This window comes from Hetaerina americana, unplaced genomic scaffold (assembly GCF_022747635.1).
Source record: "Hetaerina americana unplaced genomic scaffold, ioHetAmer1.1.p SCAF_1, whole genome shotgun sequence".
Classification (NCBI taxonomy): domain Eukaryota; kingdom Metazoa; phylum Arthropoda; class Insecta; order Odonata; family Calopterygidae; genus Hetaerina; species Hetaerina americana.
In genome coordinates, this window is record NW_027286069.1 from 22,209,687 (window position 1) to 22,498,044 (window position 288,358).

At 38.5% G+C, this 288,358-nt stretch overlaps 4 protein-coding genes across 6 annotated transcripts in view; 1 reads left to right on the plus strand and 3 right to left on the minus strand.

Annotated features, from left to right (window-relative positions):
* The first annotated feature begins 68,863 nt into the window (after window positions 1-68,863).
* Window positions 68,864-203,463, plus strand: LOC139697093 (uncharacterized serine/threonine-protein kinase SBK3-like). Its single transcript, XM_071595884.1, has 9 exons — window positions 68,864-69,794; window positions 120,340-120,454; window positions 191,291-191,540; window positions 193,398-193,626; window positions 194,678-195,022; window positions 197,557-197,731; window positions 199,366-199,550; window positions 201,587-201,911; window positions 203,386-203,463. Exons 2-9 carry the CDS (start codon window positions 120,392-120,394, stop codon window positions 203,461-203,463), a joined length of 1,650 nt encoding a protein of 549 aa, XP_071451985.1. The 5' UTR covers window positions 68,864-69,794; window positions 120,340-120,391.
* Window positions 203,464-208,520: 5,057 nt separating this feature from the next.
* On the minus strand, window positions 208,521-246,107 carry LOC139689198 (lysosomal alpha-glucosidase-like). 2 transcript variants are annotated; one of them, XM_071586295.1, is made up of 22 exons: window positions 245,639-246,107; window positions 245,024-245,155; window positions 244,587-244,910; window positions 238,560-238,855; window positions 238,045-238,217; window positions 236,380-236,557; window positions 234,149-234,163; window positions 232,216-232,306; window positions 231,466-231,634; window positions 230,054-230,123; window positions 228,451-228,555; window positions 227,841-227,958; window positions 227,615-227,751; window positions 226,828-227,066; window positions 225,333-225,466; window positions 224,034-224,185; window positions 222,687-222,835; window positions 221,395-221,479; window positions 220,854-221,044; window positions 218,017-218,105; window positions 215,729-216,003; window positions 208,521-212,956 (listed from the first exon to the last, which is right to left on the minus strand). In XM_071586295.1, exons 1-22 carry the CDS (start codon window positions 246,027-246,029, stop codon window positions 212,894-212,896), a joined length of 3,576 nt encoding a protein of 1,191 aa, XP_071442396.1. In that variant the 5' UTR covers window positions 246,030-246,107; the 3' UTR covers window positions 208,521-212,893. The 2 variants fall into 2 exon arrangements, with proteins under 2 accessions (XP_071442396.1, XP_071442397.1); XM_071586296.1 differs by lacking the exon at window positions 234,149-234,163.
* A 13,184-nt stretch (window positions 246,108-259,291) lies between these two features.
* On the minus strand, window positions 259,292-278,136 carry LOC139697109 (uncharacterized). Its single transcript, XM_071595885.1, has 14 exons — window positions 278,048-278,136; window positions 277,717-277,880; window positions 275,752-275,963; window positions 273,895-274,095; window positions 273,058-273,149; window positions 272,696-272,938; window positions 270,806-270,921; window positions 270,379-270,521; window positions 268,396-268,604; window positions 267,932-268,100; window positions 265,300-265,412; window positions 263,585-263,752; window positions 261,720-261,968; window positions 259,292-260,007 (listed from the first exon to the last, which is right to left on the minus strand). Exons 1-14 carry the CDS (start codon window positions 278,134-278,136, stop codon window positions 259,875-259,877), a joined length of 2,301 nt encoding a protein of 766 aa, XP_071451986.1. The 3' UTR covers window positions 259,292-259,874.
* Window positions 278,137-280,528: 2,392 nt separating this feature from the next.
* Window positions 280,529-288,358, minus strand: part of AnxB10 (Annexin B10) — a 48,101-nt gene continuing 40,271 nt past the window's right edge. For both annotated transcript variants that reach the window (XM_071586297.1, XM_071586298.1), the window contains exons 6-9: window positions 286,939-287,008; window positions 281,611-281,784; window positions 281,320-281,501; window positions 280,529-280,886 (exon numbers count right to left, since the gene is read on the minus strand). In XM_071586297.1, coding sequence (XP_071442398.1) covers window positions 280,830-280,886; window positions 281,320-281,501; window positions 281,611-281,784; window positions 286,939-287,008 — 483 coding nt within the window. In that variant the 3' untranslated portion in view covers window positions 280,529-280,829. The remainder of the gene's footprint in view (window positions 280,887-281,319; window positions 281,502-281,610; window positions 281,785-286,938; window positions 287,009-288,358) is intronic.

A 288,358-nucleotide genomic window follows, 5' to 3' on the forward strand; every position in this document is an offset into this window, starting at 1 on the left:
TTTTTTTATGGCCTCAGTTCGCATATTTATTGGACGGACCTCGTACGTGTAAGCTTATTGTTAGGTGTCAGGGGGAAAAAGGCTTCACAACTGTGTTCATAGATATCACAGCGTATTTCCCATTATTCGCAAGAAATTGATGCGACCGCTAAAGAATTTATTTCGAAACAGTTTTGCGGAAAAGATAAAATTATCACGGCACCTAGGTAGATTCAACCACCGGGATGAAATAAGAGAAAAATCAAGGATATAAAATATTATACTCCGTGGTCAATATTAAGATACATTGCAAACAATTGACGACGAATAAGTGGATTACAGAGATATCCGTAATCCTGAGGGTAAAGCAGTTTAAGCAGATAACCTAAACGCTATATATATATATATATATATACATATCCTGCAAGCCAGCGCCAGGGTGTGTGGCAGGGGGTAAATACACAACAGAATAATTTGACCCAAATATGACCCTACCGCGGTCTGGCAATAGTACTATGATCCCTTATCGTTCGTGGAAAAAATGACATCTTATATCCAAATGTTCTACACTTCTCTCTAATTTGATTTACATTATCTCTCATATCGTAGTACCGAGCTGATCTAATATTTTGGATACGCTACTAGATCTCTTATATCGTAGTACGATGGTGGTAATAATACATTTTCAACGTCACTGCTTTAGAGACCTCATTCCAATTCATGAAAGTGGTTTAATCTATAATATAACCTTCGCTCCATTGAGTGATTCCCAGCCTAGCTTCTCTAATATTTTGGATACGCTACTAAGTTTATCATAACAACGTTTTACAAATCTAGCTCAAACGTTTTTGCGACCCTTGACATTTATAATTCGATTTTAAAAATTGCATAGTAGTGATGAATTTTAGGAAAAGCGGTGTTTCCCTCCCTAATACCTCATGAATCATTAATACCGCAATAGAAGTTGTAGATTCGATTAAATACCTAGACGTTACCCTCACTCAGGACCTCTACTGGTTGAAACGTATACGGGGAATGTGTGGACAAGCTAGCAAAAAAATAGGATGTATTTTAGGACGGTATACCGTCGGGGTTAAACGCAGAGATCGGGGCTCGATTCTAAGGCTTTGGTGGGTTTTTCTCCACCTAGGGCTTGGGATGCTCGTAATTTACTTTGTTATTATTTTCCAGTTTAAAAATCCAATGCAAAGGCCAAATATGGGCTCGGGAATGGTGTTTTTATTGCAATTAAAAAGTTTTGCGTCAGCAGGGCTGAGGTAATTCAGGGTAATGGTTTGGAAAGCGTTTGGTGGCCAATTATAAGGCCTCAATCCAAAAGAAATCATGTGTGCTAATTTCACAGATCTCCAGTCGACAGAGACTATTCAATACTAGAATTAGATCAGCAAATCAAAGGTTTCTTATCCCAATACAATGATCGCGACGTTGTCATAGGTGAAGATGTCAATGTCCCATCTATTGACTGGAGCACATATAGTTTTTTATACGGGCGGTAAAGACAAATACTTCTGCGAATCGCTATTGAATTATTTTACGTTGAACTCATTGAATCAACTTGCCACTTCCCCCAATTAGGGGCGATAATATTCTGGATTTTTTGGCGACGGATATTCCCGAAAAAATCTCAACTATAGAAACTATAAAAGAAATAAATGACCATAGGGCAGTAAATGCTAAGTTTTCGCTGCATGAGGTCCGAAATAAGAATATTAAAAGGAAAATTTACTTGTTTAAAGAAGGGGACTACAATGGCCTAAAAGTGCGTGCTGCAGAATCAATTTGCAAGTTTCAAGAAAGAGAGTAATCACCGAAATATTGAGGATACGTGGAGTCACTTCCTTGAGATGACGTGCTCAGCAGTTAAGCAGTTGATTGCCAACAAAACTGAGTTCAAAGTTGAACGAACAAAAAAGAAATTATTTAAGAAAAGATAAATAGAAAAAGTCCGAAGATAGCAAGTCATGGAAAAAGGCATGGAAAATGTTTTTCTTAAGCGTGAAAAGTGCGAGAAAAACAATTTACTAGAAGAAATGGATTGCAAGGTTTAACAGTAAAATAAAACATAAAATACAAGGAACCCCACACAGACATGTTTACAAACAGTATAATTAATATTAAGCACAAGTGGACATATGGCAAAAAATAAAATTCCGTGAATTTAATTCATCAAATTATTTGTCGTCCATGGGGTCTTGAGCACTGAAGTCATCGGTGAAGAATGTTTGATTCTCTCCGAGGATGTTTTGAATAATTTTAAGTCGATTGTCTTACTTACGATAACTCTTGAAGTCCAAACTGGAAATCGTGATGGACATATATCGTGCACTCGATGGTAGTAGACAGGGCCAAGGACGTCACAGGTCATGAGAATACAACTGGAAAAAGTTCCAAGGGGTCACACATTTAAGTGTACAGATATTAAAATAATTCTTGAAATAATAATAAAATTTAAAATAACTGTTGACATGGTTTTTAGAAGCGTGGAAAAATATTTCCTTTCCCATGGTTAAACACGAAACCCGACTGTTTCCCAATAAAGAACCCTGTAAGCCATTAATTACCAAGGTGATCGGTGTAATGTGAATTTTAGGACAGTATTAAATGACAAATGAAGCCCACGCCAGTAGTAAACAAGGCAGAACACAAGGAGAAGAAAATTAATCTTTCATTGCCACTTACGCGAAATACTTTTATGCAAATTTAGACCTTTTTACCTTGGCTTTGCGGGAAGAATCGCAGGTTGGAGAACATCGTCCTTATAATAATAATATTCCTATGGGAATTACTATGGGAAACTAACTAAATATACCTTGGTATTTAGAAAAACTAACCTGGAAGATGGTCCTGCATATGGATATAACCGTAACCGAATATATTAAATTAGTTAAAATCCAAGGAGTATCGGAAGGCTGTTTGAAGACCATGGTCGAGGAGAAGGAGCTGGGTGCTATAGAGGAAAAATGGGAAGATATCGAAAAGGGATATCGAAAGGTACATAAGTAAATATAGGAATAACAAAGTGATAAGGGCAAGTAAACCATGGATCGCGGATGAGATGATTGGAAAAATAGATGAGAGAAGGAAATGGAAGAATGAGAACACAGAGTTGGGCTGAAGGAAGTACAAAGAGTTAACTAATAAATTGAGACGAGTAACAAATAAAGCAAAAGAAGCGTGGTGGAATACGTAGTGCAAAGATATAGCAAGTTCACGGAAGAAGGGAGAAACTGAATCTCCAAACAGGAAGATGGAAACCTTTTCAAGAAATAACAAAGAAAAAATCGCCGCAAACAATCAAAGATGAGTAATAAAAAAATTATTTTAACCGGGTAAGATAAGAGAGTATTCTTTATATTCCTTCAATCTCTCAAGAGAGATGGAAGGAATATAAAGAAGAACTAACTATGGTAAATACATTAAGATAGCAAGGTTAAACACAGAAAGACTCTCTATTTAACGAATTCATTGGAGTGATATTGAGACTTTATAGTCCTTCCACCTGACCCGTAAACGTTATATTTGAAGCCAACTACAAAGAACGGAATCGAACCGCAGGACGGAATCTGGGTTGACAGGTGAGACGTTTACCCCGCTGCCAATGATTTGACGCACAGGTAGATGAGGATTGCTTAGGTTCAGGCTCACTCGACTCGCATTGATTAAGAGGACGGAGGAGAGAAGGAACTGGAAGAATGTAAACACAGATTTTGGCAGAAGAAAATACATTAGGTTAAATAATAAACTGAAGCGGGAAACTAAGAGGGTGAATGACGTGGTGGGAGACGTAGTGGAAGGATATGTAAAGTTAACCAGGGAAAGGTGGCATTTTTACGCTATATGCATGAGCAAATGAAGGTGAAAGCACTGTCAGAAAGTAATAAGGGAAATCCATGCAAACACTAAAAGATTATTGCGGAAAAATATGAATTGAACTAGGGAAGAATCCAGCAAGATGCGATGAATTTATAGGAGAACTACATGATGAAGACATTGGCCAGCAAGCTTGAGCGTAGGAAGAGAATATGACGTAGATAGAGGTAGCTTAGGTCCAGGAATACCTGACCATAAGATATTGGTCACTCACATTTCCAAAATCTACCGGAATCTATCGAAAGGAACAAGAAACGAATTTATTTTTCTCATAATTTATGTGTAGCCAAGTCTTTTTTAAGGCTTTTACATGTACTCTTTTATCTCAATTTTTTTGCCCTGATGCTTTTTTGCCCTCAGTGAGTGATTCCCAACCTAGCTCCTCTAATAATTTTGATACGCTACCCAGTTTGTCATAACATCGTTTTACAAATATTGGTCCTCCACGCTGTACGCGATCCAACCGACATTATGAGGTTCCTATATACTAGCAGCGTATTCTAAATTAGGCCTAACGAGCGAAAGAAAACATTTCTCTTTAAAATTTTCATCACATTTACCCAATACTTCTCAAAAAAAACTTAATTTTTTGTCAGCTTTTCCGCATATTCCACGTATATGTTTACAAAAATTGTCCCTGAGCATTATTTCCCCTTTTTGTGTGTCTTGTGTTTTGTAATTCGCATTTTAATGGTTTCATTATGTCTCTGGAAAAATTAATGTACAAATTCAGTATGAAAACGAGAAGAATACAATTTTTTTAAATTGCTTTCTTTTGGAACCCAATGATCGACTTTGTGACGGTTAGTGGAGCGCGTCACCTTATTCACTTTGCCCCCGTGAATTCCTTGAAGTGGCGATTCCCTATTGCCGAACAATATCTCTTCCATCTAACAATCATATCCCTCGATTTTAACTCCTTGAGTTCTTTCAAGAATTCGTTTCCAATTTTTTATTTTTTTTATTTATTTAGTGCCCTGCAAGCCACCACTAGGGTGTGTGGCAGAGGGTGATTACACACCAGACTATCGTTTACCCAAAATAGTTTTCCCTCCAAGCGCGGTCGGATAAGGTTCTTCTGATACCTGATTGTTCGTTATAAAAGCATTATCTTAAATTTATCGGTTATACCCTAACCATTTCCTTTGCATACATATTGGGAAAAACAAGTTGTATTACTATTATAGGTAATCTACCGGTTGATGTAGGTTTTGGATGGACACAAGCTACTCTACCATTCTCTTGTCTCTCCCAACAAAATACAACCCAACATCCTACTCTGTAACAATTCCCTCTTCTACTCTATATACTTCCTGTCTTCATTCAGTTCAGCATCCCTATCCAATTCCTCCTCCTTCCTCGTTTGCTTAACATTCTCCCTTCTATCACAGTCTTCAACATCCCACTGCCAATCAAAACGCTCTACATCCATCTTTCCTGTCTCCTTACGATATCTCCCAACAATACCGTCTACCCCCCACCGTGCCTAGCCCTTCCTCATTTGCTTCCCTTTCTGTCCATTTCACCATCTTCTCACCCACATTTCAAAAGCCTCCAATCTACGCCTATCGTCCTGCTTTAATGACCAATCCTTCCGGGCCGTACATAACCACGCTCCGTATCAAAGTAATTAGTCTTTTTTTATCTTCTTTACTCAACGTCCCTGTCATCAATTCTATCCCCCTCGTGAAAGATTCTTTGTCTAACGCAATTCTTCTCCTAATGTTCTTGTTTGATTGACCATTTTTCTCCAAAACACTTCCGAGATAGGTAAACTGTTCCATCCTCTCTAGGTTTTGCCCTCCTATTATCCTAAAATCCTCACCCGACTCCGGTTTGAAGAAACATGACTTTCCCCACTCTTTGTTACTCCTATTTATTAATGTAGGGAAAACTATAAAATGGAGTCTAGTTTTATGTGATATCCGGACACGATACCTATACGGTACCTGCTTTGAAGTGAACAGTCGTGGAAATAGAATAGAATACACAGTGCTAGGCAGATAGGTTAACCTCAACTACGTTAATGAAATGTGTCTGGATGTTTCTGAAAAAAAGTAAACTGAAGTTCCTCTTAATCTGCTCAGGTGATTTTATTTTTTTGAGGTAATATTTGATCATAACCCGAACTAATCTGCCATGTTTTTTTCTAAATCACTCTAATTGTTAGTTTGAAGCGAGTGCTAAATAAAGAGTGACGGTTGAAACTAATTTGTCTAAAAAATATTTGTGTGTTCCTTCAAGAGATGCTACTTACTGAAAATAACTATAATACGCATCGCGGACACCATCTCTCGTGATATTGCAAAGACATTTCAATCTGCTCTCGTTTAGCTATCAGGACGAGACTGAACAGTGATCATAATCTTAAATGTTTTGGCATATTAATACCAATTTACGTATCTGGACAACCAGAGTTCCATCATCTATCGGAATCCAATGGGGGGAACAAGAGCCGAATTTATTTTCCCTTCATTTATAAATTAATTTTATTAGTTAGTTATTATAGTACCCTACAAGCCACCGCTCGGGTGCGTGGCAGGGGGTGGGAAGGAAAACTAGACCTATACTATAAATGTTAATAATAATATATTAATATAATTAATGCTGGTCGCGGTAGTCCAGTGAGTAGAGTGTTGGACTGCTGACCGGAGGGTCCCGGGTCCGATTCCCGGGCAAGGCACTCTGGGCACCTGCGGCTCCACCCAAGCTAAAGTGATTTTTCGGGTACCAGGTCTTTCTGGGAAACCATAACCGGCACAGGGAAAGGAACTGGCCCATCTACCCTAATGTGTGAATTTTCACACGCCGTATAGGGCTTAGTACTGGGTGAACTCTACCATCACCTACTAAACCGACCTTCAGGTTGATTACTGTGTTTATGGTTTTTTTATAATAATTAATAATAATAATATGTTCATATTGTCTAAAAAATATATTGTTAAAATATTCTTATCTCTTTTCTTACCCTGATCGTTGTAGTGCTCGTTTCTTTGAAACTTCATATTGCCTCTTTGCGTCAATTCACATTTTTTTGTCTATCCTGTATTTTGCGTTTATCATTTAAATGGTTTCGTATTCTCTCTCCAAAAAAGAAGACAAAAGGAACAATTCTCACCCGACCCTCCATTATCTCTCCCGGCCTGCTCGCTCTGAATCAGGCATAGGTTCTGTGTCCGGCTCACATGCAAAACTACACTCCATATCATAGCTTTCCCTAGTATTTTCTATCATCAAAAATAGAATTGTAATAAATAAGCGGGAAAGTAGTGTTACATCAAAGCGGAATCAGGTCAGGATTTTTACCACACACCAGTCAACGCCAGTGAATACCAATTACTATTAAACTGGTCGTCTGTCCTCTTTGCCAACACGTGTTACCGGGTGCATGGTTCTCAGTAGTCGTCGGAAAAGGCGCCCTGAGACGCAGCGAGCCAAAACAAAAGCCGCTCGCTTGCCGCGTGCTTTATTGCGTGTTTATCAACACGCAATAAAGTGTTGGCAACCGTAATCACTGAATGCATTAATAGGTGACAACTGGTCGGATCGTGTACGAAGCGATTAAGATACGACGAGGATATGGAAATATGTCCGCGCGGCTCGGATTGAAGTAGTCTTTAAGAGTTGATTATTTTTTTTTTCCTCTTAAATACGGCGGCAGCTGCGTTCATACCAACTTCTAAGCACGTGCCGTGAATAGAGTGGGTTTTGATCTTGCGTATTAAATGCTGACAAATGTGTGGGAGTATGTATTATGTTTTTGGGTATACGGTGATCTTGAAGTTGTAATAACAGATTTTCCTGATCGGTAGCGTATTCAAATCTAATGGAGTCGGGTTGGGATCTTAGACCTTAGTTCTAAGGGATCTTAGATTAAAAATGGCCAGCCATCGTGAATTGGATCGCCCAAATTGCAAATCATCGGATACTTTGATTTCAGGCCTTCAAAGATTCAATTTTTCGTATTCGCAAGTATAAGCTTCATGTGTGGATAATTTAAAATGTTTAGTCCGGAGAAACCACCGTTAATTTCAACTCAAAATTAGTCGTAACGTTGTACGAACTAATAAATATGTAGTTCAAAATTTAGGATAAAAATCAAAAAAATTTTATTTCCTAAGGCGTCAGCCTGAAAATAAAGAAACCATGGTTTTCAACTGTATCTAAGGTCATAACAGAGACTCATAGTACAATTACTATGTTGCGTAACTGGTACTTAAGCCTTAAGAATGAATCTAAACTGAGAGTCACAATATTTATCCCTAATGTTTATTTGGTAACTCTTGTTAATGTTACTTAAAATACTTGTTAGGCTATGCGTTTGCCATGACTGTTGTACAGACCTTCCCCCGGTTATAATTATTTCATTATTATACCAAAGATTAGGTCCAAAAAAACTATATTCTGGCATCACGTTTTGCACTGCTGCAATTTCTTGGCAATTAAGTTAATTATTTGAGCCACAAATCGAGTTAAAATGAATGTTTCTTTGTTAAACATTTGAATAATGTATTTCAAGTTTTACAGAGTCCTGTACTCGTAATTAAATAGTTCGTTAATGTCGCAGACAATGTGATTATTCAAACAATTAATTGAACATGAACCCAGAGCAGAAACACATATGCCTTCCCCATTGAATAATAATTAAATACACATTAGCAGTTGTGAACCAACAAGAAACCAACATTTCCCCCAACTTTAGCGTCTTTCCAGCCATATAAATCGGCCATTTTATTTTCATGCTTCTTTCAAAGAATGGAAAACACGGCGGTTGCTTTTAAGAAGAACGTATAGTCGGAAAAATTTTCAGGTAAAAGGAAATTAAACGTATCGTTTTCTTTCTCAAGGTAACTTATGATTGAATATTTGTTAGAAAAATCATTTCAACAAATTTAAAAGATCATCTATTTTATTTCACACTGTATGCTGGAAAATAATTACGTTGAATACATGTAGAATATTTATGGTCAATAATACTTGTAGGCATTGCATTCGTGTTCCTATAAAATTAAATTTCAAGGAAAGGTACGGATATACACGATTTTTTTAAAGTCTGAAAACCTGATTATAATAAAAAACCTGGATTACAGTAAATATGATTCTTTAATCGATTATAAAACACACAATGATCGCCCAACTAGAGCGCAAAATTATTTTTTTAGAAGACTTTAGATGCGGCATAAGATTTTTGCTCTGTAAAAAAGATATCGCCATTATTAACCAAAAATAAAGAAACAACTTATAAAAAATGGTTAAGGCCATTCTTTCATTCCCAGAAATCATCATGATTCAATATTAGATATGGATTAATAAGTTTTTTTGTACAAAATATTATCAACTACTACACTTTGCAGGTGAGTTTTTTACCGTTCTCCTGACTAGGCATTCAATTTCAGTCATTGATAGGAGTTACAATACTGATAACAATATGAATTTCAATCATTAAATTTGCGATGGAATATAACCACAAAGCATTTTTAGAACTTTCTTTTTTCTTTTTAACAGTAACAATACTTTATATCTGGACTCAAATGTGTGACATTTTCATAGGCTAGTGTTTCCTCGGGTATTTTATTGAGAGGCAGAAATACGAGCAAATATTATTATTGGAAAAATACATTCTCACATTGCTCCGAAAGTCGGCGCAAGGGAAAATGGCGGGGTACGAATCATTAGTACACAACTATTTGGTCAAACTACGGAAAATGTACGAAACCAAATACAAATATACTGGTATAATTAATGTACAAAAACAATCGTCAACATACGAACAAAAAACACCCACACGTGTCATGCAATAATCGATATGTGTGATTATATCATTAAATTTCATTAATTTATAGTGTTTTATTCTATAGTACTAAGGTCGGTAATTTACTAATGTAAATTTGGTAACAAACAACGAATAATTTACTTGACGTTTATTAGAGCATTTTAATTTTCAAAAACAGAGACAATCTCCTAAACAGTAACACAGGTCCTATTTCATATTCCTCGCTTTTCTCCCTTTTAAATTTAAAATAGCCCTTAGTTCTTTGTAAACCTACAGTCCCTTCAACGTTTGTGCTTCTCATCCCTTCACTTTTCCTTTCCCTAACTGTCATTTCTCCGTTTTTGAGCTATTCCCTTCATCCTCTGTTGCGTTTTTCCCACATCCTCAACGGTTATTTGTCTGTAGGTTGCCTTTCACTTCTCCCTCCCCCACCAACGTTCGCGTAACGGTTGTGCTAAGCTTCCCCTTCACTTCCCCCCCCCTTTTTACAATGGTCATTCTCTTGAAAGTCCCCCTCCCCTTCACTACATAACCTATCTTTTCAAACTCCTCTACTATCAGCTTTGTCTATTGGCTCTTGTCTCTTTCACCCAACACCCCCCTCCCCCCACATGTTACACTATATATTCTTCGGATTGCCCTTACCCTTTCTCACGTCGACTTGTGCTGTCGTGACGATTACCCTTCAGTACGCTGAAGATGGCTACTTTGAGGCCGAAATACTCGTATTCGTATTCATCTTTCTTATCCCCTTCCTTATTAACCCTATACCCCATCCTTTGACTTGTGGCGTTAGGCAACTAATTTCATTTGTACTTTGTTTAGAAAGGTAAACTGTTTACAGCTATTGGAGTTTTACATTCATTCAATCTATCAATATAAATTTGGTGCAATAATAATTTTCCAGTACCGCAGGAAATCTCTTGAGTTATTAAGAGGTTTCCTGCACCTTTCCGAAAGTCTTTAAGTCTTAACTGCTCTCTTCACGACTTCCAAGTGACTCCCAACCTAATTCCTCCACCACATACCCCTTATACACACGTTTAAGCTCTCTTCTCGTAGCTATCTGATACAAACCTGAAGGATTATATCTGAGCCTCTACTAAACTTTTCCTTAAAGTTTTCCTACATGGTACCCATAAATTTACCTCGTCTTTTAAATGTGGCGAAACTAATGCGAAGCAGCAACTCTTTCTCTCTCTCTCTCTCTTAAATTTTCCTCACATTTTTCTGCAAGTCGTCTAATGAAAAATAAATCTCTTGAAGGTCGATTTGCGTCTTTTTCTGATGTAGGTACTCCATCAAAGGTTTGATGTTAGTGTAGCGTCCAAGGATTACAAGGATTTTATTTCACCTTTTCTCAAATACTTAACTCAATTTCATCTGTTTTCTGTTTTTATTTCTTTCTTATCTTTTCTTTAAATCGATGACCTCAATGCTACGCATTTTCTGACATTCAATTCCAACCCACTCGAATATGCGGTGTAAATCGCTAACATGTTATAAAGCAATCTGTCGCTGTTCATATATTTCTCTGTAAATCAGTTTGACGTCTGCAAATAATCTAAGGTTGTTACTTGACCTTGGGATCTTAGGTCTTTATTGTATTTCATTTTTTAATACACTTTAGCCGATTTATTCCATTGCTCAGAGTAATTACCGCTCTTAATTAAGTCCAAGTGGTGTATATTCAAAGAGGTGACAGACGTGGTACTTTTCCACGCCATTTATTTGAATAAATGCGATCATTTTCACCTTAATAGAAACCCTTTTATAGTCAGATGATGCCTCATTAAAGTGGAAACTGCCGCATTTAGTTAAATAAATGGTGAGGAAAAATGCCACGCCTGTCACTTCTTTGAATAATTATACAAACGTAACGTGAGAGCATAAAAAGTGATTTATTTTTATTAATAGACTCTTGCTATGTTCAGGTTTTGAATGCGTTTTGTAATTGATAACCTTCATCACTTATTACCGTTTATGTGTGTGTATATATATATATGTATAAGTATATACAAATATATATATATGTATATATATATATATATATATATATATATATAACGGCACAATAGAGCACAAATTATAGCAGGGTACTCATAAAAGAACCCTCACATTTTAGATTGGTTGAGCTTTCGGCCTGCTCCGAGGCCTTCTTCAAGTAGTGTGTGTGTATGTATATATATATATATATATATATATATATATATATATATATATATATATATATATATATATATATATATATATATATATATATATATATACATACACACACACCTCGGTTTTAGTATATATATACATATATATAAAACCGAGGGTGGTCTGACAAGTTTCCGACCTCAAAATTTCAGAAAAAATGTCTTTTATTTTTGTTAGGTCGGAAATGTTTATATATTATATTATATTATATTATATTATATTATATTATATTATATTATATTATATTATATTATATTATATTATATTATATTATATTATATTATATTATATTATATTATATTATATTATATTATATTATATTATATTATATTATATTATATTATATTATATTATATTATATTATATTATATTATATTATATTATATTATATTATATTATATTATATTATATTATATTATATTATATTATATTATATTATATTATATTATATTATATTATATTATATTATATTATATTATATTATATTATATTATATTATATTATATTATATTATATTATATTATATTATATTATATTATATTATATTATATTATATTATATTATATTATATTATATTATATTATATTATATTATATTATATTATATTATATTATATTATATTATATTATATTATATTATATTATATTATATTATATTATATTATATTATATTATATTATATTATATTATATTATATTATATTATATTATATTATATTATATTATATTATATTATATTATATTATATTATATTATATTATATTATATTATATTATATTATATTATATTATATTATATTATATTATATTATATTATATTATATTATATTATATTATATTATATTATATTATATTATATTATATTATATTATATTATATTATATTATATTATATTATATTATATTATATTATATTATATTATATTATATTATATTATATTATATTATATTATATTATATTATATTATATTATATTATATTATATTATATTATATTATATTATATTATATTATATTATATTATATTATATTATATTATATTATATTATATTATATTATATTATATTATATTATATTATATTATATTATATTATATTATATTATATTATATTATATTATATTATATTATATTATATTATATTATATTATATTATATTATATTATATTATATTATATTATATTATATTATATTATATTATATTATATTATATTATATTATATTATATTATATATATATATGCACACACTCATTCACATATTCACATGGAAATAGATAAAAGGAAAAGGGATAGGAACACCTAGAACAGACGAACACAGGAGAGGTGGGGTAGGCGTAATCGAGCAGATCACAAGTGCAAAAGTATTTCCTTGAGCGGGACTTGAAGCACGGCTCTTTCGATTTGCTAAGCGTATTCTCTAACCACTTGAGTTATCGTGGAAACGTAATTTTGACTGCAATTTTGGGGGCTTTTTGCAACCAAGTGCCCCGAATATATATATCTTTTATATGTGTTCCTATCCCATTTCCTTACATCTATTACCATGTGAATTAGTAAATGTTCGCCATTTGGCGGGTTTTCGAATTTGAATATCAGGTTTACAAAATTCGACCAAGGACCTTTGAAACTCATAAGGAGGCAATTACAGATGTCATTGCTGGAATAATCCAAGATATGTTGAGATAATAACATGGGATGTAGTCGTTTTCACGAATAAAAACCTTTTTTTTTATTTAACTGGGTTGATTTTTTTTACAATACACCCGTCAAATCAGGAAGTCCATTCTGCTCCACCCCATCAGGGTGCGAGGAAGGGTCACTGATTTGCTGAGTTCATTGATACGTTTTTAGTCAGTGGCATAAACTTGATATATTGGAACGCAAAGCGGGCGGGGGGTATTCAAAACTACCTAGAAATAGCATGTTTTCTTTGGGTAGCCCTAGCAAGCTAACCCAGCTGACCATCTGACCCAGCTGACCATCCTTCCCTTACTGACTGAATGAGAAGCATTTTCAACAATAAAAAGACTGTCGTTTTAATAATGCACAAGAACAGCGTGCGACTATTCGTTTACTCCGCACACGTGGTTTAACCAACCATTTAATTTTTTTCGTCGATTGACTAAGATGTGCGGTAATGGTGAATTGGAGAGTTTGAATTAAATGCACGTCCGTGATGCGTCACCGTTCAAATATGGCCGAGAGACGTTCCATAACATACCCAAGAAGCCAGCTTCGTTCACGGACCAGCTGGTTTTTCCAGTGGGCGCATGTAGGCCCATAATTAGAAGCGTGTACGACGGCCATGGTATCATTGGTGTTGGAGCTGTCAAAAAGGTATACCCCTACAGAAATAGTTTCCTGACAAGTCACAGAAGTTTCACATTTTTAGTGAAATTCCTTCGTCAGAAAACAATTAGAATATCTTAGTTCTTGAACGCATCGCATTGGCCGGATTGCTGTGTTGTGGCCAGTCGTTCGCGGGGAGAAAACTGGGAGGGGGGGTTTGTCGCCAGCTCTGAATAATTCCACTCCGAGAGCCATGCGAATGATTTGCATACTTCCGAGTGCTGCCAATTTGACATGACCTCCTTTATCATTCACCGGGTAGCTCATTGGGCACTTTTCTCAACGGATTTGTCGCTCGTAAGTGAGCCAGCCGTCTCATGATTTCCGGAGAGAAAAATGAACTAAAATGCCGAAATCTAATAGTTTCCACGGTATTAATGGACTATCCGGAAAACCCAAAAATTGCACTACATACGCCATAATCCACTTACATCTACATCTACATCAATACCCTGCAAGCCACCAAAAAGGTGTGTGGCAGGGGGTGCAGCACCAGGATGAAAGGGTAAGGGATGAGGGGGTAAGGGTTTTTCAAATGGATGGGGAAAGGTAAGGGGAACCTGCAAAAAAATATATATAAAAAATATATATATATAAATATAATCGTATAACCCTGCGCAGTCGCTACCTTGTAGGTTTATACTTATTATGTCGGGCAGGCTCCTGGGGGATTTCGAGTACAAAAATTCTGGTCTCTTATTGTTCTCGGAAAAAATGACCATTTAAATCTGTCTGTCTTGCAGTCAATCTCTCTAATCTTACATTCGTGATCCCTCCGCCCGTAATACGTTGGCGTCCGTATTATGTTCTTGATCTCATTGGAAAAGGAACCATCTTTAAATGTTTTTAATAAGTTTAATCTATATTGTAAACGCCGCTGTGTAAGGGAATCCCAGCCTAAATTTTCTAGCAAAGTAGTTACGCTACTGCGTTGGTCATAACAATTTTTGACAAATCTAGCCCCCCTCCGCTGAACTCGATCCAATTCCGAAATTAAATTTATGTCTTGAGGAATTAAGGGAATTATGGTCGAAGGTCAATCCCATGGAACGCATAAACAAAGAACCAACCATGGTTATCAAACCGAAGGTTATTTTGATAGGTGAGAGGGTAGAGATCACGTAATCATGGGCCCTGTACGTACACCGTGTGATAGCCACACATTAACAGGGTAATATTAGGTTGGGTTCCTTTTTTTTCTATGCCACCTGTGGTTTTCAAGGAAGATATTCTGTTACCTGAAAAAAAATCACACTGCATGGATGAATATTGAGGGGGTATATATATCGAAAGACCATAGATTTCATTAGACTAGTTGTAGGTAAATGTAACGAAAAAATTGGAGAGATTGGAGGGTGTTCGGGATCCATGGGAGAAAAACGTTAATTTTAAGTAATTGGATAAGGTCCAGAGAAAATCCGCTTTGCTCGTTAAAAATTGCCGCGAGAAGAGAGTAAGCGTGCATGGGGTGTGTTGGAGGAATGAGATTGGGAATTCCTTGAAACACAAACAGAGAAGACATGACATTTAAACTTTAAGAAAGGTACAAGACCTATAAAGGTTTCTTGCGGCAACGAGGAAAGTATTAAAGCACCACATTTTTTTAGTATCCTGCAAGCCACCGCTAAGGTGTGTGGCAAGGGGTAATACACACAAGACTTATTTTGACCATAATATTTTTACCCAAATCGCGGTCGGACAGCGTTACTCTGACCACTTGTAAAAAAGATTTAATCTTAAATCAAACTGATCTATACTTAATTTCTCTAATTTTATTAGCAGGGTCTCTCCTACCGTAGTTCGATGGGGGCAATAATACCTTTTCAGTATCACTGCTAAAGGGACGCCCTTCGAATTTATGCAAGAGATTTAATCTTTAATTTAACCTTCGCTCCATGAGTGATTCCAAGCCTAGCTGCTCTAAATACTTTGGATATGCCACTCAATTTATCATGACGACGTTTTACAAATCTAGTTCCTCTACGCTGCACGCGATTCAATTCGGCAATCAATCCAACTTCGTGAGGATCCCATATGCTTGCAGCATACTCTATATGAGCCCTAACCAACGACAGATAACATTTCTTAATCACATATATATTACAACTAGCATATCTCGTATTTGTCACCAATATAAATAATATATATATATATATATATATATATATATATATATATATATATATATATAAATTATATTGATAAATTCGACCATTGGGATAAAAAATTAGAGAGAGGTGGGCACCGTTACAAAAGGGTTGAAGTATTCATATTCTCTCGCATGATACGTCCAGGGTGACCGCGCCGCCTGTACATGACCGTGCTACTGCGTAGGGTGCCCTAACTGAAATTGCCTTATTATTAGGCGCCTAAGATTTAGGCACCAAAAACCATACTTCCTAATGCCTAACGAGTATGGACGCAGCTTTAGTACTTTCAAAATATTTGCGTTATATTTCTTTAATAACCTCGGTGAACAATTCGAATGTACTCTGATACAAAGTTTTATATGTATTCAATCCTTAATGCATGTCACTATTTTGACCCTAGTTAATTGTCAATAGCAAATATTTGAAAAAAAAACGAAGAATTGAAGGCACTTTTTCCAAAACGCCACGCGATAAACGTACGTAATTTCCTGCTATCTATGTGCTAATTTTGCTGAAAATCACATACACTTGAGATAATGCAAGAATCTCCATTTGTTGCATCCTATATTATTCGACGTAATTATATCCAGTTGACTGGAACTGGAACGTAGAAGCAAGAGAAGCGTGGAGTGTTCCCTATCGAGTGGGATCGTATTATTTTTCCTTCCATCACTGAGCCGAGTCCACGCTGGTAGCGAAGAGGCCGTTTGCCCTCCTTCAAACTCCTCTTTTCCCTCGAAAGACTCGGTTTGGGGCTCAGGGTGAGACTGCAACGCATACCAAGCGGGTTAACCTGAAACGGGTCCGACACTTCTTCTTCTCCTTTGAGTCGAGGACAGAAAGGAAACACCGAAAAATAAAAAAAAATGGAAGATAAGAAATACTGCCGAGATTCGTGAGTCGCAAGGCTCATGCTGGGATAGCAAGTAGTGCCACCACCCCTCCCCCCCCTTCGGGATGGGAAGGGAAGGAGGATCCGTCTCTTTGCCCGCATGTGCGACAGACTGGCGCCATCATTGTTGTCACCTGCATTGTCGCGGGCACAAAGAGTGGAGCGAAGGCCAGAAAGGAACCCTATCAATCTACTTAAGAGAGGGAGGAGGTGGAGAGAATGGGATGAATAGAAGAGACACCTTCGACGAAAAAAAACACATTTTGGGAAGGATTCACTGCTGGGAAGCGTGCGTGTTTCTCTGTTATATATACCATCGCCACGCTTGTGACTAATCTCGTGGGTGTATATATATATGTGTGTGTGTGTGTGAGTGTATATATGCATATATATATATATATATATATATATATATATATATACCCTTGAACAAAAAGTTCCCGGAATAACCACCGTGTGGCGCTCCCATCGTTCCGATTTGAGTTCTGTTTTTTTTTGTTAAATTGGTACATCTGTTGTTGATATTCCCTTTAAATCTTAGTGTCATAACTTGACATTTGCAAAAGTTACGTAGCCAAGAGTACATCTATCTCTGTGTGTGTTGGCGATTTTTTACAATTGCAGAAATGGATTTAAATTTGTGATAAACGCTTGATGTAGTCTAGTTTACATCAAATCCTGCCTTTTTGCGGTTATCTACTCTACAAAGTAACGCGAGAAATTCTCGTCAATTTCATTATTTAAACGGGAAAAAAAATATTTTCAGAAAATGAGGCGGATTCACCGTTCAGATTATGAGAAAAATTTCAACAATTAGGCTTAAGAGCTATGAAAACACACAGAAAACGGACTGCTTGACGAGAGTTTGAATTCGTTTTTAAGAATCTCCGCGTTTTTTTTATTGAGAAACTTAATAAATAGAGAGTGTCCTTCTTAAGTCATAGTGTTTATTGAATACTTGTGTTGTGCTACATGCTGAAAAAATAATCAAATTTCGTCTCAAATGTTCTAACCCAACTGCATACAAAATAAAATATCATTCGTTTTCATTCCGACGTTAAGTCTTAATTTATCTCAAAATAAGTAAAGCTTATCTCGTATTCAAGATAAGCTTGACTTATTATTACGCTATGAAGATTATAACTAATGATAGTTTGTTTTACATAGTGTTTTAATAAAATTACCTACCAATAACTATTTTTCAACGAACGCTAATTTTACAAGTCCCCCAAACACATCATAACGTGATACCCAACAATGCATAAAACCATTTTTTAATTCCGCATAGTTCATCTCCTCCAGCATGTCTATTTTGTACCTCCCCCAACTTAACATTCCTAATATTACTACCTTGAACAAAAAGTTCCCGGAATAACCACCGTGTGGCGCTCCCATCATTCCGATTTGAGTTCTGTTTTTTTTTGTTAAATTGGTACATCTGTTGTTGATATTCCCTTTAAATCTTAGTGTCATAACTTGATATTTGCAAAAGTTACGTAGCCAAGAGTACATCTATCTCTGTGTGTGTTGGCGATTTTTTACAATTTCAGAAATGGATTTAAATTTGCAACAACGAACTTGTATTAAATTTTGCGTAAAAAACGGATTTAGTGGCGCACGGACGTTGGAAATGTTGGAAAAGTGTTTCGGCAACGATTCTCTAAAAAAAACAGTCGTTTACCAGTGGCACGAGCGGTTCAGAAGTGGTCGTGAGTCAATCGAAGATGATGAACGCAGTGGCAGACCATCGACATCGAAAGTCGGTGAAAAAATTGATAAAGTAAAAGAAATGTTGGTCAATAACCGCAAATTAACCATCAGAGAAATAGCGGAGGACTTGAACATTGCCTATGGATCCGCCCAAGACATTGTGGTTAATGATTTGGGTTTCCGTCGTGTAGCAGCAAAGTTGGTGCCAAAAGACCTCAATTTCATGCAAAAAAGAGACCGTGTTGACGTCGCAAAAGACATGATTTGCGAGGCTGAATCCGATCCCACATTCATCAAAAGGATCATTACTGGAGACGAGACGTGGGTTTATGAGTACGACACGCAATCCAGACATCAGGCAAGTGAATGGCGTTCACCAAATGAGCCGAGACCAAAAAAACCACGTCGTTTTCAGTCAAAAAAGAAGGCAATGCTGACGGTTTTCATGGATTACAACGGTGTAGTGCATCATGAATTTTTGCCAGAAGGCCAGACAGTAAACAAAGAGTATTATTTGGGCGTTATGAGACGTTTGCGTGAAGCAATTCGCCGAAAGAGACCAGAAATGTGGGCAGAAAACTCGTGGATTTTGCACCATGATAACGCGACGTCGCACAGTGCTATCATTATTCGTAATTTTTTGACGAAAAATGCAACAAATACCATCCAACAGCCACCGAATTCACCTGATTTGGCTCCCTGTGACTTCTTTCTGTTCAATCGAGTTAAAAAACCATTACGGGGAACGCGTTTTAGCAGCCAAGAGGAAGTAATGGAAAAATCGCATGAAGCACTGATGGACATACCGAAAACCGACCGTAACTTTTGCAAATGTCAAGTTATGACACTAAGATTTAAAGGGAATATCAACAACAGATGTACCAATTTAACAAAAAAAACAGAACTCAAATCGGAACGATGGGAGCGCCACACGGTGGCTATTCCGGGAACGTTTTGATCAAGGTTGTATATGCATATGTATATAAAAATATATTTAAATATCTATATATTTATATATATATACATATGTATATATATATATATATATATATATATATATATATATATATATATAACTGCTAAAAACGTATGTGTAAGTCTCACGGGTGTGAATAATAATTTATATGAAGTTAGCACTTGAGCACAAAGATAAAAACACAGAAACGCACGAAAAAAATTTCGAATTTTCGTTGGTCCACGCCCCCTTTCTCAAGGAAGATAAGGAACCTCCCATCCTTTTTTTATTGATTTTCCCCTTCAAGCCACCGCTAGAGTGTGTGGTAGGGGGCGAATACACACCAGAATAATTTTACCCGAACTTGACCTTACCGCGGTCGAACAATGTTATTATGATCCCTTACTGTTCGTGGAAAAAATTACATCTTAAATCTATTTGTTCTACTCTTAATCTATCTAATTTTATTAGCATGATCTCTCCTACCGTAATACGATGGAGGTAATAATACCTTTTCGACATCACTGCTAAAGAGACCTCCTTCCAAATTATGCAAGGGCTTCAATCTGTAAGTTAACCTTCGCTCCGTGAGTGATTCCCAACCGAGCTGATCTAATATTTTGGATACGCTAATAGATCTCTTATATCGTAGTACGATGGTGGTAATAATAAATTTTCAACGTCACTGCTAAAGAGGCGTCTTTCCAATTAATGCAAGAACTTCAATCTGTAATGTAACCTTCGCTCCGTGAGTGATTCCCAGCATAGCTGCTCTAAGATTTTGGATATGGAACTAAGTTTATCATAGCAACGTTTTACAAATCAAGGTCTTCTACGCTCGCGTTGAATTTGGAATCTATTGTTATCGAGCTTTGAGGATTTCATTCCCAATCCCTCCAACTTGTGACCGACCTAATTCAAAGGAGGAACACATCGATCCATTTTTTAGGAGAAATCCTACATCTATGGAAGCCATTTAGATCGAATTAATGTCATGCATAAATGGTTTTTTATCTTGGAGGTCGCTCATTTGGAGAGTCAAATCTGTAGAGGTTGGCACCCCTGATACCAACGGGTGCGTATGCGGAGGACGAATGGGGTTTGGTGCTTGCAAGGGTGGGGGGTGGTGGGAGAAGGGATAAGAAACTTTTGCTTCACGTGGGTGAGGAAAAAGGGGCTCTGCGACCGGAGGTTGCATTTATGTATGTATCCCGTCCCGGTAGTGGTACCAAACTCACCACCACCTGGTGTGCCCCCACTAGCCGTGCCAGAATATCAATGGAGGCGATTATTGGTTCGTGGAAGGGATAGGGAGCCGTGCGGGCGGGCGATCGTCGTTTGTTTTCCAGTGCGCATGGGGGGGAGGAAAGGCGGGGGTGGACGCTGGAACACGGGGAGGGAATCCGTGATGAATCTCGTGCGATTGGGAGACTTCTCTGATGACTTTTTTTATTTTTATTATTGTCGAGTTCAGGGAACGGGAGGCTGGGGGTGCGTGTCGAGTCCCTCCCTCGGGGGGAAACGACGGGGCTGGAAGGGGGGGGGGGCGTCTCGCGCCTCGTGAAAGGAAGGCGACGTCGCCCGCGGTCGAGGCGGCAGTCTGGAAGGGCAGTGGCGATTGTCGCACCTTTTTCTCGCCCTTCCCCGGCGTTTGGCTGAGGGGATGGGTCACCTGGGGCTCGTGGGATCGGAGCCGTGATTTCTCTCCCGCACCACCGGGTGAGGATTCCAATCGGGGCGTCCCCTGGCGGCGAACTTTTACGCCTCTCCGCGGGAAGGGTGAGGTAAAATACCAGTAGTACTAAAATATCAATATGATCCTATAGACATATATATATATATATATATATATATATATATATATATATATATATATATACATTTATGAATATACATAAAACCATAGACACTGTAATCAACCCGAAGGTCGGTTCGGTCGGGGAAGGTTGGTAGGTGATGGTAGAGTTCACCCAGTACTAAGCCCGACGGCGTGTGAAATTCACACATCAGGGTAGGGGGGGCAGTTCCTTTCCCTGTGCCGGTTATGGTTTCCCAGGAAGATCTAGTACCCGAAAAATCACATAACTTGGGTGGAGCTGTAGGTGCCCAGAGTGCCTTGCCCGGGAATCGGACCCGGGACTTCTACCTGTCTTTCATACTGCTTATGAAAAGCCCACTCTCATCCTTTTTCCATCCCAATTTACCACTACATTCTCCCTTCTATAACACGGCTGCATAATGTAGTATACCGCTACATCTTTCAATATTTCACCCACCCACTTTGTCTATCCCTTATTCGGATTTTACCTTCAGAAAACTTCCTCTCCTCCTCCACCATATTTCAAACTTCAATGCTTATCTCCCCCCCTCTGTCCAACTCATTCTCTCCATTTTATGCCACACCCACATCTCAAGAATATAAGCCATTTCTCTTGACTAAAAAGAAATAAAATCAAGTCTCAAATTCATTAAAGCGTATTTAAAGTCTTCACTAATCTTTTCTCCACATCTTTCGCATATTTCAAATTCCCAGCTTTTGTTTTCCTCTCTGTCAGAACTTGCTTTCCCAATCCTCCGTCACAAACCCTTAGGCACTTATATATAGAAATATATATATATATATATATATATATATATATATATATATATATATATATATATATAGGTAATCTACCGGTTAAGGTAGGTTTTTGGATGGACACAACTACCAAACAAATATTTTATTACTCCTAACAAAACACAAAATCCATCATCCTACTCTATATCAGGTCCCTCTTCATCTCTGAGTACTTTCTTCCTCCCTTCATCCCGTCCAACATCCCTATCCTGTTCCTTCCCTTTCCTCTTTTGCCCAACATTCTACCCTCTATCACAGTCTTCAACATCCCACCGCCGGTCAACACCCCCTTCAGCCACTTTTCCTGCCTCCATAGGATTGCTCCCAACAAACCCCTCTCTTCGCCCACCATACCAAGTACTTCCTCATTTGTTTTCTTCTCTGTCCATTTCACCTTCTCCATTCTTCTCCACACCCACATTTCACAAGCCTCCAATCTACGTCTATTCTCCTGTTTCAATGACTACGCTTCCGCACCGCACATAGCTACGCTCCATATCAAAGATTTTACGAGTATTTTATTAACATCCTTACTCAACGTCCCCGGCATCAACTCCCTCCTCCTTGTGAAAGCCTCTTTGCCTAGCGCAATTCTTCTCCTTACGTCCCTACTACTTTGACCGTGTTGGTCCAAAACACTACCGAGATACGTAAACTTTTCTACCTGCTCTAGTTTTTGTCCTCCTATTTTAATGTTAAGCTTGGCATTTTTCTTTCTAGAAAATCGCATGGCCTTTGTTTTGTTAATATTGATTCTCATCCCATACATGTCGCACTGAATTTCCAATTCACTAAGCAATGCTTGCAGCCCCTTGGCTGACTGACAAACTAAAGCTTGGTCATCAGCAAACCTAACTGATTTTACCAATTCCCCGCCCACTTTCATTCCTACCTCGAGTTCTTCCCATGCCTCTTTGATCATTTCCTCTGTATACAGCTTAAACAGCAACGGTGATAATGGGCAACCCTGCCTTACACCCCTTCCTAACACTGCCCATCCTGACTCCCCGTTTCTCACCCGCACCTGAGCAGTCTGAGACATGTACAGGTTACGGATTAGCCTCCTTTCCCTCCAATCTATTCCTATTTTCTGCAATATACTCATTAGTTTTTCCCAATTCACTCTATCAAACGCTTTTTCGAAATCTTCGAAACAGGCAAATACGAGGGTCATCCGGAAAGTAGTACCCGTTCGTGAAATAAAGACACAAAAGTAAATATTAACAAACATAAAAAATTTTATTTGAAAGAGGATACTTTAAACTACTTCTCAACATAATCTCCAAGCAAATTAAGGCATTTGTCATAACGTGTGACAAGTTTCTGTATTCCTGCTGCATAGTCCTTCGCCGCCAGCTCATTGAGATACGCGAGGGACCCATCTTGCACAAATTTTTGCATAATGCAGATGGTGTTTAACAATTTCATGAACAATTGTTCGAGAAACATTGGGAAAATGCTCACAGATGTCATCAATTGTGACGCGCCGATCGTTCCTCACGAATTCGTCAACTGAGCTCACCAGTTGGTCTGTAATGACAGACGGTCTCCCCTAACGCTCATCGTCGTGTGTGTTCCCCCTCCCCATGTTGAAGTTGCGACACCACCGCCGAACAGACGACTCGTCCATTACATTGTCTCCATACACCTCCTTTAATTGGCGATGAATATCACATGGGCGAACGTTTCTTGCATTGAGGAATTTAATCACTGCCCTCACTTCACAACTGGCGGCGTTCTCAATTTTTTTAAACATTGTAAACAATCACAGAAACAACACAGGCAATGCTAGCGTCACGCAACTTGGCTCAGAGAAGGCAGACAAGCCACTGAAGCTATCTGACCTCGTCCAGCGGCTACTCGCGTCGTCAGCACTTCATGCGGCACGAACGGGTACTACTTTCCGGATGACCCTCGTACCTCCTGGTTGTGTTCTATATTCCTCTCGATTAATAATCTCATTACTGCAATGGCATCACGCGTACCTCTCCCCTTCCTAAACCCAAACTGATCATCCCCTAAGTAATCATTTGCCCTACTCTCTATCCTTTTGTTTATGATCCTGAGAACAACTTTAGCTGCGTGGGATATCAAACTAATTGTCCTATAGTCCTCACATGACGTGGCCTTTACCTTTTTCGGAATCGGAACTAAAACTGCTCTCACAAAGTCTTCCGGCCAGATTCCCTCCTCATAAATACTACGGATCAGCCCATATAGCCTCTTCCTCCCACATTTTCCTAAGCATTTTAAAAGTTCCACGGGAATGTTGTCTACCCCCACGGCCTTATTTAGTTTCATCTCCCTTAATGCCCTTTCTATCTCATTGTCTAGTATGCCTGGACCTAAGCTGTCTTCCTCTACGTCATTTTCTTTTTCAATGTCTAACTTAGTTGGTCTGAGTTCTTTACTATACAGTTCTTCTATATACTCCTTCCATCTCTCTTGGATCTTTCCTGCGTCAACTATTACCTTGCCCGCCTTATCTCTAACTGTTAGCATAGCTCTTCCTTTCTTACTTCCCGATAACTATTTAACTTTGCTGTACAGCGCACCGATTTCACCCTTCCTCTGCAGACTTTCCATATCCTCGCACTGCGTCTTCCACCATGCTTCCTTTGCTTTATTTGTTGCCCGCCTCAATTTATTGTTCAATTATTTGTACTTCATTTTGCCTAATTCTGTATTTATATTCTTCCATTTTCGCCGCTCATCCATCTTTGTAATCATCTCATCCGTGATCCATGGTTTCCTAGTCTTTTTAGCGTTAACGGTTCCAATAGTGTATTTGCGGCTTTAGACAACCCTTTCTTGATCATTTCCCATTTTTCTTCGATAGTACTAAGCCCTTTACCATCCTCCATGATTTTCTCTACCGCCTGTTTGTATTTCTTCCTTTTCAACCCATTTTATGCTTCTACATTCCATTTTCTAACTCGCCGCCCCGGCCTTATCTTTTTGAAACGGACGCTACATTTCATAACAACTAAATTGTGGTCTGAGTCCGCATCCGCTCCCGGAAAGCTGTGGGAATTTATCACACTATTTGTAAACCTGTGTCTAACCAGGATATAATCTAGCTGATATCTTCCTGAGTCACCTGGCATTTTCCATGTATACCTGCGTCTTTTGTGGTGTCTAAACCAAGTGTTGGTGATGACTAACCCCTGTCTCCTGCAGAACTCAACTGCTTTCTCCCCGCGGTCATTCCTCGTGCCTAAACCGTAGTCCCCGACCTCGTCACCATCTCTTCCTTCGCCTACCGTCGCATTCCAATCCCCCATCACTATCAAATGTTTCCCTGCTGGAACACACGTGATTATGTCCTCTAACTGATCGTATATCCTATCGACCTCTTTTTCCTTATGGTTGCTCGGTGGCATGTATACCTGAATAATAACTAAGGTCGTCGGTTCTGCTTTTATCTCCACTAGTAGTATTCTATCCGTTACCTGCTCTATGTTGACTACGCTTCTTCCTACCTCTTCATTTAATACTATGGCAACCCCTCGTTGGCTCTCCTCCCCACCGCTGTATATTATTCTATACTTATCACTCCAGTAATCCCCGCTATCTTTCCATCTCACCTCGCATAGACCTAAAATATCTATATTTCCCCTTTCCATCTCTCGCTTAACATTCTCCAATTTCCCTGTCCTCATCATTGTCCTAACATTCCACGTTCCTATTCTAACTAATTTGGTCTTCTTCTCCTGCGTCTTCTGTCCTGCTGCTGCTGGTTTTCCCTTGCAAGGGTTTCATGGGATGACGACCTCGGAAGCCTTGCCTCCCCCGCTGCCGGGCACGACACACGGCCAATTGGGCCGAGCCCCGTGGTTGCCAGGACTCAAAATATCTCTATTGTCTATCATATTTTTCTTGGGAATGATAATTGAGGTGGTTTCCCGTTGCCTTCCCAATAGTGTTTTTAACGTGACACCATCACTTACCGGCCGCCCCACTGGGGTCAGACGCCATTGCAGCCGCCTCACTGAGGAACAGACGCTGCGTGGACTACCTTTCGTCTGGCTCCTAACCTTCGACCTATCTGGCATGGGTGACCCTACCAGGAGCAATTTTTATTACTCCCGCCAGCACAGCTCTAGGGGTCATCGGAACGCACAAGCCCTTCCACCACGTCAAGGTTGTAGTTCGGGGAGGGATATATATATATATATATATGTCTGTATATGTCTGTATATACTCTCAATTTTTTAGCCCGATATCTTGAAGTTTTTCCGAGACATTTCGGTTCCAAACTCGGCACGTCTAAGCAGGAGATATATTTTAAAATTCAATATCTCCTAAAGCAAGTCTGAGAAAGATTGATGAACGTTAAGTAGGTAAAATAAGGGTAGGTTTGTTAGATGGAATGAAGGGAGGCAGTGGAAGTATGCGGAATTGAAGAAAGTTTTACTTTAGTGTTTGATTTCAGGTCGTGTCTTAAAGAGCGAGGCTAAGAAATGTAGCTGTTTTACGTACTTTTGAAGTTAATCTCAAATGGTAGGCTATCAAATAATGATGATCTCTCCTTAACCAATCCACACAGACAAATAGTTTTATAGAGTAGATTAAACCTTATCTGTTAAGTTGTATAATAAATTTTTTCTCTTTCAAAAATTGCAAATTAAACGCTGTTGTTAATTTTTACTTATATTTTTCACGTTTTTCCTCCGCACAAGAATGAAAATTATGGATTGTGTCAGCGCAAAGAAATTTTAAAGAATAAAGAGATTTTTAGGCACAATGTAACTTTAATAACTGATTTAAAAAAATAGATTTCATTTTTTCTACGAGCGATAAGGGATCAGAATAACATTACCTGACCGCGGTAGGAAGGAAAATTATATTTTATCAAAACTAGTCTGGTGTGTAATTACTCCCTGCCACACGCCCTAGTGGTGCCTTGCAGGATTCCATTTGGATAGAAAAATTAATATGGTAGTTAGGGAAGCCAGTTCCTTTTACCCATTGACGCCTGTGGTTTCCCAGGAAGATCTCGTACCCAAATAAACTCACAGCTTTACTCGAACTGAGCTTTCCCAGGGGTGAACCTCAGAATCGAACCTGAGCCATCCGTTCAGCCGCCAATTGTTCTCATACAAATTGGACAACCACGCACCTCAGTTAACAAGGAGTTTAAATAATTAATTAATCATGAAATTATATAGTTTTGAAGGTATCATACACATTACCAGGGGTGCCAGGCACGGTCGGTTTTCCATTCCTAAGATGAAAGAGCGTTTATACCTTTCGAAGAGAATGCGACATCGATAAAATCAAAATGGTCGACGTGACGTAAATGGAAAGCAAGCCCAGCTGCGTCGGGTGAAAACTTCTGAGGCTGCCGTACTAACTTTGAGTATATCTTCCTTTCTTCTGGGAATCGATGCGATCCATTATCATTCACGAAATTAATCGCTTTCATTACAATCGCAAATATAAACGCCAGTTATGGTTTCGGCTCCTAACGAACCCACGTCTTTTCCCCATTCGATTGTTCCGCCGCATTGTCTGCTCATTTTGGTCGGCGGCTCCCATTTGACCTTCTCTGGTGATCGTTTAAAAACCGCATTGTTCAAATGCCGTTGACTGTTTAAGTACAAATAAAACCGCCAAAGACAACAATCGATCGCAATACGTCATTTCAAAAGGCAAACATCACCCCGCTTACCGAAATTAATAAAGGGTATTGAATGCTTGTTTAATTTCGATTCGGTCTTAATTATTTTTTCTTCGTTTTCTTTTTGTCCGAGATTATATTTACCGGTCCCCGCCTCCTTGAAAACAATTTACAGTCGTTCTGCGGGTTGAATACGCATGCGTGGGCATTGAGATGAAAATTCATGACTCTAAGATATTCAAAGTTAAGCGTAATATTCATAAATCCCACCTGTCGCCGTCCCATCACCCACATCCGAAACAGCCGGTCCAGACCGCTGTGAAACGGACGACGGCCTTATAAGGGAAAGCAGTTTTCTACTACTGCCGAAGTAACACATCAACTGTCTTCTTCTCGAGGTTTGGAATAATATTCATTGGCTTGAATACAATCGAAATTTCGCTCCCACTACAAATGTTCCCGCTCTTTTCGTATAAAATTAATAATACCTCGAAGGCCCCTGCAAGGGTATGTGACAATGCCAAAATATTAGACTATATATATATATATATATATATATATATATATATATATATATATATATATATATATATATACACATACACGAGGGTGGTCTGAAGAGTTTCCGACCTCAAAAATTTATATGTACCTGTATATATATATATAAGCTTAAACTTTCTGGAGTGGAGTGTCCTTTTACGTGTTATCTATCTTATTTATGCGTTCTATTATGCCGTATAAATATACATATATATATATATATATATATTTGTGTTATATTGTGTCAGCCCATTATTGTGCCGCTCGTGTGAGTTTTTCCATACAATCGTTATATATATATATATATATATATATATATATATATATATATATATATATATATATATGTTTAACGATTATACGGAAGCGGAACGGGAAAACTCACACGAGCGGTACAATAGAACACATATAGAGAGCAACATTAAAAGGACACTCACACGGTAAATTGCTCCAGCTTTCGGCCCTCTTCAAGTGCGTCATATATAAATATATAATTATATATATATATACATATATTTATATATATATATATATATATATATATATATATAAGTGAGTCTTCAAGTGGGTATATATATATATATACATATATATATATAAAGATTGTACGGAAAAACTCACACGAACGGCACAATAATGGGCTGACACAATATAACACAAATAGAATAGAATGGCAACATTTAAAAGGACACTCACACGGTAAATTGTTCGAGCTTTCGGCCCTCTCAGAGGCCTTCTTCAAGTGAGACTGAAAATATGCTGTTGCTCTGGAGAGGGGAAAGAGTTATGGGCGGGGAGGGGAGGGTGGAGGGAATGCTGGGAAGGAAATTAATATATATTTATAATTAAACCAATGAAATCGTAAACATGGCAGTCAATCGGTGGGTGATGGCTGAGTTCATCCAGTACTAAGCCCGAGACGTTTGAAATTTAGGTATCAGTATACGTTTACATCCTTTTACAAATGTAATATTAGGTTCAAAATAGTATACAAGAAATGCATATGCAATAATGTGTCCGCATGAGTTGTTTGGTCACGTGGCCCAAGCTCGCTTCCTAAACCCCTACCCCACCCCATCCGCAACGCTCATTTTTCATCCCTCCTATTGGGTGCGAACCAACCCCTCTATCCTCAACCCCCTCCATTAGCCCCCTCCCTCCACATTTGGACCCTCCTCGTACCTTTCCCACGGCATTTTTTTCTATCGTCCCTCCACGCTCTCACTCCTTCCATCTCCTCTTCCAACCTCCCCGGAAGTGGTATAATTTAACTTTTACCCCGTCTGAGGTGAATGCGGCGCCCATTTTGTACCCTGCGGTCCTAAGGAAACGGGATTAACACCCTTATTATCCCCAGAGGTTATTCCAGGGGAGGGTCACCATCGACATAAGGTTGTCACCCTCAGTGCCCTACGGCTTCAAACCAAGCCATCGACAAAAAATGTTTTTTTCAGGACAGCTCTTCTGGGGTCGCATTCCATGGTGTTTCCACCCCGCCCCCCTCCCAAGTCCGTGTGGGAGGTACGACCACGTGGAAGCGGGCGTGGCGCCGGCGCGGAAGCTTTACTTATCCTCTTTCCGATGTTTTAAGGAAGCTTGGGACGTTTGAGTACAAAAGACTAAATGTATACATATATATATATATATTTATTTATTTGTTTATTTGTTTATTTATTTATTTATTTATTTATTTATTTATTTATTTATTTATTTATTTATTTATTTATTTATTTATTTATTTATTTATTTATTTATTTATTTATTTATTTATTTATTTATTTATTTATTATTTATTTATTTATTTATTTATTTATTTATTTATTTATTCATTTATATTTATTTATTTATTTATATATACATACAGGGTGTGGCAACATAACTTCCTTTATTAAAGGGGTTTTTCATTTGAAAAAAGGAAGTTATGTTGCCGCACCCAGTATATATGGCGTGTGTGTGTGCGATGAATTCTCCGATACATCCATATATATTCATTGTGTTCACTTGTGATAATAAATAGTATTCATAGCTTTCATTGGCTATCTCCCAAGCGACGAAATTGAGGTATGATATTTTACATAAGGAAGGTAAGTTACTTTAAACTTCACTCAATATATTCGTTGCATTATAATCTCAGATTTAAATGCATTAAGTTTGCCGTATTTCCTGCGCAAGCAATCTTTGTCAATCTGGGCAATTATTTAATGCTTATGAGTAACAGGGGTTGGAGGGGATCTGACATCCTTTATTTGTACTGAAGAAACACGTGTGTATGTGTTTATGTGTGTGTATATATATACATATATATATATATATATATATATATATATATATATATATATATATATATATATATATATATATATATATATATATATATATATATATATATAGAGAGAGAGAGAGAGAGAGAGAGAGGGTTGTCTGAAAAGTTTCCGACCTGATACATTTCAGAAAAAGTGTCATGTAGCTTTTTAGGTCGGAAACCTTCCAGACCACCCATGTACGAGGGACATCCGGAAAGTAGTACCCGTTCGTGCCGCATGAAGTGCTGACGACGCGAGTAGCCGCTGGACGAGGTCAGATAGCTTCAGTGGCTTGTCTGCCTTCTCTGAGCCAAGTTGCGTGACGCTAGCATTGCCTGTGTTGTTTCTGTGATTGTTTACAATGTTTAAAAAAATTGAGAACGCCGCCAGTTGTGAAGTGAGGGCAGTGATTAAATTCCTCAATGCAAGAAACGTTCGCCCATGTGATATTCATCGCCAATTAAAGGAGGTGTATGGAGACAATGTAATGGACGAGTCGTCTGTTCGGCGGTGGTGTCGCAACTTCAACATGGGGAGGGGGAACACACACGACGATGAGCGTTCGGGGAGACCGTCTGTCATTACAGACCAACTGGTGAGCTCAGTTGACGAATTCGTGAGGAACGATCGGCGCGTCACAATTGATGACATCTGTGAGCATTTTCCCAATGTTTCTCGAACAATTGTTCATGAAATTGTTAAACACCATCTGCATTATGCAAAAATTTGTGCATGATGGGTCCCTCGCGTATCCCAATGAGCTGGCGGCGAAGGACTATGCAGCAGGAATACAGAAACTTGTCACACGTTATGACAAATGCCTTAATTTGCTTGGAGATTATGTTGAGAAGTAGTTTAAAGTATCCTCTTTCAAATAAAATTTTTTATGTTTGTTAATATTTACTTTTGTGTCTTTATTTCACGAACGGGTACTACTTTCCGGATGACCCTCGTGTGTGTGTGTGTGTGTGTATATATATATATATATATATATATATATATATATATATATATATATATATATATATATATATATATATATATATATATATATATATATATATATATATATATATATATATATATATATATATATATATATATATATATATATATATATATATATATATATATATATATTACATACATATAAATACATATAAATACATATATACACACATATTACATATATGTAAATACATATAAATACATATATACACACATATTACATATATGTAAATACATATAAATACATATATACACACATATTACATATATGTAAATACATATATACACACATATAACATATATATACATATATATATTTATAAATATATATGTATAATCTTGCGTGAAAGTCTCACGGACGTGAATAATAATGTGCACCAAGATAACACTAGCGACCTAAAACAAAGACACAAAAAAAAAGAAACACCGACATTCAAAATGTGTGGTGTCAAGGCCACCTTTCTCAAGGGAAAGAAGGAACTCACTCCAGTTCCTTCTCTCTCTCTATGAAACTTGGTATCGCCACCGAAATTTCGAAATGCGTGTGAATGTATTTTTGTTTTAGTTCACTAGTGCTTGGTGTACTACTACTAGGTGCACACACACACATATCGCCATCTGTTGAATTTTCTATAGAGTTACAGAACTATGATCCACGTATACATTTACATACTGGAAGGTGAAACATTCTTTGATTTGATCAGAATGCAGACATAATTCATTCAGCAACTAAATTAAATATTCATGTGCATCTGACTTTTATGCCTCTTAGCCTTTCAAGTTTGAAGAGATACCATAAAATTCTTCCAAATCACTAACTTAAGTCTCAGGACTTCCATTCTCCCTCGTGTTTAAAAAAAACACTCTCGGTTACGCGTGGCAGTAGATAACGAGAGGGAAAAAAATCCGCGCCTGATATCACCGTTCTATTTCAGACCCACCTCTAGCACCAGACATAAGACGAAATTCGATTGCAAGTCAAGTGAACGCACGCAAGAAAATTGGCAGACTGCCCTTTGTCGGAAGATTTCATCCCCCTACTCCGAGGCATCTGCTTCAGGCTCAATTCTCTCCTCCCCCCTCATCCCCCCTCACACTCCCTGCGAATATCCTGGCCGGCGAATAATCCTAGGCAACCCTCCCAGGGAACCCCTAAGACCAGTCCATGTTATATACTGCGGGAATCTTCACCTTAAGTCCACCTCTGTGAAGGAAGTTTGTAACCAGGAAGAAAAAGTACCCCAACCACGATGAATTTTTATTCCAATAACCAGAAACTTCAAGCGTTAAAATTATTTTCTCAATAACCAACCAGCGTTCTTTACTTAGAAAGTCCTACCGTGGTTACTGATCGATTTTTTTGGTCTATGGTAGATGCCAACATTCCTAGTGTTTAAGTCGATCGAAAAAAATCGACGAACGTACGATATTTATTGGCTTGAGTCTCACGTTCTCCGCGTCGCACAGTTACTTTGAGTTTATTTCCATTTTCTGTTCAATAGGCATTAAATGCGGTGGTATTACACCGTAAAAGCCAAATGGATTGAGTGAATATGGGCCGAATCATGGGAAGTAGTACTACTTGTTTCAATTTAAAAAAGGTATTGTAGTAATTTTCGATGAAGTAAGTATAAGAAACTAAACTAGATTTGTTTATTTATTTATATACATACATACATACATGCATTTAAATACATATACACTGCCAACATCATTGCCAAAGAGACGTCCTTCCAATTTAGGCAAGAGATTTAATTTGTAATTTAAAGAAGGATTCCCAACATAGTTCCCCATGTCAACCTTGATACCGTGCTAAGATTATTTCTCACGACAACATTTAACAAAGCTAGCTCCTAATAATAATACGCAGTTCGTAACTATTTTAAATCTACGCTGCTAACCCTTTCTAATTAGTTTGTCATTCCCACTTCATGAGGATCCAATAATAGCAACATATTCTAAATGAAGCCAAACTAACGAAATATGAAATTGTTCTTTTAACTTTCACGTCACATTTCCTCAATATTCTTCCACTAAATCCAAATCGTTCAAGATAATAAAAGAAAACCTCCGGGATGGGTGGATGAGTGGGAGATTTTGGATAAGGAGGGGGGTGGGTTTAGAGGGTGGGAGGGAATGAGAGGAAGGGTGGGAAATGTGTTAGTATATCACAGGAGGGAGGGGGAGAGGGGTTGTTGTCAACCAAACATTTAGCCAAGCATAGAAGGTCAGGGCTATGAGAGAGGAATGGTTGACAAATTTGAAGTCGTTCAGCAATCCACTTTCCTTCATATATTACACTCATTTACACTTTCCTATCACGTACAGTCTTCTCCGTTTGGAGTAGTTCGGGCACCAAGGTGGTTTGGTGTAAAGACTTCGTCAGATGCCTTTTATTTCATGTTTTAGAACCCTGCAAGCCACTATGGTGTGTGGCAGAGGGTGAATACACACCAGATTAATTTTTACCCAAATAGAACCACATAAAGCCACAAAATAACCTTGCCATTAAGGACGGCCGTTATTCCAACTCCACTTATCGGACATGTTTCTTTAATTCTAATATGGAATCGTCTTTCAGTTTGACCTTCTCCATATATGTACGTACATAACCCCTAACGCGTCAAAGGTTACAGCCAATATACCCCACTTATCTCCATTGAGTCCACTTCGTCATCCGTTTTTGTTCGCGAGCAATTTTGACATTAAAATGGGTTAGAAAATGATATTATAAATGTATTTAGATGAAATATATTAGTCATTTTATAAACATTACGAAAGCCAAAAGGCTGTGGTTTACATCTACATAATACCCAGGAGGTCATCGCAAGAACGTGTGGCGGGTGGTGGTAGGCCACCAGCCATTCTACATATATTCCTTCTATTTCGTTATGCACCTGGCACCCCGCGATTCACCACAACCAGCGTGGAAAAGGGGCGACATCATTTGGGTGTGTTTTGTTAGAGACTTAGGGTGAAGTGAAATTATCTTTGACATACCAATGGGAGCCGATGTGAGGCCGTTGATTTGGGCAGCCGTACTGTCTTCGCATATGATGCAAGATGAAAAATGAAAAATACTTGACGTGGCACGTCCCATTTATTAATTGCTTCAATTACTCAGCCTCTAAGTCCTTTGGGTGATTGAAGCAGGTTGGAATCAGCTAAATTATCACATATAAAAGTAAAAGTTCCTTGGGTAATGGACCTTGGGTGAGTCGGATTGATGAATGGTCACAAGTGACATTTTCTGTACCCGAGTTAAAAGGAAATAGTGCATACTTTCTAGAGAATATTCTAGAATAGAATTTATGCGCTGTTATCGGTGTTTTAATCATAAAAATGGTTTCACTACTGCCATCCATTCTTCTCTATTATTCAGTGTTAATTTTCTCTAACTCTCCTCTAAAGCTTCTCTCTTTTATGTCCTTCATTTGTCCAATTTACACTTATCTCTTGGTTTTCCTTTCTGGGTCTCCCCTTCAATTTTCCTTTCTTCAATGTTTTCAACCAAATAATTGTACCTCAAGATGTGTCCAACCTATATCGTACTTCTTTGCCATAGAGTTATCTCCATATAGAGTCCTTTCCTCTTCTTCCCTTATACATATCTATGTGTATATATATGTGTGTGTTTTTATAGGTGTGTGTGTGTATATATATATATATATATATATATATATATATATATATATATATATATATATATATATATATATATATATATATATAGACACACACGCATTCAAACACGAAAACCCGCCATTTGGCGAACAAATGTTCATTCACATGGAAATAGATATAAGGAAACGGGATAGGAACACAAATAAAGGACGAACGCATGAGAGGTGGGAAAGGCAGAATCGAGCAACAAGAGTAAAAATGTTTCCTTGACCGGGACTTAAATACCGGATCTTTCTTTCGAAAAGTTCTTTATATGTGTTCCTATTCCTTTTCCTTTTATACTTTTATATACGAGGGTCATCCGGAAAGTAGTACCCGTTCGTGCCGCATGAAGTGCTGACGACGCGAGTAGCCGCTGGACGAGGTCAGATAGCTTCAGTGGCTTGTCTGCCTTCTCTGAGCCAAGTTGCGTGACGCTAGCATTGCCTGTGTTGTTTCTGTGATTGTTTACAATGTTTAAAAAAATTGAGAACGCCGCCAGTTGTGAAGTGAGGGCAGTGATTAAATTCCTCAATGCAAGAAACGTTCGCCCATGTTATATTCATCGCCAATTAAAGGAGGTGTATGGAGACAATGTAATGGACGAGTCGTCTGTTCGGCGGTGGTGTCGCAACTTCAACATGGGGAGGGGGAACACACACGACGATGAGCGTTCGGAGAGACCGTCTGTCATTACAGACCAACTGGTGAGCTCAGTTGACGAATTCGTGAGGAACGATCGGCGCGTCACAATTGATGACATCTGTGAGCATTTTCCCAATGTTTCTCGAACAATTGTTCATGAAATTGTTAAACACCATCTGCATTATGCAAAAATTTGTGCAAGATGGGTCCCTCGCGTATCTCAATGAGCTGGCGGCGAAGGACTATGCAGCAGGAATACAGAAACTTGTCACACGTTATGACAAATGCCTTAATTTGCTTGGAGATTATGTTGAGAAGTAGTTTAAAGTATCCTCTTTCAAATAAAATTTTTTATGTTTGTTAATATTTACTTTTGTGTCTTTATTTCACGAACGGGTACTACTTTCCGGATGACCCTCGTGTGTGTGTATGTGTGTATATATATATATATATATATATATATATATATATATATATATATATATATATATATATATATATATATATATATATATATATATATATATATATATATATATATATATATATATATATACAAATATATAAAAAACACAGATGTAGATTTTTAGAACACAAAGAAAGGACACTCACAATTTGTTATTTTACGTTTCGACAGCACGGCTGTCGTCTTCAGATTCTGAAGACGACAGCCGTGCTGTCGAAACGTAAAATAACAAATTGTGAGTGTCCTTTCTTTGTGTTCTAAAAATCTACATCTGTGTTTTTTATATATTTGTGTGTCGCCGAAGAGCGTTCCATTTCGAAGATATTTTATATATATATATATATATATATATATATATATATATATATATATATATATATATATATATATATATATATATATATATATATATTTGGGTGGCATAATAGAACCTAAAAATGAAATAGACAACAAAGGAAGACAGCTTACAAGTACGTAAATTAAAAGCAGTTGACGAATGCACAATCGTCGCCATTGCTTGCCGAACAAAATAATTGAACAATTCACGCGCCGAACCGCGCGAAGTTATTTCCCTGGGCTGTCGGTGACTCTTGACGCACCACCGCTGATTCAAGATTTCTTTATCAAGGTCGCCCAAGCAGCTACCGTAATAAAATGGACAACAAGAGCGACGCGCAGCAAGCTGAGAACGGTCACAGCGATATTGGCAGCGAACGAAGGACAAACGCGGCGGGGATCGGTGAATAAATTGGCGCCAAACGAGGGAAGGGGGGTGGGGGGGTAAAGGGTGGATCGGAAAGTGGTTGAATGAGACCATCTGGTGGGGATTAATAAGTCTCTGGTGTTGGGGGTCACGGGCACGCGCGTGATTAGCGTTCGGTGTGGTGCTGGGATAAGGATTCATAAAATCACGCGATGGACGTCTGGGAAAGGATGCATTTAATCGTGATGGAACGTGCATGGATCCGCGAGGGTAAAAAGAAACAGAGCTTTTTAGAGCATCATTCACAGATATCCATGTTGCAATGAGGACTTCAAAGAAGGCGGGAATTTTTCGTGGTATGAATTCATTAATAAGACGTCGTGCATAATGTAAGCGCGTCGGAAAGGTCGTCGACGATATAATGATATATATATAGAATATATATATATATATATATATATATACATATATATATACATATATATACACATATATATACATATATATATATATATATATATATATATATATATATATATTTATAATGATATATTCTGGGGTGGAGAAACCACTATTAATAATAATATCATCTGGTTTTCACCCTCTTTAAATGAAGCGAGCAATGGGGTTTTCGGGATAAGCATACTTCTCGATGAGTTTTCGATCACAGGGCATGGTTAATACGATAAAAACATGTTTTTCGGTCGGGTGGAACGGTTGAAGAAATTCTGGAACCATGGACAAACACATCCTAATACGCTGCAAGGCCTGATTATGACCTTCAACGTCAAAATCTGGTTCGTGTTTGTAAATAAAGAGTGTGGCATTACAAAGTCAATAATTTCATCTCATTTCAATGTTAAAATTTACCATATAGGACACTTACAAGAAGAAGAATTGAAATTGATTGGACAGACCATGAGACACGGTTGTTATACTGGAAACCACAAGTGTAAGAAACATAGAAAATGGAAGAATTACAGTGAAAGAGCAACGGATGAACTACAAGGCATATTCATAAAGTAAGGGCCGTTTGCTTATATTTAAATATTGGCGCTTCAGAACAGAGTTTTACCCCTGCAGCGCCATCTACTGATTCATTGAGAAGCTATAGCAGTTTGTTTTGTTTCAGAAGTCGTTTGCCAGTCCGTGCATGCAAACAACAATGTCCGCGACCATTGTGGATCCCGCCAGCCGTAAAGTGCGTTCTGTCATACGGTTCTTTGTAGGCAAAAGGATTGCCGGCTGTTGAAATTCATAAGGAGTTATGCCTAGTTTATGGACCTACAGTTATGAGTGAAGGAATGGTTAGACAATGGTGCCGTGATTTTAAAAATGGCCGAACAAATGTCCATGACGAAGAGCGAAGTGAAAGGCCGAGTATTCTGACCGATGAAATTGTTTCGCAAGTGGAACAAAAACCACGATGTGATCGTCAATTGACGATTAATACCTGTCTCTGTGTCAATTAATATTCATTGATGTGGTTTACGTGATATGAAGAACTTCAACGCCATTTTATCTTCAATAGTTGCATTGTTTACGGTGCTAAGTGATGTTCTTGTTATTACCAGAGCCAAAGTCGTGGGTTTAGCTAGTCACATTGATTAGTTTGTTCGCCGAGTGTTCTCTGAACGTTTTATAACACATATATTTCAAACTTCGGAGTACTATCAGATCCAAATGTGAACGATATGGATACAAAGTGAGCGTTCATGGAATAGCTTCCTGCTGCATGCTAATCAACTTTTGGACTTACTAGTTTACAACTTCAGTTACAGACCGTAATTAATGACAAACTGATCCCAAAAGTTAAAATTTGATTCTAGAGATGATAGATTAATCCTCTCAATTATGAATGATTAAATACCGGCAACATTTTAAGCATCCAAAATGCTCTTCTATCTAGCGGCAGCAGAGTAGAAAAAACCTTGTAAACTTTTCGGTGCAGCCATTATTTATAAAGATTGCTCCCGTATTTTAAGCTCACTCACTTCTATCCACACTCCCAGTTCCGATAAAAAATTGTGATAACTTAGAACTTAAAGAGTACCCCGTAAAATCATCAAACAGATATGCAGGTATGAAAAAAGAGTAAATAGTTTGAGAGAGGAAGGCTTGGTCGGAGAATGTCTTGGGTTTGTATGGAAAGAGGGTCAAGACAAGGAATTCTTATTAGAAGTCGAAGGAGCACGAATGAAACGTCACAGAGACGAAAGAAATATGCAAAGATGTGGGTCAGTCGTAAGTAAATTGGCGGAAACGAATAAGTTACCCCGTTATTCTTTTAAAATCAGAATATTTTCTTGACAGAGATTACCTCTAACGTGGAAACATCGTTGCTGGCGTGTAATTTAAATTGTTAGAAATAGAATTTTGAACTCAATACGAGGAAACCAGATTCCTATAAATGACTGTACTTGAAAATATCCTCTAAGGTTATTTTTTCTACATCTACATGGTATCCTACAAGCTAACGTTAAGGTTTATGGCAGGGGGTATTTCAACATGAGCATTGCAACATCAAAAAACAAGTTTTACTTTATGGTTTTCTACAAGAAAATATGTAAAATAATTCAACTAAACCAGATAATGATAGTTGCAGATACGAGGGTAACTAAGTAGGCTATACTTCTCCACGCATGCGAAGCGAGCTGTAATGAACAAGAAGGACAATAAACCAAGGTCATGTGTAATAATGACATTGTACTAGGCTACCTAGAATGAAAAAATAAAATAATATTTCCCTCCTAGTGCAGTCAGATCGTATTATTCTGACCCATTAATCGTTCGTAGGAACAATGAATTCTAATCTGCTCTACATTTCATCTTTCTAATTTAATCTTAATAATCTTAAGAATTCCAAATTTTTGATAGCTTGATCTCTCCAAACCGTAGTACGATCGGCTAATAAAATATTTTCAACATTATCGTTGAAGAAACCTACTTCCTATCTACGCAAGATATAAAATCTGTAATTTTTTACATTTGCTCCGTGGATGATTCCCAAACTAGTTCCTCTATTAATCTCAATACACTGCTCAGATTAACAATAAAATATTTTAAATAAAATATATATCTTTTACGGTAGCTATTTTATTTTATTATTATGCATACCCTGCAAGCCACCACCAGGGTGTGTGGCAGGGGCTGAATGCACACCAGAATAATTTTACCCGAACGTGGCCCTAACGTGGTCGAACAATGTTATCATGATCCCCTATGGTTCGTAGAAAAAATGACATCTTAAATCTATCTGTTCTACTCTTAATCTATCTAATTTTTATAGCATGATCTCTCCTGCCGTAGTAATATGGTGGTAATAATACATTTTCAACATCATTTCTAAAGAGACATCCTTCCAATTTATGCAAGAGTTCTAATCTGTAATTTAACCTTCGCTCCATTGAGTGATTCCCAACCTAGATGCTCTAATATTTTGGATACGATACTAAGTTTATCATGACAACGTTTTACAAATCTAGTTCCTCTACGCTGCAAACAATCCGCTTTGCCAATCAATCCAACATCGTGAGAATCCCATATACTTACTTGCAGCATATATTATAATTGAGGCCTAACCAGCGATAGGATAACATTTCTCTTTGACCTTTTCATCACCTTTACCCAGTACTCTTCCAATAAATCCTAATTTTTTGTTAGCTTGTCTACATACAGGGTTCGTCCGGAAAATAAGTGTACTGACTACTGATTTTTTCCCGCCGCTCCAGGCGCGCCCAGCACCGCTCTGACGGACTGCGATTGGAGGGGGTATGTTGGCAAGCGACGCTGAAAAAGGCAGTCGGCTCTGAGCTGTGGTGTAGTGAGGAGCTCTGTTAACGCGAACCTCCATGCTCGACCCACGTCACGGAACGCGATGCCGAAGCAGCGTTATTCCATCAAATTTGCGGTAAAGCTTGGGAAATCGTCTACCGAAACTGTCGGTATGATTAACCAGGCTTACGGGGAGTCAGCTATGTCCAGAAACATGATCTTTCGGTGGCACAAGATGTTCGTGGAGGGCAGAGAAGAGGTCGACGACGAGTCTTCGAGAGGTTCCCGATGATGCCTTCGCGGGAGCGTTCCAGGAATGGGAACGCCGCTGGAACAAGTCTATCGACTCACAAGGGTCCTATTTTGAGGAATATTAGCTTAAGATATGTAAAAGTGTAATACATTTTTTTTCCTGAGCTCAGTACACTTATTTTCCGGACGAACCCTGTATACCCCGTATCTGTTTCACCCAGGAGAGATCGTGAGTGAGGGTAATGCCGAGGTATTTAATTGAATCTACACATTCCATTTCGGTGTTCCCAATGCAGTAGGCGTTCGGGAGGGAATTGCTCTTTTTCCAAAAACTTATGACTACGCACTTTTTTAAGTTTAATTCTAATTGAAAAGTATCGCACCAGCGTCGTAAAGCATTAAGATCATCAAAGACCCATCAGAGTGGACGAGAGGGAGACGGAAGTCGTTGAGTGCCCCTGAATTCCATTATTGGGATGGATAACCCAAAACCTTTGCAATAAGGAAAAAATTGGAAATGATTCGTTCACGGTGAGAAGCATATCCGTGACGTCGGGCAAATTCATTCGTGAACGGCTCACGTGGATTTGCGTCTGAATAAAAAGAATCGAAGAACCGCATCGCATGCAAATTAAGCCAGAACCATACAAGATCCAGCTCATTCCAACTCATAATGAAAACTGGCGACGAGGGAACAGATGACGTTCGTATTTCGCAATATGATTTGACGAGAGAAAACGCATGTTATTTTTGAATTGCTCATTGCGAGTGAATGAGAATGAGCAGGAAGCTAATGTTATCCAGTAGCCAGGAGCCGATCCCAATACAAGAACGTGGAAGGAAGTTTCAGGATGACTCGCGATATGCGAACTATTTTTTTTTATGTGTGTCCCATTCCATCCCATAGTGAGCGAAATGAATTGCGACTTAAAAACAATGGAAATGATTAAGATGCCATTTTTTTATTGGCACACCTTGAGAGGTATCCTCCTATTATTCATTGCATAACAAGTTTGGAATGAGGAAGCGAAATGTATTTATTCCTTCATATGCCCCAAATTATGCGCATTCAGAGTCTATGGATTGATTCATGTATGCATACGAGAATCGTCATATGCATTTTAGTAAAAATATCTTCGGGGAAAAATACGAAGGAATACTTATAATGCTGGTTTTCACTGAGAAATACAAAGTAATTGAAGTTTTATTCTTGTCATCCATTTGCATTTGTTAAAAATTATTCGAAAAATAAAAAAATTATTACTTGCGGTTATTATTCACTTATACGTGTATTTCATTTCTAACAATCGAAGAACTGTTGCTAGTTTAATTTATCGCAAGGCGGGGCTGTGCGATATTTCGATGCATCGATTGTTTGTCGATTGTAAATTTTATGTCGATCTGTAGACATGTATTTAACGTATCATCGACGTATCGTTTGATTTTTTGATGATCGATTTAAATGTCCACCTCGACATTTATGTCACTATCAATTTCGAGATTGAAATTCATATGTCACCGACGTGTACGTAGGTCGATCTTCTGTTGCGATACATTTCAGAAATGTAAGAAGGAGAAGAACGAAAGTCCCCGTAAATTCTGGGTATGCACGCGTGCGTCAATGAAAGCACTGCCAGCCATAGTTATGGAAATCTGAAAAATAACAATCATTTTTAAACAGAACTTACTCCATCCCGTTCCATCTCATTCCGTAGAAATCATTTTGGGATGAATGTCCCGACACGTTCAACTATTTGGAAATTGAAACTCTTCCGTGTTGTTGTTTAATGGGCCAATTCAACAAAAGAGTAGACAGACGGAGGATATTTAACAATCTCGAAACGACACTGGATATCGTATTCTACACTGTTTTTCCTTGGCATTGTAGAAATATGAAATACTGACATTGTCTCTGTCTTCGTCGACAACAGCATATCGATATGGGTTTCACATAACACTGTAGCCGTGCCGCGACATCAAAAAGTCGATACAGCCCAGCCCTATGGGCTCGTAGACTCACCCCCTGCTACACACCCAACTGTTAGCTGTAAGGTCATTAGATGTAGATTTATTTTTAGAAAGGAGTTTTACAATGTTTGTCATAATTCTTCATAGGTTTCAAAAGATTGAATCAAAAATTACACCCCACGTACCTAGCATCGCGGAAACCGAGGAAAGGATGTGTGCCAGAGGGTTGGAAGGGCATTAGGCATATATATGCAGGAATATATAAGTCTATACATTCATGTGAATATATATATATATATATATATATATATATATATATATATATATATATATATATATATTAGTTAATACATGGAAACAAGAACTGTGCTAGGCGAAGATGCTTTCACAAGGAGGAGGGAGTTGATGACGGGGACGTTGAGTAAGGATATTAAGAAAAGACTCGTAAAAACTTTGGTATGGAGCGTAGCTATGTACGGCGCGGAAACGTGGTCATTAAAGCAAGAGGATAGACGTAGACTGAAGGCTTTTGAAATGTGGGTGTGAAGAAGAATGGAGAAAGTAAAATGGACAGAGAAGAAAACAAATGAGGAAGTACTTGGTATGGTGGGCGAAGAGAGGGGTTTGTTGGGAGCAATCCTATGGAGGCAGGAAAAGTGGATGAAGGGGGTGTTGACCGGCAGTGGGATGTTGAAGACTGTGATAGAGGGTAGAATGTTGGGCAAAATAGGAAAGGGAAGGAACAGGATAGGGATGTTGGACGGGATGAAGGGAGGAAGGAAGTACTCCGAGATGAAGAGGGACCTGATATAGAGTAGGATACTGGATTTTGTGTTTTTTTAGGAATCACAAAACGTTAATTTGGTAGTTGCGTCCATCCAAAAACCTACCTTAACCGGTAGATTACCTTATAATAATATATGGAAACACTCGTCCCCAAATCCCACATTCTTTCCTATTGGTGACTTGAACCTTTCCGTGGCATTGTCTATCTCTTTTAATAATGCAAATCGAATCTACTAATATGTTACTATTATTGTCATAATGATTTCCAATTGTACAAAGCCAATAAAGCGGTACAGCAATGCATTTACTTGTCTTTCTTAACAAAACAGCCTGCATACTAGACAATGTACAACAAGTACTTCAATGCCGCAAAACTTCCTTCCTACCTTCATTCCATTTATCATGCATATCCTATTATTCCTTCTCCTTCCCCGTTTGCCTTACATCTTACATCTACATATTCTTCAACATCCCACCGCCAATCATAATGCTCCGTTTACCCTTGCCCAATAAATACGCGGACTGAGGACATTAAAAACCTTATTTTGCAAAATTTAGTCTACATCGATTTCGTTCCCTTCTTCAAAGTACTCTCGATTCGTTTGGTATGCACTTATTCCATCTTCTTCTTTTCCTCTGTTTAAAGCACCCCTGGAAGTCCTCTTGTCAGTTAGGCTTTTTAGTTGTCTCGTCGTTTCCCACTTTATTGTGTCCACATCTTCCCAGTGATGTCCCATCATCACATTTTTTCATTTTGGGAATAGGAAAAAGCCACAGAGGGTGAAATCTGGCAAATAAGGAGGATGATCAATGATGGCGATTGAATTTTATGCCAGAAACTAGCCAAAAGTAAATGCTTAATGTGCACGGTTTTCCATATATTTTTGTAACCCAAATGTTTGATTAAAATTGTGTGCACTGTTCATTTTCCTATATTAAGTTCATCGGCTGTCATTCGGACAGTTTTTCGACGATCGGTAAGAACAAAGGGACCGCACACGATCAATGTTGTGATCAATACAGTTGGTTGAAGGTCGTCCCGGCCCTGCATCATCCGTGGCGTCTTGTCGGCCATCTTTAAAATTCTTAGTCCATTTGAAAACGGATGTTTTCTTCAGATGATTATTACCGTAAATAGCTGTCAACATTTCAGTTATCTCTTGATAACTTTTACCGCACTTCACCAAAGAACCTGATGGGGATTCGTTGCACCGTGTTTTCGTCCATTTCGACGAACAGTAAAAACGAGGACAACAGAAACTAACATAACTGGCACCATACGCACAGCTCGACGATCCGCCAAGCGCAGACGGCTCATTGGGTCTCAGGCAACTAGTGTCGTTAGTGAACGTGTAGGGGCTATAGTCCGCAACATGGCCGCCAGATCGCACTAGTTCACGCATTAATTGCACATACCACGTACATCTTTCCTACCTCCTTTGGATTGATTTGGTGCATTGATTATTGCCCTGGGCACTCATTTCAGAGTGTCTTAACTTATGTATAACACCTCAGACTAACAAAAAGTCGGTGGGTGGGGATATGGCGCCTCTATTCCCCCTCCCGGCACCATGCTGCTAATCCAGCAGTGTACTTTCACGCTCCTACGCTACCGTACCCTTCCACTCGACCTCCTCTTCCTCCCCCCCTACTACCCCATCCCTCACTCCACCGTCCCTTTAAACCCCCCACTTCATCTGTCTCACTCTTCTCTCTCTCTCGCCAAGTATGAGGTTTCTTCACAAAACTTTAACCTTTGCCCCGCACGGCCTCCTCCCATGACCCTGGCCGACCAATATCCTTTCCCCGCCATTCCCATTCCCCTTCCCCGCCGCTCTTCCCGCAGAAGGGCACTTTCTTCACGGACTGCGTCGAGACGGAACGGAAATGTTCATTGTGTGCTTGGAAGGTGAAGTTTATGTTCTTAAATGGACGGAGACAAAGGTGACTTCTCGGGAAAACGTCTTTAGAGTGACGAATAATTAAAGCCATTCTATTTTTTTCAATAAATAGTAGTAAATGAATTTCCGCCATGTTGATAATTCGATTCACTTTTGTCTTCCACCATTCCAAATGGAGTTTGAGAAGGATTAAATGGCTTCAAATCCTCGCCAGTTACCTCGTTAATACCTGCGCCGTACCCTGAGAGCATCCCCGTAGGCGTTTGGCAGGGGGAGTTAAGTCAACAGCCTTTATTAAATGACTGGAAAAAGTTTTCGAGGTAAGTGATTTGTTGTCAGATTCATCTGCTGTAGTTTTTTTTTTATCTTTATCCTTCATTAAGTTATATAGTGCGCCTTGGATTTTGAATTTAAATCATTCCGTGTATACTTGCGTTGCTGTGCACTGGTTGCTTGAAACGAATTGAGGCCAGAAGGTGTTAAATAGTACCTTCCCGTTGGATTGCATTGATATTTAACTTAAGAAGACGACGCGTTCTTAAAACTTTTGAATAGATTCACTTCCTACATTATAGTCGTAGTTAAGGAACTAATGGCGTTAATTTAGATCCGTTGATGGCAGGTCTGTTGAGCGTAAGTCGACGCAGAAGAGGCCCCGAGTTCAAAATCGGTTAGGGCCTCCTCGCATACGCCCGGCTTCGCCCGACACATTTGACTACTTCTCATTCTTCCTGGGGAAACCGCATTGGGAACGGGGAAAGGAATTGGATTCCCCCTTGTTGCCCTGTTAATTGAGGAATTTCGTAAGTCTTGGAACTTGAATAAATAGAGTTCAGTTGCAACAAGTTGTCCCGCGTCGAATCCAACTGACGAGAGTCTAAATAGGATGTGTTCCCTCGAAGAATTGCCTAGGGGTTTCCCTTGTGACTTCTCCTGGGTGACACAAATACGGGGACTATATGGACCAGCTTTCCAAAAATTGAGATTTACATGCAAATCGGTAGATTATTGTGGATTTGGTTACGGAAAGGTTTATTTTTTTTATTGATATACCCTTCAAGTGACCTCTAGGGTGTGTGGCAGGGAGTGAATACACACCAGAATAATTTTACCCGGGTGTGACCCACCCGCGGTCGAACAAAGTTATTATGATCCCCCTATCGTTAGTTGGGGGATCTAAAAATGACATCTGAAATCTGTCTGCTCTAACCGTAATCTCTCTAATTTTACTAACATGATGGGGGTAGTACGATGGGGGTAATAATACATATTCAACATCACTGCTAAAGATACGTCCTTCCAATTTATGCAAGAGCTTCAATCTGTAATTTAACCTTCGCTCCGTGAGTGATTCCCAGCATAGCTGCTCTAATATTTTGGATACGCAACTAAGTTTATCATAGCATCGTTTTACAAATCTAGCTCCTCTATACGCTGCAAACAATCCGCTTTGCCAATCAATCCAACATCGTGAGAATCCCATATACTTGCAGCATATATTATAATGAGGTCTAACCAGCGATAGGATACTATTTCTCTTTGACCTTTTCATCACATTTACCCAGTACTCTTCCAATAAATCCTAATTTTTCGTTAGCTTGTCCACATATTCCCCGTATCTGTTTCACCCAGCAGAGATCGTGAGTGAGGGTAACGTCCCAGTGTATTTAATTGAGTCTACACATTCTATTTCTGTGTTCCCAATGCAGTAGGCGTTCGAGAGGGAATTGCTCCAATGAGGTTAAATCGCAAATTTTATCTTTCGCCAATTACCCCTCATCTAGAATATGCTGTTAGTATATATGGTCCTTGTGAAGTGGGATTGTTTGCCGCATTGGATCACGTGCAGCATAGAGCAGGCGAATTTGTAAAACTTAATTACAAACTGAGTAGCGTATTCAAAATATTAAGAGGAGCTAGGTAGGGAATCACTCACAGAGCGAAGGTTAAAATGCAGATTAAATATCTTGCATAAATTGGATGTCTCTTTAGTCATGATGTTGAAAATGAGTCATTAATTATTCCCTTCACATTACTGTTGGAGAGAGCATGTAAATAAAATTAGAGAGATCAAGTGCAGAATATGTAGATTCAAGACGCCATTTCTCCCACAAACACTAACGGATCAGAATAAAATAATGTTTCTCCGACCGCGCTAGAAGGGAAAGGTGTTTTGGGTGACGGTTAGTATGGTGTTCCAGTCACCCCCTACCTCAAAGCCTGTCGCTGGCTCGCAGAATGTTTAATAAATAAATAAGTGTCAAAGAAACAAACACTAAACCGATCAGGGCAAAAAAATTAAGATAAAAGTCTTAAAAAAGACTTGGCTACACATAAATTATGAGAAAAATAAATTCGGTTCTTGTTCCTTTCGATAGATTCCGGTAGATTTTGGAAATGTGGGTGACCAAGTACGCAATGTGGTGTAAAATATGCAAAAACAATATGAGAATATGATCATGGTTCAGTTCAGTCTGGTCGAGTAACCTATGCGAGGGTGGTTTAAACTGTTCTTGCAAAATCATCAGAGATGGCACCACTGATGCGTATCAAAGCCATTTTCAGTAAATAGCATCTCTTGAAGGAGCACATATCAATTTTCAGACATATTAGTGTCAGTTATCACTCTATATTTTGGCTGTCGTTTTACATCTTACAAACTGAACGATATAAAAATGAGCATGGCAGATTATTTCGGGTTTTGATCAATAATTATCTCACGAAAAGCAAATCACTTAAGTAGATAAAAAGAAATCTAATGAATGCCTTAGTCAATGCATTTGTCCGAAAGTCCCCTCGCTGAAGAGCAGAAGATGCTGGGCAGCGAAAAGACCGGCGAGGAGCCGGTCGCTCACCATGGTTAGTCAATGTTTCGCATATAAAATAAGTCTACACTTTTTGTCATCTTTTGGACAGCCAAGCAATACACACGTTGTTAGCAGGCTAACTGTATTATCAAATTGGATTTGGAAATGATTGGATTTGCATAGCATTCTCGAGAGAATGTAGAGTACTTAACATACATTACGTAAGTAAAAAATCAACATAAATTCTTTTTTAATTGCCGAAGAACCGCCTATCAATTGATGATAGCTGCCCTCCGTAAAAGTTACCAGGTAAAAAGGTGCAGTCTTTTATTCGAACACCAGGCCATAAGAGATGTTCAATGGGAATTCGAGTTATTTGGAGGGAATTTTATTTGTTCGTCCTTATCCCCTTTGAAGTAGTCCCCCATATATATCAAGCACTTGTGTCAGCGCTTTTTTCAATACTGGAAACCCCTTTGGTGCTCGAACTTTTGAAATTTCTTTAAACTCTCTCAGTGATGAGTTTTTAAATCTCATCTATGCTTGTAAAACGACGGTCCCTTTACAAGGTTATCTTAAGACTCCTCTCCAAAAAATGCATTCTGCATTAAAACCCATAAAAACTCTTCCTCCCACATTTTCCTAAACTTTGAAAAGTAGTTCTGCGGGAATGTTGTCCACCCCCATATTGGCCTTATTTGATTTCAATTCTTTAAATGCCCTTTCTATCTTATGGCCGAGTATTCCTGGACCTAGGCTATCTCTATCTACGTCATACAGGGTTCGTCCGGAAAATAAGTGTACTGACTCCTGGGCTGGGCGCGCCGCTCCAGGCGCGCCCAGCACCGCTCTGACGGGCTGCGATTGGAGGGGGGTATGTTGGCAAGCGACGCTGAAAAAGACAGTCGGCTCTGAGCTGTGGTGTAGTGAGGAGCTCTGTTAACGCGAACCTCCACGCTCGACCCACGTCACGGAACGCGATGCCGAAGTTTTTGGAGCAGCGTTATTCCATCTAATTTGCGGTAAAGCTTGGGAAATCGTCTACCGAAACTGTCGGTATGATTAACCAGGCTTACGGGGAGTCAGCCAAGTCCAGAAACATGATCTTTCGGTGGCACAAGATGTTCGTGGAGGGCAGAGAAGACGTCGACGACGAGTCTTCGAGAGGTTCCCGATGATGCCTTCGCGGGAGCGTTCCAGGAATGGGAACGCCGCTGGAACAAGTGTATCGACTCACAAGGGTCCTATTTTGAGGAATATTAGCTTAAGATATGTTAAAGTGTAATACATTTTTTTTCCTGAGCTCAGTACACTTATTTTCCGGACGAACCCTGTATTCTCTTCCTACGCTCAAGCTTGCTGGCCAATGTCTTCATCATGTAGTTCTCCTATAAATTCATCGCATCTTGCTGGATTCTTCCCTAGTTCAATTAATATTTTTCCGCAATAATCTTTTAGTGTCGGCATGGATTTTCCTTCATTACTTTCTGAGTGTTTACACCTTCATTTACTCGTACGTATAGCGTAAAAATGCCACCTTTCCCTGGTAAACTTCGCATATCTTTGCACTGCATCTCCCACCACGTCATTCACCCTCTTAGTTTCCCGCTTCATTTTATTATTTAACTCTATGTATTTTCTTCTGCCGAAATCTGTGTTTACATTCTTCCATTTCCTTCTCTCATTTATTTTTCCAATCATCTCATCCACGATCCATGGTTTACTTGCCCTTATCACTTTGTTATTCCTATATTTACTTATGTACCTTTCGATATCCCTTTTCGATATCTTCCCATTTTTCCTCTATAGCACCCAGCTCCTTCTCCTCGACCATGGTCTTCAAACAGCCTTCCGATACTCCTTGGATTTTAACTAATTTAATATATTCGGTTACGGTTATATCCATATGCAGGACCATCTTCCAGGTTAGTTTTTCTAAATACCAAGGTATATTTAGTTAGTTTCCCATAGTAATTCCCATAGGAATATTATTATTATAAGGACGATGTTCTCCAACCTGCGATTCTTCCCGCAAAGCCAAGGTAAAAAGGTCTAAATTTGCATAAAAGTATTTCGCGTAAGTGGCAATGAAAGATTAATTTTCTTCTCCTTGTGTTCTGCCTTGTTTACTACTGGCGTGGGCTTCATTTGTCATTTAATACTGTCCTAAAATTCACATTACACCGATCACCTTGGTAATTAATGGCTTACAGGGTTCTTTATTGGGAAACAGTCGGGTTTCGTGTTTAACCATGGGAAAGGAAATATTTTTCCACGCTTCTAAAAACCATGTCAACAGTTATTTTAAATTTTATTATTATTTCAAGAATTATTTTAATATCTGTACACTTAAATGTGTGACCCCTTGGAACTTTTTCCAGTTGTATTCTCATGACCTGTGACGTCCTTGGCCCTGTCTACTACCATCGAGTCCACGATATATGTCCATCACGATTTCCAGTTTGGACTTCAAGAGTTATCGTAAGTAAGACAATCGACTTAAAATTATTCAAAACATCCTCGGAGAGAATCAAACATTCTTCACCGAGAATTCAGTGCTCAAGACCCGATGGACGACGACTAATTTGATGAATCAAATTCTCGGAATTTTATTTTTTGCCATTTGTCCACTTGTGCTTAAAATTAATTATACTGTTTGTAAACATGTTTGTGTGTGGTTGCTAAAATTTTTTGTTTTACTTTACTGCTAAACCTTACTATCAATTTATTCTGGTGAATCGTTTTTCTCGCACTTTTGACGCTTAAGAAAAACTTTTTCCATGCCTAAAGATTTGACAGGCTAAATTTGGAGTTAGTATAATTATCTTTTCTTAAATAATTTATCTTTTTTTTTCGTTCAACTTTGGACTCAAAATTTTCGGCAATTTGACTACTTAATGTAGCCAGAGGTGGGTGCCAACCAGTAATTAAAACTTTAGCGGAAAAAGATTAACTTTTTGAGCGAACTTTATAATATTAAATTTATTTTTCTGTTACGTTCTTCGCGTTGCGAGTTTATTTTATTAGAATATAAAACTAGATAAGGTTAAAAGATAAGGGAAAAACTAGATTAGGTTAAAATTTAATTAATCACCTAGTATGGGATCATCGTAATTTTTTTTGGTTTGTAGAAATGCGAGGTCAAAGAACCACCTTAAAACTCCGGCAAGGTAGTACCGTCTTCCTTTTTCAAGAAATGTAAATTTTATTATGGTTATTATTTGAGAAAATAACGTATTCTATGTCAGTATTCTCAGGAGCATAAAATATTCTTCGATTTTCGTATTAAATTAATTCTAAATTAAATCAGTTTTAGCAGGCTTCAAAATTTTTAGCAAGAATTGCTTAGAACTAGAGCATTTAATATGACTTTGAGTTAACTTAACTGGTCACTTCGAAAAGTTCTATCCAGTGTAGAGATATCAAATTGTAGAAATATTTTTTTCCCATGTTCATTCAACATATGTGAAGTTAGTCCTTGAATTTCAGTGTTCATCTTTGTATCTGTTTAGCTCATTCTCATCATGTATTCATCCTATAATGGCTCATTATAACCTTCTATTTTTCCTTTGCAGTGGGTTTTTTTTTTGGGATTTAATCGGTTTCCCTGCAGTCTGGAGATATGGCTGCTACGTTGCAGCTAATCGCGCGGCCTACAGAGAAGGGAGAGAATAATTGTCTTTATTCGATACTTCTGTCATCGTTTTAAATCAATTGTTCCGTAAAATTTCATTTTTTATGCTGTACTGTGTTTCGAGATGCTGTATTTCAATTTTTTGTGTACTTTTTGGTTTAATGAATGTTCTTTTCAATTAAGATTTTTGTTATTATAATTTTATCGGCTGCGTAGATATGATTTTGGAGTAGTTCAACATTGGTAGTGTTGAACAATAATTGGAATAAAAATCAACGTTCAATTAACGTGAATCGTGAATATAATGGCTGCGCATGTAATATGCTCATAAACCGGAGAAGTCAAGGTCATAACAACAATCATTAAATGTGATGGCTAATTGGTTTGAACAGTGACAAGGTTTGGGTATCATTTATAGATACAACCTTAAAGTTCCTGTAGTTGAGCGTAGAGAAAATTGTTCTGAGAAAATAGAACAGACTAAATAGGAATTATTGATGTAATGGTATAAAGAAAGAGTAAAATAATTCCAAATGGGAGACTGGAAGATCATAAACGAGGAAGAGTAACACCCAGATAATATGGTATAAAGTATTAAAAAAAAAGTGAATTAAATATTAAAAGCGAAGAAAGGCAAAAAATATATTCCAATTATTCGACGAATTATTTTCATATGGATTTATTTACCCATAATCCGAAAACAGCACTTTCTGGCATCAGACAATATAGAATAGATACCATTCCAAACGCAATTCATATGAGAACGAAAACCCATCTGGGCGGGAATCGAACGCGCGACCCCCTGATTGGCGGGTGAAGACGTTACCCCGTCGCCATCGAGGTCGACAATCAATGGCATGAATTTTTTAAGTCAGTATTCATGCTGATGCGATAAAATTAATTACTCCTATGTGTGAGAGAAAATTAATATAAATCCAAAATGGGCTTGAGGAAAAGGAAAAAAATATTCTAAGCCTCGAGTCCTTAATGACCTTGAGAAAAAAAGACACAAAATATTCTAAGGCAAATTAAGGCCTGGTCAGTTTACAGAGGATATCGGTCAGCTTGTAGAGGGATATTGGTCAGTTTCCATTGGGGAATATAAAAGTTAATAATTTGGGAAATTATGCCGCTAAATAATAATATTTCAAGACAATTAAATGACGGTTGAAAGGATAGAGCTGTGCTCCGACATATGCTGCATAGTTTTAGTGGCCATTGTCATAAATAAATTCATGGGAATCACTTTTAAAATTAGTAAACGTGATGCATTTATAGGCAGGACAAAAAGAAGAGTAGACCCAGGTGCCAAGGGTGGTGGGAGGTGCTCGGTAACGTGAACCGACGGAGTGCGCTGAAACAATGGAATTCGACACCTTTGAAACTGACCGACCGGGGGCGAGGCCGGAGGCCGAGCGGTCAGCCTACTGTCTTAAATTGAGGGGAGACTATGCCGGCATTTTTTTGGTTTTCCTACTACTTGATATTTAGTAGGTTACATGCGATCTGTTGCAATTGCGTTTATAATCTCAAACTACCAACCCCCCCCCCCTCACTACAATTCCAAACCGACTTAGAACGTACTGCAAATATCCCACCTTGACGCTTCATATATATCTCAAACGACCCCGAGGTGAGGATGGTATAAAAACCCCCATGTAATAATTCTTGCTTTGATATAAAATCGTTAACTCATTTACTACGACTTGCCTTGCCGTTGTTAGGCGGCTTTGTTTATCAGAGGTCGCCTAGTTGGGCTTATGCTCTACGTCTCAGCTGCCGTAGGGTTTTAATAGCCAAACAGCGCCATAAAATTTTGCGTCAAATATAAATAAATACTCAATATTTCTACATTTATTTGTAATAAACCTTAAAGTTTCGAATTTATTAGGTTGAAACAAAATTAATTCGATAAACAGTTAGCTTATTTTGCAATTAAAATGCACCATTGTGTAAATGTATCATAATTTAGCAGGATGATTGGTCATTATCCACAGGGATTTGCGGCCATCTTTAAAATACGAGTAATCTTGTTAGTGTAACGTATTTTTCACATTTTAATTTCACTGTGTCATTATAACGTGCACATTTAGAACAAATTCCTGAAAATATGATAAAATAAAATAGGCCTGTATGTATTTCAAGAATTTTTATTTCACTTCAGAAAATACAAATTCCATCTGTTTGCGGCGAAAAAAAATCATTTCACGATGACGATGATGTTCCAAGGAGTTTCGCCACGGTCGTGAAAAACTTCCAAAAGAACACGATGTAAATTAAAGAGCGGATGCGTGCTTCCGATAATTGGTCCAGGCGTGAAATATATTTCCCCGAATGACATCCTCCATATCAGAGCACAGATTCCTTGGCGGACAGCAGATCTGGAAGGGCAGACGCGAAAGGGCCAAATCTTAACATCCACTGAAGGAAGAAAGAGATAAAGGAGTTTAATATACGTGAGGTTGTGTATTAAAAACTCCTGAAAAAATAAACATGTTTAAAGAAAAATGACCAAACTTTTGAAATATTTAATGGCCGAGATACCACAAATTATTGTCACAATCAACATTTAAAGAATACAGCTGATGTAAAAACATTGGTAAACTGAAACCGTAAAAAAGAGTATCAGGACTCAGTGTAGAGTGAGAACATACAGAGAATACAATATGATAGAGGGCAGGGACATGAGTACAGTGCATGAAAAATGGGAACATTAAAAAAAAAAAGGTTATCGGAAGCCACAAATGAAATTACAGAAAGACGTACTAGAAAAGGGACAAGAAAAAATGAATCACAGACACAATGATTAGAAGAATAGAAGAGAGAAGGAAATGGAAGGATATAAACATAGATTTAGGAAGAAGAAACAAATACAAAGAGTCGAATAATAAAATGAAGCATGAAACTAATAGAGCAAATAAAATGTGGTGAAAGATGCAGTGCGAGGAAAGTTTACAAGGGAAAAGTGGAATTGGTAAGAGTGATATATAGTATATGTAGGTGAAAGCACTGTCATGAAGTAAGAAGGTAAAAGTTATGGAAACAATGATATATAAGCCTGAAAAAATGTTCATTAAAGCAGGGAAGAATCCAGCAAGATGAAATGAATTAATAGGAGAACCATATGCTTAAGACTTTAATTAAGCCCTTGCTTGGAAGAGAAGAAGGCATAGATGAGAATTGCTTAGGCCCAGGCTTACTCAATGGTGAAATAGAAAGGGCATTAAGGGAATTGAAATCAAATTAGGCCTTGTGGGTAGAAAAAAATCCCACAGAACTACTCTAAGGTTCAGGAAAACATGGAGGGAAGAGTTTTTCATGGGATAATTGGTAGCATTTATGAGGGAGGAATTAGACTGGAAGGCTTTGCCAGATCAGTATTAGTTCCTCTTCCAAATAAGGTAAAGGCTACATCATGTGAGACCTCCAGAACAATATGGTTGATTTTGCATGAAACTTTAGTGGTTCTCAGGATCATAAACAAGAGGATGAAGAGCAGGGCAAATGATTAATTAGAGGATGATCAGTTTGGGTTCAGGAAGGGCAAATGTATGTTCATTGCCATAGCAGTATCGAGGTCATTTAGTTGGAGAGGAATATGGAATAAAATCAAAATGTATATATATGAATAGTAGATTTCTCGGAATTTGATGCAGTGAATGAGGAAAAACTATTAAATATACTGCAGAAAATAGCAATAGATTGGAGGGATAGGAGGTTAAAGCACAACGAGTACATATCTCAGGCTACTTATGTGTAAGTGAGGGATGGAAAACCTGGATGGGCAGTGTTAGGAAGTGGCATGGAAAAAATGATTAAAGAGGCATGGGAAGAACTGGAGGTAGGAATCATTATTGGTGGAGAATTTGCACAATCGGTTAGATTTATGGATGACCAAGCTTCAGCTTACTAGTCAGCTAAAGGGTTCCAAGCATTGATGAGCAAATTGGAAAGTCACAGTGATAGGTACGGAGTGAGAATAAAACCTTAACAAAGCAAAGTTTGAGCAGTTTTTGAGAAAGAATGAAATGCTCAGTGAAATGTTAAAACATGAAAGAAAATGCTAAATCAAAATGGAACAGTTTTGCCTATTTTCAAAGTGTTTTAGACCTAAATGGACCAAATACTAGGGACACAAGAAGAATTGCAATTTTGCCAAGAAGCTTTTAAAGAAATGGGAGTATTGGTGGCAATGATAAGAATGAGTAAGAATGTTAAAAAAAAGTCTTGTTGCCCATTTCATATGGAGCAGGTTTTTGTATGGTCCAAAAAAATGTTCATTAAAGCAAAGTGATAAACATAGATTTAAAATCATATTTAAATACATAATATATCTCTCTTTAAAAAAAGGAAACTCTTCAGTGATGACAAAAAAATATGCATTAAGTCTGGTTCAAAAATTAACTAAAGATAGTAACACAAAGAAAGAAAGGACACTCACGATTCTGAAGATGATGGCCTGCCTGTTGGAGAGACATGGTCCATGGTAAAACAGAGAGAATTGTTTGTAGGTTGTGGCTTATGTACTGGTTTCCCAAATCTTAGAAAAACCCAGGTTCAAATTCCAGATGTGACAAGATCTTTTCCAGTGGTATCTCAACGTCCGTTTTGGAAGTTCAGCAGGATGAATCCTGAAACTGTGCAGTTTATTAAAATTTCAACCTCATAATGAAATCACTCATTAAATATTTTTTATAAAAAAAATAGTTGACAAATGAATTGTAAATCAATCTATGATTAAATGGAGTAGGAGGAGGAGGAAAAATTACTCTATAGAAATGACAAACTGTTGGCTAAAATGAAAGCTCTTCACCAATGAAATTATGATATTGAGAGGTTCCCTTCAATTTAAAAGTAGTTAGGAAACAACCTTTCAGACCAAGATGTTAGTTAAAAAAATATTAATAAATATTTGAATATACCTTCTCTCTTTTAACCTTGATAATGTTCCCAATTTTTCCCAATCAAAAATTAAATGCATGAAATTCTTTATTCTATGGCATACAATGTACGACTATTTCTGTGTGTTCAAAAAGTCTTAATGAACTACTTCTGCTTTCCCAGCCTAGTTCCTTCAACTATAATTATTAGCAACGTATTCAGAACCCCTTTTAAAATCAATTTCCACCCCTTTCATTCTTCCATTATTCTTCCTTTCCCTCAATAGTGTAGGTTTCTAGAATCACCCTCACCCCTCCTCCTCAACATGGGAAGCTTGTCTTTTGTCTTTTTGTAATATCTTTAACTGTAAATCCCTCTACCTACTATTTGAATGTCTACCAAAGTCGGCAAAAAACTGGAAAACATCTGCATTGAACCCTACAATTCAATCAATTAAGTATCCTCATTCATGAGTTCACTCCCCACATTTTTCATTAATGGTCTTCTACTGGTTAAGATAGGTCATTGATGGACACAGGAACTGACAACTGTTAAACCTCTATGTCCAGCCTTCTTGATTTTGGGGAAAATGGTGAGTTACCTATGGAGTCCTCCCAAAGGTAAGACATAAATGTTCAAGAGGAAATGAATTAATAACAGAGACAAAAACTCTTGCAATTTTCCTCTTAATTAAGATTAATTTTTGACTAGTTTTGATTAACTGCATGATTTTCAAGTGAAGCTCTCATTGTACGGTTTTTTCATTAATTATTTTTTTTTATTTGAAAATGATTTAGTACATCAAAACAAGTCAAAAATAAATCTTTATTAAGTGGACAATTGAAAGAGTTTCCATCTCTGTTATTATGGAACAGTTCCATCACATCATGCCTGACTCTGTTATTTATTTTAAGTAGTAGTAGTATTTAGGGGAGGCGACCGACAGCTGAGGTCATTTGCGCCATAGGGGATGGACGGGAAAGGATGAAGGGTGGAGAGAAACCCGGTGTCGGCAATAGCCTACTCTTTACGAAAGGCGCCAAGGGGTCCGCAGTTTAATGTCCCATCTGGTGGACGGCGTACTCACTCAAAGTGCTCTCCACAAAGCACCTCAAGTAGGGATCGAGATACCTCTGAAAAATATTCAACACCTCTGGGATTTGAACCAGGGCCTTCTCGGTGGGAAGCCAATACGATAGCCACCGCACCAATTCCGATCCCCATTTATTTTAATAAATGAATTATTTTTTACTTGAATATATTGACTTTTCTTTGGTCGCAGAAGATTTTCATTGGCAATGGAATATTGTGAAGACTGAGGGGAGATTGTTAGGTGGTCAAGGAAGAGGATGGACAATGTTAGATGAAATGAAGATAGGCAGAAAAGATGCAGAATTGAAGAATAGCTTAATGTAGTTTGAAATGTTCACGTGAGTTTTGTTGGACAAGATTTATAGAAGGGTGTACCAGATAGTCAATGACTTCTTTCAAAACCTGCCTTAAATGTTATGGTACCAATTGCATATTTATTACTGTAATCATCATTATTATTATTATTATTATAACTACCCATTACCATAGTAAATAATATTTCTTAATATGTTATAAAATAATGGCTACGACCTACATTTTTAATTCACCTGGGTCAATTTTATGACCGATTATTCTGCTAAAGCAAAAAAAAACAAAAATTTCCCTTGAGATTTGGTATGGTTATTTTTTAGTAATGCTGTAAATGAAGCTTTGAAAAACGTTGAAAAATAGCTTAGTTTTAAGATTGGTAGCAAATTTATGGGATTTTTTCAAAATGTTGCTTCAAGTCTGCAATTTTTCTGAATTACTGTTATTCCTTGTAGTTCTAATGAGCAGGTCCTTGCTAGAGGCATATCCACCTAAAAAGTATTGGCATGAGATTTAATGACATTAATTACTAATACATTTGTGTAAGCTTATAGCCGTAGTAGCAAGATGGGTAAGGAAAGCTTTCCAAGTTGCCTGATATATGAAGCCTTTGAAAGTAACAGTCAAACTTATTAGAAATACTTTCAGTCATTTCTTTCAAGGCAATGTTTCAATTTTCTTCCACTTGATCTTGAATGTAAATATTTTATCTTCCACTTATTAAGAAGAAACAAGAATAGTAATCTGGACTGCTGTAGATATGCAAAATAGGGACAGTTTGTTCTCTTGTCTTGAGCTCTTTCACACTAGATATGATATTATACAAAAAAATTAAATAAAGTAACAATCTGAATTTTCTGTCTTTTCATTTTAAGAATTCTTTAACACATTATCCACAAAGACATTGCACTTGGACCAACTAGTCAATGCAATTAAGCAGTATCGGCCTTATTGCCGATAGTCAGCTACTTGAGATTTTGGTGTTTATGACACATACTGGTAATTACTAACAACCACAAGATTTTTAATGGATAAGGAGGAAGACCAATCATTGCATTGTCTCCATAGAGGAAGGTTTTCAAGAATAGGCGATTAATTTTTCAAATTTTGGTTGATATGATGAACAAACTGTTTTCAGAGTTTTAACTTCGAATTATCATTATTATTAGGTAATCTACCGGTTAAGGTAGGTTTTTGGATGGACATAATTACTAATTTAATAATTTGTGACCCCTAGCAAAACATAACATCCTACTCTACATCAGGTCCCTCTTCATCTCTGAGTACTTTCTTCCTCCCTTCATCCCGTCCAACATCCCTATCCTGTTCCTTCCCTTTCCTCGTTTGCCTAACATTCTCCCCTCAATTACACTCTTCAACATCCCACTTCCGATCAACGCCTCCTTCATCCACTTTTCCTGCCTCCATAGGATTTCTCCCAACAAACCCCACTCTTCACCCACCATACCAAGTACTTCCTCATTTGTTTTCTTCTCTGTCCATTTCACCTTCTCCATTCTTCTACACACCCACATTTCAAAAGCCTTCAGTCTACGTCTATCCTCCTGCTTCAATGACTACGTTTCCGCACCGTACATAGCTACGGTCCATATCAAAGTTTTTATGAGTCTTTTCTTAACATCCTTACTCAAAGTCCCTATCATCAACTCCCTCCTCCTTGTGAAAGCCTCTTTGCCTAGCGCAATTCTCTGCTGTAAAACATCTTCAATCCAGATTAGTCAAGCTAAGACATGTTATTTTAACCACAAGAGAATGGTTTCTTAATGGGGTTTTCAAAATTTCATGGATAATATTCAAGAGAGTTGACAGTGGTGACAAATGCTTTCTTTCTGTCCCATTAATCAGATTTAACTGATGTCTGGATTAACCATTTCTTGACAATTGAGGGGTTAACTGAATCCTCAAAATTATCCTCATTCACTGCATCAAGTTTATGATGTATAGTTAAGGATCATACTTAGTATTGTACCGGTTATCATAATTAGTGGTGAGGCAAAACTGGAAAAGTTCATAAAGAGATGGGTCAGCTCAAAGAGGAGTTTACCATTAAAAAACCCTTACTGGCATCCATGACAGGGCGCAATATGCCAACTATACTAGCAGAGCGCCAGTCCTTACGGGCTGAATGACAGCAAATGGTATTTGAATCACCCCATAATGGGAAAACACTGGGTAAATGTGGGCAGAAATCCATGTGAATGTGATGACAATATGTCAAGCAATGACAATATGTCAAAATATTGGTCGTCAATATTGGCTGAATGAAGTCAAATACGTTCATTCTTACCAATCAGCCAATATTGACAGATGCTGTAGGTACATGCCAATATTGGACCAATATAGATATCATGGTAGCCAATTTTGACCCAATATTGCATGACTGATTGTGTACATGTCATTTACATTCTTCCAAGAGGAAAAAGATGATTCTGAAGAATAATGTCCCTCAGTTAATATCCCTAACTCAATCAGGATGTAGCAATCATATAAAAGCCTACTTCATACACTTAGCCTGCTTTTATATTCCTTGTGCAATTATCTACCCCATTCTGGTGGACCTACTGTCCTTAATATGCTCCAACTTGCTCTGGCCAAGAGCTGGTCCAATGTATATACTCTCACCCTTGATTTGTTATCATCTTCGCTATACCTAATAAATGAGTATATATTCTTTTTTATTGGGGAGAGCCTGTAGGCTTAGGGTAGGCGTTTGATAGACCCTATTACCACCCATAACTGCAATCCTAAGACCTAACTAGAATAAAACATAATATCCTCAAACCTCATACTAAACATTGCAATGATTCATTCTTCATCTGGGTATATTTCCCTTCCTACCTTAATACCATCCAAAATGCCTATTCTTTCCCTCCCTCTACCTTTCCTTCCCAGTTTTCTTACCTGTATATATCAGAGTATCCAGCATCCCATTGCCTATAAATGCCCTTCAACCATTCATCCTGCCTTCTTCAATATTCCTCCACCAGCCATCTGTTCTCTTCCCTTTACTTTCCTAGAACTTCAATGTTTATTTCTTCCTTCTTATTTCATTTTTTCCTTATTTTCCCCACATCCATGATTAACCTCTTGCCTCAGCGGCTAAGTTTCCAAATCACATAAAATTACACTTCATATTTAAGTTTTCACAAATCTTTTCTATAGATCTTTACTTAAGTTTACTTTCATGGACTCTCCCACCTCTTTGGAAATGTCTCATTAGCTAATGCAATTCTTCCTGTAATGTTCCCACCACTCCGCCAACCCTCATCAAAAACACTTCCCAAATTGGTGAAACGTTTTCATCACTCTTCATTACGCCTGCCAAACTCTCATCCTAATGTTATCCTTCTAATTTCTTGAGCATTTGAATTTTACTACATTGTAATTACCCATATTATATTGCCCCAAGCATCTTCTAATAGGGACCATATGCACAAAAGAATAAAGAAAAACAATTTATTCTGTCATGTAAATGGAAATTAAAGGTATTGCATGTAGTTTTAGTATTTCAAAGAGATTTGCCAGTTTATAATATAAGTGAATACCACCATTATCAAATAAAAAATGATATTTCAGTCTTTATTTTTGGGAGCCATTACTCCTTAAAATGAAATATGTGTGATTTTCCACAGTTCAATAAATGTTTTCTGCTCAGTTTACAATACATCACTGAAAATAGGGTGATATTAAAGTTTGGATTAATGAAAAACCTATTATTTTAACAAATAAGTGGGAAGTTATTAAGCAAAACAAGTAATTCTAAAGAATAAAATGATAACGGTTATAAAGGGAACATTTATCTACTATATCTATCTCATATAAATAGAACTTACACCATAACCCATGCTAGAATCTATTATGATAAACAGTCATGAAATCATTAGATAGGGACAACATCGCTAATATATAAGCCTTTGAAATGCTTTCCCATAGTAAACTCTCTTTAATAAAATATGCATGATTGAGGGGAGGGATGAAGGGAGGAAGGAAGTACCCAGAGATGAAGAGGGACTTTTTTTAGGGTAGGATGTTGGGCTGTGTTTTGTTGGGAGTCACAAAATATTTATTTGGTAGTTATGTCCATCCAAAAACCTACCTTAACTAGTAGATTACCTTATAATAGTAATTGAGGAAAGACTGCATCTAGTGAGTTTATATTCTTCTTACATAATCAGTGGAGCATGTAAGTTTTCAGGCTATGGAGAGTCTGTTTAGTCAAACTCCTTATTCTCTGAGTACTACACTGAATATTTTGATGAACAACGTTTACCACTTAGGTTTTTTAATGAGAAAAAATGGGTATATTAGGCATGAAACTGGTGGTTACAAGATAGTAGTTATCTGCTCAGACCTATAGAGCTTCATCCATGCAGAACTACCAATTAGTTTCTAAAGAAAACTCTGAAAACCCTTCTCCTTCAATATTCAAACCTTGCAGACTTTTTAAAAGTAAAAATATATATATTACTCTTGTCGACTAAAAGTTGAGCCAAGGTTGATTTCACATCAAATTCAGCTAAATACCTTATCAAAGAGGGCCATTTTGGTATTTTTGGATAAAATGGGCTACACTCATAATATATCTGTGAAGAAAATACAGTTACTGAAACATGCCATCTTGTACACCTGGGATTCTATAATGGTTGCTATTGTTTGCCACGGCTACAACTGAGAAAAATTGTAACCAAATCATTATAGGTTTTATAAGTGTTATTCCTGAAACATGCCTGTTTTTTCTTTATGAATATTTTTATTATTGCATAGCTTATGAATCTTCTATGCTCCAAAGTACAACAGACAAAAATATAAAAAAAACATATCCCATTCTCATGAAATAAATCTAGGCATCTGACTCTTCACTTTGCATTTTCTTGCTCAGCAAATCCATCTGAGGATTCTTTGCAATGTTGTTAGAGAGGATTATTTTGTTCACCATTTAAGCTAATTAATGATTTTCGTCATGTTTTCTAGCTACAAGGGCCCAGGTGAAAAATCTCATATTGAATGTTGAAAACTGATTGAAGGAAAACTAGGCTTGGAACGACATATGCAATAGAACTGAAAGAATATTACCTTAATCATTCAAAATCAGCTTATTAGAATATTTTTAATCCTTTTATCATGTTTTTTTATTATAAATTATTAATTACCATTTTCGGTTGTTTAAGAAGCAGAAAATTCCTCTTTTTCATTTCTGATTAAAAGAAATACTGCCCTAAATTAAAGGAGAGGGTACCAAAATGGAGTGCTCAGACATGGTCATGAATCGAGGAATAAATATTAATAATACAGAATACATGGAATGAACTCATACACATCTTCTATTTCAAACAAGGTATATATGAAAAGCTCACACAGAAAAAAAGTCAAATGATTAATTCCATTAGGAATTTAGGAACAACTAAATACATCAGTATAGACTATTGTTTGTTTGTAGTTGTTGATTGAACTGTAGAATTCCATTGACAAATTCAAACCTTATTAAATTCTGACGCTGTCCTTGAGCTTAGAAAATTAGGGCATCATTTATGTATTCAATACACTCATGACTGCAACATAAGAGGTCGTATGGATGATAGAACTACCTCTGTCATGAGAAGTATTTTCATATTTCACTAAAAAGAGGATTGTTTGGATTGATGAAAGTGGAGAAAACAGATTATTACAAGCTGCGGTTTTAACATCCTTATCAGAATTTATCCTCAATTGAATGAAAGACATTATATGATGGTGGTTTTTATGGCTGTGTGAATAAAATGTGCATTAATGGGTATATGTTAGTTCAAAGAGGGATGAATGTTGCTGTGTGAAAATGGATCCGAAATTAGCTTTGGCCAATTTTCCAGCAGACAAAAAGATGACGTAACAGAAATGCCGTTGTAAGTCATGAAATCATATGATTGACATCGTGAAAACTGTTTACTTATGCATGGAGAATTTTTTGAGACACAACTGAAGTTTTAACTTTCTGATTTTAATATGTAGTTTGTCAGGAAAAAATTAGAAGATTTTACAATTCGAAGGCACCTCCTACAATTGCATAAAGTTATTATTTTAATATACATGATTACATTTCAATGTGGTTTCAACCAGAAAATTTGTCTATACATAAATTCAACTTTAAAGAATATTTTTTACCACCATTTTAAAGGTTGCAACACTTAAAAAGTTTTTGAGAAAGCCGGATTTGAAATGTCTGGGTTTGATGTCAATAGAGCTTCAATTCCAAAATCAGGAAAGAATTAAAATCATGAATGAAGTTGAATGTATTTTACTGCATTTAAATTAAAGTGTAGCGATTGCTTTCCAAAAATCATAATCAGATTAAAAGATAATAGTTAAGTATTTTGAAGTGCAATATTTACTGTTTAATAAACTACAAAATAAAATGTCACTGGTGACTCAATTACCTTCCATAACTGGTCAGAGTATTCCACTGTTCTTTACAAGTTGGATGACAATAGGGACACTTTCAATGTAAGTGGTCAATGTCCATTTCAGGGCAGGATAAACAAAAACATTCTCCTGTACTGGCCGTTTACTAAATAAGTGACCATAAATGAGATATGTCCAAAAGACTTCTTTCGTTGGACCATAGTTTTCTGTGATTACACCAAGAATTTGAAGTTGACATATTATATTCAATTTCCAAAAGGCTTAATCATAGACACATGGTTACCTTATGACAAAATGTAACAATAATCGAAGTCATGAGCAAAGTGACCTTGAAACATGCGTAAGCATATTGGTCAAAGTCCCCAAAACACACCAAGCATACAAGGTAGATTCACGATTGCCAGGTCAGATGACAGGAAATATGTACATTAAGTGAAGCAAGGTTGCCATAGATTGCAGGGGGATGTCTCATGCGGCTCACATAGCATAGCTGAATCAATACTTAGCTCCACCCGTCAAGAGGTCACCAGTAGAAAATGTAATTACAATGAAGTTGTTTTGGAATTACTGCAGGCAATAGATACTCCCATTTTTGGAGCCATTAAGATCAGTTGGTACTTGGAAGTTTTTCTCATCCACAAAAGAATAATGTGTGCCTATCAGATCAAAAGCTCAGCTTCTATGAAATAAAAACAGGATTTTATTTGTTCAGTGCAACAAGTAGTACATTTTCGGTTTCTGCTAAGGTCTTGTCCAGGCTAAAAGTTCCAATGAAATGATGGTGACAATAAGAATAATACTGTAATAGACTTAATGTTAACTGCTTCTCGAGATTTAATTATTATTATCATTGGTAATCTAAGCCCTAATTTTGACTGGTTGTCAACATTATGGCTAATTGATAATTATTAGAGGTAATTTACTGGTTAAGGCAGGTCTTGGATGTTCAAAAGCAACCAAAATATTCTTCTTCCTCTCCTGACAAAACACAACCCAACATCCCACTCTACAAACAAAGTCACTCTTCAACTCTGTGTACTTCCTTCCTCCTTTTATCCCGTCCAACATCCCTATCCTATTCCTGTCCCTTCCTTGGTTTCCTAACATTCCCCCCTCTATCACAGCCTTCAACAGCCCACTGTCAATCAATATGCTTTCCATCCATTTTTCCTGTCTCCTAATGGTTTCTCCCAATAATCCCCCCTCCTTCCCTTCCCCCATCCCTAGCACTTCCACATTTATTTTCCTTTTGGTCCATTACACCCTCTCCATCCTTCCAGAAACACAATAGAAATGTTGGACAGAATGAGGGAGGGAAGGAAGTATGAGGATGAGATGCTGTGTTTCCTGTGATATTTCAGTCTTCCCAAACTTGCCTTTCCAGCTGATTGATAACCAATTTGCATTGAAATGAATAAATAAAAACCAGTCAACATGACCATATATGTTCCTTCTGGGCTTTAATTCCCATCTTTGCCTGTTCTAGTTCTGACTATTCTGCTAACATGTAATGTTCAAATGCAAAATTTGTGTAATCTCCAGGTTAAGGTAGGTTTTGGATGGACACACCTACCAAATAAATATTTTGTTACTCCCAACAAAACACAACCCAAGATCCTACTCTACAGCCAAGCCCCTCTTCATCTCTGGGTACTTCCTTCAGAGGAAGGTAGTTCAGCCCCTCCCACACACCCTAGCGGTGGCTGGCAAGATGCTTAAATATACACTAAAATTCAAATTTACAATAAGACCCTATTCAAATCCGCATTCTTCCTTCCTCCCTTCATACCGTCCAACATCCCTATCCAATTCCTGCCCTTTCCTCGTTTGCCTAACATTCTCCCCTCTATTATAGTCTTCAACATCCCACTGCCGGTCAAACCTCCCTTCATTCACTTTTCCTACCTCCTTAGGATTGCTTCCAACAAACCCCTCTCTTCGCCCACCATACCAAGTACTTCCTCATTTGTTTTCTTCTCAGTCCACTTCACATTCTCCATCCTTCTCCACACATAAGGTTTATATTTAATGAACTTATTAGTGAAATAATAAAATTATCTGTCATCCATGGAATACTTTCCAAGTTAATGCTCAATGTTATAACATTTTAACAAGTAACCAGCTTGTCATACTACGTTAAACACGCAATAGCACTAGTTACGTTCATCATCATTACATCTGGCACATGTGAACTGCACGTGGCCTAATCATGGACCACAAATGTTCGTTCTCATTGCACTGTACAAAGGAGGCCTTACTTCTTATTCTTCCCCCGCAGCTTCTGATCTGGCAGATCATGGCGCGCGTCACTTTCTGCAGGTTACTGGTGGAAATCGCAGTGATCTCCTTGACTCTTTTTCTCATTTATTTTCAAAATGAATTCATGGTGACGTATTTTCTCTCCAGTGGCCTCTTGGCACTATGCAGCAGTTGGGTGAAAAGGTGTCCTCACGTAAATCTTCTTATGAATTGTATGCATTACTTTAATGATGTTAATAATATTAAATACGATTTCACGGGGACCTGTAGGGGCGCTAGAGGGTTCCGACTAATTACGCGACGATTTTTTTTATAATTATGACCCGTGAGATACTGATTGTATTAATTTGGAACTTACTAGTCAGATCAATAAACACAATAAGGTAGAAAAAGATGTAAATTAGTTTTTAATCGCATAAAAATATAACGCCTTCTTGAAAACATGAATTGATGTACACATATTCAACGTTACGTATTATCTGGGAGGATCAGTGACAGTGAAACAGCGACGCTAATCTAAACGTAATCATGTCGCAATGGTTGCTATGTGGTAGATTGTTTGGACAAATGAGAAATGAAATTATTCCAGCATAAATTTATGTTCAATATCAGGATAATCCTGAAAATCAAAATACAAAGATTTTTTTTCGATGTTCATAAGCATATTTACTTCTCATATGTTGTTTTGTGCGTTTATAATTCGCCATGCATTGTTTTTGGTAATGCTTGTTTATGTTTCCCGAGTGTTGCTAACAAAATAGATTGTTGAGTCCACAATGAGTAGAATACTATTTGAAATTTAATAAATCTAGAGCTAAATTAACGGAGATAGTTGAACTACACATCGGTCGCCAATAATCTCAAACGATATTTGTTGACGGCCTTTGATCCGTTGGAAACTAAGTCATGCTGATTTGTGAATAAATACTCGAGATATTTAACAAATGCTGAACGCAAGAACGCGGAGAAACGAAGACACGCGCCCACCGCAAGATCAAAGTTGGACATCTCGACCATAGGAGAGCCTACATAACCAACGGTGCAAGGGGCCGGACCTTCGCCGTTCGTCGCCCCAGGGCCCGGGCCTACATCCGCGTCCGGCCACTTTTCGTGCAGCCGAGTCGTCAGGACACGAAATGGGGATGTGTTGCGGGGGGGATTCTTTTCTTTTGGCACGAATGACTTCGGGATAGGGCGGTGGGGGGAAGTGATACACCCCTCTCCGCCCCCCCCCTCTCACCCCCATCCCCTGCCCGCGGGCTCCCTGAGACGAGATCTCCGTCTTCCAAGGCGAGCTCTCCGCAGTCTAATGTTGGATCGTCCGAGCTCAGGCTTTCCGCGTGGAGGAAAGTGTTCCAGGGGCAGCGGATACAACTCGGAGAGGACTGAGGGATACGTGGTTTGAACACCAGCGGACAGACGTGAGTCGTCGAGCGGGAGAAAGGCTTGGCGAGCGGCCGGGAGCACCGAGGGGAGAGAGAAAGGAGCAGACTTGCCCGGGGACCGGGCACCGGTCATCATCCCCTTGACGAGTGTTGTAGGGTTCTGAGAGGCCACCAGTGTGCCGCAAAAGACCAGGGGGGGAATTGCGTGTGTATGTGTGTCGGTGTATATGTGCTTTTGTCCGTGTTGACCCTGCGTGAAGAGACCCCAGGGTCTCCCGAGTGACTGACTGACTGGATTTGATTTTTTTAAATTAATTTTAAAGGGTTACCCAGACGGGGGGGTACGCCGTGGGTTTTGGGAGGGTGGAGATGCGGGGTCGCAGCAGTGAACTGGGCGGCTCACACCGAGTCACGTGACTCGCCTCTGGTGGGAAGGAAAGGGGGTTCCCTCTACCCCCTCTTTTCCACTACCCCCAACACCCCTTTCCCCTCCTCCTACCCCTTCCCTCGTTAAAGAAAACCTATTCCCTTTTTATTTCCCTCGGGTGGTTCGCGTTGCTTGAAGTGTTCTCATATCCCTCCTTAGCATTGGGGCCGAACGTGACATTTTTGAGGGGAAAGAGGACAGTGGGAAACGGAGGAGGGTTCCGAGTGAACCGTTCACCGCGAAAGTGACGAATACGCGGGTGTCGAAGCCGCGGGTGTCGAATCTGCGATTGCCAATACCGCGAGTGGCGAGGTATTCGCGGGAGGCGATTGCACGCAGCCGAGGTGACCGGAGGGGGAGTTGTGGAGAGGCGAGAGGGGCAACAGGCAGTGGCTGGCGTCAGCGCCGTCGTGGTCACGCAGCGAAAGCGAGCGAGGTAAATAACCCTTTGGACTCATTCTGACATTTTTTATTTCTTTTAATCGTTTATATAGTTTTACACTAAGCAAACAGGGGCGACTCACGGTGAAAAATCACCCCGTGCGTCGGCGTGAATATTCATCTCGCTTGTACAATTCCTCAAACATAATTAAAACCTCTTCATGCCTCTTGATTCACAAAAAGATCAAGCAAGACAAAGGCTTTAAGTAAGGTGCAGGACATATCTGAGTTAGCTTGCGACATAGTCGGAATTATTTTATTTCATTATTAGTAATCTACCGTTTAAGGCAAGTTTTGGAAGAACACAGTCCCAATGATACACGTAAAAACTTGAACTGTGCAACGATACTTCCCTTGTCTCTAACCCTAACGAAAAAACACAAACCGAAACAATGGCTGACGGCAAAATGTCTTCAACGGTTCGGGACTTGTGATGGATGCATCATAAGGAAGTGATGATGGACCCCATGAGGGAAGGACGTGAAACGTCGGAGGAAGTTGGAATATCAAGTTGTAACTCGGATAATTCGAACTCTCCGAAAATTGTATTGCACGGAATGCAAATGAACACCAATTACTATAATTACTGTCGGTAGATGACCTTACACCCCCTGCCACACGCTCATTTGGCGTATCGCAAGATGAGATGTAGGCATAGAAAACTTAAGCTGTTCCTAGAAAGTGATTCTCTACAATCATCTGCAGTGTCGACCGTTCCACAAGTGAGATTAATTTCTTTTCTACACCTTAGTGGTGCCTTGCAAGTCGCCGCTTACGTAGGTGTGTGGCAGAGGGTAGTGATTCAAAAGCAGACATGGAATATCAAAAAGTTTTTTTCCAAATTTAAAATAAATTAATTTTTTGGTGATTCTAATAATTTCAACTAAAATAATTCACTTAATGATACTAAAGGTACATGTACCACGGTATTTAAGCGTGAAATATCTATCTAGCATGAAATATTAATAAAATCAATATAATTGGAGAGATTAGGTGTAGAACAGTTGAACAGAAAAACGTTGTCCGACCGCACTAGGGGGGCAAATTTTCGTGTCAAAATGAGTCTGGTAGGTAATCAGCCCCTGCCACAGACCATAGCGGTGGCTTACAAGATGCTTAAATATATATTAAAATTCAACCTTACAATAAGACCCTCTTCGATTCCACATACTTCCTTCCCCCCTCCGTCGTGTCCAACATCCCTATCCTCTTCCTACCCCTTCCCCGCTTGCCTAACATTCTCCCTTCTGTATCACAATCTTCAAAATCTCATTGCCAATCAAAATGCCCTGCGTACATCTTCCCTGCCCCATTTGGATTTATCTTAACAATTCCCTCTTCTCTCCCACCATGTATCTAGCACATGCTCGCTTGCTCTCCTTTCTCAACGTAGATAACACTCAATGTGCATGCTAGCGGACTTCATTTCAGTTGGTAATCGCGAAATTTAAATACCGCATTTCTTGAACGCACATACGAGATTGGAAGGATCGATTGAGGATGCTATCGATGCCCCTTCTCTTAGATTCACCTATCGGGTCAAGCGGAGAAGACGAGATGTATTTAAAAAAAATTATGTCGCTTGGTATTCAAATTTATTGCTGGAGATTGCAATAGGCTTGATCACAAAAACCCAAACGTAATTAATTCATTGAGATTAATAAATGCATAATATTTCGAAGAAAATGGTTGAAAAAGTTCACGCCTTTAAATTAAGTAAATAAATCTACTCAAATGACGTTGAAAATCCTATTCATCAATAACTAGCAGGAAAGACCAATCATTGGCTTTGGATTTGAGAAATCGCTTTTCAATTTATTTCACAATCACCTTGAAGGATATCACTCACTAATAATCCAGAGGCAATAAACCCCTTCACGACCAGTATTACCCCGCGATGCACATGACCGGCAAATGTTATCAACCTTAGTAATTAATGCAGTTAATAAAATCAAAGGAAATAAGAAAGAATTGCGTAAGAAGAGAACATTTATTTATTTTTTAAATATTTAAAGCGATAATAATACGAATTCCAATCCAAATACCGTGGAAATTCGATAATAATTAACTCATGTTACTTAAAATCCATCTGAATTAAGGGCAACGAAGCCTTAAATATTGTTAATAACAGAAATTAAACGAGCAAAATTGGCATTAGTCAAATTATAATGAATATAAATTACCGTAGTTACCACGTAAATAAAGTGTGTCAATGATTTGTCTTGAATGAATGACTTACATTTTCTTGGTAATCGCATTCAGCTGATATTCCTTAAAAGTTGTATTTAGTCTTTTTGCTCATAGAAACATGATGTCATTTCACTCCGACTTTCTTATATTTGGCTCGCTTAAGCATAAAGTTTTCTGGCATTAATTTTGAAGAATATAACAATTAGTTTTTTTAGCACAGTAACCTTGGAGAAAAAACAAGACATTTTCCACTTTAATAGATCGATCAAGCCATCATGCATGAACAAAGCTAATCGTTGGCTTAGTGAAATGATCGGTATTTCTTGAGTAAAAAATACCATTTTAGGTAATAATAAAATAGAATTAGGAACATTAAGATCCAAACCAGGGAAAGGAACCAGATTTCACGCAATAATGCAACCCCTATTTTCATCCCTTGCGGATGTTCCAAATAGTACACAAACTTGACGCTAAAGATTCAAAGCTGAAGATCCAGAAGTATTTAGATAAGCTGTCCCGAATGAACCCATTTATAAAGACGATTCAACTGTATTTACAACGCTTGCGCATCGGTAAAAATCTTTTGTTCCATGTTTTCGTTTGACGCCAGAGTCGATTGAAAGGCAGTGTTGAATTCGACGCAACAATCTGTGGCGCTGCTCATTTGTGATCGGTGGATGGATTCAAGAACCCGATAGGAAATAAGAATGGCGCTCATTTTTGTTTAGGGCAATTCAAATCGATATCAAATAATTTATCGAATGTGACTCTACCCTTTCTCAAAAGATACGATTTTAAGAATCCTGATTTCTATGTTGCAGTGAGAATTGCGTGAATCGGTCTTTGGAACTACACTGTTCATAGACATAGCCTGGTTCAACCTCTGTTGATTTCAGACTCATAGTTAGGTTAGAAAAATTCTACACTTGAAAAATTCAACATGTCACTCCTCCTTAAGCTCAAAGAAAACACGCCGACTCCCGCCGGGGAAACAATGGCATACACAACAGTGAAGCTATTTCAGCCAATACCCACAACTGCCAACTGTTCTCGGAAAAGGAACTTTGATTACCACATTTGTGACCATGGCAACTTTCCACAAGTGTGTTTGTTTGTTTGTACCTGCGCTGAAACGAGCATAGCCGACCGAATTCTTTTAAGCCGGGGGAGGAATATGGTGGGAATTAAAGAGCAAACAAATGATTGAGAGGAACCAATTGTTTGCTTTAAGATGAGGAACCGAAATCGACTCCGTAAGCACTCATTTATTTCTCAGTCTATCTAAAATCCTAAGGAGAGCGTAAACGAATACAAAAAATATTACCATACTATCAATTTTATTTTACCAAGGAAAGAGCCTTCAAGCATGATGTTTCCGGATGGTTGGCTGGCGATGAAAAATGTTTAGATCATAGTCGTAGTATGCATACATATAAGAATATAAAACCATAAACACAGTAATCAACCCGAAGGTCAGTTTGGTAGGTGATGGTAGAGTTCACCCAGCACTAAGCCCGACGTCGTGTGAAATTCACACATTAGGGTAGGGGGGCCAGTTCATTTCCCTGTGCCGGTTATGGTTTCCCAGGAAGATCTGGTACCCGAAAAATCACATAGCTTGGGTGGAGCTGCAGGTGCCCAGAGTGCCTTGCCGGGGAATCGAACCCGGGACCCAGCGGCAGTCCAACGCTCTACCCCCTGGACTACCGCGACCCACATATATATATATATATATAGGGACTACAACCTTGACGTGGTGGAAGGGCTTGTGCGTTCCGATGAACCCTAGAGCTGTACTGGCGGGAGTAATAAAAATTGCTCCTGGTAGGGTCACCCATGCCAGATAGGTCGAAGGTTAGGAGCCAGACGAAAGGTAGTCCACGCAGCGTCTGTTCCTCAGTGAGGCGGCTGCAATGGCGTCTGACCCCAGTGGGGCGGCCAGTAAGTGATGGTGTCACGTTAAAAACACTATTGAGGAAGGCAACGGGAAACCACCTCAATTATCATTCCCTAGAAAAATATGATGGACAATAGAGATATTTTGAGTCCTGGCAACCACGGGGCTCGGCCCAATCGGCCGTGTGTCGTGCCCGGCAGCGGGGGAGGCAAGGCTTCCGCGGTCGTCATCCCACGAAACCCTTGCAAGGGAAAACCAGCAGCAGCAGGACAGAAGACGCAGGAGAAGAAGACCAAATTAGTTAGAATAGGAACGTGGAATGTTAGGACAATGATGAGGACGGGGAAATTGGAGAATGTTAAGCGAGAGATGGAAAGGGGAAATATAGATATTTTAGGTCTATGCGAGGTGAGATGGAAAGATAGCGGGGATTACTGGAGTGATAAGTATAGAATAATATACAGCGGTGGGGACGAGAGCCAACGAGGGGTTGCCATAGTATTAAATGAAGAGGTAGGAAGAAGCGTAGTCAACATAGAGCAGGTAACGGATAGAATACTACTAGTGGAGATAAAAGCAGAACCGACGAACTTAGTTATTATTCAGGTATACATGCCACCGAGCAACCATAAGGAAGAAGAGGTCGATAGGATATACGATCAGTTAGAGGACATGATTGCATGTGTTCCTGCAGGGAAACATTTGATAGTGATGGGGGATTGGAATGCGACAGTAGGCGAAGGAAGAGATGGTGATGAGGTGGGGGACTACGGTTTAGGCACGAGGAATGACCGCGGGAAGAAAGCAGTTGAGTTCTGCAGGAGACAGGGCTTAGTTATCACCAACACTTGGTTCAGACACCACAAAAGACGCAGGTATACATGGAAAATGCCAGGTGACTCGGGAAGATATCAGCTAGATTATATCCTGGTTAGACACAGGTTTAGGAACAGTGTGATAAATTCCCACAGCTTCCCGGGAGCGGATGCGGACTCAGACCACAATTTAGTTGTTATGAAATGTAGCGTACGTTTTAAAAAGATAAGGCAGGGGCGGCGAGTTAGAAAATGGAATGTAGAAGCATTAAATGGGTTGAAAAGAAAGGAATACAAACAGGCGGTAGAGAAAATCATGGAGGACGGTAAAGAGATAAGTACTATTGAAGAAAAATGGGAATGTATCAAAAAAGGGTTGTCTAAAGCGGCAAAAGACACTATTGGAACAGTTAACGCTAAAAGGACTAGGAAACCATGGATCACGGATGAGATGATTACAAAAATGGATGAGCGGCGAAAATGGAAGAATATAAATACAGAATTAGGCAAAATGAAGTACAAAGAATTGAACAATACATTGAGGCGGGCAACAAATAAAGCAAAGGAAGCATGGTGGAAGACGCAGTGCGAGGATATGGAAAGTCTGCAGAGGAAGGGGGAAATCGGTGCGCTTTACAGCATAGTTAAATCTTTATCGGGAAGTAAGAAAGGGAGATCAACGATAGCAGTTAGAGATAAGGCCGGTAAGGTAATAGTTGACGCAGGAAAGATCCAAGAGAGATGGAAGGAATATGTAGAAGAACTGTATAGTAAAGAGCTTAGACCAACAAAGTTAGACATTGAAAAGGAACATGACGTAGAGGAAGATAGCTTAGGTCCAGGCATACTAGACAATGAGATAGAAAGGGCATTAAGGGAGATGAAACTAAATAAGGCCGTGGGGGTAGATAACATTCCCGTGGAACTTTTAAAATGCTTAGGAAAATGTGGGAGGAAGAGGCTATATGGGCTGATCCGTAGCATTTATGAGGAGGGAATCTGGCCGGAAGACTTTGTGAGAGCAGTTTTAGTTCCGATTCCGAAAAAGTTAAAGGCCACGTCATGTGAGGACTATAGGACAATTAGTTTGATATCCCACGCAGCTAAGGTTGTTCTCAGGATCATAAACAAAAGGATAGAGAGTAGGGCAAATGATTACTTAGGGGATGATCAGTTTGGGTTTAGGAAGGGGAGAGGTACGCGTGATGCCATTGCAGTAATGAGATTATTAATCGAGAGGAATATAGAACACAACCAGGAGGTATTTGCCTGTTTCGTAGATTTCGAAAAAGCGTTTGATAGAGTGAATTGGGAAAAACTAATGAGTATATTGCAGAAAATAGGAATAGATTGGAGGGAAAGGAGGCTAATCCGCAACCTTTACATGTCTCAGACTGCTCAGGTGAGGGTGGGAAACGGGGAGTCAGGATGGGCAGTGTTAGGAAGGGGTGTAAGGCAGGGTTGCCCATTATCACCGTTGCTGTTCAACCTGTACGCAGAAGAAATGATCAAAGAGGCATGGGAAGAACTCGAGGTAGGAATGAAAGTGGGCGGGGAATTCGTAAAATCAGTTAGGTTTGCTGATGACCAAGCTTTAGTTTGTCAGTCAGCCAAGGGGCTGCAAGCATTGCTGAGTGAATTGGAAATTCAGTGCGACAGGTATGGGATGAGAATCAATATTAAGAAAACAAAGGTTATGCGATTTTCTAGAAAGAAAAAGGCCAAGCTTAACATTAAAATAGGAGGGCAAAAGCTAGAGCAGGTAGAACAGTTTACGTATCTCGGTAGTGTTTTGGACCAACACGGTCAAAGTAGTAGGGACGTAAGGAGAAGAATTGCGCTAGGCAAAGAGGCTTTCACAAGGAGGAGGGAGTTGATGACAGGGACTTTGAGTAAGGATGTTAAGAAAAGACTCGTAAAAACTTTGATATGGAGCGTAGCTATGTACGGAGCGGAAACGTGGTCATTGAAGCAGGAGGATAGACGTAGGTTGGAGGCTTTTGAAATGTGGGTGTGGAGAAGAATGGAGAAGGTGAAATGGACAGAGAAGAAAACAAATGAGGAAGTACTTGGTATGGTGGGCGAAGAGAGGGGTTTGTTGGGAGCAATCCTATGGAGGCAGGAAAAGTGGATGAAGGGGGTGTTGACCGGCAGTGGGATGTTGAAGACTGTGATAGAGGGTAGAATGTTGGGCAAAAGAGGAAAGGGAAGGAACAGGATAGGGATGCTGGACGGGATGAAGGGAGGAAGGAAATACTCAGTGATGAAGAGGGACCTGATATAGAGTAGGATGATTGATTTTGTGTTTTGTTAGGAGTAATAAAATATTTGTTTGGTAGTTGTGTCCGTCCAAAAACCTACCCTAACCGGTAGATTACTTAAAAAAAAAATATATATATATATATATTTTATATATATATATTTATATATATATACTCACATAAGTGTTATATATATATATATAAATATTATATATATATATATAAATATAATATATATATTTTTATAAAAAATACTTATGTGAGTCTATGGAATAAATATGAGCAACAACTAATTTTTAATAGACCGCCACCGTACTAAGACAGGTCATGAAGAACTTGGAAGCTGGGAGGCGAAAACATCAATTGCGCTACAGTCATGCATTTGAGGTACCCACCCTTGACGCCGTGGAATGAAAATGTAGCACTCTACTAATTACAGCTGACCGCCTGAGGCATCACAACCACTAAAGAAGGACGATATAATGAAATGAAGCAGCTTAAGAGCATAGCAAATTATTTGTCTGACTTAAGTCTCAAAAGTTTTTGGTAATTCGTGCCTTGAGGGTTTGAATTATTTTCCGAAATAAATCAGTCTTTATCATCAACTCGGTGATGTATCTCTATGCTTGCAATATTTCTCGAAATTCAATGACATTTTGCGCTATTTGCTTTTCCAACATTAAGGTTTTAATGTAATTCGTTTTTAGCTTCTTCAGATTTCATGAATGTTCGAAACTTCCGTGGTGAATCATGCTGGAGGAGGCTAGCTGACACATAAAAAAAGAGATTTCACCATTCTGGGGATTTCCAGATCGGACTGGAACAAAAATCTGGGAATGGGATTTTTTTTAGAATCGGGAAGTTTCTGCAGAATCGTAGCATTTTCATATCTTTTAACCTTTATATATATATATATATATATATATATATATATATATATATATATATATATATATATATATATATATATATATATATGTGTGTGTGTGTGTGTATACATATATATTTATAATTATATTTACATATATACATACACACATATATATAGTCTATATATATGTTTATGTATAATTAATTACCTCGAACCTCACATGTTTCCATCCCCCCTCCGCCCCCAACACCTTCCAAATTAATCCCACACTTCTAAAAATCCCCCTCCCAACTCTTCCCCTCACAAACCTATCCCCACCCTACCCTTCCATCCAGCGTTTCCAGCCTTTTCCTCAGTTCCTTCCTTTTTTCTCTTGAGAAAGGTGGCTTGGACCACCGAAAATTCGAAAACCAGGAGTTTCTATTTTGTGTATTTTTTTGTCTTTGTCCGCTAGTACTAACTTCATGTACATTATTATTTACACCCATGAGACTCACATAAGTATATTATATATATATATATATATTATAAAGGTTAAAAGATATGAAAATGCTACGATTCTGCAGAAACTTCCCGATTCTAAAAAAATTCCCATTCCCAGATTTTTTGTTCCAGTCCGATCTGGAAATCCCCAGAATGGTTAAATCTTTTTTTTTGGATGTCTCAGCTAGCCTCCTCCAGCATGATTCACCACGGAAGTTTCAAACATTCATGAAATCTGAAGAAGCTAAAAACGAATTAAATTATAACCTTAATGTTGGAAAAGCAAAAATTACAAAATATCGTTGAACTACGAGAAATATTGCAAGCGTAGATTTACAACACGGAGTTGATGATATACCTGTATATATATATATATATACCGGTTGAGGAAATATTTTTACTCTTGTGATCCGTTCAATTCCGCCTTCCCCACCTCTATTGTGTTCGTCCTTTATATGTGTTCCTATCCCTTTTCCTTATATCTGTTTCTGTATATATGAGTATATATATATATATATATATATATATATATATATATATATATATATAATTACTTTGTTCATGGTTATATATAACCATAAACACAGTAATCAACCCGAAGGCCGATTTGGTAGGTGATGGTAGAGTTCACCCAGTACTAAGCCCTATACGCCGTGTGAAATTCACGCATCGGGGTAGGGGGGCCAGTTCCTTTCCCTGTGCCGGTTATGGTTTCCCAGGAAGACCTGGTACCCGAAAAATTACTTTAGCTTGGGTGTAGCTGCAGGTGCCCAGAGTGCCCGGGCTGGGGAGAGAATGTGTCACCCCGGATATATTTGGGCTCGTTATTCAACGACCATCAAATCATTCTGCAATCCGAAAAAATGATTCACAAACGACGGCAGAGGAGGAGAGGGATTATTCGCTTACAATAACCATGCCAAAGCCCGCGTCAACCACGGCTGCCTCATCCCGCAGTCATCCTCACCACCCAATGTTTACACCTGGGACTCATGAGACGCCACGTGAAAAAAAAGCAACCATTTTCCCTGTTGGAGCTATAATGGAGCATCAAAAAACATATACCCTTGGGAAAAAGACCATTTTATGTTGCAGTTCCATGTGGTAGAGGAATTCCGCCTTCCTACCTTTCAAATTGCACGTTATTGGATAAATTTCTTCCTGGATCCTAAGGTGCCATTACATGTTAGATAATACTCGTAGTATATGTATTAGCATGCGTGTAGAATGAACGAATTTTTTATGAGTGTATATGCCACTGTGGGCATAGTTTTGCATGCATGTGTTGATTTTGCACGTGGTTTTGTTTCTTTTTACGGGTGGTGACCTAACAGCCCCCGCCAAACGCCCTTGCGGCGGCTTGCGGGGTATTATGTAGATATAGAAATAGAGAAGACGATCGTAGTCGATAGACAAATATTTAATATTAAAATAGAAAATTAAAAACATGCCTAAATGAAAAACCACTGGAGAAATACTTCAATTTAAAACCACTTTGATCTCATGAAGAACTCATTGTAACATATATTATTGAGCACAAAAAACAATTCCGATACATGAACTTCAACCACATTAATCAACCGAAAGGTTCGCAGATGTCGTTAGATTTCACCCAACAGTAAGCCCAACGAAGTGTGATATTCACACATAGGGGTAATTAGGGAGGCCAGTTACTTTCCCTGTGGCGGTTATGGTTTCCCAAGAAGATTTGGCACCGGAAAAATCACACAGCTAGGGTAGAGCTGTGGGTACCCACAGACGCGTGCCCAGGAATCCAACCAGGGCCCTCTGGTCAGTAGCCCAAAGCTTGGACTACCGCGTGATCACTGCCCCTGATACCACAGCCGATTCCTCGTCAGAACTATTGATGGAATCTGACTACGACGACTAATAAATGCTTACTTAAATTGAAGCGCAAATACACTTGGACGAAATCAAAACAAAACGTTTGCGCCTTCCGCAACAATTTGGAAGCCGAAAGAAGAGTTGGATCGTGAGTAAAAGATTCATTCAAGGCTTTACACCGAGATTTTGAATCCAATTTATTGAATATCCTGATTACAGCTATTGAGATAAGCTTTGGGCAAAACGTCCTTTACGCCTTACCCTTTTATCACAGCCTACAAAAGTTCTTTGCTACGTCATCTTGCCTCAACGACCAAAGCTCACGTTATTCACGGTGAAATTTCAAACTTATTAAGCGAATAGACTTCAGAGTCCTCAAGCCCATGCATATTATTGGTGCGAACAATGCCAAACTCTGGGACTTGAGAGCACTCTGCGCTTACGTGTTGGGAGCACCACGGGTGCTGGGCCGACTTGGACGAAGTCCACTGAATGACGTCAAACCATCCTCTGTACAGACAGAGGAGTTTTTGGGGACTCCGCCGACCGTGACACGGGGCATTGTAGGACAGCTGTTGACTCCCGTCTAATTGAATGGACCTGACGCCGAAATTTTGTAACAGATATTACGATGAGCTAGGCAGCGAGACAAGGGGTTGCAATGCCTTCCCTTCCAAAAGCTACGGAAATAATGCTCCCTGGCAGTTTTCCGTCTTTCATTTTTCTTCGCCTTCTCTCGCAACCGGAAAGGTAACCCTAGTTCTTTATAGCATTTTTAAAAATAATTCTCCTTCGGTACTTAATAAGCATCATTAATGACTACCATAGAGACGAGTTATCATCCCATGGAAGCAGTTCCCACATTGGGCCCCACGGGGCTAAGTCTAGTAGTAGTTTTTAGGGAAGGAGACCGACAGCTGAGGTCATTTGCGCCATAGGGGATGGACAGGAAAGGATGAAGGGTGGAGAGAAACCTGGCGTCGGCATTAGCCTACTCTTTACGAAAGGCGCCAAGGGGTCCACAGTTTAACGTCCCATCCGACGGACGGCGTACCTACTCTAAGTGTCCTCCTAACTGCCCTCCACAAAGCACCTCAAGTAGGGATCGAGACAACTCTGAAAAATATTCAACACCGCCGGGATTTGAACCCGCGCCCTCAGGGTAGGAAGCCAGTACGTTAGCCCCCGCACCATCTCGATCCCCGGGGCTAAGTCTAGATCTAGTCCCAATGACCAATGAGAGATACACGATCGCGTCCCTTTCATCTTATGAGATTGGAAAAATTGAAATGGACGGAAAGGAAAACAAACGAAGAACGGTCAAAGGTCACCGGATTCATGAAAAATTTGTATGATTGAACACAAACGTCGCATATTTTATACAAGATCTTGGATAGATACTTTTAGGCATGCCAAGATTCAAGAGCTCGATTAAACCGATTGCAAATATTTTGCATCCGACATAAAATATATGATTCAGCCCCTCGATTACATAGGTAGGGCGGACAATTGTAACAAAATACGAAATATAATCTACTGAATGGATGGATTAAAGTATTCCTTATTCCCTCGCACTAATCGCGACAACACCTCAAGGAGGGGAAACACGAAGAGAGAAAAGGTTAGGAACTGGCGAAAATACTCAGGAACATACAAGTTAACATTACCCCCCCAAAATCACTTCATGGCTGGCTTCCTCCTACTTCTAACCTCGCACCTACCTACTCCACCTACCCTTGTGTTGGATGGCGGGGTGTCACGTAGATATCATGTATTTTTGAATCATCCATCCTGCAGAAGTGCAGAATTCTAACTGGTTTAGTGACGGCGTTTCTAGCTAGCCCACCCTTTTTAATGGATTTTCTTAATTGTTTTCTTACGTTCGTCAGTTAAGTAGTTACTAACTGTCTAATATTCACAACTTGTACGACGTAAGTTGCATGAATGATGACCGTTCACTGCCCATCCACTCACCCTTACTGTGGATCTCGGGGTGCCATGTGTAAGTGGAATGCCTAATGACTTCACACCCCCTGCCACACGTCCTTAAGACGACCTGCGGGGTAGTGTATATAGATGCAGATGTGGATGAAGTTCTGTGCATGTTGGGAGAGAAATACGGCTGCTGGGGAGGCAAAACAAGTGGGCGAAGGAGGTACCTACTCAGGGAGAGGCAATGAGATGGTGTAAAAGTTAATAGTAGCGATAAGATGTTAAGAAAGAAATGCAGAGGGAAGAGAAGAACAGGCGTTTTGAATTTAATTAAGCGTGTTAGAGAGTATCCACTAATGAAGAATGATTCATTCATTTAATTGTTTTATTTATTCATGAGCACAGTACCCTGCAAGCCACAGCTAGGATGTGTGGCAGGGGGTGATTACACACCAGACTGCTTTGACCCAAAATAGTTTCCCTCCCAACATGGTCGGACAACGTTATTCTGATCCCTTATCGGTCGTGGGAAAAATTACATCTTAAATCTATCTGTTCCGCACTTAATCTCTCTGATTTCATTGACATGATCTATTCCATCGCAATACGATGGAGTTAATACTACATTTTCAACATCTTTTGCTAATGAGACGTCCTTCCAGTTTATGGAAGAGATTCAATCTGCTCACGATGTATGGGATTTGAGAACATTACTATTCCGTAGGTCAGGGTGGTAGGATCAGAGAAGTGTGTAGTTTGAACCTAACCTAATAGACTACAGACAATAGTAATAGTGTAGTAAAACTATTAAAATTTATGCAGCATCACGTAAATTACGATTTTTGTAAAAATACATTTTTTATCATCTTTTGATCTTAATGCAGTACAAATATCACCGTGGTATGACAAATTTTATTTCGTTCTCAAAGTCGTGAGATAAAAATTTCCTTTCTAGAATTCCTCAAGACTCTTCGGTAGTTTAATTGATAGTCAGCGCACTTCGAATTCCTCGCATTATTCAGATCCCCTTTTTTTCCAAAAGAAAAAAACCACAACCGGAAATCTTTTTCGGGAAACTCACACTCGCTTCGCCTTTTCCTAAATCTCACGTTTCTCCAGGCGATTCGACGACAGCGCACACCCAACCACCGGATTTCAAACATGTGAGGCCACCTGGAAGTGTCCTGGGCATTTCTTTTGTACCCACCCGGCCGTGCAAGTGAGCTTTGCGGGTGAAGATAAAAGAGAAAAGCAGCTTTACAGACGTGAGGAGACTCGCGAGGATGATAAGATTTCTTTTTTTCTACCTTAAAGGTAAAGAAACCGAAAATAAATCAGAAATGATAAAGATATTAAGTGACAGCATTACTCTGTCCCTATATTTATTAGGGCTTCTGAAAGCACTTGAAAGAGCCAGGACATTCTTTGAATTATTTCGGACGCCTCGCATTCGTACATACGTGCGTACAACGGGATCCGCTCATGGTTTCCGTGAAAAGTTTCTCCTTCCCGTTCGTCTCCATTTAAATGAAATAAAATTCATTCCGACACCTTGAGGAAACAGGGTTCTCACGTGACATAACGCAGCTGATGTGTGAAATATCTGACATAAAGTCAAAAACGACTGTGGAGGAAGGGCAACAAGCGCCCAGGTGACCTCTTTCTCCGCAGGAATCCAACAGGTAGTGAGGAACATAGGTTCTTATTATGTATGCAGTTCTTTCAGAGGAGTCGACCGACAGTTGAGGTCATTTTGAGCCAATAAGGGTTAATGTGGACAATACGGTAGGAATAGTATTTTCAGGGATTAGAGGAATGGTGGATAGAGAAATCTGGCGTCAGCATTGACCCACCCTCCAAAAGAAAAGGTAACAAAGTGTCACATGATTTCAACGTCTCACTCGATGGCAGGTGCACTACAATTGAAGTTCACCAAACAAACACCAGGATATCACAGAAAAATACCGCTATCTTCGAGATTCGAACCAGGAACTTCGGTGTGAGATGCCGGTACATTAGCCACCGAATTACAACTCTGATATAAATGCGCACATTTTATCAGTTTTTCGAGAGAATAGCAAGTATATGTGCACCGTTTATCCAAAACTCTTCCGATATTAGTCTTCCACTTTTCATAAGAGTATTCAGAACGTAATCATGGATTTTTCGATATCGGTTTCTATGACAATCAGACCGAGAAGAGTTTGTATTATTTAATGGTCATATGATAAGAGTGCAATTATGGCTACAAGTTGATAGGCCTGTTAACACTTCCTAATGCACCATAGGGTGCATTAGGAAGTGTTAACAGATGGGTTCGGTGGTCTTGTTTTTTTAGTAAATTTTAAGATGGGGTATTTTTTTTCTTAGGATTTTATTATTTTTCCTATAGCGGTAGTCCAGTGGGTAGAGCGTTGGACTGCTGACCGGAAGGTCCCGGGTTCGATTCCCGGGCAAGGCACTCTTGGCACCTGCAGCTCCACCCAAGCTAAAGTGATTTTTCGGGTACCAAATCTTCCTGGGAAACCATAACCGGCACAGGGAAAGGAACTGGCCCCCCTACCCTGATGTGTGAATTTTCACACGCCGTATAGGGCTTTGTACTGGGTGAACTCTACCATCACCTACTAAACCGACCTTCGGGTTGATTACTGTGTTTTTGTTTTTTATATTTATTATTATTTTTTTATTACATTATTATTAATTTTTTATGTAATAGTCTTCCGTTAGTATTCTTTTTTATTTCTTTTTAATATTTTTGTTTATTTTTTCATGTATAAACATGTTTGGGGTAAGGGAGATAGTTAGGATTGGATGGGTGCGTTTGGGATGAGGTTAAAAGGGTCAGGGGATCAGGTAGGATTCGATGGAATAAAATGAGGGAGTTCAGGTGACCCAGGACCAGTTTGTTTCTTTTTAATGGAGGTTTTGTTTGCTTCCGGTTTAAACGTGGTGCAGTGTTCCAAAGAAACTGCAGTAGATGTCGTGACGGTAACTTTTAACGGGGTCATCCGCTAATGTGCATTTCAATGCAACAATTTCTAGAGTGTAAAAATCATTCGCCTTGACTGGGATTCGAACCCAGATCCCTCGATACCTGGTCGAGGCCTAGATAGCTTAACTGGCTAAAGCACTCGACCGGATATTGAGGGATCTGGGTTCGAATCCCAGTCAAGGCGAATGATTTTTACACTCTGAAATTGTTGCATTGTGGTACTGTGATTGAGGGGATTTATAAAAATGGAGGATCACACCCGCCGAGACCTGCTGGAGATCACGTGATATGTCTGGTTCTTAATCTTTTCATATTTTTCTCTCCTCTCTCTCTCCCGATTAAACCCCTCGACGCCTCCCCTCATCCCTCGGTTGACACTTTCTCCCGTTCCACCCCATTTCGACCCCTTCCCAAGGGGGTGGAGGAGGAGAGGGGGGTTAGGGATGGGCCAGCGCGGTGGTGTGAGTCACCTCCATCGGCGATCCTGGGAGAGGGGTTTAGGGATGGGACAGGGGAAGAGACCGCGTGCGACAGCACAGTGGAGGGACGGCAGCTGCCCGCGTGGGGAACGGCTCGCTAGACCCGGAATTGGCACCACCCACCCACCCCCCCTCCCACTCTCGCGGCAGGACACTCAAAAGGAGTCAGTGTCCTTCTGATTACGTAAGATCATTTCTTCGCATGTTTCTTTTAAACCCCCATTCACTCTCCTTGTAACATGAACTGCAAGACGGACGGGAATATCAAACAGGAGCATTTTTTTCCAAAAAAAATAACCCGTATTAATTTTAATACGAACATGTTTCTCACCACGATTAATGATGTTTTCCATCGCGTAGGTTTGTACATGAAAACTGAATAGTTCGAAAAATGTGTTTATTTTAAATTAGTAATCCATTGGCGGGGTCAACATTAGAGAAAGATACCCACTGGAGTTACGAAAAGATTCAAGAACCCGTTCTTCCCTCGCACGAGACACGCAATAATATATTTTTAAATCGAATACAAGGGCCGGAAATAATTAAAACAAACTCCAATACTAAAATTAAATAAATGAACCAAGCGTCACAATCATGGCATGATGTTTGTAGACATAGCACCAGCACAAGATCTGTACAAGAACTAACATGCTCTGAAATGCATACATGGACTGTTATTACTGCATATATGGCCGATACCCTAGCACCTTCCACCACACGCCCTTGCGTGGAGGCTTGCAGTTTATTGTATAGATGTAGGAATTGAGAAGCGTGGTAGTTCAGTGGGTTATAAGAACACTGGGCTACTCACCAGAGGGTCCGGATTCGATCTCTGGGTGACTCCTCGGAGAACCAACCCTCAGCTTCACCCAGAGCTGTGTGATTTTTGGGGTGCCAGGCCTTGTTTCTAGGGAAACCACTGGCAGGAAAAGGAATAAGGAATAGGCCGTCCTTAATTCCCTGTTAATGATTAATTATCACACGCCGTTGGGCTTAGTATTATTAGGTGAAGAAAGATCTGGTGCTTTCCCGGCGTATTTGCGTGATGAAGTTTTCTCGGGACTTCCACCATTCTTATTTCAATTGCTTCTTCGGTTAGTCGCTAAGTTACTCCAGAAAAAGCCATAGAGTACTTGCAAGAACACCTGAACTACCTACACGACTGGATGTGCACGTGGAAACTCTCCGTTCAACCCAACAAGTGTTGCGTAGTATACTACTCAAGACTTAGAAGAAAAGGCGAAGGACCACCACTCTATTTCGGCTCTCAAGAGATTCCGAAGAAACAAGAGGAAAAGTTTCTCGGTGTAATTTTAGATAAAAAACTTAACTTCAATTCCCACCTCTCCTCAGTCTTAGCAAAAGGGTGGGGCGCTTATCGCTCCCTCTACTGCCTTTTTAAACCAACCATCGTCTCCCTTAACTTTATCCACCGAACGAATCCTCTATCTTTCAATTATCCGTCCCATAGTTACATGCGCCGCACCAATCTGGGCTGACACCACAAAACACCAGATAAACCGAGTAACAAAATTTCAAAACGAAATAATTCGCAACTTTTCCACTGCCCCTCATTTTATAAGAGACTGCGATCTACACAAGGACCTCAAAATCACAAAAATGCCGGATATTATAACCTCTTTAACACAATCCTTCCATTTCTCACTTCAATCCTCAACAAACCCCACTATTAACAAACCTAAGGAACTACGAGTACGACGCAGACTTACAACCTCCACGAGCAAATTATGCGCTGATCTAACGCATAAAACACAACACATAACAAACATTACAGTAGCATCAAATATTAAATAAAAAACGTACATAAATACCACATACTAACTTCATTATAACTCCCCGTAGACACCATTTATTTGCTGGGAACGAGGAAAAGCACCAGTGGGCGGGCGCCCACTGCCATTTTGCCAACATGCCAAGTGGTACTCATCTGCCCTGAGGACGATGCACGAGTCGATCATCGAAACGTTGACCAATATAGAATCCTTGACCCGATGGAAGACCCGAGAAAACTTCAATAGTATTAGTCGACTTCTACCCTCACCTATGAAACCGACATCAGGGTTGATGACTGTGATTGGTGGTATCAGGATACGTATAGAGAAGAGAAACAAACATTTCGCAAACCCCTATGCTAGGATAACCACACTTATTAACCTGAAGGTTGGTTAGGTTGATAGCTAACTAAAATAGTCTAAACTCGATTTACTGTTTACTCGATTTACTCGATTGATGTAACCACATAATAATAGCGCATTAATAAATATTAGAATTTGTCGAATCCAATTTAAAAAAAAGACGGAAGGGTTAAACTATTTCCGTTGTTCCAACTTACGAGAGGAGTGTTCAAAAAGTAACAAGAATTTTGAAATTCCGCATAGGGTAGAATCTACCGAAGTCTATCATGAGTTCACAAGGTCAAGTGAGGATAGAACTCATTCAGTACTAAGCCAAACGGCATGTGAAATTCACGCATCAACAGGGTAATAAGGGGGACCATTTCCTTATTCCCCCTGCCGCCTGTGGTTTTCCAGGATAATAAAGTACTTAGAAAAAATCACATAGCTGGTGTGAAGCTGAAGGTTCCCAGTGGCTTCGGGATTCGAACCCAGGCCCTGAGGTCAGTAGACAGTGCCCCTCTCACAGGATTGCAGCGTACCATAACTCTTTTACGGCGAAGACAAATTATTTAATTATTAAATGACCATTTCACGACATAGAATTTGCACAATGTATTCTTTGGTGATTTAAAATTAATAATTCTTTTCTCTTGATAAAAAAATGACCAAAACAGATTGAGAAACCTTCAGTAAGGAAATTTTGGCGACACCTCTCCCTTCTTCCTGTCCAGGAGCCTCAGTTCAGCCATGTAAAAGGTGTCGGAATAAAAAAGAGTAGAGAAACTCGAAAAAATTAAATTCCTACACCTCATCCTTAAGGCCAGGTGCACATTTCGAAACGACGGCGGAGGCACGCGACTCGAGAGGGGAGAGGGAACGGGGGGGGAGAGATCACGCGTGTAAAACTTGATCCACCCCTAGACTGTTTGACGCTCGCGACGCAGGAACAGGTGGGACGTTGCGTGCAGTCACCGTTAGGGAGGAGGGTCAGACGACATGAGCCTTTAAACTCCATGACGTTTCGATAGATTGCTGTGGTTGCGAATTAAAGGCTTGAGTCGAAAAGGGCCAAGCATCCGTTTAACTCATATGGGCTCATTGGTTAGGGTAACCTTGGCAATATCTGCTAACAAAGAATATGGTGCATTAGGGAAATTTTAGTCGTTCTCAGGTATTTTGTATGCTTCATTATACTGTTTAAAAAATAATAAACAGGGTTTCTTCCTATTTACCCATCATTTCCGATGAGTTATATGCTATTTAACGATTTTATATTACCGATCCCATCTACCAATTTAAGGATAGAATTTAAGTTACTGGATGATGGAGAACGTTTGACTTGAAAAACTAGTCTAAACTCGATTTACATTAATATAACCCCACTTCAGACAGCGCATTACTAAATGTTAGAAATTGTCGAATCTAATCAAAAAAAAAGACGGTAAGGTGAAATCATTCCCGTTGCTCCTACTTACGAGGTGAGTTCAAAAAGTAAGAAAAAATTTGTAATTCCGCATAGGGCACAGTCCACCATAGTCTATCATGAGTTCCTTCCACAAGGTCAAACGATCAGTTAAAAGAGTACTGCTTATTAGTTCAACACTGTTTGCGTGGAGAAATACGAGAAAAAAACACCCGTATTTGTGGCGATACAATTCATGGCTTTCACACCACCACCACGATAATGCAACACTGCTCACACAGTGCTTACTGCTCGTTGTTCGTGCGAACGTTTGGACCAAAACAGCACTTTTACGATTCCCTAACGTCCATATTCGCCAGAAATGGTCCCGTGTGTGTTGTTTTCTGTTAGTACAAACAAAGAGAACATCTAAGGGCTACAGAAAGGTTTAAAGGATTGGCATAAGGGTATAATATCTAATGTGGGACTACTTCGAAGGGAATAACGTTGATACAGCCGAATATATAAAATTGTTTCCAAATAATTCAAATTCCCGTTATTAATCAAGTACACTTCGTACATGACGTAGGTCCGATTTCTTTACAACAACAAGTATTTATATTCTTGATGAATGTTTGGAATTTAAACTTGTAATGTGAGAGGTCATCACGGCGTTTCGTTGGGAGATGAGGAAATGTTTACAGATTTGTTAAAACAAGCAAATGCGACCAACGGAGAGTTAGCCATAAGGTTAGCGGTCCAACACCAGTGAAGGGATAGCTGCAGTAAATGCTAAGATATGAACGCCTCTTCAAAAGTCGCATATGGATGAATTACTTCACGGCCTGAAAAGACTTCCGCCTTAATTTGCCAAGTCCCCTCCAATGTTTCGAAATTTCGATGGACTCACATATTCAACTCCACAATCGCGTGGCGCTTCGGTCACCTTGAGAAGAGAAACTGAGATGGCTACTTCGCTCGCTCAGCAGATCATCTTATCGTCATCCGTTGGCAAGTAAGACGTTTCTCGTTAGCAAAAAGCTTTCACTGTGGGCATGGAATATTTAATTCATATTCCTCCAAATGTTAATCACTAACCCAACTTACCTATTCCGAAAAAGGTAAAAGCTACATCATGTAATGACTACAGAACAATTAGTTTGATATCCCACGCAGCTAAAGTTGTTCTCAGGATCATAAACAAAACGATAGAGAGTAGGGCAAATGATTACTTAGGGGATGATCAGTTTGGGTTTAGGAAGGGGAGAGGTACGCGTGATGCCATTGCAGTAATGAGATTATTAATCGAGAGGAATATAGAACACAACCAGGAGGTATTTGCCTGTTTCGTAGATTTCGAAAAAGCGTTTGATAGAGTGAATTGGGAAAAACTAATGAGTATTCTGCAGAAAATAGGAATAGATTGGAGGGAAAGGAGGCTAATCCGCAACCTGTACATGTCTCAGACTGCTCAGGTGCGGGTGGGAAACGGGGAGTCAGGATGGGCAGTGCTAGGAAGGGGTGTAAGGCAGGGTTGCCCATTATCACCGTTGCTGTTCAACCTGTATGCAGAGGAAATGATCAAAGAGGCATGGGAAGAACTCGAGGTAGGAATGAAGGTGGGCGGGGAATTCGTAAAATCATTTAGGTTTGCTGATGACCAAGCTTTAGTTTGTCAGTCAGCCAAGGGGTTGCAAGCATTGCTGAGTGAATTGGAAATTCAGGGCGACATGTTTGGGATGAGAGTCAATATTAATAAAACAAAGCTTATGCGATTTTCTAGAAAGAAAAAGGCTAAGCTAAACATTAAAATAGGAGGGCAAAAACTAGAGCAGATAGAATAGTTAACGTATCTCGGATGTGTTTTGGACCAACACGGTCAAAGTAGTGGGGACGTAAGGAGAAGAATTGCGCTGGGCAAAGAGGCTTTCACAAGGAGGAGGGAGTTGATGACAGGGACGTTGAGTAAGGACATTAAGAAAAGACTCGTAAAAACTTTGATATGGAGCGTAGCTATGTGCGGTGCGGAAACGAGGTCATTGAGGCAGGAGGTCAGACGTAGATTGGAGGTTTTTGAGGAGTGGGTGGGGAGAAGAATGGAGAAGGTGAAATGGACAGAGAAGAAAACAAATGAGGAAGTACTTGGTATGGTGGGCGAAGAGAGGGGTTTGTTGGGAGAAATCCTATGGAGGCAGGAAAAGTGGATGAAGGGGGTGTTGACCGGCAGTGGGATGTTGCAGACTGTGATAGATGGGAGATTGTTGGGCAAAAGAGGAAAGGGAAGGAACAGGATAGGGATGTTGGACGGGATAAAGGGAGGAAAGAAGTACTCAGAGATGAAGAGGGACCTGATATAGAGTAGATTGCTGGATTATGCTTTGTTAGGAGTCACAAAATATTTATTTGGTAGTTGTGTTCATCCAAAAAACCTACCTTACCCGGTAGATCATCTTATAGTAATATATATATATATATATATATATATATATATATATATATATATATGTATAAATATAAATATAAATATATATATTATATATATAATATATATATTTTATATATATATATATATATTATATATATAATATATATATATATATATATATATATATATATATATATATATATATATAATAGTCCTACGAAAACGAACGCTCTTCAGCGACGACACACATATACGTATAAATTCTGGTTAAATATTTAACTAAGCATATCAAAACAAAGAAAGGAAATTCAAAAACATTCGGTCAAGCCAACATCCTCACAATAGCATTCTGAAGGTGACGGCCTGCCCATGTTTGTGAATTTGTAAAATCATTCAAATATTGTTTATCATGGTAACCACAGAAGCATGCACTGCGGTATTTAAGTGAGACCTACTTCTCTACTCAAAACAGAAATAAAAACGATTAGCTGGGCACATAAATCTCTCAAAACTTAAAATGGAGCGCTTTCCATTACAAATCATTTCGTCGTTCCGCGCATGACACCAGACGATACCCCATCACAAATCATCATAATAAAAATTGTTATGTGGAATCCAAAAAGTTTTTTTTTCATTTATTTCCTCAAAATTTATTTACGAAGGTTACTGTGTTGAAAACTGGTTTCAGGACGAACTCGTTAAAGTCGGCGACAACAAGCGCAAAGAATTGGAGTAAGAGCGCAGTTTTACAGTTATTTTTAGTATAATGGGGTGATAACCCGAAGAAAATCTGTTTTGTGGCCGAAAGAACACGTCCCGTCAAAAGTTCCGTCTGGCCAATAAAGAAAGTAGTCTTTGCCCCGCGTGAATTCGTATAAGTAAGGCCAAAATTCATGCGTTCCAAACTGAATATCGATTAATATAATGTTTATTTTTCGGTATGGAATACTAGGTGGGTTAAAATCAATAAAATGATATGTATACCATTTTCAGACTGTAAACAGAAATAATAACGACATTCATTTTCTCTCAGATTGTTGAATAAAACCACCAATCAGAGTTTAGAGAGCAGGAGAGTTCGAAGAGACGAACGATTGTTGCGTACGATTTCTGCGAATTTCAATGTTAATTTTTCGAAATTTTCGTTCCAAAATTTACCGCCATTGCTGTCCGCACTGCAAGTTCGTTCCGAAATCGATTGGTATTCTCGAGATTTTAAAAACAAGCAAAACTCAAATATCGAAACGAAAGCGCCCTTCGTATGCAAGCCTTAAGGAGGCTGCTTTGAAAGGTCAAGTATATTTAATTTTCATAAATTTTCCTCTAATTTTGTAAATCTTAACTGCGCCTAATAAAATGATGGTGATATAACAGGGCCTTTCTAGTGGTAGTTTACGTAGAAATAGGCATTGAAACTCCAAGGTTTTATTCTACATGTGGTGGGAATAAACTTCGATTGTTTTAGTCTACATCCCGTTATGGCAATGGAGAACTGAAACCCGAAGAATAACGGATTAATGTTGCAGAACTCAATTACGGTCAAACAAAAAACTGTTATCATATGCGCAATTACATAAGAGTTATGAGGTGTATAAATCTATATAATTAATAATTACTCTCTTATATAATTAATAAGCGGCACTAACTCGTCTTCGTCAGAACTATATTTATAATTAATTTGTAGGAAAAACAACAGAAAAAGCCTGTTGGTTTAAACATTTGGCGTCTCAGGGCTCTTTCAAAATAAGTTTTGGAGGGCAAGTTTTATATATTAATGGGAACATTTTAAGATTTCTAAAAAACTATCACATTCATATAATATTGACTGAATTCATGAATTCCGCAAGAATCACGAGTAATATTTCTCATTATTCACCGCCATTAATGCATGAACCAAGGTGGCACTTCGACTCGCGCGGAATCTAAGTCCAACTTCCTCAAACAAAAACAAAACGAAAACTCAACGCGACGTTGTCCGGTTGATGTTTTTAAAAACAAAAGCGGGTCGCCCGCCCTTAGCGACCGCACGCGGAAGGGTGTTTGTTCTCAGTTGCAAAGTGTGCGCGCGAGCCCCAGATCACGGAGGCACCTCAAAGGCACGGACGCCGGCACCCAAGGTTGAGTTTCTGAGCTCGACGGGAGCTATTTTGGGAGTAGAAGCAAAAGACGTTTTCCCCAATGTAAAACGATCTCTTTTGACCATTCCCATGGAGAATGAACGCATGAATCGCATCGAGGAAGATGCCGTGAGATTCGTTCTTCGGAAAACTTTGATATTATCTACTCCTTTCCAAGATGTGGCTCCTTTAAGCTCCTATTTTTTTAGTTTGAATCCATGTTTGAATCCGTTTTCCGATTGAAATTTAAGAAATCTCTTCTTGAGAGAAGAATTTTTTTTAAATTGCGAATTTCCGCAAAAATAATTCATATCTTAGAATATATTTTTCGTGAAATTTTTTAATGCATAATTTTTTGTATGACCAGATTAACAATATGAAACAAATTACAGAAAAAAGGTTTTTTTACATCATTAAATATTAAAGGGGGATCGGGAGAGTGCAGATGGTAGCGTACTGGCTTCACACTCCAGGGTTTGAATCCAGGAGAAGGGAGGATCTTGTTCGGTGGTACCCCTTTCCCTCTTTGGGATGCTTTGTGAAGAGCATTTCAAGTGAAGTGCCCCGTCCGTCGAATGGGACGTTGATTTGTTTGGCCTCTTGGCGTTTTCATTTACAGAGCAGTCTTATGGCGACAACGGGTTTGTCTCCACCTATAATTCCCCCATTTCCAGGCAATCATCCCACCCTCAAATCATCCAATCACCCCTTAATTGGTCTCAATTTCCTCCAAATGAAGACCTATATCTATCTCATCACATGGAAAGGACGTTCCTGGATAGCTCAAGTGGTCAAGAGCCTCCACCCGGCAAGTGGAAAGATCCGGAGTTCAAATCCCGGTCTAGGAAATATTTTTGAATTCGTGATCTGCCTGATTCCGCCTTACCCACTTCTCCTGTGTTTGTCCTTTATATGTGTTCCTATCCCTTTTCTTTATATCTGTTTCTATGTAAATGAGTGTATATATATATATATATATATATATATATATATATATATATATATATATATATATATATATATATATATATATATGGTGTGTGTGGCAGGGGGTGATTTCACACCAGGCTTGCCACCAAAAAAAAAATACTTCCCGGTCTAGGAAATATTTTTGCATTCGTGATCTACCTGATTCCGCCTTCCCCACGTCTCCTGTGTCTATCCTTTATATGTGTTCCTATCCCCTTTCCTTATATCTGTTTCTATGTAAATGAGTATATATATATATATATATATATATATATATATATATATATATATATATATATATAATAATCGAACAAATCCAATTATCGAACCTTTATATGTGAAAGCAGGTGGAACAAAAGTTGAGGCAAAAGGTATCAATTAGTTTGTTCAAGAAACTGAAAGAGATAATATATTGTTCAGAATTTCAGCGCAATTTACGTGTGATAAAACCTTACACAAAATGAGAGGTGGTCCAGATTTAAAAAAATTATCTGATTAAAAAAAATCTAGAATATTATTGTATTGAGAGTAAGATGGATGCTGTCCAACTTGGGAAAATATGTTCACTAATTTTGCCAAATGTATTTTATTAACAGTGTTTTATTCTGTCAATAAATTCGCTCCATAGAAAATCATGAACATAAATAATGTTCTGCAGAAATTCACCTTCATTCCCTCAAAACTTGGAGTGTTTTTAAGCTAAGATAAGCTTTTTCCCTCAAACGATAAGGAACAAGAATAAGATTCTCCAACGGCACTAGGAGGGATGAGTATTTTGGGTATACAAGAATGCGTAAGGTAGAAATCTTAAATGCTACTTTCATTTCACATCGAATCTGAAATATCCAGCGAGACATATTGAAAAAAAGAGCGCAGTGACATCACGCGCACACAAAAGAATAAGGTAACACTTCAACTTTTTACATGCTAAGCTTACCGACGTCGACACATATTAACGAATTAAATCAACAACAAGGAATGCAAAAAAAGAATATGCATCAATTAAGTCATAAAATATTCGAACCAAATTTTGAAGTGAATTGCAATGTCTTTTTTGTTGATATAATTTAATTTTTAACGTACCATGACAATATAAAGCACAGTATTCGTAAACCCTGATGTATGATATAAATAATATAAAAAACACCTTTAAACTCAACATTATAGGTAAAAAATCCCTCGTTAGCCCTGCGTCTTTCCTTCATCTCTTAATCCAGTCCAAAATCACTATCCCTTTCCTCCCCCTACCTCGCTTTCTCACCATTCTCTCTTTACCTGTATCCCAGTCTTCAGCGTCCCCCACAGTCACTCTCACTATCACCGACATGCACTTGTCCTACCTTCTCCGAATTCCACCAAATAGCCGTCTCTCTCTCTCTCTCTTTCTTTCTCCCCACCATGCTCAGAATTTCATCGCTGGTTTTCCTTTCCGTCCATTTTATTTACACTATTTTTCCCCACGCCCACGTCTCAATTGCCTCCAATCTACTCTTATCCTCTTGCTTCAAAGACCAAGTTTCCGAGCAAGGAAAAACTACGCTTCAAAGCAAAATTTTTACAAGTGCTCCTTACTTATGGCGTCCTTTCATCAATTCTTGCCTCTTCGTTAAACGCTTCTTAGCCTTCTGCGCAATCTTTCCTTTAATTGATTCTACTTTAATGTGCTTTATCCATTAGACTCAATTATAATCTTTCGATTAAATCGAGTGAAATTTAGCGATAAGCTCGAAAGGGTATACTATATGGTTTTGCGCGATTGCAATAGGGCCACCGACCTCTCCGTCGAGATTGGAGAAAGTAGGTTCGCGGAACGATTATCGCTCAGCGTAGGAAGGAAGATGCGGTTCTCTCATCGGCAACAACCCCGACTCCCTCGCCCCGTCCATCGACCGGGAAGAAAAACATGCCTCTCCCTCCATCTTCACTCTATCCCTCAATCTTTTTGAGGCGAGGACTTTGCGAAGCACACGGGGGTCGTTTTCCCTTCCAGAAGCCCGTCAAAAAACACCCAACGCCGTTCTTTTTGCGAGCGGAGGGTCTGCCGATATATCCCGCGCGAAGGCGGGGTAGCAACGCCTCGTCAAGGCAACCGACCGCGCCCACTTCCCTCCCTCTCCTACCACCCTCCCCCCCCCGGATGGCTCGCCCTCGATTCCTGGGTTTGACGGGAGGGTGTTAATGATGACCGGGGTGGAGGGGAGGGAGGATTCGGCGGAGATGAAAGGGAGATGGCAAGGGGAGTGATGGAGAGCACGCGGTGTTATCTCACAGTAGCAAGGGTGGGGTCCAATATCACTCCCGTCTTGAAGGGCCGTGTGATGCATAAGGGAAGGTGGCGGATAGAGAGAGCCGAATGCAAGGGAAGTCTCACATATAAGATTATTGTTGCTAAATGCAGTCAACCCTTTAAGAATGAGAGGTAAAGTGTATGTGTGACTGTGTGTGTGTGTGTGTGTGTTTGTGTGTGTGTACACTTCTAGCCTCTCCTAAAAAAACATAACCTTGCATCCAAAATTACAACAAACAATTTCAACCTCCCTTCATTCTGTCCAACATTCCTATGCTATTCCTGCCGCTCGCATAATGCTCACCCCTCTGGTTCGCAGTTTTCAAAACTCTCTCAAAAATCAAAATTCTCTGCATTAATCTTTCTTGCCTCTTTTGGATTTCTCCCAACATCCTCTTCTCTCCTACCTCACGCCTGGAACTTCCACGTTCGTTTTCTTTTCCATGCATTTTGACCTTTCCATCCCTCTCCAAACACACTTCTCAAAGGTCTCCGATATGTTACGCCTTGCTATCTTGCTCCAACTATCTAGTTTCTTGCGCAGTACAAAACTATGTTTCAAATATAAATGTATGTATAATCCTTAAAACATATTTACTCAATTTCCCGGCCATCAATTCCTTACTTGTAAAGACTTCTTTATTTCGCGCAATTTTTCTCCTCACTACCCATCTTCCTTGACCATCAAGGTCCAAAATACTTTCTACATACCTGTATATACGTAGATTAGCTTTTCTATTTGCTCTGATTTATCACCCACCAAATTCAAATTTTAACACTGAACCACATTGGCTTTGTTTCTTCAACGTTGATTCTTACCCCTTGTCAATCTGATTGATTTTGCAATATGCTCAGAAATTACTGTAATTATTACGCTTACTAAAGCTTGGGAATCTGAATATGCAACTGATTTCGTGGATTCCCCGCCTACTTTAATGCCCACCTCCAGCTCTTTTCATGCCTATTTTTACCATCCCCTCCCGTTTTAGAAAATCTGCCCCACTTACGCCATTAATTGCCAATTTGCAAGGGATAATTTAAAAGGACATAAAATAAGTGACAAAATCATGAAATAAACCAACAAAAGACAAGGTAAATTAACAATTGCCTTGAAGAAGTGAATTCAACGGATGGAAAGCGAACGTTTAATATCAGCGATAATCGAAGTGATGACGCATGGAGAGATTATTACGTAAGGATAATTCGTGATGGTATTCTGAAATCGATATACAAAAGCATTGAATGTTGTAAATTAATTTTAAACCAGATTTAAGTTATGATTTACAAATGGAAAGTGAATATAAATGACACCGATTAACACATTACGAGAAAGGGGACTTTTTACGTCGCTTCCGTAGGATTTTTAAGCTGTTTTTAGCATCTCACCCTGAGTATAACAAAACAAACGTTTCCCAATCATATTTTCTCTCAAAAATCCGTTGCCTTCGTTTAAATGAAGGTTTCAAAGCTTCTTCTCCAATATTAAATGCTATCTGTTTACAGTTAATCTCACTTGTATCCATAGCAACAACAACCCGTGAAGCATTCCAGATTAACAAGATGGCGTTATTTTAGGAGTAATATTTTCTCTATACAGATATTAAAAGTATTTTATATTTCCCTATTTTGATGGAAAAAAATAGTAGTAGCACTGATATTTACTTTTTCATCTCTTCATAAAATTTCACATCCTTGAGTTTTTTGTAATAAGTTCCGATTAACACCTTTTCATATCTTTCATATGACCACTATCACAATAGGAATAAAACTTAAAAAATAATTATACAAAACCAGCATACACGTAGAAAAAGACAGCACATATCTAAGAGTAGAAACTTAAAGAGCACTGGAGAATGCGAAAGATTCTTATAAGGAGATAGGAGTCTTGAATATGGCCAACTGCAGTCAATCATTAACTCCTCTTTCAATTGTCATGTATCGGAGATATAATGAAGGCAGATTTCTTGAAAGCAATCAAAAACTTAGCAGTCAAAGCTCCATATATATATGTATGTATGTACTACAATTAACCACTCTTCAAATGCACCAATATTGATTGCACCTCCCTTAATTCAACCCAACATTCCTATCCAATACCTGCCCTTTCTTCGCAATCCCAACATCTTCCCTCTGTCACAATGACCAGCTTCCAATCGCTTTCAAAATGCTCTGCATCCATCTTTCCCAGCCACCTTTCGATTTCTCGCTTCAATCCCCTCTCTCTCCTCCCCACTCACCATACCTAGTACTTCCTCCTCGCTTGTTTTCCTTTCAGTCCATTTCAACTTTTCCATCGTCCTCCACACCCACATTTCGAAATAAAAACAATACCACATGACACAAATCCACGGTTGCAGTCTCAAATTTGTAAAAACTAATTTCCAATTTGAACAAAAACTTCTTTAATTTCGCGAAAATAATAGTGGCATGACAGTTTTCATCATATAGGTGATACATTCGGATACCATGCCTCTGGTTTGACGAAACTACTTTTACTGCATTGAATAATTTTCGTGAACTCCATTAGTATTGAATGAATAACTGATCGTAGCAACGCCTGAAGCTACTCAATTTGTCCGTTAGTATTGATTCAATTTTATATCTACCAATACCGTTACCGCTTATACCCAATTAATTTGGCTAATACTAAACTATACTAAAAACGCAGTCTGGTTTCGAAGGAAAAAACTTCTCAAATGCATTACCATTCGTATTCATCTCGTGATGGATTCATCTACAAATGAAATAGGGCGTTCAACTGTATCTTAGCTCGGCAGATCGGTGTTCGATTGAATGTGTAACGGTGGTGCCCTGTCGGATAACGCTCCATATCTAGTTGTATCCCTTGAACACCTAGAAACATTTTAGATACACGGTGGATTTAGATACTAGCTTCTACAGAATCAGTCTCTGGAAAAAATAGTATGATTTACCTTACGGACTATTATTCTAATGATTGGATCGAGTATCGAGTTTTCTTTGCGTTCTCTCACTCTCTCATCTCTTGAACATGCGTGAAGAAAACAATTCTCACGACCCTTCTCTCTTGGCAGTCACTTTATTTTGGGGGAAATCGTTCGAAACGATGGTACAAATGATATGATTTGTGAGCGTGCCACATTGAAATAATTCATAAAATCACCCCTTCAAACTTTTCCATACATTTATTCACAGAGTTCAGAGAGTAAACCAGATTTTCTAGTTTAAAAAACATTATAATTCCTTCAACCTAGATAAGCTCGAATAGACAGTCTTCCTTAGAAGGTTTGCTTCATTTTTACCATGTAACTCTTCGCATCGGCAAAAGGTTTTGGATATAATCCGTCATGAATAGACATTTTGGGTTTTACAAATAGTAAAGTCGCACGTTTAACCCTCTGGAAATTTTCCAAATCGGGTTAACATATAGAAAAGCAACTGAAATGTCCAGCAACCTTTGATTGACGCAAAAAATGGGTTGGTTTTGATTCATTAAGTCATTATCTTCAGCCTGAAGACTTTATGATTACTCAAAGAGTCGAAACTCATTGTCGATACAATGAGAGGTTGTTGGAAATTACGAGTTTTTTTGCATGTTTTTTCAATTTACATTTGTGGTAAAAATACAGTTTAAAAAAGAATGTTTTTAAATTTAACGTAAAGTTGAAATATTTCTAAATCATCTCCAGCCTTGAATACGTATCAAAGGGTTGAAAACTACTGTCGAGACTATGAAAAGTAAGCGTAGAGTGCGTGTTTTTCTATGCCTTTTTTAAATCAAAATTTTAGGTAAAAAATGCACTTTTAAGAGCAACATTAATTTTAAATTTAGCTTAAAATGGAAATAGGTCGTGATAAAATGCATTTAAAATGAAAAGTTGGGAAAAAAAACAATTTCAATTCCGGAAAATTGGTACCAATATATTCCACCGAATTCGGCGTCGTGCAGACAATGCAGATCAATCCATTCTATTCCCATTTGATTCGTCATTCTCTCCTGCGAAATTATCCCAAATAACTTTACTATTTCAGAAATAAATGAACTCCGTTATGAACGAGTGAAATATATTTTCGATGTTGCGTGCATATTACTTAAAATTGCTTTTTTTGTATTGGACTGCGCATAAATGGAAAGGGGAAATCATATATTTAACCGCAGTGGAAGGCGGGTGTGGAGAATCGAAGACTGTGAACCATTGACCATGATGGTGCCGGGAATGGCCACTTGTGTCAGTTTGGTGCTGCCCCATTGGATCACCGGGAGAGAGACACGGATGCAGACGACTGCGCGTGCGCGAGCTTCCGTGAGAGTGTCTTTTATTAGTTAGACCCCCAATTCTATGTTTACACACGCGGTCTCTCCAGAGAGCGAGGGATATTCCAAGTATCGACTGAGTCATCATTCGATGCATTTTTTTTTATTTTTGAACGCGGGTTTCTCCCTGAAACTCTCCGTCTCCCTCCCCTTTCCCCCGCCACCTATATTGCAGGTGGCTTCGTAAATAAATTTTAACGATCCTGGAAAGATTTATTATTCCAAACGGGACATTATTCGTGGAGAATTTTTCCTAAACTGTTCCCTTTGAACCCAAAGGAAAACCGTTCCGGGGGGTTCGGAAACGTCAAACAAGGTGCACACGAGGTCGTATGTATTCTTGGATATAAATACGTAGACCATCTTAGATAGTGCTGAGCGAGTTGTGGGGGGGGGGGGATTTCCCAAAGATTTATGTTCGCGCGTTCGGGCTTATCGGGTTTGAGCGCAATAAATTAAACTCTATATTTCTCTCGCTAATTTTTATCCTCAGGAACGAAGAGTAACCCAAACAGAGAGTATGGATCCGATATAGAAAATATAATTCAGCTCCTCCTCTTGCATTGAAAAGGCAGACAATCGTCACTAATTAATAGAATTAAACTGTCGAACGGATGAATTGAAGCATTCGTTTTTTCCACCCACAATTCGCGAGAGCAATTCACGAAGGGAGGGGGGAAACGCACTGAGTAAGACGGAAATGGGTAAACACTGGCGAAAATAGGAACATAAAAGTTACCCTCTCCTTCAACTCACTTCATGACTAGCATCATGACATGACTTTGGAGTAGAATGCGAACTGGTAATTAGTGACTGCGTTTTATATGAGCCCGCCATTTATAATAGGTTTACGTACTTGTCTCCTTAGTGTAGTCACAGGAGTAGTTAATAACTAAAAATAATTATATTCGTAATGTGTGTAAAGAATGTTGCACGAGTGGTTTCTGGTCTCCACCCTTCCAAACACTCTGGTGGAGCGGGGGATGCCAGATATACTGTCCCACTTGCATGTGGCAGTATTGGAGTAGAAGTAAGCAGAATAAACTGCTGACCTAACACCCCCTGCCACACGTCCTTGCGGGCTATTAAATAGAGATGTATATAGATGAATAATTAATTACAGGAGAAACTTAGTTTTTACTCCAAAGTACACTCATGGTGAAGTAAGATTTGGTGTTTTCCCGGCGTATCTGCTTGATGAAGTTTTCTCGGGTCTTCCACCGGGTCAGGGGTTCCATGTTGGCCGACGTTTCGATGACCGACTCGTGCATCGTCTTCAGGGATGATCATCCCTGAAGATGATGCACGAGTCGGTCATCGAAACGTCGGCCCACATGGAACCCCTGACCCGGTGGAAGACCCGAGAAAACTTCATCATACACTCATGGTGTTTGAATCAATATTGGATAATCCAAAACGGGGAAAAGTTATAGGTAATACACAAGGGAATTAATAAGCAAAGTATAAATTGCTTTTACAGGCACGAAAAACAAGTTTTTAAGAGAAATTCGCTTTTTAAAATTCTAAATCTCGCTCAGCATATCCCTATGGGTTGGCTTAAACGATCGAATCCCTAATTATCATTTTTTTTCTGTCACCCTTACCTCATTTACTGTTCATAAAGTCCAGTCAATTTTTAACAATTTCAGGCAAAATTAGGTGGAATTCCTTCATGATTGGGGTAGAGAAAAAACTTCGTTATTTCCAAAGTTTTTGTCTCTATCAATACTAGTCAATACTTTCAAAAATTCGTATTTTAATCCATTTTAATATCCAAGCAGTTAAGTCTGTTCAACAAATCGATTTTTTAAACTATACAACGAAAAGAGAACTATAGTAATAACTACGGTACCGCTGAATGTTTCCATTCATTTGTTCTTAACGTGGTATTTGCTCAGTTAATAATTACGTTTCGTTTCGTAGAAAAATCTATCTGAATTCACCCAAAAATTTGAAAAAAAGATGCATTGATCACACAGTTTTTTTTTCAAAAAAAATTACGTTCTCCACCTAACCGCACGTGTTCTAAATAAATTTCATTTAAAAAACCAACACTTTCGCAAATCAGCACGCGATGTTGCACGCACTACGCCATCTAGATTTTGTCTCGGTGGAACGCGAGAATGAACAAATTTCCAAAGCATCACCCTAAGACGCAATGATTCGTTGCGGCGAGACGATACGTACGTATGAACAGGATGAGGCCTCCCAATCGACTCTCCTTGTGGCAAAATAGTCGGAATTGGCAGTAATTAAAGGGGGTAAAAGTGGACCGACAGCTAAGGTCATTTTCGCCATTACCGTGGGTAAATTAGGTAGAGGTAAGAAATGAGAGTGGTATGAAGTAATCTTTGAGATGAAAAATTAGCTGGAGAAACTGTTAAGCAAATGAAATCATTCCAGAATTCGGGGAGGGAACGTGGACCGGAAGCTCTGTCGAGGAAATAAGAGAGAGGATATCTATTACCATAGGAGAAAACTTTTTGAAAAGGTGAAAGGAATTTTGATATCAACTAGGATTCCAATAGAACTACTATATGGATTAGGATTTATAAGAAATGTAATGGGAAAATGCTATGAAAAAGTCAAAGAGAAATGTTAACTTTCGTTGGTTAGATCTCATTCTGAATATCCTGCAAGTATGTGGAATCCTCACGAAGTTGGATTAATTTCCGAATTGGATTGTGTGCATAGTAGAGAAGGCAGATTTGTAAAACTGATAAACTGAATAGCGTACCAAAATTAATAGAGGCACTAGACTGGGAATCACTCACGGAGCGGAGGTTAAATTACAGAATAAATGCACATTCTTTTTATTACTTTCATTGTTATTGATTGAATATATTAATGGCCAGAATGCGAATGAATGACAAAGAATGCTTCAGCTAAAACGTGACGCGGACGCTGTGCACTCGGGTAAATTTTTTAGTCCAATATTATGAAAAAAATGTAGTTTTTCATTGGCATCGTTCATGACAAAAGGATGTTTTGATAGAGGATAGCAAAAAAAATAATATTAACACACGAAAACATAATGCATTCGAGTATTACGAAATTATTCAGAAAAATCTACTTTTTAAGTAATTCAGTCCTTAGTTTTTGGCTTCGAAGGAAAATGTTTTTCACCTGCGCAGATGTTTGGACCGAGGGATACTGGATATCAAGAAGCATCTCGTCGACAGATCCTCACCAGTTGCATATACCCTATCTGAACGCGGAAGTGTAGAGCGCCGTGAATTATCTAGAATGTTAATATTAGAGTTGTCCTGTCAAATCGCTGTAGCGTCGACGCCGCTAAACTTAGCATGTAAGAAATTGAAGTGTTACCTTAGTCTTGAGAGCGCGCTAGATGCCACTGCGCTCTTTTTTTAATATGTCTCACTGGATATTTCAGATTCGATGTGAAATGAAAGCAGCAGTTAAGATTTCTTCCTTCAGCATTCTTGTATTCATTAAGAGGAAAGGAAAGACCGGATATTGGAGGGTTGTACGGAATTGGGGTTAGAAAGAAATTTCAGAAAATATGAAGCACTGAAGTTTTAGAATAAAATAAAAGGTAAGAAATAAATTGTGAAATACATGAGATAGAATTAAGCATTTCAGAACAGATCAAATGCTTGGATGTTACACTGACATCAAACCCTTTATGGACTACACGCGACAAAATAATATGCGGGTCAGTCTTAATGCAAATAGGTTTGAAATTGGCTTCTTGAAGAAAATACGATGAAAAGGTAAGAGAGAGGTGTGACTTGATTATAGTTTAGAGCACATTTGGAATACGTACGCTGCGAGTGTTTTGGATTGCACACTTGATTCTTCTTCTGCTGCTGATTGAAGGACGCTTCCTGGTACATAAACACGTGCATGAGTTACACTTAGGTCTTTCTACATTTATTTTAGCGAATTCCCAATTACATGTGAGACATACGGAGAAGTCATAGATTTACATAAACTCCGTAGTTCATAGTAAAATACGTTTATTTGCCGACGATGCCGTGGTTTACAGAGATATCCGTAATCCTGAGTATAAATCAGCTTTAGCAGATGACCTTGATGCTATACAACACTGGTGCGACACTTGGCAGTTATAATTAAACTTAAAAAAGTGCGCAGTGATGAATTTTTGGCAAAAGAGCAATTCTTTCCAGAACGCCTACTGTATCGGGAACACCGAAATGGAATGTGTAGACTGAATTGAATGCCTAGGCGTTACCCTCACTCACGATCTCTCCTGGGTGAAACACATACGGGGAATATGTGGACAGGCTAACAAAAATATAGGATTTATTGGAAGAGTACTGGGTAAATGTGATGAAAATATTAAAGAGAAATGCAATCTTTCGCTGGTTAGGCTCAATTTAGAATATGCTGCAAGTACGAGTCGTATATGGGATTCTCATGAAGTTGGATTGATTGCCGGATTGAATCGCGTGCATAAGAGAGGAGCTGGATTTGAAAAACGTTGTTATCATAAACTTAGTATCACATCCAAAATATCATAGCAATACAAGGCTGCAAATCATTCACAGAACGAATGTTAAATTAAAAATTAAAACTCTTGCGTAACTTGGAAAGGCGTCTCTTTATCAGTGATGGTGAAAATGTATTAACACCCCTATCGTACTATGCTATGAGAGATGATGTCAATGAAATTAGAGAGTCCACAACAGGTGGATTTAATATGAAAATTTCTCACGAATCATAAAGGATCAGAATAACATTGTCCGACCAGAGAGGGAGGGAGGGAGAGAGTTTTTCTTCGGTCAAGCGTAGTGTGTTTTGTAATCACCCGTTGCCACACACCCAAGCACTGGCTTGAAGAGTAAAGTGCAATAAAAGTAATAAATGAAAAGAACTGTGAAATAAACTTGCTGAATGTCTTATTTTGAAATGTGGTGTCCAACAGCGGAACATGGACAGTTTAACAGAAAAAGCTCTTGGTAAGTTTGGAGTTGTGGTTACGACGAAGAATGCTTAAGGTTCCCGTATACACCTGGCGGAACAGAGAATTCCAATGAAGAAGGAGAGGGTGTTTTAGCACCATTCTTCTATTGCATTGTATTGTATTGCATATAACGTGAGAAGGGTTCAAAGTATCACAATATTAGCGACCCATCCGACGGGCGGGGTCCTCCACCTTAAGCATTCTTCCTACAATGCACTCCAAATCAGGGAGCGATATAATTAACTGTGAAATGTTTTACTACGCCCGGGATGCGAACTCGAGTACACAAGGTAGGAATCAGGTGCACCTAATCACCTCACTCACGCAACACCATTGTGGAGTATCTAAGCTCCCTTTCCTCTCGTACTGATCATCAGTTGGATCAGGGTTTAAACATTCCATTCAACCACGGCGGTGAGGCAAAGCAAGGCACGTATCCTAACGCATAAATTCAGTTCGGTCCAAGCGCACCTGTTAGTGGAGTGCAATAGAAGGCAGAACAAGGGGAAGGAAAATGAGATGATAAAAACCTCACCTCGCCCTTTCGGTGCGTTCTCCAGGGGGTGGGAAGATGCACGGGGGATGGGGAGGGGGGGTCATTGAACCTCCGGGAAGTGGCACCGCACCTTAAGTGGGCCGGAAGCGAAGTCTTGATAAATCTTTGAGGCGGATGGCCGAGGGTGGGGAGGGGGGAAGGGATGGTTTAAAAAAATAATAATAATTAGGTGAACTCAGGGGCGTTGCCAAGGGGAACGCGCGCACAGAGTTATAAAAGGTGGAGAGGGGGGGGGCTACAACGAAGTCACGTGAGACTACGGTCTGTTTTGGGCGGTGGTTATAAAAAAGTTTTCCATTGCAAACAGTGATTTTACGCCAAAATTCAATGTTTATATCATTGACCAACTGAACTTTCCGGGAAAATAATCTCGCAAAATAGTGTTACAAAGGAAGAATGATTAAAACTAGTCTACCATATTAAGAATACCATAACACCGTCGACAAAATTTTAACGTTGCGCTCATCGCGTTTGCCACATTTTTATTTTGATTTGTATATCTGATCGCGATGGCGCTAGCATCGACTACGTGAAATATTGTCCATTCCATCAATCGCTAAAACTAGCAATAAATACTCGTGCCTTCTCGACTCCATTAAATCTTATAAGTATGCTAGAGAAATAAATGAAGTATATTCCTAAATATCTGCCGGGTTTTCCGACTACTTGACAATGGGCGTGGGTCTAGTGACATCGGCGTTCTTCAACAATGACGCTGGTGACCCTCCGGATGTCACGTCACGGGGAACTCCTTACATTTTTCGAATTTTATTGTCAGGCGAAGCAGCATGGTGCACTCAAATGGCTGCCTGTCAGTCTGTCAGGCCACCCCCACCTCCCCCAGCTCTCCACTTCCCTCCTCGTCACCCCAGGCCTCCCATGAGCTGCTGCTGCAGAGGGAGAGAAAGAGGGAAATGTGGTAATGGGGTGGGGAGTCATCTATTTGGATCCCTGTCAGGACTAGGAATAGAACACGCCCCCCTCTCTCGTCCCTCTTTCACGCGTGCCACGTAGCTAGGATCCAATGGAGTGGGGGGCGGGGGAGAAGTGGGCGAGGCGAAATGAAAGGAGAGGGTGTGTTTGTGGTGTGTGGGGTGCTTGGGGGGAGGAGGTGTTGATACGGAACCAGATCGTTCCAACCGCGGCCGACGAAAGTCAGAACGATCGGGAAATCCCTCGCTCCCTTAGAGAGAGATAAACCCTGCCACCCCCATTCCTGCTCGCCCATAAGCCACTCATCCCTGATCTACCCCTTGAATCAACGTGCAAACAGAGGGGAGGCAATTTATGCGATCTCGAATATATATATACTATATATATATATATATATATATATATATATATATATATATATATATATATATATATATATATATATATATATGTGTGTGTGTGTGTGGGCAACAAATATTTTTCAGTGGTATCCCGATCCCTTCTTGAGGTGCTTTGTGGAGATCACTTAGAGTGAGTACGACGTCTGTCGGATAGGACGTTAGACTGCGGACCTCTTGGCGCCTTTCGACAAGAGTAGGCTAATGCCGACGACGGGGTTCTCTCCACCCTTACTATCCCATCCATCCCTAATGTCGTAAATGACATTAGCTATCGATCGCCTCCCATAAAAATTACTACTATATGTATATACATGTAACCATCCATATAATTATCTGTGCGTGTGTGTGTGAATATATACTATATATATATATATATATATATATATATATATATATATATATATATATATATATTGTGCGTTCGAACAATATTTAATATATGTTATGATGAATGCATGAGCTCATATTTCTTTGTGTATGGCTGGTGCCGTGCCACCCCCCGCCACACACCATTCAAGTGGCTTGCGATCTATTGTGTAGATGCAAACAAGTTTTCTTTATTGAATTATTCCTTAGCTGGCTCGCCATTCTCAGCCGCAGCCAGTAACAACATATCGTATTTCGTCCGATGAAAGTTGGCCTCTGCCGTTTGAATGTCAGCGATGCGATAATGGGTCAATAGTTGGGCAAAAGTGATCTCACTTCACCTTTCATGAATTTCAGGACCTTTATAGATATGGGTGAGGGTTAAATACGTGAATAGGTCACAGGAGTTCATCGGCTAAATGAGTCGACTGTATTCAAGGTTCAGTGCCAACTCTAAAGCCCGTCGGGGATATTCTCTATTCGAGGATTAAAAAAAGAAAATGGGACGTTTCAGTGCATTAGCCTCGATATCCTATTTTGGGGAAATGGCTTCTCGGCAGATCACGCTTGATTTTTAGCCCTCTCAGGATGAATGCTCATTGGGGGCGTGGGGGGGATTCGTTTCCTCCAGCCCACCACCTCTCGGACAGGATCGTAGTGTGTGTATACATATATATATATATATATATATATATATATATATATATATATATATATGCTTTCATAGACGTAACACGGAAGTGCCGAATAGTACAATACACAGTAACACATAATATAGAAACACAAAAAAAGAGAACACTCACACGTATTTTCTTGATATTTCGACGGAAACAATCCGTCTTCCTCTGAAGATATAGAAGTAATGATCATTACTCATTACTTCTATATCTTCAGAGGAAGACGGATTGTTTCCGTCGAAATATCAAGAAAATACGTGTGAGTGTTCTCTTTTTTTGTGTTTCTATATTATGTGTTACTGTGTATTGTACTATATATATATATATATATATGTGTGTGTGTGTGTGTGTGTGCGTGTGTGTGTGTGTCTGTGTGTGTGTACATATTATATATACTCGTATATGTGTATATATATGTGTGTATATATATATATAAATATATATATATATATTACTTCTCTATCTTTCGATGAAGACGGAGCAGAATTCCGTTGAAATGATCAAGAAATAACGTGTGAGTGATCTTTTTATGTATTTCTATATTGTTTGTTGCTGTCCAATTTATTATATATATATACATATATATATATATGCGATCCTGTCCAAGAGGTGGTGGGCAATACTGCTGTTTCTTCTCAGGAAGACGGAGCTAAATACCGTCGAAAATATTAAGAAATAACGTGCGAGTGTTTTGTTATAATAAAACTCCTTTTTAAAAAACTCCTATTATTCCCTTGTTCCTTTTTAAGTGGCTCTAAAATTTGTGTCCTCTCTTCGTGAATCAAAGGGCTCCCAAAATTAATTCCTCCAGCATACCAATCACATTTACTCTCATCTCTTAACAATTTTTAGCAAACCAAGCAGAAATTTTCTCTGATCCTTTTCCACTTCCTTAATTAACATTTTCTCACATGGATCCCAAATATTTACCGCATATTTCAAACGTTGCCTAAATAAGGCGAAGTAACAACTCTCTCTCTCTTTAATTTTTTTTAAGTTTTCCCACAATCCGTCTCAAGGAATCTAGCTTCTTCAAGGCTTTCATTCACATTAACTCATAGTTCACATGTCTGTATTTCTTCTGATATTTGAATTACTCCATAATAATATGAAATAAGGTAAATGTTTGCCCTGCTAGGCAAATTAGGTTTTGCTACGCCAGTGATCATAGTCAACGAAGTACGTGGAATGAACGGAATACATATAGAGCAGGAATGATGCCGAGTTTTTCCTATTACTCTTAAGTGATATTTTTAAAAGACTTTCTTTCACTCAAGACAAGACTTTTTTCACTCAATTTGTACCCAGCTCAGTCATACATCGTTTCATGTTTCTTAATCTGATAATCTAATCCTTCTTATCTGCCTCAAACCTATTATTATATATCCAACAGTTTGTTTCCTTTGAGTCTATCATTTTCATTCTAGATATTCCAACTATCAGAGGTAAGTTTTGATACGATCAATGATGACTGTTCACTTTCACTCATGACGAGAATTTCCTCCCCTTTGCCCTCAGTTATTCATTTCCTTCTTTCTTCTCATCTCGTCCCATTTCGTTATCATGTCTTTCCTTTACGATTATACATGAATTAACGCGAATTTTATAAAACAAGCATAGGATCAGAAAAATATAAACGCTCTTGTAATTTTAATGAATCGACGTGAGTTCGTCTGTATTCGCCCTTATCTATTTGGGTTACAATCCAACGATGGTGATTTCAAATAATTAGTAAATTTTTTCTCTCATTTTAATTGGAAAAATTATCTTAAAGTATGCACACACACGGCCACTTAAATTGAAAGGAGTCACTGTTATAATTTGATATCCATTAAACCACGTGTCCTTTTAGATTGCGAGCGATCATAAAATTCTCCTTGTTAAAATTCTTCTGGTTAAGATGGCGGACGGTTGTAAATAAGATCTCAGTACAGGTATAATGCTGGATAATTAAACACCCATGATCATCGATGCGTAATCATAAAATGTTACCAACGCGGCCAACTATTTTCATAATAGTTTTACCAACATTATCATTTCATTTAGTTTTTCATCAATTCATTAAGTTGTCATGCTACGTTTTCCAATCATTTTTTAATGATTTCACAAAGTTCCCCACGAATTGGAATGACTTCTAGACATATTATAATATGTTTTTTCGATACAGCAAAGATAATGAACATGAAATACTCACGGTTATGTAGAGTAATGTGCAGTGATCGAACCATCGAATTCAATGTCTAGCCTTGGATGAAATGAAAACACTCGCGAAAGAACTTAAAGAAGCTGTTATTAATCCATACCTCTTACGTCACCCTTCACTCTTACTTCCCAAGGGTGTTGAACACTCCCTCCCAAAAACAGTCTCATTCGCCTGCTCAAGTCTTCCTCATGTTAAAAAGTGACGCTCCGCCAAGATTTTTTTTGCGATCTTTGAAGCATGTGGTTTTTCTCTTTGGCTGTGCGGGGACATCATAGGAAAACCAAAGGCTGGAGACTGGAGAGAGGAATGCGCTGTAGAAGACGGTTAAAATAGTAGGAGTCGGGAGGGTGGTGCAAAATGATAGGTAAAGGATAGCAGCTGGAGGAGAGAGGTGGGAGATAGCTCACAAATGGACAAGACGCACACGAAAACGTTAAAAACAGAGGGGCTGGACACGCAAATAATATAAATGGGGACTTGACGGAAGGAAAATAAGGAAGTAAGACCGAAAAAAGGGAAGATGATCATGAATCACGACACGAGAATTCACAAATTTGCGCAGAAAAAAAATAACTCACTGCCATGTTTGTCGCTTCATTGATCGTGGTTGTTTATTTACGTTGTCAAGGGCACGCGTATTGTCGTAACGGTTTACCGAGAACGAGAGGCATTTTTCAATTCCTCTGACTATAAAGCATCTCTCATTGATAGCGAGACAAAAGGAAACAAGACTGTTTATCAGTAATATCTCAGAGACTTTTGCGAAATTTGAGACCAGGGTGAGACGTCTCAAGGAGTGAGATGCGGTACGCTGCGTGGTGTAGGAGGTCACTGACGCCACGGGTTATCAATCCGAAGACTAGTTTGCAGCAGCTCTCTGAACTATCCAGCCACAGGTCTCTTTACAGCCACACATCTCTTCTTTACCTCAGCTCTTAGATATCGATAGGGTCCATCGGACTGTGGACCGTGAGTTGATCTCTTAGATATTGAGGTTAGATGGTATTTAAGCGTGCTCACTTCAGGAGTCGTACTTAGCTTTAAATTACCACGGAAGCCTGTGAAAATGATGTGACTTGGCGAGCGTCTTCCGCCAAAACAGTAGGTCACCGAGTGTCCAGAGGAGGGGGCAGCGGGGGCCTTTTTAATGCGAGCGGACGGTTGATACCACTGCCGCCCATGGTGCGACAATCACCTCAGAGGAGGCGAGATGAAAATTTCTTCTAACGACTCTGTTGAGCAATGCGTCGTGGAAGTCAACTAAAAACCACAACGGTATTAGCCCGGGGAGCTGCAGCAGTCTGTCGGCCACTCAGAGAAGCAATTAGCAGTACTTTCTGCGATCCAAAGGAGTTAGATTTGTAAAACGTTGTTATGATAAGCTTAGCAGCGTATCCAAAATATTAGAGCAGCTAAGCTGGGAATCACTCAATGGAGCGGGGTGAAATTACAGATTGAAGCTCTTGCATAAATTGGAAGAAGATCTCTTTAGCAGTGATTTGAAAATGTATTATAATCCCTATCGTACTTTGGTAGGATAGATCATTTCAATTAAATTAGAGAGATTAAGTGTAGGACAGATAGATTCAACATGTCATTATTCCCACGAACGATAAGGGATCAGAATAACATTGTGCGACCGCGGTAGGGTCAATTTCAGGTCAAAATTAGTCAGGTGTGTATTCACCCCCTGCCACATACCCTCGCGGTGAACTAAAATAAAATAAAAGGAAAATTACTTGTGGCGGTGTACTAAAATAAAATAAAAGGAAAAGTCTTTGGTGGCGATGTGAGTGTTCTTTTCTGCACCAATTGGTCAATGGCCAATTAGTGTTACTTGCACAGATTACCTTAAAAAATTCTAAAAAACAAAATTCGTGGCCGAAAGATGATAGAGCAAGAAGGAATGAAAAAGTCGTGCAAAGGTAGTTAAACAGGACAGAAAAAGTCTCCGTTCTCAAATGTTTAGAATTTGTATCACACAAGTAAGGAATTTATGTAATTTTCTTACAAATGCATAATCTTTAGGTATTTATATCTCTTTCTCAAACAAGAACTGTCAACTGCAGCTGTTTTATAGAATCGCTTAGGCTTGCTTTAAGCGGAAACCGTCTTATAGGTTAGAATAATAATTGTAGACCATTGCGCGAATGAACTCAGACAGCTAGGCTCATTAAAAACGTTCTCTTTGTTTTTCAAACTAGTAAAGGGAGTCACAAAATATTTTTAATTGCCCAGAGCGTTCAAACGAAATGTATAAAAACCTTTTTTAAAAAAATGGCGTTATTCCTTTTTATATTCTTTCCTAATTGCATGGTAGATTAATCGAGAAAAAAAAAGAAAACCTGTTTTCTCCATTAACCATAATACGCAAGTGACCCCTCATATTTCACACACCATCGCAATTCACTCCGCTTTGATCTCTAAACTGTGCAACTTTTCTCTCCTTTCCCCCTTCCCATCCCCCAACGAGCGAAGCCCGAACACTAACGCGACTGCCCGAGCGAGATTTGAGATCCCGGAAGATTCCTACCAGGAGGAGAAATAAATGGGGGTCGTGGGAGCAGTTGGTGGAAAATTGGCGAAGGAAGCCTCGCGAAAATCCTTCCGCGGTCACCCGAGTTGATCCCGGTTGAGTGTTCTCGCGCCGAAGTTAAACGACGCTCCTGTTTTTTTTGCTGAATCCACGAATTGCGAATGTGTGCACATATTGGCGAAATCCTCCTCCCATCACTTACAAATCCCCGTGTCGTTCACTTCCTCTCTGCGGAAATACGAGAGGTGAATCAGCCATCTAGAGTTGAAAACAGACAACTTTTCCAAGTCACTATTTAATTCGCTATCAAGCGAGACGGGCTCGAGGCAGTAGTAGAAATATACGAAGAACAATTGCGTTTGGCAAAGAAAGTCCAAAGGAGGCAGGAAAGGTGTATGCAGAGGATTTTGATTGGTGATGGAATTTTGAAGGCTATTTTGGAGGGAAAAGAGAGCCAGGAGGATAGTTAGGCAAGCAAAGAATGGGTAGAAATAAGAAAATGGTGCATGCTGATCAGAATGAAGGGAGGTAGAATGAATGAGGAATGGACGAAAAGTTTACTATAGTGTGGAGTGTCATATTGTCTCTCGTTAGGCGAGGCTATGAAATACAGAGGTGTTTATTCAGTGTTCAACCAAAACCCAAATTAAACAGTAGACTACCAAAGTAATAATAGATCAATAAAATAAAACAATTATAACTCACTTTAGAAGAACAAGCGCTGCGATATCCTAACGTTGGAATGACAAAGAATGGGTCCTCTTGAAATCGATGCGTTATTTATTTACGTTAGGATCATAGAAACTCCATGGTGAGGGGACTACCAAAATAAACAAGTTGTTTATCGATTGTTGCCATATCCGTACTCTCCCAAAATTCTATGTTAAACGCGTAAGTTACATCTGGCTTTATCGTAAAATGTTCATTCTTTTGTACGTTTTCTTAACAGTTTTAATATGTGAAACATGTAAATAATTGCCAGGGCTTTTAATGTTATTCGTGCTGCTTGTTGTATTGGTGGCAGTACGTGTTCCTTAATGAATTCTGATCAAATTGAAAATTAAGTCAAATGTTTTAATTTAAGCTTTGGATGTGGATTGATTGGGGTCTACCCAATTCGCTCTATTTGTTTCCACGATTCTATTTGTGTGTCAAGTAAGTAAATATAAAGTTAAGACATCTAGTAGGATTTTTCAAGTCAAAGTTTCGTTGCATCGTGCAAAAGTGACTGAATTAACACAGAATCATTTCGTAAAACTTCATTTCTTTTAACCATTATATTCTCCATCAGGTCTTTCACTCCAATGATATTATACTGCTTCCTTATTTCTCATTTTGCGTCTACAAAACTGTCATGACCCGCAGCCAACGCGTAGTTTACTGGTACGAAGTTCCATACTCTCATCTAACCGGCTCATTCAAGAGCTCACGTCTCTGTTCAATATAGCTTCACTTTCTGAACGAATTTATTCACTACAGCCTCATCGTTATTAACCGGATTTTCTTTGAGCTTGGCCGTTTAGACCTCGGACGTGCAGAATGCCCTCTTTGCTTGAGATGATCTCCGCTTGATACGTATTCATCAAGATCTCCCCTCCTTACGTTATGCTCACTACTTTCGAGGTGGTTGAAATGTTCCGCCTGCTCTGATTCCTCTCCTCGCAACCGAACTCCCCGATTTCAACTTTCTCCCCTGGGTCCATTCGCTCCAACGCCAAAGAGTTTTATATTTCTACACAGAAAGTGCGCAACTTACATGCCGTATTCTTAAAGGAGAAGGATTTCAATGCGGAATCGTTCATTCATCCCACACACTAGTGATTTCACTGTAACTATGTTTCACCAAATTTATTTTAAATGGAATTTTAAATGTTAATTTTTTTAAATATCAAACGTTTAAACCCCTTACAAGATTCTTATATTTGAACTAGTGGGTCGTTAGGCATGATTAGAATGTAAGAAAAGAAACATAGAAATAAAAAAAGAACTATCTGTTGGTTATTAAAACAATAAATATTTTACAAAAATACCCAAGAGAGATACTTAATAAATAAAACTTGAAAACACATTCCTTGTATGGTTCAGAAACATGGTCGTTGAAGTAGGAGTATAAGCGTAGATTTGGAGGTGTTTGAGACGTGGATGTAGTGAAGAATGGAGAAAACGAAATGGAAGGCAAGGAAAACAAACTATGAAGTTATAGGCATTGTGAGGGGAGGAGAAGAGGCGGCTGGTAGAGGAAATTAGAACAAAGCTGGACAAGTGGATGCAGGAAGTTCTGATGGAGGCAAAGGGATTCCGAGGAAGACTATGATATAGATATATATATACACCTTTTTATAAATATATATATATATATATATATATATATATATATATATATATATATATATATATATATATATATATAATGGGGAAAATGCTGATAAAGCGAGTTGGAGGGAGGAAAATAATAGGTATTCTAGATGGAATTAAGGGAAGTGGAAAGTATGCAGAGCTAAGCAATTAATTAGTATATTATGGGGTATAACGATATTTTATGTCACGTCATTTAGTTCTTTGGAGTATGGTCGTTTTATGTTGCCAGGCTCATTATAAAAATGTACTCTAAGCTGGTTGTTTACTACTAAGTATTCAGGTTTAAGACCCATTAGCTATGATACTATCAGCAGGAAATTTATGTATTTCGAAATACAAGGTAGGTGCCAAAAATAAGTAGAATGATTTTTCGCCAATGATGCAGATGGCTGGAGTGGAGTTTTTTGTGAAGAAAAAGCTGATGGGGGATCTTTGGAAAGCATGACGACCCTCGATTGTTAACTGTGGGCATTTGTAGTATACGGATTGCTGCTATGCTGGACCCCTGTTCGACGCTTACGTCACGAATTCACGATGTTAATTTCCATGAAGCAATGATATGCGATTTAATTGTCCGTTCAGCTTGTAAAATAGGATTCGGAGGCCACGACCATGGATAAGGATGCTTATGGAGATTGAGAGGAATGTCTCAAGTGATGGTTTTCTGTTTGCACAGGATGTTCTGGGAATGTAACGAGGAGGTTGACGACGAGGAATGCCCCGGACATCAATCAACAGCACAGTGCGATGAAAATGTGCAAAAGGTGAGACGCTAGCTCAATTCTGATTGACCCCCAAGTGTCAAGATGCTAGCAGAAGAGTGCAATATTCAGAAAACCACAGTTCATTGCATTCTTAAAGAAGATTTTAGCCATGAGAAAGGTGTGATAAGATGGTCCCAAAAGTGCTCTCAGAAGACTGCTTGTGTGACAATCTTGCCTTGGATCTCTTTGAGGTGGTTGCTGGTGACTAGACATGGGTCTTAAAGTAAAGTAAGTAAAAAGGAGAAAACCACAATTTGGTGAAAATAGGGGTCAGGCATAATAAAAAATTAATAACATAATGTTAAATGGATTTTAAAAATGAAAACGATAATAAAATAATAAACCTACAATGTTTGTTCGAGTCTTTCCTAATAAATGAGGTTTATCCATAAAATGAAGAAGATAAAACACAAAACAATGGTATTCTTCGTTTCATATTGTGATCATACGCGAGATGAATATCCCCGGTAAAACATAAGCGAGTATGACTGCAATAGATTATTGAAAACATACTTTCGCATTTCATTCTTCAACTCTATGATAACTGTACGTATGTTGGCAAAAGTTGGTGATTGAATTTATAGTTTCTCCCCACAATACTTAGCATTATTCGTATCGGCGATGGTGATTTAATTAGCGCCGTTCCTCCACTCCATTAATTAAACCTTTGTTGATTTGGTTACAGTTTCTCCCGACTGTATCCACGGTAATAACAACAAAATTAAACAAATAAACACAACATCCAAAATGGCGTGTGTCATGAACGGAATATTTTTATCCGTACTTCAGTCTTCAACTTCACGAATGAGAAAGTGCTTGAACGCAATGCCTGTTTTTTTCTGAATCTATTTCAGTCTAATTTCTTTAATTATTACTTTTGATATTTTTCATTAAATACTGTTCATCAACTACGAGGGTACGCTGAAAAGTAATGCACACATGCTTGTAGACCACAAACAAAATGACCTTCAGAAGCACTTCTGGTGGCATGTGGAAGTAACATTCCCCACCAACACGCATGTGCAGGTTTGAGGTCGTTACATTCATCCAGTGGATTTTGAGACGCGGAAGCACGTATGGAGACGTGTCAAATGCTATGTCAACGCGAGTTAAACAGCGTGCTGTTATCGAATTTTTAACTCCTGAAAAAGTAACTCCACACGCTGTTTAAGTCGCGTTAACATAGCACTAAAACGCGTCTCCATACTTCCACTTCTCAAAATACACTGGATGAATGTAACGACCTCAAACCTGCGCATGCGTGTTGAGAGGGAATGTTACTTCCACATGCAAGCAGAAGTGCTTCTGGAGGTCATTTTGTTTGTGGTATGTAAGCATGTGTGCATTAGTTTTCACCCTCCCCTCGTAACTATATCTTTGCAAAATTTCTCTTTCTGCGCCAATCTGTACAATCTTTGTGACTTGGGGATAACCTTATTTCTGCATTATACCTGTATTGAGATAAGCAGTTCAATGTCTCACGCGAGGCTGGCGCACTAGTTACGCCTTTCTGCACCCGGCATGCTAATCACAAGCATCCAAGCAGAGACAGAAATACCAACTGGCGGATTTTCCACGTCCGGTAATCGAACCCGTCTCCCTTGCAAGATGAGTTGCATGACACCAGCACCCCTGCACCAATCGGATGAACTCTTTTACCTCATCTGTAAACATTTTCGATTTTCCAGTAAACAAAAGGAAAGGTCATGAGGTTTTCCAGAAATAGTAGGTCTTAATTAAAGTTTTAATATTAAAAGTTTATTAACCTAAACCGGGTCGCGGTAGTCCAGTGGGTAGAGCATTGGACTGCTGACCGGAGGGTCCCGGGTTCGATTCCCGTGGTTTTCGGTATGTGGTTTTTCGGGTACCAGGTCTTCCTGGGAAACCATAACCGTCACAGGGAAGGGAACTGGCCCCCCTACCCTCATGTGTGAATTTCACACGCCGTATAGGGCTTAGTACTGGGTGAACTCCTCCATCACCTACTAAACCGACCTTCGGGTATTACTGTGTTTATGGCTTTATTAACCTAGAGCAAATGGATCAGTTTTAGCTATCTGGAAAGTGTTTTTTGGACCAAGATGGTCAAAGTAGTGAACGCATTAACCGTCCAATTACTTTTAGGCAAAGAAGCTCTCACAAGAAGGAGACGGCGTTTCTGGTTGTGGTGACTAAAGACCTCCGCCTTTTCCCGAGATCCTTTTTTTGTTTTCTTTTCAAGGGTAAAGTAGTCCCCTTCCCTTCTCGAAACCCTTTCACCAAATGACGTCAGACTCGTGGTGCTTTTCGACCACCTTTCAGCCTAGAATTTATGGCATGGTAAACGGGATCTAAATAGCACGACGCTCCACACAAATTCAAACAGTTTGAAATATTACCGCGTTTACATTATTTTTAGCTTTAAATAATTTCACGTCGCGCGGGAAAACGTCAAATAAGATGGGATGGATGGTAGAGATGCCTCTCCGCCTGAAAGGGTTTAAAACCTTTGAAGAAGATGTTAGGTCTGCGGACGCGGACTGTGTATTTCGCTTGTCAAACCCTAATAATTATTACAATAGTGCGGAATAAATGGGAATCATCCATCATCGTGGAGATTATGTAATATGAATGTCCAACTCAGGCTAATTGTGTCGAGCTAAGTCTAATCTTAGTCTATAAAAAGGAAGGGTGTTTTCAGCACTACATTTATTTACCAAATTACGAAATGCCATTGGCCAATATGCGACATTATATATATAAATATATATATATATATATAAATATATATATATAAATATAAATATATATATATAAATATATATATATAATTATATATATATATATATATATATATTTATTTATATTTTACATATATAGTTAATAATATCAGTACTACTGTTTCTTCCGAGGAAGACGGAGCTAACTTCCGTCGAAATTATTAAGAAATAACGTGCGAGTGTTCTTTTTATGTGTTGCTGTCCAAGTTTTTTATTCAACACTTCTGTGTTACTTCGACGAAATAATCTATATATATATATATATATATATATATATATATATATATATATATATATATATATATATATAGATTATTTCGTCAAATTATCTATTATAAATATATATATATATATATATATATATATATATACAAAGATAATTTGTGTCAGAGGCACGAATTATGTTCTACGACTTCAATGAGTCCCTATGATTCGTAAATCAATTTCTCCCAAGGAGAATGTTCCACCAAGGATAAACAATTTTTTCTTGAGCATTATACAGTGTTAATGTTGGCATATTTTGAAATTTTTGAGTCATGGTTACATGTACCACTGTTATCGATTGAGCAACTGTCTTCACAGTTTTATTTTTTCTACTATTTTTATGATTAATCCGTATCGTCGTCTCATTTTTTGCAGGGACATCAGGAGGACATTTATACGCAGAGACTGACCGTTGCCGGACGACAAGATGGGTAGTCTGGAAACGCCGATTCATAACATTCACAGAATACGAGACTTCGAGATGGAAAAGGTAAGCTCACACATTTTTTAACTATTTGAAAAATTCCCTTTAATTTTTTATGGTGCTTGATTCAATAGTGCATCCGTAATTAAGTGGTAGACACAAACAAGACCGCGGTTTACAATCACAGATGTCTCTGTTTTCAACAACAAACAAGATGTCTCTGAATAGCTCGTCATGACCAATGGGTTGTCACCTTTTCCACTTTTACCATGTGGCGGCGGCGGCCACACCTTGAAATTCTGTATTATTCGGATTTTTTTAGGAATTCTATTAGAGGAACTATAAAGGGGATCGGAATGGTGCGGTTACTAACGTACTGGCTTCCCACCGAGAGGGGCCGGGTTCAAAATCCTTGACACAACAAATATTTTTCAGCGGTATCCCGATCCCTGCTTGAGGTGCTTTGCGGAGGGCACTTTGAGTGAGTACGCCGTCCGTCGGATGGGAAGTTAAACTGCGGACCCCTTAGCGCCTTTCGTAAAGAGTAGGCTGATGCCGACGCCGGGTTTCTCTCCACCCTTCAACCTCTCCCATCCATCCCTAATGGCGCAAATCACCTTAGTTGTCGGTCGCCACCCCTAAATACTATTTCTACTACGCAGAATAATGGGGGGAAAGGTGCGGTTTGTGACGAGAAAGGTGTTGGGAGGTTTTGGAAAGGCAACGCGACCCATGTCATTCGTCTGTAAGCCGTTACAGTGTAATATAATCATTACTAGACTGGATGCCTATTCGAGGGTAGAATTAATGAATTCATGATGTCACGTTCCATGGAGAAACGATAAGCGATGATATTCATTGTTAAGCCTAGAAAATCGGGTACGGGAGATGAAGAAATGTCCCAAGGTATGGTTCTCCGTTGTCATAAGATGTTCAGGGATAAAAGATAAAACAGTTTCTGGCATGACTTGTTGGAAAATCTTCATATTGAAATTAAAATTAAATCACTTGACTTTTCAACGTATAAAAAATTTTTATTCACAACCTACGTTTCGTTATGGTATAACATAGATTATACCCTAACGAAACGTAGGTAGTAAATAAATATTTTTTCTACGCTAAAAAGCCAAGTGTTACAATTACAATTGATTGAAATTACAATTTCAATCTTTAGGGATGTTAGATAGGAAATTGAGGGTGACCCTCAACGTCACATTTCAAGGAAAATGTGCAAAACGTGAGAGATTTGCTCAATGTCGATCGACGCGCGAGTTTCAGGATGTTAGTAGGAGGGTATAATATTCCGATAACCACAGTGCATGCATTCTTAAAGAAGATTTAACCATGAGGAAGGTGTGTGATAAGATGGTCCTCAAGGTTCTGTCGGAAGATCAGAAGACTGCTCGTGTGCTAATCTCGCGTGAACCGCTATCAAAGTGACCTACAGCCCGGATGTGTCCCCACCGAACTTCCTTTTGTTCAAATGAATAAAAAGGAGCTTAAAATGCAACCATTTTGGAACACTGGATAACGTAAAAGAGGCTATGACAAGGAGCCTGAACGTAACTCTGGTCGATGCCTTCGAGGAAATGTACCGCGACTGGCAGACGCCCTGGAATCGGTGTGTCAATGCACAAGGGTGCTAGTATTTTGAAGAATTAGGATAACTTGCAATCGGATCTACGAAATTGTTTATCTCGAATTTATTCTAATATTTTTGGGACAGTCTATGTACATCTAAAAATGCATCTTGCCCTAAAAACCTCCGCGAGAGCATTTGGCAGAGGGTTTTACGGAATCAGCTATTACGGCATTCGGTGATTACTACCCGTATCAATGGGTGTCACTTAGTTTTTGAGGAGTTAGAATCGCTCTACGCGCTGTATTCTAATTGCGTATTATTGAAAATGAGTTGGTGATATATTTAAAAAGTGCGTAGTCATGAGGTTTTGGAAAAAGAGCAATTTCCCTCCCGAACACCTACTGCATTGGGAACACCGAAATGGAATGCGTAGACTCAATTAAATACCTAGGCGTTACCCTCACTCACGATATCTCCTGGGTGAAACACATACGGGGAATATGATGACAAGCCAACAAAAAATTACGATTTATTAGAAGAGCACTGGGTAAATGTGATGAAAAGATCAAAGAGAAATGATATCTTTCGCTGGTTAGACCTCTTACAGAATATGTTGCAAGTATATGGGATCCTCACGAAGTTGGATTGAATACGGAATTAGATCGCGTGCAGTGTAGAGGAGTTGGATTTGTAAAAGATTGTCATGATAAACTTAGAAGCGTATCAAAATTACTAGAGAAGCTAGGCTGGGAATCACTCATGTAGCGAAGGTTAAATTACACATTTAAATTGGAATGAGGTCTCTTTAGCAGTGAGGTTGAAAATGTATTATTACCCCCATCGTACTTTGGTGGGAGAGCCCATGTCAATGGGAGATAAATTCACATCCATTCGATAATACTAATAATTCATACATTCGATAAATGAGTTGACTTCGATTTACAGGACTGAAAACAAAAATAAGTTCGTTAATAATTTTATAACAGATTTGTGCATCCAACTACCAATCACAGAAGAGCAAGTACGTCTCCAAGGACTACCTATTGCTACGCAGGAATCAACATTATTTTCGTAGGCATCCATTTTGTCTTTATTTAATCAAATTCCAGAGAAACTGCGGGATAAACCGCAACAGTAACATTTAATGGAGTTGGCTTTAACCTCGTGGACAGTGGCGCCTCGCGCACGACTACGAATACATGTGACATTGTATGTACGGTATTTCGTCATAACATCTAGTTCCTTTAAAAGCCCCAAAATTTCAGAGTTTAAGAGGACGTCTCGGTAGCTTAAGTGGCTAAAGCACTCGACCGGATATTGAGGGATCTGGGTTCGAGTCCCAGTCAAGGCGAATGATTTTTACGCTCTGAAATTGTTGCATTGACAATTCTTTGTTCTAATTTCCCCATTCTCATCTTCGGGATTTTAAAATTTTGGCCAATAGCTTTGCACCTTATGCGGCAGTCCTTTTTTCGTCAAAACTATGGATGAGATTTAAGTGATTGCAACTATATGGTTATTTGAATTCAAACATAAAGATCCGTCGGCGGAATGAAAACAAAACGACGGCGCGTGCGCACAAAACGAAAATGGAAAGAAGGGTTCGATCATGTGCAAAAGGATTATTCCGAGACTTAGCACCGAGTTTGCAGCCAATAGGGGACATTCTTATTTCAGTTCAGTATGTTATTTTATAATTAATCTAGTTGATTTAGACGATTTGAAAAGAGGGGGGGAATCGTTTACCCTTCCCCTACAGGGGAAGGGAAGGTTGGGGATGAGATCAAGGAATCCCGGGAAGATCTAAGGGGATATCTGTTCCAATCGCCATCATTTTGTGAGTCTCACGTAAATAAAACCAAATGCCAAGTCAGAAAAAAACAAGTTACGAGACTCCAAGGCGACCAAAAGGGCCCACCCCTCCCACCATTGGTCCCCCCACCAAGTGGTTCAATCGAGGAGAATTTCGCGCGAAAGAATACGTTCCTGTCTGAAAAAATGCGAAGGAACCGATAACTTTAGATTTGAGTTTTATTTTATTTTTCCACTAAGAGAGACCAGAGGTAGTCCAGTGGGTAGAGCGTTGGACTACTGACCGGAGGGTCCCGGATTCGATTCCCGAGCGAGGCACTCTGGTCACCTGCAGCTCCACCCAAGCTAAAGTGATTTTTCGGGTACCAGGTCTTCCTGGGAAACCATAACCGGCACAGGGAAAGGAACTGGCCCCCCTACCCTCATGTGTGAATTTCACATGCCGTATAGGGCTTAGTACTGGGTGAACTCTACCATTACCTACCAAACCGACCTTCAGGTTGATCATTATGTTTATGGTTAATATGTACAAATACATATAATACCTTTTCCTTTGTGTACCTTTTCCTTATATCTATATCCATGGGATTGAATATTTGTTCGCCATTTAGCAGATGATGGTGTTTGATGATATTTACATGTATGTATGTATATTTGCACAATAGGTATGTAGTTGCTCAAACAACTTGAGCTATCGAGGAAACGTAATTTACACTGAAGTATGCGGGGGGGTTTCAACAACCAAGCGCCCCGATTCTTTGGTCATGATATAGGGTCAGGGGGCTGTTTCACCCACATAAAGGAGAAATAGGCGAGGACACAAGAGGAAAGGGCAGTAGTACAAGCAATCATACAACGTCATTAAGGATAGAAACTGAGTTTCGTGGCACCCATAGACAGGAGGAAGAGACGAGCCACATTGGCCTAACACACATTCAATCACGAAAACCCGCCAAACAGGCGGGTTTCTATGGCGAAAAAATATTTCACCTTCCCCACCATTCCTATGCTAGTCTTTTATACGTGTCTCTTTCGTGGTCGGCCTCGATAACGTCTTCGCCTGCTAACCCAGAGGTCGCCAGTACGATTCTTGCCTAGTTGGGCTTCCAGGAACATAGGGCTTGGGTGTTTGTAATTGTTTTTAATGCAATATGTAGGGGTTAGGTGGAATAAGGGACTATGATGTCTCAACATCGCCCCAATGAAGTCATTAAATAAAATAATTAAAATCCTGTAATATTTGGCCTTTTGGTGTTTCTCAACATCCGACAATAATGTGAAACCCTTTCTCTTCCCCCGCCGCGATCCTTCTCGATACGAGCAGATTTCCTCAGTATCTTGTTCCTCTCTGAAATCAAGACAAGGTCCGTGGGTGATCGCTTAAAAGAGGACCCCCACTGCGCGTACCCCCATGGTTTAAACTTGAAACGGTGGCAGGGTGCAGAGAGAGAGAGAGATACTCCCGTCTGGTATTTTCGGACACAGACACTAGTTGGAAATCCCGACTCCTGGAGGGGTTTTTCTGTGAAGTGGAGGGGAGATATGCTCTGTTCTTCCTCTCCCTAACGCTTCATAAACCGGCCGACGTCACCGCGAACCGTCGTTAAGTCGCCTCCCCTCGGGCGGGGGTGATTTGTCGGGGTGTGTCCCCCCCCTCCCCCTCCGATCGCTCCACCACCCCCGACCCGAGGATCTACCCCTGGACGGCGGCTTTAGCAGACCCCCCGCCCCTTAATCTGGCCCTCCCCCTTGCGGTTTCTCGGACGGTTGCCAGGGGAGTGGGCCGCCGCGTGTTTACTCTCCTGACGACGGCGGTCTCGTCGCGAGGGTGGGAGGCCCCCAGTAGGGGAGTGGTGGGGGCAGGGCAGTGCCCACGCCCCCTGCTCTTACCTCCGTCACTCCTTTCTCCGTTCCCTTTTTAAAACCCTCTCCTCTTATACGCCCCCTCCCTCCCCTCCATTCCCCTCCCCTCCCCACCACGTTTCTTCTTCCTCGGTCCTAGAGCAATAGGCTGCCAACAGCGAGCTACTGGTAACCGAAGAATACGTACGATCAGTTAAGTGTTTTCACTTCTACACAGACGCCTGTGTCAGAAGGTACCTTCGAGCACCACTCATCATTAGAGTTTAGTTTCATATTGTTGAGGGGCGTCGACATTGTCGCACGTGATTTTTCCCATTGTTGGAGTCGCAAATTGTGAGAGGGAATCAGGGATTCCTGGAGTGAACCTGCTTGAGAGTCAATCGCCTGTTTACCTGAAAGTTTTCATATTATCCCAGTCAGATTAGCTTAATTATGAGGTTGGGGGTGACCGACAGCCGAGGCCATTTGCGCTTTTAGATATAAGGTGGGGGTAATTTAGTTGGCGTAAGACATTCAGGGAAATGGGGATGGATGGAGAGAGAAACCTTACGTCGGCATTAGCCTACTCTATTAACTATAGGCGACAAGGGGATATCCAGTTCAACGTCCCATCCAACGGACGGCGAACACTATTCCAAGTGCTCTCTCCACGTGGAACCGCAAGTAGGGATCAGGATACCATGAAATATCCTGCCTCCTCCGGGAGTCGAACACGGGCGTTTGGGGTTGGGAAGCCATTACATTAGCCACCGCACTATCCCGAGTCCTTTGATCTAGTGAGATCAAATCGATTTGTTAAAACGAGTTCACTTATCCAATTCGGTCTGGAAGCGAGCGAGCCGAGTCAGCCCTCTTTGAGAGGAGCCAATCTGAGATTTCAGATTGGCCTGGATAGAGCGGTCTGGGTGATAAAGAAAGCGAACCGAAGAGCGCGGTTGCGAATTTCGTTTCTCATTTTTCATCGGAAGAAAACAAAAACAATTGAAATAACGTAGCGAACGAGGGCATTTTTGCTTGGAAAGCGGATATTGCTGAAAATAGAGCCAGGCACTATATTAACAGTGATATTTATTAATTAACAGGAACCGAATGGAAATTGAATAAAATCTCATTTGAATATGACAGCAGGCGTATCGAGCAATCATCTACATCTACATAATACCACGCAAGCCACTGCAAGGGCGTGTGGCGGAGGGTGTTAGGTCACCACCGGTAAAATAGAGTAAAACTACATGCAAAATCGAATCATATTACTAGTACACAAATATTAGTTTGTTTGATCATAGTTATAGCAATCATTTGATTCTTATTCTTTTCATTTCTTTTCTTAAGTTTTCTTCAAAAATTTTCGCGCTTGAAGTACCTACAAACCCAGAGTATTCTAATAATAATTCCATGCTTTCTATTCGTTCACGACGAATTTTTAAATAAGCGGTGTAGTTCTCCTCTACATCTTCTTCAATCCAGATATCGGTCACTTCCGCTCAGCGTCCCTAACAATCGACTAGTATTTGAGGTGAGAGGTCTAGCCAACGGAAAAGAACAACTTTCCCTTTAAGGAGATTGCACCGACATGTGCTTTCTATTGATAAATTAAACTTTCATTTTTACTTAATTTTCTCCATGTTTGGTCCTTAATATACTCCGCCAAATGACGATGATAATATAGTTTCTCCCAATGCTATTTTTCGACGATATTGGCATCACAATTTGAAGGTTTCATTCTACTATGTACAGGCTATTATGGGAGTGGATGCTACATGTCAGCAGTGGAGCTATACATGTCATTCTCAGGAAAAACTTTTATCAGGTCCGCCATTATAGTATAAGAATTCCAATAACTTACCTATTCTCCTTTGTTTAAATGTTATTCATTAACTTTTCTTGGGAAAAACAGGTAAAATCGCATGGTTCTCAAATTTTGGCGTTTCATAACTAGTGTAGAATTACAGGTAAGTTTTGGTACGAAAAGTGAAGAGTCAGGCGTGATGTTGTGGAATCGAGACATAATAAAAACTTCGTTGCAATTTTCCACAGTTAACTGTGGAAAATTGCAACGAAGTTTTTATTAAGTTTTGGTGATCAGGTTTCATGAATTGATTGTATCCTGTTTATTTCGTAGCCTGCCAGTACAATCTCTCATGATTTTCACGTTTTTAACTGACTAGCTTAAAAGATAGATGGCGCAGACTATTGTTCTTAATCTTTTAAAGAGGCTAGCTACATCTAGAAGTCAAGTATATTTACGTATTGTCATAAACTTTTCTGTTTGCAGCCCAAAAAGCACTCTAATCAAGTGGCGATGACAAAATAGCGTCTTTATGAGTTCATTTTTGTAGAAATCAGCATCGAAAAACCAAGAATACATGACCTTATGGCTGTGGGGAACTATCATCAGAAGATTTTGGATTAACGGCGCAGAAATAATAAATTCGCCATTATTCGTCGTCAATTGATGATCCACTCAATGACAGCTTTCCCCTTTCACAAAAAACTTATATTGTATATAAGATTTGTAATAATGTTGGCAGATGATAGCATATAATTGCTTTTTTTTGACGAATCAAATGATTTTTTGCGAAAAAAACAGTTAAAATCGCAAATTAGTTTAAATTTTAGCGCCTCATAACAAGTCCAAAATAGATTTTTGGGGAGCACGTCTCAAAATTTAATTATAACCTATTTTGAGAGTAAAAATTTCAAATTCACATAATGTATCTCCTTACAAACTACACGCGTATGGGCTTTACATTAATTTTCGTCGCTCGTATATTATACATGAATGACGTATTGACTGCTGTGCAATCACGACCAAACCTCCTCGAGTACTACGGGGCTGAATCAAATGAAAACCTTGAAACTTAAATATTGTTTATCTCGTAACTACTCGGATACTAAAATTTCTCACTCATACCATTTTCATATGCAGTCCTCTCGGCGTACAATAAATGTATTTCAGGGCTTTGAAATTTCACAGATACCTCTGGAAAAAACTATAGTTTTTAACTGCTCTAAAGACCTTTGCCATCCCAACACTGTGTGGGCCTGATCCTGAAATGACATTGTTTAGGAACTTCCAATCAGGAATTCATTTCTAAGTGAAATAAGTGAAAAATCATTCTAAACTTTAATTCGTCGATGAAGTTTGACATGCTTCACCTACGGAATAAATAAATGAGAGATTGCTGTTTCTCCTTTGATGAATGTTTAAAGTGAAGCGGCCATGTTTGAACCATTGTTGTGCCATATTGTTGTGTCCTGTACGCGCAGGCCACTTAACAAACCATGGCCAACACTGTGGAAAATGAAAATTGGCATTGGCATGATGTTTGGAAATTGTAGCACAGTTTGAAGGCTTTCACTTGACTCGCCTTTGTACATTCGATTATTCCATCGATATTGGTTTGACGGAGCTACTTTACAAGTCTGCATATCACTCCCATTTGACCACTCCAATGGGCACACCGACGTAACTTTCGGTAACACCAACGTATCATTCCTAACTGGTCGAGTCGAATGGGAGAATAACGAGTATATTTTTAAAATCATTACCGTCGTAGGTCCTCTGCCTCAAGACAGGTGCCAAAATTTCTACCACCATCCGTAAATGAGGTTGTTGGATGGTGACTAAAAATCAGTCTAAGTGTCACCTTAGTTCACGAACTCATAATGTCGAGAATAATGACTTTTGGTGAAAAGGAATGTAACGTCAACGAATGAATGGTTAGTTATAACATGGTATGAATGAGACTGTTTTTAAATTCATTCCCGAGAGGTTATTATTAATTTTTGATAAATGCTCTCTGAAACTATTCTGAAATTTCTTTTGAGGCGCAAATGTTTCAAACGAATGCAATGAATTTCAGCTGACTTTTTCTTCACGAAAAAATAAGTATTACATTAACCGAAGGCAGGTTGATGCTTATACGTTGATTCTATTACAGCCTATTATATAATTGCGCACATAACATCAGTTTTTCGTGAGAACGACATTTATTTCTGGGACATTAGCTCGTAAGTCTATTACTTGTAGTCGCCCACTGCATAAGGTCATGCAAAAAAAATATTGTATTTGTGATGCCAATTCATATTTTTAAAAACTTACACGGAAAGATTCTGTTTTGACATCGTTATATTATTAAGTGTACTTAGGAAAACAAGTACATGAAATTTTATCAAAATGGTATATATATACCCCTGCCCTACCCCTACTTAACCTTTTAACCTGTAAGGGAACCATCCCTTCACCCTCATGCGATAATTGAAATCCATTTGGAGCATGAATTCTTCTTTGACCCCCCCCTCCTTCGTCTCCATTTCACCAAAATTTTCCTCCCGTATCTCAACATAATTCGCAAAAATTTCACTTTTTCATCCAGTTTTCCCGAAAATATTTTTTCTTTATTTGTCGGCAATAAGTTGGATCAATTGTCGAGCTGGCTAGATTCTAACTCGGGGAGGTAGATTTGTAATACGTTGTTATGATAAACTTGAGTAGCGTATCCAAAATATTAGAGGATGGGAATCACTCACGGAGCGAAGGTTAAATTACAGATTGAATCTCTTCCATAAACTGGAAGGACGTCTCCTTAGCAACGATGTTGAAAATGTATTATTAACCCCATCGCACTACGTTAGAACAGATCATGTAAATGAAATTAGAGAGATTAAGTGCAGACCAAATAGATTTAAGATTTCATTTTTTCCAAGAACGATAAGGGATCATAATAACATTGTCCGACTGCGGTAGGGTCACATTCGGGTCAAAATTAGTCTCGTGTGTATTCACCCCCTGCCACACACCATAGCGGTGGCTCGCAGAATGCCATGTACGCAATCCTAAACCCACTTCGGTACTTTTGCTACAGCTCGAGTCGGTTTTTATTTCTCGTACCGGTAGTTGCCAGTCAAAGTAAGACTTGAGATCGCGCAGTCACCATCGTTGCAAGCGTCGTAATCGTATGCGATGTTGAGTCATGCTGGGAGCAGTCGCGGTTCCCTCGCAGCAAACTGCATGGTGGAGATCCCTAGGGATTGCACCACGACCAGCGTAACTTAATGCTCGAGATAAAAATGAAAAACAGACCCCTCTGGCACTCGACTAATTTTTCCCTCCGTTTAATTAGCCCCCTCCGTCCAATCGCGGCCGTTAAAGCCGCACGCTCGTCTCCATTGAGTGCTCCCTCCGCATGTTTTTACGCAGTTATCTCCGTGGAAAACACCAACTTTGTGCTGACGAGGAGCGTTCGCATCCTGATTGCCACTTTGGTAATTTATGACTCGAGAAAGAGAGAAAAAAAATAAATGTTTTGACAGAGGTTTCCAAGAATTTACCCAACGGTACACCAAGTCATTCGGACTACCCGGTTATTAAAATTAAAAAAAATTGAATAAATATTCGTTGAAGACACAAGCAAACGAACCACATATTTTGGACTAAAAATTTAAAACTATTTACGAAACAGGATCAATCGCATGTATTGAAAATTCAGTAAAGGTATCAGTTGACCGCTAGTTTTATGTTATGATTAGAAAACTAGAGAAACACAAATCCTTAATTATTAAGAATCAATCCTTAAGAATTAAAGAATTCTTAAGAATTAATACCGTCCTTAACAAGTCTCAAAGAAGTTTATTTCAGTTATTATTATAGTATTAAAAACGTTCATATATAATTAAAAATAAAACCCTCTGCTTAAACATTTCGTGTTATCCCATTGTAATTGAATAATTACCGGACGTGTTTACAAGACGACAAGACTAGGACTTCCTCATAACTCTGATTACAATGGATCTTAGACGTGATTTCACAAATGGATTAGACTTGAGAGCACTGCTTCACCGGATGATTGCACTGAAGCCCAGGTCGTATGCACGTTTACGGTAATGTATCAGATATCGCCACTGTCATGGTTTTAATTAGGTATTCCCGATTGCAGTAATTTCCTCAAATCCTCGTTTAAATGAAGCTAACCAGAGAGCCTATCTAGTGCTGAGCTATCTCATTGCCAAGGTCGTCTTGACAGTCACCTTGAAACTCATCGCCTGCTGTTTATTTTCGTCCTAATCGCTGCGTTCCGCCTAGATTGGGATATTTCTTTCAAATAACCAAAGACGCAACGGGAGCAAAAACCAATGATCTTAAGAATGGATAAGATTATACAAATTCGTAAATGTATTTGGCAAAGAAGTAATCGCAACCATTATCACTCTATGCCTTTAAAGAAATTACCATACCTTACTTAATACGCGGAAAGTATCCAAGATCCATGGCAGAGAAGGGTAGTTGAGGATCTGAATGTTTCAGGGAAAATCTTACAAATTTCTTTTATAACTAGCTTCGAAAAGAGAGCCTGACGTATATGTTGGAAGAATAAGATTGGGATGGAGATCTTGGATTCACGAAGATACCGGGATAGGCTTTGAATTTAAAGAGAGGTACGAGGTACAGGTTTTCTTATAACACCGAGAAAATTATTAATTACAAGTACAAGTAATTACTTGTACACCAAATTTGTATGAATACATAGGATCACCGGGTGTTAATATAAAGAGAGATATAGACACCATCACAAACAGATACAAGTACTCGTCCTTCTCTCCCACGATACCCAATCATATATAGCAAAAAACCCTAATATATTAACTTAAAGACTAAAACCTCATGATTTTATCAAATAAGCCGATTATTACATGATATATAAGCATTTATGTATGAATGTGAACGAATGTATTCGTATATCAGCTAATATATTCATATGAATGTATGACCTAATGTTTATACATGTATGGATGGGTGGTGCCCTAACACCCCCCACCAGACGCCATTACGGCGGTTTGCGGGGTTTTTTATAATAATGTAGAAGTGCACTAAAGTGAGGACCATGGTAGACTAGAAAGTAGAGCGTTGGCAACCGATCTGAAACCAACAGATTCAAATTTGGATGACTCTAAAAGCCCTTAGCATCACTTATGCGAGGGAGATTTTTACGGAACCATAAAACTCTCCATGGTAACACAGGGACATAAAATTACCCTCTGCACTCTAAATTTTAGTGTAATTATTTTCAAAAACTTCAATTTATACATAAACCATTAATAATGAGCCCTTCCAATCACATTCCGAGGATGTACTGCGCGTCTTACGGGCACTCGCGTATCAGTCTACCCCGATAAGACTCGAAGAGAAAGAATATTCCCCTTAGCACTTAGCAGAAAACACAGAGTAAATTCTGTCCTGTCTTGTCTTTTCTGTAACCAGCAAACGGCTGTTTTGGAAAAACTTTTCCCGATGATCTTTAAGGAATCCACGTGATATATCGCGTAAATGGACGGCGAATAATTCGGGGTCAAATGCATGCAAACATGAACTCCCGATTGAAAATGCATAGAGGTATTTCCATGGGAGACGATGAAACTTTAAATAGGGCGAAGAGTTAACACTGGCTCCAGGCTTGAGTTGATTCGGCGCAAGGCGATATAACCCGTATTTGAAAACATCCCGCGGGAAAATTGAGGCCTGACGTTACTTCTGCGGAAGAAAAGATAGCATTCCGGTGGAGATGACCTCAACGATGGACAAAAGCCTCATTCTACTTTCAAAATATTGCAAACAACCACGCACGAAGGTCAAAAAAATATATTCTCATGCGCATTCAGTACGTGAATTTTATCGCACTTGCCTTTTTCTTTAATTTCCACTTAACTCATGGTAAGGGAGAGAAGTCAGATCTTAAAACCTTAACTATGTAAATTGTCTTTTAAATTCTTCTGATATTTCATTCTTTTAAAATGATTTTAAAAATTCCTTTGTCTATCGGCATGTGTTCTCTTTTCAAATAAAAACTTACTCTTATCATTTAGAGGTAGATAAAACGGTTCGCCCTAAAGAGGTGAGCTCTACTCTTTAACTACGAAACCAAACTTAGCGTAGATTCAATAAATCCATTCAAGGTATTTTTACCAATCGAAGTCAATTTTCGGACTCTCCCCAACCTTTTAGTTCTGTCCCACCGCGAGAATTTCCTCTTTCTTTGCCCTACATTATTTGCCTTCGTATTTCTTCATTTCATCGTCTACATACTTTTCATGCCGTGTATACAAATTCCTCACTCTCTTCCTTCCTCTATCCCCGCCTACCCAGAGTTCTCCCTTCTATCACGGTCTTCAACATGCTACTAATTGCAATATTTCCCCGCCAACTTTCCCTGACTTCTTCGGATTTCCCCCAGAAACTTTCCCTCTACTTTTTAATCTTTTTAAGAAAATGCTCTAATAATTTGTCTTCCTCTCTATCCAACTTATTCTCTCCCTACTCCACCACAGACACATCGCAATACGAGCCCTCAATCTACGCTCATCTTCTCAATACCTCAAAAGCCCAAGTCTCAAACATCCATTAAGCACAAAGCTTCATATTTCAAGTATAAACTACTGTTTTCTACGCATGTTTTTCCAGCTCACCTATCATCCAATCCCTTCCTCTTTAAAAAAAAATCCACTTCCGCAATGTAATTCTTCTCCTAATGTACCAACTATTAACTTCAAGTACCTAATTCCTCAGTGCGGGTGCATGTAAAACAGCGATAATTCTTCCAAGCACTAACGTCTGTCTTTCGGAGGTGGATGGTCTTAATGTATTATTTCTTGTCTCTGAATATTTTCAAGCGAATTTCGGCGCGAATCCAGATAAAAATATAGAGGGCGAAATAAAATATCCCAAGTCTTGGCCACCATGCAGTCCAACTTCAGCGGTTTTGTTAAGGTTCCAGCTAATTCGAGACGAGAATGAAAAAAAAACACTCCCGTTCTTTCGCGCGGAGGGATTCTGAGGATGAGATTATCTCTTAAAACCGTTAATCAAGACCCATAATGTTCATCAGGACATTGCGGCTCCGACCGTCTCTCGCGCACGTCGTCTTCTTTGATAGTCCGCGTGATTTGGTAATACGAGGGTAAGGCTGAAAACTAATGCACACATGCTTGTAAACCACAAACAAAATGACCTTCAGAAGCACTTCCTGTGGCATGTGGAAGTAACATTCCCCTTAAACACGAATGCGCAGGTTTTAGGTCGTTACATTCGTCCAGTTTATGTATTTTGAGAAGCGGAAGTACGTATGGAGACGTGTCTAATGCTATGTCAACGCGAGTTAAACAGCGTGCTGTTATCGAATTTTTAACTAATGAAAAAGTGACTCCTAAAGAGATCCATCGTCGTTTAAAGGCTGTATATGGTGAGGATGCTATTAACAGGTCTACTGTAAATCGATGGGTAGTAAAATTTCGTGGTTGCGAGCCTGGAAAAGCCATAATTTTCTTGATGAAAAACACTCAGCGGACGTCCGATCACTGCCACAGACTATAAACATCGCAAACACGTCGAAGATTTTATTCAAAATGACCGGAGAATCACTGAAAAGCGTATCGAAAACCATATTGGTCGAGTTTGTCGTGTTAAAAGGTAGCCTGGCGCCAATAATCTCGCAACATGACAACGCTCATCCACACACCTCGCGCGCAACAGGAGAAGCTGTGCGAAACCTGAAATTTGAACCGATTCCACACCCTCATAGTAGTAGTATTTAGGGGAGGCGACCGACAGCTGAGGTCATTTGCGCCATTGGGGATGGTTGGGAAAGGAAGGGTGGAAAGAAACCCGGCGTCGGCATTAGCCTACTCTTTACGAAAGGCGCCAAGGGGTCCGCAGCTTAACGTCCCACCCGACGGACGGCGTACTCACTCGAAGTGCCCTCCACAAAGCACCTCAGGTAGGGATCGAGATACCACTGAAAAATATTCAACACCGCCAGGATTTGAACCCGGGCCCTCTGGGTGGGAAGCCAGTACGTTAGCCCCCGCAGCATTTCGATCCCCACCACACCCTCATTCCACAGATCTTGCGCCACGCGACTTTTATTTTTTCCTTAACTCAAGAGACACCTCAAGAGTAATTATTACACCTCGGAATATGACGTGAAGGCAGCTGTCAATAACATCACGCTGTTTAACTCGCGTTGACATAGCACTAGAACACGTCTCCATACTTCCGCTTCTCAAAATACACTGAATGAATGTAATGCCCTAAAACCTGCGCATGCGTGTTAAGGGGGAATACTACTTTCACATGCCACCAGAAGTGCTTCTGAATGTATCTCAAAAACATATAATATACTCCCATAATTTTTCTTTAACGACCAAGTTTTCGCACCATACGACAAACACACGTTATATGCTTCACGTAAAAAGATATCCAACCGGCAATATACGAGGTTAAGTCAATAAACAACTCGCAAAACTGAATAGAGGCAATAATAATCTAAATGACTTCTGAAATTCATTCCATTTTTCTACATATTCACCAAGTACGTGCAGATATTTATCCCATCTCTTTATAAGTCCTTCATTGCCGACAGCAAAGGAGTCTTTTGTTTACTGTTGCAGCCAACGAGTAACCTCTACGAAAAACGACAACATCTTTTTCAAAACGCCGGCCACCCAAATCATATTTTAGGGACCCGAACAGTTGAAAATCACTGAGAATTATGTCGGGAACGTACGGTAGATTTTCTAAGCGTTTTCAATTAAATGTTTGTAACAGCTCCAACGTTTGTCTTAATGACGTTTGCGACTTATTCATAGACTAATCCTCGTACAATCCCCTTTCGTCTCTCAAATCCATTTTAATAGATTCCAAAAACCTACTCCTTAAACAACGGTTTTAATAACTCAATTACTAACGTAAAGGCTGCTTAAACAATTCATGGCAAAAGTTTAAGAAATTATATCCATGCCCTCTAGAGAGAAGGTGCCTTTGTGAAATTTGCGTATCCTATTGCGGAAATGGCCCACGAAGAACCGAGATTGGAAGATGCTGGACGAGCTGGTAACAAATGACGGTGAAATAAGAGCAACCTTGTCGACGAGATCACTTTTCGGGTACCCGGATATTTTTAGAACCAGGTTCAATAACCAGCACTCCAAGGTGGGAAATAAAGGGCGCCCTCGTCTTTTCAGATTACAATTTAGATCACAAATAGCGTCATGAATGAGGACTCGCTTTTTTAGTGGGTCACATGACAAAGCTCTCGTCCTGTTACTCTCAGGCATAGACTTGGACGGATTATCGATGGCGATCGTTTTAAAATTTTCCGTAAAACATTATAAAAAGATAATTTAAGTTTAACATTTGTTGGATTCGGGTAGAACTCCTCAGAGTAGTATATTTTCCGCAAATGAAGTGAGATATAAGTTTAAATTCATAGCAATATTCTCAGTTTATTCTAGTCATAACGGAGATGGATTATTCAGTTTTTGTAAATGCAGGAGTATTTGTGATATGGAACGAGAGGATATGTAAACCTATTTTTGAAAAAAACAGCGCACTTCCAACGTTGGCTCTCATTTAAATTGGATGGATCACAAACGCTTGGATTTACAAGATTAAGTGTAGACAGCCTCCTCCCCTTCTGGGGCTGTACAATGCATCTTAAAAAAAATTGCGTATTAAATTACACTGATCATACTCGAATTTGAAAGGTTCAGAACAAACGAGTTTAACGACGACACTGGAGGAATTATAATGGCCCCACACTACTAGAGGTAGATCAGACCACAAAGATAAAATAAGAGAGATAGATTCCGGTACAAACACTCATTCTCTCCCCGAACAATCAGAAATCATAATAGTAAAAAACCGAAGTCCCTTCAGAAATATTGAAAACATTGAATTTACAAGTCGGAACAAAATTAACATTGCGAAGGTATTAGATATACTTTCAGGTGCATGTGTATGTTAGTTGGTAGTTTGAGTGTTTGCATGTGTGTGGGGTGTAAGTGTTCTTGCTTAAATGTATGCCATGTTTTTTTGTGGATGTATGATTTTGTGGCTTTTGCATGCGGTTTTTTTTCTTTTCTAAATTACGGGTGGTGTCCTGACACCCCCCGCCACACCCCCTTGCGGCGGCTTGCGGGGTATTAAGTAGATGTAGATGTAGAATAGAAACAACTTCTACTTAATAAATAATGCAAACGTTTGGTATTAATATTACAATTTCTAGTATTTTTCACACCAGCAAAAGACTTCTCTGCAAAAACTTTCTCCATTGCTGTTTGCGAAATTCACAAGATAAAACGCGAGAATGTACGGCGAATGATTCAGAGTCAAACGCATGCAAACCTGCACTCCAGATGAAAATGCATGGAGGTATTTCCAGGGTCTACTATGAAATTTAAAAGAGGGGCGAAGAGTTAACACTGGCTTACTTGGCTCCAGGCTGGAGTTGAATCGGTGCAAGATGCTATATAGCCTTCCCCTCCCACTATTTGAAAACCTACCGCGGGAAAATTGGGGTCGGTCGTTAACTCTCAGGAAGAAAAAGAGGTAATTCCAGCGGAGATGACCTCCGAAATTGGATCCAAGATCCCTGTTCTACTATATTCAATTACCAGGAAATATTCACGTACCAATGCCCAAAAATTAAATCCTCATGCGCTATCTACATTTTTCTCACATTTACTGTGATCGCCATAACTTATCGCATTGAACTGAAAAATTTATATTTAAACCATCTATTGATCAATTTAACTTTATAATTGTTTCGTGTTTTCGCTCTTTTAAAATGATTTCAAAAATTAATTGGATATCGAAAAAATTAATCTTGTATTTTTGGATGAGAACATCTCGTATCGTCAAGGGAATTGTGAATTTCTTTTTTTTTGAACTGCGATACTGATTTATTCAGCATGTAGACCCAAAGACCTGCATCGATTTCTTTTCCAACTGTGTGGAGGGCAATGCTTTATATGTGAATAGAAACAATGAACGAATCTGTAGTGATGAAATAATAAAAAAATAAAAGAATGATAAATATTTTTTGCGAAAGCATTCTCCATTCAACTTATGAAATTACAAAATCCATCAGTTCCCCAAACAGAAATCAAGTTCTCAGGTACAATGATTAAAACCATCTCAACCAAAAAAAATATTTGCAGTACCAAAATGGAAGATAACATATTGACTTATCCAAGCCTCAGGAAATATAGAGCTCTCCATATACGAGAAAATCACTTTTTGATCCTTGACACAGGTGACCTACTATAGCCCCATATTCGTACTCATTCCAACATTTTTCCAATAACGACACCAATTAATCGGCTTTATTAGCAGATTATCAAAGTAAATATAAAACTATAAAACGTTTAAAAAAAGCATTTTAACATCAAAATCAGTCGTTTGCACCCAAGATGTTTCTCTGGCATGGCACGGTAGCCTTGTGGATAGAATTTTCCACTCAGGGTTTAAGTCCGGAGTAGGCCTTTGGGGATTCCCAAACGATCACACATTTTACGAGCTTCCGGTAACCAGAATGTTTCGGGAAACCCTGACCCAGGAGGAAAAGAAGACATTTCCTTACCGCTCAGGGAAGGGATATGGCCCCTCTACCACTGTGAATTTCTCACAAACAGTTGGGCTCACCAACAAGTAGACTCTACCATTCCCACCCATCCTCACATTCGGATTTAATACTGTAAACTGTTTCCTATAAACCAAAATCATGAAATGAAAATAGAATGGCTTTTTTAGGTCGTACGTGGAAGTAAATTTATTGAATGCGCACGCGCTGGTCGCTCGGCGACAGATGTTATTCGGTTTTCAAATTTTCAAGAATTATTCGGTTCGGTACCTGAGATCGACGGTATATGATCTCGTTGCAAGGTATCATCATCATCAGTATTTCAATCCTAGGATTGCAGCCCTCCATTCTACTCTATTCAATGTCAGTACCCTCAATCCTTGATACCCTCTCTCATTTACGTCCATCTTAATTTGTCCAATGTGCATGTCTCTTGATCTACCTCGTGGAATAATCTTTCCTTCTATTTTCCCTTCTATTACTATATTCCTAATCAATCCATTGTGCCTCAATGCGAGTACAATCCATCAATTTGCTCTATACCGCAGGGTTCTCTTTTCCTCTTCTGCTCTACTATAAACTTCCTCGTTCTCTCTCAGTTACTTTGTCTGTCCATTTAATCTTCAGTATTTTCCTCCAGCACCATGTTTTAAAGGCTTCTATTCTTCGCTGGTCCACTTTTCCAATGTTCCAAGTCTCGGAACCGTAGAGCGCCATGCTCCACACGACAGTCTTGCCCAATTGCTTCCTTGTTTCCAGTCTTTGGTTCTTTCAACATAGTAATTGCCTCTTCTTCATGAATGCGTTCTTAGCTTGGGCTATTCTTCGCTTGATGTCGTCTTCCATCCCAAGTTATGCTGTTGCGCATATGCTGTTGCAAAGTAAAATGAGTCGGAAAAGTCCGGTTTTGTAACGCCGGTGAGGAAAACTCACTCGAAGGAGCGCGTTGCCAGGACAACCGACGTCATCCAACGGACTCAAAGAGCTCATTGTTGAGGATCCAGGGCAATCGATGCGAAAGTCGGTTGTCGGGTTGAGTGAAAACACTACGAATATGCATCGAATGGTGGAGGAGGAGGACCTCCGCTACAAGTCTAACACCATAAAAATAAGACAGATACTTTCCGGAGCCGCCAGGGAAAAGCGAGTTGAACGTCGCAGCCTGATTTTGGGTTCTTAAAAAAAAACGCTGCTGGACGAATCGAACCTTTTTTCTGACGGAAAAAGTTGTATTCTGGGTGCTAAAAACCAATTTTAGGGATGACCGCCGGCTCAACCACGACCTTGAAGATGTCCCCGTTGTACACAGGATGAAATTTCCAGCGAATGTTCAGGTGAGAGGGAGTTTTGTCCATGTGATGGTGTTGTCATACTACCGCGCATCTTTAACGAAGGGGAAAATATCGACAAAGAAGTTTATTTGCGTGTTCTGACAAATGTAGTGAATCCGTGGATGGAAATTGCATGCAACTGATCGGTCGCAAAACGCAGATTAACCGAACCAAAAATAAGTGTGGCCTGCCAATGCTCGAAGTCTACAATATCGGTACCGCGGTCAGGGGTTTTTGCTCAGATTTCCGCATTAACGTCTTAAATGTTTTTATTCTCGTCGATCGTAAAGTGCAACTTACCTCTACTCCACAAACGCTCGCCCTTACTTACTTTTTAACTTTTTCTGTCAGTTATTTCATGACCTGGCATAACAAATCTGGGTTTGCAAACTAATCGTGAGCTGGCTGCAAATTCATCCAAGTTCCTCAGCAAACAAAGGATCCATAAAGGATTTCAACGGATTAAGAACTTTTTTTTTCCTTAAAAGAATTCAGATTTTGTTGGACATCCTAGGTCAACTTATTACGTAATGAATCTTATTTTACATGCTAATTGCCATGATCGAGTTAATTGCCATGATCTGAGCATACCTAGGTGAACTATTTTCAAGTTGTAGTTATTAGCGGGGAGGCGACCGACAGCTAAGGTTCTTTGCGCCATTAGGGCAATAGGTGGTTACTTCGGCAAGGATCAGTATTTAGGGAATGGAGGAAGAGTGAAGAGAGAAACCTGGCGTAGGAATTTGGCAACTATTAACGATATGCGCCAAGAGATCACACCATTTAACGTCCTCCAACGGACGGCGAACTCTACTGCAGGTGTTCTCACCACACATCGCACCCAAAGTAGGAATCAGGATACCACTGATATATCCTGACATCGCCGGTATTCAAACCGGGGCCCTCAGGGTGGGAGGTCAGTACACTAACCTGTGAACCATCCCACTCCCCAACTATATTCAAATGGAATAGTGACCACTAGAACACAGCTGTTAATGAATATAATTTATCATTGAAAGAAGTAATAGAATTTAAGGAAGGTTTCCAAACTGATGCCGCCGAGAGAAGTCCGTATCTGTTTTTCCAAGTTATGTAATTAATTTGCCAAAATAAAATTAGTAAATTTTTTTGTGCGAGTAATAATCCAATCCCTCCACTGTGGTAAGAGGGGCAGAAAAATCATGGTCCCTTATTAGTCTCCCGTTGAGTCCAAGGGGTTAAACCTGGGGTCAGCTGGCACTCTCAAGGTTATCGCTTTGAATGCAATGCAAAGAATTAATTTATCCAGCCACATTCATCGGTAAGGTCCAAGGAGAGAGGGAACCACCAAGTAATGGTAACCGGAGATTAAAAGCCACCTGTAATGGAACTGGCGTATAGTTTCAGCCACAGATGCGTTGATACTTGACCTCTTGTGTACGTATGAGTATGACCAGAAGCAGATGGTTCCCACACCGTGTCCAAATCCAGGCACCCCCATTCCACTAATTCCTTCGTAACTACCTCCCTCCTCCGTTCCCCGCCTATCAAAATGACCTCGACGGTCTTGCCACCTCATGCGGTAACTATTTATACTCCAGGATCTATGAGAAGTGGGATTGCCTGTCAACTAGAGAGCAGAGAGAGAGAGTAATTAAGCCCATCAACTCCCATCCATACCGACTCTCCTCTCACTGGTCTTCGATAGTATGTCCATGATCCATTCCAAGGCAGTGATTGGAGCTCCCGCCAAGCGGAAATAGCCACTCTACGTACTCCGCGAGGAAAAACTGGCAAAACATCGCTAATCCCCCCCCCCTGATGGAAAACGTTGAGCAGGAACTGGATTAATTCGAAAGAATCAACTCTCAACCAGACAGTTCGAATGGCCAAAAGCACTTCTAAGGCAGAACGACTGCTCGATCGTGCGCCCAAGTTTCGAGTTATGAGGATGAACAGAAGTACATAGTACCTTGAGGAAGGAAAAATTACCCCCCTCCACACACACACACACACACTGACCCATACCCCTCTGAGCTGAAAAATCAAGCCTCCTGGTCTTGGATTTATTTGGAATGAATGTCTTTTTCATCAATTTTGATGGTTATCCGCAAATTAATCCAGGTATGCACAAGCGCCTAGGTCAGTTACTAATTATCCCTATGACATCTGTGATGATTGAGAGTTAAGCTCACCTTGAGTCCGTTTCTCAAGTAAGTAGCCTACAAGCCCTTGTGACTTACACACACGGAGTATGCTGATTGTGATGAATAGTGCAGCACTTGTCACTTGTGCCCACCGTACGTAGCATAACGATTTGAGCGTTATATATTTCATTTAAGACTGTTTTCAGAGAAATGTTACGTCAACTTGTGGCTTTGGTAATGAGCTTAATGACGCGTGAAATTCACACATCAGTATATGTGGCCGTGTCCCCTCTACTGCGCAGCCTTCCGTTATCCTGATATACCCACGATAATTCAGGACTTCAATAACGAGCTAAGGTTGTCCAGAAAGGTTGTCTTGATTTGAAAATGGTACTCGATAAACAATAAGCAAACATATTAACCACATCAACCATATCAATTAGCAAATAAGAGATTTACGTTTCAGTGAATTGTAGAGGAATGGTGATTTTGAGATGTTTATAGCACTGGTCACAATTGTATCAAGCGTAATTTTAATTATAATTGATCATCATTGGCTGGTAATCAACCCTGATGCTAAACTCGATGGTTTCAGGCTTCACTTTGTGGAAATCCATTCTAATAAATCAAAAGAGAGATGGTACTTTTTTCCACACTCTTCAGGTATTTCCATGCGACGAAACCGGTCGACTTGTAAAATAAAGTGTGGAAAAAAGTACCATCTCTCTTCTGATTTATTAACCTTGATGCTGGTTTGACCCCCACCCTTTAGTTTTTTTTCAATGGACCAACCTCTTCGTGTCCATGTATGCCTATCCTCTGTTGCGTCTGTCATTACTTGTTCCAATTATCTCACATCTGATGATTTTCACTGCAGTTTCACCAGTTCTCTTTTCCCAGACGCTTCAGTCTTCAATTCGACATTGCGTCTCGAAATGTGATGGATGAGATAATCCCTTCTTCTTTATTCAAGTTTTCATTGGGTTTCATTCTGCTCCTACTCTTCGTGGGAACCTATTCGCTAGTTTTCCGATCCGTTCATTTGGCCGTAAGCAATCTCTTTCAATAACACACTTCTAGTATTCTTTAATGCTTCTAGTTTTCACTTTTCTGATGCCAACATCGTCCGTGCCCCACCAACATGGAGACGCATGCTCCAGGTGCATGTTGTACTGAACTGTTCCATACTGCCAGGATTGTGTTTCCACCTCATCATCAGGATATCAATCCTAAGATTCGTTTACCGAATCTATCAATCCTTCTCTATTCAGGGTTGATTCCTTCACCCACCTATAGCTTTTCTGAATTTACGTCCTCCTTAATTTGTCCTATGTACTTGTTTTCCAGACAAAAGATCTCCCCCCCTACTTTTTCCACTGGACTTTGATCCCAAAGTGAGATACTTGTGTTTTCTCTTGAGTTTCAGGCAGGGGTCAAAGTATTTGTTTCATTTTTGTTTATCTTCAGGTATTTCTACATCATTGACATCTCTCAGTTGACCAATCTCCTCTTCATACTCGCTGTCTCTCTGCTTCGACAGCAATTTTCCGGCGGATAAAACGCGGCATACTACATCGATGTATTAGCTACGCGCTTCAAACGCACCATGCATCGACGTTTTATCTACGAGACTGAACACCCCTGAAATATTTCCCTTGATTTTATTAATTCATTTTTTGGTCCAAATTAGGAATTAAAAAACCTTGGTAATAATTCCACAAAGTTTGAGAAACATGAATGCCCTTTGCAACCTCATGGATTGGAGATTATAATGAAATGTCTGGGGATTTTTTTTAGGGCTTCGGCATCAGGGTTCAACCCTTGCCGGGGACATTACTCCATTTGGGTGAGCAGGATGTATGTCTGCGGTTCGAATTTCGCGCGCGCCATATAAACCTGAATCTAGCGACGGTAGAGAAGCGGTATAGAGCGAGCTTTTGAGCGGAGACCACCTCTTTCCTAATGACCTTTCGCAACTTTCGGCGAATCTGGCGTCATTCCACCACGGGCATAAAATAAAGCGTTTGCCTCGAGACCGCCCAGATATCTGAGGTAACTGTGGGGCGGTTGCGATCCGGAAAAGAAACGCAGTTCGCAAATGACCGGCGCCTCCTTCCCTCGCACCGGACAAAAGCCGGGAATCGTGGTCATCGGGTAGGCGGGCGACTGTTCCAATGAAGAAAATGTTAATAATTCAAGAGAAAATTTTAATTTTTTTGCTGAACGAAAAGCGTCTTAAAAATTGTATTGCTTTATTTCATGTTACATTAAAAAAATCAACTAAAATTTTCCTTGGGAAGCGATGCTCTGATGGCGTATTCTCCGTGAAGCGATGACGTCTTTAAAGTGTGTTATTTCAAATCTATACGAGTTATATGGTGTCTGTGTGTAATCTAGTGGGTGTTGTAGTCCTATCATCTCATTTCCTACCCCGCTCTTTTCATCTCATGGTAGAAAATTAAGACACAACTGCATTTTAACTTCGTACTTTTGACAGTGATGTGAAAACCATCAAAACCGGTTAGTTATTTCAATACATATGTGTGGAAAAATATCAAATGTTTTGCATTCATCAGCTAAAAATAGCATTGACAACATATTCCCCAGGGTTTGAATTCTTTGTCCTTCTCAAGGTTCCATTACGTTCTCTGCTCCATGCATTCCCACAGTTATCAACCCAGAAAGTTGGTTAAAAAAAGTTGAGGTTATGGCTCGACCAAAACTAAGCGCAACGGCGTGTGAAATTCACACATGTACGGGTCAATGAAGAGAGCAATTCCTTTCTGTGCCGTCTATTGTAACCCAAAAGGAAGATCTGGTACACGAGAAATGACACCGCTAGGGTGAAACTCAGGATACCCGGAGAGGCGTCAGCCGGGAATCTAACCCGGGACCTGTGGTAGCTGCCCAGGGCTCTACCTCTATTGGACAACCAAGTCCCCCATCGGTTATTCGTTGTGATTTGTAAAAAAATAATTGATCACGTTTCTTTCCAAGGATGAAATATTCAAGTAACCATGACAACGCCAAAACGATTTCCTCCAGCTAACGGCTGACTAACCATGAGCCAAAGTATAATGGCACATATGCACGATAGATTCGACCATGGGGATTGAATAAGAGAGAGAGATGGACACCGTCATTGACCAGATTCAAGTACTCGCTCTTCCCTCACACGATACAGGCAATCATGACAAAATCAAACCTAAGAATCCGATTTAATTGAATTAATTTGAAGACTACAATTTAATAACTCAGTCAAACGCAAAAACCCCAACAAATATCGTATAATGTATGCAGTTATGTGTGTGTGCAAAACTTTTTTTAGTAAACAGTTTCCAAATTTACCAGTGAATATACTCAAAAAGGTGAATATACTCGTTTAAGTACACCAATATTTTTGTATGTATGCCTTGTGCCCTAACACATACCCTTTGTGGGATGTTGCTTGAACGTTGATGTAACTAATTCAAGTTCAAAGGGTACAATCTCCTTCTAATCATTCTTCCCGCATGTCAAGTTTCAATAACATAGCTTATTAAAGAGTTCACATATGATTTTCTTAGGACTAAAGAAAGACAAATACCCCTCCAAATAAAGAGCACATGAAATTAATGGACACTGAAAAGTGTCGCGGGATGATACAAATAATCGTTCGCTTCATCAGTGAAGGGAATGAGTTGTGGTGAGCCTGGATTCACCTCATTTGTCAAGCACCGGCCGTGTCCGACGGAAGCGGTTTTTAAGCGGAAGAAATCGGGAGGCCAATCCAGAAAGCGAGCGGGTTTGGCGCCCACCCACGATTGGGCGTGCGCTAGGGGGTCGGCCGATGGAACGTGGACAAGGCTGAGTCTTTGAACTAATTAAGGATTGAGTAAAAGTATACTTGGAGATATGTGCATTCCCCAGTGTCCAGGATTGAATCCAAAGGGCTTAGGCTTAGTAAAAATATTATTATTATTATTGGTATTCCCCCGTTTAACGTTGTTTCTGGACGGACACATACTGAAAAACGATACGAATATAGATTTCCTTGCCTCGCCTAACAAGGAACAATCTGATACCCAACATCACTTTGAACTGCTCTTTAATTCGGTATATTTCCTTCCTCCCTTCAATCCGTCCAACATCCCTATCCTATTCCTACCCCTTCCTCGAGTAAATGATGTTCTCCTCCCATCACAGTCTTCAGCCGTTCATCGTCAATCAAACTAATCTGCATCCTTTGAATCTCCTCGGGAATGCTCCTCTCTCCTCTCCTCCATGCCTAGTCCTTCCTCGTATGTTTTCCTTTCTGCCCATTTCACCTTCTCAATCCTTCTCCACACTCATTTCCTACCCTATATATCACATTCATCGACGTTCCATCTCCAATCAAAGTGCTCTGCATCCATCTCCAATCAAAGTGCTTTGCATCCATCTCTCCTGCACCAAGTACTGTTATATAAGTATTTATTATTCTTTATTATTTGTTTTATTATTATTTATAAATCATTTATCTTTTTATTACACTGCAGGGTTATTACAGGTTTTTCACACTACCCCTCTTTGTGGGTGTTTTCCTGCGTGGGTCTTCATGTTTGAACTCCCTAGGTTTTTCTCACAAAATTATCTCTTGTGCTTATGTTATATATATATATATATATATATATATATATATATATATATATATATATATATATATAATATATATATATAATATATATATATACATTTATGTATAAACGTCATTATTCGGGCGGGTCCCTTCTTCTATTTAACCCTTCGTCATATACACAACAAAAATAATTATAATAATTAGAGGAAACATAAAGCGATATAAAAAAGTAAAAAAATGGTAAATTCATATATATATATATATATACAGGGTTCGTCCGGAAAATAAGTGTACTGACTCCTGGGCTGGGCGCGCCCCTCCAGGCGCGCCCAGCACCGCTCTGACGGGCTGCGATTGGAGGGGGGTATGTTGGCAAGCGACGCTGAAAAAGGCAGTCGGCTCTGAGCTGTGGTGTAGTGAGGAGCTCTGTTAACGCGAACCTCCACGCTTCGACCCACGTCACGGAACGCGATGCCGAAGTTTTTGGAGCAGCGTTATTCCATCAAATTTGCGGTAAAGCTTGGGAAATCGTCTACCGAAACTGTTGGTATGATTAACCAGGCTTACGGGGAGTCAGCCATGTCCAGAAACATGATCTTTCGGTGGCACAAGATGTTCGTGGAGGGCAGAGAAGAGGTCGACGACGAGTATTCGAGAGGTTCCCGATGATGCCTTCGCGGAAGCGTTCCAGGAATGGGAACGCCGCTGGAATGGAACAATATGTTCAAGAAAACGGAAGCGCGTGAAATAGAGCACGACGACAGAAGGATAATCCATCACCTCTTAAAATAATCAGGTAAGAACATTCAAATGAGAAACGGAAAGGAAATTGAAACCGAAATATTTAGCGGAGTTTTAGACATCGATGCAACATATCGCCGAAGCTATGAAAATGTGTATCTAATATAAGAGGGGGTATAACAGAATCGCAAGAGTTGGGTACAGAAGGATTCAAGGTGATTGGTGAAGGAATTCGCATTCTCCGGTTTGCAGATAACATCGCAGTAGTTAGGAGAAACGCGAGAGGACCTTCGCAAGGAACTCTGAATACGTTTGGACCAAGTACTTTGAGAATATAATGTGAGCATCAAAAAAGAAGAAAGCTAAAACCTTGCGAGTGAAAGAGAAAATCTTAAGACAGCTATCATTACATTCCGAGGAGTAAAACAAAAGCAAGTGAAATCCTCCATCTATCTGGGAAGCAAAAGTATAGCAAGGAGCGGAAGAAATTCGACCGACATTGAGCTAAGAAGGTGAGTTAATTCATGAATAATATGCAACTACTAAGTTGAAATAACTCGGGGTTTAAAGCAAATAAAATTGAATCGTCAAAATATTCTTATGGAGCATGGCACTCTACAGATCAGAAACATTGAACATTGAAAAAGTGAAAAATAGAAATCTTTGAAACATATTGCTTAAGAGGAGAATGCTGAAGATCAAATGGTCAGACAAAGTGAAGACCGAGGAAGTTGTACTGAGATGAGCAGAAAAGGAAATGACAATATTGAGAACTCTACAGTTAATAAAAAGAACCGTAGATGGGTTGGATGCACCTATGTGTGCAATGGATTAGTTAGAAACACAATATAAGGGAAAATTGAAGGAAATATCAAGTATAGAAAGACCAAGAGACAAATGAATATCGGACAAATTGAAAATGGCGTTAAAACAGAGCAGCTATACAAGAGAAAACATGGTCACGACAATGACGATCGCGTATAAAAAACACCGTCCCTGAAGCAGGACATAATGTTTATTTGGAATTCAATAAATGTCATCACATTTGTCATGGATGTACCTGTGTGCGATTATAAACAATTGAAAAGGTTGGAGGGATCGAGATGGTGCGGGGGCTAACGTACTGGCTTCCCACCGTGAGGGCGCGGGTTCAAATCCCGGCGGTGTTGAATATTTTTCAGAGGTATCTCGATCCCTACTTGAGGTGCTTTGTGGAGGGCACTTTGAGTGAGTACGCCGTCCGTCGGATGGGACGTTAAACTGCGGACCCCTTGGCGCCTTTCGTAAAGAGTAGGCTAATGCCGACGCCGGGTTTCTCTCCACCCTTCATCCTTTCCTGTCCATCTCCTATGGCGCAAATGACCTTAGCTGTCGGTCGCCTCCCCTCAAAACTACTACTACTTGAAAAGGTTGGATAAATGAAGAAACAGTTATAATTACGTTTAGGAAAGGAATAAACTGATTTTTTGGAAGTTTTTATGAGTTTAATTTCACATTCCTGGATAATTTAAATGTGTGTGTATAAATATGCTTTTTCTTTTGTTTATCTGGAACTCTATAATAGTTACCGTTGTTACCATAGATACGATATGGAGAAACCGTAAAAAAGCAAATAAAAAGGATAAATTATCGGAAAAATAGTTCTAACTCCATGAAGGAAACGAAGAAACCGATTTTTTGGGAATCTTAAGGCAGTCTATTACAAGTCGTGGGAGATGAGGGAGTTCGCGAGTCTCTAATTAATCTCGCTGAACGACTGGCAACGACTTGGTGGGTCAACAGTGACTTACATTGAGGTTCACTGATGCATTTCACGATTGATTTGACGGTACTTCCAATACATTATCCACCGGGCAGTAGTAAGTGATCTTTCACCGACATTAGCCTGATATAAACATAAATTGGTGCACAATTCAGAGGCGCGATTGCCCAGGAGAAGAAGTCCATGGTCGATTGCATTTCCGTTTCCCAGGAAATCCGCCTTCGTCAACTTGTTCTGGTTCTGTTGCAGTGCAAAATATATAGCCATTACTTTGGCAATTATTTTGATACGCATGTTTTGGCACGTGTTCTGGCAATCAACTAATGCTGAATTAGATCCTCCAGTCATGGTTTCTAAATATTTAATCGGAATTTCAAAGATAAAAGTCCGCATCGTCAAAAATATCACAAATTAAAGCTTGCAATTCATAAATCTTCCCTATAGGGTCACGGGAGGTACTCTAATTGAAAATGGCAGATAGCATACTAGAAATATTATCGATTCAAAAATCCTGTACACATACACATATAATTATAGATTATGTACACCAAGATGGCACTGGTGAACACCATCACAGAAACACAAAAAAGAAAAGAAACTTACACGTTCTCGTAATTTCGGTGGTCAAGCCACCTTTCTCAAGGAATAGAAGAAAGGAACTGAGGAAAAGGCCATGACCGACGGGGCCGGGGATGCTGGATGGAATGGGAAGATAGGGGAAAGGTTTGCGAGGGGAGGAGTTGAGAGGGGAAGTTTTAGAATTTTGAGAATAATATGGAAGGTGTTGGGGTCAGAGGGGGATGAAAACATGTGAAGATTGGAGTAATTAATGTCTAATATTAATACCTGGTTCATTTCAGGAATCCAGGAGCCAGATAAACCCCTGCTCTATTATTTGAGTTTGAGTGAAGGGTCAGATGGTTGGAGTGATGCTAGAATGGAGACATTATAGAATTTATCAAGTGGAGTGCTATGTTAGGAGGCGTGTTTTGGGATTGGGGGCATTCCAATCAAGAAAGAATTCTTGCATGAGGCACGGTGGTAATTGATTCTAATATTTAGGGGTATGGGGCACTGTCCAATATAGCAGGAAGGACATAGTATTGATTGATATAGGTTTTTAATAGGATTCCTTTTTCTGATTATGAGTTTATGTGTTTTGATGCTTGCAATAATTTTCATATTTATTGGAATGTAATCAAAATGAGATTACCATTATTGAAATAGAAAGAAAGACTCGTACTTTTCCACAGATTTTATTATACCGTATAATAAAATCTGTGGAAAAGTACGAGTCTTTCTTTCTATTTCAATAATGGATATCAATTACTTCCACGGAGTGAAGCCTGAAACAATGGAAAATGAGATTAATTGTGACGCCGCCACTCGAGACTACAATCTAAAATGCCAGCATGACCTTAGTTACGTTGATAAATGCTTTGGTCACTGCATGGCATAATTTATTAAATCCGCAACAAATTGGGTTCAGACAGTCTTAAGACATTCTGTTATACCTTGATCAATTCCAAGCTAAGCAAAGGGTGGGTTGCCAGCCCCGGTGGCGGTGGGGTAACGTTCTCGCGGTCCAGATGTCGTGGTTTAGATTCCCGCCTAGTTGGGTTCTCCTCCAGCAAGACGTTAGTGTTTATAATTGTCTTCAATGCAATGTTTACGGGTTAGGTGAAAGAAGGGGCTATTAAGTCTCAACCTCGCCATAATAAAGACGTTAAATAAATAATGGTCTTGTGCAGTGCTTTATTCAATCTACTATAAGTCAGTAAGCTTCTTTTTCGCGAAAAAGGACATAGAAAGAGTTATTGCGTGTTTTAAAGAAGTTTTTAGAAATACGTATGAGGCAGCTGATGATGAAATTTCAAAGAGTAAAGTCGTGAAGAAAATATCAGTGAAACGTTTTAAACATGAGCATTGTCGTGCTCGGCTCAGAAACTTGGTATTCGAGTTAAGAGAATGAGCATGGAATGTAGGCTTTCGAGACGTGTGTATGTGCGGAGAAGGATGGAAAAAAATAAAACGGGCGGATAGGAAATCAAAATGAAGGAGAGTTCTGGGCATGGTTGGGGAGGAAGGTGGGAGAGTTGTTGGGAAAAAATTGGAAAAAGGTTAAGTATTAAAAATGAATCAGGGCATATTAGGCGGGAGAGAATCGTTAAAAAAAACTAAGATCAAGGAAGACCATGGAAGGGTCCGTCTCCTGATTTGAGATGGCGATGACGTCGCGAACTATTTTCCGGCACTGTTTATTCCCTCGTCCGATTCCGCTCCCATTACCGATTCAATCCTTGCCTTCGTCCCACGCGGAGCTCAGGTAAATTTGGCGCGTTAAAACATTTGGCGCCGGCCTCCCTGTTCGCACCCGCGGCGCCCCAAAATAATTGCCCCGAGAGCGGTCTCATTGATGCAAGGGTTAGACGAGGACTCTATGGTCCGATGCTATTTTCATCGTGCGGGTAAATAAAAAAAATGACATGACGAATTGAATCAAATTTGAGCAATTGCGTGCTAATTAGAGTGGCATGGTATTAATGTTTTTCTGATTTCTTTGAAAATATGAACGCCATTCACAAAGAAAAAAAAACGGGCGTAGGCGGAAAGGGGCACTTTCTATACCCGCGGAAAGACAGAAATGTCCACGCCACAACAGAATGGTACGCTACCATCGAATAAGGAGAGGGTTAATTCTGTAGCTTCTCTTGTTTCAAACGTTTCGTTCGACTGTCGGCTGCCTTGTTGAATAAATTCCACAGCGTGGGGGTTGACAAGTGGGAGATGTATTTGAACGTCTTTTAAAAATCTCTGAGTATTTGCTACCCTTGGTGAATGGTGACGGAGAATAGAAAGAAAATATATGATTTGTATAATAAGTATCGGGAAAAGTTTCAAGAAAAATAGATTTATTTTTGATATTTCTACAATGCCTGAATATTCTTCATATAACATCCCTCGAGCGTCGATACACTTTTGCCAGCCGCTTTTCCACGACTCAAAGGCTGTATGATAGCCGGATTCCGGAAGGTCCTTAAGGGTACGTGTGCAAGCTTCTTTGACGGCACTTTAAGTTCCATTATGGTGTCCTTTTATGGAGGATTTCACTTTTGGAATTGGGAAATAGTCCGCAGGAGCCAAGTTGAGGTTTCAAGGGGGTTGGGGAATCGTCGCGATGCCATTGTAGACTTTACTCTGTTCTTGGGCGTCCGTCAAGACCTACGGGACGAGTTTAGCATCGCCAAATTTTCTGTGACAATGATGTACGAGGGTCATCCGGAAAGTAGTACCCGTTCGTGAAATAAAGACACAAAAAAAATATTAACAAACATAAAAAATTTTATTTGAAAGAGGATACTTTAAACTACTTCTCAACATAATCTCCAAGCAAATTAAGGCATTTGTCATAACGTGTGACAAGTTTCTGTATTCCTGCTGCATAGTCCTTCGCCGCCAGCTCATTGAGATACGCGAGGGACCCATCTTGCACAAATTTTTGCATAATGCAGATGGTGTTTAACAATTTCATGAACAATTGTTCGAGAAACATTGGGAAAATGCTCACAGATGTCATCAATTGTGACGCGCCGATCGTTCCTCACGAATTCGTCAACTGAGCTCACCAGTTGGTCTGTAATGACAGACGGTCTCTCCGAACGCTCATCGTCGTGTGTGTTCCCCCTCCCCATGTTGAAGTTGCGACACCACCGCCGAACAGACGACTCGTCCATTACATTGTCTCCATACACCTCCTTTAATTGGCGATGAATATCACATGGGCGAACGTTTCTTGCATTGAGGAATTTAATCACTGCCCTCACTTCACAACTGGCGGCGTTCTCAATTTTTTTAAACATTGTAAACAATCACAGAAACAACACAGGCAATGCTAGCGTCACGCAACTTGGCTCAGAGAAGGCAGACAAGCCACTGAAGCTATCTGACCTCGTCCAGCGGCTACTCGCGTCGTCAGCACTTCATGCGGCACGAACGGGTACTACTTTCCGGATGACCCTCGTAAATTGTCATTTTATTAATGCCTATACTATCTGCGACCATTACGCATACTTAATCGACGGTTTGAATTAAGTACTTCACACAAACGTTAAGAAAAATTGTTGCTGATACTTTTCATAAAAAAACATTGTACGTTGGACAGAGAGAGGAAGGCAAACGCAGACGTTTTTAAAAAGGTTGAACGCAGAGAGAAATTTGATGTAGGGGAGATCCGAAGAAGGCAGAGGAAGTGGTTGGAGGAAATACTGAAAGGCATTGATATGCTTATAAAGCCGTGATATAGAAGGGAAAACATTTGGTCAAGCGGGGATACGGGAGGGAAGAAAGTAGGCCATATATATGCATGTATGTATATGTGTGTATAGTGTATATATGCAATATATATATATATATATATATATATATATATATAGTATTGGGACGGTACAATAGAACACAAATAAAATAGTGACACTTAAAAGGACACTCGCACGGTAAATTGTTTAAGCTTTCGGCCTTCTCCGAGGCCTTCTTCAAGTAAGACTTAGTCTCAGACTTAGTCTTACTTGAAGAAGGCCGAAAGCTTAAACAATTTACCATGCGAGTGTCCTTTTAAGTGTTACTATTTTATTTGTGTTCTATTGTGCCGTCCCAATATTATACAGCTCGTGTGAGTGTTTCCGTATAATCGATATATATATATATATATATATATATATATATATATATATATATATATATATATATATATATATATATATACACATATATATATATATATATATATATATATATATATATATATTTACACACACATTCAAAGACGAAATCCCGCCATACGGCGAACAAATATTCATTCACATAGAAATAAGGAAAACTGATAGGAACACATATAAAGGACGAACACAGTAGAGGTGGGAAAGGCGGAATCGAACGGATCACAAGCGATATATATATTATATACCATTAAAAAGGCAGACAATTTTGAAATAGTACGAGCCTACATAAAGTTTGATTTTGTTGAAGAGGACCGTGATATAGAATGGAGAACGCAGCGGGAAGGAAGGGCTCCATAGGGAGCTTGAAGGGAGATTACGAAGTAAATGAGGATACGGCAAAGAAAGAGGAATTTTTTGACTCTCTTTCACAATTACAATTGTTATGGGGGGCCCAAAACCTACACAAAATAGATAGAAGGAATAGAATAATTTGAGCCAATTAATGGCCATTACAAAGATGCATCATTTGACGCGCAGTTAGCTGTTTCCTATTTCAGAGCTCTTTGTACGCGAATTGACGAGTTGATCGACGAAAGCTAAATGAAATCGGCATTGGTGAGGATCATCATGAACTTGGCCCTCAGCAAATGACCCCGTCAAGTCGGATTATTTTTACGTATTGGAAAATTCTACTGGAACTCAACGTGGTCATTCCATTCTCTTTTTTAACACGCGTCCGAGGAGAAAATAAACCATGATAACTCCGTATTCCAAAGCTCGCGTGAAATTTTCTGGAACGCCCGCCTCTGAGGAAAGAAAGGCCTTGAAGGCATCAGCTAAATTTAGCCAAGCTCTCGAGAAAGAAAAATCATTTGGGAGTGCAATATGACAGAACTCATCTTCCAAACTATATCTGTAACTTTTTATTTTCTTGATTTAAATGTCTACACAAATGGAAGAAAGTTCATTGTATGAGATCATTCCACTAGACTGAGATTTGAAACCTGGGTCCATTTATTTCCTTGAGTGTTATTTTTATCCAGTTAAGCTACCGATTCGTACTTATTTTACATGGATGTGGGAGGATGTACGTTCGATTGTACGTTCGTCCGAGCGAATTATTTTTTCAACATGAAATTTCTCGCAAATCATACGAGTTTTTACATGCACGAGCGTAATTATGCAGGAGCAAAATGTCTTAAAGATGATAGCATCTACCATCATTTGTTTGAATGATATTAACTATTTTGTGAGAAAAAGAACAGTCGAAACCGCATATTTGGAAGGTAATCCCGAAAGTTAGGCCTTCAATTTTTTATGAGTAGAAAAAAACACTGATTTTCAATAATTTATGCATATATCATTTTAAAGCTTGAACGTAACTCTATTTTTCCACGTGATTTCTATTCCGATCAATGTACCGTAGGCTTAAATACAGGTTAAATTTACTTCGTCAACATTAGGGCGGTATCTGAGGATGTTAAGGACATATTACAGGCCCCCACTTACAATGGTAGATCAGATCGCCAACGTAAAATCAGGGATATTTATAAAATAACGGATAGATTTAAAATGTCGTTTTTTCCTCGTACCATTAGATATTATAATTAGACATGACAGCAATCGCGTAGGAGATAATTAGAATCGGTAGTGTGTGTATGTGCGTGTGTACTTCTCTATCTTCCGATGAAGACGGGGCAGAATTCCGTCGAAATGATCAAGAAATAACGTGTGAGTGATCTTTTTATGTGTTTCTATATTGTTTGTTGCGGTCCAATTCATTATTCGGCACTTCCGTGTTAAGTCGACGAAATCATCTCTATAAAAAAAAAAATATATATATATATATATATATATATATATATATATATATATATATATATATATATATTGTTTCATGTAAGTACTTTCTTTCGTGTGATTAAAGTTTGTCAAGGGCATGAAAAAACTAATATTTGTGCAGAGGTAACATGATTTGGTTTTGCATATGGTTTTATTCTAGTTTACGGCTAGGTGATCTAACACCCCCCGCCACACGCCCTTTTGGCAGCTTGCGGGGTATTGCGCAGATGTAGGTGTAGATTTTTTGTAGGCGTTGGGGCAGTTTCTGTCCGACCATGTCATTACCTGCTCGCCGCAATGTCGTTGGGGAAGCGTTGAAATTCATCTTTTATCTCGTCTTCGTCGCTTTTCATCGGTGACAAAATCGGGTCGTGTTTCATTTCACTCCTGAGATCAGACAGCCGCCACGTGATTCTTGGCATTCTTCTTCATCCAAGTGATTCATAAGCGGAGGAGAGGAATGCTGAGCAAGGGCGAAAGCCTTCTCAATGTCAACGTTTGCCCGTCAAACCATTAGTTTCTTACAACAGTTTGGATGTGAAATTTTGACCCACTCACCCTTAGTGTGAACATGGCACCCACTGACTATCACTTGTTTCCTAAATTGAGAGAACATTTAGCCCAAAGGCACTTGAGGGACGATGACGAGGTTAAAGATGAGGTCAAACAAACCTTACCCCAGAACCAACATTAAAGCATTAACCGAAATGGTTGAACGATAGGAAAATATTTAAAATTTAAAGTGATCAATATATTATTGAATTTGAGCGTTCATTTTCGTTATACAAGATTCCATTCGCTACTTTTGGGATTACCATTATATATGAGCATACTTATACGAGAATTGGAATGGCGTTAACATGATGAGTATCTATTGCAAAAGAAACACTTGGTTTTTCCACATAAAATATTTATTCACGACCTAGGTTTCGACGCTCAGCGTCATCTTCACCTGAAGATGACGCTGAGCGTCGAAACCTAGGTCGTGAATAAATATTTTATGTGGAAAAACCATGTGTTTCTTTTGCAATATGTATCGTTTCCACAAAGTGACGCCTGAAGTTATCTCCTTTATGATGAGTATATATCCTTCTTCGTTTCAATAATATCAACTAATTTGTGAGGAAAAAACAGCCAACAGCTCATATTAATCTATATACACTTTAACCCCTCAAAAAGAGCCGAAAATAATTTTTTTAAAAGTACGTTTTAAATATTAAAAAGAACTTCTCAAGAGTGTCACAAATTCACATCATATTAGACGGCTGTCGAGAAAGTAAACTCCGTTATGCTATAAACAATACACTGGAATAGATGCAGAAAATTTATTACTTTCACCTCAAAACTATATATCTCGACTGTTTTTATACATATTCGACACAAATATTTAAACATTCGTCATATCTCTGAACTAGATTTCAAATTTCTTCAGCATAATATTTTTGCCACCTGAGATCGCCGCCAACCGATGACACCATCTTGAAGCTCCTCGTCGAGACGAGCACAAGACATGTACAGTAGCCTAAATGTTCAGGCGTGTTTCCATGCAACAGAGTCGTAGAAATCTGTGGAAAGTTTTCTAAAGATTGCAGATACCGCAAAACGCCTGTTCTCGCGAACTTTTTCCTCAAATTTCAAGTGCAGTTCTTTGTTTACCACAGATGGGAGGCCATTTCTGCCATTATCATGGAAATATAGTTCACTATTAAAAGAACGACAACACTGACATACTCAACTCTTGTCACTCATCAAATTTGATCCATAGAGAGCACAAATTTCCCTATGATGAATGTCAGCAACTTTGAAGCTTTTTTTTTATCAATAAAAACCTTATCACTGAACGGACTTCACATTAGGCGGGAATTTCAACCGTATTGTTCATTTTGACCCGCTATTGTAAACGAATGATAAGCAGTGAGACCTTCCAACCACTGCAGCTGTAGGCATACTGACTTACTGTGAGCGCCAATACAGTAATTATTCGAGTCGTTCCACTACTTATTACACACCACGAAAACAGATATATATATATGATACATATATATATATATATATATATATATATATATATATATATATATATATATATATATATGTATATATATATATATGTATATCTTCGAAATGGAACGCTCTTCGGTGACGCACAAATATATAAAACCACAGATGTAGATTTTCAAACCATAGAAACACAAAGAAAGGACACTCACATATGTTGTTTTGACGTTTCGACGGCACGGCCGTCGTCTTCAGAATCAGGTTATATATATATATATATATATATATATATATATATATATATATATATATATATGTGTGTGTGTGTGTGTGTGTGTGTGTGTGTATATATACACACATGTATATATATATATATATATATATATATATATATATATATATATATATATATATATATATATGTATATGTGTGTGGGTATATATATGCACACATGTATATTTATATATATGTATATATACATATACTCACACACACACACAAAATGTCGCGTTGAGAGTGACCCAATCCGAAAGAGATGGAGGGGGGAGTAAGCGTAAGGGAGTAAGGATGCCGGAATAGCAGCAGACGAAACCGGAATACTCCGGGGTGGTCGAGCCGTTTCACGCCGGATTCCGAGAAAATAAACCTAACGCCGCATCTGGGGAACGTTCGCCGGCCGCCGCCCATAAAAGAAACGGTGATGATGAACACTTCAAAACCATCCATTGCTCCCAATTCTGCCATTCGCTCCCCGTTTAAAAAATTGAAAGACAAAATGAAGAACAAAAGCTTTTTTGGTTTGCTTTTTTTTCTAAGACCGTGTGACGTAACGCATGGCATTTCCTTCCAGTCTTAAGAAGCGTGTTTTCCCCTAAGCTGTAAGTCAATTCTTATGTCCTTAAAATCCGAACGCAAATAAAATTTAGAAAAACAAACTCTAAGCTTTTTCCAAGACCCTATTCACATTTAAATACATTGAATGTTCCCAATGAAAGAAGAAGTTGCTCTTTTTTTTAATTTCAAGAAACGAGTAATATTTATCGTACTGCGATGTGCATTCAGCTGCTATTAGTAAAGCAGTTGTTGTAAAAAACCACACTCTCATTTTCTTAAATAATTTAACAACAAAAAATTGAATAATTTTAATATTTAAATGTCAATTTTATCAAGATGACTTTGCTTATAGCCAAAATCTCCGCCGTTGCCAAGGAGATTGTCGCAATGGACAAAAATAAATAGATGTAATGTACTCTTAGACTATTTGAGTTAGTAAAGTCGCTCCTTCAGTTAAGTTCACTTCGGAAGTTCATTCAAAATTTTGCGTGTGCGTGGAACGGAGGAAATAAGATACATGATGGGCAAAGAATGCGATTTGCTTTCATTAAACTCCGACGAAGGCAGAGAAAGAAGATGATGAGGAAATAGTGAAAGGCTGAGTGGCATGCTGAAGATCGTGATATACGAGTATAGAAGAGAGAACGTAATTGATAAGCAGAGTAGAGGAGATAATAAATGGGTTTCTTATTAAGAATTAAAGAAGGTAAAAAAGTTATGAAGAAATTAAGAAAGTAATGATATAAAGACCCATCAGGAAATTATCATTATTTACGAGACGTTAATAATCTTTGGAAACAGTCCAAAATCTACCTTATTGATTAGAATACCACGAATCAATTGAATGAAATTTACGATTGATGGTAAAATGAAGGATGGAAAATGCATAAAATATCGAGAGCATTTATAATTTGGTTTATCTCCAGGAGGATAAAGCTGGAATGGATGTATCGAATGTATAACCAGTCCATTGTACGAAGAGTGCGAGGCTATATTAAAGACCATAAAGCTGGTAAATACAATGTAAATTCGCGAGTTCTCACCTCTATATTGGTGACTGAATCGGGTATGGATTCTAGGATGTTAAGAGCAAAACACTGGTCGAATGAAAGGTTGTGGGAATTTGCGTGTGAAGGGATAGGAAGAGAAGAGAGTGAGGCAGAATTGAAGGAGTACCGGTGATTGTTCATTCGGATGGATAAGGGGGGTAACGCATTCGCCTTTGTAGAATGAAGTACATTGTTTGCTTGACCAAAGATAAATAATGTTTTTTGAGAGGATATTAGCGTGGGAACGAGGTGAGGGGGCAATGATGGGATGCAGGGAGAGGGGAGAAGATCTAATAAGTAGTCATGTTTTACATCGGGGGCGGTTGCAAGTAGGGCAAATATGAGGAAATTTATCGGGGGGGAGGGGGGGAGATCTGGTGGATCTTTGAAATTTCATGAGATTGGCGGGCCGTCTCTATGCGGGAGAAGGACATTGGGGCAGTAAGGTTGAGGTCGCGTCATTTTCGTGCAAAATAGGAAATAGTACTTTAAGAAAGGTTTTCAGTCTGTGGGATCCGGGGAAATGCGTGTTGCCAAGGTTGAGTCCTGCGTCAGATGAGGGGTTGTTTTTGCGAACATTGTTGCCTTTGCAAACTAATTTAAACTAACCGCATTAAAAATTATTTAATATATAGTAGGACATGTCATTTGATGTTGACTGACATCATTCATTTGAACCAACTCCGATGGTAAAATATGTTTTATGATTATTTAAAAAAATAATACTTTAACGGCACTAAATAGTAGAATAAATGCATTCGGTACGATGAAGTTCACATTCTCCCCCTATTTTTGCGGCCGCTGTTCAAAAAGCGCGCGCCTTTGTTGTTAGGAAAGTGTTTTGTCAAAACTTCGTCATTTTCTTGTTTACTTTCGTATCTCAGTTTTTGTTTACTTTCATATCGTTGCCCTGGTATTGTTTCAGTAAACATTTGTTGTTTACTCTGATTGTTGACTTTCGTAGCTGATTGTTCGATGGGATATCCATCGCGTCGCGGCTTTGATTCAATTAATCAGGGAACTTCCGGAAAAGCAACATACTGCTAAATTCCTGCAGAGTAAAGAATTCTATCGCGCTTCAAGACTTTGTAATCGAGGGCACGAAATGAGTTCGGCACTTAATAATGAAGAGGAGAAATTTCGACGTCAGGGAAGATCCGGTTGATCTTCCATGCATCGAGGTAATGATGCATACACGCACATAGTAGTTGGGAGTTGAGTAAAATTAATTTGACGACTGTTGTGTATTTCCTGTGCAGTTGGAGTACGCAGTGACTTTCAAGTTCTGTGATGAATAGTTGGGAATGGACAGTGCGGCAGTTACTGACTGGAAAAAATATTATTCGAGAATTTTAAGCGTATTCCTTACTGCAGAATCCAAAACTAAACGGACGAAGAAAGTTAAAGGGTGGTGATTGAAGAATACGTTATTTCAAGAAGTAAGTCCAAGAGAATTTCAACAAAAAAGAAATGGCATCCGCTTTCCGAATGGGACCCTCTTCTACTTCCAAGAATGAAATCGACTTATATGTCGGAAGCAAATCGGTGAGTGAATAATTATTAATAAGTGATTAAATACAAACAACTTTCGGGAAATTTTGGATTCCACGACTTTAAGTGAACATTGCAAGCTTGCGGGTTTTTGTGGGGAACTATGGCGATCACACCGGCATAGACACCAGCTCGCGCGTGGGCAATTAACGTGGCGATAGCATCGAGACTCACGGGCGTTCTCTTCCTATCGCTCCCCGCTCAGCCTCCAGCCCCTTCCCACCCCCCTGGGGTTACCGCCGACGTCTACTTCCCTCGCTCCGGGAGCGCGCCGCGGGTCATTAATAGCTGCTGCCTGGGATCGATGCATCGGAGGGCCGATTGCCGACGGCGGGCGGGGTTCTGCTTGGCAGGGGCGTTCGCGGAAGGAGGGAAGGCACTTGAATGACGGGCGATCAGGATACTCGAGGAGGCTAAGCAGGTGCGAGCCGAGATGGGAGTAATTTGAGACACCTCAGGTGTACTGAGGACCGGAAGGAGGGTGGAGGATAAACTGGGAACTTGGCAGATGATATTTACGTCTCCTTACATCTGATGTAGACAGTACTCAGTTCTTTAAACTTTAAATACTCATTAATCGATTTGCACTAATGCAAGGACTAATGGGAAGATTGCCTCTTCGTTGATGCCTATAGCCCGTTCCTCAAATCCAAAAGCCGATTTAAGAGTGCTAAGAAGGAAAATCTTAAGGAGGAATCTTCATTTCAAGCATTCCCGATCACCCACCCTTATAATATTGAATATATTTTCAGTTATCTAATACCGTAAAAATATTTTTGTATCACCGACCTTTTAAAGAAGATATTTAAGCTAGAAAATTTCCGAGTTTAATTAAAATTTCCATCACGGTAGTGGAAAAATGATTACCTCCCTTCACATCGATACATATTTTCTCAAATTTTGCCCCATTAATTTTGTTCAAAAACTAATATAAATTGAATAGGATACTGAAGTATGAAGTTTATTCTCATCACTTTAGGTAAACATACCCAGTAATCAACCTTAAGGTCGGTGTGGTAGGTGATGGTAGAGTTCACCCAGTACTAAGCCCTATACGGCGAGTGAAATTCACACATCAGGGTAGGGGGGCCAGTTCCTTTCCCTGTGCCGGTTATGGTTTCCCAGGAAGATCTGGTACCCGAAAAATCACTTTAGCTTGGGTGGAGCTGCAGGTGCCCACAGTGCCTTGCCCGGGAACCCTGGCCCCTCCGGCCAGCAGTCCAACGCTCTACCCCCTGGACAACCGCGACCCACATCACTAGGTATTCGACATTACTCTTTCGATATTCTAAATTAGATAGACAAGTGTAAAGAACAAACTACACGTCTTCGTCAAATCATTTGCCGCCATAATGTGATAACTATGGTAGCGTAAACAAAGGATGACACCTTGAAGGGAAAATATGAATGAGTGCTTAAATGTACTCGAGAAAGATGCGATGAATTTTAATTTTCACATTGTTTTCAAATATTCAAGTCTGAGTTTCCGAAATGGGCAATTTTAAAATATTTCATGAAACTGGGCACCCATGTTTTAATACTGCCGCCGTATCAGGCGATCGTGAAGTAATTTTTGGTAGTGTACCAATTTTTATTCTCAATGTTACATATAATTGGAACTTTTTCATTGATATCCCGTGCATACTACTAGATGAAAGACTAATATGTATTCCTAAACGACCGATCACTATTTCGCGATTGTTCGCATCGAGAAGTTTCAATTGCCAAACTATTACAAAACTGAAGGCGAAAAAGAGAAATTTGGACAAATTTTCAGATTTTTCTGTATAAAAATAAAGATAAAATGGATTATGATAAAAGCAAAATTTGCACTGTCCCACAGATTTATTTGTAATTGTGCACTTGACTTGTATCTGAAGATGGTTAGATGAATTGAAACGCGTTGTACGTTACAAATAAATCTGTGGAAAAGAGCAAAAATTGTTTTTTTCATAATTACGAACTTCCACTGCATTTCGCCTGAATCTTTTGAATATATAAATTGGATTCTTAAAAAATACAATGTCGATTCCTGCGTAACAATAGGCAGTTTCTAGAAACGGCCCTGCTAATCTGTGATTGGTTGTTGGATTCAAGAAACAGGTGTAAAGTAAGGATCATGATTATTTCTGTTTTCAGTGTTGAAAATTAAATTTGAATCGGTTATCGAATGCGATACCTTCCTTTATTTAACGATACGAATTTAATCATTCCGATGTCAGGGCTGAAAGAAGCATAATTTAAAACGGCTGATGCACATTTTCTGTCGGAACCAAGACGACATGCTAGCATTGGTATTTATTGATCGCATCAAGGGCGACTCTCTCAGGGGAATCACACCACTGAATCACATCTTGGCAACCCCTAATAGTCTCTGAAATATATTGTCACTTCAGTTTAAATAGCGAGAGAAAAATAATGCTTGGGTGGGAACGTCAAAAAATGAGTGATACTAGGGAATTTTAATTGAAAACTAAGCGCGATAGATATGGGATAAATATAAATAAAACAAAAGACATGCGATTTTCCAGAAAGAAAAAGGCTAAGCTAAACATTGAAATAGGAGGGCAAAAACTAGAGCAGGAAGAACAGTTTACGTATCTCGGAAGTGTTTCGGACCAACACGGTCAAAGTAGTAGGGACGTAAGGAGAAGATTCGCGCTAGGCAAAGAGGATTTCACGAGGAGGAGGGAGTTGATGACAGGGACGTTGAGTAAGGATATTAAGAAAAGACTCGTAAAAACTTTGATATGGAGCGTAGCTATGTACGTGCGGAAACGTGATCATTGAAGCGGGAGGATAGAGTTGACTGGAGGCTTTTGAAATGTGGGTGTGGAGAAGAATGGAGAAGGTGAAATGGACAGAGAAGAAAACAAATGAGGAAGTACTTGTTATGGTATGCGAAGAGAGGGGTTTGTTGGGAGCAATCCTATGGAGGCAGGAAAAGTGGCTGAAGGGAGTATTGGCCGGCAGCGGGATGTTGAAGACTGTGATAGAGGGGAGAATGTTAGGCAAACGAGGAAAGGGAAGGAACAGCTTAGGGATGTTGGACGGGATGAAGGGAGGAAGAAAGTACTCAGAGCTGAAGAGGGACCTGATGTAAAGTAGGATGCTGGATTTAGTGTTTCGTTAGGAGTCACAAAATAGTTATTTAGTAGCTGTGTCCATACAAAAACCTACCTAAACCGGTAGATTACTTAAAATAATAATAATTAGGAAATGACGTGATATCACATCTACATGGTGCCCTGAAAGCCACCGCTAGATGTGAGGAAGGGGGACAATGCCCTAGACCAGGTGAAGGTTAATTGATGGATTTTCATGTTCCATTTTAAGTGATCGACTTGAAGGTGAAAGGGAGATAGGATAGAAAGAAGAGAGAAAAAAAGGCTTATACGGATTTAGATGACTCAGGGCATCCGCAAACTTCATTTATTTCTTCAAGAAATAAATTATTAAATCGACCTTTAATGAAAGGTCGATATCAAATTTTACCGATATTTTTACTCCCCTATCGGTTCACCAAATATCAGACTAAGCATAGAGCATGTCAAATAGTTGTTAGGTGTTGACTTGCCTACATCTCTTTAAAACGTTAAAAATAAGCGTGGTTACTAGGAATTAATTTCTAAACCTTATTAACATAATCTTCCAGTCGCAAATTTCCTCAAAAGTCATACCTTTTCTATTAGTTCTTTCTCAAATCCAGGCCAATGGTTGTACTTATCATATAAATTTTGGAGGATTTGTATTAATCATTCATGGAAAGCTATTTTTTTCCATTATTCCCGGTACATTGGTCGTTTTACAACATTGAACGATAAAATAAACGTTAAATGTTTCTTCGTGTTAAATCTCTTTTTTTCAATTGTAAGTCAAAGAATAAATATTGCATCTGAGCAAGATCTTGACTTAGAAAACTCGTCATGTTCTTCAGATTACAGTATGACTGCTATTGGTTTCTGCCTTCCCTTTATTCATCTGATGTAAATTTTACTTGGTGTATCAAAGACGTACTCCCCGCGTCTGTCAGAAATTACCAGCAACGGGCCTTAAATATGTAAGACACAAGGAAAGAAAGGGCAATAGTAGGCCCGAGGAGGAGATGAATTTCTGTTCAGGCCAACTAGGCAGTTATCCCACAATGAAGAAGATGAAAATAATTGAGGTGAAATAATTTCGAAGAAGATTTTGTCACTCTTATAGGTCATAACACGTCAACCATCCATGACACTTAAAAACATTTACCTGAATCATCTCGTTGCAATTGTACGCCATAAAATACCATAAGAAATGAGATATTTTATTCTTCACTAGGTGGTAGTGGTAGTTAATATGGGCGGTAGGGGAGATGGCTGTAGTCAAGTACGCCATTAAGAGGACAGATGGTTCAGCATTTGCTCATTTCATAAAAATAAAAAACGCCAAGCAGTCATGCAATTTAACTTCCCGTTCGACGGACGGACGGACTGCACTCAAAGTTTTCTCCACATGCTACCCAAATAGGGATTAGGAAACCTCTGGAAAAAAATTGCCGCGGCCGGGATTCGAACCCGATCCCTCGGAGTGAGAAGTGTGTAAATTAACCATTAAGTCATCCCGATTATTGGCTTACTCCATCGAGTGAGAGTTTACGCTATCCCTGCCCCCCTTTGATGATGAACCGCGGTTGTCCAGCACGAAAGGGAAAACCGCGTGACAACAAGGATTTCTTTTTTTCATCCAATTCACGACTATTTCGAGACGCACCGAACAATTTTCGGGAGACATTCTCCTCCGCTTGGGGACATGCGGAGGTCTCAAGTGGGCTTGGGTTGGCATCTTCCCAGACATGCGTTCAGAAAACCCTCAAAATTCCGGCGCCGATCGGGTCCCGAACAAAGACAACTCGGTCGAACAAGGGGGAGGAATGAGGGATGAAGGTTGGGGGGGTGGAGAGGGGGCAGGATGTCAGGAATAGACCACCGTCGCATCGCCCCCGACGGATACGCAGTGTCGCGGAAGGAAAGAGGGGGGGTCGCGACGAAGGAGACGCCCCCAAAAAGTCAGACACCCCAACGACGGATGATAATGAAGTTCTTGGGATTCTCCGACGAAACAGAGTCGACTCTAAGTCAAAAATATATGATGGATAGAATTAATGACAGTCTGACTTCCCATCCCTAGGAGGACCCGTGTTCGAGCCCCTGTTGCGGCAATTTTTTTAATAGTCCCTAATCAGTAACCAAATGTACAAATGTAGATCCCCTCAAGTTGAATACACCGTCCGTCTGATGGAATGTTAAATCATGTGACCCCTAGGCGCCTTTCATTTTATAGAGTAGACTAATTCCAACGAGTTCGGTTTCTCTCTCCGTCTCTCTATCCACTTCTTCTTCCCAAAGGTCTCTCCTGAACATCCTACCTCTACCAAATTACTCATATATCGCCGCTGGATCAAAGGCCTCAGCTCTAAGTCGCCTTCAGTTAATAACAGCAATGGAAGCTACTCGTTGTAGTCAAGAGGGAATGGCGCTGGGGTAGAGACCATCCTTTTGGCTCATATATTTTGACACGCACATAGTAGATAATCATAATTATTAATTAAGCCCGCTTATTCATCTATTTTTCATCCATGTTATAAAACACGTTATTTGACTCGTTCAATATCGGATATTAAGGTAAAAACCTCCACTTCGTAGTGAATTTTAATTATAATTACTACGGAACCAAAAATACGATGATGAAATTCAAGAGAAAGTTCTCTATTTACATTTCATTTTATATTCGACCAATTTGCTTGCATGCTACATTAATTGCCACTACAGTTAACTTTTTTACCTTTCGAAAGAACCATTTCATTTTTACTCTTGTGGTAAAAAAGTATTCTCGCGATACCCTTCAAAATAAATATATAGTATGCAGTAACGTAACCGCTGATTAAAATTTGGTTTTTAATACCAGAAAATCATTTGCATTTGAGTTATCGCGATATTATTTAATCATCAGAGAATTTACTCTTGAAGCATTTCGCAACAATGTAAATTCAGCTTATGCCTCCATGGCTGCCACGTAAATAAACCGATCGGGTATATCTGATTCTCACATAGATCCATACAGGGTAAAAATATGTGGTCAAATTCTGCTGTATATTCTTGGTTTACGTTATTTGCATTTTAATATTCGGAATAACAAAGGAGCGAATATCGCAAATACATTTGAAATTTATATTAGAAGCATGAAGTTCCATGAATGTTGATGTTCAATCTTGAATATACGCCATATATCCTTGACACTATTGGTTGAAGCAAACAGATCGTTAAAGTAATTACGTGCCTTACAGACACGGTACACATGAAATTCTTTATAAAATGAACGATGACAACCCATTGCTTTATTTCATCAACGAAGAAAAGAATACTTCAACAATATATGTAATATCGGAGTGTCTTGTCCAAGATTTCTTAAATAATTCTTATTAAAAAAATGATTGGCTTGATAAATTGTATCAACAGCGCTGTTTTCGGTACTAGAGCGACTTCCGTCAACAAAAACTGGTAACTAAACTAAAACAGAACACTCCTTACTGTTTGACGAACCGTAATTTCACCATTTTTAAACTAAATTAAAATTTATAAAACAGTAAGTTATGGGATTACAGGATTTTAGGATAATAATTTGTTCTATTGTAGTGAATTTTGGCCATAACTTAGCATGAGGAGCGAGTTTAGAATTTCAATAATTGGGTGGGATGGTAAAAAATCGCCTATTTTTGCCAACTGTAAAATTTTAGTTACGTACATTTATGTGTGAATCAATATTCTACTTCTTGAGGTAAAAGCTAAACTATTTAACATGTATGGAGCACCATTACTGACTAATTCAGATATCAACCATGAACACAGCAATCAACCCGAAGGTCGGTTTAGTAGGTGATGGTAGAGATCACCCAGTACTAAGCCCTATAAGGCGTGTGAAATTCACACATCAGGGTAGGGGGGCCAGTTCCTTTCCCTGTGCCGGTTATGGTTTCCCAGGAAGATCCGGTACCCGAAAAATCACGTAGCTGAGGGTGCCCAGAGAGGCTGGACCAGGAATTGAAAAATAGGAACCCGGGATCCTCCGGCCAGTAATCCAACGCTATGCCCCTGGACTACCGCGACCGGGGAAGACAATTGAGGAATAGCTAGGTATGGCGGGTGAGGATAGAGGATTGTTGGGAGAAATCATAAGGAGACAGAAAAAATGGATGCAAAACATATTGATCGGCAGTGGGATGTTGAAGACTGTGATAAGGGAGAAAATTCTAGGGCAAACGAGGAAGGGAAAAGATGAACGTTGGACGAAATAAAGGGTGATAGATTGGAAGGCAGATGGATGAGCAGTTTATTGAAGGTTACGGTGTCAGGTTTTATCTTGCTAGGTAAGGCTAAGAAGGATTATGTGTCCGTCCAAAAACCTACCTTGAAAAGCTACCCCAACAAAATAATAACATTTATTTGATTCCGCTCTGATTTCTGAACCTCTCTCTTTCACAAATTTCTACTTCTGTGCTCTGTCCTCCTCGAAATATTTTCCCACCACTATCTTAATCCCAGTCATCCTTATTTTCCCCCGCTTCCAAAGCCAATCCCTTCATATTCTCCTCAGATTTTTCGTTGGACAAAAAAAAAGGGGAAAATATCGAGGGAAATATTTCGCTGTTGACATTTGTTTAAAATGTCGGTGAAAGCAGAAACAGGGTAATTGTTATATCAGCCAACTTGTGTATAAATTACCACCTGCCTGTAATTAGTTGTTTATCTTTCAGTATAATGTTATACATTTTGTTTCAACCATTCATCTGGGCTACCTTTCGGGAACATTTTATATTAAATTCCCTCGTCCTGAAATATACTTTTGCTTTTAAGTTGAGGATAGGAATAATGGCCTTCAAAGTCCTTCAAAGACATAGGCCAAGAAACCTCCCACTCATTCCTTGCCAAGAAGCCCCTAGGACTTCTTCCTCTCACTCTCCTCCTATATTTGAGACAATTTAAACATGATATAACACTAAAATACACTGAATAGATTAAAAAATTGAGTGATTTTTTTTTAAATTCTCATAGTGAAAATGAATCGCATTCACTCGTGATAATTGAATGCATTATACCATTCAGAACATGGGCCGACCGCAAGGGAAGTAGTGCAATTAGTACCACCCGTTTATTTGAGCTAGTTCTTTATCATTCACAGTATGTGTGTGTGAGCGTGTGTATAAATAGTATCGATTACTTTTCCCCTATGGTCGGTAGTTTATTGCATTCGCATGAACTGTTAGAAGATTTCCAAATTTGTCATTTCGCATCAAAGTAAAGAATACGCAATTCTTTTATGAAATCTCGACTTTTATTCGTTCTTCTTTTGATTATATTTTATCTCCTGGCTCAAGAAGCACTTATCGCTCTTTCATGAAATTCAATTATGTGCGCGTGTACGTCTTCTGGAAGAGTTGATTGTTTTAAGGGGGGAGTTAACGTGACAAGTAAGAAACGTAATCATGGAGGTGGATTACCTTTGAACTCCAACGGAATTCAACGCGGCCTGGCAGTCTAACGATTTGCCCTTCACTGATTTCACTTTGCTGTTAAGATCGTTTGGTACGATGCTAATTTAATGTTCTGAAACACGAGAGTTCAATATATTGGATGCAAACTCGGTGCTAAGTGATTCTCTAATGACTCGTTTTACGCACGATCCAGCTCCCTTTACGACTTTCGATGTTTGCGCATGCGCAAACATTTTGTTTTGGTTTCGTTGACGGCAGTGCTTACGGTTGAATCGAATAAGCATTTAGCAGTCATCGCGTCAGAAATATCCATAGTTATGACGAGGCAACGGCTGTCGCATTTGGGCTAGTGTTAATTGCGGAAAAATTACTACCTTCAATACGAAAGAGAGAAGTTTGGACGAAGCATTGAAATAGAAGTTTTCTGTTTGGAATAAAGACACAATTGATTTCTTCAACATTGGAATATTACTGATTCCGGCGTAACAATCGATAGTCTCTCTCTTCAGAGAGCTTCAGAGCTGACTGGTAGTTGAATGGAATATTTTCATATAAAATCATTATCGTACTTATTTCTGGAAATCGAATTCAACGCATATATCGAATGCGATTTCCCCTTTTAAATAGTGTGATCTTGAGTATTTTATTTTCAGGACTGATTACAGTGCTGAAATAAGCGTATGAATATATATTGTCAGTACCTTCTCTCCCTTGAGAAAGGTAGCATTGCAACCGAAAATTCAGAATACGCGTGAGTTTCTTCTCTGTGTGTTTCTGTGTTTTTGTTTTTGCTCGCTAGTGCTATCTTGGTGTACACAATATAATATATATATGATGTAAATTCTCAGTTAGAGTCCCTTCTCTCACTCGAGATAGGTGGTTTGGCCACCGAATATTCGAAATACTTGTGATTTTTATTCGTGTATGTTTCTCTGTGTTTTTGTTAACTAGCGTCATGTCGCTTCTTCGTTTACATTCTTAGTCACATCCGTTTCCTCCAAGAAATGTATGTACTATATGTCCGTTTCCTTATATCTGTATTCATGTGAATATATATATATATATATATATATATATATATATATATATATATATATGTATATATATAATATATATATGTATGTATATATATAATATATATATAAATATATATATATATATATATATATATATAATATTCATTTAAATAGTCTAAGACGGGTTAGTGAAGGAAGCATAGCCTATGAAACAGAGACGGTTTCATCGACACAGATCCCATCGCACGCACGCACGCCATCCAAATAAATTCCGACTTTCTCCCCCCCCCCATTAATCTCTCCCCCTCCACTCTCTCTCCTCTCCCCGATCGTCTCTGCTTCCCTCTCATCACTCCTCCCTTCTTTACCCACCCTCCTCCTCCCCGCTCCGCCCCAAACATCCCCTCCAAGCCGCCACAGCGTCGAGAGACGGCGCCGACCAAATTAGCTGTTTACCGGAGACTCCCGACGACAAAAGGTAGTCTGGGCATTATCCAGTTGGGGGCGGGACTCGGCGGTTCCGGCGCTTTAACTCCTCCCGCCCATCCCGCCACCCTCCCAGTCCCCCTTTCAAAGGCCAGTCCCTGGCGCGAGGACGGTTTGAAGGGACAACATACCTATCCGTGCGCGGGTCGTAAAATATAGGGCACGAATGATGGTTCCCTGCTACTCCGATAACCAGAGGAAACCAGTGTTTAGTTGCCTGTTTTGCCTTCGGTAAAACGATATTTCGTAAACGAAGACAAGGAGGTACCGAGTAATTAGAAATCTATTTACCTTATATCCATATCATGCAATTTCATGGCACACAATTATTAGTACAATAGTGAGACACCTCCATAATCAGGAATTATTGATGAAAAAACAGCACGGCTTCCGAAAGGTTGAATCTAGCCAAATACAACTTGCGCTTTTTGTTCATGATATCATTATTTCGGGAAAGAGCAATGCTCCAGTGAACGCTATTTTTCTGTATATTTTTAAAAGGCTTTCGACAAACGACCTCATAGTAAAATCCTCACAAAGCTAAAAACATATGTTATAGATAAAAATATCCTGGGGTCGATTAAAGACTATTTGAATGGTCATGTACAAAGAGTATGGAGTTATCTCAAATGTAGTGAAAGGCACTCCATCTGTTCCCCAGGGAAGTGTTATCCGCCATCTTTTATTTCTTATTTATGTTAACGGCATTGACTTCGTAGTGAATAGTAAGATACGTTTATTTGCCGACGATGCAGTGGTTCACAGAGATATCCGTAATCCTGAGCATAAAGCAGCTTTAGCAGATGATCTTAATGCGTTACAACGCTGGTGCGACACTTGGCAATTATAATTAAACATAAAAAAGTGCATTGTGATGAATTGTTTGAAAAAGAGCAATTCTCTCCTAAATGCCTACTGCATCAGAAATGCCGAAGGAGGAAGTGTGGACTCGATTAAATACCTAGGCGTTACCCTCACTCACGATCTCTCCTGGATGAAACACATACGGGGAATATTTGGAACTAACAAAACACATGTTGAAGCTAACAAAAAATTGGGATTTATTGGAAGAGTACTTGGTAAATGTGATGAATAGGTCAAAGAAAAATGTTATCTGTCGTTCGTTGGGCCTCATTTAGAATATGCTGCAAGTATATGGGATCCTCACGAAGTTGTATTGATTGCCGAATTGGATCGCGTGCAGCGTAGAGGAGCTAGATTTTTCAAAACGTTGTTATGATAAACTTATTAGCGTATCCAAAATATTAGAGCAGCTGGGCTGTAAATCACTCACGGAGCGAGGTTAAGTTGCAGATTGAATCTCTTGCATAAATTGGAAGGGCGTCTCTTTAGCAGTGATGTTGAAAATTTACTATTCCGTACTACGTCAGGAGAGATCAAGTCAATAAAATTAGAGATATTGAGTGTAGAACAGTTACATTTCAGATTTAATTTTTCCCACGGTAGATAAGGGATCAGAATAACCTTGTCCGATCGCGCTAGGGATAAAAAATATTTGGGTCAAGGGTAGACTGGCGTGTAGTCACCCCCCGCCACATACCCTAGCGGTGGCTTGCAATCAGCCCGGTGAATCGGATGTCCGATCGATGTTCAAGTCCTGGTTTTGGAAACTTTTTTCTGTTTTTGATTCTCACCATTCCACTTTCCTCACCAATCATGAGCTCGTCTTTTATGTATTTTTAAATAGATATTTCAGTTATAGTTTTATTTAGTACCCTCCGAACCTTCCTAGGGTGGGTGGCAGAGTGATCATACACCAGACTACACTTGACCCAAAATACCTTCCCCAGTTTATTAATTGAACCCCAGAACGGATAAAACCGATGGGGTTCAATCTACAGCTTAAATCCTTCCTTTCTTCGTAAATTCGAGACTTATGGGTCAAAATTGCCTAAATTTCTCATCACAATCAGATCATACGCGTTTTCTTTAATTATAATGGTGTACTCATAGCAATTCCACAGAAAATGATTATTTTGAAGTGTAATCGTATTTATCATTCGGAGATGGAGTTAATATGACTATTGGCCTAAACTCATAATGATAAAAAGTGGCAGACCACGTGACACAACTTTGGGGGGGAAGGTCAAGGAAGGACAGCGCCACACGTAGGTGTTTACGTCACGCGCGACCTTCCTTCGGATTTTATTCTACACTACGGGTTTGATTTCAACGTGGTTGAGTATTTTTGCTCATTTCGTTGGCAAGGGAACGACTGCAAAAAAGATATGAATTCTTATTATTTACTGTTCTTGACCAATCATTTTGGTCAAGAGCATCTTGGGCAGAAATAAAAGCTCAATCAATTGAGAAGTACGAGGGCGGAGAGGTAGACTAGTGGTTGGAGCGTTCTGCTACATTGACCGAAAGGTGCTGAGTTCGACTTACGGCTGACGCCTTCTAGCAGTCGAAACCAAATTATCTAATTTCCTCGCAGCTAGAACTTAGCGGGAAACCAAATGGTCTCCCAGAGAAAGGAAACAGCCCTGAATCTACCCCGAAAGAGTGAATTTGATACACATCAAAAAATGTTATTTTCGTGGTGAGCTCTCCTAGCCTCAACTATCAAAACCCAACAACCAACGCGTTCATTACTATGGTACTGAGGAAGATGATAGTCAATAAAAATTGTACGAGTATTTCAGTCAGACAAAAGGAAAAAATAAATTCTCCCTGCTGGAGCCGTAAATTATTCTCGAGGCGGAAGGGTGTAATGGTATGAGGTTGGAGAGAGCTCAAGTGTAGATCCTAATGATTTAAGATGTCTTTTCCACCAAAAAAATAAGAATTCAGAGTAACTAGAGGAAACTAGAGAAGGATAATAACTGTCAAGAGGATAAAAAATATTTTTGATTTTTTTTTTCATTCCTCCTTCATCCCATATGATTTCACCTAGCCTAAAGTTTGCTGTTCTTTTTGTTATTAACAGTTCCTCTCGTATGCGTAGGGAAATACACCTCACTTAGATACCGTAGTTCATATAACCCTCGTTATCATTATCTACATTATTTGAATCATTTTACATGGTTTTTACAACTACCATTCAAGAAAAACTTATTATTTTGATCTCCCACGCCTGGTTTTGAATCATCGCCCCTCCCCTTTCCACACACCCTATCAGGGTACCATTGTATATGTGGTGATGATCACGCATTATTATACGGATTTATAATGTACAAAAAGTTGGATTCTTCGACCGTCGCGGTTAAATTGCCGAAAAACTGACAAATTAAATGTAGCCGGGTGACAAAGAAGTGTTGATGGGGTGGAGACGTTTCCCGAGATATGGATGGTCAACTCAGGTCAAATGAAGGGAGAGGGGAGCCCAAACTGGCGGAAATTCCCATCAAATGGGTCATTGATAATCCTGAAGTCGGCAGCTGTTGGAAAATAAAATTAGCAGAGAAAGAATGGATGAATTGGCAAGGATTTTACCTTCTTCAAAACCCTTCTTTCCCACAGCGTATAAGTCAAGAATCCACTCCGCAGAGCGTGTTTGCGAAAGGCTTGAGGCAAGACAAAAGAATGAAGAATGAATATCTCAACGGACGCAATCATTAGCATCAATACTCTTCCGGCGCCAGAGCGTCCAACCCATCTTGGTCCAGTGAAATGATTTCTTTCATCGCAAAAATACATCTTTTCTTGTACAAAAAAATCAACTCCTTCCTCTAGCCCCCTTCTTAAATCGGAAGTGCCTTCCACAGTTCGTCCTGAATCCGTCAGGATCCTAGGTCTAACAGTCAGTGAAGACCTGCACTGGCGTATACATATTAAAGCAGTATCAATTAAGAATTCAACTGGAATTTACATGCTGCAAACTCTGTCACCTGCTCTTTCTTTTCCTCTTCTGAAGATAATATAATACGCAAAAATTAATTTTCTCATCTCCTATTGAGTGTTCTTTTGTAGGAATGACAGTATGACTAATGTAAAAGCATTTTCACTTCGCGATTTTAAGGTAAGATGCAAATTTTATAGTTGGACTTATGGCAAGCTCATAATCATAAAGCTAGGTATTCTTGTATCTCCTTCAATTTATGCTCAACTGTTTGTCCTGTTTATAAAACCTTGCCCGCACCTGATTACCATAAATCGTAGGTACATTTAAATAGATATAAAATGAAGCTGGACTTCAAAGTACCTCACCAAACGACATCTCACCCGTACAATAAATTTCCCCAAAGTTTTAAGCCCGTTAATTCGTCAATTGTTCTCAAGAACAGAGTGTGACGTTGTGCTTGGCGCAGCGTCACTTGCCCAGTTCGAATACGCGCGCCCTCTCGCGAGCCGTAGAACGGCGGGGCGCTATCTGTGGGCGCCGACAATGTATGTAAGAAAAAAAGAAGAGCGGAGCGCGCCGCGCGCGGAGAGTGCCGGCCAACACGTGGTAAGGAGAGTTCGTTGTGAGATGTCCGAGAGAGAAGGTCGTGTGCTATCATCGTCGAGTCACCGACAGCCTGCGAACACCGGGGGTGCGCGTGCCAGCAACCGACCTCGCCGTGTGGGCCCCCCGCAGGCCCCGACCGGAACATCGGGACCCAGCAGTCGACAGCGAGGCGGCCATCTTCGGCTGCCGCCGAGCGGCCACCCAACATCGTGGCCCAGCAGGCGTCGGCACCGCGCGTCATGTTTGCTTGGGAGCGCCCACACCTTTTCTTGTGATAATAAATAGTTCTTATGAAGTTTACTCGTCGGAGTCCATTTTTATGCGCCTCCTTGCGTCCCTCGTGATTTCAGCTGAAGAGCCGCTGCCCACCCCGGGGCACATCAAAGGTGAGCGAGCCCTCCCCTGGGACGAGGAGTGTGATGGGCCAGGTGACAGCCAGCGGCGTGACTCTGCGGCTAGCCATGCGGCTAGCCTGGCGCCCTCAAAACAAGTAGAGTCACGGCCTCCCTTGTCTCGCGGTATCGGGGAAAATTTATCTATAAATTAAATACCGCGTCACAAATGGCGCCCAACGTGGGGCAGCCTTTCTATTGTTGTGCGAGAAAAGTGACAATTATATTTCGAGAGTGCGCATGCGGCGCGAGTGTAAAATGGCGTCGCGTCGGCCTTGACGAGGCAACAATGGTGTGAAGGAGAGCGAGCGGAGTGATACCGGCATGGTGTGCAAAGCGTGTGTGTGAGCGGGAACGATGCGTGATTAACATCGCGCGAGCGCAAGTTATTACGTACAGCTCTTTCGCGAGCGGTATACAATTTTTCTATTTGATTTATAAATTAGTCCTTTTTTTTTCGCTATACATTTTCATGAAATAAAAAAATTTAAAATTCTTTGTGAGGGAAGCAGTAAATAAGAGATTATAATTTCTACTCAATCTTTTGTACTTGAATGTGGTTTGTGCGGTTGCTTTGAGTGGTTGCTTGGCGTTGAGGGTGGGATGAAAGCTGTGAACATTCCCGAGGCGACTTGTTTCCAGTTAAGTTGCGGAGGGACGATCGGTTTCTAAGATTAACTACTATTATTGGCGTGAGGGAAGCTCCGTGCGTGGCCACGTATCCCCAGAGTGGCAGAGGATCCTTTGAAAAGAGGAAGTGGAGTTTGTAATTTTTGAATTTTGAGGTTAGGTTATGCTTTTAATATAGAATTCTGATTTATTCTACCCTATTTGTTATAATAACTGTAGAACAGGGAAATATCTTTAGATTAGGATTAAATTTTTGCAGTAAGCGTATTTTAGGTTAGGTGGGGCAAATCCTTTAATTATTCAATAGGTTAAGAATTTTCTTCTTCCTAATTTACAATGGAGGGTGACACTGGATTTTTGGCGAGATATCAGAGAGATATGAGGGCACTGCTACGGCATTCAGCGGTAAAGGCAGAATTTGAAATAATTAAGCAAATGAGTGAAGAAGAGGTGGAAAATGAGTTGTCAAGTAAAGGACACTCCTTGGTAGGGCCACTCTTAGTACGCAAAGAGCGATTATTGCGGGCTAAGCTTCTTTTGGCACAACCACGGTTAGGGACACCATGGTCAAAAGAATTGGACGAGGATGTGCAGCCTGACGATGTAACCCTCTCAGGAGCTCTACACGCCTTAAACTGGGACGAAGACCTAGAGGCAGGGCGGAAAACGAAAGGAGCATGCAGTAAGGGGCATAAAAAGAAGCACATCGAGACGGAGAAAGTTGCCGCAAGCAACGGAGAAATTAATGAGGAACTGAACCCCATTCGGACCATTACAGCAAACGCAGCGGGAGGCCCTCAGCCCAAACTGCCGCTGATGGACTCATATGATTTTCCGCCGCTGGGGGAAAGGAAAGAAGCGTCAGATTTGACCAGAGAAAAGGAAAAACTGCGCATTCTGCCTTCGGAAGCGAAATTAAATCAGAAAGAGATACCAGTACAGAGCGACCGCAACTCTGAGGAAATAAAGGAGTTGCGGAGTCAATTGCAACAGCAGAACGAGATGATCAACAACCTAACGGATGGAATTAGCCGAATTTTACAAAAATTGGGCAGTGAGAAGAACGATAAGGAAGTGAACTTGAGAAAGGGTTCCAAGAAAAAGTATCGGAGGGAAATAACATCCACTTCGTCATCTTCTTCAGAGTCGGAGGTAACGAGCGGGTCGTTATCTACTGACAGCAGTGATGACTCGGACGATGCATCAGGGGACGATGGACATAGACAGAGCATCAGCTCTGAGTTAGGAAGGGCCAGTGCTCCGAGAAAATTGGCATCTAAATCCAAGAGACATCGTACGAGCTCGTCACGCTCAGCTGAGATCTCGCAAAGATGCATAAAGGCGTTCCAGAGTTGGAAGCTTGAATTTCGAGGAGACGGCAATTCAAAGGCAAGAGAGTACCTCCAGAAGTTGGGAAACATCAGAGCCAGCACTAATGCCTCGGATAGCGATATCTTGAAGGTTTTGCCGTTTACTCTTCGAGATACCGCTTACAACTGGTATGCGGCCACGGAGGAGTACATCAAAGACTGGAATGACTTTCAACGACGATTTAAACAGAGATTCGTCGAAGAGTGGGACGAAGAGCAAGTGATGAGGGAAATTACCAATAGAACCCAAGGGAGGAAGGAGAAGATAGCAGAATTTATAGGAAATTTACAACATCTTTCTAAATATTTGAAGAAACCGTTGTCAGAGAGGAAACTGCTCAAGGTCGCGTTGAGCAATCTACTTCCAGAATATCGAAATGAGATAAAGGATCGACGCCTTAAGACGTTGGATGAACTGATGGATTGTGGTCAGAAGTATGAAAGAAGAATGGCAATCAATGCTCGTTATCATGATCCTACGCCAGCTAGCGAGTCGCTAATCACGACTGGCGCTTATGTGAGGAAAGGAGAAGAGCAAGGATCAAGAAAACTAGCGAAAGTAGGGGCCCTGGGGAGCAATGTGGAGGAAATGAATAAGAAGACCAGCATTCTTAACGAACTTCAACCCAATGAGGTCAAGAAAAAGTCCATTACGGACGGAGGAGGGAGAATACCGCCCACCATGGGGAAAAATGGCGAGCCGTCCTCTCCGAGAGTGGTCACGCCCAGCTCCTCTGGGACAGGTTACAATGGCCGATGGGACAACCGGGCCATAACGAGACCTACGTGGTCTAGGCCTTCACAGGCGAGAGACCAGGGACCGGACTTTGACGGAGCTTGTTATTCCTGCGGAGAGTCGGGACATAGGGCAAATGTGTGCCCGAGAGTCCAGTGTTTCAGCTGTGGCGCAAGAGGGCATATCAGTGTCAATTGCCCCAGTCGACAGGGTAGGACACGAGGAAAGTGCCAACTTTGCGGCAAGGTCGGCTTATTGGCAATTAATTGCCCTAATTGCAAACATCTGTTTACTCGGCAGGAAAACGGACAAGCGGGGAGTCGCCTAGCCCAAGCGGCTTCCCCGCAAACCAACCCGTCGAACACAAACCGGCTGAATTAGATTTAGATAATCATAGGAATAAGTCGATTAGGTTAGGAAATGGTGATTCGATTTTGGAAAAGCCGAGTTGGACAGCCAAATTCTGCGAACCAAATTCGATCAAGGAAGATGTAAATAGGGGAATAAAGGATTGTATAGGGAAAGGAAGGGAGATAAACTCAGATGGGCCAGATGAAACATCTGCTCCTGGGTCGAGTTGGACAGCCAACATCCACCACCCATCTGAGGCGTTGGCAAAGATCAAGGATGAAGAAATCTACAGATCGAGGTGGACAGCCAACCTCTATCGATCTGGCCAATGCAATGGAGCTATCAGGAAAAGCTCTCCAGCTGAGCAGTCGAGACGGACGGCCGACCTCCACTGCAAAGCTGATATTTGCTGTCCAGCCGTTGATTTCGCCGAGCCGAGCGGGTCAGCCCGTCTCCGCCCATCAAATCAACCGCATATGGGGCAGAAGGCGCATTGGTCGACGGAGTCAGCTCCGCTCTGCCAATCCGTTAGGTCGGAAGAAAGCGAAAGGGTCAAGTCCTTGGTAGGATCGAACAGGCCAGCCTGTCTCCAGCCACCAAAGCAAGCAGAGAGTGAGAGAATGAGTGAGAGGCCTCAGAGCATCTCGTCGGTGCCACAAAGCCCGCCGAGACATGCGTGGAATGTAGATTCTGCCCAGTCGCTTCACGCGGGCCGGAAATCAGAACAGGACAGCGATTATGAGAAATTGCCTCAAGTACTGTTCACTCTGGATCGGTTGTGTACCAACAAAGGGACGGGCAGGAGTGAGTCGAGTGAGAGTGTGACATACCCTGTAACCATTGAGGACAAACCTGATAGGCTGTGTCCGGTTCAGGGAGGGGGAGTCGGCGTGGAGTCCACGCCTAGAGTGAGTTTAGCGAGTGTGACGGCAGAGAATAGAGACCAAGTCTCAGTCCTGATCGGGGGAAAAGAGTACATTGCGCTCTACGACCCCGGGGCTCAAGTGACCATAGTAGGTCCCGAGGTGGTGAAAAGGTATAAGTCAAGACTGAAGGGGTCAATGACTCAAGTGACGATGCCAATGACGCCCATACCAGCTAAGACTTTGGGATACCTAGATGTGACGATTACCATCGATGAAAAAACGGAGAAGATGCAATGGAAAGCCGCTGATTTCCTGTCTTCTCATCAAGTGATCGTTGGAGCGGATTTGAAAAACCTTTTTTCAATTGATACGATGTCCGCGGAGAAGTGTTGGAGAGCAAAAAAGGGCCCGTGGCACCCATTTTGGAAGAAAGGGACAAGAAATGAACCACACATTTTCGCAGAATGCGCGGGTCTATCAATACTAGAGAGTTATCAAAGCGTAAGGCTCAGCGCACTACTGAGCGAATTTAATAGAGAGGAAAGAAAACAGGGTGAGAAAAAAAACATGGAATGTGGAGGCATCACTACGCTCACTGATGACCAGAGAAGAAGACTGAACAGGGTAATAGAGCAAGCGATCACAGAGGGCCCGAAGTTAATGCTGCTGACAGAACACCATATTGACGTTCAAGGAGCAGAACCAATAAAACATCGGCCGAGACGAATGTCTCCTAGAATGATGGAAGTAGCTCAACAGGAACTTCAGAGGATGTTAGACGAGGGAGTAGTGGAAAGGTCGGCCTCAGCTTGGAGCAGTGCGCCAGTCATTGTCAAGAAAGCAGATGGTAGCGCGAGATTCTGTATCGATTACAGAGACCTTAATAAGGTTACAAAGAAGGATGCGTACCCTCTGCCTAATATGGATTCAATCCTTGACAAGCTAAGGAAGGCCAAGTATATATCGAAAATCGATCTCCGTTGGGCCTACAACCAGATTCCTATGGAGGAATCGTCTAAGAAGTACACAGTTTTTGCTATTCCTGGCTCAGGTCTGTTCCAGTTCCGACGAATGCCATTCGGTTTGACGAACGCACCAGCAACGTTCCAACGACTAATTGATTCGTTGTTCGGACCAGAATTCGAACCAATAATGTTCGGATATCTGGACGACATAATCATAGTCACCGAATTATTCGATGAACATCTGAAATGGGTCGAAATTGTGTTGAGAAAACTGGACCAGGCAGGGCTAGTAATCAATAAGGAGAAGAGCGAGTTTTGTTGTACCAGGGCTGCATATCTTGGATATCTGTTAGACGCAGAGGGACTTAGACCAGATCCGGAAAAGATAGCTCCAGTCGTGAATTATCCAGCACCATCTAACCTCAAACAACTAAGACGATTTCTTGGTATGATTGGATGGTACGCTCGGTTCATAAAGGACGATTCGGAAATCAAGCTTCCATTGGTCAAGTTATTGCACAAAGGTCAAGAGTGGGAATGGACAGAGGAACAGCAAAAAGCGTTTGAGACATACAAAAGGGCCATTACAGAAGCCCCGGTCTTGGCAAGGCCGGACTTCTCTAAACCCTTCATCGTACAAACTGATGCGAGTAGTGAAGCAATTGGAGGTGTTCTTTCTCAAGTGAATGAGGACGGAGAACATCCAATCGTTTATGTCAGCCGAGTTCTCACATCAGCTGAGAAAAACTATACGACGACAGAGAGAGAGTTATTAGCTATTCTATGGGCCATAAAAAAACTAAGGCCTTATTTAGAGGGCTACAAGTTCCTCGTGATCACAGACCACTCCGCACTTCAATACCTGCGAAATCTCAAGGAACCTACGGGTAGGCTCGCGAGATGGGCGCTGGAGTTGCAGCAGTGGGACTTCGAGGTGGTGCATCGTCGAGGTAAAATCCATGATTTGCCTGATGCACTATCTCGTATGTACGAGCAACTATCTGGCGAAGAGAAGATCGCTGAAATTACGGAAGTAAAGGATGAGGACTACCAACGCAGAGTCGAGGAAGTCAGCAAATATCCGGAGAGGTATAAAAATTGGAAGGTCGAAGCGGGCCACTTGTATCGTTACAAGTACGATGAGCTGCTCGATCCAATCGCTGATTGTGAAGAGGGCTGGAAACTCGTGCTTCCAAAAGAATGTCGAGAGCGGGTCATAAGGGATGCCCATTGTGAACCTTCATCGGGCCACCTCGGAGTGGAAAAGACATTCGATCGAGTTGTACGAGATTACTATTGGAGAGGGGCCTATCACGACATTCACAACTTTGTGAGGCAATGTCAGGAATGTCAACAGTTCAAAACGTCGCAGCAAGCGCCTCAGGGACTATTGGGTAAAAGAACGGTAGAGAGACCATGGAGCGTCGTAGCAGCAGATCTCATGGAGTTTCCGCTTAGCAAAGCCAAGAACAAGTACTTAATAATCTTTCAGGACTTATTTTCAAGATGGGTGGAGCTAAAGGCGGTCAGAGCTGCTACAGGGGCCAACGTGGTTAAAGCACTTGAGGAGCTTGTCCTATTTCGCTGGGGAACGCCGGAGTATCTCTTGACAGATAATGGAAAAGAGTTTGATAACAAATGCGTGAGAGAAGCATTGGCAGAGTATGGAATAACGCATACAACAACGCCTCCATACCATGCTCAGGCAAACCCATTGGAAAGATCCAATCGAACGCTGAAGACGGCCATCGCGATGTTTGTAGAAAAAGACCATAGAGACTGGGATCAGCATTTACCCGAAATAAGGCATGCAGTCAACACCGCGAAGCAGGCCTCGACGAAGATCTCGCCAGCCTACTTGAACTTCGGAAGGCATCCACTGCCAGTGAAGAGTTTGCGGCGCGAGCTTGAGAAGGGGGAAGGCATAGAGAGCAGATTGGATCCACAAGCGTGGAAAAAGAGGGCCGATAGGTTAGGCTTATTACGAGATCTAGTAACCGAGAACATAGAGAGAGCTCAGGAAAAACAGGCGCGAGCGTATAATAAGGGTAGAAGAAACATCGAATTTAATGTAGGAGACCTAGTAATGCGTAGGACCCACCATCTGTCCAGTGGGAGTGATAGGTTTTCAGCCAAGCTAGCCCCTAAATTTGAAGGACCAATCGCGATACTAAAAAAACTGTCTCCAACAGTCTATATAGTAGAAACGCGTTCCAATAAGCAAAACGCGAAAGTAGATATTGGTGACTTGAAAAGATATATAGCACCAAGATCTACTCGTCAAAGTGGTGAGTCCTCCGAGCGCCAAGCCCACGGAGCACACTCTCAAAAAAAATTCCTTATGAATTTTTGGTATTATGTAATTGGTTACCATTGTGTGTTTGCCTCATTTTAACTTGTAGGTGTGTCAAAGTGAGCGATGTATTTTTCAATAATGTGAAAATCTCTGTCGGACATTATTGTTGTTATGGCACATAGCCCTTGAATTGTGGTGAATGAAAGTTTGCAAACGAGGTGTGATGTGTTTGAGCTGAGGACGTACTGCCTTTTATAGAGTGAAGTATCTGAGCGAGTGATGCTTTTGTGGAAATTTTGTGAGAAATTCCTTTGGAATGTATGAAAGATTCATACCAAAAGTTTGTTCATACCAAATGTATTACTTGATGTTCATAGAGAATATGGTTAAAATTAGAAAAAGTTGTGCTATCCATTTTCTATCCAATAGCTGAAGACAGAATCTCAAAACTGAGTGAACTACTGATAGAAATCTGTGACATTGTTGTTATTATATTGTGTTCATAGGTTTAAGTTGCAGGCTCGTTTGTAAGCGGTCCACTCGGACGAGTGTCCGGCTTAGGGAGGGGGTATGTGACGTTGTGCTTGGCGCAGCGTCACTTGCCCAGTTCGAATACGCGCGCCCTCTCGCGAGCCGTAGAACGGCGGGGCGCTATCTGTGGGCGCCGACAATGTATGTAAGAAAAAAAGAAGAGCGGAGCGCGCCGCGCGCGGAGAGTGCCGGCCAACACGTGGTAAGGAGAGTTCGTTGTGAGATGTCCGAGAGAGAAGGTCGTGTGCTATCATCGTCGAGTCACCGACAGCCTGCGAACACCGGGGGTGCGCGTGCCAGCAACCGACCTCGCCGTGTGGGCCCCCCGCAGGCCCCGACCGGAACATCGGGACCCAGCAGTCGACAGCGAGGCGGCCATCTTCGGCTGCCGCCGAGCGGCCACCCAACATCGTGGCCCAGCAGGCGTCGGCACCGCGCGTCATGTTTGCTTGGGAGCGCCCACACCTTTTCTTGTGATAATAAATAGTTCTTATGAAGTTTACTCGTCGGAGTCCATTTTTATGCGCCTCCTTGCGTCCCTCGTGATTTCAGCTGAAGAGCCGCTGCCCACCCCGGGGCACATCAAAGGTGAGCGAGCCCTCCCCTGGGACGAGGAGTGTGATGGGCCAGGTGACAGCCAGCGGCGTGACTCTGCGGCTAGCCATGCGGCTAGCCTGGCGCCCTCAAAACAAGTAGAGTCACGGCCTCCCTTGTCTCGCGGTATCGGGGAAAATTTATCTATAAATTAAATACCGCGTCACAAGAGTCAAACAGCTAATCTACGATAAAGGCTATTGCAGAATTTGGATTTACCGCAGACACTATTTTTTTCTTTTCCCGGGTTTTACTTTTTTTATTTTTTAAGCACTTCATGTCTACATTGGATCTAATCTAAATAAAATAAAACATTGTAATCATTATTCACCGCGGTTGAATATTACATTTCAGAACCCCAGAGAAAGTAGTCAGGTTGAAACTGGTTTGGCGGTAATTCTCTAAAGCCTACAATTTATACACTGACACGACATATCCTTCGGTTGGTGCGTGTTTAGAAAATTCTGCATCCAAAACAGGCCATCTTGTTTATCTGGAATGCTATAAAATTTGTTACTTTCGCCATGGGCACAGCTAAGAGAAACTGCAATCAAATAACTCAATATACCATTAATGAAGAAATAGTTCCAATACCATCACGGAAACGAAGAAAACTAATAATCGTATGACTCATTTCCATCTTCTATATATTCGTGCCTTTAAACGCACTGTGCGTACTTTTTCTGAGAATGTATGACAACTTTCCTTAATTACTTTCCTATGTTCGTCCATTTCTCAGCTGGTATGTGAAATAACTCCAGAGCGCCATCTCTTGGCCGAATACTCGGGGCACTTATTTAATGGTAATAATGTTTCCTCGATAATTAAATTGACAAGAGCATTAGCCCAACAAGTCGAAGGTCCGTGGTACAAGTCCTGGTGAAGGGAGGGTTTTTCTCCTTAGAATACTTACCCATCTAACTTCCTCACTATTCTTGAGTTTTTCATATATATATATATATATATATATATATATATATATATATATATATATATATATATATATATATATATATATATATATATATATATATATATATATATATATATATATATATATATCGACAGCCGACCTGTCGAAACGTCAAATAACATATTGTGGGTGTCCTTTCTTTGTGTCTCTATTTTCTAAAAATCTACATCTGTGTTTTTACATATATACTTATATATATATATATATATATATATATATATATAAATTAATATGACATCTAAAAAACGTATACACACACTCATTTCTATCCTTTTTCTCTAATTTTATATACGTTTACTCATGTATGTATTCAAGCACGCAACTGAATTATCAGTGCATGCAACCATTAACTAATCAGATAAATTTTTAATTGCCTGGTATATTAAATAAACATGAAATTAAGTCGAAAGGGTAACTTCCCACAGAACGTGGTCGGTGACGCTTTAAAATTTCAAGAATTCTGTTTTCGTCCACCCGAAATTTGAAGTTCAACCAGACGACTTTTAGAAAAATATTCCCTCGGCTCGGATCGTAGCCAATTTACTTAGGCACCATTTGGATACGCGTGGTGCCCTTCGAGGGACGTGGTTCTCGCCGGCATCTCCTCTCCTTTCCTCCCCCAAAGGGTACCGCGTGGCGATGACCTCGTCATTAACACGGGCATTTTGTGTTGACTCTTACCGGTAACCTCAAAGTGTCACTCTGAAATGCCACCGCAAACATCTCCCAAAACACGCGGGTAAGAGTGGCTGGCTTGTCGGACGTGAGGGCATGGTCTCAATTCGAATTTGGGAAGAGGTCCAAGCAAAGCACGGAGCGAGGACCGACGGAGGACCGTAGGGGCCGTGGCCTCATTGCACGCGGAGGGACCCCAAGAGGGACGAATTATCTAGGGCCTTGTATCTTAGATTCTATCTGAGTTTGACTTCCTTAAGAGGGACGGCACCTGGACGAGTAATAATTATTGTTGAATCCTGAGCAGGACGTGAACTTGGTCTGCGGCGTTTGTAAAATCATTGTAATACTTTTGAATTTTGCCTTTTACAAACATATATGTACACATACATAATCTTCCCCTAACCAATCCTTAGTTTTCATATATGTGTGTTCTAGCCCTTAAATCTATCCATTTATATATATATATATATATATATATATATATATATATATATATATATATATATATATATATATATATATATATATATATATACAGGGTTCGTCCGGAAAATAAGTGTACTGAGCTCAGGAAAAAAAATTTACACTTTTACATATCTTAAGCTAATATTCCTCAAAATAGGACCCTTGTGAGTCGATACACTTGTTCCAGCGGCGTTCCCATTCCTGGAACGCTCCCGCGAAGGCATCATCGGGAACCTCTCGAAGACACGTCGTCACGGCCTCTTTGACGGCGTCCAAAGTCCCGTATCGCGTTCCTTTCAAACTCCTCTTTATCTTCGGGAACAGAAAGAAGTCCGGTGGTGCCAAGTCCGGGCTGTAGGGCGGGTGCGGCAGCGTTGCCACGCCGTGCTTGGCCAAGAAGTCCGACACGACAAGCGCGGTGTGAGACAGCCGCCAGATGTTTTTGATCGCTGGCCGGACGCGGGCGACTCGTTTTCGAAGATTACACTGCTCTGCTATCATCCGAACACTAAGACGACGATCAGAGTTCAGTACATCGCGAACTTTTCGCACATTTTCGTCGGTGAGTGTCGTTGATGGGCGTCCAGGCCGTGGTTCGCCGTCGACCTCTTCTCTGCCCTCCACGAACATCTTGTGCCACCGAAAGATCATGTTTCTGGACATGGCTGACTCCGCGTAAGCCTGGTTAATCATACCGACAGTTTCGGTAGACGATTTCCCAAGATTTACCGCAAATTTGATGGAATAACGCTGCTCCAAAAACTTCGGCATCGCGTTCCGTGACGTGGGTCGAGCGTGGAGGTTCGCGTTAACAGAGCTCCTCACTACGCCACAGCTCAGAGCCGACTGCCTTTTTCAGCGTCGCTTGCCAACATACCCCCCTCCAATCGCAGCCCGTCAGAGCGGTGCTGGGCACGCCTGGAGCGGCGGGAAAAAATCAGTACACTTATTTTCCGGACGAACCCTGTATATATATATATATATATATATATATATATATATATATATATATATATATATATATTTATTTATTTATTTATTTATTTATTTATTTATTTATATAGATGATTTCACGACGTAACACGGAAGTGTTGAATAACAAACTTGAACAGCAACAAACAATATAGAAACACAAAAAAAGATCACTCACACGTTATTCGTTAATAATTTCGACGGAATTCAGCTCCCTCTTCATCGGAAGAAATTACTTCAATTTCTTCCGATGAAGACGGAGCTGAATTCCGTCGAAATGATCAGTACATAACGTGTGAGTGATGAGTGATCTTTTTATGTGTTCTAATAATGTTGGTTGCTGTCCAAGTTTTTTATATATATATATATATATATATATATATATATATATATATATATATATATATATATATATATATATATATATATATAGATTTATACGTTGATACGCAATTCAATTGAGTTACCACGTCCCCCATTATTTATTACCTCCAACAGATCCAATACGTTAAATGTCCCAGAGTTTAGATGAATTGATCGTAATTTCGCAATGAAACTCATCAATATGCAAGAACATTTGGAATTGATATCCAAGTATAATTATTTCTTTGATCGCTTATTGTAGACAGTCTTCATGATTAACTCATAAAACCTCTTCCATTCTGTAGGAGAGCGTCCCTTATTTCCGTGATCATATTTTGGTCAAAATTCGACCTATTCCCAAACCGCTCCACCAAGTTTTCCGCGGAATTTTCTTCGCTTATGTTAATTTATCAATTTTCCTCTACGTACAAGTACGTCCATACGCGCGCACTGCGGAAAGGTTTTAAAGGCCGGTTTCGAGACATGACAATATTAAATATGTATTCTGAGGTTTATTAATCTCATAGACGCTTGAGCTCAGAAAAGTGTTAAAATAAGAAAATTTCTTTCGGGGGTGTTAACTGGAGGTCGTAAAATAGTTACAAGTTATCGATAATTGTAGGAAATAAATTGATTCCGAGCAAATATTTACCTCACTTACTTAGTACTTGTATACGAGTATTTTACCTCCAAATAGAAGGAGACGTTTCTCTTCATGCCCGCATGAATCCTTTATGCTAATATTCATTCCACATGAACATACTCCGAGGCCCCTTCAAACGGCATAGGGGTCGGGATGTTGCGTAGATTTATGTACTGGCTCCCCGTCTTGAGGGCCCAGGTTCGAATCTTCGATACGACATATTTTTTTATCAGTGGTATCTCGATCCTTACTTGAGGTGCTTGGTTAGGAGAGCACTTTGAGTGAGTACGCCGTCCGTCGGATGGGACGTTAAGCTGCGGACCCCTTGGCGCATTTCGACAAGAGTAGGCTAATGCCGACGCCGGGTTTCTCTCCACCGTTCATTTTTTCCCATCCATCCCTAATGGCTCAAATGACCTCAGCTGTCGGTCGCCTCCCATAAATCTTCTACTAGTCGAACGGCAGAGAGTCAATTAATATTCCACTCCCGGAACATATGCAACCAACTGTTTCTTGAGAGTTTAGCAAGGTAGCATATCACCCAGGCTCCTATATTTTTTTTATTTAAGGTTTCGCGTTTTTATTCGGTATGAATAATACAGGACCCTGAGTATTTATGTCTTCGAGTGCAAATTCATTTCGAGTTCACGTGATGAGTAAAACTGCATTCTTCCACTAAAAAATCAATCTGTTACCGTCATTTTCGTGCGAACAAACTTCCACTCATTTAAGTCTGAAACCATCGACATCTGAGTGGACAGAAGTACGAAGGAGATTAGCTGGAGACAAAAGAGAGATGAGGGCAAATGAAAATGGAAATGAACGAGAACAGAATGAAAAAGGTCACGTAATTGAACAATATTTTTCAGAATGACGGGTCAAACTTTTAGGGACATTTGGGTGGAAAGAGTGTAAGCAAAGGAAACATTTACGAGGGAAAGAGGATTAATGTCCACAACCGTGAGTAAAAGGGAGATTAGTAAGAAAATGGCTAGCGAAAACTTAGGAACGAAACGTTGCGTGCTTTGATTAAGAAAATGAAATGAAATAAGCCCATAATTGAGGGTTATGAAATGATGACTTGGGAAATATCGAAAAAAATTTAGAGAGACAGAGGGGTAGAGGGAGGCAGGGAAAAGACAAACGGTTATGTGCTGAATACATAACAAGGAAATATCATTTTGCATGATAAAGAAAAAGATCTGCGAGGTCTGTGCGTATGAATGTTTCAAATAGTCAAGTTCCCACCTGGTCTACTGCATCGGGTATACCGAAGTAGAAAGGGTAGAGTCGATTAAATACCTAGGCGTTACCCTCACTCACGAACTCTCCAGGGTGAAACACATGAGGGGAATATGTGGACAAGCTTACAAAAAATTAGGATTTATTAGAAGAGTGTTGGGTGAATGTGATGAAAAGGTCAAATAGAAATGTTATCTGTCGTTGGTTAGCAATGTTGCCAGCAAAGGGTGCGGCAACATAACATCCTTTTTTGAAACCTTTTTACGCTTGAAAAAAGGAAGTTATGTTGCCGCACCCTGTACTTAGAAACTAAATTACGCTGCTATCAACCAATTTACGGAGTAATAAAAAGAACAGCAAAAGGAAAACACAAGAAAAGAGACAAAACTCTGTAAAGTTATGGCATATTCAGGATCTACTGCACGGTTCTGAACACTGGATATGGAAACAGAAAGACAAACGATGAGGCTCAAGCGTCAGAAATGCCATTTGTCTCAGATCACTTAAACGCCGACCAGACAATACAGACCGATGAATACAGGGCATTGGGAAAATATTCCGAACAGTACAACACACAAAAGAGAAAATAATAAACAAATAGAATGAAAATGGAAGGCCCACGTAGAACACATGACAGAAGTAAGATTTTCGACAGAAGTTCTTCAACGCAAACCTAGTGGTAAACGAAATGAGATCACTTAAGACTTGGGAAATAATGTGGGAATACAAACCTTAATTGATGCTGGAAAAGGATTAGGGCCTAATCAATGATGGAAGATACAAAACTCACTTAATACTATTCCCAGCATCGTGCAATAGTAATTAATTGACAGGTTAATAAGAGGAGGCCAGCTCCTTATTCCTGAACCACCTTTTCTTTCCCAGGAAGATCTTATACCCGGAAAATCACACACCTTGGGTGGCGCTGAGGATTCCCAGAGGTTTACTCTGAGTTCTGTGGTCAGTAATCCAGCGCTCTATCCACTGGACTACCATGTACCCCGATATGAAATGATGATGAATTAGTTTTGCGCAGGATGTGCGTTTGAATATTTGCTCGCGCCAAACTCAAAAGACGAATTAAATGGAAGAATATTTTCCCCCGAACTAACCATTTCTCCCCCATCCCTCTCTCTCTATCTTTCTATTCATCTCTTCTCCCCGCCACCGAAGGTGGACCTGCTGGCGTCGTACGAGATCCTCCAAGTGCTGGACGCAGGGTGGTTCGGCCAAGTGCTTCTTGCGGAGCCGAAGAGGGGCGCCCCAGGGAGCCGGCGCCGGCGGGAAGAGAGCGACGGCGGCGGGTGCGAGATCGTGCTCAAGGCGGTGAGGAAGGGACAGACGAGCCGAGAGGACTTCCTACGAGAGTACCACTACAACGTGGAGCTGGGCAAGAGGCACAAGGGCATCCTCAGGACCCTCGGTAAGCACCAAACGGATTTGCTTTGATGGCCTTCGATAGTCCGCCACCCCACCCGAGAGGATGGACCGGGACTAGCCTCGAATCTCGTCGGTGGCGGGGTAATTCATAAATACCCACGGCCCCTTGCTTGGGTGCCATTTGGAGATCACTTCAAAGTGGTGGAGCACGCTGGATGGGACCTAAGAATAGCGTGATTTCCGCACACCAGCCCCTTCTTTGATTAATAGAGTGGTTTTATCCCAATGTGATTTTGGGTTTCTACATCTCAAACTATGTTTCCCCGTCATTCCCTGAAAAATCTATACCTCTACTACATTAACCCCACCAATCCCTCTAAATGCGCAAACAATCTCAGTTTTTAGCCACCTACCCCCATAAAACTACTCCTAAAACTCAGGGGGGAGATGTGGGTAAAGAGGGAATGAGGGAGGCAGGGGTTACCATCCTAATTGAATGTTCATTTCAAAAAAAGTTTCAACACACTTCCTCATTCACAGCCCCTATCATCTTGGTATAGTACTATCATGACTGGGAGACATTCCCCTGAGCTAAAAATGAACCTTCCAAGTCTTCATTTATCCAACACTGGTCTCCTGATCAGATGGCCCGGGTTCGATCCCCAGGCATTTTTCTCTGGGTACTCTCAGCTTCACCTAAACTGTGATTTTCAAGGTACCAGATCTTCCTGAGAAACTCAAATGATAATATGCTGCACTGCAGAAATATTTTAAGAATAAGAATGATATTTGTACAGAAATTTATGGAAAATAGAAATAATAAAGTAAAAACAAAGGAAAGAAAATTAAAAAAATGCCGCATAAAATAAAATATTGACGTACACTTAAGAAGTATTCAGTCTCATCAAGTAAATATCTTAAAGATACATAAAACTTCCAAGAACCCTGAAATCAATCATTAATATCTTTTTTAAAAAACCACAGCATTCAATTGGAAGGCTTACTTTCATAAGATGGACTCATACTCTATAGGAGAGGCAATTCCTTTCCAGTAGTTTCTCAGAAAATTCTCAAAGCCATAAAAGTAGACAGCTCGACTATCAACGGGAGTATCCAAAGTCATCCCTAGAGTTCCAACCTTTTGAAACCTTGGGTTAAAATCCAAAAACTCCATCCTATAACAGACAATAATACCTCTCTTTAGAGACATATATGAGTGATATAGATGTTGTTTCATTTATTTACATCATAAGGTCCTGCATGTGTATACTACCTGCACTTTAAAACTGAGTTTCAGCTTCAATTGAACATGTGTCCATTAAAACTTTTTCAAATTCCTCCTCCACTGCCACCTTAAACTTTTTAACAACATCTAATTGGTCCGACAGCTTCCCTCTATTTTTTAAACAAGAACACTAAAAAATATGATACATTCAACAATCTACTTGATATAACAATTAAACTCAAAGCTCATCCATTAACTCTTAAATTAAAAAAAAGTTTAAATGCCAAATCGTAACAAAATTCTCATTTGTGTACCTAAATGGATTACATTGTAAAAATACTCTAAAAATTGTCATTTGTACCTGTAGCCTGTTTTGTACCTGAGTACCTGTTTTGAGTTTAAATTGACTATTCGGTTTTTTAATTAACCTTAAAAATCCTTAAATAGAGAAAGAATTTGCACCTGTGTGCTTGAAATGCATGAGTACCAGTGAATGAAATAATTAACTTCAAACATTCTGCAGCGTGTTTGGTTTCAAGGAACAAAATAAATATGTATTTGTGTATCCTATTCCCTTCAAAGAAATGTGAGGCAAAGTCACAACTAATTGTTCCACAAGACAAATACCCATCGCCATACGATGACAATAATAACATGAGACATTCTCCCACCCAGGCCCACCATTCGAGACAGCAACTCTGCTAGTGTTCCCACTGGAGGCCGCACCCCTTGGGGACTTGGCCTCCCACCTTTCGGACCGTGGAGTTGGGGGTGGGGAGAGGCCCACGAAGGCAGTCGCCAGGCAACTGGCCTCTGCCCTTGCGTACATGAGGCAGAGGGCATCACTGGTGCACAGGGATGTGCGACCCCAGAGGGTCCTCCTCTTTGCATCCGACTGTTCCAGGTATTTAAAAAAAATCTCCCTGGTTTTAGACTGAATAATTTTGGAAAAAGTTCAAAGTTTTTGCATCGCCCTGCGAGTACTGATTTCCACTTTCTTCTGATTATATCTGTCATCTGATTCAAGTATTTCTTTTAGGATCATGAACCTATTAGCTGTAAGATGTATAACATGAAAGACATCTCAATTGGTGATTCATATAAAAGCACTCCTGCCAGGGTGTATGGAGAGATAAAACTTTGTGGCATAGGTCCATTATGCAACAAGATGACACTTAGTAATGTTCCACACAATATTTATTGCCCTCAGCATGTTTTCGGCTGTTTTGTGCAATTTTCAAAAGTAAAAATACCCTTAACAGTGGATCAAAGTTGTTAAAACTGGAGTCAAGACCAAAAAATAAGAGCGTGGAACCTTTGCTGAGAGTGATTACATTTATAAATGCATTTTTATGTACTAATATATTAATTTGAAAGTTAATTCTTTTTATAAGCCACTTGTGAAGAGATATTACTAGTATTATAGTTCCTTATTCAACCTAATATCAGGAATTTTCACTGCCATTGCGTACATCAACTTTTACATACTCCTTGATCCAAATACATCATAGTCGATATGTATGCACATCAGCCCCAACGAATTGTCCTTGATTGAACCCAAATACCCTCTCTTCTTTTGTGTTCCCATAAATATATTTCAAATGAAATTAAAACATAAATCACATAGATCACAAAAATAACCTAATTTCAATCCTATGTTAGACTTGCAGTCATGCCCCAGGAAAAATCATTACCGAATATCCTAACTAGAATATATATAAAAAAAAACAACTTAATTTCACTCAATAGAGAGATTTGACTTTTTTCTACAAAAATTATAATTTATCCCTTATTTTCAACTATCGCAATTATTTCTATTGAGGACAGCATATAGTGCGATAAATAGAAGGCGCATGGAATTGCATATAGATTGTATTATTTTCATCAAATATGTACCCTCTATCAATGCTCTTGATAAGTAAGTAATGAATGAGTGAATAATTCGATGTTCACAGAGTGAAACTTTCCGGTTTCGGCGAGGCAAGACCAGCGGGAACCCTTGTTCGTCGAAGGAGGGGCAAGGAATGGCCTCCTTACGCCCCGCCAGAGGTAGTGGCGGCAACAACATCACAGCGCTACCCGGCATATTACGATGACATATCAGAGGCGGGCTCTGTCTACTTTGGGGAAGAGGACAACATTTCCCTGTTTGGTGACTCCTTCCTGACGAGCTCATACGACGAGGGGGCCCCACCATATCAGGCACATCACGCACAGGATGCATGGATGCTGGCTGTCACGCTCCTAGTCTGCCTCACTGGATGCCTGCCGTGGACTAGAGCATCCAGTGAAGACCCCAGGTGGGGAGTGTCACCTTTGACACTTTGAAATATGCTTAAACACATTTTCTTACACGCTAATCACCACAGCAATGCTGACATAATTTATACAATTTTGTACACACCTCAGACTTTAAAGTATATGTATATATTAACCACTAAACGCAATATCTCGATTAAAAAAATGATGAACTAGTTTCCTACACTAGCAACTACCTAATAGGAATATGGTGCTTTGCGGTATTGTTTTATTAGTAAAATATGGACTATATTGCGACAAGATAAAAATACCAAGCATGTTTCGGTAAATTATATGAAATACTAGAATATTTATTTGTGCTATTTCCCACTCAAATAGGTTCGAGTAAGGAAGAAAACAAATTTACTTAAGAGGGTCTCTGGAAATCAGCATGCAATTTTCTTAGTGTGATTCTTGCTTCAGTTGCACCTAGCTGATATGATTCTATTGATCATTTGCGTTGATCTCGTAATACTCAATTGATTAATGTATGTATGCCTGTTTCACTCTGGCCATCTCAAGACCATAGAATTATATGACAAGATGCATATTTAACAAAGAAATCATACAAATTCAGTATTCATACTTATCTACAGCCTTCACTTATCTCAGACAGATCAGGTACATGTGGAAGATGGAGAGTCGGAATGGACAGTGCTAGGCAGGGGGGGTAATAAGACAGGGATTCCCAATATCACCCTTTCCTTTCACTACAGAAGTGGAGGAAGTTGTAAGATACTAATTGGAAGGGCCCGAGGCTTGAGGTAAAAGTAGATGTGAACTCTTCAAATCAGTATGATCTGCAGATGATCAATGTTTTGTTAGCCAGACAGCCAAGGGTTTACACTCATTGCTGATGACATTAAAAAATCAATGTGATAGGTATGGGATGAGAATAAGATTTGTGAGAAGACAGCAGGCTAAATAGAACACTAAAATTTGAGTGCAAGTACTAAAGCAGGAGATCGAATGTATTTCTTGGAAGTATTGTAGGCCAAAATGGTCAAAGTAGGAGATACAACAGAAGAAAATTGTTAGGCAAAGAAGCTTTCACCAGGAGGAAGGAGTTGTTGACAGGGATCTTGAGTAAGGTTGTCCAGGAAAGACTTGTAAAATCTTTTATATGAAGCGTGGTTATGTATGGTGTGAAAACACGGTCATTGAAGCAAGATGATAGGAATAGATTGGAGACTTTTGAAATGTGGGTACGAAGGAGGATGGAGAATATTAAGTGGACAGAAAGAAAAACAAATGAGTAGGTGCTAGGTGCAGTCGGGGGGGAGAGGGGATTGTTCGGAGAAATCATAAGGAGACAGAAAAAATGGATGCAAAGCATAATGATTGGCAATGGGATATTGAAGACTGTTATAGAGGGGAGAATATTAAGGCAGGAATAGGATAGGCATGTGGAACGGAATTTAAAGTGGAGGTATGAAGTGAATATATGAAGATGAAAAGGGGCTTGGTGTAGAGTAGAATGTTTGGTTGTGTTTTATTCGGAGAGTCAAAGAACATAGGGTTGTAAAACCTAGGTACATCCAAAAACTTACCTTGAGTATGACGGTAAGAGTCATACAGGCATCTTTGATAGGCATTCACACATACAGACAATTCAACTCCACTAATAACATGTTTTTAATGTTTAATAGCCTTATGATCTAAGTAAAAATTAAAGACAAACTTTTGACAAGTTATTTTTTCAGCCCCAGTAATTCAACTTTTAGAGTATAATATAACAATTTTTATGAATCTCAGATGTCTGCGCACTTCTTGGTGACCTGCCAGTTTAACATGTGAATTTAACATAATGATTACCCAACCACGTTTGACATGAGTTATGACTTGCAACTTGCTCGAAAAAATTTGGAAATTCAAGGAATGTGCCCAGAGTTCAATTCTGGAAAATTTTCTTGTTCCTAATTTGAAAAGCTTCTTGAGAAATTTAAGACATCAAATATTTTATTTTGGAACTTCAAAAATAAAATCAAATTGATTAGCAGGTGTGAGATGGACTGAAATATGCTGAGAAGAGTGAAATTCCCTATTCTTATTATCCTTTCATTATGTATCAATTGTGAACTTACAAAAAATGTATCCAGGCATGATTTCCTCATTCCTTAAAGAGAAAGCACTTTTGCTAACCATGTAGACATATTTTTTCCCTCATACTTTCGCCCATTTTGCAATTGGAAATGAGATGGGACAGCTATAAAGCTTCCAAGCACTTGGATAAATCTAATAGGATTCTGAAAACTATAAAACTGCTACTTTTTACCCAAATTTTCATTTATATTAGACATTCTTTTAGGCTATATTTTTATATCCCTCATTTATCGCATGTGATTTTAGCATAATTGCAACAATTAACAGGTCACCAACAGCACCTTTAGCTGTTAACCATACATGTGTACATTCCAAGGATAAAATTTCCTTTTCCAATCTTAGGACATCCACTCTAAGTGCTTGTTAAATGCAATGTTCATTAAAGCATTTATGAAATTTTAGAGGCCTCATCACTCACCCCTTTCCTGTGCAGGTTTGCGAGGTATCTCAGGTGGAGAACAGGCACAGCCAGAAGAGTCTCTGCCCTGGTCCTCGGTGGGCGTGGTGGTCCTCCGACAAGGGCATTCCGACTGCTAAGCACGAGAGCCCAGAGGATGTTCAGGAGACTGCTGGATCCAAAACCTGAAAAGAGACCACCAGTGGAAGAGGTTAGCTTATGTATGTTCCGTATGGCATGCGGTGACATTCAAGTTGCATACACATATATATGAACAGCAATTGTAAGATGACTTAAAGAAAACTCTTGCAGTTTTAGAACTAGATAAGGGAATCAACATACATATTGTAGATACCTCACCAAAAAAAATGTATATTTTTGGCGTGAATGCAAAATTTTATGCTTAGAGGACATAAAGTTTTCAAAATAAGTGGTGTGCATATAAGTAATATTAATTTTGAAATTTAATCAAAGCCAAAATTATTCTGCAAGAGGAGGTCATGACCTCTATGGCTTTCCTCTTAGGTCTGCCACTGAATATTCATTTACAATGATGGGTGGAATAATAGGCCAGTAGATTAACCTTTATGCTGGACAGTTATTGAATGTAAATGATGGCCTGAAATCCTAAAAAAAAGGGCAGATAGTTGGATGAGATGAAATGTAAATTAAATGAAATTTTTTCAGTATTTTTCTCATGATCAATAAATGAAATGTAATATGGTAGTCTACTGTTTAAGTTAGGTTTCGGATGTGCACAAAACTAACACCCACATATTTCTTAGTCTCATACAAGATACATCCTGTCCTTCACAACAATAAACCCTTCCACGAAACTGTATACATTCCTTTTCCAAATAATTGTGAAAAATCAGGTCTGACAGCCAGACCTGATTTTTCAGAATCATGTTTCATATTCTTCCAGAGACCATTATGAGGAATGAATTACAAAAATTAGACCTTATTACCAAAAATTCAATACTTTAAGAATTACAATAGCATGATTTACATTGAAAAGAGTAGAGATCACATTCTTAGTTCAATTTTGGAAGCATTTTCATGGTTGGATGAGTACAGCATCAAAAAATATGAAAAAAACGAGAATAGTTTTCATAGTGTTCCCTTGCCATGTTTAGTTACACTTGTAGTGAATTTTAGAGGACACGTAATGAACACTACAGTTCAAAATCCTGTAATTTTATTTTCATATTAATGACACAGATTACTCCCCTTGACAAAATGCTACTCTACAGCTAAAACTGAGATTCAGTTCCTGACACTGAGGAAATTTACAACCCCTTTCCACACTTTTAAAACTATCATATGCCATGCTCTTGCCAACCACAGTGCATATTTTTTTAATTGAGGGAGGGAGTGAAATCTCAGTTTAAGAAAATGTCATTAGGGACTTCCAAAACCTTTTGTAGCTCAAGCAAAAAACATCATCAGAATTTCATAACAAAAGGGATGACCTTTCTCATCTAATGACACATCCAACATATTTAAATTGAAGTGCTTCCTCTGTGTGTACAAGGGGTAGACATTTGTGAAACAGAAAAGATAATCTATTTAATGGAAAGGGAATGACATCAAAGCAGCAAGAAAAACTTAATTTGGAAGACCACATTGAATGCTGCAACTGATATGAACTAACTAGAATACTAAACTTTCATGATGATGAAATATTACCTCAAAACCTACCTCTATTACTTCCCCAAAAATAATTTCACGGATGCTTTTCAAGAATTTTACTTTCATTTTCTAATGCATTGGTCACATTCTTTTTCAACGCAAATAGGTCAGTAACCAAATCACTGATTCACACATCTCTTTCTGCAACCAAAGGTGGTCAGGTACATAGAAGAAAGATGGTTAGCACGCTCGGCCATGAATGATGGAAAGGAAGAAGAGGGCATTGAGGATGACAGTGACCTTTGCCCTTCATTATACAGCTTCCACAGTAGTCCAGAGGAGAAAAACCGATTGCTGAAGACCTTGACAGAGTACGGAGTTGAAACTACAGTGGACAGGTAATGAAAATACACCAAACTGCACTACCCTTTTCCACTTCTTTGCTTTGAACATCTTAGGTGTTCCCATGCTTGGAAATACACTACCCCCCCAATTATCACTAATAAAGAAGTTACAAATAAACCTTTCAAATAAAAATTGGTGTAAGTTTACAAAATTCAATATTTCTGCTGTATGAGCAAAATGTCTATCAATCATTTGATTATCTCAGATTTCAGGCATGGAAACCATTATGCCTTCCATATAATTGATGGGCATTTCTTGTAACTATAAATAACTCCAAGTTGAGGATCACTGTGTTTTCGAAATTCCTCTTTACGAGAAGGAATTAACATAATGAGGACTGAAACTGTCATCCTGAAAATTGGATTTCGGGATGTCTTTAGCACTCGCTAATATTTTATCCCTCCAGTGTAAGAGGCATTAAAATAAAAAAGTCCTGAATATTTTTTTTTTTATTTCTCTCTTAAAATAAGGTGAAAAATTCATGACCTTTTAACCTTAAATGTGATTATCTTGAGGATTTTAAAAGATGACCTCCATCCTAACAAATCCTAAATTTTCCTAGTCCATTTCCACGTAATACTTGGAAAGGAAAATTCATATAATTTTTCTGTCGTGAGCAGCCAATTTCACATTTATTCAGATGGTAGAGAGGGGTCAAAAAGTAATCTAATACCATCTATTCTGTAGAGCATACATATTAATTTTATGCAAAAAATTTCCCCTACGATTGAATCTGCAGGGCATTCATTAATAATCTCCGGAAACTTTGTGATATCCCACTTCACATTTATTCTTTTTAACTTTCATAATTCATCATAACATTAATTTCATGCGACTAATGCTTTCTTTTAAAATCTTTGAAATAATCTTTAGAAATTAAGCTTACTTTATACTGAAACTCGTTGATTGAATTCTTAAAAAAAATCTTAAAAGTTAATTGGTTAAATATTGAAGATGATGTGAGAATAATTTTTAGGTTAGTACATGTGCAAAGCAAAAGGAGAAGAAGAAATAGAAGATTTCAACTTCAACAGTTGACACTCGGACTTTATTAAGAGATATTAAAATTGTCCTTTGTTTTCTACCTATTACAATTCATTTTTATAATTGGGAAAAGACAGGTTTTTTTTGCAAGGAGTAATCATGGGTGTAATAATTATTTTTTTAATTTACATGATTAGCTTGAAAAGATATTAACTCAATTTAGATGAAGTTCATTTAAATCGGTCCTTAAATTTTCAACTTTTCTCTGTTAAAGATATACATTAAATGCGACTTATCCAATTTTCTATCCGCTGTATATGAGGGACAGTCAAATGAAAACCATACACATGGACATGGGACATGCAGTGTTCACCATACACAGCAGACATGCGACGATGAATTTTGCATACTCCAGCACCCTCAGCCACCAGAAATCGAACCACACCTCTCTGCTCTTTTTTGCTTGCCTCCATTTCTACGACTGGATACACACAATAGACCAGTCCGTGCTCCAGCAAGGAAATAACCCAACAACTGGCTATGCCAGTGAGATGTCACTATACAGTTCCCCTACGAAAGCGATCGCAGTATCAGTATGTTACAACAGTGTGCCCACCTTTCACATGTACTAAGTGTTATGGCGGGTGTTCAGCTTTCATTTGACTGTCCCTCATACATTAGGATAAATAAGCCCTGTTTAATTACGAAAGAATGATTAGATTTTCTTGCACAAAAAGCTTCAGTTATCGGTTTTAACCATAAACAAGTCAACTGTTCATTGACTGTTGCCTTGACAGCATGGCTTCATGGTCAAAATCCCTGACTGGAGAAACGATGCCATGTGTGTGAATCACTATTTGTATCAACTAAATTTCTCATACTTCCTTTTGGAGTCTCACGACGCTCAGTGTCTGAAGAGACATGGAAGCCTTGAGATTTTTTTTTCTTTCTGACCCTGGGTCAAATACACCCGTAAACTTTTTGCAGGAATAGATATGAAGAGGTCTAACTTTCGTTCATGTATTTTTTTTTTAAACCAATGCAGATCCGCGAAGAAGGACCGCATACGGCAGTGGGTCCAGCTGAGTGGAGCGATACTGGAGGAGGACGAAGAGGAAGAGGAGGAAGGGGGAGCAAGCAGCAACGAGGCGGAGGAGGGCAGCGGGGGTGAGGAAGGGGAGAGCACCGTGGTGGACATTGGCAGGAGGGGGAGCGGGATGAAGGGGGTCATGGGGATGACACAGACGGGGAAGGGAAGCAATGGAGGGGGACAGAGGACAGCGGGGCGGGTGGGTCACGCAGCAACCGGCAAGGTGAGGACGTCTCCAGGTGCAATGGCGGAGGAGTTTGATTCGGGGACAACGGAGTCCGTGAGCCATTAGCAGCCGATGGGGGAGGAAAAGGAGATTGATCCGATTGTGCCCACAAGGGCAGTGAATGATCTCAACGTTTCGTGAATACCACGTTGATTATTCCAAGCATGAATCCACAATTGGCAAAGTGAGAGGGAACTCGATTTCTTTCAAATGACTTTTGAGAGTGAAATTCGCTTGTGATGACTGTTTTTTTCCGTACATCGAAACTGGGGATTTCCACCAATCATGAAGTTTTACGTCACCAAGCGTACTGTTTCCAGTACACCATACTCTGTGAGAGAGAGAGAGAGGCCCTTTGTTTTGCCTCACATATCTGTTCATAGGCAAAAAGGTTTATCATTCGTGAACAAAACGGCAAAAGCTGTTTTGCTTTGGAACCATGAAGTATGTGAAACATGGAAGACATCATATACACACATATGTTTTCTATTTCCAGTGATTTGAGTATTTTGTATTGTTGATTAACCTTAGAAAAATATTAATCGATGTTACTTAATTCCAAAATGAATTTTATTTCCTTTGCATTTCATTTTTAATATAGTCATTCGACCAAACCATTTTTTTTTTTTTTTTTTTTTAATATTTATTACTATCGAGACATTCAACATAATTACACTTTTGCATTCTTGAACCTCATAGAACCACATTTGATGGCAATAAACTTGATATATAAGGAATGTGTTTTATTATAAATAGATATTTGATTGCTGAGAGAAAGTGACTCTATCAGATATGTCATTCACACAGCATTCACTAGAGCACTATAAACTGGAAACCTGTGCCAAAGTAGTGATAACTTGCACTTGGCTTATAATAGGTCCTGCAAAGTCATTGTAAAATCTTCTCTGAATATATTTTTCAACAAATTAAACTTGAGCAAAAATTATGGCTCAAATCTGGAAGTTTTCAAACCAATATTGGCATTGTGAAGTCCGCAATGAATACTGATGCCAGTTGCCCATTTTGCAAAACCATTTCGGATCATGAGAGAAGTAGTTGGGGCACAGAATTGTAAAACAAATATTTAAGCATGATTTTGCTTTCATGATTTACGTACCTGCTATACTCTTGTTGCTGAGAAGAGGATAGCAGTAGCCCAGGCCTGGGGTGACTGATTTGACAGCCTTATTCACTGAGTCGAAATGAGGAAGAGAAGATATAACCAGTCTGATAATCATGGCTCTCTCATCCTTTTTCTTCCCTCTCACCGCTGACTCAGCTGCACAAGATATTCTTGTGACAATGACGATAAAGATGCCTCAACTCCACATCTGTCAGGAACCTACCAATTCGACCCATTAGTAGCACAATTCACCCAAGTTTTTCCGTGCTCTCTTTGGCATTAGCTTCCTTGAGATCTAAAGTATCAATTATTTCCAAGCATCTCACGATCTGAGTCATGGTAATTTTGTGCTAACAATAACACGAGTAGGGTTTTGTCATTGCTCAGTAATATAACCTCTTTCAGATGATCCCTGACTCAGGAAATGAACCAGTTGCTAAACTGCACCTTGATGTTAAAGACGAACATTCAACTGATCCCTGAAACAGGGAAAACTGTAACCCCTTCAGTACATCCAGTACTTTAGCATTTGAACTTAAGGGTAAGCTGGAAGCAGCATTTCAACAGTGTGGAATTCTTCCATTCAAAACTTTCCCATCAGATCACTGAAACCACAGTAATCCATGAATGAGAGCTGTACAAGTTTAATTTTAGGTATCAAAAACCATGATTTCCATTCCACTCACATTGTGAAATGATCTGGCTTTTTAGCATCCATGATTAACCTAGACCATCTAGCATTATAGGAATCTACATATTATAGTGCCACCTGACCAAAGCTCAGGAGGCACTATGTAGGCAATAGAGAAACCAGGGTGTTATAATTCCTTCGATTCTTCAGTCATTGCAGTGGATTTGATACCATAGTATACATGAGTTTCAAGACACTCCTTGAATCATTGATAAGTATAGAAAAAATATACACTACAGTTTTTTTGTTGCAAATATTTTATGAACACCTTTGAAAATATAGTTTCATACTACTTGAATGCTGAAAGCCAAGAGTGAAAGTGCTGCATCAATTATCCTTCTGCCAACAAGTTTCCCATTCAAATTATGATCAGCATTGCCAGTCACCAGCAACATATTTTGGATGCAAGATTCTTGATTGGACTCCGGATACACACCAGGTAGATTTACTTATTGATGAGTTTGAAGAAAAAAGCTTTCACTGACTTTGAAAGAAATACTTAAATTCACACATCTCTCATCATTGCAGCAAATACGAGTGCATATATATATATATATATATATATATATATATATATATATATATATATATATATATATATATATATATATATATATATATATATATATATATATATATATATATATATATATATATATATATATATATATATATATATATATATATATATATATATATATATATATATATATATATATATATATATATATATATATATATACACACATATATATATATGTATATACATATATATATATATATATATATATATATATATATATATATATACACACACACACACACACACACGAGTGTACTATATACGCATAAGCGAGTATATATATATATTTTGTGTGTGTGTGTGTGTATATATATATATATACATACGAGTATACAAATGTATGTGTGTGTATATATATATATATATATATATATATATATATATATATATATATATATATATATATATATATATATATATATATATATATATATATATATCCCTCCCCGGACTACAACCTTGACGTGGTGGAAGGGCTTGTGCGTTCCGATGACCCCTAGAGCTGTGCTGGCGGGAGTAATAATTATTGCTCCTGGTAGGGTCACCCATGCCAGATAGGTCGAAGGTTAGGAGCCAGACGAAAGGTAGTCCACGCAGCGTCTGTTCCTCAGTGAGGCGGCTGCAATGGCGTCTGACCCCAGTGGGGCGGCCAGTAAGTGATGGTGTCACGTTAAAAACACTATTGAGGAAGGCAACGGGAAACCACCTCAATTATCATTCCCTAGAAAAATATGATGGACAATAGAGATATTTTGAGTCCTGGCAACCACGGGGCTCGGCCCAATCGGCCGTGTGTCGTGCCCGGCAGCGGGGGAGGCAAGGCTTCCGCGGTCGTCATCCCACGAAACCCTTGCAAGGGAAAACCAGCAGCAGCAGGACAGAAGACGCAGGAGAAGACAAAATTAGTTAGAATAGGAACGTGGAATGTTAGGACAATGATGAGGACAGGGAAATTGGAGAATGTTAAGCGAGAGATGGAAAGGGGAAATATAGATATTTTAGGTCTATGCGAGGTGAGATGGAAAGATAGCGGGGATTACTGGAGTGATAAGTATAGAATAATATACAGCGGTGGGGACGAGAGCCAACGAGGGGTTGCCATAGTATTAAATGAAGAGGTAGGAAGAAGCGTAGTCAACATAGAGCAGGTAACGGATAGAATACTACTAGTGGAGATAAAAGCAGAACCGACGAACTTAGTTATTATTCAGGTATACATGCCACCGAGCAACCATAAGGAAGAAGAGGTCGATAAGATATACGATCAGTTAGAGGACATGATCGCGTGTGTTCCTGCAGGGAAACATTTGATAGTGATGGGGGATTGGAATGCGACGGTAGGCGAAGGAAGAGATGGTGATGAGGTGGGCGACTACGGTTTGGGCACGAGGAATGACCGCGGGGAGAGAGCAGTTGAGTTCTGCAGGAGACAGGGGTTAGTCATCACCAACACTTGGTTTAGACACCACAAAAGACGCAGGTATACATGGAAAATGCCAGGTGACTCAGGAAGATATCAGCTAGATTATATCCTGGTTAGACACAGGTTTAGGAATAGTGTGATAAATTCCCACAGCTTTCCGGGAGCGGATGCGGACTCAGACCACAATTTAGTTGTTATGAAATGTAGCGTACGTTTCAAAAAGATAAGGCAGGGGCGGCGAGTTAGAAAATGGAATGTAGAAGCATTAAATGGGTTGAAAAGGAAGGAATACAAACAGGCGGTAGAGAAAATCATGGAGGATGGTAAAGGGCTTATTACTATCGAAGAAAAATGGGAAATGATCAAAAAAGGGTTGTCTAAAGCCGCAAAAGACACTATTGGAACCGTTTACGCTAAAAGGACTAGGAAACCATGGATCACGGATGAGATGATTACAAAGATGGATGAGCGGCGAAAATGGAAGAATATAAATACAGAATTAGGCAAAATGAAGTACAAAGAATTGAACAATAAATTGAGGCGGGCAACAAATAAGGCAAAAGACGCATGGTGGAAGACGCAGTGCGAGGATATGGAAAGTCTCCAGAGGAAGGGTGAAATCGGTGCGCTGTACAGCAAAGTTAAATCGTTATCGGGAAGTAAGAAAGGAAGAGCTATGCTAACAGTTAGCGATAAGGCGGGTAAGGTAATAGTTGACGCAGGAAAGATCCAAGAGAGATGGAAGGAGTATATAGAAGAACTGTATAGTAAAGAACTCAGACCTACAAAGTTAGACATTGAAAAAGAAAATGACGTAGAGGAAGACAGCTTAGGTCCAGGCATACTAGACAATGAGATAGAAAGGGCATTAAGGGAGATGAAACTAAAAAAGGCCGTGGGGGTAGATAACATTCCCGTGGAACTGTTAAAATGCTTAGGGAAATGTGGGAGGAAGAGGCTATATGGGCTGATCCGTAGCATTTATGAGGAGGGAATCTGGCCGGAAGACTTTGTGAGAGCAGTTTTAGTTCCGATTCCAAAAAAGGTAAAGGCCACGTCATGTGAGGACTATAGGACAATTAGTTTGATATCCCACGCAGCTAAAGTTGTTCTCAGGATCATAAACAAAAGGATAGAGAGTAGGGCAAATGATTACTTAGGGGATGATCAGTTTGGGTTTAGGAAGGGGAGAGGTACGCGTGATGCCATTGCAGTAATGAGATTATTAATCGAGAGGAATATAGAACACAACCAGGAGGTATTTGCCTGTTTCGTAGATTTCGAAAAAGCGTTTGATAGAGTGAATTGGGAAAAACTAATGAGTATTCTGCAGAAAATAGGAATAGATTGGAGGGAAAGGAGGCTAATCCGCAACCTGTACATGTCTCAGACTGCTCAGGTGCGGGTGGGAAACGGGGAGACAGGATGGGCAGTGTTAGGAAGGGGTGTAAGGCAGGGTTGCCCATTATCACCGTTGCTGTTCAACCTGTATGCAGAGGAAATGATCAAAGAGGCATGGGAAGAACTAGAGGTAGGAATGAAAGTGGGCGGGGAATTCGTAAAATCAGTTAGGTTTGCTGATGACCAAGCTTTAGTTTGTCAGTCAGCCAAGGGGCTGCAAGCATTGCTGAGTGAATTGGAAATTCAGTGCGACAGGTATGGGATGAGAATCAACATTAATAAAACAAAGGTTATGCGATTTTCTAGAAAGAAAAAGGGCAAGCTTAACATTAAAATAGGAGGGCAAAAGCTAGAGCAGGTAGAACAGTTTACGTATCTCGGTAGTGTTTTGGACCAACACGGTCAAAGTAGTAGGGACGTAAGGAGAAGAATTGCGCTAGGCAAAGAGGCTTTCACAAGGAGGAGGGAGTTGATGACGGGGACTTTGAGTAAGGATGTTAAGAAAAGACTCGTAAAAACTTTGATATGGAGCGTAGCTATGTACGGCGCGGAAACGTGGTCATTGAAGCAGGAGGATAGACGTAGACTGGAGGCTTTTGAAATGTGGGTGTGGAGAAGAATGGAGAAGGTGAAATGGACAGAGAAGAAAACAAATGAGGAAGTACTTGGTATGGTGGGCGAAGAGAGGGGTTTGTTGGGAGCAATCCTATGGAGGCAGGAAAAGTGGATGAAGGGGGTGTTGACCGGCAGTGGGATGTTGAAGACTGTGATAGAGGGTAGAATGTTGGGCAAAAGAGGAAAGGGAAGGAACAGGATAGGGATGTTGGACGGGATGAAGGGCGGAAGAAAGTACTCAGAGATGAAGAGGGACCTGATGTAGAGTAGAATTTAGGGTTGTGTTTTGTTAGTAGCCACAAAATATTTGTTTGGTAGTTGTGTCCATCGAAAAACCTACCTTAACCGGTAGATTACCTTAAAAAAAAAAAAAAAAAAAAATATATATATATATATGTAAATTTCACCAATTTTATCACATTTGACAATGACAAAAAAAGTTGACTGAGACAGCATACATTCAAATTGATAAAACACGAAAGAAATAGCATCAGTACTGACAGTGATGCTACAATCAGTAAAACGTCAAAACTTGTAATGAACCACGTAGAATAAGAGAAGATCTAAAAGAAACCATGAAAATATGTCATTAGTTTCAATAGAATATGAAATAAAACTGTAGTGCCGATCATTCAGACATGAGGTTGGGATATCCTGGAAAATTCATTGAAGATTTGACACACAGCTTTCCCATGTTTACTTTTATTATATTTATTTCCTGATCATTTAAAAACAAAATTTTTCACAGGCTGCTGATCATAAAAAATTAGTTCCCATTCTTCTTTCTACTCACTGAAGCGTTGTGTGGCATGAAATAAAAGACGATCTTAAAGTATGGTACTTTATTTGAATTAAATTGCATTGTAACCGCAAAGGGCTTGACAAAAGGGTGACAGTTACACCTTGGATGTCCAATGAAACAACTGCTACTACCAAACATACACTAATGGTACGTAAATCACATTTATAATACGATACAAGGAAAGGTACTCCCCTCCTCAAAATTGAAGTAACTGCTATTAAAAGCTATGAGTAAATACAGAGAATTTAAATGCAAGCTCTAAAATGCATGACTAACCATTACACTATACAAACACTTCAGTTCCTTCAATTATTTCTATCTTAAATGGAACTCAAAATAATTTACATTTTTTTTTTGGATGAAAATAGCCAATACAAACGTTTTTACTAGCAAAATATCACAACGCATGCATTGAAATCCATCTTGATCTAGACAAAATATATGCTAAAATACACAAAATAATAGCTTTTCTTTTTCCAGTACTCGAGCACTTAACATTGGAAGAAACTCTTGACGAAACAAGTTTTATTTGGTAATAAATCTTTAATGATAATTTCTGTACATATTAATATATATATATATATATATATATATATATATATATATATATATATATATATATATATATATATATATATATATATATATATATGCCAACCAAACTATCATATCATTGAAGAATTTTGTAAAAGTATTACATAATTGGCATGTTGCCAAAACAAATATTTCTAGTTGGAAGATATGCAAACAACACACACTCACCATCAAAGTACATGGAAAGTAAACAATACAAGTAGACAGTTACTCTCTTTTGTGCCATTGGATTAGTGCTTCTTCTATAAACACTTAAAAAGTTCACTTCAGTTTGGCTTTAATTTTTATACCACATCAATGACAGCTAGCTTTATAATGCATTCTACCTTTCCAAATCTTGGAATCTATTCTCTTATGCATTTTTCCCAACCATGCATAAGTAAAAAAAAAACTAAAACCAACCCTCAAAACATCATAAAATTCATGGACTATTTATGAGGCATTAAAAAAATGTATCTAAATAGACTAAAGTTGAAAGAGTTCAATAGAAAAAAATGAATCAAGGAGAAAAATCATTCTGAGACGATGAACTATCATTCCCTGAAATGATTCTGATATCATTTGAAACTACTCAGCATTATTTTATTTTATTTCTAATCCTTCAATATCACATTACTATAATTTACAGAAGCACAGCACAGAGAGCACATTGGTAAAAATTAGTCAATTACATTTCTGAGTTAAAAAGCCATAATTGCTACAAAACAATCTGTAATAGCAAACGTCATAAAATGCTTTTATTTTCTTAATTTAAAAGGGAAAGATATTTTGGAAGATCAGAGGGCATCTGCTTCGTTAAATTGTTATAAAAATTGCAATTACTTTTGGCAAGTCCTTCAGTTTCTTTGAAGTTGACCATTTTAATCAGTAATTCAAGTCACAAAATACTATAACCAAACTTTAAGGTCGGTCATTTGCATTCCCATTAATTGACCCAGAATAAATCTTTACTACAAAATAAAATACAAAATAATACACAGGGAAAGCATTCAATTGTGGCCAGAAACATAAATTTCCAGTTTTCCAGCTCCATTTGAGGCCAACCAACATTTTGAGTATAACCCTTGAAGCAACCACACTGAATGCTTTTACAAAATCATTTTAAATATGCATTAACACAGTAAACCTGAAATCTAAGTACTTTCCCCATCATTTGCATCAAATATTTAATCTGCTTATCCTTTCAGGAAAACTTTTTTCATGCAACATTGCCTAATTTCCTTTAGCTTGAAGCCCTACACTAATTATTTTTCTGACCGCTATTTTTTCTAAAATTTTGCAACGCCTCGAAAATTAAATGAATTATTCAGAAAAAGGCTGCCAAGAGAATTAACTGGTAGCACATCACCACCAAAGTATTAAGTACTCTCTCTTATCTATCTCGAACAATTGATATTTAGGTAAAAATCATGAGAAAAATCACTTCGTTCGAATGGCATATTAACTAATTTATTGAACTATTTCCAGATGCAAAGATGGCATTCGCCATATCTAGTCCAAGAAATAAATTTTGTGCAAAGAGTGCTCTCCAATTTCTGAATCTAAAGAGTTTTTTATCTATTATGTACTCTTTCACAATCAACGTATCTATAGTTCCAACTTGAGCATATTTTGAGCAAAAACTCTGGAAATTAATTAATATTATTTTGATTTACAGGATTTTTTTTGCATCATCCTATGCAAAAACACGATAATTTTGATGTCAACGCTCTTTGAAGATCCCCTTCGCATATTTCTATATATATATATACATATACATACCTACTAACTCCAACATTACATTGTAACTTCAAAAAAGTTAAGAATGATTAAAATGAAGCTGATTTCTTCAAGACCATTTTCATTCTCTCAAGTGCTTAATATTAAAATTTTGTACTTCCACACAAAGATGGGTCAGTGAAATAATTGTTAATTAATCTTTTACACTAGATTTGATAAAAATGAGATCAATCCACATCACAAGAGCATAACTATGCCATTTAAGACATTAAAAGCAAAATCATCCTCACCTAGGTTACAAAGGCCTTCTCTTCATCTATATGGATAGCCACCAATAAATGTGGCAAAGTCTATGATTAGCTCAAAAGGAACTGAAGTCGTTGATGAATACAACTTGACCAGAAAGCAATAAAATGAGGCATCACCGCTTACTATAGCAAAATGCTACGACGTCTAGGAATAAACTAAATCTAACACGCAACCGATTCGTGATCAAATCAAAAAAAAAAGTATCATTGATTAGATTGAGCAATAAGAACATGTTTGTCTTTTAATTTGACACTGGAAGATTGACAGAATATGCCCATATTCTGAAAGATGACATATGTAAACCCTTAAAGACTAGTCAATAACAATTCTCCCTTCCATTTCTTTTTTTTTGGCACAATAAACTGGCAAATAATGTCCTTAAAATATATATAAATCTTGACGGCAGGATTTTTTTTTATGTTTGATGCTTCCGAGAAACATCTTTGTAAGTTTTTTTGAGCATTCGGTACGAAACCAGAGCAAAACGTGCATAGAATAAGCATACAGTGTAAATATACAACAAATTGACACACTTCACGTGGATGCCCCACACCCTGAATGCAAAACATTACACGCATCTCTTAAGAATGCCATTTTATCAAATTAAGTTCTTCAAACTAACAGACTTTCACTTTCCTCCACTTCAAAAAAACCACTTTTGATTCTAATGTCTTTGAGAAAAACTCTGGAACAAGATATTATTATTACAGGAACATTCAAGTCTTCTTCTTTCACGTAGATCTACATATAAAAAAAAAAGAACCTACCTATTTAACAAGGTAGCATGACACTAAAAAATATTCCAAACACAAAATAAGTTGCAGATTTAGGCAAAAAAAACTAACGCACAGACATTTCCTATCAATATGCCTGCATGGTTAAAGCAATAATAAAACATGGTTAAGACAGGAAATAATCAAACATACACAGTCTATTCCAACTGTCACTAAACTATCTTATTTTTGGCTCTTTTGCTGGAGTAATGTCGACAATTTTGATCTAGTTTAAAAAGCATAACATTCCCAAACCATGAAGTGAACTGCAAGAGCAAATTAGATACATGACAGGACTTATAATTGGCAACCACTCGTTGATCAATAGGATTCAGTCTAGTGCACTGAACGGACACACACACACACACACACACACACACACACACAAACATAAAAAAAAGGAGAGAGTCGTGGAATTCCAAACAGAATCACAACATGCCAACTAAACTGAAAAATAATGGAGTGCACTGATTGATTTCATGCATGCCCATCGGTGCATATCCACATAAATGTTCTAGCTGATAAAAAAAAATACCATCGAGAAAAAATTCAAACCTGACCATAGAGAGAAAATAAGAATGTCTCCTTGGGGGGGGGGGGGAATATGAGCATCCACGTGAGCTGGACATGAAAGTGTTCTTTCAAACACTTAACACACTTAACATCCACGAAGAGGACGATTTTTTTTTTTTTACCAACTTGAATACTTGAGTAGGAAGCAAAATATGATATATCACAATATAAAATTTCAATGGAAGGAATTCAACTTTGGACAGATCTGATTATGAATCACAGGCTGATCAAAGGATTAGGCTGTATATGGTGCCCACATTCACACATCCAATAATATATAAATTTGCACATTAAAATATATGTATATATATATATATGTATGGCACAATAAACAAGAGCTAATAAACACAGCTGCAAATAGTCAACATTATGTTGCCCTCAGAAGAGTGACATCAATTACACGCACCTGCTTCCCTTCCTCAAAGAGTAGTTAATACCACATGACGATAAAAACAGTGTTGAGGTCCAGGTTCAAGTTTTCTACCACTAGGTACTGAAACAACAAAACAATTTGAACGGCATGTATTAATTCAGGGGCGAACAACATAAGATTCATGAAATATAACATGCAAAAATCAAACAAACCACCACTCCAATAAAATAATTGCCAATATTTGTCTAATAAAAAAATATCCTGCTTGCTTCCCGAAATTTTTTTCATTTTTAATTTCTCAATGCGAAATAGATTTTTTTTTTATTTTTCATCTTTTCATAATGCGAATTGATAAATTTTTTACGAGTCAATAAAGAAGCATTGCTAAAAACCACATTCATTTCATAATCTCTTATGCTAAATTTAAGCACATTAGACATGTAAAACTACTGATAGGATGATTATGACGTTTAATTAATACCATAAATGGACTTGCTTCTAAAATAACCACTACGGGCTAAGAATTACAGGAAATGCCACTAAAATCCCCTTAATATTCATTCATGAATACAAAGTACAATTTACAAGTATACAGTAGAGAAGTACATTAGAGATGTAAGTTCAGTCAAGGATAAGGATATTAAGAGAACATTCCCAAAGAACTCCTTATAAGGAATAAGAAAATGAGGGAGGAAGAGTTTTTAGTTTTTTATTGACTAATTTATAGAATTTACATGTATGGCAGAGGAAATTGGCCTGAAGATTTTGGCGAGTGAGTGCATATTAATTTATTTTACAAACAGAAAAAAGTTGGGAATAAAAGAGGAAAAAAGAATACTAAGCTTGATTTCGTACGCAGCTAAAGTGGTTCCCAGGACTATCAACAAAAGGATAAAGAGTAAGTAGGGCAAATGATTACTAAGGAGATTATCATTTAGGGTTCAGGAAGGGGAGAGGTAAGCTCGTGATGCCATTGCAGTAATGAGATTATTAATCGAGAGGAATATAGAATACAATCAGGACATATTTATATGATTAGTAGATTTCCATGCTTTTGATGGAGTAAACTGGGGGTAATTAATAAGTGTATTGCTGAAAATAGGAATAGATTGGAGAGACAGGAGGCTAATCCACAAACTGTACATGTCTCAGACTGCTCAGGTGCGAGTGGTGGACAGAGAGTCGGGATGGCAAGTTACACTGCAACAATTTCAGAGTGTAAAAATCATTTGCCTTGACTGGGATTCGAACCCAGATCCCTCAATATCCGGTCAAGTGCTTTAGCCAGTTAAGCTATCAAGGTGTCCTCTTAAACTATGAAATTTTGGGGGGCTTTTAAAGGAACAAGATGCTGTGACGAAATACCACATATACAATGCCTCAGGCATTCGTAGCCATGCACGATGCATCACAGTTCACGAGGTTAATACCAACTTTTAACGATGAGGATGTTTTAACTATGACAAATTTCAAGAAACTGCAGGAGATGCCGCAAAAGTTACTGGCTAAAGCATTCCGCCAGACATCGAGGGATACGGGTTCGAATTCTGGTCGAAGCAAATGATTTTTACTCTCTGGAATTGTTGCATTGTAATGCATATTTGGTGGATGGCTCTGTCAAAAATTGCTGTTTCGGCATCTCCCACAGTTTCTTTGGACGGGATGGGAAGTGTTCAGAGGAGGGGAAAGAAAGGATTGTCCATTATCACCTGTGCTGTTCAATGTATATGAGGAGAAAATGGTTCAAGAGGCATGGGAAAATCAAGAGAAGGGAATGAAAATCAAAGGGTAATTCACAAAATCAGTTAGGTTTGCAGATGATCAAGCTTAGGTAATCCAGTCAGCCAAGACATTGCAAGCACTCTTCAGTGCTTTGGAAAGTCAGTGAAATAGGTATCAGATAAGAATTAATGCAAACCAAACAAAGGTTATGCAGTTTTCAAGAAAGGGAAAAACCTAAGTTAAATATTCAAAAAGGAATTCATAACCCTAAGCATATGGGACAGTTAACCTATATCGGAAGTGTTTTGAATCAAAACGGTGAAAGTAGTTGGGATATACAAAGAAGAATTATGTTACCAATTGAGCTTTCACGAGGAGGAGAGAATTAATTGATGATGGGAACGTTGAGTAAGCATATTAAGAAATGGCACATCAAAATTTTGATGTGGAGTCAGGTTTTGCACAGCAAGCTAACATGATCATTAAGGCAAGATGATAGGCATAGATGGGAGACTTTTGAGATAATGTGAGTGTGGAAATGGATGGAGAAGGTGTAGTGGGCAGGAAGGAAACAAACTAGGAAGTGCTAGAAAGAGAATAGCTCAAGAGAAAGAGATAGGAGAGGAGAGGGGATTGTTGGGAGAAATTATAAGGAGGCATTTAAGGTGGATTCAAAGTGTTTCAATTGGATACGGGATTTTGAAGACTGTGATAGAGGAGAGAATGTTTGGCATATGAGGAAAGGGCAGAAATAGGATAGAGATTTCGGGTGGAATGGAGAGATGAAGGAATTATACAGAATCAAAGATGTGCTTACTGCAGTGTCAGATTCAAGATTGCATTATGTTAGGAAGGGCAAGGGATATGTATCATTGTACTTTTGTGTAAGCTGTGTCCATCCAAAGCCTACTTTAAGAGGTAGAATACTGATTAATAATAATAATAATGGAGACCTATTCTGGTCATAAAAAAATTGGAAACCAAGAGTGATGTGTACACTTAGGAGAACATAAATTCAATTCCCTGGCTGGGGTTGAATTCCGAGTATGACTGTATCCTAATTTTTATGCCAACAACATAATTATTTTCTAGTCAGTTCCTATTGAGAGTTGTTCTGGGAAGTATCAAGGAAAAGAGCAAATCACGATGGAATGAATGGTCTCTCCTCACCTTTAATTTGTCGTCATAGGAATACGGGATGGGTTGTCCATTGGCAGACACCCCCTTGATGGGACCATTGACACCCATTACTCTGATGGCTCCAAGGTTGACGGATATTGGCACCCCACGCCACGTGAGTACACCCGAAAGCACAGATGCCCTCACCGTTCCTTCAATCTTCTCGTTAAGGTACATGGCCTCGTCTTCAGCTTTGCTCTCGGGCTTAGTGTTCTCTGGACCGACGGTGAACGTCATGAAGGAGTAGTGACCCTCGTCCCAAGTGTCTGCAAAGCAAGAAAAGCACACAGACACAATGACCACATGAATCAACTCAATCAAAAAAAAAAAGTAATGGTAGCCATTAATTTTATGAATTCCTTTTCGAGATTTTTTTTCCCAATTTTCTCAATGAATATTTATGTTCTTTTCCAAAGATGTTGTCCCCGTTTTTGGAATCTGATTAGGTATTTTTTTTTTAATTGGATCATCCTTCATTGCTTTGAATATCAATGGTATCAATGGAGATGGTGCAACACTAGTATTATGCTATGGCCTGGATACACAGTGGCCTTAGGATAATGAACTGATCTTAAAACTTTAAAAAGGACATTCTTCTCATCAGGAATTCCTAATTTCCAAATATTTTCCATTTGCACAATTTCAACCTTCTGACTTTTTACAAAAAAATTCATCTCTTTTCCCCAAATGTACTCTCTCTCTCAACTATGCAAAGAATTTCAAAATTTTCCTGATAATGTGGTCACCCTGCAAAGTATGATATATTATATGGGCACTCTTATGTTTGACATGTACACTTGTTTAGGGAGACTGTAAAATGAAAGGAAAAAATTATTTTGAGAATAGATCTTGCAAATGCTAATAACATATCTAACGTGTTAGTATGTACACACGAAATCATATCAGGGGACAATTTAAAAAATTGGAATTATTTCAATTAGAAGTTAGAGCAAAGCGACCACTTTTGATTCAGAAAACGTTTAGATGAAATAAATTGTCGATAACTAGCATACTTCACTGCCATACACATATACTGAATCTTCACTTAGTATCCTGACATGTACATTTTCCTAATATGTGCAATTAGTTTCCATATAACCTGTAAAAACATTGCTTTTGTATTTAAAGTTAAGACCCTGAACATTTTCCATCAAACCTCTGATTATATAAAGCTCTGATAGCCGTACTAACTTCCTCCTACTCCAAGATTTTGAGCTAAGGTAATAAACTTTCAATCTTACAGTATTTTTTTCATTTTATACCCATCAAATCGTGGAACAAAAGAGCGTGAAAACTTAAATGTATTCCAAAAATTCTTGATTGAACATAAGAAGTGGTCATAATTTCTCATAATAGATGGATTAGTATTTTGCAGCCTCAAACATCAATCAATAACACAGACAGGTTGTACCCTTTAGAAATACTAAGGCAAATTTAAACAATAGTTATTGCCCCAACAAAGTTGTCATTCAGCTCATGGAAAAACACTTTAATTTGGAATTACTCAGGGATCTAACACACATATGAATCACTTCCACAGGGTCATGTCTTTGATTACCAACTATTCAAGACATACCATTCTATAAAAAAAAACCATAAACACAGTAATCAACCCAAAAGTCGGTTTAGTAGGTGATGGTAGAGATCACCCAGTACTAAGCCCTATACGGCGTGTGAAAATTCACACATCAGGGTAGGGGGTCCAGTTCCTTTCCCTGTGCCGGTTATGGTTTCCCAGGAAGATCTGGTACCCAAAAAAATCACTTTAGCTTTGGTGGAGCTGCAGGTGCCCAGAGTGCCTTGCCCGGGAATCGAACCCGGGACCCTCCGGTCAGCAGTCCGACACTCTACCCACTGGACTACCGCGACCCACATCATTCTATATTATCATTATTATTAGAACTCAAATGTACAGATGGACAATGTCAGGTGACACACAAGTCCCAAGAATGACAATCTAACTTGCCTTTGAAAAATAACATGACATCTCAAATCCAATCAATATCACAAAATATAACAATTAAAATCGGTCAGAAAAAATATATACCTAGAGGAAACTTCCAAACACCAATCTCTATTGCAAAAAAAAAAGAAAATCCCCATTTCAATAACATCAGTTTCCCAAAATAACTGATAAATGTTCAGATAGCACCGTTGATGAACCTAATTATGTTAATTCCTGACTGCATACACCAGAAATATTCACTGGGTCACTAAATGACATAACCACTAAGGGAATTAAGGCAAACTTGGGTGGGGTCAAATGGCAGAACACTTACTCAGGGCATCATCTTCATCCCAATAAAGGACTCCAGCTGCACATGTTTCATTGTCCAAGGCAATCATAAGCTCAAGCTTATTTTTTCGACTGAAAGAATTTTTAAATACTTATCAAAAAAATGAGATTCAGAATATAAAAATTTAAAACTCAATAAGTACTGCCCACACAAACTAGCAGCAAGTTTGGATTCTCATTAATCCTCTACAAGATATTGGGTTTAAGGATCCATGGTATACACAACAAGAGAAAGACAGGCAGGGAGTACAATTGATTGCAAGTCTGCCACAGTCGAAAAACAATAATGTTCCAAAATTACTATCCGTGAGACTTTCAACCAAGTTTTAATTATATACACAGGGTGCGCCTCTTAAATCCAGACAAGCACGCGTTTCCTCGAACGAGATTTCCTCGCCGGGATAGCGAAACCTTCCCAAGACTTCTCTGAAGCATTACTATACTTAGCTAAAATATCAAGTATGTCACCGAGGTGGACAACGTCAAAATCGGCATGCAGGAATGCTGGGAGTCGTCCCCGGAAGACGTGCAGACAAACTATGGCGAGCAGTACTTCCAAGACTTCAAAGTAAGACGACAAAAGAACTCTCCCAACAACCATTATTGAGTGTATTCATTCTCCAAGGTTACCACACGTCCTCATTTTTTTGCGGCTAAAATTATCATTTTTACCCCGACGTTACCCCGCCGGCCTCGGTGGCGGCGGGGTAACGTCCTCGTCTGCCAATCCATGGGTCGCGGGTTCGATTCCCGCCTGGGTGGGTTTTCTTCCACCTAGGGCTTGGGTGTTTGTAATTGTCTCCATTGTTATTCTTTGTTAATAGTCTGATGTAAAGGCCAGAGTGCTGTTTTCGGACTAATGGCTAAATAAATAAATTTTCCGAGAAAAAATTATTTTCCCTGAAAAGTTTTGAAATTTCATGAAAACTACCCGCAATTTGAATTATGTCTTGTTATGCTATTCAGATGCCCATTATTTTCAAAGAAGGTGGTAGTAGACCAAGATCCCATTTTATAATGTCTCTTAAGTTAAATGATTAATTAATGAGAACTTACTTAACTTGGAGACTACCGACAAATCCGATTTTGTAAACAAATAAATAATGGTCATTGGTGACTGTGAATATTGTAGCCGTAGAGACACCGTCTGTCGGTTATTTAGCTGTTCAACGGTCGGTTTTTATCCTTCATAGCGGTCATAAAACTGAGTTTTGGTCTTAACTGGAGGTTAAACTAAACCTTCAGTTAAACACCACACAAAACCTGGCCTTAGGCAAACATAGGCAGGGTACCTAGAGTGGATAATTATTTTTCCCTCATTAGTTTTCCTATTAATGTAAAGTTAAATGATAGGTATATTGTATTCCCTCCATATCCATAATTAAGTACTTAAAGCAGAGAGTGGTTATTTTCAGAAACTTCTCAAAATCTCACTATCGATGATAATGATTGACTCTGTTAATGCAATGAAATAACCAAAATATTAATTGCTAAATAACTTGATAACTACCATTGAAAGCATTGAATTATATTTCTTTAATCTTCATCATCTTCTGAGAACATGAATTGAACAAAAGTTCACAAGTCATCATTAAAATGAATTCACCAGTATTAAATTAGCAGCAATTAATTAATTACAAAAAAACTAGCGTCAACTAATACAATTTATTTTTAAAAACAAATTTTTTAAGTAAAAATTTGGGTGTTAGCGATTACACAAATAGAGACAGTAATTTTTTTGGGCATACATCTGATTTCTTTAAAATTCTACAAGTGCTGCCATGAGTACACAATATTTCAACATTTGATCAGCATCGTGTAAAATTCTCGAAGGTCAAAGACTAAATTTAACAGAGTGTTAAGATTGGTTTGGAGGTATTAGTTCTAGTACCGGTCCTCCAAATTTGCTACAAGACTTTCCATTCAGGGGAATTTATATTAAATACATCTATTGGTACAACCGCAAAACATTGTGGTAGTATTTCGCTACAGTCCCAATTCCTTCTGTAATGTAGGGTTTCAAATTATCTGATGGGTGGAAACCATACAAATGCCTCCAAACTAATTCAGTGGCCGACTGATAAAGGACATCTTCAATGTCCACATGGTCCATGTTCTTCCTAATGAAAACATAAATGCAGAAACATCGAAAACTTGTGGCTTTGGGATTCATAAGGGAGTTGGGAGAGTTGCAGAGAGAATATGTGGAAGTTGTTTAAAGAGGAGATTTAGAGTGAGTGACAGGAGCAGTTGTATGAACCAGACGAATGCTTAAGTATCTTGAAGGGCCAAATGGCCATTCACTTCTCACATTGAAGGTTCTTTCCTCAGGATTACTTTTACTTACATGAGGTATATTACTGACTGACAGTTGGTGGTACACCAGATGCAGGGGGGTTTATATACTAGTCCACTGAGGGCCAAACAAACTGTCATTTTCAAAACAAACAAACTTTTTATTTGCTATCAAAAAAGCTTCAGCCATTAGTTTATATATGTTCCCACTGCAATGATAACTCAAGGACTCAACAGGCTTGATCTTTAATTTTCTATCCTACTTTTTTAAGTTTTAAAAGAAAGCATTTAAAATTTATAATGAATAAATCAATTAAATTTACACCACTCATATAAAACTCGTCAATTATCAATCATGTTTACTTCCTGGCATTATAAAATTAAAGTTAATTTGGCAAAGATCAACTCCCAGTTGCAAATTTGGAAGTCTGAGGATAGATTACTTGACATTTTGAGTTGATGTGCAGTTTTCATCAATAAAAACTATACATAGATGACAGATAAAAAACAAAAGAATTAGCTCACGTCTCTCCAGTGGTCATGTTAGGTGCTTGCATGGGAATGATGGTGCCTCCTCGTACCAGAAGAGGGATGGTATCTGCTGGAGCGGGAAGAGTCATTTTGTGACCACCTTTATGAGATGATGATATTAATTTCTTGGAATAAAAGTCGTACCACAATCCACTTGGTATGTAGGCTTCCACGGATGTTTTACCCTGGAAGAACAGAAATAGTTAATAACGCAAGACGTTGATATGTGAACATAAAAAAATCTTCACCTCAATGAGTAAATGAGAATAACTTTTTAAGTTTTTCGGGATGAATGCTCAGAGCACAGGAATAGCAAAGTAACATTTTCAAGTTTAACAAGACAAAATTTTGGAACTGCTAATACATATTTGAGTATGTCATTTAATAATAAAAAACATTTTCCCAGATTCTTTTTCAAAAAATTAAATGATTTTTTTGTTCATGTACGTAACATATTAAATATTTTGACAAATTTTAAAGTATTTTAAAAAAATAAAAAATTTCAGCAATTTTTTTAAGTCAAGCACGCACTCACTTCTTCCAAAACGGGAACGATCATGAGACTATACCCCCAGAGAAACTGCCTGTCGATTTCATGAGTGTTTGGATCATCGGGGAACCTGAAGAAAAGAAAATAAAATACATGGGTATAATAATAATAGAGGTGTCCAAAAGTTATTCTAAGACGTATATAATGCATGTAAATTAAGTGGATATATCTTCTAGATGATGAAGATAAAATGGACAGAAAAAGTAGGGAATGAGGAAGTATATAGAAGAACAGAGGAGGATAGGGTCACATGGATAGCTCTACGGCAAAGAAGAAATAGATGGATTGGACACACATTGAGGCACGATGGATTGATTAGGGAAATAATAGAAGGAAAAATAGAAGGGAAGATCCCACGAGGAAAACCACGAGACATGTACATAGGACAAATTAAGAAGGACGTAAAACAGAGAGGGTATCAAGGATTGAGGGAATTGAGATTAAATAGAGAAGAATGGAAAACTGCAGTACACCAATCCTAGGATTGAAATACTGATGACGATATCTTTTTGAATAAGAATACAAAAATATCAGGGCTCTTCAAAAATATTCAGTTAATGAAGCTAGGTATCCCAAAACCTACAGGTTCAGCAGCCATGCTTGAATATTCTCCCTTCAGAATGGGTCGTTCAATCGTCGGACAAATAAGAGTGCCTTAACTATTCGGATAGAGAACCGAGACACCTAACCAAAGAGGTGGGCAAAGAGATCGCGCCTCTAAATTGACTTGACATGGCTGCTGCTTTGTGAAAATAATTAATATTAGGAATAAATAACTTTGAATCTATTTCCGCACATATTTAATTTGACACAACCAGGTCCAATGTTATCATGGTTAAACCTGTTCTAATGTTGGACATCGTGACAATATTACAATGCCCAAACTGGTTGTGTTCAATGAAATAGGAGAGGAAATGGATACAAAGTTATTTATTCCTAATATACCTTATATGCTCAAAGTTAGTGTGTGTGTGTGGGTTTGGATCACATCTCATTTCGAGTTAACTCTCCCATTAATAACCAAAGGATATATATCTGTACAGATGATTTCTTTGTGAGCCACTAATCACACATGTTTCCCAAGTTTGGTACCATGTTTTGATTACAATCTGTGGAGAACAGTTTCCATGTTCCATGACTGTTTAGGATGAAATCGTTTCATACATCATGATTCCATTGCATATGTAGTTACAGCCCATTGATTGGGATAAGCTGTTTATACTCTTCAAATAGAGTTTTAAGATTGTATGTTCATTACACTATACTTCAAAACTTACTCAAAGAAGAGCGGTCGAGCTACGGCTTCACCAAAGGCATGCGAACGCCAGAATAGAGTGTAAAGGAACGGGAGGAGGGAGTAGCGTATGAGGAGAGCTTTCCTTGCTGACTGGACGACCATGGGTCCAAGGCTGACAGGATCCTGATCCTACGAACAAAGAGGATTAAACACGATTAAGTAATGCTGAGCTAAACTTGGTCATCAACAAACTTCATCAACGCAGACTAAAACAGTATTATTCCATGGATTAAAACACAGCGAACATTACTTCAATTACTGTAGGAGATGTGCCAATAAACAATACGACAACGTAGCCTAATAATGGCAATGCAATATTTTATAGGTACTTACAATTACAAACTTATATATATATATATATATATATATATATATATATATATATATATATATATATATATATATATATATATATATATATATATATATATATATATATAATATATATAATGTGTGTATATATATATATATAATATATATAATGTGTATATATATATATGTATATGTGTATATATATATATACATTCAAACACGAAATCCCGCCAAACGGCGAATAAATACTCATATATACAGAAACATATATAAGGAAAAGGGATAGGAACACGTATAAAGGACGAACACAATAGAGGTGGGGAAGGCAGAATCGAACGGATCACAAGAGTAAAAATATCTCCTCAACCGGGACTCGAACACCGGATCTTTCCACTTGCCGGGCGGATGCTCTTAACCACTTGAGCTATCGAGGATATGTAATTTACCCTGAGATCCGTGGGTCTTATATGTCGCCAAGCGCCCCGATTCTTTAGCCAAGAGATGGCGTCAGGGGGCTGTTTCACCCACCAAAGGAGAAATAGACAATACACAAGAGGAAAGGACAGTGGTTAGAATTCATACAACATCATACAGGAAAAGAACAGTGCGTTTTTTTACTCTTGTGATCCGTTCGATTCCGCCTTCCCCACCTCTATTGTGTTCGTCCTTTATACGTGTTCCTATCCCTTTTCCTTATATATGTTTCTGTATATATGAGTATATATATATATATATATATATAAATATATATGTATATATATATGTATGTATATATATGTATAGAATGTATATCTAATGTGTATCAAGTTAGAACTAGCAAACAAAAACACAGAAACACACACGCAAAAGAAAATAAACTCACACGTTTATCATTGAGAATACCAGACTTTACAGAAAATGAAGTTTTTTATTTAACAATTGGACATATCTATATTTTGCATTTTACAATCTTGCATAATGTTTGACTGGTCAAGCAATAGGATATGATGTATGTAAATCATGGAAGATAACTCACAATTGCATCGTCTGTATTATGATTTCGCGAGAAGGGATAAAAGGCTCCAAGCTGACTCCATCTTGAACAGAGCTCCACTGTTGTGTTGCCATTGAATCCACAAATATCTGCACCCACCAGAGGAACTCCAAAAATGTTGAAATTCAGAATTGCTGAAAAAGGACAAAAATTATTTCACCAAATGCACTTTCTTTTACCAACTGGATTGGGAATCTTTTACATGGGAATTTCCATTTATTCCATGCAGCCACCAAACAACAAATACACTACACTATGCAACAAATAAGTCATTAACTAACTATGCTGCATTAATTTAATCAGAAATATATTTACACATGGTTAGTTTTTTCCAGGCTGATGAAAACAAGGTTCTCCTATTCATTTTATGATGGTTATATGTTCTTGAAAAACTATAATTCCAACCTTATAGAAATGGAGTCGGTAATGTAAAGGCTTGACTTTGCAAAACTTATCCATTATGGAAAGAAAAACTTTACAGCTTTGTTAATTCGACTCAAATGTTTTTAATCTTACGACTTGGGTTTCAATACGTATCACCATTATCAAGTACTCTTTCCAGCTTTACCATCCATATACCTTTAGGTCATGGGGCAACACTATTAGGGCGAAAGGAGGCGTTTTGGGATTGAAAAAAAGTATGAAGGGAATGGGGTGGAGGGAGTTCCAGATAACATCTATTTTTAATTTTATGTTATACACAAAACATGATGATATTGTCAGAAATTATGAAGACTGAATTTGAAAATACAAATTGATGCACTTTTAGAGCAACTATTAAAGAAATAATTCAAGACTATCAGATTTTGTAGGAACAGTTTCCTGAAAAAATAATCGGTGCGTTAAGTTTGCAGCAGCTGTTTACGATGCATGTAGTTATGTTGCTCAGCTGTTTGAATAAATCATAACATACGTTAATAAATAATATAACACCTGAAGAAAGAATGCAACGGCTTAATTGTCGCTACTCGTGGAAATGAATGAATTGAAACTAACTTTGAGTGAAACAAATGCTGCCAAATGTGTGGGGGAAAAAAAACAATATTTTTTCAAAAAAAATTAATTTTTTTGATCCCAAAAAATTTTCAGAAAAGTACATCAAAATCGGACCTAGCCTGAATTACTAGGTGTATTTTTTACAATATTTATGCAAAAAAATTATAAGTCCTAGCTCGATACTGTCTCGGCATGATATGCCCTCATTCCAATAATTTTCATGTTAATATATTTTTAATATTAAGATTATAAAGGTATTAACCAAAAACCTAAATAAACATTCACCTGGAATTGTGTTAGCCATATCAGTCCACGTAGATGCTTCATCTCCAGTCCAGTGTCCTGCGTAGTGCCCGTGACCAGCAAAGGTCGAACGTGAGATGACAAAGGGTCTCTTCCCCCTAAGTTCAGTCAGGGCACTGTCAAAGAAAGTGGACTCATTATATATTTACCCACATTCCAATTTGAGATATTCCATCAGACAATAATGCAAAGCATCACTGAATTTCATCAAATATTGCTAGTATAATAAGGACTACTTTCTTTGAAACCTTCATTTTTGGCTCATTTGCTATTTTCAACATATAAAGACTCGAAAATGTATCACTTATGGATGAGACCATTGCTTACTCTTGTGAATTGCGCAGTACAATTTGAAACTCAGGTGGTAACTGCTATCCAAAAGCAATAAACAACTGTACACTTGATTTAATATCTGCATTAAATATATTTAACAACTACACACGTGCATATATTTTCAAGAGAATGTTAATTGTACATTTTCTGTAGATATAAATTTAAAACCAATTTCATCAATCTTTACATTTGTAGATGTCTTTATTATTAAAAAAGCACCAATAATGTATAAAGATACACGACAGCAGCAGAAGCTTTAGGGGAGGTGACCATCAGTCAAGGTCATTTGTGCCATAAGGGATGGGATGGGAATGGAAGAAGTGTGGAGAGAAACCCGGCATCGGCATTAGCCTACTCTTTACGAAAGGCACCAAGGGGTCCGCAGTTTAACGTCCCATCTGACGGATGGCGTACTCACTCAAAGTGCCCTCCACAAAGCACCTCAAATAGGGATCCAGATACCACTGAAAAAAAATTGCCTCCAGGACGCTAGTCTCAGCACCATCTTGATCCCCATAAAGATATATAATAACTCTACATGGATTAGACAAAAAAGGAGACTGGAAAGTCGCAATCTCCAAAAAAAAAATGTAATTATTGGTCTACCTACCAAGTTGAGAGTGTAATTACAAGAGACAACAGGTGCACCTCTGCAGTGAAAAGAAGGATAGCCTTGTTGAAGAAGGCATAGGAAAATCAAAAGAATATTTTAGGAAACAAACACATGAAATTGGAAATTAGAAAACCGTATGCAAAAACGTTAATATGAAGTAAATTATTATATGATGTGAATCTTTGAGATAGGAAAAGAGGGAAGAAACTCGGTTGGAAACAATGTAGATGTGGATTTGGAGAAGAGTAGCAAGAACAAGGTGGACGGAAAAGAAAAGCAACAGAGAGGTATTGAGAAAAATCAAAGAGTAATTGTGCTTATGCTTTTCTGAGAGTGGTCTCAAACACCAATTATCCATCCCTAATTAACAAAAAACTTAATGTTGATTTTATAGGAACTAATCATAATTAACTGTGACCTGCAACGCTTATTTAATCGCAACACAATTAATTTAGTCTCATTACTTCATTTAACTTAAGTGTCATGAACTAAATTGCAGTCAATTTTGCAGAAAAATATTTATTAACTTACAAACTTGTCACAATAGCGTGAGTGAAGCCATGAAGATTGTGGACATCATAATGAGAGCCGGCAAAATGTCTAGCTGACATGCATATAGTCTTGTAGGCCAGGAGTGAGCCTTCAACAGGAGGCAGGTACGGAGGATGTTCCAGGCTGGATTCTTTCCTTCCATAGGGCCCTGGTTCTGTTCCAGAAGTGGGACATCCTTTCTCGGTTCCCGAATAAAAGTTTGAAGGCTCATTCATATCCTAGAAGCATAAATTAAAAAAGGCATGTCTTCATATGGTGCAATGTACACAATAACCAAGTCCGTCAAACATCAACACGCTATGGAAATATGACAATAAATACCTTGCATAAGTAATAGAATGAACAATTTCCAATCATTTAATATGCAATCACGAATTAATAATATTCAATGACAAATCAAGAGAGTAAATTTGAGAAAACTTTCTTTTTTTACTATTGAACTTGGCAAAGGTAAACACTAGTGCTTTTTCAAAAACAGGGATTCAATGATTTTTCAATGCCTTTGATCCTCTTAAGATGTGAATATGATATGTACGTGAATTACAGTTTCAGCTCATCCCTCGTAAATGCAGGGTGAATTATGAAGATATATTAATGGGAAATGTCAACTTTTCATGTCATGATAACTATTTCAACACAATCTTTGATTAAATTTTCATTAAAAAAGCATTAAAAAAGGTATTACACTCTACGAGCTACGAAAAAGGAATAACATTATATGCACATTCATAAAATCATAGCATTCGCATAAGGAATATATACTCACAATCCACGCTCCATCAAAGGGAAATTGTTTGTGAAGCCTTTCCATCTGAGTGCTCCAATATGGAACGCTGGTTGGATTTGTGAAATCAGGCCAAACAGTAGAAACTTTATTCCAAACCTTGCCAACAAATGGAAGACCTGAAAGGATGACACAACCATAGAGAGACATTGCCACATAATTATTTTTTTAATGAGGTATACAATGTGGCAATACCAAAAAGTCATACCAGAGGAGTTTTTGATGAAGACACCTGCAGCTAATCCTTCATCGTATGGAGGGTAAGTACCTGCCTTATCACCACCACTGATTCCAGCATCGATGAGAGGAATATAATGCATCCCCAACTGCAAATCACATTCAAAATCAGAAATATAAGTTACACACAAAGCTTTGATACAATCAGTTAGACTTTATCTTAAGTTTCACGAATGTTACAATCAATAGCTCAAGCAGAGAGAACACAAAACATACAAAAGGAAATGGTAATCTTATTCTGAAGCTTTTAAGAGCTCCACTGTTGCCTTCAGCAGAGAGATATTCTGAATAAAACTATGTCAACTTCTTATCACCATCCTCTTTTAGTTTCTTAGTTGATAAAATTTCCGAATCCTTGTGCCAAAGCTATTTCCAATAAATGAACTAAGTCTTGCAAAAGTTGACACATATTTTACAATGAAAATCCATAAAATTATGCACAAAATGATCGCCATCTTGTGTTGATGGTGATCATCCACAAATAATTGATGAAAGCTCTGTTAAAAGATACTTGAAAAATGTCTCATTTAACAGTCATATAGAAGAGAGGTTTAAGAATTCCGTAAAGACTTTTCACTTACTTTGTGCAACTCCTCAACAAACTCAGGAAGACCTTTGAAATTGACTGGATCATAGGTGAAATCATTTCCCTGTTTCATGTAGTCTAGATCATTCCACTGGACATCCTGAAGAATATAAAGAGACATTAGCATTATATATGGGTATAATATGGGCATCTTTATTCTTGAATTTTTATGGTAGGAATTGAAACATTTTAGTTGTAACTGCAAACCTGATCTCTCTACGCAGAAGTCAGCAAAATAAACTCATTTCTTAGAAATGACATGATGAAAAAAATTTTATATCTATGAGATTTGAATTCATAAAAAACTTGGGAAAGTGAAATGAAATTGATCATTGAGCATACATGCTTAGTTATTCAAAGAGTTCTGATTAGCATTCAGTGTATTCAATTTTTCTTTTTCTGACGACAATACCTTGTTCTGAATGGAAATGAAGATTCTCATGAAATAGCAAAGAAATGTCTTTTTCAAAGGTGACACCTTAAATTAGAGGTTGGAGGGACTCATTTTTTGAGGGAAATAAAATAAGGACAACTGCAGTGCATGTGAACCCTTGTATCATGCATTGAATCCATTGCTCAAACAATAAATAGATAGTACCTAAGGGAAAGTATGGTAAGAAATACCTAGTACTTCAATCAACTACAAGTACTACATACCAGAGGCTATGGATAAAGAAAAGGTACATAGAATATAGCTGCTTACATTTATAAACCTCAACTAACTGGTACAATACTTTTTTTTATTTAACACCAAACTTTATTGGTATGAATTACCAAAATGGAAAAGTTAAAGAAACACTGCTGAATACAATATAAGTAATGAAACAAAAATTAAATTTCCCCTCAATTGATTCATGACCAAAACAGTAAAAAAAAACAATGAATGAGCATTCAAATGTCCCCAAAACAAAATTATACCCAAGCTAATAACCCCTAATTTCAATAATGACTTTTGAACTAACACCAACAGCCATACACCTTCATGTCATCACCATGCAGATAGAGATAGCTGCAATTTCACTTTGCTAAATTGTCAGTTATCTTGTCAAAAGTTTTCCAAGTATGTTTCACCACAATATGATAACATTATATGAGTGAAATATTGACAATGTAGTAGAAATCTTAATATTACAATAAACATGACAGCAGATTGGGCAATCATTCTTTAATAATTTAACAATGATAGCATTTTATAAATTAGCAATTTGAGACTGATGAATTTCTAGTTTCCCCATTAAATGATTTTAGAAAAAAAACATAAGCATGTATTTAAAATCCAATATCCTTTATGATTCAACATGAATCTAAAATTGCCTGAACCAGCTTATATTAATAAAGCTATTTGAAAATGGATTGTATACATGAAAAGTAAATCATTTTTATGTTTGCAAATTTCACGAGACAATTTTTGATACTTTCAGTTTATAAAGATAGCCAATCACAAAAGTAAATATTACAGTAACAGGAATAAATGAATATAAAACCAAAATTCACCCAATAAGTTAAGTTTCTCATCCTAAGCTATTTCTACCCAGGGAGTAGCTTATGACTTATTTAAGTTTTTATGTCTACATAAGGGGTTAAAAATCAATACTAACCAGAGGAATTCCAGCTTTCCTAACGCTTTCACTTACTTCCCTAGTTCTGTTGAGGGTCTTGTAACCAAACCTGCAATGATAAGAAAAAACATAATGGTTACCAAAACCAAAAATGTCAGACAATTTTATTGAGGCTTATCAGGAAATTTTTTATTCAAAATTCCTTTGTAATTTAGGAATAAAATCGGAAAATGGAGTGAAAACTGGATAACATAATGACATTCTAATTGAGCAAAAAAAAAATATTGAAAGTGAGGACTAATATTATTGCTGTGGTGGATAAAAAGTGGTGATTCAAGGTCTGAAAGTTATGAGCTAATTTTTCACAGTAAATTTGCAAGATATATGTTTTGGAAAAGTGATATTTGTACATTTTCTCAGAACATTTCCAAAAAAAAATCAAGAAATATATTTTATATGGACTATTATTCTTTAACCAGAAAGATTAGACACTCATAATTATAAGAGTGTTTAAATAATATTTGTGTGTTTGTTTGTTTTATATTGCATATTTTTCCGGTTAAAAATAGGAAGTACTACCACCAAGTGCTCCAATGAAAAAACCATAAAAACAGTAATCAACCCAAAGGTCAGTAAGGTAGGTGATGATAAGAGTTCATCCAATTCTAAGCCCGACAACATGTGAAATTCACACATCAAGGTAGGGGGGCCAGTTCCTTTTCCTGTGCCGGTTATGGTTTCCCATCAGGATTTGGTACCAGGAAAATCACACAGCTTGGATAAAACTGAGGGCGTCCAGGTCATGCCGGGAAATTGAACCCAGGCCCTTAGTTCAGAAATCCAACACTCTAGCCCTTATACACAGCATCCATGAGAGCTGAGTGGTTTCTCACTTTCCCTTGCTGTAATCTTCCAATGCTCTGGTGTTTGCACCCTCTGCCTCACACCTTTTTGGTGGATCGCAGAGTATTAACGTGGGCATAGAACTCTTCAAAAATTTTATCATTTTAAAATGCAATATTCTCACATATTAGCATGGAAAGTTTTTTTTTTATTAGAGTAATCATCATGTCACCAGTTAAAACAGATCAAGGGATTACAACACATAACTAGAGGACTTAATTTGGAATGCAAAAATCACTCTTGTAATTTAATAATTGAGGTCTCATATCTATAATAACACGAAGAGCTTGGAACTCCACATACACCAAACCATTACTCCATTAATATTACCATTAACTCGATCATGAATAATATCTTTTTTAGGGAAAAATTATCCTCAAAGATCATAACTGTTGTTTCTTCTTGCATTTCATAAATAAATAGATTTTAGGCATTTATCTCTTCAAGTTTAGATGGTAAGAAAAATATGGTAAATGCCTGAGTGACCCTTTCAAATCGAGAGGCAGGGGAAATTACCACGAGCAGAAATTGCATACGATCGATCATACCTGCACAAATGAAAGCCCAGGCCCCATAATGGAGGCATGAAAGACCTGCCCACGACGTCCGTGTACTGTGCAACCACATCACCGGGTGTCTCTCCAATGAAGATGTGAAGATCAATGATGCCTCCAATTGCACGGAAAGTGACGGCTGGCCCAGGCTGCAGGATTACCTCTGCAGGGGTGAGATGTTAAAAATTAAAATAAAAATCATAAATAATTTAATCAATCAAAATACTTTTAGAATTAAAAAAAACCTCTAATGCACACCAATTTCCATCCTCTCACATTTTCAATGTTCAATTGCGTCAGAATTTAAATTCAGGTTTCTTTTAATTAGATAAAAAGAGTATCAAATCTGACTTTTTCCCTCCATCCATTAACTAATTAGTAAAATGAGCATGAAACACAAGCGATAAAAGTTCAGCAACAACACTAAATAAATTTCACATTCATAAAAAGTGATATTGCAATTCATTTGTCAAGATGAACTGTTAGGAGACATTTGAAATTCATTACCATTAATTAAATTTTAAATTCAACCACTGCATAAAAAAAGATGTGTCATTAAAAATCTATGTCAGAGTTAACTTAGCGTCCAAAAATTTGCACTCTACTACACAAGGGTGAATAACCGCAGAAAATAAGGTTTTTCTGCACAGTTTGACAAATTCAAAGGAAAATTGATGCAAAAAAATTGAGATGATCAATTGTCACCCTTGTGGTCCATGATCCTCATTTACACAATCGACTCACCCATTGCATTACTGTTTAGAAGAAACACTCCAATACTATTGCCATCCTTTTCTGTAGCCATGAGGAAGGGATGACTGCCATACAGATTTGTCTGCAAAAATATAATTTTATTGTTAAACCTTTTAACAAAATAACAGTAAAGCACAGTTGATAATGATATTAATAGTTTTTTCCGTAAAGTAAAAGATAATTCAAACAGGATTTTCCAAAATATTTGAACCAAAAGTTTTAATATATTAATGAGGATGATGACAGCACAAAAATGTAACATTTCTCTCGTTATTTTCAAAAGCTCAAAAATCAATGATAAAATATCATGAATGATTTATATTTCATTCCAAATGTTCCAGATTAACTGCATGATATTTTAGAGCATCAGCACGAAAAGATTTTTGACTTCATCTCGTAAATTATCTCATATATTCTGTCCTAAGAAATATTCTATTCACAAAAAATTAATGACATAAGAAACACAGATATTAAAACATCCAATTCACAATTCGACCAAACAATGACAAGACAACAAACGAACTCTAATAAAAAATTGTCAATCATCATTACTTATGAATGTACCACAATTTAAAGCAAATAACAACCAACATATAATATCCAGGTGAGGTAGCAAAAATACAGACATTTAATATATTAGCATTCATGGGGTAATTTGTATGACATGCATAGTGTATAAACAATCAATGGGTGATCGCATTTCAGTCTAATACGATGACTTTCCATTCATATGGAAACAATTTCTGATGAGGAAAGCTAAGAGAAAGCCTGTTGAACATTGATTGAGAAGATATATTGATAATAACAACTTATTTTGTACATTTAAACTGAATAAGGAGATTCAAATGAATGGAGTGAGGAAGAAAATCTTAAGATGAACCAAAAAATAGTCCCCATACCAAAAGGTTTTTTATGAGACTGATAGAAAAATGGTACTATCAAATCAGGTTAATGACTTTGCGATAGTTAATTAAAGATTTAAAAAACACTGCAGGCATTTCCGACTTTGAATGATGAATGGAAAATGGAAGATGCTAAAATGTGAACAAAAGTTAAAGAGTCATTTCTGACATGGAAAATGCCTTCACATTCAACCAATTTTATTAATCCTGAAAATTTGAAATCAACATTTTATGTCTTAATACAACAAATGTACAAAAATTTTAAGTTAAGTTACAAGTGATGCAAATATGACTGAGTTAGCATGCTCTATTGCAGCTCAATGCAATCATTTAAGTAATAATGAAACTCGTTTTGTCATTAGAATTCATCCCATAAGGAAATGAATGAAAACTGCATTTTCATTTCAAAATGAAGCAATTAATTAGACGAAATTAATATTTTTAATCAATGGTGACACTACAGGGTGTGGCACTTAAATCCAGACAAGCATGCATTTCCTCGAATGATATTTCCTCACCAGGTTAGCAAAACCTTGCCCAGACTTCTCCGAAGCATTATAATCAGCCACAATATCATAAACAGTTGATCTGGGATACCAGAAGAATCAAAACATTTCAAAATACAATGCCTAGCGCGAACAATTTCGATAATAGCGGCTCTTCGATTGTACTCCGCACTTGTATGTAACATCTCGGCCATTTTGAGGTTATGACTGTTTACTAGATGCCTATAGCTTTCAAGAACGCCAATCGCGACCTCCAGTGGAACTGTGATATGGCGGGAAGTTTAAATTGAAATTTTTTCCGGCTTTAAGCTTCGCACCCTGTATATAAGACATCCAACAACATTAACCAATTTTTTCATTAAAGTTAACACTAATGAGCAATTGGAGTAAAAATAAGAGCACCAGATCCTGAATACACACATGCATACACAAATGAAATATCCTAAAACAAAACTAAGAGCAAAAATAAATCAAACACATGAAAGTTAGTTTTAAATCAACAAAGATTAATCTTACCTTATGTACATCAGACTATATGTAAGAAATAAATTTTACTATTACTACATATTACTAGGATTTCATAAATGTAACTACATTATTTTCTAGTGCATCCAAAACTTACAACAAACAAGTTCAGTTCAGGGTAATCACTCATTCTATCGATTCCACCCCATTTCAGAATTTTTCCTCCCGATTTTCCTAACGAATGCTCTATTTTTCCCAATTTTTCCCGAGTGTAACAAATCTGATCGAGTGCTTCAAGTGAATAATATCCCTCACCCATTTGTGCGGTACTTTGGCTCTGCCATAGTTAGGGTCATAGGTGAGGGCCAGCACATACTGGATGAATTTGCCTAATGACTCAAAGAGATATCATCCTAATCAGGAATTCTTGGTTTTCAATTATGATTTCCCTGATATACTTTACACTTTAAGGCTTCACTTCATTGAATTGTTTGATGTCCACATTAAATAAGTTTTTAATTTTCCACAGGCTTTAATTTTACCGTACAAATGAATATGAAGTCTATGGAAAATAAAAAATTCATTTAATGTGGACATCATTTCCCTGATTTATTAAAAAAAATTCAGCCCTTTTCCCTATTTTTTTTCCCAAAATTTTGAAGAAATTGAACTATTTTCAACTTTTTCCCTAAATGAATGACCATCCTGAAGTATAATTTGAACTTACCCAAGAATAGGAAAAAAAAGGCAATTTTTTTAAGACCGTCAAAATAAAACATATAAATTACCCTATGGTCTTGTTCAAAATTTGATGAGTTCACCATAGAAATCAGAAAATTCACACGGCCACATAAACGAAAACTTAAAAAGTGCACTTTAAAGTCCAAAATGAAGGTTACAGACCGTTTGCTTTAATCCAACATGGAAATAAGGGCAAGAAGTATGGGAAAGGTTTGGGGAGTACAAGGCATGAATGGGATGATTTTTTACATAAGATTTCATGCACAGTGACTGTTATTAGATCAGGTGGATCCAACTTAAGAATTCTGCAAAATGTTAACCTTTAAAAAAAATAGTTTATGAACAGCAGACAAATGAGTGAGGAGTATTAATAACAAGGGACTGAAAATAGTGCTTCTTACAAGCAATTAAGCAAGAGTAATTACACCAGCTTACGTACTCAATGACTGCATGATAAAAAAGAAATTAAACAGGTTTCCAAATTGTTAAATAATTAAGAGTGCCATATGCTATTTAAAAACAAATGGTACATTAAATTATTCTTAATCAACATATAATTACTACCATCAAATCATACATTATTTTTTTTCCATTATTACTCATCCCTCAACTGCATTCTACAACTACGGGGCATTTTGTCAGTACAAGAAACTACAATAATTCATTTTTTATTTCAGAAATTGAATCATGGTTTTATTTACTGAAGAAAACACTGACACAACTGGCAGTACTTTCTGGCAGCAGAATTCAGCATGCAAGAAAGTTTTGTTTTCAATTTTGATCTATTACCATTTTTTACTCGATTTGGTTCACTAGAATAATGGATGATTTCATGTGAATTTAATAACAACATGTATTTGCAGACTACTATAAATACTCAATTAGTAGTAAGAGGTAAATAATTTGAGCTTTGGTGAAAGACAGAATATTTGCAGGATTTTCTTACTTATCTAATGGATAACATCCATTTTTTTTTAGACTGGGAGTGTTCAGGAGATATGTCATTAAAAATTTTTCCTCGTGATAATTTTACCTATTACGAAAATTCGGTAAGTCAAAAAATAGTCCAAGTAGATAAAAGAATGAATAAATGATTGATGAATGGGATTTACAAGATGCAATAAGTGTTTTTCCTTTACAATCTACATTTAATGATGATCCTTCTTTGTGCAATATAATTTACAAATGAAATCTTTTATTCATCATCGCCTAACTATATGGGACCTTACATACTGAGAAAATATTTTACATTAACTATAGCTTCCCCAATACAGGAAGGCAATTGTACACATTTCTTTCTATCCAACTCAAAAATAAACTTTAAAGGAAAAAAAGAGGAAATTAAATTCATTCATGCACCCTAACTAAAATCTGTTCAATGCAGGTATTTTTTTCAACAGGATACAAGATTTAAAAAAATGATAATAGGTTCAAGAGGTTTTTTTTTCTTTTCCCACTAATATTCTAACAAAAATGGAGATAAGTAAACCATCTTCAATACACAAAAACACAGAGCATTAAATATTCTTAATGTGACTCACATTATTCTTTGGAACAGAGTCATGGTTGAAGAGGACAACTCTTTGCCAGTCGGTTGAGAGTTTTAGAGGGCCCTGGTGCTCTCCCAGTCCATAGAGGCTGGAGTCTTTAGGTAAGAGGGCAGAGAACTGCAAGAACTGATCAGCATACACAAGGGCACCAACAGATCTGGAGTCAAACCTGCAAGGAAAATTGTTTCAAGACTACATAAGCATTCATTGCACAATTCAAGAGTCCATTTACATTAAACGTCAAGTAGGAAATTCATTGTCTGCATTCCAGCCACATGTTAATAAATAATGTTCCAGGAAATTCTTTACCTAGGAGGTTCCATAAATTTTTCGTACATTCCTAACATCCTGATATCTAGATGAAAACACTTAACTGTGACACCTGAATATTTAACCCTCCATTTATTCTTCCACAACCCAAATGAATATAATAAAAAAATAGTCTCTTGTCCTTATGTTGAGTTCAAATAAACACATTTTTAATGAATACTATTAATTTTTACATTACTCCAGCCATTGGAACTCTTCAAAAGGACAGAACTCTACAAATGTGTATAGTGATTATCCAGACATGTATGAAAATGGCATTTTTTTGCAGCCCAACAGTAAAGTAAGTGGCTTAGTTCAAATATGATTTTGTTTTTTTCATGGACAGAAATGATGTTCATATGCAGTTTTGGCTGCACACTCTGCAACAGAGGTTCTTATTAACTATTATAATGAGCTCTCTAAAAGCTTGTTTCGGACTAGTTCTGAGGTGCAAATTTTTTTTAAAACTAACATGCAATGTTTGCTATTTTTCCCCCATAAATTAGTCGACACAATTTAAAAAAAGGCCAGAAGGTGCACTTATGTCAACATTAGTACAACTACTATACAATGGAACACATAATATCAGTTTTTCAAAGAGAACAAAATATATTTCTGAGACTTTAATTCATTATTCCTCCGGTGATGATCCCCTAACAGCCATGTGACAATTTATACTAAGACCTTGGATCTTCAATGTCAATTTCTATGAAAACCAACATGTTAAGACCCTATTTTATCACTGCCATTTGATATAGTACACCTAGGATTACAAATACAGGAAATTTTATCAAAATGACATAAACTTAACGCCTAGATGCAACTTCCTTAAAGACACTTAGGTCAACTTAGGTCTGAGAAAGTAAATTCATTGCAACCTTCAGATTATCTAGAAGGTGCAATTTTTTAGTAAATACACATGTTTGCTGCATTAGCAACCAGTCATAGTCACAGCTTGCTTTATTAAGTTCTTACACATATTCGCTCCATGATGTAGTCCAGAGTGTCAATACCGTCATCTTCAAAGTGCCAAGAGTAAGAGAAAAGTAGGCTGTCTTGAAGTATATTAATTAAATTAAGTTCCCACTTATCATTGTTAAAAAAATATCAACATTAAACACTGACCTCTAATTGGCTTTCCATTAATGACTGCTTTCATTGCAAAAAAAAAACTACATAACCATTAAGATTATAAATGAATTTGAAATTTGTTTTCAAAATAGAAATATGGGTAACAGATACAATATTACACACAGAAGGTTACAAATGAAATATCCTTAATGGGTCTACAAAAAGGGTTATAACATATACACCATTTAATGAAATTAAATACATCAGATTACTCACACTGTGCGATTATTGGATCTGCGTACAACTTCAAAGCCAACATGGGATTTGTCCATGTTCACTCTGTAAAACAAATCTCGAGGAGACAAGCGAAACATATCTTTCCTGTTGAAGTCCATTACTGGCACTTCCGGATATGGGGGTTCATAGCGTGGGTGATTGGCATCCGTTATCTGGAGAGGGGAAATTCAGACCATTAAAAGTTGACCTCCCTGAGCATTGGAAAACATGGGCATTATAAGTCACTTAGCCTGTGCACAATTCCTGCACCACATGTAACATTCTCTTAATAAGTATTTGCGGCATTCAATTAATTCAGTTTTGAAACATGAATCACATGCATTTGAAAATTGATACATTTACAATGTGAAACTTTAAAAAGTTCAATTCATGGTATCCAATATTCAAAAGGCTCTCCTGTTCTCACAATTCTGATGCATAGATGCAAGAAACAAATTTCGTAAGTTCATATTAATACATGAGAGAGACAAATAATATAGGGTTAAAGCACTCACCTTCACTCGAATCCTCTCAGGGGTTTCAAACAGCACATCTACACGCAAGAGGGGGATGTCGGATGGGTAGGGGGATGGGTTGCGCAACTGAAGGAACCCAGTCATGGTTCCATGTTTAGGTTCACTCCCCTCATCCTCAATACGAGTATCCCTGTATGAGCGTTTGTGCATAGTGATGTTGATCCATGAATAGTAGTGATCTGCATTTCCAGGAGGAAAGAAGCAATACGGCACATCCAGCGGAGGAAAACCTTCCTTGGATTCTTCCAGAGACTTGTCCAGCTTAGGATCTGCCACTGTTGAAAAGACGGGAAAATATATCCACTAATGACTTTGTAAGCTTAACTCGGAAGTGTTTTGGACCATCACGGTCAAAGTAGTAGGGATGTAAGGAGAAGAATTGCGTTAGGCAAAGAGGCTTTCACAAGGAGGAGGGAGTTGATGACAGGGACTTTGAGTAAGGATGTTACGAAAAGCCTCGTAAAAACCTTGATATGGAGCGTAGCTATGTATGGAGGCTATGTATGGATGTATGTATGGAGGCTTTTGAAATAAGGGTGTGAAGAAGATGAAATGGATGGAAATGAAAACAAATGAGGAAGTACTAGGTATGGTGGGCAAGGAGAGGACATATTGATAGGCTTGGATAGGGTGGGATGTTGAAGACTGAAAAATAGAGGGGAGAATGTTAAGCAAACGAGGAAAGGACAGGAACAGGATAGGGATGTTGGATGGGATGAAGGGAGGAAGGAGGTACACAGAGATGAAGAGGGACCTGATGTAGAGTAGGATGTTGTGTTTTCTGTTTTCTTAGGAGTCACAAAATATTTATCTGGTAGTTTTGTCCATCCAAAACCAACCTTAACCGGTAGATTACCTTATAATTATTGCACATTTTTGAAAGAATAGACATCTGATTCAGGAAAAAAATAAAGATAGCCAAATACCTCAATAGGGACGATGACTATCACCCGAGCTCTGCATGAAAAAGAAAGCTAACCACCAGTGAGCAATGATGGATTGCTAGATATTTTATGCATTTAATAAAAAATAGTTGATGACGATCAACAGCCATTGGAAAAGTCAACTAAATTAATACTATGTTTGACGAATTAAACAAATTCTTCAGTCAGCTCCAGACAATGTACTCAGAGGGAGGAACAAAAAAATTTGAGTTTTTTTCTGGTAAATATGAAGGATGGGGAAATCCTGATAAAAATTCAAGCAAAACGATAAACTTACAGTTGAGAGAGAGATGTAGTTGAAACCACAAAAAAAAACTATTTCAAGGCTCACTCCTTCAGCCATCATGGCTTTGATTGTATAATGATTCCATTCAACTTGTACAAGGAAAGGAAAATAGGGTATGCCCGTTATCTAATTTATTGCAAAACATTTCCAGTTAACAGTTACCGCAAATGACAGTCCAATTCTGGGATGTTTTCACCAACATTGCAACAGCTACATCAAAGTCTAGTGATATGCCTTGTTTGCTTCCATCGTTCTAAACTAGCTAATATCCCTTCTGAAAAAAATACCTCGACAGCAAGCATGCCCTTACCTGAACCCCACTGCTAAAATGTACCTGTAAGCTGTGTACTGACACAGTGGGACACTTCTCCAAAATTCTATAACAGAACTTGACCAGGAGAGCCTATACAAAACAATTTTTTTATATTGTTTATGAGTCACGCCTCAGAAAAACTGTATGATCGAACATCCAGATAAAGAGCAGGTCATTTAAAATGAGATTTGATAAGGAGAGAATTGGATGCATATTAATCTAGTTTTACAAAATTCAAACCACTTATTTTTACAGTGGAACAATGATTATATATTTTACCCTACAATATCTATGTAGGCAATTAATGATTTGGTAGTTTCCAATTTGAAAAAATTAAAAGAATCACGATTAAAAGTCTCCATCATAAAAGCATTAACATGGGTGGTGAACTTCATCACAAAGGTGATCAGATGGGGAGGCTAAAATGGTATTGTAAATAATGCCATATTTAAAAAAACCACAGCATATAAAAATTCCGATTCTGTGGGTTAAATTCAAATGCATTACTACAAGGTCAGTCGGGAAATAAGACAAGGTACCCATAAGATTAAACCAGCAGGCTTAAACTTAGGATATTCTCTTTCCACCATAAATTAGCAGCAAATGGTATTAATTAGGTCATGCTGCATGTCAAAAAAGGAGAATCAAATTCGATTTTTGAAATGATAATATCATCAATCTCATTAATCAGACCAGAGGTCTTATTTGCGCAGCTAACACCACAATCACTTCACAATGACCTTCGACCTGGCGATTTGAGGCCACTGGTATTCCCGTGAAATCATTGATCAATGCACTAAAGAGGGAAAACTTAGGTGCCAATCCAATTAAATCATAATATAGTATATTCCTGCTCAATTTCGGACTCACAGCAGATGGAGTGCAGAGGACAACTCAGTGTATCCAATTTTAATGTAATTGGGCATATCTAATTTAATACTTGAGCCACTGGACTACATTTACAAACTTTCAAGATTTTTAGACTTAAAAACAAATTTTCTTTCCGATCCTCCTTTTTGTTACAAGGGGTTAAAATAAGAGTCGGCTCTAGGGCTACGCATTGAATAATTTGAATCCACTTTTTCAATAACTGCCAAGGGTAAAGCTTCCCAATCTTATGCCTATTTTAACAACCTAAGTTCTATATTATATCCATTGATGAAAATAAAATCAATGCAGTCTATATTAATGTTGGTTAGATATGTTTAGACAGAGCGAGCCCACATTGTAGGACAATTGTTATGCATTAACAGGGAACCAAGTACTTTAGTCACCAGCACCTTGTACTAAGCCCAACATCAAATGGAATTCACGACCAATGATACAGAAGTCAGTTCCTTTCCTGATACCATCTGCAGTTTCTCAGGAAGATCAAGTGCCCAAGGAATTACACAGATGGATTTGAGTTGAGGATGTTAAGATATCTCAACTGGGAATTGTACCATTAACCCATCAGTCAGCAGCCAAATGCTGAACTAACAACCGGAATGCATTCAGAATAAAAATTATCATATAGTTGCAGTGGGATGAGGGAGATCATGTTTCATCTCTTTTCAATGGTTACGAAAGTGGTTGCATGCAAATTTCTAAGCCAACAGGGAGATAACAGTGTCATTTTTAGTCTTGTGCCAATACAAGACTAAAAAATCTACCCTAGAAAGGTTATAAATGAATTGAAGTCCTGCTGTGCAAATATAGCACCTATGTACTTAAAACTGATTCAATATGCCTGAAATGAAATGCCATTTTGCTGAGGAAAACAATGCATTTGTCCAATGCACTCCATCCAAGGTGTGAATCTCAAAAATTGGTTGGGAAAATTGTAAAGTGGGCTGGCACATATGTTTTCCCACCTGCTAATAGCAATTTTTTTTCTCCAAAAATCTCAGGGGAATGTCAATGGCCTCAAATTACAGAAGATCTCTGCTGGTAAATATACAGTGGTATAAGACATAACAGTAACTTTTTCGGTTGTTTGTCAATTAAAATTCACAACTAGCTGGAAGGATCTATCCAAAGCACTATTTCCATTGTAGCCAAATACATAGCAGCTTCCCTATCAACTGACAGACAAACCCACAAAAACTTCTAAAAATTATCAAAAAATTAAATGAAGGATACTTATTTCAAGCATTTTGACAATATGTTAAACTAAAAATTTTAATCACACAAAATAAAGTGATTTAAGAACAACTTTCCCCAACTCATAACTAATAACGCCGCGAGAGAGTGACTCCAGATACTCTACACTTACTCCATGATTCTGGTAATAAAGTGCAATTAGAATGCATTACTAACCCTATGTGAAATATACATACAAAACCAAGTTCCTCTATGGTAGTAGGTCATGGACAATAAAATCAGCAGAAAAGAGAAGATTTGAAGTAATAGCAATGTGTTTCCATGGTAAAATTGATGAAAATTATACACAGTGGATCTTCAATTATGAAATTCTACAAATTCTAGCGAAGAGAGGTTTTTTTTGAAAAGCCAGAATGTAAACAAAATTCCAGGGTATCATTTAATGAATTACTGTCTTCTGAAGACAATCACAGAAGGAAAAACTTCAAAGGAAGAATGAAACACTTCAATCAAATCTGAGAGATGTAAATTTCAGAAGTATTGAACTATGTGGAGAGTGTGAGATGGGGATAAAGTCGAGATACAAAGTATTGATGACTTACTCCAGATTGATGACTGCTGACATTGAGGACCCTACTTATTCATCATGGGGCAATAAATTGTGATCCCATCATTGGTCCCATTGATCCCATCATCCCACCTTGGCGCAAACTTACACACTCAACATAAGACCTTAAAAGAGGCTTCATCTGGATTCAATAAGGGCCTCTCTTAAAATATCTGAAGAATTTCTCACATTAAATTTTCCCAGCATATCTGAATATCATTACTATGAATCCATGCGAAAAAACTGCAGGAGATGGATTCTTAATATAATATATGAAAATAGATACAATGAAGTAAACAGAGGAGTGGATGAGGAACTGACAACATGAGGCACTCTTAAGGAAATGAGGACTACGATGAATTGAATCTACTCCTTCCATTTTGGCGTTCCCAATGCAGTAGGTGTTCAGGAGGGAATTGCTCTTTTTCCAAAAATTCATGACCATGTACTTTTGAAATATATCACAACCTCATTTTCGCTTATTCCCAAATAGAATACTGGGGATCGAGATGGTGCTGGGGACAATGTACTGGCTTTCCACCCAGAGGGCCCAGGTTCAAATCCGGGTGGTGTTGAATATTTTTCAATGGTATCTCGATCCCTACTTGAGGTGCCCTGTGGAGGGCACTTTGAGTGAGTACGCCGTCCGTCGGATGGGACGTTAAACTGCAGACCCCTTGGCGCTTTACATTAAGAGTAGGCTAATGCCAAATGCCGGGTTTCTCTCCACCCTTCAACCTTTCCCATCCATCCCTAATGGCAGAAATGACCTCAGCTGTCAGTCACCTTCCCTCAAAACTACTACTTCTAGGACTACAATGAATTGGGCACATCTAGAGATATAATGGATTTGCTAGGAGCACAATGGTGGATGATTCGGTTTCGAAGGCACTGCAAGGAAGGCCAAGGGAAAAATTTAAGGGGGGTTAGTTTTGATTGAAGAGCTATCATGGCATTAGAGAGGGAAAAATAAAGGGCAGAAATCAATCAATCATCAGTTTGAAATACCGATGGTGATTCTGAAAAAAATTAATGAAAAAATGGTGCAAATGGCTGATTCAGCCATTCTCAAGTTAAAAATCTTCATACTTAAACGGGAATGAGTTTCTCCCTTGGGATTTTGGGTTGAAAATGATCAACATAATGCCCACAGGACTACTTATATTAGATTTTTTGTATCAATTTAAGTGATGGCACAGGATATCTCTGGGAAACCATAGGGTAGCACATGGAATTGAACTGACCACACATACTCTATAAATATGTGAATTTCCCAACCCTCTGGATTTTAGCTTGAAGTGATTTCTACCTAACTTATCAAACCAACCCAGTCTTTTTTTACATCAGGTCCAAATTTGCTCCGCAGCCAGAGAGTTAGAATTATTTTGATCATTTTCATTCACAGTCCCATTGGTTTGATTACTGGTACTTATTAAGTTTGGAAGAATATGGAGTGACATCCAACCTTACAAGGGAGTCTCCCTTGTTGCCTATAAATATATTTTAATAAAATGTTCGGCTTCGCACAGAGATATTTTGGGTTAGACGACATTTTTTCTCTGATTTCCCCTCATACATCTGGCTCCTGATGAACCTACTAATTAAACGTCCTTGGCCACCTACAACACCAAAACTTCGTGGACAGAAGATTCGTACAGTGAGACAGACAGATAGCTTTAAGCAATTAAAGACTTATATAGACACAAACAAACCATCACATCAAAATAAACGAGCCACAATACAAACTTCGAAAATGTTTCCATGCTATCCTCACCATTGATTATGTTATTGCCATCCTCATGAGCATCAACTCCATTGGATTGGCTCTTCGGATCCTCAGGTATTTCATTATTAGGGCCAATGACCACCTCCCCAGCATGGTTCTTATCCCTATTTCTTTCCTGGCCCCTAGGAATCCAACAGCAGCCCCTAGATTCACAGCCTTCCTTTGATGCTCCCTCACCAGGAAAGCAATCGAACCTCAATGAATCGGGTACAACCGAGCACTGAGAATAAGGCGGTGGAGTAGGAGGAGGAGGAGGGCGGGTTGGAGCAGCAGTTTCGGTCGGCACCGGCCTCTCAGTGATTACAATATCTCCTATAATTAGTAGAAGAAGGTAAAACAAATCAAACTTCAAATACATCAGCACAAAATATGTACAATTACATTTCCTCAATTGTGCAGACGACTGTATTAAAATATGAACTTACTCAGTCTCTTCTTAAGCGCTCCTTTGCCCTTTGCTGCTGCAGAGAACTCGTCAATTACAGAGTCGCCGTAGGTGTGATCCACCATGGCATACTCCCAGGCCGAATAGCCAGATGGACCATCTCCATTGGCATCTATATTAATGATTATAAATTTGAGTTTAATTTAATTATTATAAAATCAATTCGAAACAAATGTGATTCTAAATGAGAATACATAAAATTTAATTGCTATTAAACTTCAAACCCATCGGCAGAGATGTAATAGTATATGCATAATAAGACACAATATGGTAACGTCTATATTTTTTCTAAGAATTTAATTCTCATCCACCACACTTTATCTAATTTGAAATTAATGTCATAATGATATTTTGACTTAGTAAATGAAACTGAAAATAATATTAAGGGAATGAAATGAGCTCGAGAATCGAACGAAGATGAAAGGAAGGGATACTGTTTTCCAGGTGAAATGGGAGTGATTCTAAAATAATAGCATAAATATAACGGAATAATGTACAAAGTAAAAAATATACATACGAAAGAGATGGAAAAGATGGACTGTTTCTAAAAAACAGTATCCAATTTTTCGTCAATCGATAAATATCCTCAACATACCTTCACTGACATCCCAGTGTGATTTCAGTAGGTCAAAGCAATGTAGCAAATAGACCGCAGGCAAGAAAACAAAAACTAGGAAGAGGAAAACACACACTACAATTGTCGAGATGCTTGGACGGGGGCAATCTTTTCTTCCACATTTTCTTTTATTGTCGTCGTCGCACTCACAATCCACAACCCCAAAGTCTTCTTCATAATCGTCATCGTCTTCCTCTCCAACGAAATGCTCATAAGTTGTTTTTTGATGCGAAAAGCTATGCTGATTTAACTCGGCAGAATTAGCTATGTGCTGTTGCAGCGCTTCTCCAAATGCTTGGTTGGGATTAATTGCTTTCGATCGACGAAAGATTTTAATCGATCTAAGTATATGCTTTATCCCCTCTATCATGATTAACTAAATGTGATGCTTTCCAGAGCAAAACGCTAAAGAAAAGTTGACCTATCCCCACAAAATCGACTGACTTGACATTTGCCTGCAATGTATGAGAAAGTTCTTCCATACAGTATCATCGTGCGCGCGTCATTTTGACGACTTGAACTCATTTCTATTTTGATGATTCTGATTTCCTAATAGTTTGCAACTTCGATTCACGTGCTTTAAAATCGATTTTAAATTTTATTAGAACATTTTTTTTCATGAAATATGAATACCATGATAAACTCACTGTGTAATCCAATGTATGAAAAACTATCTAGCAAATTAACCAGCACTAATGGAGCGTTATTTGATTATAATAATTCGGGTTTGATGTAGTTTTAAAGAAAAACGTAAGCTGCGGAAGCATCTTATTGTATAAAATTATGTAGATTAGATTGCTTGTTTTCATTTAATTATCTTTCACTTCGTAACCAACTTCTCATTACAAACTTGTGACGCCTTAAAAACAACAAATGATAAGATGGCCTTATCTTGCGGGGGGGACTCAAGGACTGTGTTTGGGGAAGTTGAGCTCAGCGCTAGAGAGAGTACACCCGAGAAATATTGTCAAGCTACATTTTAAAGCTTTGGACGCATGGAATTACTGAGAATATATTTTTCCATAGGTTAAACTCTGTGAAGTACTTAAGCATTCAAGAGATGGTTTGGTGAGATAAAATACTCTTCCTACGTTGGTGCCAGTTGATGAAATTTCGTCTTTGTAATCATATAGGTTACATACGTGTGTTAATTCAATCCGTCAATGCGTATGACGCAAATGAAGGAGCAATAAGGACAGTTTGATTACTACTTTTAATTTATGTCACATTTTCAAATGAAACCATGCCTCCAGAGAAAATGGCGGATTACATGTTTGTTGAAATTATACAATTCCACAAACCGCATGATTCATCAGTGTATGATATGGATTCCTTCCAATTATACGAACTGTAATTTGCTTTCACGTATTTGCAAAGTGAATAAGAATGCCTGAGAACTGCACATTCATCGGGAAAAAACTGAACTTTATTAGGCTGTTTTCCCACTAGCGTTTCTATTTAGTTGTCACGGTTACCAGCAGTTGAAAGGAACGATAAACACTTTGTTTATTGTATTTTTCTTTTACAACCTCATTTTATAATCGTCCAGGATGGAGTTCAAGATATGTAACACGTTTTTCGGCGCAATCACTAATTTGCTCGAGAAAATCAGACGATCTCACTTTTAATCTCGGTGAAGGTTCCTAGATGATTGTTTTTATCGTGAATCTCCCGCAATGAGTTGGCAGTCATTAATCACGATTGGAATCATTTGCAAATCTATAGTCGGAACTCACCAAAGGCACACAGCATCACGCTGAACAGAATCACAAAGCGGATCATGGTCATTGCATTCGGGTGCTGAAGTTTGTGTGGAAGATTTTGATCGTCTTTATAAAGAATCTGAAACCTTCTATCTACGCTCTCGTATCTCATCGATTTTTTATTTAAGTACAAGAAGGGGAATGTCATGACTGCAGTGAAATGAACTGCAACATGGATCAAGAAGTGCTTCACCGTCTTTTTTTTTAAAAAAGAATATCCATTGCGGATACGAATGGGTGATAAGATTGGATTGCCATGGATTTGATAAGAATCGCTATGCATTGCGATTCTGAAGATACGTGGAACTGCAACTAAGGTAATGTTTTGTAACATAATCCTTCACATGGCTGTTTGCACTTCTTGTGTGCTTGTTCTGAGAGGAATCCGCGGTCACCAGATAGCAAGGGAAGGGGGAGGTATTATTATCACATTCTACGTCAGGTATTAAAAAAATCAATTGTGAAGGACATTGAAGTTTTTAATGCAAACTCATTAATGAGTATAGTTATGTTGAATATTGAGCGAACAGAATTATTTCTTTTTTTCCATCTTTCTTCGAAGCAAGCGATGAAATAATCGACATGGGAATTTCAAAGTGCCCTTATTCAAATGTTATGCGGAAGACGAGGAATCAAATGAAAAATAACGCCACACATGGCAAGTTTTAATAGTATTGTAAAATAATAAAAACATATATGACAATGTACCGAATTAATTTTCTTAACTTTACGCAGGCTCAAAATGCATCTTGTTAGTGCTTTTCCAAACAACAGCATTTTTATGAGATCATTTTGCAATAATTTTCATCAAGTTAAACATTTCGGATCTTGTAGCTACCTGGAAAATTTTTATTCGCTAAGTTCATTTCCTTGGGATTTTGAACCCATTTCATTTTATAGTTCAAGATCGCTCTATTCTGTTGAATTAGTATTTCTCGATGATCATCCAACCAGTTCTCTCAATAACTCGCCCATAATCAGACCGCCAAATAAACAATAGCATAGATATTAATATAAATATCTTTCAAATCAACCAAACAGGAAGATTTTTACAAAAGTACTTGACAATCATTGATATTCCGCGAACCATTGTCAATGATATCAAATGCCAAGACATTTTTTTTTCTTGCCCAAAATTTTACTGCACCTTTTATACTGGTGCTATATTGAAATTGTATTTTTTTTAATGTATAAGCTTCATGGTACAAATTAAATCACCCGTTAACTTAAAATAAAAAAAAACATTGGGCCTTCTCTATCGAGACAAAACTCTGAGCCATTTTCGACATAAACTTCCGAAATATACGTACATAATGCTTGTATACTCGTAAATATGCTGAACTTTATCAGTAAAAAAGGTAGATGCTGATCAATTAATAGCTCATATTAGTGAAGGGAATAGTTTTGGCGATATAGTCAAATATGCAAGAGGGTTATAAGGCGTTGTGATTGCATAGAAGAATCGATAGTGGTCTGAGACGACGATGCTCCGGAAATATGCAGGCAAAGATTCCGGCCGAAGAGCACGGTCGGCAGAGATATTATACGCTAGGTGTAAATTGATCTTTGGAGATTGTGGGGCGGGGTCCGAAGGGAGGGAGTGGTCGCGTCGTGGAGGTGGGCGGGAGGGGAGGGTGGTGTATGGGAGGGGGCGTGAGGAGAACCAGCAGAGGCAGAGGGACCTTGCGGAGGGGGGGGTTTAAGAGGAGGATAGGGGCCAGGTCGACTGCGTCACCACAGCGCCCAAAAACCTGCAATTTGGTCCCAGTCATTTGCGACTTCGTTTAACAAGTACGCTTAGGGTATTTCAGTGTAGAGAACATATAACTTATCCACCAGAGACGTTCGATTTTGGCCGGGGAGGGGGGGGGGGGGTCTTGTCATGGTTTAAGAAATCAGTCACTAACATTCAAATCATAAACAACGTCGCGTGATTTGGGAACAGCATTTTCATTAATACAATTTAATAATTTGTTTACTGTTTCTACCAGCTGTATCCAAGACAACAATAGCAACTGTTAATGCATTCCAGATGAACAAGATGGCGTGTTTCATGAACGGCATTGTCTGTACACAGTTCTGCATACCATGGAAAAGACCTCGGGATTGGACCTATCTGATTTCTTTTATTAAACATAGAACTTCGCAAAAGGTTTAATGTCGGCAAATATTATAATTCTCACACTCCCGTATGAATTACTGATGGAAAAATCAAGTAATTCTATTCAAAGTAAATGTTTTGCTTATACTCTTGTAAAATCGAATGGACAATTTTTTCTAACAAGATTTGGGAGGGGGTTCATGAACCCCGTAACCCCTCACCCCTCCCTCACCCTGAATCTGGTACTGATGGCCGCCACGTGAAGACAACCATGGCTCCAGATACCACGGACGAATTATAAACTTTGCAGTTAGGAGTAGAGGCGGGGTAGTTCAATATTTTTTTTGTGATGAAAAATGAGATTATTAAGTCAGGAAAAATGTTGTTTTTCTATCTCCTTTGATCAAGCTGCACTGAGCTCGGTGGAATGTTCGCGACGAAAATTTGAAGACAGCCAGCCAGCCGTAAGGAGAACCATATTCGATGACTTGGATTGGGGAAGTAGGTCAGGACGGCATGAGCTCATCTCCTTTGCCAAATCGTTGACCTCTCGACACTCATTCTGATTAGGAAATGGGAAACAGTCATCCTGGATCGCATCTGGAGAACGATGGGGTGGATGAGCTGTCTATGAACCAATATTCTCTTGCTGTAGCCTGAGTAATAACGAACTCGCGAACTTGTGCGTTGGCGTACTATTGCAAGGCACCCGTGCTTTCAATTTATCTCATATTGACTACTAGTTGTTCACATGGATAACCTCTCATTACATTTCTGTCAATTTTGAATAGGAATAGGAACACTTCGATCGTGGTTTTGAGCGGCAAGTAAACAGTTAACTGATGTAATTCCTTTCGCATTCCTAAATGACGTAGTCGTAAAATGCAATTCTTGAAAATAGCAATTGGCATGGTAACCTTCTGGAATGAAAACATCAAACTCCCCGCCAGACATTAGTGTGGAATCAAACAAATTAAGTTATATCCATCGTTTTCAATTTTTTAAATTTATATGTGCCCCGCAGGCCACCGCTAGGGTGTGTGGTAAGGGATGCATACACATCAGAATAATTTTACCCAAACATGACCCTACCGTAAATTGGAAGGACGTCTCTTTAGCAGTGACGTTGAAAATATATTATTACCCCCATCAGATCATTTCAATAAAATTAGAGAGATTAAGTATAGAACATATATATTTTAGATATCACTCTTTCCACGAACAACAAGACATCAGAATAACCTTGTCCGACCGCGGTAGGGTCATATTGGTTCAAAATTAGTCTGCTGAGTATTCACCCCCTGCCACACACGCTAGCGGTGGCTTGCTGGGTGCTAAAATAAATAAAATTTTAAAAATATTGATTTTCCCCGCATTCCACCAACAGTCTTCCAACTTTTTCTTGCATAAATTTACGCTGGTTATTCGCCAATTCCTCACCAAATTCCAACTGATTTAATCGCTTAATATTTTTTAGCGTTTTGGTACGTAAGAGTTTTCGAATTTATGTGCCAGCACTTCGCTCGTGAGGAATGGCTTCTTTTTTGCAGGCAACCTCCGGCATGGTTTTTTTTCTCGCTTTCCAATATTTCACCCTCCTCCATATCTTGCCATCTTTCTTCAATCGAGCCAAGTTTTTCTTGCGATTTTATATTTCTTTCCCTATGGCCTGTTGAAATTTCATCCTTGGTTGAGTTTCTTTCAATATTTCCAACTACTACAGGTTTTCCTTTGCTTTCTCCGGTGTAGAATTTTAAGTTGCATCTCATTGCTTTCAAATTGTGGGCATTGTTGATTCCTGCTTCCAGATAGCTTTCTTAGTATTTCATTTGATTCGCATGTCTCTGGCTTGCGAATGCGGGGGGGCCAATTTCGCACCTTGTTACGTCCCCAACCATCTCCCACGTGCACTCGTCATCTTCGTCGATGGCCCAGAAAAACGTGCTTGCTAAAACCTATTTGTCATGATGGTATAACTTCAAAAGCCTTTCTCCTTTTCAATTTAGTCCTCCTAACATGTATATAGATAGCTCCATACTTTATCTCCTTCATTGTGTCGTTGTTGCACTCATCTGGAGATTTTCATTGCCAGAACCTGCGAACATTATCCGGTAACTACCGCACCAAAAGGCCTCTTGAAGCCATTTCATTTCAACTAATAGACAAAGCCCTTATTCCACGAATATCTATTTTTATAACGTCTAACCAACCTCCTATGCGTACCAGGGGGTAATTTTTCAGATTTAGTCGACGAACAATCGACCCATCGGAAACGACCAAAATTTACTGTCGCTGACTATTCGAAATTAGAGAACCGAGACATTCGTCGACGTTTTTCGGAGCCTTTTGGATTTTGTCTGAAAAATTACGGCAACAGTATCCATTAATTGACCAGCCAATGGTAAGCTAGTCTTCGAATTATGTAGTTACCTAGCGACGGTAGCGGTGATAGGTATTTATCAAGTTGTTTATTTACATTAGGAACGTATGTCTTTGGATACGCGATACGGATAATAACTTAAAAGTCACTTTGAGGGTTTAATAAATCAGCTCCGGGTAGTAAACGTATAAAAGACGTCGGGTGAGTAACGGCATTATTTTGGTAAATAGTTTTTTAAGATAATTATGAATTGGTATTATCTGGTAACATAATTTCGCCAAATGGGAAGTCTTAAGAGTTTTCTAATAACAATGATTAAATTAATTCCTCCTCCCAATGTTGATTAACGAAGGCATATCAAGATTTCGGAGATAGAAATAGTTATGTATGTTGTATACTATTAGTGACATTTCTCTAACGTGACGATTTATGGCTATGTTTATTAAATATGTAACAACATCGATTGAGGGAGCTCTCCTCTGAATGTCTAGGTTTTATCATTCACAACCGTATATGCATTATAACTATGATCATTATATAAAAATTGTTGCGGTGCATTTGCCGAGAAATATTGCCATGCTTAGTTGATGGTCCCAGGGAGCTTATTAAGATCATGGTCATGGATTCAAGCCAATCTGTTGCAACTCTTCGCATAGTCGCGAAAGTTAATACGAATTTAATTTATTTTGGGGAAAATGACTCGGTCACCCACTAAAATTTTCAATTGCCAATTGCATCAGCTTCTCTCTCTCTCTCCCATAATATTCAAGATTTATTAGAATACTTTTGGGGAAATGTGATGAAGAGGTTAAAGAGAAATGTTATCTGTCAATAAGTTAAGCCTCATTTAGAATATGCTGCTAGTATATTATAGGGTCCTCACGAAGTTGGATTGGTTGCCGAATTGGACCACGGGCAGCGTAGAGGAGCAAAACTAGAGCAACGTTATTATGATAAACTAAGTAGTGTGTCAAAATTATTAAAGAATTTAGGTTAGGAATCACCCACGGAGCGAAGATTTAATTACAGATTAAATCTCTCGCAAAAATTAGAAGGAATCTCTCTAGCGATAAAACTTGAAAATTTATTATTACCTCCAACGTACAATAGGATAAATCTTGTCAGTAAAATTCGAGATGTTAAATGTAGAACAGATAGATTTAAGATGTCATTTTTTCCGCGAACGATAAGGGATCAGAGTAATTCAAGAAGTTCTCTCGGGTTTCCCACCGGGTCAGGTTGCAGTACACCGACGTTTCGAAGGCTGACTCTGCCATCGTCTTCAGGGTGAAGACGATGGCAGAGTCAGCCTTCGAAACGTCGGTGTACTGCAACCTGACCCGGTGGGAAACCCGAGAGAACTTCTTGAATACCATACGCCGGGAAAACCTGAGATCCTTCGATCAGAGTAATGTTTTCCGATCGCAATAGGATGGAAAGGTCTTTTAGGTCAAACGTACTCGGTTCACCCTGCCACATCCCTAGCGGTGGCTTACATCCTACGTAAATAATAATTAAAAATAGTAGGGTAAATTTGTTACCACTTTCCTATATATACATATTCCTGCATATATTTATCTTTATGGGATTAGGTCGCAAAGGAGAATCACTTTCATAATCACCTGAAAATCGCGCTCTTCCCTCCCACCCTCCGCATCTCTCCCCATTCGAAAAATTTCCACTTCTCGCCTTCCCTGTCCCTCGCTTTCTCTCCTCCGGTGGATCTCTAAAACCCCACCGAACCCTTTCCTCCACCTGTCTCGGCTGACTTAGCGTTTCATTTTTCCCGGCCGTCGCAGGTCGTTTCTCATACCCCTATCAACTTTGGTTGCCAGTGGAAAACTTTACCGGTGTCTGAAGTCGTATGCGAGGTGCAGCGAGCTATAAAGATCATGAAGGAACTCAGGAAGTATCGAAGTTAGTAATAAAACTTTATTTATTTTCCCTCTTAATCGCTATATAATACTTAATTTCGTAGGAATTCTTCCTTTTAGAAACTGAATTGTTTGTTTCAATCCAAACCTGTCCTTTTTTTTAATTCAGGGGTTCCGAGTAACTCAATCGTGCCCAAGTATGTCTCACGGTTAGAATTGAGAAGAAGTTGTCTTGAACGGCAGGGCGTTTAATCTCCGTTACGTTGAGCTTCAAGCGATCACTTACGGATATATTTTCATCGAAAAAACGGCCAATGCTAGGTGAAGAAGTTATTTCCCATAGAAGTATTTTGTCTCTGGTAAATGACGATCGAAATTGTGTTTAAATCTGGTAGCGTAAATGTTGGGCCTGGCATTATGAAATATTTAAGTGAATTTTAATTGAAGAAATTATTATTTGCTCGTCTGCTTTTTCTTGGACCTTTTGAAATAAACGCGCACACTTCATTTAATCTGTAGAGGCTGGCCTTATTTCATTTCGCTTTATTTTTGTTTACTTTCAAAATTCAACTTAATTGTTGCCGATAGGAAACGGCGTCGTGGTAGCCCAACGGTTAAAGCTTCCGGTTTCAAGAGTCCCGAATTCGAATCGCAGACCGTTTCGACATGCTGTCCAGTCCGTATGGTTTTCTAATCACTAGAACTTAGGGGGAAAAAGCCGATAGCAGAGGGGAAGGAACCGCCTCCCCTTCATGGAATGTTTACACGTCCAGCTTCCACTCTTAGTTCGGATGCCTCCGTCCTCATTGCATCTGTCTTGATTACTTTGGCGATGATTGAATAAAAATAATAAAATAAAAAAGCGTTTAGTTTGTCTGATCTCTGTTTGGCGGGAATCGAACCCCCCTACGTGGTTTATCCTCCCCCTGGGGCATGGTTTTTTTTGTCCCCGTTGTACTGGATAAGGGTTAGGTGGAAGAAGGGACTATGAAGTCTCTATCTCGCTCCAATTAAGTCGTTCAATAAATTAAATCTTTTGACTCAATACTTCTCATCAATCTTTTTCAGCCCAGAAAAACTGATAGTTTAATTTTCAGGTGGAAAAATTGCCAAGAGTTTTTGGTGAATATCAGGGCACATTGGCAATCACTTCACCTAAGGTTGCCAATCATGTTCCTGTGCTTAGCAAATTTTGGCGGGTAAGACTGGTTTGAATTGGAGTCCAAGTGAATTTATAGCAATCCTTGCTTTATTAAATTATAACAATTGATTAAAATAATCTGAAAATGGTACTCTAATAGGTACAGCTCTAGATTTCATTTAAAAAAATATAGCATCCTAATTAATATTGCTAGAACGATAATTCCTTAGTGCTCTCTCTAAAGAAGTAACCATCAACTATCATAAATATTTTGAATTGACAATTTTTTAAAAATAAATTATTTAGCGTGACTCATTTATATTGCTATACAGTTTTCGAAAATTTAAATTTGATATCTGAAATAATTATGCAAACATAATTCTAAATTTTTCTATGTTCCTCAGTATTTTTTTAGCTGTGTTTTCCTACAACCTGAAATGGAAATGGTTTTTTCTACTCGGACTTCATCAGGTGTTGCATCTGAAAGAATATATTCTCCATTGCAAAGAGGGCTGCTAAACTTTGCAATCTTTCTCAATGACATTGTTGGGTAATTAGCTGTCGGACAGACTTAGACTTAAGGCTTTGCCTCTACAGTTTCTCTCACTCATGAAAGGTAACTGAATTTGCAGCCTTTTCTGTTGTCTCTGCATTGATGATTGGCAGGATTGGTGAAATACATTTTGAATTTAAAAAATACTTCATCTTGAATTAGCTGCTATTCTTCTCCCATGTTAATATACTAAAAGATTTCCTCGTTCAAATTTCTACCCTGAATTATTTTTCTTAGTCACAAAGTCTCTGATCACTTTTCCTCCACTTCATAATTTTCCATTTTTACCTCACTTTACCACTATCTCCTTCAACAAGTATTGCTCATTGAAAAAGAAAACTTGGTTTTTCCACATAAAATATTTATTCACGACCTAGGTTTCGACGCTCAGCGTCATCTTCATCCACCTGAAGATGACGCTGAGCGTCGAAACCTAGGTCGTGAATAAATATTTTATGTGGAAAAACCAAGTTTTCTTTTTCAATATGTATCGTTTCCACAAAGTGATGCCTGAAGTTATCTCCTTTATCAAGTATTGCTCAACTGTGTAAGATTGACAAATCAGATACTATGGTCAGGATTTGCACATAAGGTAGTTATTTAGAAATGAAAAATATCATGTGTTTTTGTTAAAACTAATGATTAATTTATATCAATTATAAGGGACTTCATGTATATTTTTCAGTGCTAACCCTGCCAATTTTATTCTAAACTTAAGACTTCTGAACACCTCTCTTTCAAGATTTTACAGTACTTGTTAGGCACTACAAAATATTCTACGATTATCAATAAGTAGTACACTGAAAAGACGTACCATGTTCATTTCTGCAATCACTTTATGTTTTCTCGCAGGAATTGATTTCGAGCTATGGAAACATTAAATATCCTAATTCAGGAAAATTATGTTCCTCAAGACTATTATTTTGGGTACATACAGGCCTCTAAATCATTTAACCATTGAAATTATATCACAGAGAAGAAATTATTTTCCGAAAACTTTATAATTGAACACACAAACCACAGTTATCAACCTGAAGGTTGGTTTCATAGGTGAGGGTAGAGATCACCCACCACTAAGCCAATTGGAATGTGAAATTCACACATCAGGATATGGAGTCCAGTTTCTATCCCAGGAAAAACCTGCCACCCCAAAACACAGCTAGTTTTTATTTGAATTCCAGTCAGTAGCCCAGCATTCTATTGACTGGACTACCATGCCAACTCAGCATATCTCATTGAAAATCTTTCCATTAATTTTTTTTAACATTCAGGATGTGAACTAAATATCAGTACCATAAAGCATTACTCTAGAAATCATAAAAACACAGGCAGGAAGTTGCTACTCCAATATAAATATATATGATATTACTATTATGCCAACTCTTTAATTATATTAAATATGCCTTAAAATTTTTCTCATTCATCAAAAGTACAGAATTTCTGTCTGTTTTATTTGGAAATAGACAGTTTCTGCCATGCATGCATGAAAACATTACTACCAATTTACTCACCTTTTGGATCAACATTTTAAATACAGCCAATTCTGGAGAGGGTGCATTGATGAGGCAGCGTTTTGGAGGAGCAATACAGGTCAACCACTAAGGTCATTCATGGTAGTATGTGCACATAACTTTTTCAGTACAAAAATGTTGAGGTGATCAGAAGATAATCATATTTCAAAATTGTTTTTCCATTAAACCTAAATGCATTCTTTTCTTTAGTATGAGGATAATCCCAGAAGTATCCAACCCAACAAAGAAAACACAAAAAATTTGGAAAAAATTGATTTATTTTTCAACATAATACTTATCCTTCCAGCTCTATACACTTTTCCCAGTGATGTTCAATGAGTTCGATGCCCTTTTTATAATAAAATATGCCACGCTCCTCAAAATAGCCATTAACTGCTGACATCACTTCTCCATCGATGGAAAATCTTTGACCACCGAACCATTTTTTAAATTTTGCAACCAGTAAATAAAGCAAAGGGGCTAAATCTGGCGAACAAGGTGCATGAGCTAGCAATTCAAACTTTAATTAATGAATTTTGCCCATTGCAATAAGGGATTTGTGAGCTGGTGCATTGTCTTGATAAAAAAACACTTTCTTCTTAGCCAAATGCAGCCGCTTTTGCTTGATTTCTTCACTCAAACATTGCAATAAGTTTGCATAATACTCGCCGTTGATAGTTTTTCCTTTTTCAAGTTACTCAATGATAAGTATCCCATGTGCATCCCAATAAACTGATGCCATGACCTTGCCTGCAGACGAAACGATCTTTGCCTTCTTTAGAGGCGGTTCTCCCTTATGAAACCATTGTTTTGATTGTTCCTTTGTCTCGGCTGTAAAGTAATGGATCCATGTTTCATGAAACAGCAAAAAAATTATTCTGCTTTGTTGCTTTGAAACTTTCCTAAACACTCAATTAAAACATCTAGTACTGGTTTTGCTCAAGTGTGAGCAAATTTGGCACCCGTCTTGCACACAGCTTTCTTATGCCCAAATTTTCAGTTAATATGCGATGTACCACACTTTTTGTATTGCCTACTATGTCCGCTAGCTCGCGCAATTTAAGTCATCGATCATCTGGTATCACTTTGTGGATTTTCTTCACCGTTTCTGGAGTCGTCACCTCATCTGGACGACCAATGCGTTGCTCGTCTTGACAACTCGTACAGCCTTGTTTAAACTCAGCTGCCCAATATTTTACTGTTGTAAACAAAGGAACAGACTCACCCAGAGTAGAATCCAGTTCAGCTATAATATAGGTTGGGCTGAGGCCTTTCAAATAAAAGTATTGTATCACATAACGATGACCAATTTTCTCCATTTTCACAAATTCACTGAAAACGTTCACTATTGATGGCTGGCAAAGAAATACTAAACTACATAGCATCTTCAAACTTGAAATATATGCTTTCTAGATTGCGAACTTTATAATACAGAGATATTTTTCAAACAACTACCGCCATCTCTGGGTCAGGTCGGGTACGTGGTATTTAGGGGAGGTGACCGACAGCCGAGGTCATTTGCGCCATTAGGGATAGACAGGAAAGGATGAAGGGTGGAGAGAAACCTGACTTTGGCATTAGCCTACTCTTAATGTAAAGCGCCAAGGGGTTGGCAGCTTGACGTCCCATCTGACGGATGTATTCTCACTCAAAGTGCCCTCCACAAAACTTAAGTAGGGATCGGGATAGCATTGAAAAATATCTCCCACCTCTGGGATTCGCCCTCTGGGTGGAAAGCCAGTACATAACCACTGGACCATCCTGATCCCCCCTATTCTTCTTTTAGAGAAAGCTGTTACTAATGACGATGCTGATAATTACAAAAGATGGGGGATGAGTATTCACGCCTATTAAGGGATGACTCCATTAAAGTGACTATCATATCATCTCCAAAATTCTTTGAATCTGAGTATTCATAGCTAAAGTATCCTCACAAAGGACAGGAGGTGTAAAAAAGCTGGAAATGACCTTATGTAATTTCAGTTAAGTCCTCTGCTGCCCATGACATCCCTTAACAGAAATTCCTGAAAAGTTTGGGATACATCAACCCTATTATTATTAACTTAAATGTTGACCATTTAACTAACAAAATTCAATAATTAGCGACATTCTGATTAATTATTCATTTTACAGAATGATGTAAAATAAGGTTGAATCATGGATGTTCTCACACCAGCAGGTATAGTGTTCCAGATGAAGAGAGAGAGGAAGGGTTCATAGCACCATTTGCCTTAAAAGATGCTGCTGTAAAAGGATGCAGCAAATTTACATGTAAAATGCATCCATGTCTCCAAATCAATGACCTTCGTACGCATCAATTACTTGATACCCAATTAACTTTTCAAATAAACCAATTTTACTTCAGAAAACTTCATCAATTGAGACTACATTTTTTTTAATAACTTGATAAATTATAGCCCAGACACATTTAACTCATACATTTTTTTAAAAATTCATCAGAATTAAAATTATTTACATAACAATTCAGTCTTACTAGGAAAAAATTCATTTTCCAAAACATTTTTTCGGATTGAAAACCAATGAAATATCACTTTTTGTGAAAAATTTTAAACCAAAATGGCATTGCATGTAATTTGAAAACAGGGCCATTGACTCCTATATACTAAACGTGACAGGTAATTATCATTAAAAACAAGAGACCCTGGGAGAATAACATCCCGGATATTTTCCTCAGCCCTTCTCAGAAGGGAAATGCACACTATGTACAGAACATATCACTTTGTGTGCTGCACACAATTTGAGTGCTTCCGTGAACGTAGATACACATCATCACACTGAAAACAAAAAGCAATTTCACAGGAGAGCAGAGATATCGAAATGCTAGGATACCTATTCGTACCACTTAATCGTGGGCAGGTCAATCGATGACTTTCAATGCTGCTTCTTCGTCTTGAGACCCAGGGAACGCAACAATGCACTGGGGGATGGGTCCCTCCCACGGAACTGGCGGAATATCTCTCCAGGGTGACAGGCTCCACCCAGGGTGAGAAAGGTCGAACGAAACCTGAAATAATACGAGAAATCCTTTCAAATAAATGGAAATATATTTCTTCTACACGAAACATTATTTCTGTTCACTGTCAGATTAAGTAAAAATTCTCCCCCAATTCCTCTCAGATTGAGGTAGATCAAAGGCTATATACATTAAGTATCGATGTTAATCCCACGGAAGCAAAACAATGCCAAAACCTTCCACTCCACCATAAAAAAACCCCACTTTTGACCCAAACCAAATCCAAACTAAAGAGTGTGCAATGTAAACAAATCCTCCCAATATTTATCTTGTCTACTGATTAGTCATCCAGAGAAGAGAATTCTTATAACAAGTTAATTTCAAGAGCATCAACCACACACTATGTTTTACTGCACAAGCAGTAATTGCAGAACTCTTTCCCAAAACTATTTCAGCCAAAAATATCCAAAATTGAATTATGTCCACCAACCATTACGGTTATTTTATCACTTGGGTAAAATAAACCCTTTTACAAAATGATACTATTGAGCTTGTGCAAACAAGTTGTCACCAGCCTTCATGAATACAAATTTTTGGGTGCATACAAAATAATTGGAGCATTCTCACTTCAAATAATTCTTCAAAACACAGTAGGGCTGGAACAAACCATACATACTTCTTTATGCCATTATTGAAATTTTCTTACAATACAATCAACATGCTTTCAAACATTTTTGTACAGGAAATGATTAAAAAGAAAGAAATGAAAATCAGTGCGGAATTCATAAACTCAGGTTTGCAAATGACCAAGCTTTAGTAAGCCAGTCAACCAAAGGAGTTGCAAAAGCAAAGCTGAGTGCTTAGAAAAGTCAGTTCGATAGGTATGGAATGAGAATGAATGAACACAAAACAAAGTTTTTGTAGTTTTCGAGATTGATAAAAGCTACGTTTTAATATTAAAATAGGTGTTAATACCCTTGAGTGGGTGGTGCAGTTTATCTATCTTGGTAGTGTTTTGGACCAAGATGGTCAACGTAGCAGGAATATAAGAAGAATTACATTAAGGCAAAGAAGCTTTCACAAGGAGGAGGGAATTGATGACTGGGATGTTGAGTAAGGATGTTAAGAAAAGGATTGTCAAAATTTTGATATGGAGTGTGGTTACGTACGGTGCAGAAACATGGTCATTGAAGCAGGAGGATAGACGAAGATTACAGGCTTTCAAAATGAGCTCATGGAGAAGGTGAAGCGGACAGAAAGGAAAGCAAAGGAGGAGATGCCAAGTATGGTGGGGGAAGAGATGGGATTGTAGGGAGAAATCCAAAGAAATGAGGAAAGATGGAAGCAAAGCATATTGATTGGCAGTGGGATGTTGAAGACTGTGATATAGGAGAGAATGTTAGGCAAATGAGGAAGAGGCAGGAAAAGTATAACCCTGTGGGATGGAATAAAGGGAAAAAGGAAGTATTTGGAATTGAAAAAGGGCTTGTTGTAGCGTGGGACATCAGCTTGTTTTATTAGGGGGGCAAGTAAATAAATTGTTGTATTGTTGTATAGGCTGTGCCCAACCAAAACCTAACTTGACTAGGAGAATACTAACAATAATCACACAACATATTCCTTCTACAAAACAATAGAAAGGGTCTCCACCTCTAATAAAATTAGGAGCATAATTTAAATCTTTTAAGGATTGATCCAAAATATGCACCATAATGAGAGTATAACAAGATGGGAATCCAAGTTATATCAAAGGAATCAATTACCTAGCGCCAATCTTTCCTATGGCTTCCCTTCCCACTGCATCATTCGATGGGCCGTGTAACTCTTCAGTGAATGCATCGAATATGTCTGCTGCCACCATGCTTGACCACGGACGTGAGAAGTAACTGCCGCCACTGTTCGCAGACTCAAAAGCAGATCGAAATGAGCAAACGTGGCTATCCCTTTTGTCCAGCGGAAGGGAGAAGTAAATAGGCCACTGTCGGTTCATGACATCCAACCAAAAGTCATCCCTGTTCATGGAATAATGACAAGAGAATGCATTAATAAAACAGCCACTGGGAAAATTCATAGGACAGAATCATGCATGCTGCAAAAAGATTGAACAGAGATTAAAATAACACATGGTAGACAATAGGAGTTGAGATTATTTTCTTTCTCATTGACGTCAGTAGGGAGGTGCAATATTGGCTTACTGAATTCAAGACAATATCAGTGCAATACAAACCCTTCCTTTGTGTCAATGTCAATGATATTGGAGACCATGTAAATGTTGTTGCTGCAAATAAAAGCATCAATATCCTTAAAATGTAACAACTTGAAAGTTTAAAATTCGTTAGCCTCGACCAGGATCCCTTTGAATCCTCCTCAACGCAAATGATTTTTACACTAAGAAGCTTTTGCATTTTAATGGACATTAGTAGAGGACTGCATGTAAGTTGCTGTTGCGGCATCTCCCAGAGTTTTTTGAATGGATCAATATCCTTATCGTGTCAACATCCAAAGTCAAAGTCCATACAAACTGCGGGAGATGCCACAACAGTGAATTTTAACGGAGGCATCCCCTAATATGCATTTCAATGCAACAATTTCAGATTGTAAAAATCATTTGCCTTGACTGGGATTCGAACCCAGATCCCTCAATATACGGTCGAGTGCTTAAGGTAGTTAGGCGTCCTAAGCTTAAGTGGCTAAAGCACTCAACCGGACATGGACGGATCCGGGTTTGAATCCCAGTCAATGCGGTTGATTTTTACACTCTGAAATTGTTGCATTGAAATCCAATGTCAAGTCGACTTTGAATGTCCAGGACCAAATCCAATAACACATCGACGTAGTGTCATCCCAATGCTGTCAAATCTCTCTTACTACCATTTTGTCAGATAAATCAACCTGTTAAAATCCATCACAGATGAATTAAACTTCAAATAATGTACATGTCGGAAGGCCCAACCTGAAATGACTCCAGCAGGATGAGATCAAACGTGAAGGCATTTTCTTTAAACACTATTAGATACCTTTTTTTTATGCTCATGCATTTTTGTAAGATTTCCTTGACCAAAGTTGGCAGATTCATTAATGACTGACATGGAATTTCTTCAATCCATAGGCATTATTCATAATATTTTAGCAAATCTGACTCCAAAACATATAAGGCTGTTTGTTTCTTTCTTGCATTTATGAAATGCTTTGTAACATAAAATATATGTTAACATCAATTCCAACATTGACATAAAATAATGATCTCGACAACACTATAGCCCATGGATATGGTGACAACACCTTGAGTGTATCGACAGTTTGACATCAAAGTTAATATTATTATCCACTTGACATCTAGAAGTGTCAACACAACTCTTGAGGTCAGAGGACTTCTGTAGCATGGTAATAACCCAATTAACCAGAGTGTACCCAAGGTTCTCATGCCACTAAGCGAAATACTAAAAAAATAACATAGAAATTGGAGGGGTAAACATTACCATCCAATTAATTATAAGCATCACTCATTATTTTGCAGAGAAACTTAAGCGCTAATGACTTCAAAAGAGGGACAACAGAACAATAAGTCAATCTGCGGAAAATTAATTATGCACTGCTGACAAAAGAAACCTAACAGGTATAAACTTACGAAGAATGAAGTTCCAAATCCAAGTCACTCAGGTACAATTCTCTGCATAAATCATATCCAGCCAACTGCTGCCTCTCTGTAGCCAAGATTCTTGCAACTTCCTCACTTATTGGCTCACCAGTTTGATAATGCCCACTCACATCTTTTATTACCTTCACATCAGTCAACCTTAAGAAAGCAAAGATTCAACAGTTAAACAGTTATTAAGATGTAAATGCAGTTCTGCCCATACGTAATGTGCCCAAGTCTTAAAAAGAAAATGTAATGCAGGGAGTTGATAGTGGTGTTAGGTAGGGTTTCCCTTACCTAACACCACCATCAACCCCCTGCGGAAAGTTAACTCAACAGCTCGGGGTTGTCGCTCTACACTTAACCTTTATCTCCCCTCCCCTCCTTGGTTGGTCATTATCCTCTCTTTCTCCCAATTTCTCTCCCCCTTCCCTTCCACACCACACCTGCCATCCACCCAAAACCCTCTCCCACCACATCCATGCATATATAAATATCAAAATGTCCTGCATATTGTACCTGATGATGTCCACTAATCGACAAAACCCTTCATTATTCAAAATAAAAATTGGCGGAACTTACTAATTGCTATTATTATTAACTTTTTCCAGAATAAATGAATGAAATAAATGAAACCTGTAGGACACATCTACCAGAGATGTGTAAGTGTTCATGCATGAGTGTATGCCATGTTTTTTTTTTGTGGATGTATGATTTTGTGGTTTTTGCAGGCGGTTTTTTTTTCTTTTCTAAATTACGGGCGGTATCCTAATACCCCCCCCCCCCCCCGGCCACAAGCCCTTGCGGCAGTTTGTGGGGTATTAAGTAGATGTAGAGATGCATTTATAAAATAAACTTATTCTCCTGACCAACTTACTTCAGGGGTTCTGTTAACTTTCAAATGCAAAAATTCAGCAGGGCAGTCCAACATCTAAATTATGAAACTGTAATTACAATTAAATCTCATCATTGTATAAGGTGGATTCAATTTCTAATGCTTTCTGATATTTTCCTTACAAAATATTTACATTAAGGAAGTACAAATTTCTGTCATTTCTCAACAAAATATCCCTTGCAGGCATACAAATTTCATATATACGGTACAAGCACAGCACAATAACACTGCATGCCTTTCACTCAACTGATGATTCATTTTGACGAAGGTGTGTTAAAAACTATGCATGTGTTACAAAATGGATGACCACATACTGTTTTCTCACAGCAAAAGATTCCCATATAAGCATTGAAAATGCTTCCCATAGCTGCTGTGCAAACCATGAGAACTGTACAGTGTAGAAATCTTAGGTGATGTATCCATAAAGAGTACCCTTACATTTTAAACTCACATCACATCCTTCTATCTACTCTTAGGCTCAAAAAAAATATTGCTAGACCTTATTACTTGGAATGCACGGCGTACAGTGATTGCAATTCATATTTGAATCAGGGAACCAAAGTAGTAAATAAAGAGTATAATTGCAGTCCGGTCGCAACCTTTATTGAATGACTAAAACTCCAGTGTTACAGAGTTAATTGAAAACTATATTGACAGCAATGGAGAGCTCAGTTAACAATATATTCACACAATAATTACTAATTGAGATGAAGGCACCACAAATTAAAGACTTAAGCCCATTTATATAATTGACTATGCTTCAATGCCATAACCAGTCTTTCTTGATGAAAAAATCATAAAAGAAACTTACCACAATCCCATGAAGTTGCTGCAAACATCCACAGCATCCCACTCGACATTGTTCAAGCCAAAAACTTCGCTGCTCTTGGTACGACATAAAAGGTGCTGGAGGACATGACCAAACTGCAAATAAAACAGTAAGTCATTGAATATACGAGTGAATGAGCACTTGAATGGATTTAGCATCAAAAATTAATTGACTGACACTTTGTTCTATTTTTATTATCACACATTTCAAATGTAGCCACTCTGTGCATAAATTACAAATGGATATGTTTCATAACATGCAATACATTAAGGCTACAATAAATTTTTACCAACAGTTTGAACATGGTTAGCATGGATATGTGCACGCAATATCTCCTTTTAATGGTAAAAAAATCATTTTGGGCAATAAGTACTCAGAGGAAACGCTCCATATAAAAATGAACTGTAACTTTTTCAAATTTCCACAGTATAAATTATCAAGGATTGACCGTGGTTCTACAGATGATTTTCTTTCCCATGGTACAAAACCTAGTGATCCTACCCCATATCTACGTACGAGGGCTGCTCATAAAAAAAGTTTAACCACAGTTATCAACCCAAAATGTTGGTTTGATAAGTTAAGGTAGAGCTCACCCAGTACTATGACCAACGGAGGAGTGACATTCACACAGTAACAGGGTAATAAAGCAGGTAAGTTCCCTTCCCTGTGCTGCCCATGATTTCTCAGGAAGATCTGGTACCCTGAAAAATTACACAGCTTGGGCAAAGCTGAGGGTGCCAAAAGGCATTATCCGGATTCAAAACCAGGCCCTCAGGTCAATAGCTTATTGCTCTGCCAACTGGACTGCCACATCCTCATAATAAAGACTGATGCTGCATTTTTTATTCACATAATTTACTGTGCAAAAAGTTACTCACAATATATTTTTAGTGGGAGACATCCAATGGAGGCAGGAAAGTTGAATGCAGTGTTTTGATTATTAATATTAACATTTCATTACAATTAGGCGATATGTGATGGGTTTCAATGCTACAATTTCAGAGAGTATAAATTATTTGCCTTGACCAGGATTCGAACCCAAATTCCTCAATGTCAGGCCGAGTGCTTTAGCCAGTTAAGCAATCAAGGCGTCCTCTTAAACTCTGAAATTTTGGGACACCTCCTCTTGAGGCATCCTCTTAAACTCTGAAATTAAGAGGACGCCTCGATAGCTTAAGTGGCTAAAGCACTCGACCTGACATTGAGGAATTCGGGTTCGAATCCTGGTCAAGGCAAATAATTTATACTCTCTGAAATTGTAGCATTTAAATGCACATTAGCGGATGACTCCGTCAAAAGTTACTGTTGTGGCATCTCCCACAGTTTCTTTGGTATTTGGTGATGGGTTGTTGAAGAGTGTGATTTAGGGGTGGACTTTAGGCAAAAGAGGATGGGCATGGGAAAATATTAGGCATATTGGATGGAATGAAGACAGGAAAGAAGTATGCAGAATTGAAAAGGGAATTGCTGTAGTGTTGGATGTCAAGTTGCTTATTTTTTGTTAGGAAAGACAATTAAATGTATCAATGAACAGTTGTGTAGTCTGTGTCAATACCAAACCAAACATAAACAATAGAATACCAATAATAATAATTAGTTTAATCTGTTATTCACATTGGCACAAAATAAACTGAATTTCACTCCCATATATCTGCAGTAGGATAAGCCTTTACCAGTTTAAACATTTCCAATTCCAGAGTTTCATGCTTAACTTTGTGAACGTTCATGTTTAATAAGACAAAAAAGAAACTTTGTGATTTTCACAGTGTTTAATTACGAATGACCTGTTTCATCGCTGAGGCAACACCATCAGGTGTCCATCACCTGGCAATATCGCCTCAGCAATGCAACCAGCGGTTCATAAATAAACACTGTCAAAATTAAAAAAGTTTCTTTTGTGTTTTATTAAACATGTTCAGTTAGCCTACAGCAATGCTGGAGGAAATATACAAGAATGAAATTTCATTTTTTTCCTACACAATCCACTAGTCATCGCTTGCCACGTTGAATCTTTGATTCCAGTGACCGTTCATGCATTAAATTTTGAAAATTAGTGTCATTTATTGTGACCTCTCTCACTCTTATCCTAATTCTTCTGTTTGGCCCACACAGCTTGAAGTACTCACGCGATAATTTGAAGAACTAACCCCAAATAAATGCAAATGATGCAATCTTTTACATTGAACATCTTCCACACTGTTACAGGATTATATAAGAAATCCTCTATCCTTAGGTATAATCTTAGTGAGCAATATGAAATATTTAGGCATGAAAGGTAAACTACACCACCGAGATATTGTGCAAGTTGTAGAGTTTATCCGAATACAACCCATGAAAACATTGAAATATCCAAATTGTTATCACAAAAAAAAAGGGCTAAATTAATGGGATATTAATTTGCATGCATACAGCGAAAGAAATCTAGACTTTCTGAATAACATATAATAAATATTTAAAAAAATCAATATCATCAAATGTAAAAAAATCATAAACCATCATTAATTCAGCAGAGAAAAAAAACAGAATAAAGGCTTTCTATATGCTCCCTTCCAGTCCCTTTAAATAAGAAATTAATTTAGGGACGAAATACATCTAATGTCAATTCCAACATTACCTTAAAAAATAGTGAGTTCACCTCCCTAGGGGAAAGAAGGCAGGGCCTCTTCTCCACGTGCGATGGGAAGTTGAATATTAGAGCTGCCAATGGAATATTATCCGCACTTCGATTGCGAATCCCGAGCATCCAACCAGGAACTTCACTGCTACTAAATTTAGAACCAGGCCTAGAAAATCAACGAAATGTTACTGAGGATAGTGTGGCCAAGGATTGGCATACCAAACATATATTTCAGGATATTCATGATTTATAATAACCAGGGTTTGGCACCTAAAAATAATCTATCCATGGATATTAAATTTTCCACCTTAATATGCAAAATATGCATCTGTCTCTCCAGAGTGATTAGATTGATTAGCTTTTCTGTGCAATAGAGAGATATTGCAATTAGCAGTGCAGAGACAGTCACTCAAAGCAAGTGAATGAATCTGAAATATATACAACTGGAAAAACCAACTCACCTAACATATGGATCCAAGTAGAAAGCACCAAGGGTCTCTCCTGATGTTGAATCGTTGAGGGCATACAGTCGAACATCTGGGTGCCAGGCTGAAGCTCCCTTCATGGGCAGAGGTAAAGGCTCCACGTGCACTGAGAAAAGCTGGCCACAGAGCCTGAAGAGGCCATCGAGGACCTTCTCCAATGGGAAAAAAGCTCGCAGGGCATCTTCCTAAGATTGTAAAAAAAGAGATGGCATCATAAATAATTTAGGCTCAAGTTGCAACACTAGAACTAACTGAGATCATATCTGTGGTAGCAGATAGAAAAATGTTGCAAAATTATTTGTACAATGTTATTAACTGAGTAAATACCACAGTTGTAAGCCCATAGGTTGGTTGGTTTGGTTACCATATAACTCACCTCATAAAAACACTTTATGTTGCATGAAAATAAACCTTTCAAGGCATGGGGAGCAAACTCCTTTCCATACAACACCAACAATTTCCAGGAATATCTACTTAAACAATAATCTACTGCTTGGGTGCAAGCATCCAGTACTTTAGTACAGGATATCCATGGTTGATTGAGACTTGATCCCAGACCGTCAGATAAGTAGCTGAACATACTACCCACTAGGCTTCATTACCCTTTATTTTCTTATTCCCAGCAAAATATTTTATCTTGATTGAATTATTGAGTAAGCAAAGTCAAGTAAACTGTGGGAAATACCGAAACAGAAACTTTTAACGGAATCATCAACTAATGTGAAATGTATTGAGTGAGCTTTACGTAAAGAATGGATGCCAGGAAGGAAGAGAAAGAAGTAAGCAGTAATCAACAGAGTATTTGAGCACAGATGACGAATATTAATTTAGAGAGAACTTGCCAAAACTACCGTTAGTTTTCAGGAAAATTATTACTATGGATGGATAATTATAATAAGGAATGGGCAGCTCATCTCATAAATTTTCACAATCGCCTAGCATGATATCAACCTTAATTTCAAAAATGAAAGACAAACTGAACAACTTAATATAGAAAATAACTAGCATATATATTTACTTTTTCCCTGATACTACGCTCCTCATACTTAGATATATAAAATCTTTAGCTTGCAGTAAATGTTGTATAAGTGCCAAGAAAACCTTTCTACATCCCCTTTTTTGTGCACAATGCAGTAAATAATTAAATACTAGAATTTTTAAGTCAACATATCTTTCTTTCATCCATTTGAGCAAGTTCTGCCCTCTGCTTATCTTCTGTTGCTAAATTTCAGTATTCACGATTCTCTGCATCTTCCATAACAACTAGAACCTGATGGCATATGTGTGTATATTCTTCTGTACAAAGAAATACCACGCGACACACACTAAAATGAAGTGACTTGCTGTAAGGACCATCCGCAGTGAATGTCATAATTTGTCCCTCGACTGGGATTGAATCAATGATTGAATTGATACCCATAAGACCTAATATGACGGCAGATGGTAGTAGTAGTAGTTTTGAGGGGAGGCGACCGACAGCTGAGGTCATTTGCGCCATAGGGGATGGATAGGAAAGGATGAAGGGTGGAGAGAAACCCGGCGTCGGCATTAGCCTACTCTTAACGAAAGGCGCCAAGGGGTCCGCAGCTTAACGTCCCATCCGACGGACGGCGTACTCACTCAAAGTGCCCTCCACAAAGCACCTCAAGCAGGGATCGAGATACCTCTGAAAAATATTCAACACCGCCGGGATTTGAACCCGGGCCCTCTGGGTGGACGGCAGATGGTGTTGACATTTTTTGCAACATTAAAAAGTAATTATAACATAATACGCTGGCCATCAATGACCAAATTGGGATGTTGCAGTATTTAGGGAGTTAAGGAGGATCTAATTACCACAGTGAGAGGTGACACCATCTCATAATAACGTTTTAAAAAAAAAAAAAAAAAAAAAAAAAATGCACCCTTAAACTAATGAATTTATGACATCTATGAATACTTAATTCAGAGCACACAAACCTCTAATCCTCCAAGAGAAGATCGGATTCGTTTCCTCCTCCAGTATGGAATGTCCCAGATGTCTAATGGGGCGGAAGATGGATGACCACGTTCAACAGCAAACTCAAGCAAGCTGGAGAGCTCCCTCTCTTGTGCAGGTCTTGCTGCATAGGAGATTAAAACAAACAAGCAAGAGTTAGATGAAAAAAACAAACAAACAGATTACATCTTACATATTTACATTAGAATTTTACATCGACATTCATGAGAAGTTCATACAACTTGGGCTTGAAAACTCTTGACAATACTGATGACTGAATTGAAAACTAACCAAGCAAGAATATTCAAATAAATTCCATATTCAATCTTTATTTAAAAAAAAAAAGTGCACATGATATATTTTAGGTAAATGGAAAGATGGGGTTGGGAAGAATAAAATCATTCTTACCCTGAACAAGTAAGCTGGCAATCATAGAACGAACGCATTCAACACTCCCGGCCATTTTGGTCTCCATAGACATGACGGCTGCATTTTCAAATCCCAGGATGTTGGCCAGGTCTTTTCTGCATCAAAATTAAGCACATAAAATGTTCTCAGAAAAATTCATTCAGTAACTGCATTGAAAACATTAACACCATGGATATTAATTATTGATGGAGGAAGTTGATCACTACTACTCATAGCAACACTAGCACCATGATGGGTTTGCTATGAATTAGAATAAAGTAAAGTTAAGGAATCTAATGATTAGAGAGGATATTCAACACTGCTGATGACATAGTTTGAATTTAACAAGTTCCAGGTTTAAACTTTAAGTTTTCAAAGATCTAAAATTAATAGTTAAAAATAAAAAATTGGCATTTTTCCACAAAATATTACTTTGTGGAAAATTGCCAATTTTTAATTAATCATGAATATCCACCGTATCATGCCTGAAACGTCTATTTTTTAAAATTAATAGGTAATACATTCCCTGGGGTCAGGTTTTTTTTATAGCCTTGTTAAACTGAAGGTTAACTGAAACCTATCATCATGGCCGAAACTCAAGTTTTATGACCGCTAGTTAAGTTGAAAACCGACTGTTAAACAGCTCCATAACTGACAGACAATGTTATTATAGTAGCAATGTTGCATTCACTAATGAGCAATCTTATTTGTTCATTAAATTGGATTTATTAATCTTCATGTTACGCTAGCATTCATATTAACTAATGATTCCTTTTAATGAGAGATGTATTATAAAGCAAATCCTAAGTGTACCCCCCTGAAATCTGTGTTTTTGAGGCAGTGGACCAGAGTTACCCCTCATAACCAACCTCCACTGAAAAATACAGAATGCATGACCCCCACATTTGGAATTCTATTTCATTTCAAGGTATTCATTCTTCTACGTATTGAAAGGCAGGTTTTGAACACTCCCAAAATAACCATTTACTTTACAACATTAAAAACTTACACTTTCTGGCCCTAAGTTATTTGTTTTTCCCATTTATTCATAATTTCAGCCCCTCTTCAACACTGTCTAAAAAGCCCACTCTCTTCCTTCCTTCATTCCTACTTTCCCAATGTTTTCCCTTATATCACTGCCATCAACATTCCACTGCGTTTCAATATTTCCTCTGGCTTTTTTGGATTTCCCCCAGGAACTTCCTCTCTACGCTCACTTGTCTTCTTCCCTTTGACCGACTTACTTTCTCCATTCTTCGCCACCACACCTACATCCCCAATAAGCCTTCCAATCTATGCTCATCCTCTTGCCCAAAACGAACAAATCACACAACCATAAATCACTATGCTCCATATTTAGAGTCTCCACTAATCTTTTCTCCGTGTCTTCAATCGGTGGGCCCATCATCAATTCTCCACTTCTTTTGCCAATGCCTCTTTCGCTAACGCAACTAACTCTATTGTAATTAAAAAATATAAAAATCGATGTTCAAGGCTGAATTGGATTTTCATATTTGAAACTGTTTCCTTGTCATTTTATGACCTGCCATCAAGAAAAAAAAGATGGATGTACATGTAACAATCACTTTGCACACAATGTAGAGAAAAAAAATATTGTCCTTTTGACAAAATAATGATTTTTTCGAACTTGCCGCTTGAGTCCCCCTAGTATTGATTCAGTTCATTCATAACCATGGATACCTGTGCAAATCTGCAATAGTCTATTATTTATTAGTAATCACTGTCCACAAAAATGTTTGTAATTTCTTCATTTGTTTAATGTATTTTAAATTGTTCACTCCCAACCCTCCCCCTTTTGACATATATACACATTCTTACTTTCAACATTTCACATTAAAACCAACCATGGAAAAGTGAAATTACACATACCTAAGACCTCTTATCTTCTCTACGTGAGAACTGTTGCTGAGGTCTTCGTCAGTTCCACCTTTTTTCCCCTTGAGTGAGTCAAATACAGAGCTTGATGGTTGGACTGGACCGTGGGCAGAGGCCCTCCTCACAGTTGCCTGCCAAACATTCAATCGCAGGCTTGAATTGGGACAATGTTCCATAAATCTAGGTGCCACTCCTCCAATTAAAGTAACCTTCCAAGGACCTCGGCTGGGTTGAGATCTGCGACCATTGTATAAAACTTGTATTTAGAGAAATTGGGCAAACATGGGAATCAGGTTTTAAAAACCCAGTGCATTCCAACAAGGAAATTCACTCATTTAGAGGAGATATTTTCCAACCTGTCCACTGCCATTTCTTCTAAAAGACAATATGGAAAATCTCTGACCAAATTTGGATCGGTGATCGTGTGGCTGAATAAATTTGTTGCAGCCTGGAAATAAATTTCACAACCATGAATACAATAATGATATGTTGACAACCAGATTTTCTAAAAATAAAATAAAAAACCACTCACTCTGAAATAAAGATAATTTAATGATTCATGCATGGCATAAACTAATATACACACAAATATTTTTTATATATATATATATATATAATTATATATATGTATACATATATATATATATATATATATATATATATATATATATATATATATATATATATATATATGTGTGTGTGTGTGTGTGTCTGTGTTTTTATGTATATGTGTATATGTACATGTATATATTATATATATAGAAAAATACATATGAACGTGATCCTTTAATTCAATTAGAAAGACTTAACAAAATACTTGAAACATTAAATGTTAATTTACCAGAGGAGCCTTTTTTGTGGTTAATTTACCACAGAACCTTTCAGCCGACACAAAAAGTGAGAGCTGATATTATTGATCATTGATTGATTATTAGGGCCCCTAATGAATTGACAGTGGGAAAACTGGGTGTGCAGTAGGGAAAATCAATTTCACCAATGATGGAATAGGCGACTTCAGAAAAGTCTGTATCCAGAGGGGGACTACACAGTGCAATAGAAGTCATTTATGCAAGGGTATGCTAGTATATAAAATCTAAATTAACACAAAACATCCTTAAAACAAAAAAAATTGCACAAGAGTGAGCAGGAGTTTTATTTTGACATGAAAAAGGTTTGGTACTCAAGTCACTTACAGAAAGCTTGCTATTGAAGATTGATATTTCTCTTGACAATTCATTGCGCAACTTGGTGAACCTCGGCAGTGCGTCATCTTCTTTCAATTCTAAGCCATTAAGACGACCCTCAAGGACATACTTCCCCACAACTCTCCTTAACTCTTGATCATCTTTAGTTTGATTCTTGGATTTTACGGACTTTCTCAGAGCTTCAAATGCCTGTAAATTGAAGGAAGAGCAAAATATTATACATATATGTATACAAAAAACCATAAACACAGTAATCAACCCGAAGGTCGGTTTGGTAGGTGACGGCAGAGTTCACCCAGTACTAAGCCCTATACGGTGTGTGAAAATTCACACATCAGGGTAGGGGGGCCAGTTCCTTTCCCTGTGCCGGTTATGGTTTCCCAGGAAGACCTGGCACCCGAAAAATCACTTTAGCTTGGGTGGAGCTGTAGGTGCCCAGAGTGCCTGTCCCGGGAATCGATATATGTATGTATGTATGTATATATATATATATATATATATATATATATATATATATATATATATATATATATATATATATATATATATATATATATACACATACATATATATATATATATATATATATATATGTAAGTGCTTGCCTGACAATAGAGCAAAACATGTTGATGATGCAAAAGTAGTCATTAAATGTAACATTAAAATCATGAGGTAAACATTAAAACAGCAATGCAAAAATTAGAGCACGTGGAACTGTTAAAATATCTTGAAAGTTTTTTGGACAAAGACGGTAACAGTATTTAGGTGGGGTGACCAACAGCCCAGGTCATTTACACCAATAGGGATGGACAGAAAAGCATAAAGGGTGGAGAGAAACGTCAGAATTAGGTTGCTCTTAACGAAAGGCACCAAGGGGTCCGCAGCTTAACATCCCATCCAATGGATGGTGTACTCACTCAAAGTGCCCTCCACAAAGCACCTCAAGTAGGGATCCAGGCACCACTGAAAAATATCTGTCGTTGCCGGGATTTGAACCTGAGCCCTCAGGGTGGAAAGCCAGTCCAAGATGGTCAAAGCAGAATTGACGTAAGAAGAAGATTTGCATCAAGCAAAGAAGCTTTCACAGGGGATTGATGACAGAAACGTTGAGTGAGGATGTTAAGAAAAGATTTGCAAAAACTTTGATAAGGATTGTAGTTTTGTACAGGGTGGAAATATGGCCACTGAAGTAGGATGACAAGCAAGAATTGAAAGCTTTTCAGATGTGGGTGTGGACAAGGATGAACAAAGTAAAATGGACAGAAAGGAAAACAAATGGAGAGGCTCTAGGCATGATGAGAGGAAAGGAAAGAGGGTTGTTGAGAGAGGTCCAAAGGAGGCAGGAAAAGTGCACGCAGAGCATATTGATTGCAATGGAATTCTGGAGATTGTGATAAAGGAGGGGATGTAATAGTCAAGTGAGGTATGGATACAAAATGGATGGGATTTTAAGACAGGATGAAGAGAGATAGAAGCATTCAGAATTGAGGAACAGTTTAATTTATTGCAGGGTGTAAGGTTGTATCTCTTTGGACTGAGCCGAAGTGTAGCAATTATCAGTATCTGTCAATCCAAAATCTACTTTAAATAGCAGACAACTAATAAAAATTCACTACCATATAACGTCATTCCTCATTATGACGGCAAAGTTAAATAAAGCTCATTGAAACAATAACTAGTGTCCCACACTTGCATAAATAATGTGCAATATTATATATCCATACTTTATTTTTAAACTTGATCATGAGATTCTCATTTCCACACGATGCTGCTAAATCACATGGACTTGCTAATGCTAAAAACACAACATCATTTGGCAAGTGAATAGAAATGAAAAGTGCTAACCTCTAATGCCGCAAAGTGGATTGTGGGAGTCAAAAATCGTTTCGCTTTGACAGATCGAGCAGCATGATGCAATTTCTCATACGTCACAGAAGGCATTTCTGGACTCCCACCACTAAGGTAAAGAACTTTGGCAATGCTCCATGTCGAGTCTAATGGATTTCCCAAACTTTCAAGTGTGGGCAGAACATAATCCTGGAAACTCCCAGCTCCATCTGAAAGGGAAAAGAAAGATGTGCAAACACTTCAAGATGATGTGAAGGCAGGGCAGAGCCAAAGTTTAGAGGGGATGTCATACTTTTAATACTTTCTAGGTCAAATTACCAAGTTAAATTAAAAAAACCATTTCTTTTCTTTGTTGACCATGCCGTAACTATGGTTAGGATATCCTATACTTTGATGTGCATCTTCATATTTCATGCATAAAGAATTTAGCTAGTACTGCCAAATTTTTCATAATAACAGGATGATGAATATTTACAATAATGAATGTTTTGACAATTTTATTTTGCTTCAATCACTCATTTTCAATGCCCAAGGCATCATTTTATTCAGAAATTCTATTCAGCAGATGAAATGTTGGCCTTAACTCAAATGGATTAGATGTAGCATAAATATATGCAAACTCAACTAGGATAACTCAAATAAGCTTAAATACCATGCACATAAATTTTGTTTACATAAATTACCCTAGAAGAATGACACATGATAGCCAGTTACATCTTCATGGATTTTCCTACCATGATCTATGTCTAAGTTTACCAGATGCTTTGATTTTATCTGCATAATGGAGCATGGTAGTTCTGTGGGTAGGATGTTCAACTACTGTCCAGAGAATAACAAGTACGATTCTAAAGATTTTTCTTCACACCAGGAGCAGGAAACCAAAGGGTGGCACATGGAAAGAACTTGCGTCTTTACCTGGTACAGGAGAATTTCATGACTGATGACTGAGCACAGTACCAGATAACACTGGCCTCGATTAACTAAACAAGAATTGACTGCATTGATTATTGGCACAATGAATAAAAAAAATATAATGGTTAATATCTTGAAGATGCTTACCTTTCATTAACTAAAGATTTATCTTTGCCTTTTGCTGCTTTAAACTCAACTTTTTAAGGATCCCATGGTCCTAGAAGGACTACTGATGCACGCAAACCTGAATTTTCAAATACTTCTGAGACCCGAGGGTCTGTTGTAGAATATTCTGTACACTGGGTTGTCACTGAACTTACCAACATTTGAATTATTCTCTTTCTAGAGAAGGGCAGGCATTATTATTTATTAACGTTAGTTTACAGTGCAACCAGGGCGTATCAAGTGTGTCGTATCATAGTCAAGTATGGTAAAATTTGGTCAAGAGCAAACTCAATATTAATTGTATGAGCATATTCTTGGTATTACTATTAGAAGAGACAAGACACCAAAAATTTCAAATTGGGGTACAACCTATATGAGGATACTGGAAAATATGGGTAATTATTTCATGAAGCATCTTAAAAACTTCTTTCTTGGGTTATTTATATATCAATAACTTGCAATTATTTCTACTACAATAAATACTTGAAGAAGTATACAGAAGAATAGATGCAGAACGGACCTGGAGGAAAGCCATCGAGAAAAGAAGAACCAGATGGATTGACTATGAGGCAGAATGGATTCGTGAAGAATATAATAAAAGGAAATGTCCCAAGAGGGAGGCAAAGGGATAAATGCTTGGGACCAATTAAGATGAAATTAAATAGCAAAAAATACTAGAAAGTAAGCAAATTAGCATGATATAGGGTAGGGTACAGGGCTGCAGTCAACCAACGTTAGGATTGAATGACCAATAATGGTGATGTACTTGCATTCTACGCTAGAAGGCTATCCGTAAGTTTTAAAATGCCTCGATCACGAATACCTAAACCTAATTTTATCATTAGAGATTTTAATAATATCATCCACAGGTTGAAATCCACTTACTTTGAAGGTTTTCATCGATTTTCCAGACACCACTTTCGTAATCCAATGTCAACTTCTGTATTGCTCCAACACATTGATCAGTCGTTAGACAACTTAAATCGAGTAAACTTTCCCCCTTTAAAAGAGGAATAGAATCAAGCGAGTCCGCTGCCACTTCCGGAAGCCTAAAAATTAAGATTTATGTATTAAAGGGTGTGTATATATTTATTATTTCTTTGCCATGAATAGAGAACAATATTTTTATAATCAATAAATTGTTACGTTGTCGTGGCATTTGATAATTTCAGAAAAAATAAGACTTTAGAAATATTAAAAAAGTAAATATACTTACAAAACCACATATCCGCTACCCGTTGAGGAAGTGTGCAAATTATTTTTTATAATTGCCGGTAAACACCTCCTGAGTATCCCGGTCGCCATTTTATCTTAAAACAGAAGAATAAATAAACGCAAAAGAAGGATGGCCCATGGAGGGCATTTAAAAGTGTTTTGAAGAAAAAATGGAATGTGGAATTTTTCTTTACTTACATTTAGATCCTACCAACTATATGCGAAGCGGCAGCAATTTATGTAATGCATATACCTTAATTCTTCAATCTATCAAAAATGCACCATTATAATAACGAAGACCTTACGTCTCGCCCCTCATTTATCTGTTTCGATGTTACCCCATATAAAACATATTTTTTGAAAATAATTGGAAGCATGTGAGCTATGAAACGAATATTATTGATTTTAACTAGAAATGTTAAGAAAAAGTAAGGAAACGGAGTAATGCTAACAGAAGCATTTAATTCCATAACTCCTGATACTTAAACTCAACGTAATTGTTTAATTTGTAAAATAGAATTTTGAATAGAATTTTAGAATGGGCATGGGTTCAAAGGAAAAGAAATAATAGACAACTTTTTGCTTCATGGCATACCAATTTTCAACCTCTTATACTAAACCATGGTCATGTATTACACTGTATGTATAAATCTTCGATCTCTGTCTCTGTCAAAGAATATTTAAGTGACGGCATTGGAGCCTTGAAATCTGTCTTCTTATTGCCTCCATTTAACTGATGATCATCATGGATTTCCTCATTATGTTGACCATAAATAATTTCAATAAGACCAACAATATTTTATTTGCCATATCCGGATTTTGACACCTTCTTTTGATAGTAAGTCGCATGTATTTCCGAGTTGCTATTCTTCATTGATGTTATCAGTAGATTGAGATAAATTGGCATGATGGCAGTGATATATTACAAAATTCCCAACTTCATAACACTTCATTTTGAAACTGTTGACGACAAGTCATTTGGACATTGGTTGCTCCAAGCGAAGGACTTGAATCTTTTTGATTTGCTTTTATGGAAAAATGAATGAATCACTTCGTAAATGGGCCATCATATTTCCAATCTAAAAGTTGGAATGCTATCATCAAGACTTCGTGGCGAACAATATAATTTAAAAAAAGTATCTCTTGATATTAACTCTAATGATTAATATTAAAATATTTCCCCTATTTGGATTAATAATCTTAACTTACCTCTAGAGTGGGATAAATCTACTAGATTTACCATTACTTTCTGAACTTCACTATTTCAATAAGTATTAGGTATGATTTCAAAATTGCACAACCTTCAGTACTGATAACTTAGAATAACTCTGAGAGAAACATGTGAGTGCTCCAAAACTATCATTCCATTAGTACCAACATACGATAAAATTAAATCCACAACACAGTCCACCTCAGTGCCATAGCCATGAGTGCACTTTGAAAAGGAGATTGGGGTAAGGGATAAGTGGCAAATCCTTAAAAGAAATGCACACCATGTTTTTATTATTCACTTCGTAATAATATACCAAACAACAAATGAAAGCTAACTTATTATTAGGTAGGTTTTGGGCAGAGGACTGAATGACATTTTTCTACCTCTTCCAACAAAACACAACCTGAAATCCCAACTACAAACTTTCTCAATTCTGTATACTTACTTTCTCCCATTATTCTATCAAACATGCCCATTCCTATCCCTGAATCATTTGACTAACATTCTCCCCTCTATTGCAGTCTTCAACACCTGATTGCCTATCAGTATCCTTCGCATCCATCTTTCCTGCCTCCTTTGGATATTTCCGAGCAATCCTCTCCCCTCCAAAACCATACCCAGGACTTCCTTATTTGTTTTCCTTTCTGCCCACTTCACCTCTACCATCATTCTCCACACCCACATTACCACAAAAGCCTTCCATCCACATCTGTCCTCTTGCTTCAATGACCATGTTTCCACACCATGCAAATCAAGCTCAATATCTAAGGTTTGACATAATTTTTCTCAACATTCCCACTCAGTGGCCCTGTCATCAATTTCTCCACCACTCATTGTTAAAGCTAGACGAATAAAAATGATAAAAATTTTTTCCAGATCCCTCAGATTCATGCATAAAACTAACCCTATTAAAATAATAATCTGTAGTCTATTGTATTCTCTGACCTGACGCATATATCTCAAAAACCAATTGAACAGAGGGACATTTTTTCAGGCAAATTCCATATTGGTCTGAACATAGTCTCACTAGAGGCTATAATCAGGCAAAGATATGCTTTGATATATATTATATAATTTTTGATGAAAATGTTACCAGAAAAGTTTGCAGGCAGAAATCTATGCTTTCAAAAACTCTGGCTTTCAAAAATTATTAGGAAAACTATATACATACATAGCAGGACTATGATTGGCCTAATGTGATACAAAAGTAAAGAGGTTCTTGAAAAATTAATGAACAGCAACAAAAACACAGAGGTACTGATGAGGTTTTATTTAACATGTAAGAAATAAATGAATTTATACAATTAATTATATATTTTATTGACATTAAAAAACAACATTTAAAAAAGCCTAATGAGGCTAATAAGCAGATCTGATAGAATTGCACATAATGTTGGAAAATAAGATCTATTTGCAAGCTCAAACAAATTTTGTATCCCTCTGTGACAATAGACGTTTTTATTGCCTTCAGCCATAGCTCAGGTACCAGATAAGCTTGGGTAAAAATAATATTGAAGGCACCGCAAAGAGGAAGCACACTAATTACTGAGCTTTGTGGAACACAAGTTTTTCAAGGTCCTCCAATCAAGGCCACAAGTGCATGCTTGTAGTCTCCAGAGGTCTCACCCTGGAATAATGAGAGAGAAAAATTAAATTGAAACAATTTCAAAAATCTCTCGTAAAGACAAGTGTTTTATTCTTTTTTTTAATGTTTGGATGAGATATGAGATATAGCATTCATAAACAGTTTTTCATAAATTAATCAATGACATGTGATGAACAGTTTACCCAAACATATTATTCAGTATTTGATTATGCCTAAAAATAAAAAACTTTGTCCATCTTAATGATTGAGTGTTAGATTAAAGCTTTTATAAAAATTAAAAATAGATTCTTGAATTAAAACAATATTTGTCTGACAAATGATAGAAAATATATACGAGGACAAAGAATCCTTGATATTTCTTAAACCCCCTTCCTAAAAAATACTATGTACTTGTAAGTATTAAAAAGTGAAGTTTTTAAAAAAAATGATGAGCAGTAAACCTTTATAAACTTACCTTCACCATACTTTCAAGTGTTTTGTCATAGAGCTTCTCAAATTCCTTCTTGATGTTACCCAAATCAATCTCGCAACGACAGACAATAATACGAATCAGGGTTGAATCTTTTGTTCCAGCTCCGCACATTGCATCATACAAGCGCTTGGCAAAGAACCCAGTAGGATTCTGCACACATTCAACTAAAAAAATTGTGGAAAAAAAATTATTAGTTTCTCAAATGGATAAGAGCCTCGCAATCCAGCAATAAGTTAATAAGATAAAAAGAAAAAAGTTCTTTCATTTACTCACCAATAGCCAACAATCCATCAAGGAGTTCCCCAGACATTTCATCCCTCAAAGTTTGCTCAATGGTTCTCCCACAAATGTTTTTGTACTCCTCAAAAATGAGTCTCAACTGTGGAATGCTTTCATGAGTCAAAATCCTGTTGAACACTTCCTCATCGGTTCCAAATTTTGCTTCACCTGTGTTCCAAAAATAGGACATTATGAATCTAAAACTTTTGAATTTGAAACATAATATGAACATGCACACACAATTTCTTAACTAACATTTAAATGAGATCTGCTTTCTGAGAGAAAGTCACTATCATTGATTCCCAGATTACACAGAGGCATTAAATCTTAGATATTCGATCATAACTTTTTTGCACCAAAATGGGAGAAAGGTCTGGAGCTACAGTTTACATACTCATTTGCTTAAATCATCCACTTTTTATGGGCATAGACATAAGAGATGTTTACCCTACAACAAAAAAAGGCCCTGCTCATCTCTCTTGGTCACCCATGGACCACTTGTACTATAACCTTGGTTAGAGTAAAGACCAAACGACGGCAATTGATAACGGGAGTGTCTCGTTGGGCTGTGCATACTGAGAGTAAACAGAAAAATTACATTGGAAAAAAAGGAGGAATTTCAGAAGGAAGTTTTGAAAAGTTTATCAGCAAATCCAACATAATTCTTTTAAATTTGTTTTTTCGATGACATTTTTTATCCAAAAATTGTTTTAGTACAATTAAAAAAAAGTTAAAAAAACAAATTTTCTTTGTCATTTTGCAAAATATATTCGTCAAATACATACAAGATTCTCAATGATTTTAATATTTTAGTTAACCTTCTTGTTTTCAAATGATTGATGATTGTGACAGCTTTTCTTTGCACTTTGGGTCAAGCACTTGGTGCGTATGGTCAAAAGAAATTAATCTAAAACAAGCTTTGTAGGGACAGTTAATTCAGATGATGCTAGAATGCCAGTCAGGATGATGACAGATGGGTGTCCTGCCCATCCCCCTCACATAAATCCTGACAACATCCATGCCTCTTGACACCCATTTCTCCAAATAATCAATGTTGAGGTTCAATCCTGACAGGTAAGGTTCATTATGACTTTTCTAATGGTGTCTTTATTACACAACTCCATTTCAATCTATCCTTCAAATGTTGCCCTGACATGATATTTCAATAAACAAATGCCCACAGTGAATGCAGTTTACTACTTTAAATGTTCTTTGTGATTTTGCATCCCAAAAAAACTTTTTTCACCAGAGTTTTTTAAATAATTGAAAAAATATTTGCTCTTCATAATTTTGCATAAGATAATCATTAACTGCATGAAAATTACTTGATGTTTTAAGTTTTTATTCAAGTTCCTAGTTTTCATATAACTAAGGATGGCGACAGATTTTTTTTAGCATTTGGGATGAGAATAAGGTATTTTTACTGTACTAATATTAATGATATGCTAATATTATAGATAATAATTATTCTAATTGACTCTATGCTACCTTTATGTATTTAAAGTTTCAGGCTTGCATAAATTGCTTAAAATTTTAAACAAACCTAATGCAATTTGTTGCTATGAAGGTAGGTACTATTTGTCTGCTTCAAAAAAACTTCATATTATGCTGTAGGAGTGAATTTGATTGCAATTAAATAAGTATGATTATTTATATGCTCTGATTCTATGGTATTCTACAGAGGCGACATCTAGAATAAAGAAGCAACGTCAACTACATTGAATAGAATGAAAACCAGTAGCATTGTGATGTTTCAAAATTTAGGGTGGTCACTCATTTCATGGATTCCCATTCTAAATTTTCTCACCAAGTATTCTACTGTTTTCCTTTGATGTTCCTCCCAAGAATTTGGAAACTGATTAGGTGTTTATCAAACATGGATCATCCCTCCTCAGTTCAAATAACACTAGTAATCTAAAAACTTAAGATCTAAATCAATCTTATGACAGTTTTGCTTTTTCACAGGGCTTGCATACACAATATTGCAGGGCTAACATACAATATTCTCATAAACGAGCATTGTTCTCAATGGGAATTACCGATTCCCATATCATACTCAGAATTCAAACATCAAATCTCCCAAATTTTTTCAACAAAATCCATGCTTTCCACCATTTTCTCTTCAATTTTATGAAATTGTGTTATTGCCTAATTTTTCCATGCTTTCCCAAATGACTACGAGTGACCACCCTAGAGTTGCTCATGCCATACCAACATGGGTACAAAAAGCAAAGGCCCTATTGAATCTATTCAATGATATGCATCATTAAGGCAGGATGTAAAGGAGGTTATCAATTTAAATTAGGCATTAGCTTTAACTATATAACTGGTTTACCCTCTTTTGAGATGATATTAGATATAAAGAATCAATTCAAATTGTGGATCTTTACCATTTACAGTAAGATAGTGCAAAACAAAAAATTCAAAGGTATGCCACTGACTAGAGTTAATTCTACATTTCTATGATCATCAAATCAGTGTCAAAACCTTTGTTTCAAAATAACCTTCTTTCTCAGAATATGCAAGTTAAAGAGAGCATGATTGATGAGTCAATTCATGTAGCATTTAAAAGTGTAGGTAAACTTTTCTCTCAGTACATTATATTGCCAACAAAACAGTTTGTGGAACTTTCTAATCAGTCAGCATTACCTATACTGAAATTTTTCATTAAGACCATGTACGATGCAGTTTCTTTTTCACAAATGACCAACATTTGTAAAATATGTAACAACATGAATGTTCGCAAAACATTAAAATTTATTAGTAAAACTTCATTATGTTGCATAGAATAATATTATGTTAATTTGAATGAATCTGTAAGCTTTCAAATTTTCTTTATCACCATTTTCATGTGGTAGATTTACCTTAAGGGCAATTATCTTCCTTTTCAAGATCAATTTTTAATTTACCATACAGAAATTAATAGTAGTAGTTTTGAGGGGAGGCGACCGACAGCTAAGGCCATTTGCGCCATAGGGGAAGGACAGGAAAGGATGAAGGGTGGAGAGAAACCCGGCGTCGGCATTAGCCTACTCTTTACGAAAGGCGCCAAGGGGTCCGCGGCTTAACGTCCCATCCGACGGACGGCGTACTCACTCAAAGTGCCCTCCACAAAGAACCTCAAGTAGGGATCGAGACACCTCTGAAAAATATTCAACACCGCCGGGATTTGAACCCGCGCCCTCAGGGTGGGAAGCCAGTACGTTAGCCCCCGCACCATCTCGATCCCCCAGAAATTAATCCACAATAAATTGAAATATTGCTATATCAATACAGTAAGTATAATGTATAGCTAAAATTAGTGAAAAATAGGTAATCACATAACTATTTTAGATGAATAAACAAATTGAAGTAAGTCAAAATTACTCTGCAGTAATTTCAGCTTGCTAATCATCAGTTTCCTTGAAGCTAAAGATAAGGTTAAAAACTGTGAGTGTGATCTACATACATGTAGAATGAAATTCAAAGCATTGTGAAAATGCCATAGTGCTGCTTAGTATTACCATGAAGAAGCATTCCTTTCGTGCTCATTACCATGCCCTCTGACATTTGAAGTCAACAAAAAAAATCAATGCTCAACTTGCTCATAACAATTACAACAATTTTGCGAATGGATGTACATGCCTGCGTCAACAAGCCCCTGTGCCGTCTCATGGGCTGCACCTCTGTCAACTGTCAGCGGCCTTGGTTCCTGTAGGGGTCACACAAACAACCTCCTCCTAAGATTGTTTTGCAATAATCATGAGCATTTCTACCATTTTCTGCCCCCTTCGTTTTAATCACATGAGAGAAATTAGATACACATGGTGGTGGTGTTGGTGGTGTTAGTTTTCTGCTGATAGTATATACTGCAAAGCATTCAGCTGCATAACCACTGATTACTAATCAAACAGAATTTCAGTTTCACAAAGCTTAGCTTGCAAATTCATAATAACATAAGAAGTTTATTTTGGCACTATGTTTGCTTAATGCTATAGGCAAGTGTGTATAAAAATGGAGATGTCTTTAAGTATGAACTCTGTGTGAAAAATTATTCGATGTTTATTAACCTTTATCACAAAGAACATATGTGATTCGGTCAAGGAATAGCAGTGAATGTATGGCTTTGATAATTTCATTAAATCACACATTAGGTGCAACTATTTCAGAGCGTAAAAATCATTCGCCTTGACTGGGACTCGAACCCAGATCCCTCAATATCCGGTCGAGTGCTTTAGCCACTTAAGCTACCGAGGCGTCCTCTTAAACTCTGAAATTTTGGGGCTTTTAAAGGAACTAGATGTTATGACGAAATACCGTACATACAATGTCACATGCATTCGTAGTCATGCGCGAGGCGCCACTGTCCACGAGGTTAAAGCCAACTTTAAACACTTATGGTGTTTTCCCTTTGACAAATTCCAAAGAAACTGCGGAAGATGCCGCAACAGTAACTTTTAACGGAGTCATCCGCTACGAATGCATGTGACATTGTATGTACGGTATTTCGTCATAACATCTAGTTCCTTTAAAAGCCCCAAAATTTCAGAGTTTAAGAGGACGCCTCGGTAGCTTAAGTGGCTAAAGCACTCGACCGGATATTGAGGGATCTGGGTTCGAGTCCCAGTCAAGGCGAATGATTTTTACGCTCTGAAATAGTTGCATTGAAATGCACATTAGCGGATGACGCCTTGCCGGTAATCTGTAGTCTTTACACAGTACATACAGCTGTTAAAATGCAAGCAAAAACATAAAAAGGCGAAAGCTGGCTTTCCAGCTGGAATACTTTGTCAGTTTGAGTAAGGTTAGTAGACTCAAGTGGATGTATTGTTATTAGCAAACCTAATGTGATTTTATACAATTACAGTGTTAAGTGATACCAGTTCCTCAATTAAATACTTACATATAATAATAATCCTTAAAACCATTTTGATCTAATACCTAAATTTTACTGTAAGCATCTTTTATTTACACACATGAAACACAGGTAAGTTTTCTCTATCGTCTCCAAATTATAAAATAACACAAGATCCTTGAGTATTATGAATCAGCGTTGCACAAACTTGAGTTAATCTGAGGAAGGCATAAATGACATACCGTAGCAAAGGGATAAAAAACGCCAGACCAAAGGAAACCTAGTCTTGGATTCCAGTCGGATGGAATGACTTTTCCATCCTTCTGCGTATTCAACTCGAACTAGGTCATTAGAGGTGACAATATGCCATTTTTCATGTGAATTAACAACCTCCATATTATATTGATTGAATGAGCAAGGGGTGGGAGAGAGCAAGGCCCGAAAAAGTTTGTGCACCACTCATTGCCAGTAGTTTCTAAGAGCCTTACCGGCATCGTATAGCTGTTGTGCCTTCTCTGCGGCAGTGGTCGGATCATAGGAATGCTCGTTCCTGACACCCTGCAGGGTTTGGAAAATGCCAGTTTTGGGACAGTTTTTTTTTTAAAGGTGGGAATAGTGTGTGATGTGCGAATTGGCACACCGCCAAGTTCGAATGAACATTGAATTGATGTCCATTTGATTTTTTTTTTTTGAGGATGGATCGTGTTGCAATGGAAAGGGGAGATAAGGAAAGAGAAGCAAAGCACCAGTAAGCAGAAAAATTAAAAAAAGTATTCGTGCAAAAATACATAACAGATACAAGATACGGCCATTTCATGATCTATATCATCAATGCTGTGCATAAAATAAAATGAAATCTAAGGGCTAACATTCAATTTTATTTGTTTATATCAAGATTTTTGAGACCGAAAATAATATATTATGATTCTAAAGGTGTAGGTACCGATTTAACAGTTTTAATATTAGTTAAATAGCTTATTTTATTCTACAAGCAATGACGTGCATGCTACTCAATAAGAGTTTCCCCATGCTGTGAGATCACAGAGATTTATTAATTTACTTGCTTTATAAAATAGTTTACACATTTAAGAGAATAACCAAGAGAAATAATGTAAATGAATATTTTTAAGTTTTAAATGGGTAAAAACTTTAAGAAGACATTGAACAGAATCCTCGTGTAAATCACAGCAATTCTTTCATAATTTCATAAACATTCTTTTAAATGGGTACCTGCACGATCAAAATTTTAATAAAATAACTGAAAATGAGCAAAGAATATTGATATCTTGGTCAAAATTACAAAGAAGAAGAAAATGCCATAAAATAAAATTAATACACAGTTTGTTAAGTTCAAGTTCCACGTGCAGGGTGAGTCTCAAATGGTCAATGGTAAAGGTCACTATTTACAAATTGGCACTATTATAATAATGGATTTTAATATTTAGGAAGGTAATCAATAAAGGCATCAGTTTACAATTGCATGCATCATTCCAATTTTTATTGTGTGTGCTGCAAGGATAATGCAATCCATGAGTTATCACCCAACCACACCAAAAAAGTAATTTTTTTGAAAAGAATTGGGTTGGTTGGAAACATCAATATTTATGATTTGGAAAATTGAACATGTGGACACTCAGTGGATAGGTTCACTCTGTATAGTAATAAGCATGACAGTTCTATTATTTTAAAATGGGAAAAATAAAGTTTTGTTCAATTCCATTAATAAACCATATTAAAGAACCTTGGGGTAATGTATGCTGTTGGTTGTAGTTGCTTAAATGCATATCCTCAAGTTTCCCCAAAAAAAGTTATCAATGGCCACCAGAAGTGTTTCCAGCTGTTCAATTAAAAAGGTGGCATGCTTGATGAATTTAACTTAATTGTTTTTCTGATGATTCATCGCCATCC

Coding starts and splice junctions, on each gene's coding strand:
- LOC139697093 (XM_071595884.1), top strand. CDS start 120,392: ATGGGTAGTCTGGAAACGCCGATTCATAACATTCACAGAATACGAGAC. Junction 193,627..194,677: donor TTTGCATCCGACTGTTCCAG/GTATTTAAAAAA, acceptor CGATGTTCACAG/AGTGAAACTTTCCGGTTTCG. Junction 197,732..199,365: donor AGAGACCACCAGTGGAAGAG/GTTAGCTTATGT, acceptor CTGCAACCAAAG/GTGGTCAGGTACATAGAAGA.
- LOC139689198 (XM_071586295.1), bottom strand. CDS start 246,029: ATGATAGAGGGGATAAAGCATATACTTAGATCGATTAAAATCTTTCGT. Junction 227,752..227,840: donor CTTCATCAAAAACTCCTCTG/GTATGACTTTTT, acceptor TCATCCTTTCAG/GTCTTCCATTTGTTGGCAAG. Junction 222,836..224,033: donor ATAATACAGACGATGCAATT/GTGAGTTATCTT, acceptor CTTTGTTCGTAG/GATCAGGATCCTGTCAGCCT.
- LOC139697109 (XM_071595885.1), bottom strand. CDS start 278,136: ATGGCGACCGGGATACTCAGGAGGTGTTTACCGGCAATTATAAAAAAT. Junction 277,881..278,047: donor GGTAGCGGATATGTGGTTTT/GTAAGTATATTT, acceptor CTTAATTTTTAG/GCTTCCGGAAGTGGCAGCGG. Junction 274,096..275,751: donor TCCACTTTGCGGCATTAGAG/GTTAGCACTTTT, acceptor TTCAATTTACAG/GCATTTGAAGCTCTGAGAAA.